The sequence below is a fragment of the Meleagris gallopavo genome, chromosome 5 (assembly GCF_905368555.1).
Source record: "Meleagris gallopavo chromosome 5, MGAL_WU_HG_1.1, whole genome shotgun sequence".
NCBI lineage: Eukaryota > Metazoa > Chordata > Aves > Galliformes > Phasianidae > Meleagris > Meleagris gallopavo.
This window is the reverse complement of record NC_139408.1, coordinates 1,714-290,071: the sequence shown is the minus strand read 5'-3', so window position 1 is coordinate 290,071 and position 288,358 is coordinate 1,714. Positions and strand designations below refer to the sequence as shown.

General features: G+C 41.6%; 2 protein-coding genes and 3 long non-coding RNA genes across 6 annotated transcripts; 3 read left to right on the top strand and 2 right to left on the bottom strand.

Moving 5' to 3' along the window:
- Positions 1–49,517: 49,517 nt before the first annotated feature.
- SPON1 (spondin 1) lies at positions 49,518–219,380 on the top strand. The gene is made up of 16 exons (XM_085223839.1): positions 49,518–49,981; positions 55,943–56,049; positions 83,767–83,900; positions 102,760–102,833; positions 105,682–105,804; positions 111,740–111,888; positions 191,238–191,302; positions 208,597–208,798; positions 208,970–209,110; positions 209,481–209,556; positions 210,013–210,195; positions 210,541–210,711; positions 210,817–210,984; positions 211,837–212,001; positions 214,864–215,127; positions 215,731–219,380. The coding sequence occupies exons 1-16, from the start codon at positions 49,759–49,761 to the stop codon at positions 215,892–215,894; spliced, it is 2,409 nt and encodes an 802-aa protein (XP_085079965.1). The 5' UTR covers positions 49,518–49,758; the 3' UTR covers positions 215,895–219,380.
- LOC146544196 (uncharacterized) lies at positions 143,572–154,791 on the bottom strand. Of its 2 annotated transcripts, none has more exons than XR_014883306.1 (2): positions 154,680–154,791; positions 143,572–150,001 (listed from the first exon to the last, which is right to left on the bottom strand). It is a non-coding gene; the product is annotated as an uncharacterized LOC146544196 (long non-coding RNA). The 2 variants fall into 2 exon arrangements; XR_014883305.1 differs by having other exon boundaries at positions 150,995–154,759.
- Positions 219,381–229,283: 9,903 nt separating the features above from the next.
- LOC146544195 (uncharacterized) lies at positions 229,284–230,948 on the bottom strand. Its single transcript, XM_085223817.1, has one exon. The coding sequence runs from the start codon at positions 230,946–230,948 to the stop codon at positions 229,500–229,502; it is 1,449 nt and encodes a 482-aa protein (XP_085079943.1). The 3' UTR covers positions 229,284–229,499.
- Positions 230,949–244,532: 13,584 nt separating this feature from the next.
- On the top strand, positions 244,533–245,432 carry LOC116217775 (uncharacterized). Its single transcript, XR_014883304.1, has 3 exons — positions 244,533–244,747; positions 244,836–244,939; positions 245,182–245,432. It is a non-coding gene; the product is annotated as an uncharacterized LOC116217775 (long non-coding RNA).
- Positions 245,433–279,624: 34,192 nt separating this feature from the next.
- On the top strand, positions 279,625–287,798 carry LOC104913899 (uncharacterized). The gene is made up of 4 exons (XR_014883303.1): positions 279,625–279,689; positions 286,759–286,830; positions 287,298–287,405; positions 287,608–287,798. It is a non-coding gene; the product is annotated as an uncharacterized LOC104913899 (long non-coding RNA).
- Positions 287,799–288,358: the final 560 nt, after the last annotated feature.

Here is a 288,358-nt window from a genome sequence, read left to right as displayed (position 1 = left end):
ATGATCTACTGCAAAGGATAATCTACGCTTAATTTCTGTCTGTCTGCAGTTCTCCTCTGTTTATTGTTCACATGGCTGATTATTTTAGCTTGATTTTGATTGTTTGCTCATTCCTTTGCCTACGTATGCACTTGCAAATACGCATCCTGCTCTCTTGCACTCAGAAGACTCTACAATTACCTTCTTAGTTTTTTTTTCTCTGCTATCATTCTAAATCCAGCTAGATTGCTTTGTTTTCCCCTAGCTTGGGGGTAAAATGGACAGAAGTCCTGAATGAGTCAGAAGTGGACTGTGGCAAAGGGAGCACAGCTGCATTTCCTTCTTCACTGAAGCAACATCTCCTGAAGCGTTGCTGCACTGAGAATCAATGCAGTGCAAGGTTGTTCTTAACCTGGGCATCCCTGTTATGTCCCATGGTGGTAGAGAGGGGCTTCAGTATATGCATAGAGCAAATTTTGGTGTCTTCTTCCTAGGCTATTCTGATTCTAACCAATTTGGTTTAAAATTCCTGTATGAAAATGTTGGTTATACAGGTATTTTTAAGTTACACTGACTTGTATTCTGACATGACAAACTTCAGCTGTAAACCAAATGCATTGGGAAGCATCAAAACTAAACAAAGAAGCTTACCATTTATTTTTTATTTCTTAAAAAAAAAAAATCCTCAAAGCATCTTATGTTGTTAATTATGTATTTTAACACATAATAATCTAGAAAGATTGCTGAATCCAAAGATGCTTCTCCAGTGCCCTATGGTTTGACGAGTTATTTAGAGGAATAAACACAATGTAAGCTTTTCCTATTCCCATAGCACTGCGTAGGTCTTTTTTCTGCTGAGGTGTAGTGCCAAGCCAGGTCGATCTTTGGCCAAACACAGTTAGGTCGTCGTGCAAAGGCTCGGGAACAAGGTCTTTATTGCATGAGCACTTCAGTGTGAAATCTATTAGAGAATGCAATATGTTTAAAGAGCTATCAGCTTTGTATCTACTCTCTTCATGTAATGTTATTGAGATATATCATGCTTTTTTTGTATCTTATTTTTTTTCAAACGAGTATTACTTCCTCTCCAGTAGTGTTGTAGCGAAGGGGGAATTGCTTAGGAAGAAAAACCAATTTGTGCAGTAATGAAAACTTACATTAGGCCTGAACTGGTAGTCATCTTTTAAATTGATTGGTTTCATTATATGACAATAGTGTTTGCAGAACGATGACCTGATGGTAAATTTGCTGTACAAGTTAGACATGGAATACTTCTGTATTTTCTGTAGCCTCATATCTTCTCAGTTTGGAAGAAACTTCTTCTCTGGACGTTAACTTAAAATTTCAGTTCTGGTTTTCCAGAATATATACAGTGCCTTGCATCTTTTGGGTTCAGTCAATGACCATTGCACATATGTACACAAGAGATCGAAGATGTATAATAAATCAATTTAACTTAAAAGTGGAGGACACCTATGTCTTAGTGCAGATTTAAAAAAAAAAAAAAATTAAAAAAATCTAAAAAGAAATGTTGCTAATGGTTTTGTTCTTTTCCTTTTTTGAAAGAATATAACATATGCTTGAACAGCTTTCATATATGTGTCTATGTATGTGGGTGCCTTGAAAAGGTACAAAGGAAATGTTACGTAGCTAAAATACCACTTATAAAAATGTGTCTAGCATTCCAATAGACAATAGAAATCTCAGATATATTACTATATCCTTTGACTATTTAGTCTAATATATAGTTTGGAATCCACATTCTACAGATAATCTTTCAAAACCATTTATGAATACATCAGTGCCTGATGGTGAAATTGATCATGCAGTGATTCAGCCTTGTCTGTGATGCTGTGGCTGAGATAATTGCTACTGCAGAGGCATGGTGCTGCGGTGGGCTAACACTGCCAGCTTACAGCATGAGACTTGGAGCTGCAGCAAACCTGGCACTCGAGGGCTAATGCTCATACGCAGCACCCAGCTGCTGTGCTCTGCTCTGAAAGCAAGGAGTGGTTTTGCTGGGGAGAACGGCACAGTGCTGAGGAGTTCTGAAGACGCTTGAAACAATTGATGTATTTTGGGTGCTGGCTGGGTTGAATGTCTGGCAATGGGTCTGGCACGAAGGCATTGTGCTTCAAAATAGATTACTGTACAACCAATTTTTTGTGGAAGCTGTTAGGAATTTACCTTTATATTAATGTTTAGATTTTAAATGCATCTATCTTATGGTGCTCAGGATGATACATTTATGCCCCCAGATTTCTAAAGTAGTGTTCTGGCACTCTTATGTAATATTTAGCAGTAGTAGTAGGGATTTTTCACAAGTAAATAGGTCATTGCAGTTGTATCAGGCTCTGGTCAGCAAGTTTTTTTTCTTGCTACTCTTGAGCTGAAAAGAAATTTTGCTTTTGAAGAGAAGATGTTTTATTTCAAACTAAGAAAAGTTGTCAGAACAGCAGCAATGCATTCCTGTAGGTGAAATTTCAGAACAAAATGAGGGACGGGACCGTGGTGAGTTCCCTTGTCCCACAAAAATTACAATAAGATGGGGCTAGTGTAACTGACTGAGACTTGGATGCTGTAGTACAAGAGGCTGCTTCTTCCTGTTCTAAGCAAGAAGTTGAGCTCTTAAATCTCAGTTTCCTGAGTATTCTAAACAAAATAACCTCAACTTTGAGACCGTGGGTGATCCTTTCTCTTCATAGCTTTTACTTAAAACCCTTAAATTATCAACTTGGTCTTAATGTTCCATCTCAGATGTTTGTGTAAATCAGGAAAACAATTTCCTACGTCTAACCCTGAGTATTTATTTTGGTATTAAAACTAGCAGCATTTTGCTCATATGTCCAGCTGTGTAAATCTGTTGTTTGGAAGTGGAAGCTTTGCCTTAAGCAATTGGATACTGAAGTTTTTAAAAGTAAATGACGTGAGCTTTGTAACTCTTGTCTTATTCTGTCAGTCAGTGCTTTTGATTAAATGATAAATTTTCTTTTGTAGTGAGCTTTCCATTTAGCTTTAGAGTTTTGTATTTTTAAGATTTCAGAGTAGACTTTTTCAAAAATTACTTCAAGCTGTGCATCTTTTGAAGTTGTTGTCACTCTGCTGTTTATTGTGGAAGTAACTCTTTTTTTTGCCTAAGTATGGATGGCCACAATTGGTCAGACAGTATAGGATATAACCTGGAGTAGTGTGCTCGGTGTAGGACTCGTAATAAGCCACCTTCCATATTCCTTTGGGAATTTTCTTGGCGCTATTACTAAAGATATGTTCTTTATTCTTGCCTTCTTTGAGTTTTATTTCCATAATGAATTACGCTTCTCTTCTAAATTGTAATGTAGGTTTACGTTATTCTTAAAACTCCTTTTCCCACTACTCCTTGATTATGCAGCTCTTCAAATGTATGGTTTCTAGTCTTGAAATGCAAGTTTTGCTAGGTGTTATTGCTTATAGAATGGAAAGGAATTCTTAACAGTAATAATTAAAAAACCCCAACCAGTTACCTTGTTTAAAACAGACTATGATATGCCCATGAAGTGCTTCTTAGCATCTAATGTGCCATTCAAACACTAAAAATACAAAGCATACATCATGCGATTAACTATACGTTAATTTATCTGAGGAGTGAAATATTTTCTTGAGTGAAATATTTTCTTGACTAAAAGTTATGACAAATCTATTAATGCCAGTGGAAAAAGAATTTCCTGTGATTCCTTATCAAAATCCTATGCTTTTGTAATCTAGTGTTCGGTTTAGGAGTTTATGTCCCAGTCATTTAAATCCACCCGTCACCAACATACTTAAACCTTGCTCTTGTAATATTTGCACATCTTTTGGGTCAGAATTCAAGAAGAATGTAAGTCTTCTGAACAACTCCTGTCTGCCTCCCTCATTGCTAGAGCAAGCACGTTACTTTGATGCAGGGAAGTAGCTTAGTAAAAAATGTATATGGCCTCTTTCCAAACCATCTTCCTATAGCTTTTTTGGAAAATCACTGCAGTAAAGAGGTATTGCACTTACAGGAATATTTTTTTAAAAAGACATTTTATATTTGCACATGAATTTCAGTTCATCATACAGTAATGTGTGAGGCAGGAAATAAGGCAAAATGAAGTAGTTCTGTGGTAAATAACTCTGTTGTAATGTTTTTCTTTTGTTTTAGTTTTTCCTATTTCATTAATGAAAGCAGAGTATTTATAACAGTTCAAAAAATCCTATTATAGAAGTACTTATAATAAATTAGCTAGATTTCAGTTAGCTTTCTGCTTGCATTTGAAACTGTCAAGGCTTTGAATCTTGAGGGTTTAATATGTGAGCGAAAAAGGCAATAAAACGGAAGCGTTAAAGACCTTTGTTTTCAGGTCAGCCACTATTTCCTTCTGTCTTTGAGCTCAGTAGAGCTAACAGAAATGCGAAATAGCTTCAGTCTGCTCTTTGAACCGTAACTAGTTTATTTTGCCACACAGGCAGGAGAGGCGTGAAACTGAGGCTTGGATTAAGCGTATGCTTAGCAGGTACTCTAGGGCTTAAATACAGCCACACCATGGTAATCACCCTTTCCATGTCGGTGGGTCTGTTTTTCCTTCTTGTTTGACTTGTCAGGTTCTTGTTTAATTGCTTTAAACTTATCCATTAAGAGCTTCCCAGACTGCTGAATTCATCCTCTGTTCTCTTCTTCAGCTGTTGAAGGGGTAGCTGCCACCTGCTGCCATATGGTTTTCCAAAGTGCTGCTAGAATTTCTGTAATATGTTGCTCAGCTTTTGTGAGTTTTAGGATTGTATTGAGGATTTGGGTTTTTGGTAAAACTGTGAGACTTTCTCAGTCAAATGCTTTTAAAAAGAATGAAGCTTGCTTCCAGCCATGCAGATATCATAGATGACATTGACAGGCGTTGACTCATTTATTAATGTATCATATATACTCTGCTGATATTTAATTCTGCCCTCCTTGTTTTAATTATGTGGCCAGTCTTCAAACTTGCCAAGCCCTGTTTGATTTGGTATCTGCTTTCATTTCATGGATTTATTAGTATTTGTTCAGGCTCACTTGTAAACTAACGGCCATGTTTCTCAAACCCTTGTTTCATCAACAGTTCATCTGAGAACTATCTTTCCTGTGTCTTTTTTGTGATTTTTATAAGCATTCCTCTTTAGAACTTATGTCCTTCATATTTTCTTGGGCGTTTGCAGGTGTATTTAATAATTCATTCCCTTGAGCTTTCTTGAAAGAAATAATTAGTTAAATCACATGGCTGTGCGTATGAAGTGTATGGTACTTACTCTGCAAAAGAAATTGAAAGGAAATTATACAGCTGCATTGTACTCCAACATTATATCAGTATGTATCCTGTGATATATAGAAATTGTGGAACAAATGATTGAAGCTTTGGACAAAATTATACAGGATTAGAATTGATTCTGTCATTATAATTAAGATAGAAAATTTACAAATGCAGAACTACAGCCTTGCTAAAGTGTGAAATCATTTAATGGATGTTGCTATCAGTTTCTCTGAATTGAGATATAACTCTGTGTTGTTGTTGCTTTTTAATGTCACTTTTGCCAGAATATTGTTACTTGATTAATTTGTAGAAAATCAATCCTTTCCTTTTGTGCTTTGGGGAAAAAAAATATTTGCTACGAAAAACTAAAATGTATCATTGGAAACACGTGTGCATTTTTAAAGGAGTAATTAATCATACAAACGATATCAGTGCCTGACTTGTCTTTGTTGTTTTCCTTCTCCCCCACCAAATAGAGATCTATTCTCTAGCCTCCATCTTCCTTGTCTGAAAAACTGTTTTGTTCAGCAATGAATGACATGTTTGTCATTAGACATTATCCACATATCTTTCCCTTTTAAATACGTTCCCTCCTTTCTTCTCTTTGGTTTTATGCTGTCTTCTTTTTTTTTTGCGATTGCAATAAATGATTTTAGTTTTTTTTACGTTTCTGCTAGAAATTGTCTACCATCAGACAATGTGATACATTGCATGTTTTAAAAAATGTACAGTACTTAGGGTGTAACTAGTGTGAAATATTAACTAAAAGTAAATCCATAGGTTGTATAATACCATTTTGTAATGAATGAAAAAAAAGAGCATTTTTACATTAGGAATAGCCATGGAAACCAAGTATATTGTTCTCTTCAAAGGTAAGTTATAGAAAAAAGATATTAGCTTTTCTGAAATCCTTGGAAAGATTTTACAAAGCTGTGTACCGGGTTAATCTGTGTCGAGGGATGACAACTGAAAGACATCTTCTTACAGGAGGTCTTGCACATCTTGTGCTTGAGATTTATAGATCCTTTGGAGGTACTTGGGAGGTGGGAATGAGGAAAGAAGCAGAAATAAAAATAAAACATTTTTAGCATTTCCAACTGTATTGCTCTAGTCACTATTTGTTTTATTTATGAGCCTATCAGACCCAAATGCATACTCACTCTTACCTGTGACAAACTGGCAAGCGGGATATAAAAATGAAATGATTTTTTCCTTTTGCTGATGGCTAAAGAATCATTGATCTTCGTTAAACTAACGTTAATCTTAAAAGGCAGCAAGAAGCTTATAGGTCTTTCATGCAAGCTGAACGTGCTAAATTGGAAAACAAGAGAAAGATCCTTGTGTCCATATTCCTTACCACTGGGCATATTTTATAACACTGGTTGCCATGTGATTATAGCTTTTATTTGATTAAAGTTTCATGTTCAGAGCACAACTATGGCATGCTTTAAAATAATTAGTTTAGGCAGCAGGATGCAAAAATGGATGAGAAAATTGGACTGATTTTGCTGAATGTATCATTAATAGAAATAATGCTTGGATGTGGTGCTCAGGAACATGATTTAGCAGAGGATTGTTAGTTACTGCAGTATGGTTAGTTTGTGGTTGGACTTAATGATCTTAAGGGTCTTGTCCAACCTGAGCAATTCTGCGATTCTGTGGAATTTTAGAAAATGCGCTGAAATATTCAATACAGCAATCTCTAGTGAGAAGTTCCAAAGTAGTGACAGGCTGTATCATACTTGGTTGGCAGATCAAGTAATTTAAAAGCAGTGTGTGGAGGTGGTTATATTTCAGCTTTCTGAAATCCAAGTAACCTGACTTGAGAGTCTGATACGCAGGTATTTTTTGGGACTAGACTGGATGTTTTGAATCATCTGTATTCCTTTCTATGCATTTACCAATCCTCAGTTCTGCGTGAAAACTTTAAATAACTTGTGATGGCTGCTTTGCTGTAGTGAAGATGACTTGCTTTGGTAAAATTGGATTTGGATTCCAGTTAGGACACAGTCTCTGTGCCTGAGCCTTTTTTCTGAAAGAGACATTCAGATGTGTTTTTTATGTAAGTGATTTTGCAGGTGGTTGATACTTGTCTGTAAGATTGTAAGTACACACAGACATTGCATCTAACACAGAAAGGAGTAGAACATAGCAACAGAAACTGCGCTTCCTCTGCAACAAAAGCAAATTCCTGTTATGTCCGTTCCCCCAGCTCTGCTTAGGTCTCCAATTCTGTCACACAGATGTAAGCACTCAATTAAATGCTGCAGCTTACTTGTAATTTCTTCTTGTTTTTACCAATCGGAGAGTAACTTTTTTGACTTTATGTTATTACTGCAGAACAGCCTCTAAGCTGTGATGCTTTTCTCAGATGTAGAGCAATATCTTACTGCAGTTTGCCTGCTCTCACCTATATCGTACCTAACAAGGCGTACAATGGCTAAGAATGAATAAAATGCCTTTCACGGTTTTTCTCCTTGGCTCTGCTTTTCAAAAGAATAGGCTCTTGATTGCAGTTGTGCCTATGTTTCTGAAGTTTGCTGATATTGTATTTAGTTGCATGCTTCTACTTTAAGTGTTTGAAACTGTCGTTGGGTGGTGGGCCAGACTGTATTCATATTGCAACCTGAGTCACAACTATTTTTGTAATTTCAAGTTCAAGGACAAATTCTGATTTCTGTGCACAACGCTTGTGCTTCAAGTTCAGTGTGTCAAACGATAGCCTGTGTCAAGCTGGCAGCAGCCAGCAGCAGTGAAGTGCAGGCCAGTGGCTGGAAGTGCCTTCTGGTTTTAGTCTCGTTGTTTTCAGCTGCTAAGCCAGGTGGCCTCACTGAGGTTTGTACCTAAAACCATCTTACTGGAGGCACAAGCTTTTATTTATCCTCAAGGTCGGCATGCGATAGTCTTTGCTAGAGATACAAAATGTGTCTTTAACTCAACATGATGAAGTGTTTTGCAGATAACTTTTGGAGTGGGAGAAGGGAGAAGTGCTATGAATTTCATCAGAAGTATAATGTAGCGTAGGGCAAGTGATGGTGTCTGCCACTTCAACTAATTAGCTGAATTAAAATCATGAGCAAGAGAATCCGTGTGTGAGTTTACATCAATTTTTTCCTGTATTTGAAGCGTACATTTTAATGAAAAATAGTAACCGCTGATTTTTTTTTATAACAGCTTGATGTATGATAATAAGTAGTAGATCTCAAAAACTTGCTGAAATTGTAAGCACAGTGAATGTTTTCAGATGACCAAATGGAAGTCGGCCAACATTTCTTGCTTCGGGTCTGTGTGAGCTTGTGTATCGTGGCTTTTACCTCTTATTTTTTTTTTCCCCTGAATTTCTTCTGCTGCTGCTTTAGAAAGAATATTAACACTTATTACAGAAGTATCCTTTGTAGTCTAAAACACAGCAACAGAAATTGAGTTTGAGTTACCTTAACTTTTTAGGCAAGTTAAAGCTTTTATAAGTAATTATATTAGAAAATACTGTAAAACCGTATGGATGGCCTTCTGTTCCTGTTTATCACAGCATGCAAGGCACCAGAAGAGCACAAAGCTGCACTAGCGCAGGATCAGACTGCACCTTTGGAAACTTTTCGGTACCGTGAAGGTGGTCAGACACTGGAACAGGCTTATTTTTGAGGGAGCTGTTGCCCCATGCATGTCCATGTTCAAGAGACATTTGGATAGTGCTGTCAGTAACACGCTGTATTTTTTGGTTAGCCTTTAAGTGGTCGGGCAGTTGAACTTAATCTCTGAAAGGTCTTTCAAACTAAACTGTTCTAATTTTCATTGACATCTTTATTTATGGACCTGTAGATTACTATTCTCCTACATGCTTGAATATTTTGCGCTCCTGAGTGTCTGTTAATTAATAGACTGTATGACAAGGGCAAAACTGTACCTTGTGGTAATAAAGCAAAGGAAAAATAATCATATTCTGTGATTTGAAAGACTTGTCATGGCATTTTCACTTCAAAGAGAGGCGAAGTTAATCAACCGAATAACATGTTGCAAGTGTGAGAGAACAGAACCAATCATAAAAATGAATTGCGTCCATATAGTCATTTTCTGAGTCATTTTCTGAGATACAATGGCAGGCAAAACTTTACAGGTGTCATGCAAGTGTGTGTGGCAGTGAAGAAGCAATAGCAGAGTGATCTTTCCCTTGAGGCAAAGGATGGCATCCACATGTCCATCAGCTGCTGATTTCAGGTCGGGTAAATGTGATGTCAGGTTCTCAGAAAGAGTGCTGGGAGAGGTTTGCTTCTAAGAAATCAAATGCTTGTTTGAATTCCCTGGGCCTGCACTGAACGTCTGAAAAGAACTGCTCAGAGAAGATGGAGGTGTGCAGGATGAGGTGCTAGCTACGTGTTGGGACAGGGCTGCCATGGGTCATACAAAACTGAGAGAAAAGGTAGCTGATGCTAAAGCTAGAGATGATACATGTTAAATGATAATGCAGTTTAGTTAATTTCTACATTCATAAAGCAAATGTGTTCTTTAAGAGAAAGTAATTTTTTAAATGATTTAATTTTTACTTGCAATGCATTTTATTTTTTCTGTAAGTGCTGGACTCATTTATTTTGTCAGTGCTTGCACGTTCAGGGGCCTGTGATGCCAGCACCGTTTGAAAGAGAATTTCACGGCTTAGAGTACAGATACTGCATCAAGTCTTTTCCATCATAGTTTCCCAAGGAAAGTACACCCTGGGAGGAGTGGGGGCTAGGTGCTTACATCAAATAGATCTGCAGTCCCCAGATAAACTTTTCCTGGGCCAGGTATTCTCTGAAGATACTGACAGTGCTTGAATGTCTAAGTAGGCAAGACGTTCCATGAGAAAAAGAGGAGCTAACATCAAATTATGTGAGGTTATAATGAAGTACTGACCAACCCAAGTCCCTCTATTAACATTGGGCGCTACACCCTCGTGATTGTTTGTAGAGAGGTTTAAAAACACAAGGTTTTCTTAATGTTAGCTGTTTTGGGGTGCGAGGACTTGTACTTTTCAAGGAATAAATAATGATGTATGCATAAGAAACATTACACTGGAGCTATAGAATGTTTACTGTTTCACTGTCTTCTGAAATATTCCTGTTATTGTGGGAACCGTGTAATGCAATTTCCATACCATGTATTTTAATTTTCTCTTCCTGGATGGCAGCTGGATTTCTATTTAGGTGAAGCTGTTTTTGAATGAATGGTTGTTGGTGGGTTTTTTTTTTTTTGTTTTGTTTGTTTTTTAAATTATGGTAGCTCTTGATTGTGTAAATCAAGATTTTTCTGGGGGGGGGTGGCAGGGAGAAAGAGCTTTTGAACTGCTGATCTGCGAAACTTTTCCATTTTGGATGTTTGTGAAACTAATAAGTAACAATGAGAGGAATACTTGAGTTTTGATATATGTTGGAATTTACTGGTTCTGTAGCAATTATATCCAGAGGAGACAGACCAGACCTTTAAAGTGATTTAGGGTCTGTCTGGGAGACAGAAATAGTTGTGGCTGTCTTGCTGTGATGTAGTTCTGGTCTTGTCATAGATGAGTTGCTGAAGCAACCTTGAGCTTATTGATGATCTTGAAATGGCCCAGGTCATTAGAACTCAGCCAGTAGTTCCACTGTTTTTCACATCGAATGCATTTGCTAGCTTTTTAAAGCACAAGTTTACCTTAAGGTAGATTTTACGATAGGTATTGGTGGCACATTTTTGAAGATGGTGATTTTCCACACGTTACAAATCAATATCAACATAAATCTTTCTTGGCATTAACAAAACATAACAGATGTTTTTATTGAGACATTAAAAAGAACAGAGTCTTCAGAAATCCCAGAAAAACATTCCTTTATATAATCTAGTCATTTAAAAAGAAATTAGGTTGTTATTAATTATTTCTTTGTAGCATTACGTGGGAGTTGAAATTGTTTAAGTGCACATTAAACATTTCCAAGAAATTTATGTAGCAAACTACCCTAGTTTGTCATAGCTTTATGTAATAGTCTAGTAGATATAAAAATCATCAAATCCATTTCTTCACTGTTTCAGAGAAAATAAAGATTTTTCTTCTAAGCAGAGCTAATAGCTTTGAGAAATTTTGATAGCTGTAATGGGCCAGGCGTTGTGTTGTGCTGTAAAGACAGAGGAAAATTTTTCTTCGTAAAGAGAAAGCAAGTTAGAGTGGATGGAAGAGAAATCCAAAGAAAGAATTTATATTACTGGTAAGTGGAAGGTTGAGAGAGGAGAATAGATGAGAGATGTATTTGTACGGTATGCTAGAAGAAAAAATGGAAGAAGGAAAGGAACAGGGGGAGGTGGAGAAAATGGTTGATGCTAAATGCAAGGGAGTTGGACTAGAGGGCCCTCGGTGGCCTCTTTAAACTCTAAGGATTCTATGATTATATGAGAATGCCAAAAAAAAAAAAAAAAAAAATGAATTCAATGAGATGATGATGCATATCAATTAATAAGTCTCATAACGAAGACACATTTTAGAAATTATGTTTAAAGTAGGTATTCTGATGTCATGTCCAGCTTTTTTTTATTTGGTGCTTTTGAACAATAACCATCTTAGAAGCACAAGTGTGGATTCCTTTTTGAGCTTTTTTTTTCTTTTTAGTTACAAAGATGATTGTAAGGGCTTCTGAATGCTTGGCTTCCTCAAAAAAAGTATTTCAGTAATGAAATTGTGTAATGATTTTGAATACAAAATGAATTCTTTTCCATCGGTAAGACTTTATATTGATTATAATATAATTTCGATAGCCTATCGCACAGCTTATTGTGAATGTTTACATGCAAGTAGTTTCTGCTTCTGAAAGTTGACATAGAACAAAATAGCTCTGATGTCTTCAGCCTTCTAAAGGCGAAAATCAGCCTAACTGAGAAATTGAAAGAAAGATGCTTGGCAGTCTTAGAGAAAAAGCAGCAATTACTGTGGAGGAGAGATGTTCAGTGTCTGAATAGTTGTATTCAGGCTGGAAAAAGTCCACACGTCCCATGGGCACGCAGCAGAATTCTCTAAGATTATTAACTTCTGTCAAATTCTGAATGTCAGCTTCCTATTTGTGCATCACATGGTCTACGTTGTCAGTAGGAAATGTAAGCTATTCCTGTACTGCTTGAGAAATCTGATGACCATCTAATTCGCCATCAGAAGGATGTTCTCGAAGCAGCAGTGAATGCTTCGAAATGGTGAAACTAATTCCAAACAAAGAAATCAAATCCTAGTCCTCTTAGTGCATTTAAGGCTATATAATGCGTGAGTAGGAGAGCTCTTAGTAGTTTCAATTTTGAATGATTCTAAAATCTCAAAGGGTAGTACATGAATCAGTGAAACATAGTAACGTGGACTTGATCTTTGAGGAGGTGGGATTTGGGGATGCAAATGCACATTAAAACCTACTTCTGTCTCTGCACATTTATTTTTCCTCTTTATTTTCTTTAATCTGAATCTGACACCGGGTTAATAATTGATTCTTATCATCCCAGCCAAGATTAGGACTCCACTATAGATAATTGTATTCCTTCTTCGATGAAGAGATAAATGAAAAGACAATCAAGTGACTTTCCAGTGCTGAAATAGGATGCGTACGGACTGCAGTGTGAATTGAACATGAGCTGGATGGAGTATCCGTAAAACAGAGTAATCTAGGGGTAGCTCACAGAACTGTAGTAACTGTTGTTCAAGTCCTAGACGTCCCAGATGATTTCAGTTAACATCCAAAATAAAAATTTAAAGAGTTGCTGTCCCAGAATTTTTCACATAGAAAACTCATCTAAAAAGGAAAGTAAGAAATAAAGTGGGGGAATTAGAGTTCACTTCTTGTAGACTTAGCCCAGAAAGACTCGCTCAGTTTAGGAAAACTGAAGTGACATCTCCAAATTTGTTGCAAGAGAATACATGCAGGTATAACGAGGACAAGAAGGCAGGTCCTTTTTCATACTGAAATTTTGTTTTTTTTTCTAGTGGGAGTAGGAAGATACAAGTGTTGTATCTCTGGACAATTCTGTTTTGCTTGCTCTTGTTAGATGCAATTAAGGATATTGTAAGAACGAAAGCAGTTTCTAAAATAACCCTAGTAGTTGCTGTTTTAAACATGCTGGTTCTGGAATAAATCCTCAGCTTGGATTAGATGACAGGTTTTTTTACTTCTAACTAAGCTATTTGCTAGGTAGGAATGTTTCCAAATAATGGCTGAGATTAGCTTGGTGCTTTTTGCATTGAGTCACACAATCAGTTGCCTTCTCTGAATTGTATTTAGTGAAGTTTTGGGGATTCGTCAGACATCCAGGTCATATTACTTTCTTGACCATAATATGGCCTGTGCTTTTGAAACATAAACTGAATTTAATTTGCATTCACAGTTAGTTAATTCAAATGGAGTGGCTTTTCCTAAAGTATTAGTGACCTCTTCCTCAAGTATTAGGATATTCTCTTGGAAAAGATTTTAGATTTCATTATGTTTTGTGTGGAGTGCTAATGGTTGATTGCAACTCATGTTCAAATGTGTGGAATTGAAATCCTGTCTTTCAAAAGGTCTTTCTGTAGAATAAAATCACGTAATGAATTCTGCTCATTTACTGAGGAGTCATTACTCACATCAAAGATAGTAAATTTTAAATATGTGCCTGATGCCACAGGTTCTAGAGGGGTGATGAACTGTGACATGAAGCTCTGAATAACTTGAAGCTTAACAGCTGTGAAATTGCAAGAAAAGTCATTTATTTTAATATAAAAATAAGTGTTTGAATGGGTTATGAATGAGATGCTTCTGCTACCAAAAATGGATTTAAAAATTAAAAAAAAAAAAAAAAAGAGACCTTTATGAGGACATGTAAAGTTTTATCATGGCATTTGAGCTTAGATTGTCTTTCTTACTGGGTATTTGGCTTACCTGTTAAGGATAATTGCTACATTTTATATAGAAAATCCATTGACGTTCAGTAACAGTACCACTTCACTGGCTTTCAAAGCAACATTATGTAAATACACATTAATGAGCTCACACCAGGAGAGAGAATTCAATGAGGTTTTTTTCCTTGATCGTATTCATTGTCTGAATTTTAACTCTGGATCTGTTGTTGGCATGACGTGTTTTTGATAAACAAGTATTGGGACTTAATGAGCAAGTATGGAGGGTGAAATACCACAGTGGGGGAAACAAGGAGAGAATATCAAAGTGATTCTAATGGACAGTGATGTCTCAGCAGTGTAACAGTAATGTCTTACACGAAGAATCTCTGTAGGTAGAATGGTAATGCTCTTTGGTCTGATAGTTTCCAGTCCTCAGGGATACCTAGTAAAGAATCTTAGAAATGTTTTGTATCAACCTTTTTTCACATCCCTTGTCAGCTTTAGATGGTTCTTCTCTATTTAGTTAAATGAATTTCACTGTTGCTGTGTATTCTAAAGTGTAGTTCCACTTCATAAAAATGACACTATTGGGTCCTATATTTACTTCACTTCAGCAACTAAATGTCAAGTATATTTACTGTTGGAAGTGTAGCTTGATAAATCCTCTATCTGAAAACTCAGGCTAGAATGCAAGACTTGTGTTGTTTTTGGTCTTCTGTGTCTTTCTTCAGTGACGCACAAAAATTTCTGCAGGAGAAATAAAAATTTTGGGCTTGTATACGTGTAGACCAGAATTCATTGAACAGCTGTGTTGGTGATGCCTCAGAAGGAAAATAAATGAATTTTCTTTTCCTTATCTGGAAAGCTACATCGAGGCATTTCTCATTAAAGCTGAGATCTGGCTGATTGTCCTCAAGAACCAAATCTGTACTGCGGTTTGTCAGCGTCTGTTAGAAACTCTGTGGATGTATACTCAGGTGCAGAACTATATCCAGTCTTTGGGTGCTGCTTATTACTGAGACCAGTTCGCCCTAGAAAGATATCAACTATCTTAAACTGTGCTCTCTGGGTCTGATGCTAAGGATGCCTTCTAACTGGCCTTCCTTCCTGAAATATGTACTCATCAATTAAATTTTTTCCCTCTGAAACTCGCTCTTTTTCATGTTTCCAGGAGTTCCCCAGGAGATCTGGATCCTCCAGGTTATTATGTGGCAAAGTCTGAAATTCAGGGCACATGACTGTCAAAGTGCAAAAGATGCACAGAAAAGAAACTGAAGAAGAATCGAAGTATGTGCAAAACCATCCTTCTATCCATGTCATTTCAGCAAGCCGTTGAGTTCGTGCCTTCGTGTTCACTGGAGCTATTCTTTCCTCTCTTTCTTTAGATCCTTAGTCTTGTCTTCAGGCTCACGTCTCTCTTCCAAAAGCACTGCTGCTGAAAACAGGAGAGGCCCAGCTGTACATGTTAAATGACCTTTTTGTTTGGCTTCCAATCCACTGTGCATGATTTACTGCTTGTATAGCAACCTGCGCTCCAAATCAGGAGCATTTTTTCCACATGATCCGAGGCTGAAGCAAACCCGTTTCCTTTGTGGTGTTTCCATCTGGACAGACAACTGTTCAGAATAGTAATTCTGAGTGATGATCAGCCCAGAATATCCCATTCTAATGTAGAGATCAAAAGGCAAACAAGTGACAGTAGAAAATGAAATGAATAATCAGAACACAGAATGTGGATGTGTTTTTAGTGAGCGTTAAAGGAAGCTTTTAAAGGAAGTTAAAGCAGCTCAGATTCCAGCTCATGTTGACTTCTGTGGGTTTTTTCTTGTGGCTATGCAATATATACTGAAGCATATATGTGTGTGGCAACGGACTCCTTTAGTTGCCTGTGCTGCCTTGGTTAAGAATGGAACCAGTCACAATAATTAGTTAGTCAGCATCACAGCAATTATATGCTTGAAGAAATATTTCTAAGCACATTTCATCTGCTAAAAATTAAAAAACATAGAGGATGTTTTTGGTAAAAGTTATTATAATGGGTTATAATAAGAACAGATGTTATTTAATGAACATACTGTGCTTTAATGTTTGAAAAGCAAAGACATGCAGCATTAATTTGTACGTGAATTTTTTTTTTAAACTATCTCCATTGGGAATTGAGGGAATTGATAACATTCTTACTAATAGTACGAATAAGTTTCACTTGGGTGAGATGCACTCTTTGGGGTTCCTGAAGTGTCACTTCATTTTGCAATAACAGAGCCTGATTTTTATTTATTAATTTCAACTCTGAAACATCAAAACATTCTTGATCTTCTCTGTTGCTAGATTTTCAGATTGTGCTAATCCACAGCAACTGCTGCCTTGGCAAGATGTCACAGAATTGAACAGGGCTGTAAATAAAAGCAAGAGCAACTGATCGTCCAAAATGTAATCTTTTGTTAAGGGTCATAGCTCTTTAGAAAGGGTGTGACACTTTACTGTCTTGGTCATCATCAGTCATTCATTTAGCTGTTGCTAAACATAATTATTTCTTCAAATTCATTCAGTTTCTTAGAGACAATCTGCCTATGTAAGGAATGGATAAAAAATGGTGCTGAGCTAAAATGCAGCTTAAAATACAAACCCATAAACCAAAACCAACAACAATGAAACATTCTCAGTAAGCATTCCTGAAATGTAATCAGAATCATTTGGGTTGGAAGGGACCTGTTAAGATCTAGTTCCAACCCCCCTGTTAAAGGCAGGGACGCCTCCCTCTAGACCAGAGGCTCAAAGGTAATGTGGAAAGGACATGAGTGTTCTTGTTACCTAGCAATAGCAAATAAAAAAGACTAAATCAAGTGCATATGAAATCTGGAGAGATTTATCTGGAAGTATATCTGAAGCAGAAAGCAAAGGTGTACGATAACATTACAAACTAGCATTTTACGGTGACTAATTAAGACTACTTCTCTGACAAAAGCTGTCTTGGGGCACTGACCCTGTGATCCCTCCAGGGGGCCTGGCCTCTGCTGTGTGCTCAGTAGCTCCAGGGGCTGCTTAGTTGCAGCTGGGAGCCATCCCTTCCCATCTGTCCAGCCTGCAGGCCTTTTCAGGGTGCCCTGTGCATCCCATGTCCTCCTCAGACTCCCCTCATGTGAAGCCTGAACTGCCCCACAGCTCCTGCATCCCCTTCCCAGTGGGGAGCCCCTCTCCCAGCCCCTGAGTATCCCCTGGCACTGAGATGCCTCTGGAGCACCTGTCTGCCTGGCACACCTAGAGCTGTGAGAGGTGGGAGGCCAGATGGTGTTCATCAGCCTCGTTTGCTGTGACCATCCTCACCTGGCACTTCACCACACCCAGACTCAGGAGTCAATTTTAGTTCAAGCCACAGCTTCTGCCATGCTGTACTCTGTTGTTCCTCTCTAAGTCGGGGTTCAGTGCATCGCTTTTGGGGTATGCTTGCGCAAGTGGTGGAGCTCTTTGTGTTTCGCTGGCTGCAGCGGAACTGGTGCTGTCTCCAAACTACTGAAGCTGCTGAATGTTTTTTCTTCACACTTGTGAAAAAGGTATGCTGAAAGCCAGGGTAAGCTTAACAGAAACTCACCCTTAAAGAGCTCTATCAAAATGCACAGGCGAAAATTCATTTTAACCAAAATTTAGTTAGTGTGCTTGTGTGTATCTAGCTGATGTTTTTTGGTTTGCTAAAATTTACGGTAATTTTGTACTAGTCCTTGTGAGGTACCTTGTATAAAAAGTTGTTCTATAATTTCCACCCTAAGGAGGGGTAGAAAACTTGCTCAGTGATTTGTGAAACTCAATTTATATTTTGATCCAGAACTGTTTTTTCAGTTAAGAACAATTTGTTGTCCAGTCTGTTAATATAGTAAACAATTACAATTGTCTGTTATTTGTGGGGTAGTTGCTGATTAGTAATATTGCTCAGGGTTTTGTGAATTTATCTCTTCATATTCAGAAATCAACAAAAGTTGTGTTTTTATAACCAAAATTTCCCTTGCAATCACCAAAAAAAAAAAAAAAGCTAGCAAGAGAACCTCTCCTAGTAATCTATACAACTCTGTTCTTATTTTCTTTGCTTTGCTCATCCGGATTTCTCTTACCAAAATCAAGTCCTTTGCGTAGTTGCTAGAGTAAATATTTGATGTTTTCTATGCTAAATTTGGTGGCAAATGTACTTGACAGAAGAACCTTCACAGAGCTAGCTCATCATAAAGGTTGCGGTGGCCTTCCTGCTTTGTAACAGAAGCTATTTCACTTGGCCTGGGACCTGTATAAGCAGGTAAAGTTGTCTAATTATATCTGTGGCATTAACTGGAGATCTTAGATAACTTTGCCCAAATACTTAAGACTATTGGAAGGTAGCAGCTCGAAATGTCATTGACATTGAGAGGATTTTACTATTAGAGTTAGAATTCACGTATAAATGGTACCGAATGGTTGTGCGTATCTCTTCAAGAATACCTGGAACGAAGTAGCACTAGAAGAGATAAGGAAAGGACACTTACGATATTTGACAATGTTGCATTCAATTTTCAGCTCTGTATACTCATGGAAAGGTATCCAGAAATGAGCAGGCTTCTCTGTGTAGCATGTGGGAGGAGATGGGGTCTTGAAGGAAAAAATCCTGCTCACTGCAGAGGAAATGGCTAGAGGTAGCACTAAACCCTTTGTTTCTGTGTTAGAAAGGATTTGTTCCATCCAGAGGTGTGTTAACTGCAGAAAAGAGAATGCTTCTCTCTTTTACGGAGAATGCTGCAGAGCGTTGAGGTCTGTAACTTAGAACTAAATCAGCTCTGAGCAGATATATATATATTTATAAATCAGAAAACTCTGAATTATAGGTAAGGAAGTTTTTCTGAATTGATAATATCTGCTCATTACTTGATTTGTATGAAGGTGAAGTTCTTGCTGGTCAAGGCAATCTCATCTGAGTGTTCGAGTGGGGACATGGAGTAGGCAAGACAGCTTTCTCTTCCATTTCTCCCCTACCTATCTTCAAAAGAAATTTGTTTACAAGATTGCCTATTTCTTTTCTGAAAATAATGGCAGTTGTTAAATTTTAATCCTGGTCACTAAGATGCCCGCTGCTGTTTCCTAAATGTACTGCAGTCATGTAGAGTTGTCCTGTTCAGCCCTCGGGTTCTGTAAGGACGTTCCAAGGTTCCACGTTCTCTCTGCTGCCTGTTGGAAGATTGTAATGGCTTTTGCCTTCTTACAGGAAGGAATAATTAAGAACGTGGTCCAAAGTGTTTCCATGTTGAACGTATTAAGTAAGGCTCTGCTTTTAACCACAGTGTTGCTTTTCATGCTCTCATGGAAGTGTTTATTCAGTGTTGAGAAAGCAATTTTAGCTGTAATTCAGTAAGTTGTCATGTGAAAATAATTACCGTCTCTGTAAAAAGTTCATTCTTTCATACTACTGCTCCTTCCCAGGAAGTGTTTTTGTATGTGCGCTGTCTTGTAACGTGATGTTACAATACAGTTTACATGCAGTAAAATGGTATGGAGAACGGGAGTTGGACCACTCGCTGTTTTAATGGTGTGTAATGAATTACACATTTCTCATGGGAGGCATGCGGTGGAAGAAGCCAATTACTTTAAGGCACCAAATCCTGAGCCCTCAGAAACCACCAGGATTCTTGCCATTGACTTTGCTCGTGCCAAGGCTTGGATTACAAGCGTTGGTAATTATTCAACTACAGAACAATAGTAAAATAATTTTCCAAATTAAACCAGAAAACATTCAAAAACTTAATTAAGAGTTTTTTTTCTTACTGTATTTTTCTTTCTCTTCAAGATAAATGCCAGTTGTAGAGATGGATAAAATACATGTGTTCAAAGACTGTCTTGAGAGATGGATAATCTTGTAATTTAAGTTGAGCAGAAAACAGAACTGCCTATCCCATCCAACAAGCCAAGTATAGATGTCACTGTTCATATTGATGAAATACTGGTTCATTTCTGGAGTTAAGGGGAAGGACCAGTGCTGAGTGGCCAACTCAGGTGGTATAAAAGTGGTGTACAGGTAGAGATCAAGGACCCTATCCAACAAAAAAGACTTGAAAGAAACATGGGTTCAAATAATTGAGCTGTCTCATAAGTAGAAATAAGCCTGAATGCTTGTTTAAAGATACCAAGCATGATTTCACGCGCTTTTCTTCTTTTAGGTTTTTAAATGCTTCTTGCAAAAATTCAATCTCCTCTTTCCCCCTGTGGTTTATATGCCTTTGTTACTGTTTTACTTTCTTCAACTTGCGCTAGATCTAGCTAAGCTCTGCTACTTCGGAAGTAGAGTGGTATCAACTGAAAGAGCTTTAAGATTCATTGCTGAATTGATCAGATTCTGCATCTCCCCTAAACACATGGCTGGGGACTGGAGGAGGCCTATGAAATGTCTTCTTTGTTCGATAAAAACAAAGAAGTCTATACGGAATGTAGGCATTCCATAAAATATTTATTTATTAGCAGATCTTTTCTGTTCTTCCCTGTGATGTGAGAAAAGGCTTTAGGAGATTCTAGCTTTCTTAATGTAGAAATGCCAGATGCGGGATGTAACACCGCGTGTACGATATGAGTTTATCAAACACAAAGATGGATGTAAATCAAAATGTTTCAACAAAGTTTGTTTTTCCCATTGTGCAAATCCTGATCTGAGAGATCTCTTTGCTATGAAACTTGTCAGTGATTCTTGGTGCTTCTAAAACTCTGCTAGTTTCTCAGAAATTTGAAGTTTTGGAAACTTCCACAGTTGGGCTTCCAGATACTTACGCTTCACAATTTTCTAAAAAGAAGCGTTTATTTTCTTCTACATAAGGTTTACTTCTTTGGCATTTTTTTCCTAACTCTCTACTTAGTTAAATTTATTTTCTTCAGAATGTTAGTTTTCTGAAGAACAAAGACAGTGACTTTACAGGTTACACAAGTGCCTCTTGTGTGCATTTTTGTTTTCTAATCATTATAAGCAGTTGTAAGAATTCCGTGGAGCTTGTTTGTTTTAATTCTACCAGGCTTAATAAAATTCTTCCTTGCAGTTATAGCAATCTGTGCATTGTTGAGAGGTGAACAAGGTAATGGCTGTATTACTGGAAATGGTTCCTCCCTTAAACCTGAATGCTTCGTAAGGTATCAGTAAGGCTTACTGATGGGTATGGAGTGAAATCTAGATGGAACATTATTGAAAAGTAAATGCTAGACCTTTGGAGGAGTGAAATGGTATGTTGTGGAGTTCACAGAGATTGAGGTGGAGCTGATATGGCGTGGGGGAGAAAACATTAATGCTGGAAGTCTATATTACATAAGTTGGAGGAATTCAGCATAATAAAACGTAGATTTGCTATGACGTGTAAGTGGAATTTTGCTTTGAGTATAGGTGACAATAACTTCATTATATTTGATTGGATATTGAGAACATTTGGTAGAGACTGTTTTGTAGTATCAAAGTATCTTTTCAGTTAGGCAAGATGAAAGCTTTCTGGTTTATGGCCCAAGAAAGTATGTGATTATTCCACACATGTGGGGTGTTTGTGGAAATGCTTGATATTTATCCCTTTTTAAACAGTATTTTGAGTTTGTTTTACTATAAAATTGAGAAATGGCAACGAGTGTGGATGTGGCTGCTTAAATCCTGGCACAAATGGAAATAATTCTGGTTATTTTATCAATCATTTTGGGGGTGGTTTTTAATCTTTGATTCTCTCTGTGCAAAAAAATTAGCCAAATAGAGAAATCTTATATTAGAGATTTCAGGGCACTGTGTGCAGATCGTAGTAACAGTTGTTTCAGAGGACTGGAAGACATAATCAAGATACTTCTGCTGTGTACTTTGTCAGCAGACCCAACCAGCTGTAATAGAGAATTACAGTCTTCTTGTGAACGGAGTAATTTGGAAGCGGACCAGGAAGGCTGTAGTGTTGGCTGCTGGTTATTTTTAAAAACTTTTCTGTTTAGATGAGCAAAAATAGCAAAACAACACACAAACTATTAAATGAATTATTTTTGCTAGTACAGTATTGTATAGGAATATTTGAATAGTGGGTTCTTCTAGCTGAAGTGGTTAGGAAAATGAATGTAAGAAGTAATTGCCATTTCAGAAAAATGAAAGTATTTTAACAGTTTGTGTGTATCAGGTAGTTCTCTTTCTGAAGTAGTCTAGTAGCGCATCTTGCCATTTAGCTGTGTGTTCCTCAGTTTCTATTGAATTTTCTTGCTTTGCTGTTTAATGCTGAACTTTGCCCGGTTTTTTGGGCAGTTCTCCAGTTTTCTAAGTGTGATTCAGGGATTAGCTTTGTATTTATGCTTGGGTTAATTTTTCTTTCTACCATAGGTTTTATGCATGAGCGACATAGAATTGCTGAAATTCATCTGCAAAATTGAGTTCATACAGACAGAGAAAACAGACTATCTTGCACAAAGACTTGATGTTTTTAGGAGCTCTTTGTTATTAATAAACTAGATAGTATCTCTTTAACCAAATTAACTGTTATAATTAAGAGCAGTCAGAGTACTTCAGGGTTCAGAAAATGCTGGATACGCTAAACTGAAACTTTTAATAGTAATACTCTAATGGAATAAATGTCAACATGGACGTTTTCTGGAGCCTGTGGTGGAAGTTTGGGTAAAAAGCAGAGTAGCAAAAACTGTTGTGTGATAGTGCTGAAATGAGCTGCAGCCCAATGGCAAGGGCATGGCAGCTGGGCTACCAGCATCCTGCATGCTCTGCCCTGCAGAATGCGCTGGGAGGGATGTGCCTCGTGACAGATTCTGCCACCACTGGCTGGTAGTCTCATGGATCCTCTTAGATTGAATTAATCTCTTAATTGATAATTATAGATTCACTTAGGTTGGAAAAGACCGCTGTATTTACAAAGATCTGAACTTAGAGGATTTCAGACTTATTCAGGTCTTACAGGCTAAGTATTCTGTTTCTTATTATACATGTCCATCTTTCTCAGCTTAAGGGAATGTTTACCTTCATTTCTTATTTAAGTGTCCTTCAGGCAGAGTGAAAGTATTTCCATTCCACCGCACCACCTCACCAGATATTTTCTCTTTCTATCTTGTTCCTTATTCCTCCGGTTTCTTTCCTATAACTTCCATCGTCTAACCTGTTCTGTAATATATTCAAGACTTACATGAGCACTTGTCCTTCTGTATACCTTTGAGCTTATTGGGCACCACTTGTATAGCTGAAAATGCAAAGTCCATTACAGACATAACACTTGGATTCTGCATTTTTCTGGTTTATATAGTCACAGTAATCACTGCTGTATTAAAATAGCTTGGCTCCTTTCAGTAGTCAATATGCAATAGCTTTCTCCTGCACAGCTGGTCAGTAATTTTCTGTATTTTCCTTCTTACAGCTTAGGGATTTTCAGTTTATGATTTAGGACTGCCTTCTTCCCATTAGCAAGCCATAACAGTAGATGTGTATTTAAGAACTGTAACTGTTTTTTTCCTCCTCAGTCTCTTAATTATTTGCATTGTTGAACTACGTAATAAATATTGGAGCAATAATGTATTTTCTCTATGTGAACGCTCCTTTTCATTAAGTGTTATGGAAATCTAATCCCATTTATGGACTTTCACATCTGTATTTTAATGCTGACATTTTTCACTTCCATTTTTCGTACTGCATTTTAAGTGCCTGGAAAAATAGCAAACTCCAGACTTTGAAGGGAACCAGAAGAAGCTGGTGGATCTGTAAGGGTTAACATGCAACCAGGATCCCCTTTGCAGTCACTGGTGTTTGTTCCTACTGAGAATGACATGACTTTATTTAGACACTTCTTGGCAATGAGAACTGAGCTGTTCAAAAAGCAACAAAATAATATTAAAATGCAGACTACCTGCATTGCCAAGTGATCTAATTCCTTGTAAACAGTGGAGAAATACGTTTATATTTTAATGCAGTAGCATAGCAGGAGTACACAGCGTAGTTCTGGCTTGTGTAAAGCCCTCTGAAATTGCAATTGCAAATTGTTTGTAAGAATCTACTATTTCATCATTATCTACTGTTTTCTCTACTTGAGGTGTAAAATTGTACAGGGTGTTCACAACACTCCACATACGTACGTAATTTAATTATTTCCTCAAATACAAGTCCTTCATTTCTGTATTATTTCAAGCTTCGTTCCCTGTTGCAAATTTGTAGTCTTGCTGAGAAGTTATCTGTTCAATTTCAAAAGGTAGGAACTTCCTTCCTTTTGCTCTGCAATGTTTTTCTGCATCAGCTTATTTACTGCTAGCAACAGCCTCTCCAAAAAGGGAGAGGAGGCTATGAGTAGGTATAAGCAAACATCAGCAAATCCTGTGAACTGTATTAGTTGATTCAACTTCTAAAACATTTCTCAGCCTTCTGAGGCTTTTATCAAGATACGTTCACTGACAGTTAAAGGGTCTTGTAAACGAGACACGGCTAAAAAGGAGAAAAGGCTTTCAGTGTGGGTAGAACTGAGCTCTGTGCAGATAATGCAGGAATCGTGGTGTACTTTTAGACGTTACCATAACAATTCCCGAAGCAATTCATGAGAGCTGTCAATGTTATGGTACCTGGTGGTTTGCTGTGCTAATTTGGAGCAGTGCAGGAGTGGCCTTTGAATGCTCTGCAATGGGAATAGGCAGGTGAGTGGGGCACAGAAACTGTTATTTGTGTAGTGTTTAAATTGATAAGAATGACTTCGGTTTACATAGCTGATGCAGGAAAAGCTATAATTTTTGTCCTGCTGGAGGATGATGGTAACAAGGATGTGTATGAGCATTTATTAGAACAGCCTTAAATAGACTTTTAAAGGATTTAAATAGCATTGAAATGCTGTCAAAAATGGGCAATTAGCTTTTATAAAGACTGTCTTTTTCAGTTTGTAAGCTTTGGAACAAGAAAACAACTACAAGCTTCCCCTTAATTCATAGGTTCTCCCTTATATACAAAATATCTTTCTTTTTTCTTTTTTTTTTTTAAAGGGAAAAACAAAAAAAAAAAAAAAACAAAAAACAAAACTACCCGCAGTTTATTTCTACATTTTCCATGCAGGTAAATATTGGAAAATGTGTATTTTCCCCTTGAAAAAACAATCCCTCAAATACTTTCAAGGTCAGTGTTAGGAAAATACGAATGATTGATCCAAAGTTTTTTTCAGCTATTTTTCTTTCAGACACAGCTATTACTTTGTGAAGACTGCGATTAAAAAGCCAAACTTTTCTGAGTTATTTAGGTTTTTGTTTTTTCAGAGAGGAGAACTCTGCTTTTTTCTCTCTTACTCGTCGATGGGATTGTAGAGTAAAATTCTGCAACAACCTTTCCTTGTCTTTTGTAGCTTCCTTCTCTATTTTGCTTAAGTCTTTGGTCCTTTGTGTTTGTACTTCAGGCTGTGACGCAGGAACTCTCATAAGAGCCCTTGACCATACTTGAGCTGGTGCTTTCTTCTTACAGACTATGTGAAATAAAACCGATGAGGGACAGTAGTATCATTAGTATGATTGTATTTTAGAGCAGTTGTATAAGTTCTACTGGTGAACTTCTTTTGTTGTTGTTGTCCACTTTTGCTGTCAGATTTCAGTTGGGACAGTCAGGACCAAAAGAAAGCAAGAAGTGAACCTCAAGATTTTTTCCAGTTTGAGAAGGACCAAGAAATCCCTTCGGGTCCTGTCTTTGCTGAGATCAAAGACTTCTGTACAGAAAACTTAGAGTAAGCATGTAAGTGTTGCATGCTGTTGAACTCAGTAGAACATCCAGTCTGATTTCACTGATGAATCAAAATCAGAATGATTGCAAAGCTGTCTGGTTTACTCTATGCTTTTTCCTGTGTGGCTCCAGGCCAGCACACCAGTCCTAATATGCAATAGTAAAGCAAGTAATTTTTTGAACATCAGATTGTTCTTATGATCTGTTATGTCTGCAGAGCGTAAGTGTAGTAATGTATCAAAAGAAGTAAGAGCGTGCCCGGACCTTTCAAGGTAGCAAAAGAAGTGTTTTGACATAGTCGAGCTAAGCAAATAGAATGGGCTCAAATAATAACCTAGAATATACTCAGATTTGCTAAAAGACATAAAATCAAGTACAGACTAAGTAATTAACTACTAATGCATTTACGTACTTGAATGTTTTGCTTATGTTACTTAAAATTTTCTGAATTCTACGTGTCTTTTGAGGTGAAAACCAGGAATTCCTTAGGAACAACGAGCTCCTGAAGTCGTGTTGAGGGCAGAAAGGCTGTGTTTGAAAGCGGGGTGGAATAAGAGACAGCGTGGAGCTGCTGACCTGAGTTGTCTTGGGCCAGCGTTTGCTGCAGCTCAGCGATGTGTTTCACCAGCAGTGCGAAGGATGCTGCCTTTCCGCATCCCATTGCCACTGATGATGTCAACACATGGTGTGTTGGTGGGTGACGGTCACTTTCTGCAGTGTTTTCTTGTTCTACTCTGAGTGTTGAGTTGGTGAAAGGAAGGACTGGTGGTGGGAGGTTTTGAGAGTGACAAACTTCACTTCGAAGTGGAGGAGTAACTCTTCTACCTTTGCAATTCCTTTTTTTTTTTTTTCATGTAAACAGAGTGGGCAAGGGACAGGAAACATTATGGCATCCACTTGGCATTTGTCTTGAATTTCCAGAGGCAAAAAATCAGTCTGTGTCTCTCTGTTGTGTCTCTGTCTCTCCTATTCTCCACTAAATATTTGCTGAAAACAAGTTCATAACAGCTGTGCTAATTTAGAAAGAGAGCTTGTCTTTCTGCTGCTTGCTTGGCCACGTAGAAAGATACAAGTACCACATCCACAGGCCTTCCACAGTGCAGGGCTGTACCTACCTAATCCTGTGCTCGTAGTGATGGAGAGGGCTAGAAAGAAGCAGCACCATCTACTGACTAAAAAGCAACATTACTGATTCCAACCGAATAAGAATTGCAATGTCTTCTCAAACCACGTGAATGTAATTGAGACCTCCCTGGTTTATTAGCTAAGTAGCAACAACAGTTTTGGTTATGGGTTCTTACTGTTTAATTTCTCTTTATTTTGTTTTTTTTTTTTTGTTCTTATTTTCAGAATTTACCTTGTTTTTATTCTGATAGGAATTGAAAAGTTGATTCTGCCACTTAACTGCCAATTAAGTTGGTGGTGAGGACTTGTAAATAGCTATATGTTAATTATACGTTAATGCTGCTTGTAGCCTTTGGGCTAGTGATGTTGCTTGAAGCTGTTGTAAAAAGCCTCCACAAATAAGGAGAACGGCAGGTGGAAACTGAAGTTTTAGTTCCGCAGAGGTATTTATTAACCTAATAAATCATAGAATGGTTTGGATTGAAAGGGACCTTTTAAGATCATCTAGTTCCAATGCCCTGCTATAGGCAGGGACACCTCCCACTAGACCAGACTGCTCAAAGCCCCAATCAACCTGGTCTTGAGTCCTTCCAGGGAGGGGGAATCCACAACCTCGCTGGGCAACCTATTCTAGTGTCTCGCCGCTCCCACAGTAAAGATTTTCTAATATCTATCCTAATATCTAGTCTAAACCCTCTTGCAGTTTAAAGCCATTTTCCCTTGTCCTGTCACTACCTGCCTGTATAAAAATATTTTGGAGCCTATTTTCTTTTGGGATTAGGCGTTCAGATGCTTTTGGAAAACTGGTCTTGTACAGGGATATTCTCCTTGGCTTTAATGGGGCAGTGAAACAGGAAGGAGAACAGATTTGGTTAAATGCTGTCTGTTCCAGAGCTGTTGTTAGTCAATACGGGTGAATTGCATAGCCTGTGAGAACTGGCTATCTTGTGCTGAAAGCTTTGTTTTTTTTCATGTAACGTTTGATGTTGTTAGTTGCTTAATTTTTTTAAAAAAGAACTTGTTCTTTAAACTGTTTTCTCACTGCAGTATTTGGTTCTATAGTCCACTGCTACAAGATCTTGCTGCAGGAAGAAGTCCTGCCATGATTGAGTTGAATTTTCTACTAACACAAGCACAGATTTCCAGGCCTTCCTAGGTAGTAAGTCTAAGATGTTTCTTTTTCCCGTCTATCTAGAATGCAGGCGTCATATTTGAAATCCAAGGACTGAGTGAAAGGAATTTGGGCAGAAATCATTTAGAAATTAATTGGAACTGCTATTGTCTGTCACAGGTCTTCTGAACTTCTGAAAGGTCTTTTATAAAACATACAGAACGCTACATTCTGTTTGGAACTCTATTTATATCTTGTCTCTTTCTAACAATAAATCTTAGTAAGGTTCCCAAATGTGGCTTATAGTCATAAAGTACTACTCTGGCAACTTTTTTTTAATCCAAATTACTTTATCTGCCCCTGAGAAATGTGTCATAAATTAGCAGCTTGGGATACAGAAGAGGAAATGTTTATTGAAATGATTTGAAAGCAAAATGAGTTACGAGTGTGAATTTGAGGTCATTAGGCTATTAATGCCTTGCAGTTTTATTCTTGAACATACACTTGACCTTTTAAAAACATTCTATTTTGAAATGCTACCCCTGAATTTTAACTCAACTTACAATATTTCATGGTCAGACTTGTTGAAATGGTTCCCATTGAGTTACTCGATGATCTGATTTCATGGGTTCTATGTGTCAAGGCATCAGAGGGGGAAAAATTCAAAGTGCAAGGAACTGGATAATGGTTGTTACATCACAAATATTTTTTGTATGGTGGATTCTTTTCCCCTATTTGTAATAGATAACTTTATCTCAGTCACGCAGGAAGCTTGAGCCTCTGGAGTGTGTCAGGTTCTGCCATACGTTCGTCAGGCCTCAAATAAAGCCTAGCTTTAGAAGCATTGAATTCCATGAATTGTTGCATTAGTGGGATGCAGCTATCTCTCTACACGTGAGCGTTGTAGAAATATCCCCACTTCCTAATTTAGCAAACTTCTCAACATCTGAGAATCCTTTCCGTATTGTGACCAGTCTGAATTGATGGACCTGGTGAGGTTCCACAGGAATAGGATTTCTCTTGTTTGGACTACTTCAACTTTGGAAAAGAGAATTATTTTTAAAAGTCAAGTCTGAAATCAGATGAAGAACAGATGAAGTCAATTCTGATCAAACAATCATAAGTTGAACTATGGGTCTGAGGAATAAAGTGGTCACACGTTGGTATCTGTGATAATGCCTAGATACCTTTGCTCTCTGTGCTACAATTGAAATAGAAATAGTGAATATTCTGTGTCAAAGGGTGTGTGTAACTTGCTGGCATCAGTTCTGTAAAAGTTGTTTTCATACTTGAAAAGTACTTTTCTATCCCAGTGCCTCAATTCCGAATTCCAACTCTGCCAGGTCACTCTTAAGGAAGTATTCAGTTTATCTTTGAATGTCTGAATCAGTTCTAATGAATTTTCAATACTCTGCATAAGCTCCAGTTATCCCTGAAGGTTTCCTTAATGCAAAAGATTACTTCTGGAGTAGGGGAGGGAACCGTTGTTCCCTCTTAGAAATGACAGGCATTCACATTCATTTCTCGTTAATGCTTTGCTACATTTGCCCAAAAGCACTGATGGAGACTCTACTGCCTTCTCCTTCACGTCTCATAAGCAGAAATTACTTTGCGTTAGGCTTCCGTGTTTCAGGAACGATTCTGAGGTTTGAATTTGAGTTTGGCTTCTTATCTCAGAAGTCTGAAAACAAAACCTAACATTTGAACGCTTGTGATCTGGAGCTGTGCTTTGTCTCTGGAGTAAGTTATTTGTGAACCCAAATACTGGAAGTTGAAATCCAAACATTTTCCTTGGTTTCTTTTGCTCCTTATGCTTTCCTCTTAAAGTGCTAAGTAAATTCAGACATGTTTCAAGCTTTGCTGAAAGCGCTGGGAGATGGAACAAACTTCTCAGCAGACCATCCTCCAGCTTTTGCTATGTAAATGAGCTGTTTTCCAGTCCTTGTGTCTTACTGCTTTGATATAACAATTAGGGCAAAAATATTGAATTGCCTCCTGATTAAATGCTGTGACTAGGAATTAGATAAGTGCTAAACCAGCAGACAGTTCATACTGCACACTGAATCATTAAATTCCTGTAGGAGTTCAGGTTCTTCGTTTTTGCTAATTAAAAGATGAGTTAGTAGTTGAGAGTGGATACTGCAGTGCTTGTGCTGTGTTATTTCAGATACCTTCATAATCCAAATCTAAATAATAAGATATATTTAAAAAAAAAAATCTTGACTACTTTGATTAACAGCTTTGCAGTAAGCAGAACAAGAGCAAAGTAATTATTCCAGTGAACTGGATTTCATGTAACTTATTTAAATTCCTGACACCTGTGCACTTCATTGATATGCATATGGGGAAATAACATTGGTCTAGGAGGAGTAGGCCACTTTTTGCTTGGATTGAAGTAAACCTCTTGTTATGCTTCCTGATCAGCATAGGTCCACATTAGTAAGCTTCAGAATACAAATTCCCATAATTTGGTCTTTGTCCAACACTTGCGCAGGATCTCATTTCTCCAAGCTGTGTGGCTCTACAAACTGAGCTTCACTTTCCTTGAGGTCAGTGAAAGAACGCTTCTGCTATGCAAATCTTTGGACAAGGGCAACTCTTGAAATGGAGTGATGTGTTGAAGTATTTTAGCACTGCACAATAAGAAAGAAAAAGAATTAAAGACATGGTGTTTTGAGAGAATGCAATTTTGCAAAACAAACAGTAGCTTTGGTGGATTTAATAGATAAAACGTATCAGTTCATCTTTACAGCAAAGGTGAATATATATCACGTAGGTAGCGTTATTTCAAATAGACGAGATAGTTCAATTAGTCTTTCACTTTTCTTTGGAGTGCTTTTTTTATGTGATACTAGGGTCTATTTAACTTACTATGTATAAAGCAATGGCAGTGTGTCCTATGAGCAGAAATTGGAAATCAGTGCAAAAGAATGTTACTCAGCGTTACAGCATTATTAATGTATTGGTCTGGGTTTTATCTGAACCCAAATAGCCTACTACACCATGATCTATTCAGATTTTTTTATAATGCTCTTTCTGGTTTTCAGGGCAGTTACTTGTAAAAAAAAAAAAATAATAAAAAAATAAGTCATCATTGATGTGGAATGCCAGATAGATATTAGTGTGTTGCACAGGATAGACCTGGCTACGAATTTCTGCCAACCAAAGCACCTAAAAGCTTGGAATGAGCACTGCAGAATCATGTACAGTCTTTTCCTTTCTGGCTACTTTAGATGGAGAACAATCAATGATAATAACTTAAAAAGGAAAAAGCTGTTAGCGTCTCTGAAATTATTGTTATCAACCCCTATAAGAGCAGGCTCTGAAGCTGGATGAGCTAGTCTAGAGCTTGATCTGTATTCTGAAAATTCAGTGATGTTTTTTTTTCCTGATTATTTTTATGCTTCCTGTCTGTGATTGGAAGTAAAAATGTTTAAGTGCTGTGCGATGAATGGAGTTGATTTTGTTGCTATTACAGTCATGAGCAAAAAGTATGAAAGCATATTCACACAAACGGTGCAGTTAATTTTGCAGGAGTTAGGTGGTTTGGAGAAGTATTACTTATTGTCTCTCTCCTCATCTCTTTTGGCATCCTTCCGTAATGTTATCTGGCTTCTTAGTAGCTTTTACACGCGGAATCTGATAGAGCCCTCTCACTCTGAGCACAGAGACCCTTAGATACTACGCTGCCAGCACTGCTCTGTTGAGCAGATTGCTGTGCAGGGGCAGTAGTTCTTTTTCAAACAGAATTGGACCAAAGTATAAAAAACAAAACAAGACAAAAAAACAAACAAAAAAAACCTGTAGTGACTATCTGTAAATTGACTACTTGTGCCATTTAGTTTAAATCTTGACTTATACAGTTGTTATTCATTGTTGAAGGAGATTATGATTGTCAGAACATGCTTGGTGATCAGAAAAAAAAAAATATGATGAGGAATGGTCAGAGCCTGGTTTCCCAAGGCACTGTTTTGGCTTGCAGAACTGCTTGCTTCCCTGCTCTGTTTGAAAGGAATCAAAGCTTACATCTCATACAGCTTATTAAAAGCCCATCTGAAATTAGGTGAATTCTGGAGCTGAGATGCAAATCTAACTGTTCTATGAAACCTGTATTTTCTTGGGGGGGTTGGAAATAGACTTATTTTGTGTCCAGTGACTAATAGACAGACATGTCAATCTCCAGAAAGATGATGGACTTAGCGTGGAGATTTAGCTGCTGTTATGAAAAGGTGTTATCTTCACCAGTTCGCAATTTTGCCTGGAAATAGAATGTTGCTGGAAGGCTTAACAAGTCTTTTTAGCAGTACATCTTTATAATCCATATACAAATATTCATACAAACATATATCTGTTTTAAAAGCAATTTCTTTTGTGGGCAAAACACTTCAGCAAAGTTTATCTTTTAACCACCAAATGGGTGTGTGATGAAAATTCAAAGGAGTGAAAAACAAAAGCAACCAAACAAACATTGTGTGGTGTTAGTTAATGGACATTACTCTAATGTCCCTCTCACCAGACCTGGGTTGCTTTAGCTCTGGTATCCGAGAATAATTCATGTGCTTTTTATTTGGGACATCTGTATGTACTAGTTCGTATGAAATATCCTCCTATATTTATTAAATCATAAACACAACCGTATTTTTATGGAGAACCTAATCTAAGGCATGTACTCAATTGAGTCTGCAATTCTGTTTAAGATTTTCTTCCAGATGTAGAAGAGTTTTAAAATTCACTCCTATTTGTGAAATGCCATTGCCATCACTGTTCCATCTCAGTTCTGTGCCAGAAGTCAGAGCAGAATTGCAGCTGTGACAGGAACCCTTTGTGAGCGTTGGTGTTGGTGAGGCAGCTGTGTAACCACAGGTTCTGGGCATTCAGTTTGCCTTCACTGGGTTTTCAAAACCAAATGGTAGGGTATGATCTCTCTGTTATTGGTTTTGTTTTTTTTTCTCAGTCGTGCTTCTACCCTTGTCAACCCACAGAACCAAGATGTAATCTGTTGATTTTATATACACGCACACACACACTTATATATATATATACTGATTAAAAACTGTATAGTGGAAAATACTTTGGGAATTGGGCTATATCTAAAGAAAACTCATGTAGTCAAAAGCTGTGGCTGGGTACATACTAAAGCTCCAATTTCCATTTTACTTGCAGGAGTTATTTAACCTAACCCCCAGCTCTTTTTAGAAAAAGTAGAAGTTCCTGTGTCTCAGTTTTTCCTTAATCTGGAGCTCCATTTTAGTATTTTTATTAGCACTGCTGTGGATTTCTTGGTGTTTTTGTGTGCATGTGTGATTGGTTGTCACTTCAGTTTTTGTTTTTAACATCTCAGATTTATTTGAAGTGCTAACTGAGTTTGGAGCTGCTATATATAGCTGCCCAGTTAGGAAGCAGTTCCCAAATGTTCTTAAGGTTAAAAAGAAATATGACTTAATGAAACTGAAATATTTCTAATACTTTGATAAGCTCAGCATAATAATATATATGCTATCTTAAATGCCTTGTTTTTACTTTTAATCTTCTTGTATTTCTTTGACATATTTTCTTTGGTTTGAGGAAATGTTCTTTTGTGCCTTACAACTGGGTGTGTGTCTCCCAGGTTGCTTGAAAGGCAAATATGTGGCAGCCTTTTTGGATACAAACTTTCCACATTAATTCCTGCTGGACTTGTGATGTTTTCAGGATCTGCTCTCGAGTTGCACTGGGTGATCCTTATGGGTCCCTTCCAACTCAGGATATTCTAAGATAAAGGTTTTCATCGTTACGTTGTGTTGTTTCTCATAACTAGACATGTTTTAACATTGGAAATATAAGCATCTGATGGGTAGGTTGGATTGATTTGGGATTTTAAGATGCTGCGTATTTTTGGCATCAAAGTTAACTTATGTGTTTAGCACTGTTATTGTATAGGAGTGTAGAGTGACAGAGCCTATGAAGAATGTGCATATTTGAGCACTACAACAGACAAATAAGAAATTATGCCTTCAACTGATAAGCATCATTTTCGTTTTATTAAGTGAAGCCAGGAACCACCTAAAATGTGCAGTCGTGTAAGTACAGATTGTCTCACAACTGCATAAGCATTATTTCTACTTAGCTATCATCTAATGTACATCTTTTGAAGGATATATTTTGGCAGATTAAAGAAAAAAAAACACAAACAACTGAGAAGATGGGTCTTGCTTTTCTGTAACCTGCAAGACCCTTTGACTGAAACGGTGAGCAGCTCTGGGCCCACATATTCTTTTTCCTGGTTACCTCAGCTGGAGATTTCAGAAGTGAAGAAATTCCTTCTTTGCCTAGCTATGTTCAGTACTTTCATCCTGTAGGTTAGTAAAGATAGCTTTATTAATATGTATTGTACATACCTTTTGGAGCTAAAATATTTCATCCTCACGAGAATTCCACTGCATTCTTTGTTTCTAAAACATGTCATGTTTTTTCACATTCGGTGTATGTTAAACATGTAGTGTGCACTTCACGTTCTCTCCTATAAGACTAACAGTTTCAGTAACTTGTTTATGTAATGTAGCATTTGCCAACCGTCACAAGTGAAAATAAAGCTTCATCTGCATTTGGCAGAACATGTGTTCAGTGGGAAGGGACCATGGAGGAAACCTAACGAAGTCTAAACACCTAGACAAGAAATAAAATCAAGAAGCACAATTGGTTAATTAAAAAATCTCTTGGGCACCAATTACTCTAATTCCCATCTGCTTTAGACAACTGTAATCCCAGAGGAACTTTCCCTGGCAGCAGTTCAGGGAAACAAATTCTTATTATGAGGAAGGTCTCCTAAGAAATGTCTTCAACTATGTCAGAACTGAGGTTTCTCGAACACAGTTTAATGATGTCTTCTTACATTTCTATTATTGTCAATCTGCTTATTGTAATCATTTGCGTAAAAAGTAGAGGAATGCTGATAAAATTCAAGGAGTAATGGTCTGGAGGTTGGTCTGCTTCCCCATGGGCTCTGCTACAGTTGTTTTCTGCCGCTTAGCATTCATCTTCTCAGAAGGAAGTGATTTTCATTAGCCTAAGGAGCAGTCAGTATCACTATCTTCTGAAGCACAAAAATTCACAATGGTAAAATGTATGAAACATCAATCTTTTAACAAGCAAAGAAGGAATATCTGCTGGATTTTGATTCCCAAGGCCTATGTTTTCAGTTAACTTGAATTCAGACTTAATTCTGTGTTTGCAATCACTTTGCAAGTCAAAGATTTTACGTGTGTTGTCCTGGAAAGCAACAAGTAATTAAGAACCAGAAAACTTTACCCAGGGCAACAGGATAGCTGACACTTAAAGCGGATGGTGCTTTCTTTCCACTATATAAATGCTTGATCATTTCTCATTTTCTATTTCTGCGCAAGCCCAGACTCTCAGTGCTCCTCGTGGCATTAAGTGACATGGTTTAGTGATGGAACTCTGTCCGTCTGGCTGCTGTTTGGACTTGATGATCCTAAAGGTCTTTTCCTACTTAGATGGCTCTTTGATTCTAAATACAATTCCTTAAGATGTCTTCCAGTACATTTTGCTTTACAAACATCTGCTGTCTTTGTGAGGATGAGTTACATGACAACAGGGGTGTTTTACCTTGCTTGCATTGCCAGTTAGCTTCATGTTTAAAGTAGTTATGGGAAGCCTGAAATCAGACTTGACATAACAGGAGTGGAATGGGATGCTCTCTGGTGCATGAAGAAAGTCTGTCCCAGACCTTAAGAACCATCTCTGGTTGCTCGGCTTCCTATCCCTGGGACGTTGCAGCCAGAGAGCTGAACTCCTAAAGTCACTCTTATTCACAACTTTACAGATGATTCTTTTTTATTCTTAGTGTGTTGTCAGAGCTCTGAGATCGCCCTGACCGAAAAGTTATCACAAATTAACTGTCACAAGCACTGCGCTCTTCTGAGTCTTTTATCACTGTAACTCTAATTCCTGAAGCATCTTGCGTTCCTTCTGTGTCCTGCTGGAGGAAGCTGTTGTTATAACAGTGTTTTCCTTCATTTTGTATTTAATTGGCCAAAGAGATGTTCAGAAATGCACACGTGCTGCAAACAGCCCTAAATATTCAGTTCTGGGAGTCACTGTTTCGCTGGTTCCAGTCACCGTTCCTTGATTCCTTCTTCGTTCAGTCTTCGCTTAGGTTTATTAGCCTTTGGCAAGGCCTTCATAAGTCAGTTATAAATGTGTTCTATTGAGCTCTTGACCTCTGTGTTACCAGCTTGCTCCAGCAATCACGCACAAGGCTTTAGCAGAGAATCACGTAGTAACAAGTTACGGCTTAGGGAACATGTTTTGTGACTGTTATGAGGGTTTCTAGTTTTTTCTATGGTATTTTCTGATGGTTTTGAATTTCCAGGTGGTTAATTTTAACTGTAATAACCCGTTGTTAACTGCTGTGTGAATTTACCAACACAACATGCGTCTAAAACTTACTTCTGTCTTTAGGAAAAAATGAAAATGGCAGAAACAACAATAAAAAATCATGCTACTTTTCAGTGCTAGGTTTACCAGCTTCTTGGTAATTCAGTCATATAGACGTTCGTGATCGGCTCCTCCGATGTTCTGTGTTTGCTGTAGTAATCACTGGTGTGATTTGAATTTCTCTTGTTTTCACAAGGGTGTTAGAAGTATGTGGGCGTAAGAGTGCAGAACTTAGCAGCTGTGTCAGGTGAAGCCAAACAATGAGAAATGAGACTTAAAAATGAAACAGGTAAACAAAACCCAGCTAAGCCAAGTTCTTGTTTCATTAGATCCTACTGATGTATTCTCACCTTCAGGTACTCAGTTTTTTATCCTGGTACTCTTCCCACATATGCCACCTTGGACAGCCCTCATATGAATTCATTTTGCTGCTTTTTAGGTTCTACTTCCCTAAATCACATCTGTTATTAAGCCTTCAGGAACTGTAACCCTTTCTGAAGGGATCTTAAGAGCTATTTTTGAACCCCAGTTGGCTTACTGCTACAAAATCCAAGTGCACAGATGCTGGTACTTTGTTGATCAACAGTTCCTCTAGAAACTGAGAAGTTAATTTGTGGTGGTTGATTCTGTATAAAAAAAAAAAAAGCTCCATTTTTCTTTTCCTCGTTATGTTTCAATAGTGGTGGTTCAGCATCCTAATTTCTAAGCATTTATGTGCCTTTGTACATTGCGTAAATTAACTAAGTTGTGAGGACATGCGCATGATCAGAAATTCCTGCAATCAGTACAGCAAAGAGGTATTATGAAGTGTTTCTACTCCAAGCTGTTTTTTATATCTAATTCACCTGTAGAAAAGCATTTCTAGCTGACGTGCTTTGTCTCTGTCCCTTACAATATGAGAATTGACTTTACAAAATGCTTCGTGAGTTGTTTATTTTCTAGAAATCTTGTAAATGATCAGCAATCATTTTTTCAGAACTGTCATCCCTCATCATCAAATGTTATTCAGATTTATCCCGTGCATTTCTGCTTTGATAATACGGCATCTTTCCTGTTACCATGGGAGAATGCATAAGGGCTGTTGTTGTACTTTCAATTTGGGTAAAAAACACCCAATCAAATAAATCACAGGTCATTTTGTCTATCTCTCTTTACGTCCTATTATGTTTGATGAAGTTCATAGGCGGCTATTGAATTTTCATGCTCGGCATCACAATGGCCCTTTACCTCAAACTGGAGGAAGGTAGATCTGAGTTCCTGGAAAGCTAAGTCTGGGAACGTTTTGAAATCCCCAAATGCTCTGCAGATAGATGACCTTTTACAGGAGGTAGGGGTTAGCTTTTGCTTCAGAAAATTATTTGTTTTTCAGCTCGGGATCTTTGTACTCTGCTGGGGATTTTCTGTGGATAGACTACATTTATGGCAAGGCCTATTCTTTGAAATGTCAAAGTACTTTAAAAGAAAAAATTCTTCAGAGGAAGAAAGGTAACAGTCATTACAGAGGATTATTTTCCCATAATTTATCTGAAATCAGGTTATGGCCATTTATTTGAAGCGTGCCATTTTGGTAGTTGGTGATTTGAGCACATTTGGTGCCATCACTTATGTACATGCATCTACAAAAAACCTTCAAATTTAAAATCATCTTTGAGGATAAGCGAAAAAAAAAATTCTTTTGAGTGTTGCATCATTTTTAAATACTTTCTTGCCTGTCTAAAGCTTATGTTTTCAAATAAGTATGTATTTTTTTCTTTATCTAGCAGTAGAAAGCAGTAACGTAGCATTAAGCTGGTTGGGATTTAGTTGGTGTAAAGCCACCAACAGCATTTCTATCCATATCATTATATATCTTAACACTTCTACAGCAAAGATACACTGGGTAGGCCATAAAACTTTGAGCAGATGTTTTCAAGGTTTCATATGATTGCTGCAGCAATTTAATCACAGTCATAAATAATGTATTTGTCAATAGTTGTGTTGTGACTAATTTTTCATAAATGGGATCAAAGTGGAAGTTAACTGGCAAAATGCTGTATGATCGAAGTGAAAGGACATAAACACTACCTTACTGCAACACACTAAAACTTTACAGCTTCTAGATTGAACTCTCAAGTCATTAATAATATAGATAAGAATTAAAAGATAATAGTGGTTCTTATGATAGCTCACACATCCCAGTGGACATCAAAATAGATGTAGAGATGCATTTAAGTACATCCATACACTGTTAAAAGACAAACCGCAGTGTGAAAACTAATTTTTTTCATGCGCTTTGCTTAAGAGCAAAAAAATTCTGTAGATGTACTTACTCCCTATGATATCACAGATCATTGAACCTTCAAGTGTAATAAAAAGTCAAGATTTTTGAGGCCTTAATTCAAATAATTTGGGAATATATTGCTTTACAATGTCTAAATATTAATTGACATGACTCATAGGTTTGGGTCAGATCAGTAACAATTATAAAGACTTTGAAGTGCAGCCTACAATAACCGCTTCAGTCCCATTTCAATTAAGTTTGTTCTACTAAGAATTTCCACAAAACTCAGATCAGAAGGCCTGCTATTTTTTAGTGTTACTGCTGTTATTCTGAAAATATTCAGACAGATTTGTTTCAGCGGAGCGTGTGGGAAGTCTGTTGTATACTGTAATTCTTAAAACTGTGACGGTGCTTTGTTCCAGCCTTGCATGTACTTTATGTAGAGGTGTTTATGTTGATGTGCATATATGCACACCTGCATTTACATGGTTTTCAGCACTTTACTAATAAAAGCGTGTATAGAGAATCCTATTACAATATACCATGTTTATGTGAGTAGTATATGATGTGTTAGAATGATAGATCCTATGTGGGACAACTGAATATAAGGGAGATTCTTGCAGGACGGAAACTGGTTTTCATGTGGCATGACCAAGAATTGCCTGATGTTGTTGTATGCCTGTACACAGAACGTGGAAAGGAAAACCAGCCCCTGGGGGAATCGTGTTACTTGAAAATACCATGTATTTAGGGAGGGAATATTGCACTTAGCTGCAGGAAAAGTGATTCCTGATACATCAGTCTTAATTACGTTGTTTGAGGATATTTGGTTTGCTCGTTGTTGTCATTGTATTGGAGAAAGCCTTAGTTGTTTTCTTCCGCCTTAGTTGTTTTCTTCTGCCAGTTCGATCAGCTTTCTAGAAATGCTGGCATCAATTATTTTGGGAAAGCCAAAATAAAACAGGCACATAAAAAGAGGGAAAGGCCTCCTGGCGAGGCTTTTACCCTCATCCTCCTGCTTCACTTGGGGAGTGGGTTGCTGAGTGTTAAGAGGAAGGATCTCCTCCAGCATCGTGGCTTCAGGAGTGGTGTTTTAGAGCCGAAGTTGTTGGACAGCGTGCTAGGGATGTTTGGAGCTGCCTACCAAGTGCTCTGCGAGGGTTGGATACAGGGGAGCAGTAGTTTTTGCTGGCTGTCCTCATAAAATGGCATATTGCTCAGGCTGAAACCTGCTCCATCTCAGGCAGGATTTATTCTCTTGTAGTTTGGGTTATTTGGCTATCTTGTGATGTTCTTCTATAGCACTTGAGGCAATCTGATTAATCTCCACACACTACTTACACATCCAGCCTTCATAATAATATTCAGTACTCTGAATCTAACTTCTTAAACTAAAAAAAAACAACTTGGTGAACTGTAAATGAAGGTCTTGTTAGAACTTTTCTTTTGTTTTATCTGCTCTCTAAAGGTGTTGAACTCTTTAGAGACAAATTTATTAGTGTTCACAACAGGTGTTTAAAAATTGGACAGTATTGACTGCACTTTTTTCCTTGCTTTTCTTTCTGATCATCATGGTTCAGTTCTTGAAGATGTCATTGAGAAGGCTGTACGTATTCTAAATGCCTGTGCTAGGTCAAATGTTTATTTTACGATGTTAGTGTAAAGCCTTGTATTGCACAGATTCTATTGGAGATCTTTTACACTTTCTTTTCCTGTGCTAGAAAGATATAAGGTAATCTCAACATAAGCATTTATCTGTTTTACAGTTCTTTGCTGTGTAGTGACTTACATAAACTACTGCTTTCTGCCCTTTTTATCAGCTGGAGATTCTGTGAGTCAACATTTCATTCTTCAAGAATACCCGTTAATTACTTGGTCATTCTAGATGTTATTATAAAACTTATGCTTTTGTAGATGAGCACAGGAGGGTTTGCAGGCACAGTAGTTGTGTATAAATTACACCAAGAGATTGGTGTTATCAGTTCCCTAACTTATTTTGATATAAAGTAAGAAGGTTGCAAGGATGCGTGGAGCATGGAAAAAGTGTGTAAGGTGGAGAGTAACCAGCAAGGCTGCAGTGCAACTGAAGGAGAGTCAGATGGGCGCGATGGAAATCAAATATTCAGACAAAACAGTAACTATTTCTGATAAATTAGATGTTTTTTGCTTGTAAGGATATGATTTGGTCAAGAATGGTTTTGAAAATGGGGATTGTGCCTTGGTACATTCTGACGATCCTTTCAGACTTGTTTTCTATGTTTTTCAATGTTGTGTTTAACAATCTCTCTGAAGTTGATGTGAAGTCTTTTGTCCTACAGTTGCACACTCGTAAAATGCTCTTGGCATGACTAAAAAGCAAACCAAACAGACTTTGTTCATTCCTAGAATGCATTTCTTTTTCTTTCTATGGCAGCAGCTAAGAGGTCAGACCGTTTTTTGTGGAGCATTAAATGCAACATAGGCAGATGGGAAAATGACATAGTTTGAGCTCTAGATTTTACACTGGTGCGTCCTCCCCGTGGGTAGCCTGATGTGGTCAGGCAGATGGATTTGGTCATTTCTGATGGGCCCTTCCAACTGAACTGCTATATTTCAAGGGAGCTGTTCATCAATGTGAACTAAAGCTTCTCAAATTCATTTTGTCTCTGTTATGGATTAAGTTGAAAAAGAAAAAATTGGATTAAGAAGAAATATGCTTCAGCTCAGGTAGATAGAAATTGTGTGGTACTCTTTTTTTTCCTTCAAAATATTGGGGAATGTTTTTGGCTTCTGATACTTATTTCAGTGATCTTATGTTTTTTGAGCTGTATCAGACAAAAAAAAAAATACACCGAACAAATCTGTTGCTTTGTTGCCTAAAGTTGCAAGGAACTGAAGGATAAAGTAGATCTCACCAGAAAACAGGTATATGACCTTCTGGCGCAGCTCATCAGGTTCCGCCTTAGTGTTATTTACGTTCTGCGGTGTTTTTGGTTTCAAAGAAATGAGACTGATTTCTTCAAGTATTCCTGAGGTTCTTGAGTGCATAACCAATACAAAAGCTTAATCAGTCATGTTCTGAGTTTTCTTCTCAGAGATGGAACTTTTCCAAAGGTATGCTATTTCCTGTACCTCCATATCCTCTCGATACCTTTTGGTGTTCTTTTGACTTGTGCAGCTTATGTGTTACAGTCATCAAAGCTGCTTTTCATGTGTTTTGTATGCCTCTAGATTCCTGAAGGTGATCACGAAACTCCTTCCTGTATTATTTGTTGCTTACCATCACTATTGCCTTTATCGTGCATTCTGCTATTTCTCCTTGCAGTGCTTAAAGTATCCACTCAAGTTCTTTCTCCTTGCCGAAAGAAATATATCAGTGTTAAGAGGATGAAAGGCAGGTTAACTGTGTTTATCATGAGGGTGGTTATAAGGAAATTTGAGTAAATTAATGAATTTCTCAGTGTCTGTCCAATCTCCACACTGGGTGCCCGATCTCCAGACTGGGTGCTATCTACACTGTGCAATTTCTGTCTTATGAGTGGCATCTGTGTAGATAATCAAGTTTCTTTCTTCATATTGCTGCCTTAGTACAGGAGTGTTTAATATGGTGCTTCATCAGATGACTAAGACAAAATTAATGGATATAAATAACTGCTGTAATTATCTAGACTACGGTAACTCTCCATTTTTTCGGTACATGGTTACAGCTTGGACCGGGATATACATCAGAAAATTTTATCTAATTAGCGGGGGCGGAAAAACCAACAAAATGCAAGTACTACCTCTTTTTTTTTTTTTTGTAGCTGTTTCAAAAACCTTCACATTTTTCCCTGTATGACTACGGGGAAATTAAACATAATATAAAATCCTCTATTATCTTGCAGTCAATACCACAAGTAGTTTTTAGCCATATCAAATAATGTACACTTAATTACATTTTTGTAATTACATGTACATTAATTACATTTTATTAACAGCAAAAACATTTTAAAATATCAATATGAAACTAATATTTTGGACACTTAGCTATCCTTGATTTTTATATATGGCAGCACAAGCTACAAATCAAAATGACTTAGAAGGGGATTGGCACTAAATAAGGAATTTCTGAATATTCTTTGAGTGTAAGAAGGCAGTACATCAGATAGTCGAAGAAATCCTTTCTACTTTGCTGATGTGAGCGAGAGAGAGGGAGGAGATGCAGATTTCACAAATGCATTTAATAGTAGGCTTTTTGAGCTGGGGTTAGAGTTGCTGTTGTATTTCAACTTCAGGAATTTCTTGCAATTCTTCTGAGTCATCTAGAAGTATTACAGCTTCCGGAGCTGAAATCGGAAGAGCATTGGGCTTCAGCTGAAAGACACGATTCTGAAATACTAATTGTTGGCTGTTGGAGCTGTGAATGTGCTCATGGCTATTAATGGCCTGGCTCTCAAAGTGACCTGCGCTCTGCGCACCAGAGTTCTTTGGGGAAGTCCATAAAGGACAGAATACCCAGCTACCATTTCTGGCACTCCTCAAAAAACAATCTCGCTGTCTCTAGCATCTCTGCTTTTATTATCAAGGTAAACTTGCAAAATAATTTCTAAAGTAAAGCCTGCAAACCTAGATGTAGCAGTCTGTGAGGCGGTAAAAAAATACAACCCCGTAGCTCAGTAGAGACATTGGTTTATAGCACACTTTGGTATTCCTTTCCTACACTAACTTCTATTTATACTGTAGGCAATAAAATCACTTTTCCACCAACTTTTCACCTTGTTTTTGTCTTTTTGCTGCCTCTCTTTAACTTTCTCTTGACCTCACAAATCCAATCCTATCACCTTTCTTCACAAAGATGGTTTACTGAAAGTGCAGCTAACGAATCTCTTGGAATTGTATTTAGCTTTGAAAGATGGTTTTATTTTGTTTTTTAAGGACTTGAAATTTTGTTGTGTATCATTTTGCTTGGTGTCAGGCAGTTTAGGTTCCCGTCTAAACTTCAGTAAAGCTTCCTTTGATATGGAAAATGAATGGATCTGTAAATCTGTGAGAGATCTCCCAAAGCTCCTTTACCACTTGAATTAGAAATCTGAGATTTAAGTAACTGTTTTGAAAAAGTGTTGCTTCTGATTCCCCCCCAGTGCAGACTCTCTCTGCAGGGATCGTGTGGATGGCCACTATCTGTTCTTCAGATCTGTGACCTGCAGGAATATCTAGTAGTGCTTGACATAATCATGACCTGGTGAAATGGATGGAAAGAAAGCTTTCTGAAAAATCCATCAGTGATGGAAAAACTGCTTTGAAAAATGCTTTCTAATACTACTAGAGTCAATGTCCTCTGTCTTTGTTACTGTCATCATCTGAACAACAAAAACAGAAAGACCACCTTAAGAATTAATTGTAACCATTCTGCCTTTAACTCTGTGCTAATTGAAGTGGCTGGTCTGGATTCCCAGGGAGGATGGGTTATGAAGTGGAAGTAACAATGGTCTGTAAACTGCAGCAGTGCTGCTGCTGACAGTTGGAGGTTCCAACAAACTTGCCATTCGGTGATAGATGAGAGAGGTGCATGGGTCTAACAAGTTACAGTTAAATATTTTCTTCAGAAGCAAGTGTTAGTAAGTCCAACAGGAGACTGTAGACAAAATGATCAAGTAACAGGAGTTAGTTGTAAAATGCATTCCTTGGAAGATGATGCTATTTTGCAAACAAACCAGTGTGCTTGAATTACAGTGCCGGTCTGCAAATGAATATAAGCTAATTGGTGGAATCACCTTGTTTCTTTTTTATTTTTATTGTGTCATCTACTGTCTTGATGCTTAACCATAAGCTCCACAGAAGTTTGTCCTCCCTCTATCTTTTCTGTGTGTCTTTGATAAAAATATGGTTTTTGGTTTTGGTCTTTTGTATTCCCAGAATGTGTTACTTTACAAGGAGCGTTGCCTTAACACATCTCTAAGTACTTACGTAATTAAGTCCTACTCTTACCATAGTTGAGGCTTTAATCGCTTAATGAATCATTATAAAAATCCTTCTTCAAAAAAAAAAAAAGATTGTTTGAATAAATATTAGACATATGTACTGTTAGAGTGTTTTTGTATGCGATTTGTTCAGACACAAGCCAGTCATTTTTTTCTCCAGCCTGTTGTCTTTAATGTTCTTCCTGAGAAAATGCCTGTTTTCTATCCATGCAGTATTGACTTTACATTAACACTTGACTTGAATTGTTATCCTAGCCATGCTGAGAGCTCCTTAGAAATTTCAGTTTGAACTAGTGCAGAAGTGGGAGGTTTATCAGGTGCCTTAGGGGAAGAAGAATGTGGAGTGAAAAGCAACAGCTAGCCCACAGAGGTTGAGCAGTTAAAGAATTAAAATGTGGTGATAAGAAGCCACTGGATAACCTTTCAAGTGTGGAGCAGATGAGAAGCTGAATCGTTTGATTGCTTTTTCATTGGTATTTTAGTTGGAGATGCTGAGAACAAGTGTGTTACATTAGTCAGAAGGGGCTGAATAAACTCTCAAGATGCTGAAGTTGGGATTGAGACTGAGGCTGTAACTTAACACAAGCTTTTGCAGCTTTATTGTTGTGTGATTTAATTTGGAAAGAGTGTAGATAAGTCTGGTTGGTTGGTTGGTTTTCAAGTGGTGGCTGTTGCCAAGGTGAACGCAGGGGTGTTGAGCTGCCGAGGGGCTCTGGTAATAGTGTGGAGGACCACAGGACCACGTTCTGCCCCTCTGTGGGAACTGGGGGACCCCGAGCACTAGGATCCTGAAGGCGGTGATAGCTGAGGGTGGCCGTAAGCTGCGTCTGGAGGAGACGCGGTCTAGGAACTGCTGGTGCTCCATGTTTGCAGCAATAAACTTGCTCAGTGTAATTGAAGCTTCACATTAGGTTTGCAGAACCTGTCTCTATTTAATTTACCCTTGGGAGTTTTCTAGGATTCCCAAGATAGCTCTTGAAACTCATTGTGTGGGGAAAAAGAAAGAGATTTAAGAACGTGTTTACTGTCTGGTATTGGAATGAATTCTGAGTTAAAACATTGCAAGCAGCCATGGTCGTTCTGTAACATAGCTCCCCAAAATAGCCAGTGTACAGAGGAAGAGTTTCTGTCAACATTAAATCTTGCAAGATCCATTCAAAAGCAGCTTTGATTTTAATCCTGTTCTGCCTGTGTAACCAAGGGTGCAGGCAAGACTTTACTAGCTCTTTTGCAGTCTCTGTGCAATTTTAAAGGCAAATTTCTCCAGATTAGTTCAGTTTTTGCCCCAGTTGAACCCAAAAGGAGCCCCAACTGCTTTTCTCTTTCTGTGTCCCTGCTTCTCTAAGCATAGCAGTGTTTCTGTAGTAATACTTAAGATGCTATTCTCATTGTGTCAGGAAGCAAAGATTTCTATGAAATGTATTAGAAATGAATACTCCCTGTATTGTCGGTGTAAAAATATGCTGCTGATATGCACGACTAAACAGGCAAATGTAATTGAGCTGCTGGGAAGTTAAATATTGGAGAGGCATTGTATTGACTGACAGTAGTATAAATGGTGAACAGACCTCTGCAAACATTTGCTGTCATTACCCTTCGCTTCTTGGATTCCAAGGAGAAGGGAAGTTGAGAACAGTGCCACAGAGCTGTAAGAAATCATCACAAGTGTCTCCAAAGCCATTTTCTTTGTCTAATAGGGCAGCAGATTTCTCCAGATCTAAATGGGCTTCAAATGCAGCACAGACCAATCGGTTTTGGAAAAACTCTATTCTAGCTGCACACGGAGGGGAGTTCTAGTAGCGATGCAATTTTTCTTCCGTCTGTACTAATAGAAAAACATTTTGTTTAAGAAAAATAGAATGTGACTGCTGGTGGAGGAGGTGGTAGAAATGCAAATTGGACTATTAGCTAGCTCTATGGTAAAACATGAAGGCCTAAAAATGGGACAGGAACATTGTGCAATCCTCCAATTCCCTGCTTCCTTTCCTAGTCACCTGCAGGTTGTTCCGCAGCCTTACTTGCTGGTCATCCAACATGCTCATCCTTTCCCTGAACAGCAGCATCCTCTGTCTCGATGGTAAGGAGTAACTAAACATTTCTCTCGTGAGCTAAAAGATTTTCTGGAGACCAGTGATTGTCTCCCCTACGTTTTGGTAGCAGCAGTCAGAATGCACTTGCTGCGAGCTTCCAGCGTTAGTTGGACACCTGAATGCTAAACAACTAATTGATCTCTGAACAATTAATACTTACAGAGGAAGGAAAGGCACCCTGTAGCTCAATCTCTTGAAAATTCTTCTCAATTGATAGGACACGCTTAGTTTCTCTTCTCCCTGACCGTTCATTTCATCTTGGGTTCAAATTTAGAAATGTTACATTTCTAGAATGGGTTAAGGCTGCTTCAAGAAGGCTTACAGTTCTGTGGGGAGAAGCTTGACTGGTTAGAAATGAGGCTTTGAACACCTGCAGACCACACACAGAATTGAAACTTCTGATTCCTTAATTGAGCACTACAGTTATTGACTCCTGTGTAAAAGAGTAGGCATCCTTCTTGCCAGTATTTGAATGATTTAATCCTCTGTTGGTATCAGTATAGATACATGAATCTTCTATCCCAGTAAGGCTACCACAGAGCTGAGCAGGAGATTTCAGGCATCTGTCGCCTTCGTGTTTCTTAGCTGGTTTTGGTGGCCTCTCCTCTCTGACCTGATACTTGTAAGGGCTCTAAAAATTTACTAGGGTTGTTTTACTTTGAGGAGCCTGGACTTCAAAGTCAAGTGTTGCACAATGAGTATTAGGCCTTAGTAGGTAATTCCTTAAACTTCAAGTATCTATTTGAAATCGGAGAAGCAGAACGAGGGAGAGGAAGGAAAATGGCAAAAACACCACCTTCAATATCTTCCAGGCAGTGCAAAGATATTCTGCAGTAGTTAGTGGAATCCTCTAAAATCTCACCTTAAAGTGAGCTCCTTGTCTCCTTATCAGAAAAAGCAAAAAGGAAGTCTGCAGATCTTCTGAAATGTTTCTGCTTGCTGGGAAAGCTCAGTTGCAGAAGCAGTGGGGGAGTGGAGGCAGGGAATGTTTTCTCCAACCATAACAGCTCCATCAAATGCAGTATTACCCCAGTAATGACTTGTGCCTAAGTCATGGGCAGCAACTCTGTCCCAGAAAGGAGACAAAGAAAAGCAGATGCTTTCTTTCTCTGTGAAATTTGCCATGGGTAGTTGGATTCATCCATCCGTTTGCACGCATCTTTGACTGATGCATCATGCTGGATGCTTTAGGCACGCACCAATTAGTAGAACAAATAGAAAACACCGAGGATGCTTGTGCTTAATGATACTGCCCGTATTCTAAAACATCCCTACAACAAATAACTCATTTCATGGCTGGTGGCAGTGCAAGTTAATTCATCTGTATCAGTTGCTAAGTGGAAGCATTTACTTTTAACAAGACACACTGCATTGTACCTTCCCAGGAAACATTCCAACACTTTAGCTTTTGGACAAAAGAGAGAAGCTAGAAGAAACAGGCCAATTCAAGGAGGAAAAAAGTAATAGATGTAGGATGTATGAAGGAGTTAATAGATGCAGCTGAATTAGTTAACTTTGAGCTTGATACAGTGTAAAAGCAAAAAAAAAGCTGTGAAGAGGACTTGAAGTCCTCTGAACAGCTTTCAGTTAAAACCAGAACTGTGGCTCAGAACAAGGGTAGGTTCTGCAGAGGTACCTGCAGTTCCTGCTGTGAATGCTTCACTCAGGTAATTGCTTTTCAATCAATCTTAGCAAAAGAAATGAGAAGTCAAGTACAGAGAACGAAGCAAATTCGCAGGTGTCTTGTGCCAGTGTGGTTATAGCTGTCATTTTCAGTTGTGTATTGGTTTGTTTTTCTTCAGTGACAAGTTGATTGAGGAACCTGGAAAAAGTGAACCTTGTTCTCATGAAATGAATGAGCTGAGCATAGCAGTCAGATGATACCCAGGAGTCCATGACGTTGTTGAGCTGTAGTCACTCATTTAATTATCGAAATGAACGTGGGTCTTTGGATGGGTGCAACAAACAACCATGCATAACCAGGGGAGGGGAGCAGTGAAGGGAAAGGTGGGCACTACTGATAGTTGTGCATTTGTTAAAGAGCTGGATGAGACAAGTTCTTACCATGAAGTGTGTTGTACGTGTATTTTGAGGCTGTGCTAGTTCACGTACTTGATAAATACATAACGTAAAGACAATTTTCTGTCTTTTTACTGTAGTGAGGACAGGCTTGCAGTACTGAAGCACTCAGAAAGCAGTCTTTCAGAAAGTGGAATGTTCAGCATGCTTATAGAGCCCAACGGAGAGCACCTTTATCCGGCAAAGCAACGCTAGTTCGTTGCTGAACAACTGGGAAAGGTCAGTGTAGAACCCCAGTGGTTACAACCAGCAGCCCAGGCGCGGCTCCGAGCCGCTCGCTATTTGCTGCACTTCTTTGAGAGCCGCACCGATGTGCGGTTCGGACCCAGCGCCCCGCCTCGGCAGCGAGCAGGGGCTGAGGTCGGCTGGGTTTTTGCCCCCCGGGCTGCCTGAGGCATTCGGGTGCCGCCGAGCTCCGCCGCTGCCCCGTGCAGCGCGGGCAGGGAGTGCGGTGCGGCCTCTGGGCTCAGCGCTCCGCGGCTCCCCGGGGCTCGGCTCACTTCTGCCGTCAACTTCTCCCGCGGACGCGGCTCGCTCGCCCGGCGGGGCCCCGGCTCTCCGCTCCCTGTAACGGTCAGCGCGCCGCTGCCGTTCGCAGGGCTTTGGAGTCGCGGCGTTCCCACGGTCGCGGTGGTGGCGGCCGTGGGGCGATGCGCTCCGCCCCGCTCCCCCCCGCCCCGTCCCATCCCGCGCTCGGCTCCCGCGGCTCCGGACGGCAGAGCGAGGCCGCCCCGCGCCGTGCGGAGGCAGCGCTTCGCCGGGAGCTGGGCGAGAGCCGGCTCCGTGCTCCCGCCCTCCTCCATCCCTTTCTCCCTCCCTCCCCGCCTGTCTCCTCCCGCGCTGCCCCCTCCCCGCCTCTCCCCTCCCCTCTCCGCGCCGCAGCCTCCCCCGGGCCGCCCGGCGCTGCCCGAGCTGTGCGGGCGCCGAGGATGGCAGCGCGGCTGCGGCCCCTGGCCCTGCGGCTGCTGGCGCTGACCTTCCCCTTGGTGGCGAGGGGCTTCTCCGACGAGACCCTGGAGAAAGCCGCCAAATCCGAGGGCTACTGCAGCCGGATCCTGCGAGCCCAAGGCACCAGGAGAGAAGGGTACAATGAATTTAGCCTGAGGGTGGAGGGCGATCCGGAATTCTACAAGCCTGGAAACAGTTACCGCGGTAAGTTGGTCGTCTCCTTCTTCCGACAGCAGGGGGAACGGGCTGGACAAGTGTCCGCGAAACTACGGCGAGTCCCTGCCTGTCAGCTCCCCATCCCTCCCGGCGTGCGACTGCGTGGGCTCAGGCAGGGTAACGTGCTCCCACGCGTTACTTTATTGGGGATGCTTTGATGACAAGTGAGAGCGAGTTCCGTTTCACGGCATCGCTTTCGCTCCCGAGAACTAACTCGATATCAGGAGGAATTTCCTTTCTTTTACGAATTCTCTCTGCCGGCTGTGCTCTAGCGCAGCGTTACAAGTTGGTGGGATACAAAACGAGCTCTTCCCCCGCTCGCCTGCTTCTGTGGGATTTCTTTCTAGCCCTGCAAACGCAGCGCAGCGAGGGGAAGCTTCACCATCCAGCAGGAAGGAGAGGGAACTCGGAGCTGGTTGTTCTTGCCCTGAAATGTGAATGTTAATATAATGAGTTAGCATATGGGCAAACAGTGATGCAGCATGCTGCCAGCTTCCCACATTTTCCACTTCTGTTTATCCCACCCCCTGTTTTTTTCCTGGAGAAATGAACAGATGGCTCAAACAGGAAAGAGGCAGAGGAGACTCTGCTAATGACCACTGTAAATAAGAGATGGAGACACTCATTCTCTGTTTAGCATTTTGCATACGGCACTTGAAATTAACTTCCAAAGCACACTTCAGCATATTCTTCTAATTAATAGAATACGGGCAGGTTTTAGCCACTTTTCCTGTCTCTGCATGTAACCCCTTTGGAAACAAACCTTCTTGGAATATTCTTTTAACTTGGTGTTTTCAAGTCCTCTGTGAGGAGATTGGGGCTTTTTATGTACCACTGTCTGTATCTTTTGTAAGCTAAATGTATGGTTTCTTGGGGAAATCATCACTTTGGAAAATGGATTTTGAGAGTTTCTTCTAAGTGTTTATCCTGACCTTCCTTAGAGTCAGTGCAAAGAGCAACGTTTTTCCCCTTGCAGAAACGTGGGAGTTTTAGTACAGACAGGGAGAGAAAAGTGTCCGCATGGCGTAAGTGTCGTGTTCTCGAAAAGAATGGAAAAAATATCTGCTGCACTGATGAGCCTGTTTAGGGCATTAGGCTCTAACTTTGTGTGATTTGTGTTTGTTGTTTTTTTTTTTTTTTTTCCCCTCAATAACTGATATATTTTAATGTGCTGTAAGAAAACACATTACCCACTGTTAACTGCTCCAGGCATTAGGGTTAGTACTTGAGTTTGAAGGAGTGCATGCTGCATGTCACCTGGATGCGCCTACCAAGCAGCATGAAATAGGTGACAGGTTCTCTGCCAGTGACAAATGTGTTAATGCTCTTGGGAGGTCTGAAAACATACGTCTGGGAAGACATTCCTGGATATCTTCATTCACCTGCCAAAGAGTTCGCTATTCCATGGGAATGTAGGGGTGAGGAAAGTCCCAGGTGACTTGGTAGGACAAATGTTGTAGATCTGCTCTTGATGTTAGGAGGCTGTTGAATACAGTAACCACATCACTGTATTGCAGTATCTTAGAAATGAGAAAAATGCATCTAATAAGAAGTTGTTAAAATGCAGACCAAGCCACGTGCCTAGGGTTTTGATATTTGGAATTAGAGGTTCTGTTGGCATGTAAATGTACACGAATTGTCCTTCAAGGACACAGAATGGTTGGAAGAACGTAAGTAAATGTTGCTGTAATGCAGATGTTATTCATGGCAATAACTAGAACTGATACAGGAAGTTTTAAGAGCTTGTTCTGTAGTACAACTAATGCTGTATTAGGTTAGGTAATCAAGGAAATCAAGTGTGGCATTGTATCACACCTGTGATGGTTTTTAGCTGCAGATGACTGGATATACTACACTGCAGAAGATTCACACAACCTCAGCTGAGTTGGAGCCAGATCTGCCTGTTTCCATGGCCCCTGTTTGATCTAATGCAATCTGGATCCTTGGCACATTCCCTAGTGAGCTCCCCGAATACACAGGGATTTCTGCAGGGTGGATGGTGGAGGAATGAGCTCTGCATACAAATCCTGTGCTCCATCAAACGGTTGGCACAGGGGAGTCTGTGAACCATGGGTTGATGTGGGGGTGCAGTGGGATACAGGAGACCACGGGTCACTGCTCTTTGTTGTCTTTAGGAAAGCTTCAGTGGCCTTCCTGCGGTTACCTTTAGATCAGCAGGAGTCTGTCTGGGCGTGCTGAAGTCTTGCTCTCCATCTCGATGGAGCACAAGGAGAAGAAAATGGCTCTGAGCTTACAATCATCTCTATTTTCACGTGGCACCTCCTCTGGACCCCAAACACTGGTAGCAGCAAGCAAACATAAGGATGCTTGCTGCTGTCTTAGGCGGTGTGGAACGAGGTGGCAGTAGGCTGAGTAGCCATCCTTCTATCCTCCCATCATGGGAGTGATGGACTTTGTGGCTTTTCTCCCTAAGGATGGTAACCTGACAGACTCCTCGCATCTTGTTTGGGGCACAGCCTGTAAGTGGACTTTTCTCCCATAACCCTAAGGAACGTTGGGTCTCTTTTTTTCCATGTTTTCCTTCTGCCCAACACGTGAATTGTCTTTACTTCAACAAGTCCTTATTTTGTAAATGTCTGAGCACTTTTCACGGTTCTCAAGTTGCAGATGGAAGTAAATATAAGAAGCGTACGTGCATTGGCTGATATTTGTGCATCTGGCTTATGCAGCACACTGTAAGGCAGGTGCGGGGCTCGGTGTGCTGCCCCAAACCCAGGGGCTCTGAGCCCCCCGCTGGGGGGTGGGGGGAGAGCATCGAGCGTGCGTGCACGGTGTGAGGGAACTGGGGATCTGTCTGGTGGGGGATGGAGGCAGACAAAAGGAGCTGGTGATATGTAAGCTTGCCTTTAAAGTGCAGTCCTTAACTTGGAGGTTTAATTGATCCTTACGGGAAGTTCTCATTGTTCAATGAGCGCTAATGAACGTAAGCGCCGTGGGAGGGATTCTCAGCTGCTCTTTCAAATGACACAAACGGAGTTGAGCCCGAGGAGGACTTTCAGCTCTTGTGCAACACGGAGCCGCTATCTGCGTTCCGGCGGCTCCGAGCGCAAAGCGAACTGCAGTTTGCGTTGCTGGCACAAGCGCTCCGGAGCCAATAAGGGCAGGTATCCCTGCACCGCGGAGCTTGGGCAACCGGCAGGAGTGCTGTAAGCCAGATCGGATGCCAGTATTGGCCCAGCTCAGGGATACCCAAACCCCCCAGGAACCCGTCTGCTCCAGGGTCCCCCCCTCCTGTGCCTAGTGTCCCCAGCTCCGGCGCCCCCGGGGCACCGTGTCTCCCTGTACGGCTGGCTGCGTGCACAGCTTCAGCCGGGTGTGCAGGGGGAAGGGCTGCACCGCTCGTGTCAGAACGAAGCACGGATTTTTTATTCTGGGTTAAAGCGACTGTGTAACCGCAGCATGAGTGCTGCTAACCCCAGGCATTCAAAAAGTATGAGTCAGGCTTTGGAATTCTCGTCATCTTTTTTTTTTTTTTTTTTTCCTGCTGCTGAAGGCTTTTATAGCGTTTAGCATCCTCTGTTTTATAGGTAGATGTTTTCTTGAAGATTTTGGAAACTGTTTGGTCTGAGCTGTGAAGTTCTGACGAAGATGGTGAAAACTGTTGAGTCAGTTCACAGCTGGATTCTCTGTTTCCTTGCATAAGCATTTCAGTATTTCTGGTGTAACCTTTTACTCATGGTGATTCAGACTTTAGAACTGCATGTAATATATGGAAAAAGTTATTGTATGTAAAAGACCTTCATGGCAATTAGTTTCTAAGAACCAGTGTCCAAGAGAGTGTGGTGGGTTGATCCTCACTGAGTGCAGCGGTGCTCTTCTCAGTTACTGCATCTGGCCGTGGGTTTCCATTTAGGTGGGGCTGCAAATGTTTGTAAAGCTGGGCTAATAATGCTAATTTTGAAGCAGTTCATGCAGTAGTAGATGGAAGCAATGTTTAGAAACGTAATCGGAAACTTCAGCCCTATTATGGTGCCACTCATTTCCTGTACATACGATGTTTCTTTCTCCTAAGAGACAGTGACGTTTTAGCTCATAGTAAGACTCCATGGAACGAACAGAAAAAGTGCACAGGAAATCATGAGAGCTGGGGGGCTTGCTATTATGCCCATCAATACTTGGTATTCCTACAGATGTTCACAAAGAAAGCAAGAACTCTCCTTGGTCTCAACGCAGCACTTGCAGTTTTTAACCTTTTGTGCATCTCTGTGGGCCATTCTTCAGAGGTGGTCAGAGAAGCTGCATGTCTTTGTATAAGCAGCGTGGGACCTGGACCCAGATACAGCTCATTAATACTAGAAACCTCCAAATAGCCCGTTTTATATTTTTCTGCTAGCGAATATCTATATCAGAAAGGTCCATTTATTCCACGTGAACTCTGATGTTGTTTGGACTCCTCGCCCTGTTTGTGTGTAAGGTACTCTCTCCTGAATGCTCTTCTGTAAAGCAGTGTTGGCAGTTGTGCTTTGCTCATGAAAGCTGTGGGTGGTCTTAGGTTTTTATTATGCCAGTCAGGGTTAGAGAATGACAATTGTGTACTGCAAGCAGTGCTGTCTGCATCATGCTTGAAGTAAAAGTTACTTAGAAGTACTTGTAGTCAGATTTTCTGACTGTTTCCCTTCAGTTCAAACAGTTTTCTCAAGATTTTTTTCTCTGTTTCAGACTAGGATTCCTATAGGGTGTTGAGAAAAGTTCAGTAATTTTAAAATGCCCCCAAAGACCTTCCTCAAAATACCTCCCCAGTCCCCTTTTCTTAATAGCGTTCAGAAGAGCCATAGCTGACCTGTAACTCAGGTAGGGTCTCGTGGGTGATAGTTAGGTGCTGGAGGCAAATGGAGGATTGGAGTGTGGAGAAGGGTGTTTTATTCACAGAGTCATAGAATCATAGAAAGTCCTGGGTTGAAAAGGACCACAGTGATCATTGAGGTTCATCCCTCCTGCTGTGTGCAGGGTCGCTGACCACCAGACCAAGCTGTTCAGTTATTTTAGTCCATGTTGTTCTTCTGGTCATATCTTCTCCAAGCATGCCGTAGGCAGACTAAGGCCAACTCCCAGCGCTGTTAGGGCTTCTCTCATCCCACTGACATCACTGAAAAGCATAGAATGTCATGGAGCTCGGCCTCGAGCCTGAGATAGCAGGAAAGGCTTTAGGGCCAAAAATCTCAGTCACAAGCTCAGCTCACGGTCAAGCCTCACCAATATGAGACTTCACTTTTTAGCCACATTTGGCAAGTGTCTAACTGCAGTAACAGCCACCTGCAGAATAATTCATTCCAAGTTGGGGAAAAAAAAAGGTCTGCTTTACTGTTTTGATGATGTGTAGGATGCTTTGGGTACCCAAGCTGGCAGCACAATCATTACTTTACTCAGGAGTTTATCTTTTATGTCCTGTCCTGAGGTTAAGGAAGAAGAAGGCTATTTGAAAAGTTAGCACCTCCATGGGCTGGAATGCTGTGCTGGGGTGGGTGGTGTGGTTAGATTGCTTTGTAGTCAGACACATTCTGTGCTTTAATGCTTAGAGCTTTGTCTGGGCTCAGAGCTGGACAAAAGCTGAAGCCAAATGTTTTGGGAGATGTTCCTTCACATAAAACTAAAGAAAACAACAACAACAAAAATCCTCAACACCACCACCACCACCAAGCAATCTCCTGTAGAGCTGAGCAGATAAGCTTTCATTTAGGGGGAAAGACAATGGGATGAACAAAATAGTTGAGACACATCACATCAGCATTCTGGTAGTGCTTTTCAGTTTACGTGGAAACTCGGACTGAATTTTTTTGTATTCTGGCTGGCTCTGCTCCATGTTGTAAGTGCTTGAGCTTTTGTTAGTAGCAACTTAACTCAACCATGTTTCGTGCTGAACTGTGAAACGGTAAGCACACGACTGTTTTCACAATTAACTGTGTGCTTTCTCTGTTTCTTGTATGTCAGTCACACTTTCTGCTGCCACTCCTGCCTACTTTCGAGGATTCACATTGATTGCTCTGAAGGAAGGAAAAGAAGGTGATAAAGAGGAAGACCATGCGGGAACGTTTCAGGTGAGAGATCTTTTCCTCCAGAAGTCTGTTTCCTTTCATGCTGGGCTCCGAGGGAACTATTTCTTGTACAAGAAGATGAAGAACATGTGAAAGTAAGCATAAATATTTGTGGATGGTGACATGAGAACTGTATAACGTGCTTTATATGCCATGCAATCACTTTGAGAGGTCGTGGTTTTGATACTTTTACTTCATCTTTCTTTTCCACTTTTTTTTTTACAGTTGAACATATGCCTTAATTACTTGAAATAGAGACACCTGAATTTCTTATCCGAAGTGAATATGTAATTTGCTTTATTCGTGTTTTGGTTTTTGTATTTCCGTGCTTAGAAATTCTTGTCCTTTCAGATGTAGATTACCGTTTGGAGAATTGTGCTTGCCTCAGCTGTAATGACTGTTTTATCAGTCATAAATTAGGTTCTGCGGTTTTATTGATGCTTAGTAGATCTTAATGAACGCATTCAGTGGGATGGAATGTTGTTTATCATTATCAAAAGAATCGGAGTCCAGATTGATGATTCACAAAATAGCATTTCAAGCTAATTCAGAATCACGTTGCACGAGAAGAATTCTGGAAATTGAGATCTCACATCATATTTTATGAAAACTGATAGGAATTGGGTAGTTTTGTTGTCTCAAATGAGACATTGTTTGCTGTTTGACTTTCCAAAGTTACAAATACAGTTTGTTATACTGATTATAGTTTACAGGATGGGTAATTATACTGATATTCATTTTAATAATGGTAAATTTTGCTTGTAACTCACTTGCCACCAAGAAGCATCTCTATTTTATGAAGAGAAATACTCAAAAGCTTTTACCTGGAGCCGTTAAGGGTATTCTACTGTCTTCTTTTAAATTGAATGGTTTTTTACTTTTAGCTAATATAATGTGGAAACTCAATATGTATTTGAGGTGCCTTGAGGTGTCTTTGTAGCTTTCATACATTTTCTAAGAAAATTTGGAATAAATAAGACGACAATTGATGTTGGAATAATTCTCCTTAAAATTAAGTGTTTTCTTAATGTGGTTTCGGAAAAATCTGTTAAATATGGATTTTTCTTAAAAAAGTAAACTCATGTTCAGGTCTTATCTGATGTTAAGAAACAGAGATGGTCTGCTTCATACGTTTTAAAATGAACTTGTCACCAGTAGTTCCTCTGTTTCAGTTATTAATGTCTCCATAGCATGACGAATGGGAAAGACTTGGCCTGAGTTTGTCCCTTATGGCCAGATTTATGTCTAACATAAAGGGAGAAACTTGCTAAGCTTTGCTGGAGCACAGAGTGGGAAACAATGGAAATTCTGCACGCAAAAAATAAAAAGTCTGATGGATCTCAGTGGAGGAAAGATTGTTTAATTAGTTTTATTGTATCAATTGCAATCTGAAGTCAGTATTCTAATTGGCAGGTAGAGCTTCAAATTTTATGCATAACTAAATTTGTATTTCTGTGGTGCAAGCTGTACTCATTGTGCTCATCCCACATCGACACAATTAATGGAAGCTCATTCACATCCTGCCAGTCCTGCTTGTGTTCATACAGGTTTAAGCTTTTCATTTAATTATCCCATGGGAGCTTGTGTTATTGTTAAATACTGATATCTTTTGTAAGATGGCTACGTGCTAGTAACTAGAAGGGAAGAAGGAAAGTTTATTATGAAGGTTTGCGCTGTTAGCGTTGCAACGAAGATGCTAATGGCTTAATAAGTTCGCAGAGTAAGAAAAAAAATGTGTACAATCACATGCATGCCACTTGCAGCTATGTATTTCCAATGCTCTAATGCAGAATACGTTATCCAATGAATGAGCTAATGGAACAGAACTCAAACTGTTAAATAGTGGCAAAAGAACTAGATGCCACTCGTGGGCTGCTGGCATAATGCTTTCTCGCCACAAGGAGATATTTACTGTTCATCACAACAGCAAAGAACATGAAACGCACTGCATGAAGCCAAGTGCTTCGCTGATTTTAACAAGTCTTCGTAATGAAGCTGTGATAGAAGGAACTTGAGGTTGACAAACGCATTTTTTCGCCCCCTTGGAAAGCATAAACCACTGTATTTTCAAGCCTGTCAGTACCACTTCTCATTCATGAGATATGGATTACGCTGACATCTGTGGACAAAACCCACACCATAAGCTGTGCTCAGGTGAGGATCCCATGGGGCCATGCCTTTTGGTTTAAAGATTGAACTGAGCAACATGCGTAATGCTTCAAAACAGAGTAGAGGGCATGTTTTTGAGCAGGAAGGTGTTGAGTGAAGGTGTCAGCAGCTGGTAGAGCCATTGTACGCATGGGTTTTGGGGTCACAGTCGTACTGCAGTAGGTGGTTTTGCTCTGCAGCCCCTTGTGAAGGATGAATGTGCCGTGACGGCCTGCTGTGAGTTTACCCAGCAGCTTTGCTCTCTTGCAACCTTCTCATGGCTCATTTACTTTTGCCTTGACTGCGAGTCAGCAGGTATGGTCAGTCTTCATTAATCATTAAGCTGCTGCGTCTTGATTCTTCTGTAAGTAGCACAGCTGTTAAAATTCTTGGTCGGGCAGGTATTTTTCTCCTGTACTTTTTTTCTTTCTTTGGTACTTCTCATAGAGTAGAGACCATTACAGAAGTGCAGTTTGTACTCCATTGTTCTAAATCTGTTTTTCACTGAGGAAATTAGGATTTTAGATCTGATATGTTACTATTGGTTCTTTACCAATGCGACCAAACTGTTTTTCTTGGTTCTTGCAGCACGCCTTGAGCACAATTTGTGCTTAGCATAAATAAATCACATTATTTCCCACAAACATACGTTACATTAAATATAACTGGGGAGTTAAAGATGCCAAATTCAGCTGCAGAAGTATTACCAGAATGTAATAACACAGCTCTTACTTACGCAAATGGTAATTGCACAGCTCTGGGGTGCAGTGTAGCACGCTGAAAGCTTGGGATGCCGTGTCCCACTGGTCTCTTTGCAAGAGCTGTTCCCAACTGTTGTCATGCGGAGTGCTGATCCTTCTGCTTAGTAATGATGACCGACAGTCTGCAAACTGAAGGCAATTGGAGGGCAGGTTCTACTCAAAGGCAGCAATCAAACTGATAGACTGGAGAGCAGTATCTATAAGGCTGTTTTATTTGACATGTATATGCACTGCAATAGATTTAGTTTGGTCAATAATATAGATTAATAGAAATTTAGTCCTGAATCTCATTTAATCTATTTTCCTTCTCAGAGGAAAAATAAATGCTCCAAGAAAATCCTTGGGGGTGTTTTCTGCATGTTTTCAAGAAGCGTTCAACAGCAGCAAGAGATTCGTAACCTCTTCAAGTGTTCGAACCCCTTGATTTAACATTGTATGAGAAATTGAAGAAAGACTATCTAAAACTTTTTGCTGATGTCTAACCTGAGTTGTCTTTAATAGTGGTCAGATTGTTCTCTTATTAGATAGTTCTCCAGAATTAGGAACTTCCTTGGTATTTTCTGAGACAGTTACACTGAAATTTCCCTTAATCTCTCTCCAATTCCTTACACTTTCCATTTGTATGTTATTAAAATTAACTTATTTTTCCTTGTTGAGTTTTGCCTTTTATCTTGTCAAGTTGCAAGTTCAGTCTTATTCGTGTTGCCCAGAACTGTGCAAAGTTAGTCAGTTTGAGCCCCTGGTACGCAACCATATAGAATTCAGACAGGATAGTCCTTTGAGAACATCATAATTCTGTTCTCTTCAAGCAGATTTCTCTAAGTGTACACAACTTAACTGTCCTGCGGGAACATTTTGGTGTTGTACAGGAGGTCCGTAATGAGTTTCTAAGCCCTTTCTTGCACATACTGTTGCCTACGTAGTTATTCATCATTTATGCCTATTGGTTTTGTTCCTTCTCAGTGTGGATCTTTGTACTGGTCTTGCTGAATTTCATCTTGACTGCATTTTGAATTTATCAAGGAAATTATCAACTGTAATGCTATCCTTCCAATGTGCTCAGCATTCTTCCAGAAGTTGTTGCTGTTTATGAGGTTTATAAATACTTGTTAAATAACAAACCGGTCAGTTGTGTGCAAATGTGACAAGTTTTTCTCATGTATGGGGATAAACTGAGTCACACGGACTCAGAACTATACATTTCTCTCGTTTTGGCCTAATCTGCACTTAGATTCTTAAGTTACGTCTGCTGTTTTTGTGATATTTTACTACTGAATGTTTACCTGAAGCTTTCCTTTTACTCTGGACAAGAGTTCTTAGTTTAGGTCTCTTAAGTTTACCACCCTGTAGTGAAAAACTAGTGTAAGAACAGGAACAAGATCAAGGTTTTGCTTAAAAGATATATGTATGTGTGTGATGCTTATAATAATTAGGTCTTTTCTGCTTAAGTAGACTCATGTAAAGGAACCTGAAGTAGCAGTTGATAAGTAAGGCTCAAGTGGTCTTCTGCCCTAAGTCATTTTTCTCTTAAGTTATTCTGAAACTGCGCCAATGTTGCCTTTGTTTGCTGAATGGTGATCATTTCTTTTGATGCTGTTTTGCTGAATGATGGGTTTACTGAAGCTTTCAGATTAAAAGATATTTTTATGAAGTTCTAACAGAAGCAAGTCCTTGGTTGTTGTGTTCCTGCATTTTACAGGACTCGTGCATCTTTTTAAGCAGTTGATATACTGCATTTTGAAAAGCGTAGTTTTAAAAAGCTTTTAGCCACTTGTAAAGATGTATTAGATCTTGTATTTATATTCTTAGTTTATATTTAAAAAAAAAAGGACCACTTAATTGTTCAGCTTTTAATTACCAATGTTTGTTTCTTTTGAAAAAAAGCTTATGCCCATGTATGAGTGTATCAGACAACAAGTAAATGGCTTATTCTCTGATGGATGGAATGATGTAGTTTTGTTCAGGCCTTGCCTAGTGTTTTGTTCCTGTTTGCATTCTGTTCCTCCCCAGCATCTTATTGCTGGACCGGAGTCAGTCATCATACTGTCTATAAGCATAAGGAAATAATTAATTTTTACTCTGACTTGATGTGAAATAGTCATCCATTGGTTTGCAAATAGTGATATTGATTTCCAGTTCATAGTAATATTGTGTCGCTTAAGTTTCTCAGTAAAGCTTTGTCACAGCACTGAAAAAGTCACGTTCCCCTCTAGTTAAAATTACTAACTCGTTGAGGTTTTCGTGGAGGAGGATTGTGAATTTACAGGTAGGAAACTTAGTCTTCAAGTGACAGATCAAGTGAGAGGAGTTAAGAAAAGGATGGACTCTATTTATTTCCTTGCAGCTTTAAACCTAGTAATTGGTTTGGTAGTTGGTACAACCTGTGTACCTCACTTACATTTATCAGAGTAATACAAAGCAGTGTGTGTTGGCTTTTCAAAGAGATACGGATGCTGTACCACCCTCCTTCCGAAAAGAGTGTGTGTGTGCAGTTGCATCCAACACGCTAAATGAAAATTCTATTTCTGAAGTTTTGATCAGTAGTTCTGTCGTCATCAGCAGGAGCTAAATAGATGTGAAACAGCTGTATACAGTCATTAAATTCATGATCCGATGCCATTATAGAACCGTTAAAGATGAGAGACTTGGGATATGCCAGGTATGTGATTTAGAGACTTGAAAGGAGAGATGAATTTTGAATCTGTAAAATTAAGTGTCATATTTAATTCTCTGGCAAATGCAAAAGACTAGGAGTATTTATTCCTGAATTTCTGCTAAATCCAGTCTTGGCTTGGAATTACTTTACGAGAATCATTGTGCATGTTATTCTAGGCAAATTCAGTGGTAAAATGGGCTTTACTTCCCGTTGTGTGTAGGATGGAATTGGTTGTCCTTGGTGTAAACTTTCACACATTTTCTAGAACTCGCTGACTTCCACATTGTGATACTCAGGGGTTAAACTTGAGCTTATAAAATAAAAGGCTGTCACAACAAGTAATAGTGATGGGAAAATGTGAACAAGCACTTGGAATGAGATTACACAGAAAAATCTCCAGTACATGGGAAGATGTAGACCTGAACCACTTACTGGCAAGGTTTTGGTTAAAACTGTATTGCTTCGGACAGTGAAAGGTAATTCTGTAAAACAAAAGCGATGAGCGCTGGGAACTTTCAGAAGGGGAACAGCTCTGTGGTAGCTATTATTTGCTGCTGATGACACTGTAGAAAAAGCAAATTAGATTCTTATCACTCGGTTTGTTTGTTTTTTGACCCTTCATTTACTTTTATTTTGTTTCTTCTTGTTTGAGCTTGTGTTTAAATGAGGCATTTTTATGTTCATTCACCCGTTTTTTGCTTATACTATATACCAGCTTGTTACACCACAGGAATTTTTTCAAATGATTATTTATGTAGTTGCCATGTCTTTTGGAATTAATTATTGAAGCCATACGAAGGCACAGCCAAAACCAGAAAACATAAGAAATTTGTAGATATTATGTGTTTGATTGCAGTGGATGCTTGAAGTACTAGCTAACATTTAGTAAGAGGAAAAATACTGAACTTTCGTTGACAACTTGCTTATGTCAACTCTGAGTGTTTTCCTGTAGCTTACTGGTTTATTGCTTAATAGGAAAAGAGACCTTCTGCTGAAAGCTTGCTGAGATTTATATGAACTCTTTCACCATGGATGCTGGGAGAATGAGAGACAGCAGGTACAAGCTGAAACAAGGCAGGGTAGGACTTTGTGATGACGGTAAGGCAGTACCACAGACTGCTTAGAGATGGTGTGATCTCCATCCCTGGAGGTTTTCAGGACTAGCCGGGATACAGGTACTCTTATTTGTAGCAATGTACTGCAATAACTGGAGTTATGAACAGATGACAATGCTGACAGCACTACCAGGTGCCAGCACATACAGAGCGGTTGCGTGCAGTCTGTAGCGAGAGACGTACGTTCCTCCATGTAGGCATATGAAATCAATGACTTAAGAGTAATATTGATGTATTGGTATATAAAAGTATGCCTAAATATTGCTAAATATTCCTGTCTTAAGCATGAAAACCAGAAGACCTCTTCCAAATCACGCCTGCCTTCAATAGGGTCTCCTCATGCTGATGGAAAGCAGTATCTGACTTCCCCTCAGACAGCTCCATTTTAACTAGACTGGACTGTTTTTCACAAGGGAAATCTTGCTGTGTCTCTACCATCACTTTTAAACCTTAAAATTATTACTTTTTATTTATTTCTCATGTTACTTTTTTTTTCTCTTGCCCGTTTTCTTGCCCTCTTCCTGTCTCTTTGGCTGTGGAAAGGTTAATCTAACTTTTAGACATGCTGTTCTTTCATTGTTTAATCTGCTTCTGTTTTTATATTTTCTTTTTCATTTTTTCTTTTTGGTTGGTGAGATAGTGCTCTTCCTTGAAAGCAACTTCAAATGGCGGTTGTCACAGTAAGAGCTTATATTATTTTTAGCGAAGGGCTATGCCCAAATAAATATTCCTTTTGTTGATGTTTCGAGTTGTGCTTTCAAGAAAAACACGCCAAAAACCCACCCCTACCCTCTCCCCAGGAAAAAAAAACAGCCCTAAACCAAAATCCGGATATGTGCATCTTGAGAAATGTCCGCTAAAACTCCAGACTGTTTTTCAGATCTAAGGCTTATCAGAAGTGTGTTGTCTCTAGTCTAACTTCTGCCCTGCCTTGCAGTCTGCAAGTTGTACACGCTCTACTTTTGCAGTGCCAGACTGCATCACAGTAATATATCAGAGTTCCATGCCTTAATCTCCTGTAAAAAGAATAACTAGGTTATTCTGTCCCTTGGATTAGCTCTAAGCCTTCTGGCTCCCAAAGGTTCCTGAATGGACTCATCAGATGGCTGAAGCTGGCTGCTCCAGTCAATGTGTAGAGAGGTAAGATGTGTAGAGAGGAAATAGCATTAGAAGCACTGTCCTTCTGTGCCTTACGGGCTCCGGCCTGCTTTTCACACACATTGTCATTGGGAGAGACCTTCTGGGGCCATGTCACACGTTGCAGGATTCTCAGTGCAGATCTGGCTTCCAAACTGAGGTTTGCATTTGCAGTTATTTCATTCAGAGCCCAAGTCCAGTTCTGAGAGTCAGTTCTCCTTTGTCGGTCAGTGAAAGCTGTGTGTTCTTGCCTTCTAAGCATTGTTGAAGAGAACATAACCATCTCAGTGTTTTCAAAGGAACATGTGTTAAATATCACTTTCTTCCAGCCTTGGTAATCTGCCTACTACACTGTTATTCCAGCGCCAGTCCTTCTTTAGGTAGTGATTCGTCTGTACCGGAAACACTTTGCTCTGTGGCAGTAGCTTTACAGAGGATAAATGTCGTGGTTTATAGCTCCACCTGTACGTAGACTGTGGCTTCTCTGAAACTTTTGCTGAGCATCTCTTTCTTCACTCCTAACGTTACCATTAGGCTTTCCTTTTGGTCTCGTTGTTTACTAGCTTAATCTAGGGCTCTCACCAATTACTTCAGATTCTTTGTAGATCTGCTGAGCTGTATTACCACTGTTATCTCCTCAGCTCTTACCCTTCTTTAAATGCTCTATGAATGACCTCTGATCTATTTACCATTCTCCAGCATCAGAAAACCTTCAATGTATCAGTTTCAATCAGCAGGACCTTAGTGTCTGTTTACTGCACTTCCACTTGACGTCAGTTTACAGGTATTCCCTATGGATCTGGACAACCGTGCTACCCCCATCATAAGATAGGTTTTCAAAAACCAAAGTTATTCTGGCTAAATGTGCTAACCGACTGTAGTGACTGGACTATAGAAGTGTAAGTATATGTACGTACACGACTCCTCTCGTGTTGTGATTTTTTTGGAAGGGTGGAAGGGGTGGGGGTGAAGATGATAGTAGAATCTGAGTCTCAGTTTGACTGCTTCTCCAGGCTATATGGACTTTTCCACTAGTTTAAGAAAATCCTGCTTTCAGACCTCTAGAATTATGAGGAAGGAACACATACACCAGTAGAAAGTCTCCAAGTTAAATTTAAATGGTGGGTGTTGTTTGTTTGGATTTTTTTCCTCTTAATTAATTATTTAGAGTGCCTTTTAGTGGTTTAGAATTGCAGTGGCGTTTTTAAGTTTCGGAATTTATCTGCCTACTGGACGGGTTTATGAACAGCTAGGGAGAAAAACAGACCGTATTGGATGTCTTCAGTTCTCCAGGCTTCATAGTTGTGAGGAGAGGCGGTTCTCATCACGTTCATTTGCTGAATTCATTGCTACCAGACTGAATTTATTTTGCTGTGCCATTTGTCTTGAGAATTGCTTTGTGAATTCAGAAGGTAATTTTACGTTACCGAAGTGACAACATATTTAGCTTTAATTATTCCAGCCTGCATGTGTGCCCTTCTCAGACCTAGATGCAATCTATGCTGTCAGTTAGTCTTCCTTGTTTGCAACTGTTCCCTTTCTGATGTTGGTAGGAGTCTCTCACTGTTTGCAGAGGGATACTATTTCAACTTCCATTGCTGTCCTGAATAGTTGTAATTGATTATTTTCTCTACTGCGATAGCTCTTTCTCATGACCTAACAACCCAGGATCATTAGTCATCTGATCACAGTGTATTTACTCTACATCAGTGATGTAGGCTGTGTCCCTGAATGCCTCTCCATGTACCGCAGGACGTGAAATGCAGGTGGTGATAGACTGTATTGCTGTTTCATCTTACAGCCACAATAATGCAAGATCTCTTAAGGGGAATGACCATATATTTTGATTCATTCACCATGTCTGTTTTTCAGTGCTTTGTCCTAGCGTACCTTCATAGATGTCTTTTGTTAGTTCACTTCATGCAGTCGTGAACAGATATTTACACAGATGTCCTTGGGATGATAGGCAAGGACTTGCAGATATTTTTTTTTTAATTTTACCTTTTCATTTTAAACATGTGAGATGTTTTGCTTCAATGCTAGTACTCAGGAGACTCTTCAGACATTTCTGTTTAGGATGCTTGATTTTCTTTGGCTTCTTTTCTTTAAAAACTTCAAGGTGAGGCTAGAATGCATCTTTGAGATGTCTTCTTTCCCTGCGTGTGTTCAGACTGTTTGGAAATTGAGACCAAAAAGCTGAATAACATCACTTTTCCTCCCATATCTACTGTTGGAGGACTCTGGGAGCTCCTCATCCAGTCTTTTGCCAGCACAATGCTGTATTGCTTCAGAGTGAAGTGACCTTTTTTCTCACTGGTCTGTAGAGACTGAGATGTCAGAGATGTCAAAGATTGAAAGTACTTATATGGAAGAACATCTTTGGACGAATGGACCAAGTTCTCACATAGAGATTTCTCCTGGTCTGTCACCCCTCATCCTGATTCTCTCTAAGAGTTTTATGTCCCCTAAAACTTTGCTAATAATCACATGAAAGGTATTTCTTTCCATTAACGTCAAGTCCTGCCGGAGAGGTTCTCGGTACTCATCCTCTGCCTGACTAATTTCTGAAAGGCTTCCAGGGGCACTGTCTCAGTGAGACTTATGCTCGCTTCTGTCTGCTCTCTGACACCCTTTCTGCTCACACTGCTCCCAGCCTACCCCCTGCATCTCACTCTGCTGGGAGTACATGGCTGCTGCCATCGCTGCTGTGAGAAGAGTCATGCTTTTATTGTCGTTTTCTCATCTGCTAAGTTGTTCTCTGACAGAATTGCCTCTGTTTCTATACAAGAGTGTCATCTTGATCAGCAGATGAAGCTGAGAGATGTAGCTTTCCCTTTAGGCAGGAGACAGTGATCTCTGAGTCTCTCATTCATTGACTTGCTCCTTTTAATTCGGAACTATTTCTTAATATAAGGGAGAGCTCTTGCCTTCTATCCGGAGACAGGCGCTTGTAGATATGGTCTCACTGCTGAGTCGGGCAGATTCTCAGGCTGTTTGACTATTTCCATCCTAGGGGGCTTTGGGACTGACTTGCAGGAGCTTGACTTAGTAGACAACCACTACACAGTGAGGGATACGTCTCAAAATGATGCATGACTTGGTGCTGTAGTTAGGCAGTTTTGCTTTCTGAAATGATTTTTAACTATTGTAAGTAATTCTGCTTGTGGAGGGGCCTGTTGCTGGGAGTCACCCACAGTGTAAATATACATAACAGCAATCGTTGAAAGGGGACAGAAAAATTACCTGTAATTACATTTCTCACAGATGGGTGTTGTTTTTTTAATATTATTTTTAATTATGCCTCCAACTGCCCCCCTTTCTCCTCTGCTCTCCACTGTCCTGTTCAGCTGTTGGGCAAGAGAATCTGAAATCATGTCTTCCTCTTTGCTTTTCTCGTGGTGATGTGAGGTGCTGGTATATGAATGTATGCTACAAGTAGAGAAAAGCAGAGATTTTCTCAGTTAGGTACTATTGATTGCAGTTTGTATGGAGAATTGAATAGCTATGTGGGCAAAACTTTTCAAGAAGCCAGTATTACTGGCAACCCGATGGACTTACTATCCAGGAATTTATTTATTTTGCCAAATATTTGCTGGACAATGCTTTGTGTTTTTCCATGTAGCTACTTTTGATTATTAAACCAAGTCTGTTGAAAGTTAATTTTCATATGAAAATAAATCAAGAATAGCAAAGAAACTTCAGATCCAGTTTCACAAAAGCCAGTGTTTGGTTCTCGAGAGTGCTTTTCATGGTGCTCGGTAATTAGAAAGGGAAATGCCCTGCTGGTATAGAGCTACCATTTTGTCCCCCCTTCCCTGCATTGTCACTGTGGGTAAGGTTATTATGCAATCTCTGGCAAGCTCATCCTAGCAGACTGCTTACTAATTTGTAGGCTGTAGGTGTAAATGGAAAAGCCTTCATTCTGCTTCTGTTTACTTCACTGATTGAACTGGGCTCCAATTATTCTCATCTGTGTGAATTGAGGCACTGTTGTTGTTCTTGCCTCTTTTTTGTCCTTGTGGGTGGGCATAGCTCATTTGGACCTGCATTTCTTTTCAAAAGAAACATTTAAAAGAATGAGTGCATAAGAAGTAGTTTTAGTACTTACTGTTCTACAATCCGAATGATTATATATTTTGCTGCAGTCACTGGTGAAGTACAGGTTACTCAGGGCATTGCCAGTGTTTGTGATTGGTCAGTCACACATCAAGGTTTTGTTCTCTTGGAACTCATTTAGTCTTTTTTAATTCCAATAGTGTGAGTAAAGCTGACTCTGCTTGTATAGGAGACTTAATTATACCTGATGGTGCTTGGTTTAGCCTGTTTGTCTCCAGCCTACTTAAGCTGACCTCCCGCTTTTTAAAGAGAAGAAACAGAAAAAGGGGACGTGAAGTAGCAAACAAATGGTGAAAATGGAGAAATACTTTATACTGTGGCCTGTTTTGAGTAATAGGTCACTTTCTTATGAAAATTAGCTACCTATTTTATATAATTAATAGAACAATGCTTTCTGGAAGCTGCAGGGAGGTACTTTAAATGGTTACTAAGGCAGCAGATTGCCTCTTACAGGTGGTTTCTCTGCTCTGGCTGCTCTGTAGATGATGTTGTGGGAACTCTAGTTGCAGGAATAAAGCAAGAACCCAAAGATAGGATACCACCCCACACTACCCCTGCCTGTTAAGAAAATCTGTCGGTGCATTGGAATAAATCCCAGCATTATTAAGATAACTGAAAATATTTTCTCTATTTGCTGCGCTCATAGGACTTTTTTTTTTTGGCTGTGCAAAATTTCTTTGCTTCCTTTCAGATTCTTTCGGTAACCTAGTTTCTAATCCACAAAGTTATCCAGAGTGTGTACAAGAATTAGAATTGGGTTATGATATATTTAGACAGTGAGATTATATAATAACCTCTGTTTCAAATGTTGAGTGTTCCAAACAACAATTTAGAACATTTTTCTCAGGGGTTGTGTAGGATTTTTGTTAAGCGTGGAAAAAAACCTGTATACCATCTCCTCAGAATTATATGTACATTGATCCATGTTTCTTTTAGCTCACCTGATGCTCATCAGCTCGTCTAATTACATTAGTTGTAAAATTATTAAGCCAACATAATAAATAACGAGCTTTGTATGCGGTGCAGATGTTAGGCAACTGCCAGCTTCTGCAGAAGGAACAGAGTGTACCTCACCAAATGGTCTTCGGTTTCTAAACCCTCTCACTACCGGGTAGGAAAGACATTTGGCATTTCTTTGGGTGAATAACGAACTTGATGCAACTGATGTGAAAGATCTTTCTGGATTACGACCATTTCTTTCATATTTTCAAATCCGTATCCATGTACAAGAAATTCTTTATGCCTTATTATACCCAAAATAAGCCAGAATGACATAAACATGGGAAGGACTGCTGCAAGAGTAAAGAATATGGAAAATTTAAGAAATTGGGATAAAATGCTGAACTTGCTCTTGTTAAGGTTGCTTGACTGTTAAGAAAAACGCTTCTGTGGATTTAGAGATGCTATTCCTAAATTTTTATTCTGATTAAATTTACTGAATCTGGTCCTAGAGATGACATTTGTTGGTGCTTCCAGTTTTGTATGTAACACTATAGATGTAATATAGCTTTGAAATGGGCTTTGATACTGCCTTTCCACTGAAGATTTTGATATTTTTCGTTAAATTAAATTAAATTCGTATTTTCGTAGACTGAGGATTTATCATAACTGCATTACAGAAAACGAAACTGTCAGGCAACTTAATCAAGATGACAAATTAGGCTTTAACCATGATTAAACTTAGGGATTTCTGCTCTTTACATAGCATTTGCCTCCTGAGTCAAGAATGTTTAAATAGTCTTCTTGTGTGTAAATAGTGTCCGTGCATGAAACGCAACTGTTTGTAAGAGTGTAGAACGTTCCTCCCATGAGTGTAAAATATAACCTGGGGATTTTAAAATTGAAAAACACAGCCTGATGCTGCCTATTTGATGGGGGTCCCTAAAAGCAATTCCAGTAATGGCCGTAGTTGGTATGCAGTTTGAAAGATAAGCAAGTCCTTCTTACTACAAGATCTGAATGAGAAAACACTCTTCAAATGCTCTCTTAGCACTCTAGGCTCCAGTGTTTAAGCTGTACTGTGTCTGACCAGATAGTTTTATGTTTCTGTTGCCTACTTAGTTTTTAAATAGAAAGCATTGAATGTGGAATACGTTTTATTACATGTATACTTTAACTGTATAATACATTCATATGTGGCCTAAGCCAATTCTTCTTTGTTCAGTATGGCCCAGGCAAGTCAAAAGGTTGGATGCCTATGATTTAAAACAATAAATGCATTTGGACGCCTTACATTTCAGTTCTTCCTGTTGCTATTTCATAACTAGCAACAGGAACCTGAAATAGCATTAGCATGTATTGTGAGTACTTTGAATCTGTGAACTGTATAATGCCTACTGAGCTCTCTGTAATATAGAGCTATAGGTATGTATAGGAGGTATAGAGTATTAAAAATATCTCAGAAGGAATAATGTCATTATGTATTCAATTTTTGACGCTGCATGGGTCATATTTTGGTGATAAGCCATAGTTTATTGAGCATCCCTATCTCCTGCAACTTCATTTTTTACTTTATACGTGGCCATTAGAAGTTGTTTGCCTTCTTAAGTCAGTGTTCTGTCATATCTCACTGTTCAAGTTGTTTTAGAGCGGTGTGCTTCAGAGGATTGTTTCCTCAAGTAGCTGCCAAAAAAGCAGAAGGTCAGTTTGTATAAAGATGGAGAAGAAATGTATGGAGAATCATTCCAAGTAACAAAGAAACTATCAAATGCAGGTCTCAGAGTAAACATTGATGTGACTGGTCCTTCACAAACACTGGGATTTTCTGTATCACCAAAACTCAGCTTTAGATATGAGAGATGCTGTGAGATTCTCTTAAGCTAGAAAGCACCTGCTGAGCCATATTTAGTTTCTGCAGTGAAAATCTGTGTTACTGCTAGTGCTTCCATGCTGCTCACGTTTGGCAAACATTTGCAGAGGTTAGACTGCTTGTGTCATTTCTGTTCAGATTATTTGATTTTGGGTACGTTCTGTTCTCAGTTGTAAAAATATATGACTGAAAACAAAAAATCCTTTCTCAGTTATCTGCTTGAGATTCTTATATAGAAATCTAGAGGAAAGGGACAGTTGTTTATATTCTTGCATATCTGTGCTTAAATGTGCGAAGAATGTTTTAGATGCTTGAAATCTGCAGCTTTAAGTTGCAGATCCCTTGTTTATTTGGCAAATTGCTTTGGAAATGAATTTTCTAGTTTATTAATGAATCATAGCATTGCTCAGATTGAAAAAGACCTGAAAGACCATCAAGTCCAACCACAACCTAACCATAATAGCCTAACTCTAACAGCCCTCCGCTAAGTCATGTCCCTGAGTACCAAAGGTTTTTAAACAAATCCAGGGATGGTGACTCAACCACCTCTCTGGGGAGCCTATTCCAGGGCTTAACAACACTTTCTGTAAAGAAGTGTTTCCTGATAACCTAACTAAACTTCCCATGGTGCTACTTAAGACCATTTCCCCTCATCCTGTCACCAGTAAGAAGAGACCAGCCCTGGTCTGGCTGTAAGCACCTTTCGGGTATTGGAAGAGAGCAATAAGGTCTCCCCTCAGCATCCTCTTTCCCAGACTAAACAGCCCCAGTTCCTTTAGTCGTTCTTCATAGGCCATATTCTCCAAGCACATAAAGGTGCTTTTTCCCCAAAGAAGACATAGTTGTTCTGCAACTGCATGTACTGAATCCTAATGAAATTTCAAATGAAATAACTTTGTGGTCTCGATACACCATTCATCAGAATTAAATCCCCTTGAGATAAACTTGTGTTTTTTCCTGAAGCTCTTCTGGTCATCTGCACGTATGGTACGATGGCAGTACACGTTACTAACTGAAGCTACTGTTTATGCCCATGACATTGGCACACATCAAGAAAGCTTAAATTTCAAAACATCGAGAGGTGCAAACTTCATCTAGTGTTTGTGTATATATAGATTTGCTCTGAAATCTGCCTGTAGCTTTAGGGCTTCTGTAACTCCTGAATTTTTGTTTTCTATACAGCCTGTCAGTGTTGTGTTGGGAGCTGTAGGCAGGTGATGCCTGGCTTCTTCCTCCAGCTGCCTCGTGTTCCTCTGCCAGTCTGTCAGAGGGCCTGGTGTCAGGCATGCCCTGCTCACATTGGTCCTGCTAGGATAATCCCGTACTTGAGGAATTTGCTGGCCTCTGTGTGATTTGTCTTGGAAATGCACTGAAAAGCACAAACGCTTCTCAGACTCAGAGATCCATCAAAACCTGTCTGTAATAATTGAGTTTAAAAAAAAAAAAAAAGTACTTGAAGTACTTGCCAAGATTCATGGTTCATGTGTTAATACAGAAGTACAACAAAGCAAACATTTCATTCAGTGTATTTCTTGGTGTAGAATGGAATCAGTGTATCCACAGAGCCACAGATGTGTGCAGAGCTGCTGTGCACATCTGTGCGTAGAGGAGGAGTATTCTAGACACTACTGCAACTCCAAAGTTGGAGCTGCTTACACTGTGCATATGTTTTGTGGCTTTTTAACGTTAGACAGTGACATCAGCATGAGATGTTGCCCGTTTTCCTCTAATCTAAACTTCTGGCATTAAAGTTCTTCAACATTCTGGGTAGGAGGAGACTTTAGTACTGAGGTGTTACCATGCCACGTTTAACAAGTAAGAGATGCACTGAACAAACCACAGCTTCACCACTGTACCCTGCTTGGAATTAACGTGAAAGCAAGAACCACAATATAATGTCTTCTATTAAACTTGCAAGGATTGTCAGCCCCTGTATAGTGTTAATCTGTACGCACGCATAATTTGATACAGCTCAGTTTCTGTTGGTGCAGTTCTTTTTCTCAGCTTCAATTTAGAATGCTATGAAAGATTTTATTATGTCTTTTCTAAAATTCTGTATTACCCTATTTTTTTTTTCAGAATCAATTTCAGCAAGTTTATTTCCCTAGAGATGGTTTTAAAACTCTCCAGCAGCCACCTTATCATAATGAAATGTGTTGCTGTAATGAAGGAAATATCGAACTTTTTTGAAGAAAAGAAGAAAACTTTGAAGCCCTAAGTTACCTAAATTACGTTTTGTTCCCCCTTCCACTACTATTGTCGTGGTTTTGTTCCCTTTCTGAGCATTTTGTGTCAGTGTTCAGGCAGGGTGTCAAAACCATGGTTCCACGTGGATCCACTTCTAATATTTGGCACCGTGATGTTTCAGGCGCAGTACTTAACCCATGTGGACTGCAGGCAGAGTTTAAAGAGAGCCTACTGGCTTCTTGAGAAGAGAGCAGAAGCCTGCGTGCCAGACTCCCTGTTGTGCCAAGGTTTGGCTTCAGTGCTGACTGTGTGCACTGTGCCTTTCTGAAGCAGAATCCTCACACTGGAAGGGAAAAAGGAGAAGCTTTTGATTTCCTCTCAACTCTCAGCAAGCAAGCTTAACTTTCCTGACAGGTACCCGAGGTGATGTGAAATTTGGCTTTACGGAAAACTTTAGACGCAGAAGGAGACAGGGAAAACTGTTCCACAAATAGCTTGTATTATCTGAGATGCCTTTTAAGCAAGGAGGGAATCTGTGCAAGAGGGCCTGGGTTTTTCTTTCTGATTCTGCCTGAGGTGCACGCACGCACTCAGGCGTGCGCAAAGAACACGGTGACTTTGGAACTGCTCACAACTGTTGTCAGTGCTGTTGCCCAGCTCTCTGTTGAGTTTCTGCAGCTCTGCTGTCTGAGCAGTGTTCCCAACCTGGTAGCTGATGTAAGCTACAGTGCAAAAGCTTTGTGAGCTCTTCTGAGGAGCTTATCTGCATAAAGCCTGTAGTTCCAGATCAACAGCATTTCTGCTCTAAATGTGGTTTTAGCAGTGGATTAATTCTCTGAAATAGATGATGTTCTGTACACAGCCATCTGAAGGCTGAGGGAATTTGTGTGGAATATTCTTGAACTGGGTTGTATATTTTAGCACAAAGCTGTTCAAGAAGGGCATGAATAGTGTGTGTGCCAGACCTGCTGATGCTTCAAAGCTCCAGCAGCAAGCAGGACAATAATGCTATTAAAAATATGTATTTTCTGTAATCCTTAAATCCCTTCTTAAGTTAAATGAGGAGCTCCGAGTGAGGTAGCTATTCTTGGCAGTAAATTCTTAATGCTAAGTGGTGTAATACTTTCGAAAATGATGGATAAATGAAAAGCCGGAACAGAATAAGCAACTGAGAGATGCTGATCCACAAAAACGTGCGGACTTGTTCTTTTGTATGTTTTTCAAATGACTTTCATCAGTTCTGCACCTAGCAGCAGAAGAGGTTGTTCCTTTTTACTTTACCAGCCAATGTTGTGTTGTATTGCAGAAAAGCGTCATCTCTATCTTAATATTATCATTGATTATATTAGAAAGGAAACTTGATCTAGGTTTAAGTCTGTGTTGCACTTTGTCATAGCAAAGGTTCCTTTGCCTGGCAATTAATGCTCTGACAAATGCAGGACAGAGAGGCAGAGGGAAAAGGAAGGCTGTTATCACCACTCTGCAGGGAGTGCAGGGACAGGGAGAAGTGGCGTCAATGGGCATGCCATGTATGTGGTTTGACTTGCGGCTCTATGATTCTCTTTACCTGGTGCTTTATGTGTGTTCTTGAATTTACCATTCCTTTGCCTTTGATCAGCTGGACGTGCAACTGTGTTCTTATCTGAGACGTTGTACAGAAGGAAAGGACCAGTTCCTGAGTAATAGTCAGAAACTGAGTTGGCAGTGAACCTGGGCTTAGTTGCCACAGAAATGGAAATGAGAAGCGCCTGTGTGAGCAGAAGATAAGGTCCATGTCTTCTATGTGAGTCCACAGTAAATATTTTCCTGGCACTCGCGCTGCTTGTGCTTAGCTCATTACCATGCTAAAGATATTGATACTACACAATGCTGGCAACAGCACGTGAATGATAATCGTATCACAAGATTGCTTAAGTAATTCCTTTTGTTACGGGAGAGTTACACCCTTGGTAACGTTACTGAATGCCAGCATTTACCAAACTGCTGAAATGAGGGAATTAACAGGCAATGATAACCAGTACACGTGTTTTCTTCCTCTAACAAGAAATTCAGATTTTCTTGTCTGTTCTTAAACTTGGCAAAAATGAATAGATGAATGGTGGGTTTAGGACTAGATCATGTTTTTTGTTTCTTGTTAGGGACAAAGAATTTCAGTTTTTCAGTTATTTGCATTTCTCATCTTTTTGACAAATGGATTTGGAAACTATAGGAGGATAAAATGTAATTTTTAATGCACTTTCATGCGTATGTGCCTTTCTATATGTAAGTAGCTTACTGTGTCAACCAGAGATTAATCTAGTCTATTCTTTGCTAAAAGTTTCTTGTGCATCTTTGGTGCAACGCCATATAAGTAGCAGTGACGTGGGCAATGTGCTTTGCTTGCTTAAATGCAATCTGTAACGTAGACATGTGGTGAGATTACTGATGGACCCGAGATCAAGACATCACATAAAGTTGTTTGGCACAGGAAAGCTCGGTGACCTCTGCCAGATAACATCCGGTGTTTTGTGCTTTTCCAAACAAGGACATCTGTTCGTGAGGGTCAAATGAATGCAGGAGAAGTTACCATATTTGGTTTTAATTGAACGTTTAAGAATTCTTAGATCCTGGACTGGCAAACGAATGCCAGGTGGGACTTCCAGTTTTTTGGAGAAACATTTCAACCTTACACCACCAGAATACTGGCCCTTTTAATGGGTTGTATTGATTTCTTATAGCTGTTTTTGGGGAGAATGTTTTCATCTGATATATAGCTTCAAGTAAGAGCGAGGGGTTAGCCACAAGTGACAAAAGACGTTCAATCCTGATGGAGAGACAAAGTTCAAGTGTCTGAGTCTTAGGACAGGGTATGGAAGAAGCCACAAGGAGTGCTCAGCAGCACTGTGCTTCAGGATTGATTCCTCAATCAGTCTTTTCCTGTATGCTTTGTAAAAATGCTGTAATACTTCCCTGCCAGCCTAGTGATGAGACTAGCTTTGCAACTTGGATAGAGAGTCCTTGAAATAGCAGCGATGTGGAAACACGTAGTGCTTTCATCACCTGACTGCGGAGCCAGTTTTTTCCCTCGGTTCAGTGAGCACATATGTGAGGCAGAGCGGATCAGAGCGGCTGCAGGTTTCTCCTGCCAAAGTTCACACCGACAGCAAACTGCTAGATTGAGAATGGGTATGTGCATCTGTGTCGTTCCCATCGGAAGTGGAGTTCTTAAACGCTGGTCCCAGTGCATGCTCAACCAGAATGTCTTTCAGCTTTTGCAAGGAAAATAAGGTTTTCCATCTCAACCCAGTGTGCATCACAACGGAAATATAAAAAAATTTTGCAGAATAGGATCCTCACTCTTAGCAGGACTTGAATTTCCCTTTTAAAAGTAATTATGCTACAATCCCTTCATGTGCTGACAGAGCATCCTCATGTGTAAGAGATGTGATTGTCAAATTGGAGCTCTGCCAGGTTTGTTTTTGTTCAGCTCCCGGCTTTTACAGGCATCGGTGCATGCAGCTGGGAGATCTGTGGCTGAATTTGGCTGTTCCTTTTTTGGAAGTCAGACAAAAAGGGTGTTACACTGAACCACCCCAACATTTCAGCTTCCCTGGATTCACCTGATGTGAATCCCTGGTTGATTCTCTAAGCCTGTTTTCTATCTCATTTGAGCTATTGGCACAGCACAGTGCAGGCTGAAGACTCAAGTCTCATGTTTAATTTCTTTCCAAATAACCTGTGTTTGTGAAGTCTGAGGCTAATTTTTGAGGTATGACAAGCTGTTAAGGTTAGTAATAGGTTTGTTTTTACAGAGCATTTCACGTATTGTTTTGAAAAAGGAGATGTATGTCTATATCCCCATCACACAATTCAGAAACAGACTGCACTAACGTGATTTGAGAGAGGTTGCTTTGCAAAGAAGCTCGCATCTCATGAATTGCAGTGGATTGCTTTATCCATGTTGCCATGTGTTATTTTATCTCACTTGATTTTATGAGGCTGTGAAAACATCTCTTTTTCTTCCACGACCTCCCAGTGGCTTTTACTCATCTAGAAAAACGGGTTTGATTTTTTTTTTTAAATACCAAGTGGCTAAATATCAAATTGTATTAGATATAACAAGGATTTTCAGGAAAAATGGCAACTGCTGAAGAAAAGTCTGAATACTATAACCTTAAATGAAAGGTCTGAGCTGTAGAGACTGCAAAAGAAATACACAAAATTTTAAAGCTTTTACTGTTTTCAAGTGATTGCTTAATAAAACTCCTTGATTGTTGATTAGGTTGACTTTAAAACATCACTTTCGGTAAACAATGTTTCTCGTAAGGTGAGAGCTGTTGAGACGCCGTGCATCAAAAGCTACTTTCCCTGTCAAAATTTCTTATCTGATTGAAGCAATGCTTATGTTTTTGCCAAATAAGTTATGGTCATATGGAGGTAATTTGACAGAAACACTGAGCATAAAAGCATTTACATGAAAGTATTGCTCAATAAATGCTGCGTTTATCGTTGTTGAAGTTCGTGTTTAGTCATCTCTGAGATGAATGTGTTAGCTCTGTAACATTGCTGGTTGGGTCAGTCCTGGCTTAGGTGAGGGGAGCTGCAGCTCAAGGGCTGCTCTGGTTTCAAGTTAGTGCAGACTATTACTGTGTGGCCCCTGCCCGCAGGGGGTGGACATGGCACAGCCTGCTTGGCATCCCTATCATCTTTGTTTTTATTCTGCCTCAGGGCTGTGGTATGATAGCATGGTTCTACTTTCTAATACTTGGAACTGAGTCTCAAAAGTAGCATTTCTTCATTTTCATTTATCTAAGCATTTTCAAAACTTAACCTATTTTCCATGTGCTTGTTTCATGCTTGCAGATGCAAGCTACATTAAACTATAAATGAACTCTGATTTCATTGAGACGCAAGTTATGTCTTCTAGCTACTACCGGAATGTAGTGGGGAAAAAAAAATACACCAGTTAGTGTGTCTGAGCTCTTAAGTATTCCATACTTCCATAAATTTGCTCTACATTTAGGTCTAACTTGATTAAATTACACATGAAAATAAGCCAAAAGTCCTGTTTCTTTAAAGCTAATTTTTTCTTGCTTTACCCAGTATCCTAATACAACATTTCAAATGCTGTAAAGGAAGCTGTGTAGGCTGAACCCAAAGCGTGACATTTGTCCAGCGAGGCACGGCATGGCTCACAGCTTTTGTCCCGAATGCCGTGGGAAGGCTCCTTGCCCAACGTGCTGGTGCAAAAAGCTGCACTGCAGCTGCTCGGATGTTTACAGCAGTCACCTGGCATGCTCTCAGCCTTTGCATGCCAAGGTGGGAAAAGCAAGTTCAGTCTTCAAAATAATTCATCGTTTCTGATGAGGATTGTTGGATAGTGTTGGCAGCATTAAGAAACTGGGATCTTTGAAGGGATTTCATAAAGTAATATTATTCAAAAAGACTTTGCTCTTTCCCTGCTGGATCTTAGTGTTTGCTAAGAGCTTTTCGTAAATGAAACGAGAGGAAATTTCTTCATCAGAATAGCTTCTTTTTGAAGCTATAGGCAGAAGAAAATGAGACTTACAGCCATGAGAATAATGATAGCTATCCATGCCTAATAGAGTTTCTCAGTTAGGGATTATAAAAGTAAGATAGTATCTGCGTAAAGCTGTATTACTTGTCAAAAATACTAGAATGTAGTCTGATAATCAAAGTAGCTGAAAATGGTTCACCCAACTGTTTTCACATAAATGTTGATGTTCCAGTTAAGGTGAAAAACTGATGGAAACAAAACTTAAGTTTAGTTCTTTGTTCGTGAACTTTGAGTCTGCTCTTTGTGACTTCCTAGATGGCCATTTCTCAGTTCCCAACAGCCCAAGTTCCTGTATCTAGATTTTCTTCCATAGCATTTCCTTGATTGACCACTTACAGTTGACGTGCTAATACCTTCAACGTTAGCCTTAGGATTCAACATTTTACAACACAGAGATAACTGGGAATCATTCAAACCCAACACTTCATATCTGCTAATTGTTTATTGTTACCTGTCTCTGTCAAAATAGCTGTTATTTTTCTCAAAACGTATTGAATTAAGTGAAGAAGGAATCGTTGTCAAACTTTCTATAGGCTTTCTATAGGCAATCTCTGAGGCAGGAAAGGCTGCTCAGTGTGGAAACTTGCAGTGCTTTATTTTCATGATGTTTCAGGTTCTAGTCACAGTGAACGGATTTCTTTCTCCTCCTGTTTGAATTGCACCTTGGAATATACACTAAGGTCTGCAGAAGCTGTAATATAGGGTGTAAGTTAATTTAGACAGAAGAATAATGTGCAATGTAGTATGACAAAGACCAAGTCCTTTATAGTGAATAATTATGAAACAGCTTAATAAGATGCTCAGACAGGATTCTTTCAGTATTCTATCTTTTTGATAATCCAGCATAGCCTTTTTTTTTTTTTTTTTGAAGTCAGCACAATATTTAATAGCTTTGTTGGAAAAAAAGAGAAGCAAGTGAAAAGATTTCCTAAAATATCTCACTATTCATTTATTTATGTCTTGAAAGATATATTTATCCTTTACTTTTTCTTCTACTCCTGTGTCAAAGTCTTGATCTGATTATCTAGCATCATGCTTCTTTGTACAACTGGGAATTTCCTTTTTTTTTTATTTGTATTTTTTAAATTTTCCAGTAGAGCACAGATGTTTCAGTGGGTGGGAAGCGATGATGCATCCATAAAACAAGGAATGGTGGTGAAGATCCTGGCCAGTGGTTTAAATAGCGGAGATTTAAGCCAGTAGAGGATTTATGTAACTTGATTTCCTTTGTACTCAGTGTTAATTCCTTCCTTTGTGTTGTATGTAACTTGTTTTGTAAGCATTTTGACTTTTTTTTTTAAATACTGATGTGTATTTTTAAGTGAATTTAACTGTAGAGAGTTAGCACTGGAATTATCTTTTTTGACCAGCAGTTTGTGAAAATTAGGAAGGAATAGCGAGGTCTGTCACCCAGTAAGAAATAGTTCTAATTCTGAGAAAAGAAAGCCTCTCCTCAGTTTAACAGCTAAGCGTTCATCCAGTCCTGCTTTTCAGGAACACCCAAAACTCCTCTTCAATGTTTGGAATATGCAAAGAATGCAAGATTGAAGTTGGAGCTAGCAAATTCTCCCTCTTAGTATCTTTGCTCCCATGTTTGCAGATTTACACAAGTCAGCTGAATTCTACTTTCTGTGACAGTAATTTGAATCCAGGTTAACTCCAGGGCGATAATCAGGTTTTTACACTAGTTTCCCTGAGGGAATAAATTGTTCAAATAATATTTTAGTCATAAAATAATAATTTAAAAAAAAAAAAAAACCAACAATGAGAAAACACCCAGCAAGTAGAATGTGAAGACTTAATATTATAGCATTCATGGATTCGAAAGAATTTGTCACACAGAGATACCCCTGGTTTGATACCACAGATTATTATGCCAAGTGTACTTTTTAGTTTTTAGGTTTTTTAAGGGTCCATTCCTGAAAATGTGAGGCTTCCCGTTACACATAACGTAGAGTTTAGCAAGCTATAATTTTGCAAATGCTACATTTAATCTGCGTGGTTTTTCCTGCCAATTTTTCCTTCATGCGTATGTGGTCTGACTTGACTCCAGAAAAAAAATCAGGATTGTGTTATTTTTCAAAGAGTACATACCTTTTTTTTTTTTTTTCCCCCATGAAGTTTGCCAGGGTAGTATTATTTCCCCTGTGTTATGTGAGCACAATAAAATCATCCACTACAGTATAATACTGTGTCATTTGGAATCCTGTTGTGTAAGTGGTGAACATTTTCTGCGTTACACCTTGGAACTCAGAAAATCAAACCTTCATAGATATGGAAAAATGCATATTTTTAAGAAATACTATTGAGATGGGTTAATATTTACCCTATGTTCCTAGAAACTAGGGAATTCTTCTGAGTTTTCAAAAGTATTTTAAAGCAATTTTTTAAACCACTCAGATCAACTTACATTTGTATTTTTCTGTCTAATTTAGGAGCTTCTTACTGTATTCTGTCAACTTCAGAAATCTTTATTAAGGAAGCTTCAGTCTAATTTTTTTTTCTCAAACTTTTTTTTTTCAGGACCTTAGTATTTTACGGTCAGGTTTTTAACAACAAACACTTACTGCTTAAGTATTCTTGCTTTAATAGTAGGGAATGGTGATGTAGCCTTTAAGTCTAACTGCTTCCCCTTCTTCCTGTGCCATGTTTTAAGATGCAATCAGAACTTCTGTTGCATTTTGGTCATCTGTATTTCCTTGAAAAACTCGTAATTTTTTAAGTTGTAGGAATTTGGTAGGCTATAGAAATACTAAATACATCTGCATTTTTGTATTTGTTTGTTGCTAGTAGAAATGTGCATGGATGTGCTCCAAACTAAAGAATAATATTCAGTCATGTATTTTGAGTTCTCTTTTTTGCAGTGGACAGAAATTTTACATATAACAACTATTCACAGTTGCTCGTGGCTTCTTCCTTATGCATTAGCTATTGGATTTTTTTAAACTGTATTTGTTGTTGTTGGTTTGTTTGTTTTTTACTTTTCTTTGTGATTCCATTCATAGTTGTACAAAAAAGCAGAGTTGACTCTCCCAGGGTCAAGAATTTACCTAACACTTAAATGTATCATAGATGGGTCTGCTATAATGACTGCTAGAAGAATGATGTAAAATCAGCTGAAACCTCATTAGCTGAAAATAGCAACTATATGCTTTGAGAACACAGACCAATTTCAGTTGGACTTGTCCAGAAACATTCATTGATGAAGCGTGTTTCAGACGAGAGTTACACTAGAGTTGTAAAAGCAACATGAGTGAAAGGTTTGTTGAATGACTTCTGTCTGGTCAGTAGTAAAGTATTTCCAGTTACCTGTAAGGACTTGTCTTCCTTGACCTGAATTGAAGGTGTTTCCTAAATTTTTGCACAAGGGTGCGAGTTAAGATAGCACAGCAGCAATTTGCAATGAACAAAGAGTGTGGAGTTAGTGTAACTCCAGCAGTAATTTGCAGTAGTCGTGTTTTTCTAGAAAAAAACTGTCTCTTGAGAATTCTTACATGACCTCCTAAGAGCACCTTCAATAGGAATTACCCTGTAGTCATATAAATTACAATTTTAGTGGTTTTTCATTTTATATAAGGTGGTATAAAATCATTCTTCATTACACAGAATTTTTAATTTTTACTGTGAGATACGAATAAGTCACTTACTGTGACCATAACTTAATGAGACAACCTTTCTGAGAAATAACTGGATGGTATTATTTCTCGGTTTTACTGTTGCAGGAGTAAGGCAGGCAGCGTAAATACCGTTGATGACCAAGGCAGAACAGTAGGTTAGGGATTTCCTAGTAATCTAGTTAAGTGCATTAGATTGCATTAAGTAGAAATAGAAAATGATTCAGTACCAATTTAAGCGTATACTAAGTCCCATGTTTCCCAGTACTTCACACTGATTAAAATCTAGCATAGTAGTAGCTTCACATGTTGTGTTTACACAGATTCTCTGAAGCATTAAAAAAGTTGGAGAATATTAATGGCTTTACATTTAAAACTCACTAACAATTATCCTATTGATTTGGCTAAATAGAGTTTAGATTAACTCCTTGGGTCAGTGCCTCTCTTTGGTTGCAGAAAGCCAAAATTATATTTGGCTCTGCTATAAAGGTTTGGGAATTCTGGCTGTACGATTGGGTGAAATGACATGGATGCCTACTCACTGAAGCAAATCTGATCAGACCATAGATATTGGTTTCTTTTTCCATAATGTAAATAAGGATTTGGTGTCAAAATATTTATATTTACAGCAGTAAGATTATTTTTTCAATGTAATTTGGCAAAAGCGTGTGTTGTTAGTTCTGGAAAAGCTCCTTTAGAAAAGTCTTGTTCTTTCTCAAAATGGTGTGGTTTATAATTCATCTTGACCCAATGTCATGGGAAATTCTACTTCATGGATGACAGTGGTCCACAGAGTAATTGTGAAGAGCATTTTTGCAATACCACAACTTTGCCTGTTTCCAAATATAACTAATCAGCTTCTGATGAATTTAGAATCTGATGAACAGACGGCTTAAAGTACAGTCCATGAAGCACATATGTTGCGAGAAAGCTATTTTGTCACAGACACCTTTGAGTAAAATCCTTGGAATAACACCAGTTTCATTACAGCCTCTCTGGTTTTGTGTTAACTTACACCACTTAAATCTTTCTGTTGAACAGTAATCAATTGTATAAGTAAAAATGTGTCCAGGTTGGATTAAATAGCAGTCTCTGAATTATAGGTCAATATGATTTACATGTTGTCTGTTCTGTCGTGGAGAGTTTTTGTACTTGGAAACGATACTGCTTAAACAAAGGTTAGTTTAAAATGAAAATAAATAAACTGAAAGCCCTTCTTCTTCCTTTTTGTTCCATCTGTCCTAACCAGTTGCTACAGTACTGCTACTAATAAAAAAAAAAAAAGCTGGAGAGGATTAATCTTTAAATATTTTCAGTTCATTAACATTTGCATGAAACTCCAGCGGAGAGGATCCACAAATAAGATTAGCTGCAGCCATGCTCAGAAAGGATCACCACCTTTTAACTTAGAACTGAGAAATTCACCTGTAGCCAATCTTTTCTTTCTTCATTTGAATGAGTTATGTGCATGTTTTGAATCAATTTACAGAAGAGTGCTAAGCAGAGCATTCTAAATAATTTCACTGAAAGAAAACAGGAGCCGACAGAACGTATGTGTATTTCAGAGACAGTGGCTCTGTATGTCTCATCTTTTTACGTTCTTTTCTTTGTAATTCTTAGATCATAGATGAAGAAGAGACGCAGTTCATGAGCAATTGCCCGGTTGCGGTCACTGAGAGCACGCCTAGAAGGAGGACACGCATCCAGGTGTTCTGGACGGCTCCTCCTACTGGTACAGGCTGTGTCATTCTGAAGTAAGTGCTTTTATGTGTACTGAACTTAGCCTTCAAGTAATATTCAAGGTCAGGATGAACTGGGCTCTAACCAACTGATCTAGCTGTGCTGTCCCTGTTCATCGTAGGACAGTTGGACTAGATGGCATTCAAGTGTCCCATCCAACTCAAATGATTCTATGATCCTGAAGGTCTTTTTCCAAACTAGATGATTCTATTTATTGTACCTAAAAATCTAAAACTGCTGTAAAGATTGCTTTAAGATCAAGATTGCATCCTTTTGGTTGAGATGCAATCAATGGAGGTCTGTGTAGAAACCGTAAGTCACGTACTGCTACAAAGATTATTGGAGAAAGCTGCAAGGGGGTCTGTTGTTGCCAGAGAAACATTATGTTGTCTCTTAAGATTTTGCTTGTCGTATTTAATAGGGCAGTTTGGTCAAATACGTGTAGACAATTGGGATTTCTTCATTCGCTTTGAATTTGTTTGGAATAAGTAAGCCTTTGCAATTGCTAAGATGTGCCCTGCAGTAAATGAAAGAATTTCTGAGCCTTATCAGTACCGGGAATATCTTCAGAGACACAAAACAGCTCTAGGCTTGTGAGGGGATGCTATCACAACAGTCCTGCTGCTGGTAATTTAGGCCAGTTTAAGAAAAAGGTGTTGTTAAAATTGCAGCTGGCTTCTGAACAGGTCAGCAAGTTGCTCTGTGGTGCTGCTCTTGGCACGAAGATGTGAGGGTCAACTGGCCCCTGACACTGCCTGGAGATCAGGCTCAAACCTTCAGCAGAGCGTGTCTACCTGCTGTAATTTCAAGATCGCCTGTTTTAACATTCACTGAAATGAACGCACGTGCAGACTTCTTTAACCTCTGGACATGTGCGTGTCAGACTAGCCAAAATGAGAGGCGTGCTGCTTGCTGGATGGCTGCACTGGTTGTCTGTTAAGGTTTGTATGCAAAATTTTTCAGCTACTTATCAGTAAGGCTCTTTGTTTTTCCACTCAGAACTGCCTCCCTCCTAGTTGCGGAACAAATATCGCTTGAGGCGTTTCTTCAGTAGCATACTAAGGTGATGTTTTATGCCTCCTTTCAAACAGGCACGATTTACACTTTAATCTTGTAATGACATGTAACAACTCAAGTTGGTGGATTTTTTTAATGACCATCCTAAATAGGATTATCATCTAAAAAAAACACCCAGCAAAAACACAACAAGATAACCAACCAAGCCCCGTACTTATCTCATGAAGCTTAAACATCAGAGACTATATGGTTCTCTGGGGGCTTGTCAGCAGAGGAATGCAGTAAAGTACCACCAACTATCGAAACTGTGGTATGTTTCTTCTCTCTCCTCTGTGCTGGTCAAGCCTTGCAGGTTTTTCAACACACTTTCATTTTTACACTCAGTTTTGTACCTTATGGCAGAAAATTGAAGCAGCATCCAAAAAGCAGCAGTTGGAACTGCAGTGTTACTGTTGTATACACAGAAGTATGAAATTGTCGCTGCCTTTAAGATGGTAAAAATTAAATCAGCAGCATACAATCTTCACAGAACAATCTTCATCATCAGTGCCAATAAAATAATTGAGGTGCCAACTTAGATGACCTGACCAGCACCGCTGCCACAATCTCTTTGGGTAGGTAAAAGAAATGTCTTAGAAATTAATGGAGGAAGAACACATTTTTAGCTTTGTGAGCACCCCTTACAGTATATCTCAGGTAGCTGAGATGCGTATGTACTGAAAAAAGTGGGGAAAACAAAAGTTGTTTAGATGATTTTCAATAAAAATATATGAAAAAATATAGGCTTGCTCCCAATATCTGGTTTGTTAACCTCAGAGGGGAAGCAACTTCTCTGCTCCTGAAGGCATTTTGGAAAAGGAATGAAGCAATCGTGATTGTTGTCAGTTGCTGATGTCAGAAATTAGTAAGTGGGGTGCAATGCATAGAAATCACTGACTGACGTGTTTTTGACGTAACAACGTTTATATTTTTCCTTTTGGATGTAAAATTTTGATGATATCTGAATTAAAAGCAGTTAACGTTCTTTATGGTTATCTCTCACGAAATTCCATAGAAGAGCTGAATGTAGTTCTTATAAATATCTGGTTTAGTCCTCGGAGACTATCTGTTCATTTTTTTGCTACAATTCCCAAAACAGCCTGGGCATGTTTTGGAGCCTGTTCTGAATCGTAAGGATATAATTCTCCCTTTTCACAATATTGTGATCTAGGGACTTCGTTTTAATGTAGGCAGAAGTTAAATGTTAATGATTCACCAAAAAATTATTACTGTTTTGTTGCCAAATATTGTTTGTTAGGCTTATTATGTGTATGATTAAGTACTGAATATTCCCAGAAGTTTTTTTCTAGACGGGTATTGAGGTTTGGGAACATCCTTGTTCTTGGTTAGCAAGGATGGATGCCTTTTGAGAGAAACACTTGATAGCCTGCGTTTGGCTAGTAGTTATCTTTAATGCTTTCTGGGCATGGTGCACTTGATCAATTTGGTTCACAAGCATAAAATGAAATGGAATAGGAGTAATCTATAGTTCCTATGTTCAGCAAGAGATAAGTCTTTTTGCATGAGCAAATCTGTGTATAATGCTGGCTTACTGTGTGACTGCAAAATATAAAGTTTAGGAGAGATAATTAACATATACTTAAATTTGGTTTATGGTCACCAATTTGCGTTCTAAAACATGTTTTTCTAATGGTAGTACATAAATCACACACACACAAAAAGAGATGTATTAAGATACGTTGTCACACAGTAATTGCTCAGTCAAGAACAGTTAAACTCATCTTTTCATCCCTGCTAAGTGATGGCAGTGAAGTAGCCTAAGAGCTCGTATCCTTCCAGCCGCTTTATTGAAACTGTCAGTTGATCAAGCATCCTTCTGGAATGCAATCACTGTGCCTCTGTTTGTCCAAAGATTCCAGCATAGGTTTGAGCCTCACTGAAATCACGGGGCAGAAGACTTTGCTTAGCTGTTAGGCTCTGCTCAGGAAAGCCTCTCAAGCTTTAAGCTCTCTTTCCCCTTCTTGATTAATACTAGGAATGCTGTCAAAATCAAATCGCACAAAGCAAGCCTGCTCTTAAAATGATTTCTCTAGGTGGATGAAAGTAAGAAATGGCATATCGCTTTGGGGATGGCCTTGGACACTGCACGTGATTTTAAGCACTGATTTCTAGCATCACCAAATGGGACTGGAATGCGTCATTGACTGTCCAATTTAGTAGTCAGCCTGGTCATAGCACTGGGGTATTTGAATAGAAGTTATTGCTGTGTGGAACAAACTCATTATGGACACACAAATCAACGGAGAACACTAGAATCTTACTTAACAATTCGAATTCTTTTGATTGCCTCAGCATCTGTTCTAGCTTTAGAAGTTACGTATTTCTTGCTTCAATGGTTAAAGACATCTATGTGGAACACCCTAAGCCATTGTGCTATATGCAGTCTTCTATAAAGAAACCAATCGTGTCGACGGTTGGGCAGTGGCAGAGCCTGGTGGTGTTCGTATCATAGCATAGAAGTAGATAAATTTTCAGAGGACTTGAACTCTGACTGTTTTTGTATTTTGTATTTACTTTTCTTTTCAAAACCTTCCTTTCCAGACATGTAAATCATCATATTTAATTTGTTCTTTCAGCAAAAGTAAAACAGAGATACATTCACGTTTTTTGTTTTTAAATTAGACAACTAGTAAGCAGAGGTTTTCATCCCCCAGATCAGTGCTTCTGTGCAGTTAAGGCTTATTTTTTGTCATAGCTTGATGCTGTAATTTTTTTCGGAGCAGTATTTTCACACTTATCAAACTTAAGAGAAGATGAATAATTTTCAGGCATCAGCTGTTGCAGTCTGCAACAAAACAGCTAATGGGAATTTAGCCAGTTTATCAAGGAAAATCTTAAATGTGGATTTCAGTAAGTAATATACCCCACTGACAAAAAGGATGATAAATATTCAAAATTTACTGGTTGTGATGCCATCTCCTCATTCAGACTAATGTTTGCCCCAAATTTCTAGGCACAGCTCAAGAGAAAGTGCCAGTGGGCTCTTAAATCCCTCAACGAGTAAGTAAAGGTTGGGCCACTTAATGGGCAAAGCAGAGCAAAATAGTTTTCTGCAAGTGCTTGTAGAATTCTGTGATACAAAGCAAGAGGGAAGAACGTTTTGTAAATATTTTGTTACATATTAAAATTTCATGGTACAGAGAATCTTGTTAATATCCACGCTGATTAAATCTGTCAGTTGCTCTAGGTCTCGTGAAAAGAGTACTGCTATGCGGTAATTATCTTTCCTCCTGCAGCACCTGATGGTTTTCACTAAATCTGAGGTCAGTGGTTAATGTAATAAATATTGGCCACGTGCAGATAAGTTATATTCCATTGCCATTTAGAGAAGAAAAAGCATTTTTCTGATTGACTCATACAATAATCAACTTCTTGGGTAATGGATGTGATTTGTATGGTAAATTTAACAGAAACTTATTTCTGCCTAGGCAATCACCCGAGGCCTGTAAATATTGCTTATTAATATTGCTACTTGTAAAAATCCGCTGTATTTGTCATAATCTCTGTTCATTTCTGAAAATGTTTTCTGAACCATGTCCAGGGGAACATCTTATAATTTTTGAGGAAATATGACGTTAGTTTGTTTTTCATCGTATGAAGTTTTCTTTGTTTTTAGTCGTGCTAGTAATTGATGGCATTTGGTATCATTAATAGAATAGAATAATTTAAAGAACTGCAGTCTTCCAAATAAATCTCCAATAGATTTAGTGTATCAGTGTATGCATTGACAAAATATTTCAGATAGCTGTGATGTTGTAACAAAGCTCTCGTGCTTCAGCACAATTGTTTGGGTCTGTTCCTTGGATATAATACTCAGCTTCCTGCCTCACGTGTATTTGCTAGCAGCTGCCTTACATAGGTAGTGATAGTTCTGGAAACGGACCTGTGTGAGAATTTGATTGCATTTCTTCAGTTGTTGGTGTATAGGGGGGCTTATTTGCAGAGGCCGTTGTGAAGCTTGTAGGATTATGTGTTACTTCTTGCATCCACAGAGCCAATGATTCAGTGGGTTAGCAGCTGGCTTCATTGCAGTTGAGTGCTGGTGGAGAAAGTATATCTATCCCCTTGCTGTTAGGTGGAGAATTAAAGGTCATTTAAGGACTTCCTCTTTCAACTGGGCTATGTAAGTGATGGGACATCTTGCAACCACGAATCTGTAGATGTTGCTTTAGTTACGTAATTTATTTTGCCAAGTTTCAGTGCAGATGTTAGTGAGTCCAGCTGATGAAGGTGCTTGCAATAGTATCATGCTGGATTCGGAGCTGGCATTGTACAGAGGTGCCTGGCTGCTTTTCCTTGTACTGCCCAGTCTTTTGTGTTGTGAGAGGTCTCAGAGATCTGAGGGGGATGGGGACTCCCTGCAGCAGGGCTGGCAGCACGCTGCCTGCGTGGTGTGTGTGCAGCGAGGAGAGGGTCAGCACCTTCCCTCTGGGGGTAGAAGTCATACAGGTAGGTTTTATTATGAATGATAGTGCTTTTAAGTGCTTAACATTGCACCTTCAAAATGCGTACGCAGTTTTTGTCCTTGAGTGTTGTGGTGCGTTTTATTGCAAATGCTTCTCTAAATGAGAGTCTCTACTTGTGGTACCCACGTGTAATCCTGCAGATACCTCATATGACTTCACGTAGTCGTAAGGCGCCTTTATGGTAGTGTGGGCTTTTTATTTTTCTAAGAGGAACACTTGTGTGCATCTCATCCGCTAGAACACCCTCATCCTGATATCAAATGCTTCTGTCTCACTGACACTTTCCTTCCTGTCTTTGTGCAAATAATTACTCTTATCTAAAACCAGGTCTTTCTATTTAGCATTATTTAATTACCGCTTTTTCAAAATTCCTCAGATTTATGAACTGCTTTGCATTTTAATCAGCTACAGCTTGATGCTGTCTGCAGCCAGATGGAACTCTATTCCATCATTCACATGATTAATTGAAAATAATGATATATGCACAACCTCACTGACCTTGAAACTCTTAAGTTCTAAGCTTGTAAAAATAAATTCATTCATTTTACATATTTGAATGTAGTCTAAAAATTCATGCTCGCTAAGTCTGATGTAATTGATATGTATCTTTCATAACGTTTTGAGAAGTCTGCTAGCTTGATGTATCAATGTATACAAAGGTCTAGAAAGATGTATGAGAAATCAAGAAAATCTTTTTATTCTGGAGTGTTACATAATTGACAAAATCTGTGCTGAAGAAGAATCAACCCTATAAGAAGTATTATATCTATTTCCATATCTTGGAGTGGAAATGCAAAAGGAAAACCACACGTATGCAGGGAAGCTCTTGAAAGTATCTTGCACTGCAATTTGTTTTGGTCTGAATTTTTTTTTCCAGTAAGTAGGGAGATAAAGCAGGAAATTCAGAATTCTTTTTGGCTCAGTCACTAATATTCTGTATCTTCATATTTTTTAAGTAGTGGGAGGAAATTTTTTTAGTTTCCACTATTTTCTTGTTGTTTGCTGCTGGTAAATTAAAGTCATTGTTAATTTAGGAACCTGGCAGCTGTAGATCATTTGCTGTTCTGCAGCAGCTGTCAGTAGTACTCTGGTTTATTTTACAAACAGATGTTTAATTTGACTTCAATACCATTGTCTAGTTTTTTAGGGGAGACAGAGAGGAAGAAATAGAAATAATCGTAGTCATAATAATAGTCATAATTAGATTTCCTTTCAAAACATAGAACAGAGGCTCTGTTGAAGACATCAGAAGTGTTTTTACAAATTTTGGTGGCATGTTTTAAATATGTTTTTTTTATTATGTGAACTGAAATTAAGCATTCTCAATGCATAACTCATGTTAAAGAAATTGTTTGTTTATAATGTCAGAAGCTGAAGGTATTACGTTCAGTAGTCTACTTCAAAATAAGTGGAATACCAATTTAAAAAAAAAGCATTTAATTTATGGATTAAAATGTTGCATTACTTCTACTATTTACAGGGGAACAAGTGGGCTTGTTTGTTTGTTTTAATAAAACTAAGGACCGCCTAGGCCCATCTCATACAAACACAACGCCGGGCGTGTTTTCGTTTCGTGTCATCGAAAGTGAAGGACAAGTTGGGTCCAGCAATGAGAAAGTTAGATGATGGAAAGGCTAAGTAATGTGCAGTCCTTTTCAATTTTTTTTTTAATTTTTTCTTTAAATTTTCTTTAAATTTTCTTTTCTTCAGTGATTTTGTCCAGCATGTGCCTGTTGTGAAAAAAACGTTCAATGTAATGTGAGATAGAATACCTCGGTGAGATCCTCCCTTGTTGATAATGTCTGCAGGCCCAGGAAAGAGAGTTAAATAAATTAACAGCATAACGGCTTTAATCCCACAACCCTTCAGCGTTTCTTAGATGTTAATAAACCTGGGGTAAATTAGTCATGAAAATGGCATATCTTGCTGGTCATTTGCTCCTCTTTTAATATAATCTCTTCGTGTATTTTATGACTGTGTTTCTGTGAGAGCGTGTAAGTAAATGTTCTTAAACATAAGCATATTGGGTGTGATAATGTGATATGAAAATCTCTGTTAGCAAAATTCTTTCAGCTTTCTGGGTTTGACGTTTGCTGACCTGTCTGCATGCCTGCGGAAAAATACTGCAGTTTCGTGTAGTTCATTTAGCAGTTAAAACTTGAAGCACAATGATACGTTCGTATGAAAGGCAAGTATCTGAGTTAACAGTGCTAACGCTGTTCAGATTCTGCCATCCTTACTTATATTGCATAGCGTTTAACTTCTCATGGATTTAAAAGTATTAATTGAGGACTCACGAAGAGTAAGGTACTGTGTAAATGAGGGTCTCAGAGCCTGGACATAGTGTTTATCTTGACTGTTTTTTCACATGAAGCAACACAGCATCAATTCTGAATGGTTTTCTTAAAGAAGCAGCTGCACTTATTATAATTCCTCTATGATAAAATAAAATTTTATATTTTATTATTTTATATATATATTTTTTATTTTATTTTATATAAAAAAAATGATAAAAGGAAGAAGCCACCTAGAAAAGAAGTTGTTTTTTTCGTGTAAACGGACTGCTGAATTGATTCTTATCTTTCCACTCACCTGGTATGACAGTCTTTGGAAGGGATTTGCGAAAGGATTTAAATATCAAATTCACCCAATAAATGGGTGAACCATTCTTTTTTCTCCTTTGCAGTAATTAGATACTCGCTTTTTCTCTTTTCTGCTTCATTAGACGTGCATTAAGTATCTCTACTATCCCAACTGTAGCCATCTGAATGCTTTCTGCACTGCTTCCCCACAGAAATGGATTTGTTCACTGCTCTAGCAGAATGTGGTGTAAGGCCTTGCAGTGCACCAGAAAGCGTATTTGTCTTCATTGATGGTTTCTGAGTTTTCTTTTGCTGCAGAAATGATAAGACTTGTGGATGTAGGGTCCTGTGTCTAAAGAGGGAATAGTCTCTCATGGAGGGGAGTTAACTTAGCACTTGTTTGCTGTGCAGCGTGTGTTGCCTGGTGATACCTTGAATGAGTTCCAACAAGTCCTACAGATGACCTGCTGTAGTGCTTCTTCCCATACATTTCTTTCCAATGGTTCAGTATACACTTGTTCTGTAAGTGGAGGGAGGCGGGGTGGAGAACAACTCTCCTATGCTGCAATTGCCTTGCAGTTGTTTGTTGAAATAAATTGAGTGCTGCTCCACAAGTAACGCCTCCTGTTACATGATGTTGGTTGACAACAGAGGTGGATGATGGTGGGATGGCAGTAGAGGTTGAACCTTCCCATCAGTGTACTGTTTCTCTTTGTTGCTGTGTGACAGATGGCAGCAGAGGGGCAGTCTGACAGAATGGAGTCAGACATCGAAGTGTGGATGAAGCAGAAGGCCGGTATTGAATTCCTGCATGTGCAAAAAATTTGCACTTGTCATTTGTTGACACTTGCTGAACGTTTGTAGAGGCCAGCGGATGTGAACATGGTGAGGTGGTGGGTGGTGCATTTCAGCAGTGGTGACTGGGACACTGGGTCACCTGCACTGGTGCAGATTGTTATGAGTGCAGCATGCAGGCTCTTGTTCATCAGTGGTGAAAGTGCATAGCTAGTGGTGGTGACTACACTGGAAAAAATGTGTTTTGTAGCTGAGAATTTGCTCTATAGAATAGTGTTATGTTCTTTGTATCCATTGTACTTTCCACGGAACTAAATAGGAGGCATTACTTTTGGAGCAACTTATGTTTATGATGAGGTAAAGAACTTACATACAAAGTGGAAAAATGCTCTGCACTGCAGAGGTGCTGCCACCGTTTCATGAAAGTTCATGAGGAAATTCTTTTGTTACTTTAGATAAATTGCCTATTAGTATTCCTTATCTAGTTTTTATGAATAAATCATAGGCAAACCACAATTTTCAATATAGTGAAGAAACACACATAGCTCTTGATTCTTGTCAGTTTTATAGTAGTAATCTATATTCCTGACACCCATAGCTCTACTTCAAAGGTACTAGAAACGTTTAGGCCAGTAAATAAAGTAAAGCCAGACTCGTGAAGAGGAGGAAAATTTCAGATATACTCAGGTAAGTGTTTTCTTCATTTACTGGATCAGGAAAACACTTCACTCAGCAGTAATGTAGTTAAAAGTGATATCCTTACAATTTTCTAGTTTTCAGAGGCTACTTGGAAGGAATTAAGGCTGTGCTTCTCATCTAATTAAGTGAAATTGATTTTGATAGAAGTAAGATCAGTTCTCAACAGAAGGTCGTCTCACAATTAGCAGCAAAATAAGGTTGCAGCACACACATAGATTTTCAGAACAGACTCAGCATCAGTGTATCTAAACTGCGTGTTTTCAGTTTTCAAACTGTGGTTTTTCTGTCTCCTTTTCTTTTTAAATGTATGTTAGAAGCAAATGACTGTCAATTAAAAAAAAAAATTAATGGAAAAAACACACACATGTACACAAACCTAAAAAAAGAAAAACCCAAACCCACAAAAATCTGAGATTGAAGATCAGATTTATTGTTCACTGTGCTTCAATTTTCAAATCTAGGCACACTGTTGAAAAAGTTTAAGTTACGCTGCTTGGATAACGATCTCAAAAACATTGAGTTTACTTACTTCTCATACACACATCTGAAGGAGCACCCCCATTTGTGTCTACTTCGCTTGATCTCCTGCTCCATCCCAGGTCTGCTTCTCCTTCAGCTGCCGATTCTGCCTTAGCACCCTTTTCAGCTTCACTACTTGCCTCCTTTGAGATTTTGGATGTCTTATTCACAGTGACCTCCATGGTAATTCCCCTGCTTTTAAATTTCCCTCGCACCAGTCCTTTGTCAAAATGAACTCTCTTGCCCAGCCTCTTAACTTCTCCTACCTGGTCAGGTGTCCAGCATCCTATACTCTTCATAAAATAATCTGCATCAAGTGAAATCACAGCCAGTTTTGAGTGTTTAAATTTCAGAGATGATTGCTGTCCCTGCTGAGCTGACCTGCTTTTGAGGTGTTCTTTCTCTGTTGTCCCATTCAATTCAAGGCATGCGTGCTCTCTATCGCCATTGCATCCATACACTGAAATTTTGTTAGCGAACCAAACACAATTTGGGCTGTAATTTTCTGCTGAAATCCTATAAAATCTTCCTCAATCCTGTGTGTGGTGGTGCTGTAAATGACTGAGTATTGACCTTCTGCTCTCATATTGATTAGAGCACAGTTAAAAAGATCAGATTACCTAAGGTTTCTGAGGTTAATCTGTGGTTTGTTAATACCTATAGAGCAGTAGGAATGTTGGGAGCTCCATCTCTCGTGTCAATGATTCTTTTAGAGTAAACTTTGGAAGAGGCATCTATTTAGATCGCAACAAAAAAATAAGTGTGAATGTTTGGATTTGTATTGTCCAAATAGTTGCTAAGTATTACCAGCTATAAGATGAGTAATGCAGCTCTGCTATTGATATATTTATGTATTTATAAATGACTTGGACTAGCTTGTTATTTGGAAGTACTGAAGAAAAACTGTTGCTGGTGCAGCAGCTAATCAGATATGAAAAGGATATGTTGAATTTGGCACGCTTAGTACTGAATTAGGGAGAACTGAATGCTTCTGTATGGGCTCCCTGCTGCTGCTTTCTCCAACGATTTACGTACCAATGTTTAGCAACAATATTTGCTACAAATCCTCACTCCAGCTATCTTACCTCCCCACCTCGACAAGAAAAGTTGTAAGCTAGACACTGCCCTAACATAATTCCCAGCTGCAGGTTTGTTGTAACAGGTTTTGAACAAAAAGTAAGAGGAAGAGCCAGGTGAAAACCTCCTTACTTACTACATGGATTAATGTGGTAATTCTTTCATAATTATGTGTCACATGAGTGGCATAGTCTTTCTGCTATTATACAAGTACATTTTGAAAATGCTTTCTTCTCACATAGTCTTTCTTCAGAATGGAGAAGGTGGAAAGGTTGCAGATCCTGGCCCTCCTGTTTATATTGGTTCTTTCTTTTCTTTCTTTTTTCTGCACGCTTATCTTCCGATGTAAGCAGCCAGTATCTCCTGGTATCAGGTGTCTGACTGCTCAGTGGGCTTCAGTCTCAGCTGTCATGGGAAATGTTAGAGAAGCTAAGCTAGAAGAAACTCCGTTTTTAAAGGTAGTAGTTCTTGAAAGCTGAAGTAGCTGTCTCAGCTGCAGTAAGGAAATGGCAAGTCTCTTTCTTCTGACGGTTTCAGTGGATTTGGGGTGTCAGACTTAACCTCAAGTGTTATTGGAGCCACATCCAAATTAAACTTCTCTAGGTGTTAAAGACTGTTAAGAAGTCTTTAGTAAGTGCTTTAATATCAATTAATACTTAATTTCAGTGGATATTAATTTATCGTCCGTTGAGGTGCTTTAATCTTCAGACTCCTGTGAGCTAAACTGAGCAGATTATTTTTCTGAACTTGGAAGGCATCAAATAAATGAGTTCTAACTGGATTCCTGCAACTGAATACCCAGAACTCACTATTTTACAAGGAAGAAGACTTAGGATTTTACTCTTGATGTACCATTCTTGTCTGTACAAGCAAATGATTTAGTCATTGCAGTGTATCTTTGGTGTATTGCTAGTGGAGACATCTCCTAAAACAATGGCTGGAGAATTGACAGCTCTGGTATTTTGTTAGTACCTTCTCATTTACTTCTTTCCTGAATCCTCTGAGAATATTCAAGGTTTAGAACAATTTTTCTAAAGCCTTGAGATTTTTTTTCATCTTTGTTATCTGGACACTAGTGAGTGTGTTTAATTTTTACTTACTTGGCTTTGTTACTGCAATACTAAAAGCCAGAATAATAAAAACAAAATAAAATATTTTATCCCTCAACCTGGAGTGGGCAAAGGGAGAGATGCAGAGAGAAAGGAAATATGTGTAGGAATATTTTGACGGGTCACGTCTGCCATTAGTGACAAAATCAACAGAGGTCAAGCAGTAACGGTGAAAAATTTTTTGAAGTGAGGACTGGTGAGGAGTGGCGTGGAGGAGTTTAAAACACAGTAGTTTTGCAGTAGTTCATTTGCATTAACATCATAATGTAATTGGTCTTCTGCTGTGTCCTCTCAAGGTACGTGGAACAAGCTGCCAGCCCTGAAAGTGGCAATGCGATTTCCTTTTTTCTCCTTGCTTCCCTTCAATGTCCAGAGGAATTAAGTCTTTGAGTTCCCTTTGCAGGTTGGATGAGCATTATACAGGTCACATGGAGAGCAAAAATAAAACCATGCTTGACATGGGTTTGACATGTCCTAATATCATTTTGATACTAGGATTGGTTAGTGAGCACACAAGTGCTCATCTTACTGCAACTTCGCTTAGTAAATATAGCTGACAGGTGGAGTAGCACTGGGCTCCTTAGCTTGATAGAAACCGTACTCCTACTTCTGGTATGTTGCTTTTATCTGCTGTACAGGATTGCCCTTAGAATTACAGGATAAATATATTCTCCAGCTAACCGGTTCTATCCAATACCATCTGACTTTTCTTTGTGGTGCAATTAACAATGCTTACTTTTGAAGTTCAAGATGATGCTTGCTACAAGGACTTTGTGAAGAGCAAAATATGAGGTGAAGATACAGCCCACAAATAGCAGTGGGTTTTAAGGAAGATGAAGCTTACACAGAAAACCAGGACAAACTCATTTTTTCATCTTTTGGTATTTTCTTTTCCTTAAAAAACAAACAAAACCTTGCAAGTGATTGGTGTAGCATACATGTCAGAAATGATTTTGTCACTATGACTTTTTATTCTGAAGATTTGAGATTCAATATTTATGTCCTGTGAGTATTCAGGAAGAACAGAGATTTTCTGAGAACAAATACAGCATTGCAGTATATACAGCTGTGTTTTCCCTTGAAGATTTTTGTTGTATTTTATATGATGTCCTGATCAGTCCTGCACTCAGTGAGCTCCCACATGTGCTCATGGTGGTGTACCTGAGTGTGACATTAAGGACAAAAGAAAGGATTCTGAACCTAGAATATGTTTGTAGGGTGAGTTTAGAGTGCTTGGTTCTTGCTGTGTAGTTTTGCTCAAATCTTTTTTCTGGTAGTGTGGGTGAAATGTTTAAAAATAAAACTGAAGAGGGATATTCTTAAATACATGTATTCACTGAATGTGTTTTTTTAGAAGTAAGCAGCTTTTGTTCTATCAGCTGACTGATCTGCTGGAGAAGAGACAATCATCATATGCAGAATTGTAAATGTGGAACAAGTGAGACACTTGACATTAATATTACCATGTTTATCTAAAATCAAATACCAGGTCTGGTTGGTTTGCTCAAACTGTGTTAAGAGCATCCAGTTTAAAAAACAAACATTAAAAAAAAAAAAAAAGAACCCACACCTGTGGTAATTCCTAAGTTTTCTAAGTTAAATATCTAGAAATAATTTTAGATGACTGCTGACCCTTGTCGGTGATGATCAATGACAAAGATAGTTTCTGGTGTAGGTGGAGCTTTTCCTCTAGCGAGACTGAATATTATTTTGCAGCCTCATTAAACATCTTGTAAAGTATAATTTAAAGTTCTTTGTTCAAATATGTAAACTATAGTTCTTGACTTTCTGAGGTGGGAAAGAACTTACAGTGATGTCATTAACTGAGTAAAGAATGGAATAATTGAAGAAAGTAGCTTTGGTGTCTGGAAAGGGGAAGAGGTCTGCAACCTCTGGCAATACAAGAATGTCACCAGTAGTTCTCTTCCCACATGTAAAAAGCAAAAAGGTTACCCCGTATTAGAAACTGCTGTGTTTGTAGCTGTGATAATGCAGAGCCAAAAAAACAACTAAAACAAACAAACAACAAAAAAAAAAAACAAAACCACCCACAAAAGTAGTGTGGTGTGGATGTTTACTTTTGGGGAAAAAAAAGACAAAACCCTTGCAAAGGGATCTATGCTTTGTTACATACAATCACATACTCACATCCCATAGTGAGGGAACGTCTCGGGCATCACACTCGCTACTTTCTCTCTTGCTAGACTCTACATATTCCATGTGTTTCTTTGGAGGAACATATCTTGTAAGGAAGCATATGGTTTGTAAGAACTGCAATAGAGATGGAAGAAGTGAAAACCTATGGTGTATGTCCACCAGCTCTGGCAAAATCTGTTTTACTAAAATGTATCTCTAATATTGTACTTAATGCTTGTGATGCAAGTTTGAAAATGTCATAGGAATAATTCTCGTAGATCCCCTTTCTTGCTTCCTTGGTCACATCATTACACCCACAGAGACACTTTAAGGTAAGATTATTTCTGCTGATGCTGTGATTTGACAGAAGATATAAGGATGATCTAAAGTTCTGTCTATGGAAAAAGTTTAAAAAAAAAAAAAAATAGTTTTTGGTATGAGTTGCAACATCCACCCCAAGGCTGCTTTGATTTTTTTATGGTTCGTGATATTCTGCGTTTGTTAATATCCCAAATGCAATTTACGTGACTTCAGTAGAGCTTTTCCCAGCAGGATGGCACAGTTGCAGAACTGTGCTGGAGAGGGCCTTCATTCCAGGGAAGTCTCTTAGGGTGGGTCTCATTCTCCTTGTGCTGAGATGTGTTCTGAATAAATAAGTCAGAACAAAGACTGGCCTACTTGTATCCAATCTGTCAGTGTTACGAAGTCATATTGCCAAAACAAATATTACAAACTGCAAGATATTCCTTGATTTTACTGAGAGAACTACACAACAGAGAAAAAGGGTAACGTTTGTTTTTGAAATAAAAATGAATGTTTCTGGATGAAAATAAAAGGAAGTGATTTATTATGCATGTGATTTTTCTCATGTGATGCAAAAGCTTTAACAATTACTGAAAGGCATCATTTGAGGACAATGAGAGAGAAGATTTTGGAGACGTATTTGTTTACTCTCTCTTTCTTATTCAATGGTGCTCTGATGTGTCAGTGGAAGAGCTGTTTTCCCTTTTCCCATTTTACAGAGATGATTTTGCTGATAGTCACAGAGAGAAACACCTCAATTAAAAGTCCCCTTAAATCTGCTACCGTGTTGGGGAAAAGCAATCATATTTCCCCTTCCAGAAAAGGTCAGGTAGCACAGGATGATAGAAATCCCAGCAATGATTTGCGTAGACTAAGCAGATGTGTACCTTGTGTAAATTCTTAAGAGCTTTCTTGCTTCTCTGTAAAAGCCAACCATTCCGTTTTGAAGCAGTTGTCAGCCTCCAAACTCCATCTTTAGTCAAAATCAGAACTTTTATTTAGGAATAAAAGTTATGTCAAAATAATAAATAGTAAGATAAATAAAAATAGTGATAAAAAGTAGGCAAATATACTGTTCAGATCATTTGATCAATCTCCAGTCTAGAAAATGATTATTAAAACAGTGAATATTTCAAACGTGATTTAATGCCGTTTCCATCTGAGTATATGTAATGTTGTGTGCCTGCTTTGGGTATTTATGCAGCCATCTAATATATCAGTTCTTTTTCAGCTGAAGTTGGCAACAAAACTCCCATTGGCTTAATTTGGATTATTAGCTCCATATATGTTCAAACGCAGCTGAAGAGACAGCAACTCAGAAAGTTGGGAAGCTTTTGTTGTTAGAAAAGGAACTGTTCCCATGATGTTTCACACTGATGAGCTAATTGCAGCAAAATGAATAACATAAGTCATCTTCAGGCTTCAAACAAATTCCATTTTATTTCTAAAGTAACTTCATAAAGTAAAATACTCCATGTTTTCAATCTGCATATTTGGGTGCTCCTTCACCAGAAGGCTGATTTCTTGCTTCTTTAGCTTTTAAGTATGGGTGCTTTTAAACAGTAAGCTTTGAAAAGCTTGTTCTTGAAAATGATATTTAAGGCATGGGATCGCGGGATAATTTAGAAATTCATTTAGTCCACCACTTGCTTGAAGTAGGTGCTGTTACATGAAGTTGAGGAATGAACCTGGTTGGACTTCTGGAATGCCAGTATAGATTAACATCTCATGTTGAGTCTCTCGTCATCCAGCACCCTTAAATCCTTCTCCTCAGGGCTGTTCTCAAGCCATTCTCCACCCAGCCTGTATTTCTGCTTGAGATTGCCCCAACCCAGGTGCAGGACCTTGTATTGGGCCTTGTTGAACTTCATAATGTTGGCGTGGGTTTACCTTTCAAGCCTGTCCAGGTCCCTCTGGATGGCATCCCTTCCTTCTTGCATGTCAGCTACACCACTTACCTTGGTGTTGTCTGCAAACTTTCTGAGGATGCATTTGAACCCACTGTCCATGTCTCCTACAAAGATACTAGATCCCAGCAGTGATCCCTGAGGAATGCCACCCATCGCTGGTCTCCACTTGGGCACCGAACTGTTGACCTCAACTCTCTGAGCGTTACCATCCAGCTAATTTCTTTTACAGCGAGTTGTCCATCCATCAAATCCATTTTTGTCCAATTTGTTGACTGGAATGTTGCTCAGGACAGTGTCAAACACTTTGCAAAAGTCAAGGTCAGTGAAGTCAGTTGCTCCTCCTTTATCCACTGATGCTGTAACTCCCTCATAAAAGACCACCACATTTCTCAGATACAATTTACCTTTGCTGAGGCTGTGTTGGTTACCACCAATCTCCTCATCTTTATCTTCCATCTGCCTTAGTAGGCTCTTCAGGATGATCTGCTCCGTTCTTCGTTTCACACTGCCTTTTTCAGAGCCTTGGCTGTTGCCTTTGTAGTCCTTTACTATATCTGCCTTATTAAGGAAAAACAGTCTGTAGTTTTCTGTACCCCTCCCAGCTTGATTTAGCTTTAAGAGGTTTACAAAATTCAGTTACTGTTCTAGAAGGGTTATGTGTGAAATGAAGCGTTCCGTCCTGTTCTACTCTGAGCTTGTGTCTTGGAAAGAAAAGCACGATAAAACTGCATTTAGTTTTTGATAACTTGTGGGGTGGGACACTGTGGAAGAAAGCAGACTTCAACAACTTCTAAGCATACACAGTGCTTTTTCTTCTTACTTCAGTCGCTAGAGGTGAAAAATAACTCTCGAGAGATCGCGTTGACTGTAAAGCTGAGGTAAGACAAAAGTCTGACTCTTACTGTTTAGAAGTTTATGTCCCTGACTGGACCTTCTTATTAACTGCTTGCCATTTATTCCGGAGCAAGAGCTGCTGCGTTAAATTCATGATAATGATATTCAAGTGATGGTACAAAGAGTTGTCAGAAGAACGTGCTCCCATACTACTGAACAAAGAGGAGATACCAGCTCAAGTTCTCCTCAAGAAACTCTGTACGAAGAACGTTCCTGTATTTAACCCAATTGTAACTATTTTCTAACAGCAAAACCACAAAGTTTACATGTAAATTAAATTTTATAACTATAAAATGGCATAAAAAACCTAATTAAATTTGAGTAGGGCTGGAAGGCGGTCACTCGAGCTGTTCCAGCTGATTATTGTTTACGACATTTGCCCTGTGTTGGACACCAGTCTGCAAGAAGAACATAGTATTTTATCGATTTGAAGATACTTGGCAGAAAATTCTGTTTATGATCTCTCCAATGGGATTTTTACCAAGTTAGTGTGCTCAACTCCATCTTAATTTTTTTTATTTTAAAAAGTTGCACACTAATTGTTTTTCTCTGTACTATTTTCTGATTCAACAACTCTCTGCCCTTACCTGCCTTCCAACTGCGTTTTGTTTGAACTGTATGTCTTAAGTATTCTAGATTGAATTGAAGTGCCCTTCCTCTTGGAACCTTTGAATTACTTTTGAAGACTTTAGCTTATGCTAGCTCTGTATTTTAACTTCATGGTTTGAGTTGGAAGGGACTTTAAAGGCCATTCATTTTCAACCCCTTTGTCACGCAGCAGATCAGGCTGCACAGAGCCCTATCCAGCCTGACCTAGAGGGCCTCCAGAGATGGAGTAAAAAAAAACTTTTTAAAAATTATATTTGCACTGAATTTCTGTAACGTATCAGAAGTATTTATTTGTTCAGAATGCAGTGGAATTGCCTGCAAACTGCTGCTTAATTTAGCCGTGCGATTTCTGAAACTGATTATAATTTCAGTATTTTAATATAAGATTTGATATATTGAATATTCAGTTGACCATCGTGCATTTCGAAAGTACAGATCATCGCCACGTAACTGTGATCATTTCTGTAAAGATAACAACCGAAGTCTCTGCAAAATGTAATGCAATTGAAATGCAAGTTGATAAAACATAAAAAAAAAAATAAAAATAAAAAATCCTAGCTTTATTACTATGCATAAAGTCAGAATGAGAAAGCACACCTAGGCTTTAGCAGTCCAGTTCTGTCCTTTTGCTACTTTATCATGCACTTTCTTCTTGCTTTAAGCAATAAATGTATTTCTGTCTTTTTTTTCTTTTTAGAGCCAGTATTGTGCAGAAGCGCATTATTTATTTTCAAGACGAGGGTTCTCTCACCAAAAGAATCTGTGAACAAGGTAAGGTGATTTCCTTGTCATGTTCTGCTGAATTCTCCTAACTTGTTATATCCAATTAAAATTTTGATCCCTTGAATGGTTTCATATAGATTGAAATTTACGATCTCTTAGTTCAATGATGTTTGTCCTTACATTGCATACTGTTTCTCATACAGTCTTTCTTTCTTCCACCTGTGACACTTGCACCTTTTTACCTCGTGCGAAACCTGTTGCTTGGGCTATTTTCAGCCTTTCCTAAAATTAAGTTTAGCAGAGAGATTTAAAATTCACATGAGAAATGAAGGAGAACTACAATTGTCTTTTGATAAGCAGACTTTTATTTCTGCATATGCAAATTCCTCCTCCCAGAAAGGTCATGCAAGCAAAGTTAGTTCAAATAACCACAGTCTCCTGATTCTCCTTCTATGTTTTGTAATTATTTTCATTCTTTCTTCTTTTGAACCAGCGTTGTCATGGCAATGTTTGCGTATTTTGGAGGAAATTCTATGAAGTACATCAGGCCATTAAACGCCCTCTGAAAACTGAGGGGAATTATACGTTGAAATTCTTCAGGGGCTTTATGGAATCCTCTATCAATTCTTAAATATATAATCTGTTATAAAAGCAAATATGGAGAGTGACCTTTAGATTCGGTAATCTGCTGGCAGATTGTGTTGCTTCTGTTAGTAAATATAAGTATCCTTCGTATAGGAATATGTGCAGATATTAGGGAGATATGTTAACCTTTAAACAGATATTCCATCTTTGCAGGAGTGGGGTGTGGTGTTAAGGCCTGTGTAGCAACTATGGACTGCTCCCTTGATACTAACGTGCACATACTCTTTTGATTTAAATTCCAGATCATATAGCTTAATTCTTTCCAGGAGAAACTTCCCACATTTCCTTGAAAAGTAATAACTTTGTGCAGAAGCGCAGAGTTGACGGTTATGAGGAAATTCTTATTTCTTCTCCTTGCAAGGTTGGAATGGCTTTTCTTTACTTTTGTACCGAGGAGAAAAGAAAGAACACCATTTTTTAAAAATACCTGCCACGCTGTCCTTCATTTTTAGTGAACTGAATGTGTGCCAGTGAAGCACTCAACTGTACTTCATAATGTGGAATCCCTGACTGTCATCAAGAAACTTCTTTGTCAGTGTTTTGAGCCATTTCAAATATGGAAACGTATTTGTCTTGTAAGCTAGATTTTTTAAAAACATTGCACGTTTGGTGGCGAACCTGATGTAAAAAGCCACCAGAATAAACAACAACATGGTCATTATTTCTGAAAAGAAAGGAGAAGAGGCAGGATTCTTTAATAGTGGATAAGGAATCATACTGATTTTAGTTAATGGAAGCCAAGTTGTGTCAAAATTGTACTTCTAAACTTCTGCTGTATTTTTGAGTAACAGCTTCATGTTTGGAGAATTTTAGTTGTCTGCGGTGAGTTCTGATAGCAAAAAGTGTGTTTGCACATCACCAACTACTCAATCTAGTTGGAACGTTAAATCTTGTTTGCTTAAGATATTAAGGACAGCCAGAAAACTTCAGCTTTCTTCTTCAGCACCACTTTTGCTCCAGTCTAGATAAGGCATTAGATAAGAAGAAAGCTATTGTCAAATGGGGAATTTATTTGTTGAGCTCTGTCCTAAAGACACTCAATGAAGGAAAGTACAGAAACACACTGTCTTAATAACGAAAGATTTATGTTGCAGTTACGGGCAAAGTTGTTCTACAATCAGTGTATATATCTTTCCGGAACAGGTGGAAACAAGTGATTCAATTGGGGAAAAAAACTTATGAAACTTCAGAAAGACTTCATTCATGCAAGGGGCAATTTGATTAAATCTTAAAATTCTTTTTAAAGATAATAAAATGACCTGTTACTGCTGCTCAATTATTTTCTTGAGTGTGTTCTAATTAACTAAAATAGAGTGCCGAAGATATGGATTAGCTTTAAATTGTTTGGTTAAGGTTTGGGCTTTGGTTTTGAGTTTCACATCTGATAGCCTCATCTAATCTGTATGTTTTAGGACTCAGTTTGTTTTAAGCTTAAGCTCTTCAAGATCATGACCCGTGCTGCTATAAATAAAGTCTTTTCGAGGGACAGAAAGAATTTGTCAAACTAATCATAACGTCATATTTCTGTCTTGTATTCTCTTCACCATCATGTGTGCAGGCATATGTTGTTTATCATTTATTGGAAGGCTGAAGGATCCTTGAGAAAGACAGGAGCAGGATTGCAGCACCACAGCAAAGCCACTGATGTAGCCTGCTGTCTATTCCATGTCTCTTGTTAAAAAAAAACACTAGAGAATAGTCAAAAGAGCTACTGGAGTTCATTGGCAGCACTGGTTGGGTCTCAGCTGCATCATTCAGCATCGCTGGATGTTTCTCAGAGCAGGGAATGATTTGTGAGCAGGAAATGTGTGCATGCAGAAACTCGGGGGTTTTTTGTGCGTGCAGAAGTACAGCTGAGGCATTAGCATGGGGCTTTTGCAGCTGATTATTGCATCCCACTGAAGAACTTACATTGTCTGGCTGCCTAGAAAGTTCCAGTCTACTGTACTTTTTATATCTGCTGAGGTTTTCACCAAATCAAATAAGAACCAGAAATGAACCTGTTTTGAATCTGAAAACAACTAAAATTGTAAATGTGCCTTTGAACAATGAGTCATTACATCCACCCATGAATCCAAACTGATCACTTTGGGATTCTACTTTTGTGAAGCCTAACATTAAAAACTAGTGAACACGAGTAAATGTAATTCAGATTTATTTGCTGGAGTACTTATTGTGTCAGCTTCGCTGTCATCTGTTGCTGTTGAGTTGTAACCCTTTTCAGTAGGTACTTTCATTACTGCTTTTTCAGATTCAGCCTCAGAAGGTGTGACTGACAAACCAATTTTAGATTGCTGTGCCTGTGGAACTGCCAAATACAGGCTAACTTTTTATGGAAATTGGTCAGAAAAAACACATCCCAAAGACTTTCCACGTGAGTATCATTATTTTTTTTCTTAACGTTCTTGTACTACACAAACATGATGTAGGTATTTGGAGATTGCCAAGATGTTACTTAGTGAACACCCCACTAGGGTCAATAACGACATATATGCAGTACTGCTTATGTTCAGTATTGAAAATCTATGGATGCTATAAATTACTTACAAATTCTAGAGTTTTGCCTGATGTTTTGAGGCGCAAAGATGTTTCTTTATAAAGAGATTACCTTTCTTTTTTTTCTTTCTTTTTTTTTTTTTTTGCTGCCTCTTCTCTTACTGAAAACTTAGCCTGGATTATCATGTACAGCTAGGAAATGGAATTTAATGAAAAACACAACCTAAAATGCAGGACACACTAAAATTTACAACCGTGTTTACAACCATGCAAATCTAGCCAAAACTCAGTATTGTTTTCCTTCACAACCTCTGGAAGATTCTAGTTAATTCACTGAGCCCTGTATCTTACTGCCAAGGAGACTGGTTAGATATTTAGACGTAAGTGTACTCTCAAAATGTTGCAAGTAGATTATACAGCTGAAGTATATATTCTGAATTTTATCTATCAGATCCTGTCTACCGGGTCAGTATGTTTATTGTAATAATCCAAATAATTGTAAATAGTGAAGTTACAAAAAAGTGTATTACTGGTTTATTCTTTCATTACTTATTCCACAGCTTGTAGCAATAGAGGCTAGGATATGATTTGAGAATGAGTCACATTTATTGGTCTTTAAACTTTGTTAGGTTGTCTGTGGCTGATGTTTGTTGTTTGGTCTTTTTATGTCTCTTTTTTAAATTTATTACTTTGTCAGATTACCATCATATGACTCAGATGTAGTTTGTGTATCGGTTCATAGTTCTGTTAGCCTAAGCAATATTGCTCACATTGATTATTTAAAACGTTTTAAGTTGAACAATACCGTTGTTCAAATATTTTTTGTCAGCGTAATGCACAGGAGATGAAATAAGCCCAAGTGAGTAATTGTAGAAATGCTTCTCCAGGCTATTGTATGATTTATCTATCTGCTGAGTGTCACACTTCATATGCAATGTTAGTATGGATTTAGGTAGTGGTTGGAAATAGGAAATGTTTGGAAACTATGAAATTACTGCGACTTTGTGATGTAATAGATGGAAAAATGCCCTGATGGGCTGGCTGATGGCTCAAGGCGTTCTAGTCAGTGGGGTTCCATCTAAGCTACCAATCAGTCACTGCTGGGGTTCTGCAGGGCTCTGTTTTGGGGATAGTTCTCTATGTTTTTATCAATGACTTGGATGTAGGAATTGAAGGTACGCTAAATAAATCTGTAGATATCTCTTAACTGGGAGGAGTTGTGGATTCCCACAGGGGCAGAGAAACCATAGAGAGAGATCTTGACAAATTGAGGTCTGAGCAATCACCAACCACATGGAATTTAATTCTGCACCTGGGATGGGACAGCCCTGGCTCTGTGTACAAATGATCTGGGGATTCTGATCAACAGCAACTTGGATCTGAGCCAGCAGGGTACCCTGGGGGGGCATCAGGCCCAGTGCTGCTGCTGGGTGAGGAGAGGAATGGTCCCACTCTGCTCTGCACTGTGCAGCCTCACCTCGAGCACTGGATGCACATTTGGTGTCACAATATAAAAAAGACATAAAACTGTGTGAGAGCATCCAAAGGTAGGCTAAAAAGATGGTAAAGGGTCTGGAGGGAAAGACGTTTGAGGAATGGCTGAGGAAGGCATCGCGGTGTCCTACACCTCATCAAGGGGAGCAGAGGGACAGCGCTGAGCTCTGCTCTCTGGTGACAGTGGCAGGACCCAGAGGGATCAGTGTGGAGCTGTGACAGGTGGGGGATTAGGGGAAGGTTTTGAACCATGAAGGGTCGGGCCCTGGAACAGATTGCTCCTGGCAGTGGGCCTGGCCCCAAGCTACCCGAGTTCAAGGAGCTTTGGACACCACTCTCAGACACAGGGTTTGGGTTTTGGGTGGTCCTGTGTGGAGCCAGGGGTTGGACTCGATGGTCCTTGTGGGTCTGTCCCAACTCAGGTTATTCTATGATTCTGTGAAAAAAACAACCACCACATAATATAGTAGAGGTGATAAGATGTTTTATCCAGATGTAGCTGTATAAAAAATGAGAAGTAATTATTAACATTATTCTTTAAAAACTTGAATGTGTGCAGTAGCTACATTAAAGTACTATTTGTGATGGACTGTAGTAAATCCCTTATCATTTGCAAAGTCTTAATGCTATGATGAGAGGTTAGAACTAGATGATCTTCAAAGTCCTATGCAACCCAAGCTATACTATGATTCTAAAAAAATACCTGCTTGATTTTTATGCCAGCAGTGAGGCTGAAATAGAAAGCTAATCATAAAATTTTTATTTCTTTTCTTTAAATCAACTTCTGAATCATTTTAAATATCACCAATAATATGTATTGTGTTGCTTAGCTTTTCTCCTAAGAGAATATTTTGTTTACTATCAAACAAAATATTTCTGGAATGTACTGTGCAAAACAGTTAATCCTAGGAAACTCTTGTGGGCTTTCACAGATTCCATGAGTTAGGAATAATTTATTATACTAGTGCAGCTAAAACACCTCTGCTCTATGAAATTATACGAAGTATAGAGTGTATTTAGGAGTCATTAGACTCTACAAAGTATTGCTCAGAAAGAAATAACTGCAAACTACTGCAATACGGTCTTATAATCACAGAATGACTTGGGTTGGATGTGAAAGGTAGTCTAGTTCCAACAGTCTGGTTTGGAGTGTGCCAGCCATCCAGTGGGTGGAGAGAATGCCTGTAGAAAAGTTTCTAAAAGTAGTTCTTAAAAAACTTTGCTTTCATGAAACTGAGAGAGACTGAACATTTTTGATTAAACTGATAAACTGAGGTTTAAGAAAATCAAGCACGCTTTGCAAGTTATTTTTGCACATCGTTATGGCTCCTAATATTAAAACTAGTGGAAGTTGAGTATTTCACTTCTTATTAAATCTGGCTCAGTGGGAACTATCAAATATCCTATAATGTTTTTCTGGTGAGAAAGATTTGTATTTACATAAACCTCAAGCTTAAAAGCACTTGTCTCTGGTTATTATCTGTATAAGATAACAAATATGTATATTCTTCATTATGATTTCATCTGCACGATGTGTCAGAGAATACATACATTTGCATATATTCATGTTAATTGAGGAATTATAGAAAAATGAAGTGAAATAACCCCATTGTTAAGTTGTCTGCATTCTGTTTGCTGTCTCAGCAATTGGATTGTGACAGACTAGTGATACAGAATAGCTGTGGCCTGACATAGATCTGATTATTTCATGTTTTGAAGTTTCTGTTGTGTTTAGAGAGAAAGTTTAACAAATGATTGAGTAGTCTATTCTCACAAAAACAGAACTTTCAAAGTGAGGAGTGAAACATTTGCAAATGTCTCACAGATTTCATATAAAATGTTTTGGAAAAATGTAGAATATGCTTTGAATAGATCTTTTGGGCAAGTACGTGGGCCAACTGCATTATGTGGAGAGCCAGCTGCTTTTTAGGAAAGGGTGCTGGATGGGAGAGGCTGGGCTCTGGTTGCAAAAACACTGAACACCCTTGTGCCATTTAGGACAGGACGGGGGAAAAAAGCTGTGGAGCACATGGGGCAATAAATTTTACTGAAGTCTGAAAGGCTTTCTGTTTTTTTTTCTGTAGTGACACGTATTTCTTTTTTAAGGAATATATGGAACCATCTCTTTCAGTAAGTTTCAGTGTCACTTAGTGCATGTCAGGGAAAGCTGCTGTCTAAGACGGTGAGATGGTTTAGACCTGTGTGTTAGGAAAAAAGAATGAGCAGTCCCTTCACTGAAGCTGAATGACAGTTTCTCTCTGCAGTTTGAAAAGGCTCTGCTTGAGGAGCAATTACTAGATTATGCATTAAAAAAGCAGCAACACAGCCTTTTACTGGGGAAAGTGTAGTGGGGTTTAGTTTCCCTTTTTCTCCATTTATGGCACAGTTGCTGATTAGCTTTATTGGTCTCTCAGCATGTCAAGCCTGCTATAATTCAGAGCTCAGTGAGTTTATTAATGTCCAAGGGGAAAAAGCAGATGCTCTGTTCACTGTGCTGCTGGATCACCTTCCCTCATCTATTCTGCTTTTGCTACACTTCTCTCGCTTGATTCCCTACCGTTGTTTTTCTTTTTTTTCTAATCTATTTTCTATTCTCCCATGATTACGTTCCTGCATATGACTTTATCTATTCAATTCTCTACACTGTCTTTATCAATTTCATTGTCCCACTTTTCACATTTTAAATTTGCATTCCTTTAGTTTACTTTATTATTCATTTTTCATTCATTTATTCTAGTTTTCAGCTGTTTTTATCTCTGCTCTCTCCATTTTGCATTGCAAAGAAAAATGTTAAATATTGTCTCACTCTGTCATTCTGTCTCCCTGATCTCCTACGGTCTTTGCACTGCTACCAGACTGTCTACTTATGTGGGTAGTTCATTTTCTCATCCTTTTCCTTTAACCTGATATCCTTGCAGAGTGCTATTTGACACTTAATGAATTCATTTTTATTTCCAGTACTGTGGGACTTCTGAGACTCTTTTCTGCTCAAATCTCTTTTCAATTCCATCAGATTTTTCTAACATTTTTTTTTTCTTAAACTTAAACATTTTTTTTTTCCTGCATAACAAGACAAGAAACCAGAACAAAAATCCATTTGCCTATCGCTGCAATTCTTACACTTGGGGAAAATGGGCCAAGTAAACCAAGCAGCTATAGAAGCACCAAAATGTACTCCTTCACTTCCTTTCTCAGTTATTGGGAACCACTTTTAATGGTTGAGGTGAAAATAAAAGGCAGCACCATGTATGTATGATGTAAATATGCAGTAAACAGAAAAAACAGCTATACTGGTGTTCATAAGAGCAATTCAATACCAATATTTCAAAAGTTTCTTGGAAGAAAAGCTGAGCACGATTTGCCAATAGGAAACAAACTTTGCTTCTTTTTTTTTTTTTTTTTTTTTTTTTTTTTAGCCAGGAAGCTGCTTGCGCAGCGCAGGGAGGTTTGTAGCTCTAAGCCCTCTGTATCTCTTCCTGATAACGATTTGGCACAAAGATATAAACAAAAAGCTGAAACAGTCATAGTTATATCTAGCCTCTAGCCTTTTCTGGTACTGTGCTATCACCACCCAAACACAAATCTAGTGGGCTGTTGCAAGAAACTAGTATCTATCCATAAGGAAATGACTTGCTGAAATCTTTGACTCTTTGCAAGTTTCATCCTTATAAACACTTCACATGAAGGCCTAAAATTAAAAGATTTTTAAACATCCCGCGTAAGCTCAAATGAAGACAAATTATACTAAGCTTGTACTAAACTGTTTTAGGAGGTGCTTGATCAGCTATCCTATCTTTTTGTTTCTGTCTTTGTTATATCCAATAATTACTAGCACATTGTATTGTATTTTTGTAGTTGACTATTTCGGTACTTTAAAGATGAGGTGTATTGATGTAGTAAGAACTGACAGTGTGCAGCACGTGCAGAAGTTTGGTACCGATGAGGACTGGGGACTTGAAGCCCTTCACAAAAGATTAGGAATTTGAGTTTGAGCCTATTTTGATGGTAGCAGGTATTAATTTTAGAAGAATTGTTGGTTTTTTTCTTCTGGTACATATCTTATTTGCAGTTAGCTGCAGATTCATCCAAGTGAGAAATGCACTTACGGGAGAGTAAGGTAATTTGTGTTGCTGAGTAGGAAGACTTTACATAATTGCGCTAATGAAACAGGGGGACTTGAAGCCCTTCACTTTAACAAAAGATTAGGAATTTGAGTTTGAGCCTCTTTTGATGGTAGCAGGCATTAGTGTTAGAAGAATGAATATGTTATTGCTGTCTTAATTCTCCTCTTTTTTTTTTTTCTTCTTTCTTCCTGCAAGGGCGCACCAACCATTGGTCTGCAATCATTGGTAGTTCTCACTCAAAGAACTACATCCTTTGGGAGTATGGAGGATATGCTAGTGAAGGTGTCAAGCAGGTTGCAGAGCTGGGATCCCCAGTCAAGATGGAAGAAGAAATTCGACAACAAGTGAGTGTAATTTAATGTATACTTAAAAAAGAACGCATCCTACTTTGGATTCAGTTAAACAAATCAAACAAGCTGTTTGTCTCTAAAGACTCATTCTTATTCTGAAATTTTTTTTTTGGTGTCTGAAAGGACAAGTACGTTGTAGTGTTATGTACTTCAACGATACCTGTGTTATTCAAGACATAAGTTAGAGATATGTGAGTAAAATGTGTTTTTTTCTTAATCGTGAAAACACAGTTTGTTAAAGGAAAAACTTGAAAATGGCAAGCGGCATGCCATTTTTCTTTTTGAAGTGGTGAACTTTGGTGTATAATATGTTTTAATATTAATAGGTTGGGTTTTTTTCTTGTGGTACATATCTTATTTGCAGTTAGCTGCAGATTCATCCAAGTTAGAAATGCTCTTACAGGAGAGTAAGGTAATTTTTGTTGCTGAGTAGGAAGACTTTACATAATTGCACTAATAAAACTTGATGAAACAGGTTTATGGTTAAGGGCAAAAGAGCCTTTACAGTATATCATCCTACAGAGGATTGACTTAGCTGAGCAGAAGTCAATCTTTCAAATAGTTTATAGGTGATTTTCATTTTGTTGCATGAAGTAGAAAGCAACCAAATAAAGTATGCTGGGGTATGATTGTTATTAGAATGTCTGCCTCCGTGAAATTCAAGGACTCACTAGAAGCTCATCGATGAAAAAATATATTAGCACATATAATAATGCTATATGTATAATTTTATATGAAAGTATGCACGGGGTTACAGGTATGTATAATATGTATTGCTGTGATAGCACCACATAGGAGAGAAAGAAGAAATTCTCCCAACTTGTGACATTATACAGACAAGACAGGTGCCAAATGGAAACAGCATTCAGTAAGGGAAGTTAAGACTGAAAAGATGAAGGCAGATCTGATTTTCTAGGACCCTTTTTCTCAGTCCTTTCCTGAACCAGGTGGAACAACAAGTACACTGTTGTTTTGACATTTCTTGGGACTGCTTCGCTATTTCACCTTCAGTATGCCATGAGGCAGGATTTAGTCTTTAATTGAAATGTACTGTTTTAAATGTAAATCTTGGGCACTTTCTGCTTCTGCCAAACTTACTGAGAATTAAAGGATTCAAAATGGTTGAAATTTTAATTATTGTAATGAAATTATGTATTTTGTTTTCAGTAATTCAACACTCTTTTTAAGGGTACAAATTTCACCAAAATCAAAATAAACGAGATTGGAAAATAGTATTTCACACTTCAGTGATGATCAAAAAATTATCTTAAGAACAAAGGCTTGTTATCTTTGTACTAAAAAACAGAGCACTTGTTTGTACAGTCTTTACAAACATCTTATAATGAGAGTTTGGTGCACGTGAGTGTAACTGTATGAAAGTTTGGCTTGCTCCAGAAACAAAGGGGAGGAGGGAAAAGTATAGGATGAAGTCAAGTAGAGATGTAATTGTGAAAGATCATGCTGAGCGGTGGTGGAGGAGATAGAGAATTTGAAGGTAAGATGGAAAAGATGAAAATGGTGACTCATTCTGCTTTCCAGAAGCTGTGCTCTCTGTTTTTATGCACCGTGCATTTCCAAAAGAAGAGAGGGACTTGTACACTGGCTTTGGTTCAGAGATGATTGTGACATTCAGAGAGCATAGCATAGCTAACTGGCTGCAAATATGGCCAGGGTGGATAGGAATTGGGTCATCCTGGTCTAGTGGGAGTTGTCTTAGCCCATGGAATGGAGTTGGAACTGGATGATCTTTGTTGTTCCTTATAATCCAAACCATCCTGTAGTTCACTGGCTGCTGAGGTCACACGTGAAATTAGTGAATGCTGGAGTTCCTTTAAGGGTCAGGCCCACCTGCTTGTGTCAAACCTGTAACAATTCCTGTTTCCCTTGTTAGAATTTACTGTACACCAGTTCAGCCAATGATGTTATGACTGGATATTGCCTAGAACAGTGCAGCATCTCTATGTATGCTGTAACATCTATATTTGACCTTTTGAGCTTAAGCATATCGAAAACAAACAACTAATATTTTTGAGAAGTACTGAGGTAAAGTTCTACAACCTGACAACAGAGCTAGTAATGTGAAGAGCTATTTTGTTGGCGTTCGTTGAGGCTTGGGTTTCTTTTACTGTAATTTTTTCGCTGCAGTATCTTCTACTTGCTTTGAAATCTGTAATGTCATATCCTTCCCCACACTTCCCAAGCAACCTCCATATTTGTTTCCCACTTCATATTCCACCTGGGGCTCAGAACTCGGTAGCATCTGCTGTGTTGCCGTGCAGTCTATTAGGTGAATAGATAGGAAAGTACTTAAAAAACTTAACACTCTGAGGTTTTACTGAGAACCCAAAAAAACTGATTGTTTTGATGGCATTATTACTAAAAAGTTACTGTTCACGTCTGAAAGAGAAAAAAAAATTCTTTTTGTTAATGAAGCTGTTTTCTTTAAATGGTGCTTTGTTAAGAAGTGCCTTAACAATTGTATCATTAACAAAAGATTCTCAAGCGTGAACGCCTCTGTTCCCCATTTGATGGACTGCTGAATCATTGTCAGCTTTTCTCCCTGAATTGCGCCTTGAATGCTCTGATTTGTGTTGTTACTGTAAAGAGACTGATATTGTTGAATGGATAGTCATGGGCGCTGCAAACTTGCTCTACAGTTTATACTTCACTTGCTTTATAGCTTATTTCTCTGGGATAAATTAAAAGAACTACTCAGCCTTTGTGGTAAAATTTTAGTTGCAGATTGGAAGAAAAAAACAGCACATAAAAGTATTTCTAAAAACAGTCTGTCAAGTGATTGATATGTACAATAGGATAATCCATGCATTATGGTCCAGGGATTGTTCATGAACAAACAAGGGATGGAGAAGAAATGGTGTGCACAAAAGAACATTCACCAACCTCTTGTATCTCTGAAATATGTTCATTGTTTCGCTACTCAGCATTTTGGTTTTCTGAAGGTCTGATTTGTCCAAGATCTATCAGTTGAAAAATTATTTGGTTAGAAACAAATAGAAAATTTGCGAAGAGGAATCTTGCATCTGTATTCTAATTGCTTTGTTTAAAAAAAAATAATAAATTACATAGATAAAAACATGTAGGTGTACAAAATAGATAGAAGCGTAATGCCCGATATTATTATCATTGACAGATGCACCAAGATGAGAACAAGGTGAAAAGAGTGACAGTCTTATTCCCCTTAGTTTCAGTGTCTCAAAGGACAGCTTATTCGGTTTTGCTTAATTGTTTTAGGAAGAATAATTCAGGAAAAATATTAAGTCATTTTTAAAACATGTTGGTGGTAGGGTGAAAAGCATTCTGGACCTTGCCATTATTTTCGGGAAAGGCAACTGGTACTCTCCCCTTACTGCCTGCTGGCACAGAGCTGGCATTCCCTACAGGTTTGGTTTAATGCTCTGTGAGATGTCAGCAAGTGGGATAACTTCTTCTGCTGTCTTTCGTGGCTATAGATTAGAGCTGACTCTGCCTCCAGAACTCTAGAACAGCAAGTTAGATGTTTGCAGATATTTTTATATGTTACAATTTACGTGAAGACAATTACCTAATAGAAGATGACACTTGAAATATCCTGAACTTTCTACAGAAGAAAAAAAGAAAAGAAAAAAAAAAAAAGGAAATTTGGATCAATCCCTATTTATGTATTTTATTTTGAGAACTATAATTTTAGTATTTCAGTTGAGTAGCTACCATTTCATTACTGGTATTGCAATGCAGCACTGAATTTGCCCATGTAAAAATGCGGTCATTAGGTTGTTCTATCTCAGTCTAGTAAAACACCTGAATTGTAAATAGGAATCTTTAATATATTGTTTGTACCATTATATTACTTGGCAAACTATTACTGAAGTATTACTGATTACTGAAGCAGGCTCAAAAGTTTAATTTTGCGGGGATTTTTTTTACTTATCTGTTATTGTATACTAATAGAAGTTAAAATCGTCCTACCAACCAGGCAGGTTCAGTTGAGTGCTTGATAGAACAGCTAAAAATTGAGCACCTGAGCTCTGGAGAGCAGGATACCCCTAATTATGGTTGAGAATAAGGCTGCTTTGCCCTTGAAGGTTGTGATTGCTGCAGAAATCTCAGGCTGAGCTCATTTAGAGCAGCTAAAAATTGGTGAAAATATGATGGCTTGGCCTTCATTGTACATAGTATCTTAGATTGTTTTGCCTTGTGCTACTATTGAGTTTTCTGCAACCGTTGTTAGTCGTGGAAACAATAAGAAATTGTCTGGCTGGGATGTCTCTTTACCTACCCAAACCTATCGTGAATGGCATCACCCTGTGTGTCAGGCCTCTCCATCTCATTCCCAAGGGCAGAGGTTTGACTTCCCAGCTGCTTTTCAGAGGTTTGTTTAGGAAACGTTAGTATGACCATAAAGACTAATGAAGAAATTACAGCTGCTATTTTTTTTTAATTGTCCAAAACCCCATTATTTCTGTGCAAAGTCCACAAAAACTTCTACGTGCTTCGAACTCTGTCCAATACTGAGGTAGTAAAGCCCTGTCCCAGCGTACTTTCTTCATTAGTTATAGCCTGGCTTGTATGTTTTTAATGCTGTATTTAACCTAATTCTAGATAGATTGAGCTGTTGGATTATAAATTTGCATCTAAACTTTTGTTTGCTTTCAGATTCTTCTACTGCTCTGTACATACACATCTGTCATAAATTATAGTACTTTCTCTTGTCTTTTGAAACTGTTAATAGTAGATTTTCCATCTTTTCTTCTTGGAAAATATGTCTTGTCTATAATTTCAGCCTTTTTGCATTTTGGTAATTAGAAAATTTGAAACGCCTTGTAATACTAAATTTCGTAACTTATTTCTACTGAAAAAAGAAATTGTTGTGTGTTAATATCATGAAGGGAAGTCTATCTACCTATCTACCAGAAAATAACTCATACAGTGGGGTTTAGACTACTTGTTCTAAGTTGAACTACGTGTTCTAATCAGAGTTTCCAAAAGAAGTTTATCAGGATGATTGCCAGTTTGTGCTGATTTCTTTGAAACAAGCAAACAAACAAAACAGTTCATCATAACTGCATTCTTTTTCAGTACTTGTTGATAATAACCATTTACTTTTCTGCTAAGAAACAAAGCTGATATTGAATGCCATGCCATTTCTCTAGTCACAGCCAAATAAACGTGACGCCAACATGTGTTAAAATACAGCATTTGTTTCAAAAACATTCTTTAAAAAACGTGCCTTTTTTTAATCTGAGGACTACTAAAATATTTAACAATCAAAACCTTATTTTTCTTTTATCTCACTAGTGATTTATGAGGTCGTCTCTTTTCAGAAGGAAAGCAAGAAAGGGAAAATCAACTTTTTTCTGAACATGTGTTCTTTTGAAGGCAGTGTAGAAAATACAGAATTTAATTTATCTTGCCTGTAGGTTTGTATAAACAAAAAAGGCACTGGCTGTTCCCGTCAGAAAGCTATTCTTTAACTGGAGTTATATTGTAAAAACTTTGGTTGTGTAACTATTTGGCAATCGTGTTAATCACGTTTTAGCTTTAAAACTAATTAAACATGTGAATGAGATATCAAAAGAAAGACTCGGCATCAATGGTTAAAAAAAGGTATCATTTTTTATTAAAAGTCAGAAAAAAGTATTGTTTTTGGTGAAAATATCCCTGTATATAGAAGAAAACATTTCTCAAAGAAATGGGTTCTGGATAATACAAAGCACCTTCATTTAGTCTAAGAGCCATTAAAGTTGCTGTTGCAAAATTAAGCTTTGACAAATAAATATTAGCATCATAGAAAGGCCTGGGTTGAAAAGGACCACAATGACCATCTAGTTTCAACCCCCCTGCTACGTGCAGGGTCGCCAACCAGCAGCCCAGGCTGCCCAGAGCCACATCCAGCCTGGCCTTGAATGTCTCCAGGGATGGGGCATCCACAATCTCCTTGGGCAACCTGTTCCAGAGCCTTACCACTCTCTGGCTGAAAAACTTCCTCCCAGTATCCAACCTAAACCTCCCCTGTCGCAGCTTAAAACCATTCCCCCTTGTCCTATCACTATCTACCCTCATAAACAGCCGTTCCCCCTTCCTGTTTATATGTTCCCTTCAAATACGGAAGGCCACAATGAGGTCTCCCCAGAGCCTTCATCATTAAGTGATGTTCATCATCACTATTACTTCCTGGGGCAAAACCTGAAAGATTTTAGTAGTTAGTAGTTCATGCAGTCAGCCAATAAAAATGCATAGACAAATATTGTTGTGTTGCGGACCGATCTCTTAAATATTAGAGCACAGCCAGGCTGTGTGTGGTTCATCTGCTCGGGGTGTTGTGAGAACTGGCAGGCACTGAACGTGTTTTGTGCAAACTGTCCTATGAATGTGGTTATCTCTCTGGTTTACAATACCAAACAAAACACCATTTTAAAATGTTGAGCTTTGGGTCAAAGCTTGAGCAAATTAGTGTCTTAGTTAATGGTGTCATTTCATGTTGTCTAGTTGATTTTAGCAAGAGTTAGTGATTGAAAAAAAAAAAAAAAAAGGGAAATTCCGCAAAAATGACTGGAAACAGGCGCTGTTAGTAGAGCTGTGAAACACCATAATTGCTGTTGACCAGGCTTTGTGGTGTGTCCTTAGTCCGCTCATGCTTGTATTAGGGATGTGCAGGATCAGGCCGGATGCTTTGTGTCTCCTGTCTTCTGCTAACTGTCTGCCTGTGAAAACAATGGGACATAATTTTTGCACTAGTGTGATCTAGGATTTATAGAGCAGTCTGTTGTTGTGCTGGGTGGTGTTTAGCATTTCCTTTGCAGCACTCAGCCTTCATGACCAAGCGTGACCGTACTACAAAGCAGGCACGTGCATCGTGCTCTCAGGGGCTCTGAGTGCTGAGGTGCACCTTGCACTACAGAGAATCTCTTCAACTACTTATATTGGAAAATGCTTCTGGATGTTGTCGGCACTGAACTGACTCCCGCTGGGATGTTTTTTTTGGGGGAGCAATTGTAAATTGACTTGAGCATGTTGCAGGTAGCTATGCCATAGCATCTAAGACCCTTCTCCCTCTCTGTGCTGAGCACCTTGCCAGTGTTCTGGCTGTATGCCCACCTCTGGCAGACTCAGAAACAGGCAATTTCCCCCAAGTGAAAGCGGACTCTGGCCAATGTTTCATTCTTAGAGATAAATAATTTTAATGGAGTGCTCTTCTATCAATGCTGCAGCTTTTGTGGGCCTGGCGGGCTGCTGAGAAGGAGCCTTGGCTGTGCTGTTGATAGTCAAGTGGATGTGACTTGGAGGAAAAAAAAAAATTTCTTTCTTTAGCATTATTTTATATTTTTATTCTCTTAATTAGCATTTACTATTTGATGATAAATCTAAAGGCTGCGAGCTCTCATCTTGCTTCATGAATTCCAGAGGTTTCACACATCTGTATGAGGTGGAATGAGTCTTGGAAGTTTTTCTCTCTGAGTAATTACCTGATTATTGATACGAAACAATTTGCATAACTAAACAAAGAATTAATATTTTAACAGTTCACCAGTTACTTTTCTTTTAATTTGCCTTAAGTTGCCTTGCTGTCTATTCTCCAGTTACCACCTTTCTTAAAGCAGAATGAGAAGAAATATGTTTCAGTAAAATCCAATAATCAGGTTCTCTTTGAATTAAAAGCAGTCAAACCAGATAGGGATTTATTTATTTATTTATTTATTTTTAAGCAGGAGAGACTGATAAAGAGGGGAAAGAAAAATGAACTCAAAGTTTGGTGTTACCTCAGTGAATTCTGCTAAATCTTGCAGAAGTAGAAGCAACACATTCCTACCATTTCAATGTCTGTAGTAGTTGAAAGGCCCATCAAACTTAAAAAGTTTTTCTCTACCTCTTTGATAACTGACTGGATTGCAGTAAAGCAGTTCTAGAGGAGGGAAATAGCTGTTTCTGCTTCTGGTAAATTCATTCATTTGGGCAGTATGCAATAATTGTAGCTCAAATACAGACATAAATGTCACCAGAAAACATCTTTTGTTCAAGACAGGATGATTGGATTGCTAGATATTATTTGCTAATTTTAAAGGCCTTTAAAATATCTTGCCTTTTCATTTCCTGCAGTTAGGTTTTATCTTACTGTTCTGCTGTCATAAAATTCTTACCATCCTCTAGCAGATTCACCCAGTGGGAAGTTGCAATTAAATGACTTTTATGTTATTTTCTTTCCGTCTACCACTGTAGTAGTATTAAAGCCTGAACGTGTTTCATGTGTTGATTCTTCTTGTACTGCTCATGCTGAAGGACCAACACCATCCAGGCTTTGGTTGGAGAACTCAGAGCTGGAGTTACTGCTTACAATTGCTCTGATTTGGCATGGCAGCTCTGAATCCTAGCAAGGCACAAGGCATGCGTTTGGTGAATGACTCCGAGGCACTCAGGAATTGTCTTAGAACATCACAAGCAGTGTGTTAAGTGACACAAACTGTAGAAGAACCAACACGTACAATGTTAAGTTGTGTGGTGAGTGCACTGAGAAAGGGCATAGACTCCTTCTACCTTGGGAGGCGTTGGCTAAATTCCTGTTGACTTTTTTTTTTTGGATGGTCAGAGTACCATTGAAGTTAAATAGAGAGATTACTTATCGGTTATTTGTCTTCTTAGATTGTTTTTACAGTCTTTGTATGCAGGAACTCTTATGTGTTGTGGTTTACTTCAGTCAAAACCAGAAACGGATCTACTTAATTTGCGTGTGAGAGAAATTAGTACTGCCGTTAGTTTGGAAACAAATGACATGCTCGCAGACTGTACATCTGAAATAATGCGTAGATGGATTTAGGAATATAATATATGTAGTATATGCTGGCAACTGAAACAGACGCACGAGCAAACAGTAGGCTCAGATGGAAAATTTAAAACTCTCTGAAACTCTTCTATAAAGATATTAATGGATTCTCTGCTGGTCAGTGATTTCCTTTAAATGTGGCTCCAGCCATTCGCTGTTACCTAAAAATACTTTATAGAAAATGTGTTTTCAAATAAGTTGAACATTTAGGTGAGATAGCAGTCTGTGTGTATGTGGATGCTTTTCCAGGTAAGTATTAAGTACATCAAATGCTGATTTTCTTCATGACTGAAACAGTGCCCGCACATAAGAAACACCTTACATATTGTCCTAATTTGATGACTGAGGACAAGTTAGCTTTTTTCTTTTCGTACATTTAGTTCTATACAATACTTCAATACTTTTATTGAAGAATAAATATTTATTTAGCAATCTGAGTACTTCAAAATATCCTTTATTTTTAAATCCTATTGAAAGGTAGGAGGAAAAGTTTATTAAGCATTTCTTTTACTGGAGTTTGAAGATACACTTGGACTACATAGTTAATAAAGTTTTTTTTAAAGCACAAAACAGATTATTGATATTACTTCAAGATTTGGAGATTGTTCATTGAGTATTTTATAGAAAGATATGCCTATTAAAAAGCAAGCGAAAATTTAAGCAGGTGTGAGCACATTTGTGCCTTATAATACTTAAAAATGCACAATGTGAGATGAGATGAGGTTTATTGTTTGTATTTGGATATAAATTCCTATGGTTGTTGATGGTAGAATGTAGAAGGACGGATGATTTTTTGAGTACTATCATTTTCAGCAGAGAATAAATCATAACTGCAGCTTTTTATTTCAGATACACTTATGAATCCATTAAGCGTACCTACACTTGTTTTCATTTTTAGAGGGGATTAATTAATATGAGGGTAAGAGGAAAAAAGAGTGGGGAGAACAGTCAATGTTTTGACCTGGAGAGGAGGAAGTTATCAAAAATTAACAGAGTTGTAATGAATTTATAATCTTCAATTGACTTTGCAGTTGTGGAAGTTGGTGTCTACAAAATGTTTTATTATCTATGTTGAAGCTGCTAAAAGAAGCCGTGCAAGAGGTTGAAGACACATGCTTGGACTTCTAACATAAAAATGTACACTCAGGCATAGAATTTGTAAATATATCTCGACGTATATAGAGAGAGAGAACCTTACACAATACTGATTAATATCTATAGACTTTTTTCAGTGTGCTTTTTCTTTTTTTCTATATTCAAACTCTAAAACATCAAAGCACAGCGTTTGGTTTTAGTGTTCTTCCAAAACAGTTAAATCACTTCGAATAATCAGTTTGCCACATCACTGCTGTTCCGTCCTGAGCTTCCAGTTAAATGCTTAGAAATACAAGAAAGCAGGCTGTGAATACGTAGAAAGAGAAACCCGCTGTCTAAAATCTGATTGAGTGTCACTAGCTCTTTCTCTTGAGATGTTTCATCAAGAGAATGGCGTAAGTCATCACTGACTGATTTACAGCCATTTTCCTTAAAAAAGCATGACGCATTCTTCCAACTTTTGGGTTAAGAAAGGCATTCAGAAGTTCTTACAACTAATTTGCAACCAAGATCTGTTTCTATTGGTTCATTTCTCCTTGACTTGGGAAATCTACAGTACTAGAAATAAATGGAAAACTCTCAAGTTATGTAAGCTCTACGACGGCAAATTGGAAATGCATAATTTCTTTTTAAATACAGGAATTTGAATCCCCTACACAGACCTTCTTATAAATATACTATAGAAGTTTTTTCTTTTCTTTTTACAAATGAAAATGCAATTATTCTACATCCCATATAAATTTATTTAATAATCGCTCCCTGGAAATTAGAATTTATTATCTGATCCATTAGTAGTGAAATTAAAATGCTTCCTTAGAAACGTTTCCCACTCCTGTGCTCGTTCTTATGTAAAGGAAGGAAACATAGGAAATAACAGACAACCTTCCTTAAATTTGCATTACAGAATTGTTGCATTTCACCTAACTATAAAAATATCTTCAGTTGATTTAATTTCACAGTACTTGCAAGGTAGACTATGTTGGTCTTTATCAGTAATTAATGTGCCTGCCTGTTCGCTGTCATCCCTGTATTCCCATCTTGGTTTTAGATAGCCCTGTCGCAAGCAGAGTTTGCGTGCTCTTGCTTCCAGGAGCAATGATGTTGCACCAAATCTGTGTATTATATTCATGCAAATTTTGTTCAGAAACAAGCAGTACAAGGAGTTCTGAAAATCCAAGACTTGGGTTTTCTTGGTGTCCTTTTGAAGTGGACCTTCTCTTTTATTTATTTATTTATTTATTTTACAGATTACTACTTTTACTCTATATGTGTGCATGTGAGTCTCACTGCTTTAATGAGAGTTGAGTGAGTCGTCCACATCTTTGCAGCCTGAGTCCTGTTGGTTGTAGTCCTAGAGAATTCATGAGGAAAATGCTGTAAATGCTCCTGGAGAATGTGTGCAGGTTTTTGCACATACTGCTTTTGGGGGATGTTGTCTCGGGTTACCTCATTAGACACAGTGTAACTCATAACATTAATTTCTTAAATAAATCCTATGTGACATCCAGATCTACATTTCAGAATGAAATTCCAGGGGAAGCAAGTGCTTGTTATATATGAGCTAGCACAGAGTTGATTCACATCTTTCTCTGCTTATTTGGCTCTTTTGACAAAAGTAAATAAATAAATAAGAGGGTACTTTGTAGAATCACGTTCAGTTTTGCAGTGCCTTCAGAAGAAATGTCGCTTGGTCTCAGCACTTTTGCAGCAATGTTGATAGAAGGCAGATAGAAAGATTCGTCAGCACTGAACAAATAAGGAGAAAGCCTCCTGTGTTCCATAGGTACTCAGTTCTTTTAAATTCTTCCCTTTCGTAAGTTAATTATGTGATTGCTGCATACTTAAGAGCTGAAAAGAACATATCTATAATGAGCAGAATCCAAATAGATTCTTAATGCATCTTTTTTAGCTCTCCCTGTATCTGTGGGTGCTTACTGAGATCACTTACAATAGATTACTGCTACTTTTTAAAGCACTTTGCCTCCCTCCATAATTGATGTATTAGTATGTCCCCTAAGCGTGTTTTCTTGTTCATCTTCACTCCATTAAGATTAAGCAGAATGGCCATTAGGTCATAAAGAAAGAAAATATTCACTTCACTGCTTACTGTGAAAAAGCTGCTATTATCTGTCAAATAAAAAGATTAACTTTGCCTTCAGGTACGTTTTTAATGGCCTTTTAAATATGGGCCTGAACCACTGTAACAGTAATAGATGAAGAACTTTCTTCATCAGGGGGAGGTATCTTAATTAGGTGTCAGCCCCAGAATTTTTTGTTCAGCTCATGCTCTTAGCCATGAGATTTTTCTCCATGGTTATCTGATTTCATGACACAGTTGTAATGCAGGTTAAAATTAGGCAGCCAATTTGTACTTTATTACTTGCTGTAGACTTTTTAATAGGTTTTAATTAAAATGTCAAAGATCATATTCTCTGTATATTGCCTGTTCAAATAAGAATTCAGAAATGAGTTTGTAAAGATCTGAAATAATCCAGTTTTCAGTCTGTGAGCATAAACTACATTTCCAATTAAATATTTAATAATGAAACAGACCTCAAATTTCTCTGTTAGAAATTCAGGCTTGCAGAACAGGATCCAAAGTCAGTGTTCACAGATGATCAGGAAAGTGTCAATATTTGGTGGTTCTCATTTATGTTGACAGTGAGTTTTGCCCTGATACTGCTGAAAGTCTGGCTATTGTTCATAACTGTAATTATAAGCTTTGGGATATTCTCGTCTCTGTTTTATTAGTTTTCCTAATGATGTTACTAACTTCTTTAACACTTGAGATCTCCAAGGGAAAAATTACTTTTCCCTAGAAGTCTTGTGTTCTATGATGGTATTCTATGCTTTTACGTAATAAGGTGAGCAAAATTACATGATATCCCTTATCTAATAGCTAGTTTTCAGTGAAGTACTCACAGAAAGATTAAAGGAAATAGTTTCAGTTTTATAATCAGAAATAAATCTTAGCAGATGTTGCAAGAAGTTCAGGTATCTTATTTTAATAACTAGTATATGTTTTATTAGTTCATGATGAAGGCTTTTCTGAAGTCAGAAACTTAGCACTTAAGTTAACAGTTGTTTTGCTTGCTGGCTATGATACCTTCCTGAGCACAGGCCTACACATCAGCTATGCATGCTGAGCTGATCTTGGCTGCACTGCCTAGTCCCAGCCTGGTAGGGAAGGAAGAAACGAGCTCCATCCTGCTTCACGTGGTATTTTGACACTTCCATCTGCAGTTCAGTGTGCCTTGTCATTTGGTTGGGACACAGCCCCTTTAATGCTTACAGGAAATGTAAATTTTTCTTTTTACCAATTTTTCTTGCGTGAAAGTATTCTTACTGGCAAGTCTCTCACTTATTATGTAAAGCAGGTAATTAGCTGATTATTTGTGCTCCACTTAACAAAGCAATTGGAAATGTATCACACTTGGCAGTGTAGTAGAACAGACTTTAGAAGAGGGCAGCTTACTCAGAAGATGCTTCTCCAGTGTTATTTTCAGTACCCTGGAAGTGATTCTTGCCCTTTGCTGGTGGGTAGGTCCAGCAGGTCCCATTGTGAGTGACTGATGCATTTCTTTTTTTGCTCTGGAAAATCATAATTTGCCTGGCCTAAGCTTGCAACTGTAGAGAGAGCATCCTGCTCTTGGCCAAAGGCTGTGACAGGACAAGCTGCAGTAATTACTCATGATCACCTCAGCTGAGCCCTACTGCAGACAAGGGCTTGGAATTAAGTTAAAAACATAAAACGGAAATTATTTGCTCCTTTGTCAGTTATCTATCAGCCTATTTGCAGTGTAGTAGCCAAGCAATTTATCTATTTGTTGTGCAGAGTAGAGGCAGTTAGTTCCTTATTAGATTCAGGCTTGCCTTTATTTTCATCCCATCTTTCCTTCTAATCTTCCTGTAATTGCACTGAAAAACAGTTTAGTGAACTTCATATCAACCTTTTCTGAAATTGTTTTCCAGGCTTCTCTTAACAAGCGCCTATGCTTCAACCTGTCCCAGACTGTATGCCATTACTTTGTCGATTCTTCTGCACTTAATTTTACGACCGTTCAGAGTTTATAGGCTACGTATCCTTTTCTTTCAATAGCTGTTCAAAATTTAGTGAAGGAATTTAGTTGCTGGCCTTTTATTCATCAATAATGTTTTATGGGAAAACCTTTTACGCCACCTGCTGCTCCTCCCCCCTTCCTTTTACTTTGTAGAAGGTGCAATAAATAAGTTTGCAAGTCCCTTTTCAGGTTTTTTTAATGCATTAATCTCTTTTCAAAGTCTGTTTCAGGAAGAATAGGCTTTGGTTCAATTCCTATATATATATATAATTTTTTTTTTAATTTAATTTTATTACTTTTTTTTTTAGGGAGAGTGGGGGGGCTGTCTATGATGGGAAAGGAAATTGTGCTGTACAGAAATGTTAAATTTACCAGGAAATTTTTCAAAGTCATATTTATTGCTAGTCTGTTTTAACTGTCCAGATACTATTTCCCTAACTTTTTCTCAAACTCAGTTACTTGAAAGAAAAACAAAACTAGCAATACAAAAAAAGATCCTCAGCAAGTAACAGTTAATTTCATTGTTTTTCCTATCTATGTGATCTAGGTCTGTTATCCCACTGATAAAGCAGGAAAAAAAAAATCTTAGCCAAAAATATTAGAGTTTTGTAATCCTGTAAAAATTTCATTTTTCGGTAGCACAAGCGATTGGTTCTTGTCCACATAAGGCAATGCTGCTTGAAGGCACCCCTATGGGCAGACTTGAATCTGAAAGAAAAATGTCTGGAATAAGGATGATTGAGAAAAGCATTAGCCTTCTTATGTGAATGGAGCCCACGATTTTGTTTTGTTCTGTTTTTCTAACCTTCCGTTGCTGGCATGTAATAATGCAAGTTCTTATGGCTATTTCAGTTAGTCAGTATGCCTGGTTGCTGCCACTGGTTTTCCTCTTAGAAGAGTTTGCTAAATCCCTATATGACTTACCAAAGACCCAAGTTGTCCTAAAGAATTTAGAAGAATTAAAATACAGAAAAATAAAGAAAAAAGGATGGTAGCTGCTCTGGGATAAGGCAGTAGTTGTCTTGCACCAGGCTGAGTCCTTGCTGTTCACGTTGTTGCTCTTACTAGTCATTTATGCCCCTTGAATCTTAGATATCCTTTGGTAAAAGAGAGGTTGCTGGTACGCTCTTCTTTCATTACGGTGCTGGGAGAAGAAATTAGAATATATTTGTGTAGTACATGCCAGTGAAGTATTGAAGTTGTGCAGTAAAAATGCAGTGAGAGGAACTGGCTTAAAAGTTGTTCGTGCAGTTTGCATAACAGGTGATGTAATCCCTTGATGTCACCGTCAAGACACAAATTATTTTCCCACAGTTACGTCTAGTAGTGTTTTCTTTTCAAAGAAGTTCCTTAGACTAAATGACGAAAGAAGAAGATGGTGTTCCACCGTAAAACAAAGTCTGTGTCAAAAGGCCATTACCTTGACCAGTGTCTTTGAATGGTGATTTTGATTGTAGATGACTTTTAGTGTTGCTTTACTCTTTAATTATGAAAGAAAGCAAAAAGAGCTGTATTTAAAGCTTAATTTGCACAGGAACTTAATGAGTAAGTTTTAGTGAGAATGTTCTCTAGCAAGGTAGGATAGGCACATAGAAAATATTTTTAGTCTCTTCTTTGTTTCCTTTTGTTTTTCCTGGATTGCAGAAAAGTAGCTTGACAACTGTTTGAGGCAGAAAACTGGGAGTTGCAATCCCTTGATTCTGGTAGCGTTGTTGCATCCTGTAGCGCTGGGCACTTCAGTCTGTCCTTTGGTGCTTGTGATATACAGCAAATTTCCTGTAATGGTAAGCGGAAAATGTATGCATATGTTGTGACGGTTAATGTTGTAAGTATTTTTGTAAAGCACTTGTAAAACAGTGCTTTTGATTTTCAAGAAAGGAAATGTTTGTGTTATTACTTCATTTGTATCAGTTTGTGAGGCACGAGAAAATAAGATGTGTTCCAAGCTGTGGGATAATTCTGCTTCCCTCTGTGGCTGCTGGAAAGAGAATTCGTCACAGCTCCTTGTGGTTGGTTGACAGCCATTAAATAAGCATTGGTTACCATTCTGCTTGATGGCCCTATAGATAGATGACACACACCCCACTGTTACCAAAGCAGTTTCTCTTTGCAAGAGATAAAAATAATACAACGCACCATGTGCTTAAAAGCAGTGACCCCCCCCCCCAACCATTTCAATAACCATGTAATCAGCAAGCATCAGATCCTTTCTAAAGAAGTGGTACCCTACTCCCCAAGCCATGTGAAGTGTTCAGGAGATGCATCTTTGTTCCTTTTAACTGGTGAAAAATTCAGTCTTCTTCCTTAGATGACTGACTTCCTACAAAAACAGGAAAGAAAAGCTGGTGCCCTTCTGGCTCTGATAGCATGATATTCATAACTTAGCGCTAAGTAGGTAATAACAAAATAGATTGGAATAATTATTATTAACATGCACTTCTCTGAGTGGATGTAGTGTTTGTAAATTAACTGAAAACACTTGCAAATCTACATAACTAATTGCCCACGATTCTACTACTTTCAACTTATTCTACTAAATGTTTAGCAAATGTTTTATAAGGCCTTAGATGAAATTTTGTAAAATCCGTGATGCTATTTTAATGTTGCTTGTATTGTCTTTATTTGGACAGTGTCTTAGCCCTTTGCCCCATTTATTTCAGACCTTGATCAATGAAGGAAGGTTTTGGTTTAAATAGATTGAGATGTGAAAAAGATGCTGCATCTGACGTTCAAGGGATGTCTCGTAGGGGAGGGATGGCTGAATTCATGCTCCTGTCTCAGAACACAGGTACTACAAGGTAATTCTAGATACAATCCATACGTAGTTCTCCCCTTATCTTGTGGCTTCTTCATCCTCTGATTTAACAGTAATAAGTAGTCTTCAAGGTAGCTCTGCTAGGATGTGGGCATCAAACAGATCTGTGCCCTTTCTTTTGCTTGGGGCTAGCTCAGCCCTCCCAGTATGCTTGGGTATTTTATCTCTGTTAAATTACGAGTGTTCTAAATCCCTTTGAAAGCGTTGTGATAGTACTAGCTCAGCAGCACTTAGGTGTTACGGCAACAATGCCTAGCTGTGATGGGCAGATAAGAAGCTTGACAGCTTCTCCCATCAGTATCAGCTCAGTCAGCTCCACATACATCTGTTTTCTGTCTGTGGTTTCCTCCAGCCTGGCTGAACTTAGGTAAAACCTGTAATGAGGTGGTCCATGGGAGCACCAGTGCTTAGGAAGAACCTTGATTGATGTTTCAGCAGCAGAGATGGGAAGTGGGAATCAGGTCTTCAGAATAAATTCTGGATTATGTTGGGTTCTTCTTGGCTAATCTGAGACTCTGGAATTTCATGAAGTCTGGATCTCAGGTTTTGCTCCCGTGTGGCAGGAGCGTTTCCCTGAGGATGTGTTTTATCCCTCCTCTCTTTGTGTTGCACAAAGGGCTTCTGGTGCCAGCTGGTAGACTTGGGATTTATTGGTAATGTATCCCATCAGCATTGTTCAGGCGGTTAATGACTACAGGAAATGCCTACTACATCAGGCTGGGGAAGGTGCTTCATTTGGCATCAGGGTCTATGCAACAGAAATGGTACCAGAAAGCCTCATTTAGAGCTAGAAAGGTCTGGAGTACTCTACCATAATCTGTCATGCCTGGAAACAAAAAAAAATGCACACCAATCTATTAGGGTAACCTTGTGGCTTTAAGAAGTGGGAATGCTAGTGCATGCTGAAATGACCTTTCAACCTGTCTTCCACCATGCTAATAACTAGGAGAAAGCCCAAATATTTTGTCAGGATTGACTCCAATCAGGATGAGCTTGGGAGTTTTTTCCCTTTGCTATGAGGCCGAACCACCAGTGTGGTACTAGATGATCTTTCAGGTCCCTTCCAGTCCAACCCATTCTAGGATTCTGTGGCTTCCCCTAAGACCAGACAAGGAAGAAACTAACATGGGTAGGGATAACAGCACCAACAGCATGGTCACTAAGGCACATTTCTTTATTTTTTTTAAGGTCCCCATCTAGTGCTGCAATTGGAGCAGCCGCTTGTGGGGTGAGGGAGAGAGTCCTGGGGATTGCTGTCGATCCTTTTAGGGAGATGCCGGGACCCTGCAGGCAAGTGGTTCCTGCCCTGGGCAAAGTGACGTGCTGCTCTGCTGCCTGGCCTGACATCTTATGCAGCTCTTTCTGAGGCAGCAGAGGGGCAGCAGGGTGGTGCCCGGAGGCACAGCAGAAGGGTTGGAACTAGATGACATTTAAGATCCCTTCCAGACGAAGCTATTCTGTCTTCAGTGCCTATGAGAAAGGCTGCCACATGTTGATGAGATCATCACTTTAACGGCAGCCGTTTATCTCAGAGTGCTCTCTGGAGGTAAACACAGTGATCACTTCTGAAGTTAAAAGAATGATTGAGGCTGCCTATCCCCTTAATCCTTTTGTTCTGAGGTGGTTTGGTTCATCTGATCTATTTAAATGACAAAGTATGCGACAGACTGTTTCTTCAAGAATGCCCTTAATACCTATTTTAGCTTGATTTAGGATTCAATTTAGGATTCTATAGCAAAAGCAAAAAGGATTAAAAAAAAAACCAAACCTCTTTTTAAGCAAGATCAGGCTAGCTGGAGATATACAGGGGAAGAACCCACAACATTATTCTTCATGTTGTGATTGAGAAACGCAAAACTGACAAAAAGTTGTTTTGCAAGTGACAAAGAAACGAATAATGTCTCATCAAGAATGATACAGATGGCTGCAGTCAGTTTTCATGCTGGAAATGGTGCTGCTTTTTAGGTGGAGTAAGAGGGTTGCTAAGGAATAGACAGGCTGAGGCTTTTCACATTGAAAAATTGCTGAGTACCTGCGGGAGATTCTTATTAGAATGATTATAGATGAATTAAGAGATAGAGAGGAATTTACAGATAAATGAAATGATTATAAAATGTCAATAAGGGAAAGTCAAGAATGCAGTGTGAAAGAACTTTATCCAACCGTCCGTTCAGTCGAAGCACTGGTGATAAATTTTCTTACAGCTCTTCTGATTGCTTTGAACGTAGCTGCACTCAGTGCTGGCCTTTGTTTTAGCAAAATCCTGCCTCTTGGTATGGAAGTCGCACCTGACGTCCATTCTGTGCAGCTCTTGGATGTTGTCCCACTCCTGTGTAGGATCTGGTGCGGTGTGAGCTGGGTTCAGCTTTCCTCCTTGCGCAGCCTGGGCTGGGGCCTCCCCAGGGAAGCTTACCTGTGCATTTAAGGCACAGATTGCCGGAGGGGCACAAAGCAGGAGTGATGGTAAAAGCTGGTCTGAGGCTTTTGGTGCCTTTGCACAAAAGAGAAGACGTGTACTATCATACAATGGACAGGAGAGGCAATGAAAGGAAAGGAGTACAATAGAAAGGAATGTGACAGAGAGTGCCAGGCGCTGTGGTTCCAGCTCCTGTTTGGCTGGAATACTGGCTTCGCTGTGTTGTCATCCTCTTTGAATACTCTCTGGTCAGATCAGATTTTTCTTTTAATTTTAAGAACATACATGTGAGATTATAAGGCTTTTGGGGGCATCACTCTACTTCTGTGTGTGACCAGTCTAATGTGTTAAAATACTGAGGTTTACGGAATCAGTTTTAAAATGGGATTTATAAGACCAGGAAGAAAAAGAGATATAGAAGAACTGGAACTTTCCTCTTTCTGTAGGTGGTATCTGTACTTATTTTTGCATGCATTATGGTTATGTTTCCAATTACTGTGCTACAATGAGAAGACCGGAAATTGTTTAAGCAAATATTAAAAGTCACCGACTTCTTGAGGCCTTAAGTCCAAACCTGACAGCCATCTTTATTTTCTGATGGCTTTTTTTTGGTGATGATAGACCCCGGGTACTGCCTTGCTGATTGTTAAACCCAAGCTTTGGTCCTGTGCTCATGGCAAAGTGTTTAGAGTAAAATATGACTAGAAAATAGGCTATGTGAAATCAGGCATGCCTCCTGCTGCATCCAAGAGTATTCATATCTTCAGTACACTGTGGATTCTTCCTTATATTTGTCAATTTTTTATTCTCTATAGAATATATATTGCTGTATTTTGCTTATTATGATATTATAAAACCTGGGCACCATGAGAAATCCTGAAATCTTGTTGAACGGCATACCTGTGTCAGATGATTGCCCAGTCTCACTAAACAACATGAGATTTATGGTACATCTGGTACCAGCTTTTACCTCTTGGATCGACATGGATTTCTCTACTGCGCTAAAATTAATAAAGCAGATTAGTGAGCATCTGATCTCATTAATAAGATGAGTGAGATCTAATTGTTGAGGCATCAATTTGAACAGCAACAGAAGTTTTCCTATTTTCCTTGCGCCCTCTGAAGAATGAACATTGACTCTGAAGAAAGCTTTTGTTAACTCTTGTTAACTTTTGTTAACAGTAAATACCAATAACATTGCTATTTATCTAAAAAAATGCAGAATGGCATAATTATGAATGCTAAACATTAATGTTGCAGCTCAGCATTTTAATAAAAACTTCCAATTTCTTTGGTCAGCAGGTTTAGGTCATATTATAACTCTCAGATATATCAGTATTACTTGTCAAGGTTTAATATCCACTAGTGGTTATATTAAACTCTCCACTAGATTGTTGAGTCTAAGGCCAAATTTTCAGTCAGTGCGAAAATACAGCTTGAACGAATTGCTGAAGTAATGCGGATTGATATCAGCCCAGTGATATCAGTGATTACATTCAGTGTGTTGATGATAATTCAAAGTATGCCTTTTAATTCTTGTATGTATTATAATTTATTTTTCTTAGCTTTCTTAATTTTCCATTGTCATTGACGTGAGTGAAGATCCTCTGGTTTACAGCTGTTTTGTGTCCTATATCCTAAGTATGCTATAGTTCTGGCATGCATGGTATTGATGTGTTTTTTTCCCCTCAGTCGAACAAAATTCTTGTCGTCCTAGCCTTATTGTCTTCATTCTAATCAGGGATTGTCTGAGAATGTACGTACAATATTCTATTTTCATTATATCAGCACCTTCTATAGACTCTAAAACTTAGCTTTAAGTTAGGCATTCCATCACCTAGTCATACCCTGGAGAGTTCATAGTGAATTCAGATACCAGGTTTCTCAGTGCAGCATTTAATATCTGTAAACTCTGTATCAGTCCCATTTATTCTTACATGCTTTAATAAATACTGATTTTTCTTCATCATTATGATGGGACTGAATGAATGAGCATAGAAGTTGCAATATTGTATGTTAGGCATTGGAGGATTTCTTCTTTTATTAATCGCTCTGGTAAAAGAATTAAATAAAGAAGATCAAGACTCAATTAAGACTTAACCAAATTCTAAAGATGGAAGTCCGTATAACTCACTAACTGAACTGAAAATATAAAGCTGTAATTGTACTAAGTTGGGAAGAAGAAACTGCTAATGCTTGTGCTCTTGGAATATTTATTCCAGTAAAAAGAGGTGTAAAATAGTAGGAAAATAATGTAGCACAATTATATGCTACTAATAGGTCTCTTCCAACCTTGAGATTCTCTGATTCTATGATAATAGGTTAGGATTTCTGATAGAAGAAATAATACTGGAAAAATTTGAAGAGGTAAAGTATTTGGTGTAGTAATTTGTAAGAGTTTAAAATGATTAGATGAACTAGAATTAATAACATTCTTATCATGAGGCAATTCAACAGTGCTATTACCAAATAATAAGCAAGATATCAATGATATTGTATATTTCGTATGTATTTTATATATTGTCAAGGGGTATATTAGGCAACCTAGAAATTGATTTATGTATGAGTTGTAAGGAGGAAACAGCTAATAAAATGTTACCAGCATGAGATGAACTTTGAGCAAGTGAATATTTAGTAGCAAAATTGCTGAGATTTGTATGTTTAATATGTTGTAAAGCAGGTGTTTCATTATGCTACTATCAGTAACAAATTATTTTAGGCCTGAAGAAAAAATAATTGAATACATTTTCATTATTTTTCAAATTGAATGTAATATTTTAATAATTGAGAAGAGTTTAATGAGAAAGGAAAAGGAAAATGTCTTGTATAGAGAAGAGAGAGGAGAATCTTGCAAAGGTTTATTTGACATCCTAGTCCACTTCATCTTGATACATCATTGCAATTTTTAAATGAGGAAAAACGTGTAAAAGCAAGTTCACCTACTGCAATGAATCAAAGAGATGTGCTAGTAAGAAGGACAAAAATAATTATAGCATTGTATCTGAAGAATTGCCGGTCTTTGAATTTTTATTAAAGGACAGGTTTCTTTTTCTTTTTCTTTTTTTTTTTTTTTTGAAGTGAAATGCCACCCAGTGACCAATAGGCTTCTATGTTACCATGGCAATAGTACATTTTGAGGTCATACAAAGGGACAGTTCTGTGAACTGTTCAACAATTCTTGCACTGCTTCTTTTAAGTGAACAATAGCTCTGATCCTTAAGGTAAAGAAGATTCGTCTTTAGTCTGAGTTCAGGAAGCTTATTTGAAGAGCCTTATCCCATCAGAGGTATCTTGACTGAATGGTTATTTTTCAGCTACATCCAATTGTTTTGTTAGTGCCAAGGAAGCTTCTCTGGGTTTCCATGAAGAAAAATGCCAGCAGTGTCATAAAGCAGCTCAGATGTGCCTAACGCGTACTGACAGAACAAAGAAGCTTTAAACTCTGCATGATAATGAAAATGTGTTGTATTTAAATAAAATCTCTCTATGATGTTTTGGATGCTTCTGCACCGTTCAAAGTGTCTGATGCTTCTTTCTGTGGAATTCCCATACCTCTTCCCTAGTTCATGCACATCTCAGTCAATCCTGCACCCTAAAATCTTTGCAGTTAATTTTCTTTCCTGGTAATCCTTCTATCTACTCCCCAGCACACCACCTCTGTTTCTCTAGCAGCTCAGTGAGGAGATTGCTTATGCGCTGTTCTGAACCTTTGGAGAGAAGCAAATGCAGCGTGCCTACCTAATGACCATTACCTTGGATGCAGCATAAAGCAAGAGGATAAATGGGACCAAAAGGCTCACTGGTGAGACACGTGAGTCTTGTTCTGGCCATGGGCAAGCCATTTGCAGGCCTCATTCTGGCCATAGGTGAGTCATATTCCAGCCACATACCTTGTGACAAGTTCTTTGAGAGCTGTTTGTTTCAGGAAACAGGACTAAATATAAGCTGTGTCAGCTTACAAGGTGGCCCTGATGAGACATCAGCAAGCTGCTCCTCAGAGGCCCTGTGGGCTTTTCGCTGCGTGGAGTTTTGGATGTGACCGGCCCCCCTGAAACTCTTGTGTGGAGGCTTGTAGTCAGGGATTGATGCTTCCATCTTCAAATGAGCTTTGAAAATATCTATTTACTCATTCTCTTTAAATAGTGTAGCTGATATGGAACAGTGCTGTTTGACTTCATATGAGCAAACCAGGTGATATAAAACGTTTGAAGAAAACAACACAGCTTCACAAGGAAATGAAGTTTTCCAACGGCATCTAGTCCACTAGCTATACTCACTGAGTGTGAGTGCTCAGAAGTGATACTCTAACACCCACCTGATGCTGTAGTTCTGTCCTAATCCAGTTTTTTGCTCTGTCTTGTGGGTTTTACCTCCAGGTGCAGAAGCAGGGTGTTTTACAGTTGCAGGGGTTAATGCAAGTTTTCCTGATGTCCCTTTGTGATTTGTTGCATTTTCTCGTGCTGGTCTGAAGAAGGTAGCACATCTTCATTCCTATGACAGCCAGCAGTGTCATAGTGTAAGTGCCAGCAGACTGGGGAGAGAGCTTGAGCTTATCTGGCAATACCTTTGGGGGAGCATTGCCTCTGTGAAATCCTTCTTGGCTGTCAAAGGAGCTGAAACGTTTTCCTCCTCCCTTCTCAATTCACTTTTCAATCTCAATAGCTTATTGGAATGACAGGGTATCAAAACGCCTGGAAAACTAATACCATACATCAAGCACCTGTGTATTGCAGAGGTCTGACAGTGCTAACAGAAGAGATGGATTTTATATAATCTATGTCTCCTGAAAAGAATAGAAGAAAAAATGTTATAGACTTGACCTGTTGATCCCATTGAAACAGTCTGAGTTTTGTCTGGATGACTTGACAGAACTGGATGCCCTGCATGCTGTTCAATTCAGTATTTATAAGCAGAAATGCCCCATGTTCAAGAGTTGTTATGACCATCCCCATTAAATATAAAGGAAATCCTGAGAACCCTGGTCGTATTTCTTAGAGCTTTTTTTTTTTACTCCAGTTTCTAGTCTTGTTTCAGGAATTAGTGTTTCATAACCACGTTGCCTCTGACATGTCGATAAGCTGGATATCTGGAAACATGAAGATGATTTCTCTCCCCTTCCCAGTCGGCACTGAAATTTAGAAGAGTTCTCATTTTCCTATTTTCTATGTTCAGTGGAAAAGAATTATCCAGCGTTTCTTTAACTCTGCCCACCAACTTTGTACTTATTAATAACTACAACCTCATAACCTCTGGAGCAGGCAGCAAGGTGTATGTGCTGCCTGCTGTAGGCTGGGCTGCTGCTTAGAAGCCCTCTTTTCTCTGTTCCTTCTCTTGGAGTGGAGAAGGGCAGCCTTTCAGCATGTCCTAGGGAGATCTGATGGCTGCGATGTGAAAAGAGAGGGGCTGAGCAGGGCAGGAGCTTGGGAAAAGGCCATGAGTACCAGGCTTTTCCTCCAGCAACAGGGATTCGAGTGAATGCACAGATGTGTTTTTAGGAGGATCGAGTTGTTCAAGCATCCTTTCGCATAACACATCTTCTAGCAGTGGGAAAGCCCAGCTTGAAGCAGTTTGTTTCAACATTGTGTCAGTGTGAGGGTAGCTGGGAATTCAGTACTGCAGGTGGTAAGAACAGATCCCCTTCCCACCCCCAAATTGCTACACCCTAGGAACAGCAAATGCTGAAAATGTATGAATGATCTGGATGTATGTCTAAGTGTTCAGGAGTAACACACTTGTCTATCAAAGATCCTTGTGCTGAATTGAAGCAGAAACATATGTATCGTGGCTGTGAGCAAAGAAGTTTGGGGAACTGCTGAATTATGTATTTTCTGGTGAAAATGCTACTTAGTACTAGAGCTTATGAAAGATGTGAACACAAAGAATCTACATAAAATTTACTACAGGGGGAGTGTGATGTAGCATGCTGAGCATGTGTTGGAAATAACTATTTGCTCATGCAGTGTAAAAGTTAATCAAACTGATACATAACAGTCATTCAGTATATCAAAATAGATTTTTCTACTTCCTGCTGAGAAAGCTTCTTGTTAACTTGGTTGTTGGGCTGAGTTTAGGAAATAGGGCCAGGAGAGATTTGGAAGAATTTATGCTTTTTGGTGTTTGCTATGCAGAGTAGCAATTGCATAGAGATAGAAAGGACTGTTAGTTAATCACAGAGAATATAAGTACTATTTTGGAAGGAAGAAACTTGGGAGAATTCTTCTGTGTGATCTGTTGCATTTGGGATGCTTTGTGCAGCCTGGCTCTGTGTCATGTCTGATGGTCGCTAACCCATACCCACTGTGGCTGGTGCAGCACTCAGGTGTGATACATGGGCCGTGCTAGCCCCGAGCGTTCTGTGCTCCTCAGGGCTGTGCCATCACCAGTATTACTGCTGAAATTATATTTGGAAAGGCATGAACAGTGCATTGGTGCAGTAAAATCAAAAGCAGTGCATTTTCCTCTTGGACAATTAAAGCATAATAAATTATCATGTGAGGATTTACTGAGCATTGGCAACTCTTAGTAATCTCTTTCTTGTTTCAGTAACCACAAGAATTTAAGGACTGGCATTAATTAAAGTACTTCTGGATACTGAGTACAGTACTAATAGGTTTATTTTTCTTCTTTGCTGTTTGTGCTTTGCTTTTTACAGGCTAATGTGATATATATTACTCCTTTCTCCTTTACTATATATAACTTCTTAAGTAATTTGCAGAACACTGTAAACAATTTATGCATAGTAAGTGCATTGCCCAAGGTCTTGTAGAGAAATATTAGAAAGACGGAATTGCCATATTTTTGTAGGAATGTATCAAGCCATAATGGCTTTTTTTTTGTTTTTTGAGATTTCAGAGTTCATTTTGCAAGGTTGCTTACAATTTATTGCTTTGAAAAAACAGGAAATTTTCTCCAGAAGGTGCCAGACTGATAAATGCAGTTTTTCCGTGTGTGCCACCAAATTCATGCATGAGGTCTGCCCTGGGCCAGAGGCTTCCCCGAGCTCTATGATAAACAACAGCCTTTCCTAACACTAAGCAAATGCTGTGATTGACTCAGTTTGCTTCAGTCCTCTGAAAGAACAATGAAAAATGGCGGAGGGAAGAGGAGAGAATTTAGACATCTCCTCCTGTCAGGGCCACATGCTGATCTGCTAGTGTTTTAGAGAGCTGCTTGCCTAGCTAGCTATTATTTTCAAGTACATCTCATTCTTGCTGTGCACTTGTAGTTTTGTTTTTGTCTTTTGGAGAGGTGGTGGGGATTCTTCTGCACGTAGGGCCTGGAGCTATTTCAATGCATGAATTGAGGAATGCCAATATAAAATACTGAGCTTACTGTATCCAGACAGTAACTGTCAAAGCCAGAGAAGAATTTCTGTTGTCCCTAAATAAACAGCAATCTGTTATAACAAACAGACCAACGCAGCTTCCCTGCAGAGGCAGTTTTCAGTGTGCTGCAGACTAGAAACATGTCTGTGTCTATTTGAACACACGTGCACATACATATAGATTTATATACATGATATGCAAATAATCTCTCTTTGTTTGGAATATATGGCTTCCTATTACAGATGTGAAGATTTTGTGATTTATTACTTCCTTACTTCAGAGCGCACCAAGTTGGACCTAGATAATGTTTGGAAGGAGAACTCCCAGCTCTTAGCAACAAGTTCAGTGGAACAAATGAGGAACATCATTAAGTAATTCATCCTAGAGTGTTACTGAACAAAGAGGAGGTAAATGACCTAGTTTATTCTTTCCAAAGAATTAGGAGCATAGTGCTTCACTGATAATATTGTTCAGTTTTTAAACTTGCAATGTGCATTAAAGTACTACAATTTAATCATGTTACTGAAGCCTTGCTTTTTAAAACTGATACTCAGAAAACTGTACATGTTCATTCCAGTCTCATGTACTTAATCAGCAGCTACTGAAACAAGAGAAAGTAGGTATTATGTTCTATATTTATTGCAAAGTAAGAAGAAAATTGGATCAGTTTTCTGAAAAATTGTAATAATCTTTTATTTTTTCTAAATGGTCGAGTATTCTCCATTAGATTATGCATTTCATACAAGTATATTTTAGGGTCAGGGAAAAATAAGTTTTGATCTTACAAAACAATGCTTTTTTAAAAAATAACTTAGATAATGCTATTTATGTGATAAAGCCCTGTTCCAGCTATTTTTAAGGGGAAGAAGAAAGTAATGCTATGTTTACAAACAAATTATGTTATGAATTGCAAGCTAGAAGCCTCCTGTGGACCAGGTTTACTGAAACAAGAAATACTGTAATGAAACTGGATGGAAACCTGAGGAGGATGTATAGCAAGTGCCCTTTTGTTAGTGAATACGAACATACAAACACACAACTTTCTAAATGCAAACTGAAAACGCGTGCTAAGCTTTAAAACTCACCTGAACCTTATTCGGATCGTTAGCATCATCTCTTAGTGTCATCGCACAAAATGGCAGTAGTATTGCACTTCACTAACAATTGTATTGCTATATGAGACAAGGTAAAATCTGTCTCATTTTCCAAAGTAGCTTTGCAGTGTTAACTGCAAAGGAGCAATAAAAAATAGTTTATTGCACAAATGCCACTCTGAACACAACCAACAGAATAGAAAAATGGACCTGTTTTCTCTATATATATGTATTTAAACAAACAAACTAAATCTGATCATAAATGGAAAAACATTGTGTTAGCTCCTGTAGACCGCGTTGTTTCCTAGTAAGACCTTAGATTTTTGGTCATTCTAGGTTCAATAAGTACCACTCTTTCGTTTGTTGACATACAGGTGTGAGAAGGGGGAAATCAATTGCAGTAACCTATTTTTTTTTCCTCCTGCTTGTATAACTCCTTTCAGTGTTCTTTCCACCTACAAAATAAAATCTTTTCTTTTGGCCAACTTTACAGAATGTCCAATGTGTGTGTACATCTCAGTATAGCAGATCTTGTAAGTGCTTTCAAAACGTTGTTGATCTCGAGGCCTGAAAATACACATCAGCCATTTAGTTAAAAATGCAGGTCTGAGCTTGCAATTTGCATAAAAATGTTTTCAGAATTGGCATAATTTGCTTCTGCAGCATATCTTCCTTGTACTCTCTGTTTTGTACGCCTACTGAGATCCTGTACTGCAATTGCTGCCATATGGGAAAGCAAGTTTAATTTTACAGTGGAAATCCAATGATGGATAATCACATTGCTTGTCTAGAAACAGATACGCATTAAGAGTAAAAATTATCCTATTAGGTCTATCAAGCAAATCTCAGATAAGCAGCAGTGATTATGATTTATCTGAGATTATCTACAGCTCTGTTCATATTATCCCCCTAGATGCGTCGAGGCTAAGTACATTTTCATGAACTTACCATCCTTCCTGGCCTGGGGCCAGGGAATTAAAAGAAAAAAAGGGGAGCAGGAGAAAAGGCTGGAAATTCAAACCCCTGCATTCGGTTTCAGCTTTCCTGCTCTGAAGCAGGGTGAGATTAGGTTAAGGCAGGCGAATGTGGGAAGTAGCTGAAGTTAAGAGCAAAAGCTTTAGGTTTAAATGGGGAATAGGTGCTGGAGGGCCAGTTGGAGGGGCCCTGGGCAGCGTGAGCTGGTAGAGCTGGAGGCACGCAGGGAGCAGCGGGTGGCTCTCGGCAGATGGAGCTGTGCGGGACTGCTGGGAGGCGGGCGGACGGAGGGCTGTTAATGTGAGCTGACACGCCGCGCACGTGTCCTCGCTCGTGGAGCAATTGCACGATAAACACCAGCGCTCCGGGAGATCCCGGGAACGCTCCCTGCAGAATTCATCCTGTATCTTTTCAAAATCAACCTGGCAACTTGTGACAGGTACAGTCTAACAGCCATATGTCTCTTGCCTAATTACAGGAAAAGTTACCGCATGCCTAAAATTAGTCGGAGAAATAGACTCTCCGTGTAGAGATGCTTAGCAGCACAGACATAAAACAGTGGATAACCGGAGAGAGCAGGCTCTTAATCAGCATTGCGTGAAATGTGTGAGCGCCTGCAGTGTGTGCCAACGAAGCAGGGCTACATCGCTGCTCTTTTGCAGAACTAAGGAGCTTGTCCAAACGAGTTAGTGTCCGGCAGCCCTGCCAGGTTGCAAGCCTTCTGGCCCAGGTGCCTGGTGCTAACTGCATGCCCTATTCCTGCGTTCCTGAGCTGTGAGTTGGGTGCACATCCAGAAGCAAAGCGGCGTGCTGGCCCTGGAACCTTGCTCAAAACACATGCAACTGTTCAAGGAGATAAGCCATGGATCAGATAAAGGCAAGTAAAATAATTCTCCATAACCGAGCTGCTACCCAGTGGTGACAGCCATTCACGGAGTCTTCAAAGCAATTTTTCTTTTTCCTTTGGTTTTTCTCTCATTATATGTATAATTGAACGTAGTATTACATGCCTTCCCCTCTTCTGAACTTCTACACGTGCAGGCAAGCAGCAGGTCTTACATGTGCTTATGTCAGAATAACTTTAGAAGATCTTTTCATTTTCAAGTGTGTCGATGAGTTGACTTAGATTCTGATAAAATTCAGGAGTTCAGATGAGACCTAACAGTTCTCTGTGGAAATGTGCTTTCCTTTATCACGGTCAAAGCTGGAGAAAAAGTATCTACGTAAGCATGTCTGTCCCTGGGGTAGTGATTTGTGCAGTAGAGTATTTTGATGAACTTTTCCCTCCAGAGCCACGAGCCCAGAATCTGGGTCAATTGAGTCCATATTCTTCATTCCTAATTTTAACCATGTCACTAAGACACCTACATCTGGAGAGATGTTTCTGATGCCAAATAGAACGGCATTAGAAAACAGGCATATCCTGGAATAGTTCACGTGTTGAATAACAGGAATAATTTACGTCTTAAAGGGAAAATGACAGTTTAAGGAAACATTCGGTTAGAATCTTATTCTTTCTTTGTAAGAAGGTCTGATCAGAAAATATATAAGGCTATGGCTTTTCTGTGAGGAAAGTGCTTCAGGTTTTTAAGATGGATTGCGTCACATGAGAAGAAACATGTTGTATCTGTTATCTTCTTTGTTAGAGCTCTTAATAACCTCTTCTGACTTTTCTGCATTGTAAAGATGTGCGGCCACTCAGTGTGTGGACCTACGTGAACATTTAGTACAGCCTGGATGCATTTTATTGCTTAATAGTGCATTCTGCAATTTCCAGTAGCCAAATTTGGAGCAGTAAAGGCTTTTACTGCCTGAAAATAAAAGCACAATCTAGAGGCTGCTACTTTTCTGCAAACGTTTAAAAAAAAACAAAAACCTAATCTTTCAAGTGAGCTCCAAGTTACTTATCAGCTGCTAATTTCCACTCAGTAAGAAATTAAGTTCTCTTCGTTGTTTTCCTCTGACACCTGTTTGTAATTTAAGCTTTGGATCATCATTAACAAGTACTGCCCTAGGCCTTTTGGAAATCATTAAAAACTATTAAAAAATCTGTAAATGTAGTACATTATAGACATGGGAAATTGAGTGGGAGTGCTTCAGAGTACTTGTGGAGTAATGACAACAGTTCAGCAATGTTGACAGTGAAAAATCAGATAATTTTCTGCCATTTCTATGTATGCTGCCTCCTGTTTCCCAAATATTGTGCTTTTAGTCTTTTCAAGTTTAAAATCTGTTTGGTTTTGTCTGTTTTTTTTCTGGCTTTGGAATTATTCAGCTTACATCTAGAGAGAAATTGAGATAGCAAATTGTGTTGTTTTTCTTTTTCTTTTCTTTTTTTGTTTTCCATTTAATTGGAGCACCCATCCTCTTGCTAGATTGGAACCTACATCAGTTCCTGATCAGGAATGTAGCCTTGAAGTCTCTGCCCATGGCCAGCCCTTTCATAGCAGGCTGGAGTCCCGTCTGCACTGCTCTGCAGAGGTTTCTGGCCTGTGGTGGAGCAGGGTTCTTTGATGTGCTGCAGAAGTGCACAGGCAGAGTGCTCAGTCCTTGGGCTGGGTGACGTCTGTGGTGTTGAAGAGCTGTTCTCTTATAAGTCTTAAGTATGATCAGTTCTAGTTTGTGTATTGTAGCATATTGGAAATTAAAAGCAATACGTGCTAAAAGGCATCTTAAAAATATATTACCTAACATAATACTCAAGTTTTCTCTGATGTTTATTTTGAAAGTGACTTTTAAAAAATTTATATTGAAGGCATTGTTTTAGGTTCTGCTTTGTGCGAATAACAAAGGTAAAATGTGGGCTTTGCACTTTAGTGCTTGCTTTGTCTCACTGTTTTACCTTTTTACCTTTTAGCTGTAGACACTTACTTGCACAGTGGACTTAAAAGCTGTGCAGGAGACTGAATCCCATATGAACTTTCGTACAACTTTCTCTTTTTGAACTCAGTGTTATTTTTCTCCTTGTCCTCAGACTGGCCTGTGTTAATTACTGAAACGTTAGCATATGGGGAGCAGGAAGGGTGGCAGCTGATGCTAATGTTTCACAAACATCAGCAGCAACAACAAAAGGAAAGAAGATAGAGAATAACTAGAGAATATGTTTTATTTCTCTCCTCGAACTGTGGCTGTTTCCAGCCATTTCTTAGAGTGAGAGTACAGTCAGGCTTGAAGCTGTTTTGGCCTGTAGGTTCCAACCAGTCCATTCATCTCCAGCTTGACAAGGTAGCATGATAACAATTATATTAAGCCGCAAAGGGAAAAGCCACGAGGTAAATTGTCTTTTCCTTCTCTTCTTCATTCTTGTTTTCCCCTAACCATGTTAGAGGTGACATTGCACAAAGTTTGATGGAGTTTGTAATTCTCAGCGTGGAAGGATAAATGAGAGCCGAGTTACAGTTGAGGATAATATGCTAGTGTGATTCCACCGTTGGTTCCTGCAGCTCAGAAACAGCAAAAATACAGATATTAAGATTGTGTTAATGAGCTGCAACCACCAGTCCACACCCCACTATGCAAAAACTGAAATAATACTAGTGACAATATTGTATCTGTTAGCAGGCCTGTTTTAGGACTGTATTTCCCGGGTTCCTTCCCCCTTAATCTAACATCATTTATTGTGAAACCCCTTCCCACCTGAACAACTTCAGAGTTGTGGATTTTGAATTAGGATCTTCTCAAGCAAACCCAACTTGTTGAAGAGAAGAAAATGTAGGCTGCTGTTATGTAACAAAGGTAACTCCTGCCACATTTATTTCAACTTATCCTTTTTTTGTTTGGGTTTGTTTTGTATTCTTGTTTTTCCTAACCGATGCACAGTGTTTTGCTATTCAGAGTAAATGTAACCCATTTGCATTTTGCTGCTGTAGTTGAAAGCTTAAATTTGATATGGATTTTGGGCTGAGTTTTATATTGAAATGAGTTTGTTTGTTGTTAACTTTCCATGGTGTGTAATGATGTGTGAATGTGTGCATAAGCGTTTCAGTTAGGAAATCAGAATGCAGGATGTAAGCAGTGTTTGCTTTAGCTGCATAAACAAGGCTTAACAGTGTGCTTCCTTCTATGCTCTGATTTGCTTAAATGTACTCTCTGCTCTCTGCTGCTCCACGAGGGTTTCCTAACATTTGTTCCTGGTTTCGGTTGCTCCTTTAAAAACTAAAAAAATAAGAAATCCATCAGCCTAAATCTTCCATCCACATTGTAATTTGAAACTAACCAGCTACTTTTATAGTGTGCAGCTGACATCTGTTAAGTATTTACTTCTTTTTCTAGTAAATCTGGTAAGGTATGCCTTATTCCTTCTTGGGTTACTTCACAGGAGGCATCTTTAAAGATTTGATAGGTATTGACAGATTCAGGAAACATATCTTTTGTAGCAGCTGTGTACTAACAAGGATGATATTGTGCAAATCTTTTGTGGGCAAGCATCCAATTATGTGGCAGTTTTGAGTGAATAACATAGCATGAGAATAGGTTCACCTGTAAGGAACTGACCAGTGGAAAAAACAAAACGTTTATCTGTGCTCCATAATAGATTTGTGGCAGAGCTGAAGGCCCTGAGGGATCTTTAGATCTTTCCATGATATGAGTCACCCATGCTTCTGCTTGACTAAAGCACGGTCTCTGGCTAGGAGGACATTCAGTCTTAACTTGGCAACAAAGCCTGGGGAACACATTGTGTTTTTTATGGGAGGTTACTTAAGTGATTAATAGCTGGTGGACTGTTAGAAATGTGCACAGTTTCCCTATATTTGCTGAAAGAACTGCACCTAAAAATGCTGCAGTGACTGACACTGTTCTTAAGTCAGACCTAGAAGGCAGTACGTGCTCAGTTCTTCTTTCAGGCTTTCAGGATTGTGCATAAACAATACTTCAATTTTGTATAAGATTTTATTTAAAACTATCTAGAATTGTCCACTAAATTCTTGCTGATGTTAAGAGAGATTCAATTATGAAAATTTGGCTGTAACAACTAGTTTTCTCCTACTATATCTGAAAAGTTTTCTTCCATAGTAATTTTGAAAACTTGTGTTTGAACTCTAACACTTTGTCTCAACAAGAACTCAGTTCACCCCTAGCAGAAAAGAAGGGAAAGGCCAGGAAGATGAGTGTGGTTAAAAATTGGGACCCAGTTCTTGAGAAGTTTGTGTGAAGCAAAATGAAATAGTTTAAAAGAAAGAAAAAGATTGGCTAACCATGAAAGATTAGCTGGTGCAAACAAAATTTACAACAAAGGACAGTAAGAAGGGAACTGAAGTATTTATGGTTTATAAATGTTTGTTTGTTTGCTTTAAAAAAGTTGATTCTTTCTGCAAAAAAACTCTGAGACGGGTAAAAGTAGACTGTTCAAACAGTGAATGATAAAAATTTCTGCATTGATCTTCCCTACAGGCACGATAAAGACAGCAACCTGACGTGTATTATTTGCAAGTATTTTAAAAGAAACCTTATATGAAGTATAATGTGCTGGAGAGATAAGACCGAATTGATTTGTCCACATTACAGTAAGGCATCATGCCTGAATGCAGTCATTTCTGAGGAAGGTTACAAATAAAATGACGGGCGTGCTAACAAAACAGTATGGGCTGTCACTGAAATCAGTTACCTTCCTGAGGTAGAAAGAGAAACACTGAATTGGTCACATTTTCACATAATGGAACTTTTCAATTACTGTTATTAATTTGACTAGCTATGCTGTTAATGAGTAATATTTGAGAAAGCCTCTAACTACTGTGAAGAAAAAGTCACGGAGCTTATACCAACACTTCATTTTTGTAATGGAAAACCCAGCTCAGGTGATTGAGATACGAAAACATCCTTGGTACGGCTGATAGAGAAACCTCAGACCACGTTCTTAGGCTTCTTGTTGAGGCCAATGTTTATACCTTACGTAAATCTGAAAGTTAACAGTAAGAGAAGAAATATGAACTATTGATACACATTTTATGCATCCAGATTCATTGGAAATTTGTATACAGCTCTGTGAAATTATGGATTGTTTCCCTCTTCAAAAGAGAGGACTAAGACATTAGGGTATGGGCTTTGCAGTGTGGTCAGTAATCTTGCCAATATCAGACTGTAACGTAAACCAAAACACAGTTTCTCTGGAACCCCTCATTTCTTTAGGCATCTGTTCAAAAAATGCCTCAGGACAGTATGTGTCTGCATGACGTGGAAAAGAAATTAGCAATATACAAGTTTTTTACACGTGCGTAAGTTTGCTTTCAGTTCATATATGTACACACAATAAGTAAAGCGTAGTGCTTTGGTCTGAATAAGGTTAAAAAAAAAAGTGATCAGCTTTATTGTATTACACCTTGATGGTGGATATAAGGAACTAAACTGATGTTGTTGTTTTTTTTTAACATCACTATAAGTTTAACTGTAGCATTGAGCGGTGAATGTCCCGTTTTATTTCTTTTTTTATGGTTTGTTTGGCAGCAATTATAGTTTATTATAGTCTTTTTTATCCTTCAGCTACTGTTAGGGTACTGTTAAGATGCAGCATTAACTGCATCTTGAATGTTCTTTCTGTTCAGAAAAGTAAGGAATTGTATATAAATATTATCCAAGAGTTCCTACTTAACCTTTTTTCCTCAGTATATATGAATAATGGACTAAATTACGTGGATAAGAACTAATGTTTATTCAATGTAGTTTGCCTATGGGATTCGTTGTCGTGACATTTAATTAAATCCTGTTACAAGCAATTGTTTCAAGAGCTTTGATTATTATTTATTTTATAGTGAGATTTGTGGCAGCTGAACTGTATTCAATAAAATAGTGACACTGAGATGTAAATATGAATTGCCTGGATTTATGATGAATGGGCTACGAGAGACTGCATAACTGCCCTTTCCGGGTTCATTCTATATCTTGGAGTGCAGCAGGATCTCAGCAGGTAGCTCTGGATATATCAGAACCTGTGTTTCAGAGGTCCTCAGCAGAGTTACTTAAGGATACTGTAAGTTTTGATAGTTTTATGAAATAAGAGGCTATTTTGGCATTAACGCTGGTGGTAATTAGTGGTGTCCCAAAAGTCAAATGGCTGAAATCTGTGTTTGGTTTTTGTGATGAGCATGAGGCTTCTGAAATGTAGGCAGCTGTTTCTTATTCTGGTGGTGTATCTAGCACACGAGAGCTACTTTTCTGTACACGCTCTCTATCTTCCTTTTGCTACAGTTTAGTTTTCTGGCTTACATCCATCTTTTCCGTAAGACTGACAATTTTCAACTTCATTTTGTATATCTGTATTCAAATGCAGATTTGGTCTTTGTAGCTGGGACCAAGTAGAAGGCATCTTTGAAAAAAAAAAAATATGCTAATACGAGTGCTGTGATAAGGCAGTGTTCTTTAGATCTACCTTCCTTCTTAAGAACATTTCTTTGAAATCTAGACCAAAAAAATAAACCATTTTCCTCTTATCAAAATTGCTTTAATGTTCTCCAAATGGTGTATCCATATGAAAAGAGAAGAGTTGATGGGTGATATTGAGCTATTCATTTACTGTGCTGCATGTGGGAGGGTCTGCTTTGTTCCACACCAGACAGAGTTTGAAAAAAGCAGCTATTTATTTTCTTCTATATGATTTAGCTGATTACCATTCTCCATTTACCGAAATGACCCAGCAGCCCTGGGCAGATGATAAACATTGCTGGAGCCTCGTATATAGTCTGCAACGTACTGATGCAGAATACTGCAGCAAAGAATCGACTCTGATGAGAAAAGCTACGAGGGTAGCTTGAAATCCAGTACATAGAATTTCTGTAACAACCAGCCAAGAAAAGAATACAAAGCCTGTAATGACACTCGGTGGTGATATTTGTGAGAACTTGAAAAACTGCAGATTCTGAGAGGTTATATCTCTGCGAGACACAGAGAGAAAACTTCCTTCATTGAGAAAAGAGCAGTGAAGTGAAAAATGCCACGCACGGGTCTACCCATGGGATGCCGGGTGCGTTGCTGCATACATGTCAAGTTACACAGTCATACTCAACAACTGCAAGACAGCTTCCAGGTTAAAGAAAATTTGGAATAACTTTATTATTCTCTCTTAAAAGCATATAAAGTCCTTTTAACTGCATGGGCTTCATTTTTCACATGGACCCATTAGAGCTAAATTAACGTATTTGTAGAGATAGCTCAGTCATCCCAAATTACTTTTCTGTCTGATGTTCAAGCCTTTGATAGCATACTTTGCGTTTGAATTGCATTTTGGAGAGACACTAAGCATGTTAATTAGATCCTCTGTGCTCTTTGTGCTCTTAGGGGAGGAAAAGCAGAAGGGATCATTTCTGACATTTCAGTTGAGCAGTGTTTACAGAGCTCACGTCTCTTTCCTACAGTATTCCTTCCATGCAATTAGAAGTAGTCATTTCTAGCATTGACGTCTTTGCGCTCTCATAATATGAATTTGCTAAAGGTCTATGTAGTCTTTGGGTAGTATGCATCTCATCCTGAGTTACAGAATTTATATTTGTAAAAGATTATCCTGAATGTTTTACTGAAATGTTAAAATGTTCTGTTACAACAACACTTATACCGCTGAAAGTGCACGAATATTTGACTGGGGAAGAAGTATAGCACAGCAGCGGAACAGGGGAAAATATTTACGTTGGTTAATCCTTGTTTGCATAACCAGGACACTTTTTTTCCCCATATTTTTTCAAATGAGACAACAGCATTAGGGATCTCAGTCACGGCAGGGAGAGGAGGCAAAGGGTTTTGTGTGCTTTACTGCCCTGCACGCAGACAGGGCCAAGTATAAGAAGGCAGCATGACTTGCCAGCACTCTCCTTGGCATCTCACTCATTCAGAGCAGGTGTACCCGAGAGAATGAGCTTTACAGGCACGTTTCTGTCGCTGGGGCTGAAGCAGTCTTCCTGCTGATGCTCCTGTTTCTGCTGCCAGGAGTTTGAATGTGGAGCCTAACCCCTGGAGCATCCCTGTCTCCAGTGCCTCAGGGCCACAGAGCAGTCAGCCATCCTCCCAAATCAGAGCCTGTCCTGTGAGCAGCAGCTGTTTCACTGACTGGAGCCCTCAGTCCAAAGGTCACTGCGATAAGATGGTGGCAGGAGCCTGAGGGACAGCTAAAGTGTTAACTTTACTGTGAAACTGGGAGTGAGAAGAGGAAAACCTAGCAAAAGTGAGAATGGAGTAGTAAATATAATGAAAGGGGAAATGGTACCAATCAACGACAGCATGACATACCAGGAAAGAAATGAGGTAGAACACAACAAATTTCATAATGAACTTCATAATTATTAATTTGAAGGAAATTGTGGCATTTATTCTCATGCTAGTAAAGGCTAGCACATTTCATTCAGAGTTATTGGGTTAATTTTAAAGTATTAGAAAAATATCAAATAAGCATGGGCAGAAAATGGTTACATAGTGAGAAACTTTGTACCTTGTCTGTTGCAGCAGTGTGGGGAGGAGGAAGTAGGGTGAGGGAGTTGCTGCCTTCGCCTGGTGGGCTTGGCAGGCATCGGCTGCAAGAATGGTTGTGGATCTGCTGAGAGAGAGAAGGGCTTTGACAGCTGAGTGGAGATCTGGCAGTGGAAAGACAGAGAAAAATGAAGCCCTGGATGAGAGAGAATTGAGGTCAAAACAGGAACAGATGTGCACTAAAAATAGAAGGACAAGGAAAAGATTGATGTGAAGTTCCTTGCAAATAGAAGATACTACGGGGGAGGGAGAGACATCTTATTAAAGGAGGGATGGAAAAGCACTGGAATGCAAGAGGAAGAAAAAAATTACTCTGCAAATTAAGAAGCTGCTTCTCTCCTTTAATTCAAGTCATTCTTATTTAGCTCTAACTGATTTAGCCCTTGAATCCTCTGCCTGTGTTATTACTTGAAAAAGAAATGAACCTTATGTAAAGGGCACTGGGGTAGATGTTACTGAATACCTCTGGAAAATCCAGATAATGACATTAGGAGAATTAGTAGAGCTAAAGTAGAGTCTACATTTAGTTCTAATTAGGCAGGAGATAGCAGCCAAATTACTACGTGAAATTTAGATAGGGAATTCTAACAAGTTATAGAAATTGTGGAAGTATATTACTTCTAGAATGATTTCCTGACTTCTTGTTTGTGCTCCTTTCTGCTTTGTTCCTAATGATTTCACATGGCCTGAGGAACAGGAGCCTTTCTTGTTAGTGTATTACAGCATCACCTCTGTCATTCCTGCAACTGAGCCCAGCAAATACCTGCCTTAGCAGGAGCTTGTCCCTGGCAGAGGGACAGGAAATGAGCTTACTTTGTCTCCAGAAGCAACAGAAAGCATGAACTAAAACCAACCCAGTCAATCGTGTTCAGCCTTTTTCTCCTACAAACCCTAAAGAGTGCAAGAGGAAAAACAGTACTCCAGCAACTTGTCCATTGCCTTTCCCCTGTTTTCTGCAGCATCAGCAAAGGAGATACTCCTGAGCTATCGTAAATCTTTATATCTGTCTTTGAAAGAGAAAGGGTAGCATGAGGGAAAAAAAATGGAGGTAGCAAACCTGTTTGCATGGAATGGGATCCTGAGAAGTCTTCTGCGCCAAACTGGCCAAGTGGATGGAGAATCTGAACTTTTACCTTGAGCGGTATCAACTGTACCAGGTTGTTTAACTTCCAAGTATTGGTATGTGATAATCAATGAATATCACAAAATGTTTTTCGTGGTGTTTCCAGTGAATTCTTACAAATAGTTTTGTGATTCCCAAATGTCTAATTTTCTTGTTTCACTCAGGTTGCTACTTTAAACAGAGCAAGTTACCTCCAAGCTACTACCGAAAGAGCATTGCTACAGTGAGGAAATGTAGGAAAGAATATTTCAGTTTTGTTTGTGGCATCAGACTGACCCTGTGAACAGACCTTGGTTGCTTGTTGAAGTACGGCAGTTTGAAATTGTGCTTTGCGTATGTGCAGATTAAGTTCTCTGCAGTAGCAGGAAGAAGGTAGTTTTTTTCAGTCTTAATGGATGATCTTAAAAGATCTGTTTCTTTGTTCCAGTTTGCTACCATTAGCAGCTTCATGCCAATGCACGAATCTTCAAAGAACTAGGTGAAAGTAGTTATACGTCATGTCTTACGCTCTCTTTTTAGTCGATTCTCATGTTTACAGCAGGCTTTCTCCTCTTCCTTATTCTGGCAGCTTCATTATTATTCTACTTTCAAATTCCTTCAAGTGATTTTCAGTAAGCTGTATGTACATTCTGTCGTAGAGTTGAAAGAGGACAGTTGGCAGATTCTCTACAGTTAAAAATAGCATTTTGTTTTTATGGCAGGGCTGAAAAATAATTGGTTCATTGGTACCAATCACTAAAATTACTTGGTAATTAGTTCATCCAAATGATTTGTCTACATACGTGTTCTTTCTTTTATACAGGCACATTTTTCTTACTAATTTTTCTGGACTTGTAACAATGAAAAGTCTCTTCTTATGAGAATTTTCAAAGTTACTCGCTTTATTATAAGAGGGAGGAAGGGAAAAGGGTTTGTCTTCACCAAAATGTGTGTGGATGTAGTTACAGGTGGCTCAGTGATGGCTAGTGGATAAATTTACGATATTTTTTCAGTTGTTTCAATTCTTATGCTGTTCCTGCCCATAAGCAGTGCATGGATTACAGGCAGGGAAGACAGGAGGTAGCTCCTTTGAGGCCGTGCCTGAGGAGGACAAAGAGCATTCTATGCCACAAAATATAGGCTGTGTGCAGCAGTGTTGGCGATTCCCACTTCTACTTTGTAAGGTAGCCAAATAGAGGACAAGCAAATATAAGCCATCTTCTTTGATTGAGAAGGGCGTAGCGGAGGCAGAGGGAAGAGCCCAGCTTCCCCTCCAGCAGGTTGCACATACAGGAAGGGTGGAAATAGTGCCAAAGAGGGGGGGAAAACAAACCGGTTTTAAGCAGCAACAGAAGGGATCCTTTTGTTAAGGAGCAGTCTGAGAGAAAGTAAAACTCAAAACCAGTAAGTACTGGTAGAGTGCATGTGTGCAGTGCAGAGAGGGAAACAAGCAATGATTCACAGGTGGCAAGAAGATGCTGTCAAGAGGACCATTGGCAGAGCACAGCAGTATTTTGTACGTATATTAAAAATGCCTGTGTTTGCACCTTGAACAAACACATATGAGTAGCAAGACAGAACATACACCAACATAATTCTGTGAGCAGCAAACTGTTGTAGTCCCACTACTCGTTCACAGACCTCCATTCACAAATGCTCCTTTAAGGGCCTCCTGGCAAAGCTTTCCGTACCCACGTTGTGACATATTAACTTGGGACGCATCATCTCCTGACAAACATAGGTAAGACAGACGTGTTGCTACCTGTCACTGAGAATCACGTGTGCAGGCTCAGCACAATCACTGTAAACAAGCTTTTCTTTGGGTCTTAGCATCATAGCGCCTGTGTCACAGCAACTGATCCTCAACTGGATTAAGCATGTTGTCCTTACTGGCATTTGCAGGAATTTCTGTAGAGTCTGCAACGTTGCTTACATGATGCTTTAAGATACAAGAGGCAATTTTCTTTTTGTGTTTGCATCTGTAAGAATAAGCTACCACCATATCATCTAAAAGCAGTTCTGTCTCCAGGCATTTCACAAACTATCCCTCCTGCAGAGCTACCAAATTTTTATAGCTGTTGCAAACAGGAATGTTTCCAGTAAAGATAATGAGAAAAACAGGAAAAAGAGCTAAGTTTCTATCTGCCTTTGTTCCCTCACCCAAAACCTCCTACCTAAGCAAACTTCTGGAAGATCTGCTGCACTAAAGAGTCATTTGAAAACAGTAAAGAAGTCGAGAGATTTTTTTAAACTTGTGATGTCACATTGTTTACGTTCCACAGAAAGCCTGGCGTCCAGTTTTGATCCTTACTTTGCTTCCAGATGCAGTGACTGACACCCTAATTGAGGTTCCCAGGCACATAGGGACCCCCTGAACTAGAGGGACCAGTCCTCTGCCTGCTTCAAGGCTATTCCTCCTGCAGGAAGCTGAGGGGAAGCAGAGGAAAGCTCAGTAATGTGTTTGTAACATGGCTCTGGGTAGACTGCAGAGCACAGAAATGTGATGCCCATTCCAGAAACGCAGACTGTGGATTATTTTTTTTTCTTCCCCAAACACCACAGAGCAACCTGCCTGACTGCTGAGTAAATGGGTGGGGGTGCACGTGTCCTGTTCTTCAAGACAGGAGAAAAAAGCTTCCAATTAGGAAGAAATACCTGCTAGAATTGACTTTTTTTTTCCTCTCAGATTTCTAGGTCCTGTATTATGAGTATAAATGACCTTATGCTGGGCCAATTTCAGTGCACAGCCAAAAATGCCTTAGGGAAGGATAGTATCTAGTATCATTTATATTCATTTTCAGCCAATTGTGCTATAATGGATATTTTCGCTATGCCTTGTTACATAGTTCTCACCTGAAGAGTGCTTGTACTAACCTGTTCCATAAAGAAGCTGCTTCAGCCTTTGGAGAAAGGTTCACAGCTGAAGATTTGTTTTTGTAGACTAAGCCTTAATCATATCTCTTGGTGGTGAAATAATTCCACGCATTTAGAAGTAACGTGCCCTGCTCAGGAACAAAACTTGGGAAAACTATGGGAGTTGTAAGTATCAGAAACGTATCGAGGTAAGAAAGCTTGTCTTAAATGGTAGTTAAGGCACAGAAATAATTCATTATCATAATTCTTGTAATATATCAGAGTAGTTGTATGGCTATAGTATAGTAGTTTTTAGAGATGCATTGATAGTTCTCAGTCTTTTGAGTTTCCTGCCTATCCTGTATGCCAGCTCCTTTACGAAGAAGTTGCCATGCAGTTGTGTTCTGAACTGTGGGCTTTTGGAGTTCTGGACTCGTTCTCATTCAGCAGTTTCTGAATTTATTATGCTTGAACTATAAACAAAATGCCTTTTTTTTTTTCCATTTGCTGCACCTGAAACTTAAATAGAATTTTACACATCTTCATGTCTAATATTCTCCCTTACAAGAAAATCTAAGACTATTCCGGGCATCGATGTGCTGCCATTCTATTTCCTAAATCAAGACCTCAGTTTCGTTATCTTGTTTTTTTGGCTGTTGTACAATCAATGAATATACTGATGATAGTTGTGCAATTGTACAATCAATGAATATACAGACGGTATAGTATATCAAGGAGTTTGCCTGATGTCATTATTATAATAGAGTAGGAAAAGAAAGACACTCACCCTATCCTGGGCACGTGAAAAAGACTGGTGGAGCAGATAGCTAGCAGAGATCCTTCCCCACTGGCAGTCAGCTCTTAAGTGGCTCTAGGAGAGGTGCAGCCAGGCTCCACCCCTTCCTGTAGCATGGGAGAATTGTCTTCACCTGTGCTCCCCTGTTTGACTCACTGCTTGCCTCAGGTGATCAGAGGTTCAGGCTGTGATTCAGCAGCCCCATACTGCTATACTCAGTATATATATGCTCAGTATATATCACAGCCCCAGTTTCATTCTTGTTTGTTTGTTTATACTCTGTACCTCACAAGAGCTTTGTAAGCATTTCTCTTAATACAAAGTAGATCTACAAAAGGCTGCTCATAGCACTTCAACTGAAATAACAGAAATGATAAGCAAAATACTTTCTTAATTCTTCAGTCAGAAAATTGGACTGCGTGGATTGCAGGGACCAACCGAGCAAAGCTGTCTCGTGCTTAGGGTGTTGTTTTTGAGAGCAGACATATAATTGACAACTAATGTCTGGGGTAGCATCTCAGAAAAGAGGTCAACATTCAAAAAGACATCAGTGATGCATTATTCTCTGCTTTGTGAAAGTGATCTTGCTTTTTAAAGATGGAAAAAAAGCTGGCTTGCATAAGAGAGACATGGAGTCCCCAGCCTGGCTGGCCCTCCTCTGAGATGAAACTTACTGAGAGAAGAACAGTGGGAATCAAATGTTAGGACTGCCAAGTCCTCATCTTGTACATGCAGAAAACTGCCACAATGTGATTACTATAATATGATTCATATAATACATATTTTTTGAATGTTTCAAGTTGAGGTCTAGAAACGCCAGTAAGTTGGATCTTATATTGAACACTTTCTGGAGACAAAATTCTGCTGCTGTTTTTTCAATGCTCAGTAGGGCAAAAAGCTTAGAGCTTTCTGGCACACGGATTATAACAGAAGGTTTGATGCAAAGGAGTTCTGAATACATGGAATAAATACAGCTGAAATCATCTGCCAGTAGCGAAGAAGCCTCTAGTTTCACATCTGCTGTTCTTATCTCACAAGAAGGCCTTTGCAGCACAGTTCCAACCGTGTCAAACTGCTTGGCTAAACAAAGCAACATTTGATATTCACGCAGAGACTGCAACCAGAAAGGAGTAAAACAAATAAATCCAGTCTTATATCTGTCTCTGCAGCCCAGAGTCCTACTAAAACCAGAACTGAAATACGCATTTTTTGAAATACACATAATTTCATCCTGTATAATCAATGGATATACAGATGGTGTATATATATATATATTCAGGAGCTTGGCTAATATAATTTGTATTGGAGAAATGAGAGAAAGTCACTCAACCTGTTCTGGGCTTGCAAGATGAACTCGAACAGAGGGGATTCCAGAGAGATCCTTCCCCCCTGGCAGTCAGCTCTTAAATGGCTCTAGGAGAGGTGCAGCCAGGCTCCACCCCTTCCTGCAGCACAGGTGATTTGCCTTCACCTGTGCTCCCCTGGCTGACTCATTGCTTGCCTCAGGTGATCAAACAGAGGTTCAGGCTGTGATTCAGCAGCCCCATACACATCCCAAAAAACTACCACATTAGGAAAAATAGTTTTCATGGTTAATAGCCTTCCTCGTAGAAATTTGTATCTTAATTCAGAGTTGGATTTCTCCCACTACTGCTTTCAGACACTGGATATTCTTAGGGCTTTGTTTGTCAGATGGAATGAGCAACATTTCTGGACATTTTTGCATGCCCACTAACCCACCATCTGCATGACTCAGAAGTGTTAACAATTGCTTCCACTTCAGAGGAATCTTGATTTGTCAGGATATGTGAAGTATAAGAGAGGAGATGTCCGTCAGCCTCCGGCTGCAGAGATGCTCTCATTAAACTGGGTGGGATTTTTAGCAACTGTCAGCTTATTTACATAGTGCATTGAGTCAATCAAATTATTTTATGAAGAATGAACATAGCTATCAAATTCAACTGATGGTTTCTAGTTCAAAAAGCAAATAGATGTCTTTTTGTTTCCACTTTTCTGTAGTGTACTATTTCTCAAGAAGGTAAATTTGAACGATGTGGACAGTGTGTTTACAAAGAAGAGTAAGAAAATAATGTTTTTACTTAACACTACCGAGCAGAATTTAAACTGAACTGATATTTTAGTTAGCGCTAGTTCTATTAAACCAAGCATTAAAATGAAAAGCACAAATTGTTGTCCTGTTGTTATCGATTAAATCTCTTCAGCCAGAAGTGCCCAGTGCACTATTGCTACCTGATAAATAAGGCAGGTAAATTTTCATTATTGCGTTTCAAGAGTGGTAACAACTTAAAACATTCTAGCAAGGAGAACAATTTTAAGTGATTTTTTTTCTTTTTTTCTCCTTACCAGTTTCAATTGGGCATAAATTTTAATTTAAATTATGAATTATCTATGTGTAAGGGCAGGATTTTAAGGAAAAAAAAAAAAGGTCTTGTATGAACCTAAAGGATACAAAAGCACGTAAAAAATTGTTTTTAGATTTCTGGAATGTCCTTCCATACACATTAACATTAATGTTAGAAGTAGCACAGAAAGAAAGCTATTAATTTTGCTCACTAACTCTGCACCAGAGGAGTTTCTGCAGAAGTGCTTTGCTGTAGCATCGGTTATGCCAGAAATTGTGACTCGTTGGAACTCAGCTATTTCATGCTCAAGTGATTCTTGGAATAGCAGGAAGATTTTCATAAATACATGATGGGGCAGATGTTCTGCTGCTATATGCTCAGTGGAAACAGATGCCTAGGTTGCCTCCCCAGCCCTGCCTGCTTTAGATAGGCACAGTGAGGGCGAACAGCAGTGTTGTGCCATGCAGTTACCACTGGTACTGGAGATCTTTATCTCCTGCTATGGTTTTTAATTCTCAGAATTAAAACAAGACGCTCTGTCTGCAACAGTTTAAAAACAGTCCATATTTCTCACTACTGTATTTCATAAAGAAATATGGCAGTGGTCCATGGCAAATCCTATTATCAGAATAATGGCATGATACAGTCTGTTCGGTTACGCTTAAGTACCGATAAATAAACATACACTTTTTATTCCCTTTACTTCCTCACCCCTGCTACGATGTGCATTCAGGGCACTCCTGTGGCCAGCTTCACGTGTTATGAGTCTAAACAATTTAACATAAAGTTTAGCCCTAGCAAATGTAGGAAAGTAGCAATGAAGTAAGTTTATGGGAAAAAAGAAGCCAGAAAATAAGAAATCTAGAACTAGAAGGAAATGTGCAGAAAATATAACAGGATTCATAACCATTCTAGCTGCATTGCACAAGTTTCTCTATGCAGTTTACAGCAAGGTCATGCCTGACTTCTACATGGTGAAGTCAGGGTAGGGAGGGAAGCACTTTTCCCCTGACTTATGAAGGCTTCATGTGGCCAGTGGTGATACATAGAAGAATGATCTTCCGGGCACATCCTCCCTTCTGGGGATGTGTCTGAGGAGCCAAGCCATCAGTGTCTACAGCTCCTCACTTAGATCAAAGCTTGTGATAAGGGTCTTGTAATCTGCGTAAGCAGCAGGCAGTGTTTTCTTTCTGCCTACTTAGGAAGCTCTAGGATTTTTGTTCTCCTTTGTTTGCTTCTATTTGACAAAGAAAACTGATTTGTAATCAAGGCATGTAAGCATGGATGGATCTTAATTTTCATCTCTTTCCTCTCCTACATTTTCTGCAAATATAGCAGCCTTTCTGTCCTTTTCTCCTTCCATGCTTTTTCCTTCCTGTCTTTTCTCTTTTTTTGTTCTTTGGAGCTGCTACTTCGAGTAAAAATAGCATTCAGAAGGAAAATCTGGAGCGCATAGCTCCTCATTCTTAAGCTCTTAATGACTGGATAAAGAGAAGAGCTATGTTGTTGGCTAGGCATATATGAAAAACACAAGTCTTCACGTTGGACAACATTCCTGTGATACGGGAGATCATAGTCACAGGAAAGGCTGACGCATATTGATTTTGACTGTGTGTCATCTGGTTTCTTAAAAGTTGCTTTGAAATTGCTTGTTTAGGAGTTACCTTCAAGGAGATTAATTAAGGTAGTGAAAGAATACCTCCCTGTATTTGCAAAATTTACAAATCCAATTGATTCAAACATCAGTTTCATAATCAAATGCCAGCATATAATCAAAATTTAAATTTAGGATATTTCTGGCTTAATCAAGAGATGATTTAGAACCTTCTCAGTTCAGCACATAAATAGTAAGCAGGTCACCTCCTTATCCCCACAGGAAAAAAAAATACACATTACTGATTGATAGATTCTGAATAGATTCTGAGACATGACCTTCCTTATTTATCATTTTTTGTGTACTAACATGAGCATGATGTTTTACAGTTATATTTTGCCGCCCTGGTTAAAGCTATTGCCCCCATTAGTTGTCTACCCAACCCCTGCCACTGAAGGCAGCATGACATAAAAGGCATATTTGCCCATCCTTGATTTTCAGTGCGCAAATACTATTGTTGCTTGAAATGCATATAAAGATTGTTGCGTGATGGGTTTTTAAATTACGGAGTGAGGATCTGCGAAGAAGGGGATACATGGCAACTCACAAATCTTGCTCTTTTTGGAGACTTTAAAAATATTTTCCTAGAAGAAAGCAGTTTTTTTTACGCCCTTGGCTATGAAGTTACGACTGTCAGAAAATCTCTTTTTCTTTCTAAATGCATTGGAAAAAGCCAAAGCTTTAAAAAACACTTTATGAGGTTTTATCAACCTTTTGTTATCAGCTCTTATCCATAAAATGAGCCTTTAGGCGTTAGGTTTGGTCCTAGATACTGACTATGGTTGCTTCGCTACATTTAGCATTAAACTAAACTTGCTGATTTTTCCTCTTAAAGATCACACTGTTATTAAATAACAAAATTCAGTAGCAATAAAGCTGAATCATCAGTTTTATTACAATAAAATAAAGTAACAGATGATAATAGGGAGCCCAGGAAGAGATGACAGCAATCAAGATCTGTATTCATTAATAATTAATGCTATAAAAATGGTCTCTAGAAAAGAACAAAGAAGTTGCTGAAATGGAGACTTAGTAGGCTGCTGAAAAAATATATTATCTTCATCTTTTGGGGCTCATTTTCATGCAGTTATTCTGTGCATATATTCGTTTAATTGGTGAACATTTTACTTTAAAATTGTAAAAGTGATGAACTATTTATTAAAGTAATTCTTTCAAACTGGCAGTACAATTATGCAAGGGATTATTGTCTCTTCATTTATTTTTCTGGAGTGATTAGCTATGATGCTATAACTCATTTATGAGAATGACTTATTTTTAATGGTTTAATTAAAATTGAACTGGGAAGCAAATGGGAAGAGTTTATTTCAATGTATACTGTTGTGCCAAATGCTTTTGATGACAGTCATCTTTTTATTACCTTCGGATAATTAATTGGGTGTATTTATGTACCAATATCACCTAATTAACTCAGCAACAAGATAATTAATTTAGTTAACAGTTGTTAAAAAAAGAACGTAGTGTAAAAATTAGTGTATTAGTATAACCAGCTGCTCTCACTTCACTGTACTCTTACTGGTTACATGATTTTTTCACATAGGTACTGTGTTGGGCTTTTTTGTTTGTTTTGAAAGGATTTAGAGATCAGAGATCGTATTTTATTAGGAGGGCATTTTACCTGTAGGAAAACAGGGTACAGCATAAATCCTGCAGAGATACAGCAGAGTATTTAGATGGCCTTCTCTTTCAAAGATGCTGTTAGGTAAGGCTCCCCGCCCATTGACAACTGCAGTTAGTTATTTGCTTCTAAGTTCAAACGCATACTTCTTTTTAAACGTGCCTTATTGCAGTGTTACTGAATATCTTGTGTTTTGAGAATCAGGACTGAATGATGGGTGCTGAGTAGGGACGTGACTAAAAGCAATAAAAATGGATATAAGTTCTGCTCTCATTCGTCTGTATGCAAAACCTCGAGTGGCCTGCCCGTGATTTCCTCCTTGTGATATTCTGTCTGCCTTCAAGTGTTATAAGCTCAGACACTTCACAAGCTACGTATGCTTTTTCATTAGGTAGTTATCCCCATTAATTCCTTCTCTATATGCATGTCCTGTCTCCCCTCGAATGCATGTATGGGTTTAACAGGTCCTGTGATACTCTCCACAATTTGTCCTTCATTTGACACACCACTTCTTGTTGCAAGTTCGAACTGAGAACAATGACCTTTGTTTTATGCTCACTAATTCTTAGAGAACACAATTTCCAGCTTGATGAGCGGAGGTGAAGGCCTTAGTGCACATCTGCTGCACTGCTCTGCTCCCATGAAACTGTACGCTCATGTTTCCTGCAAACCTTGCAGATCACAGTTTAGGGCTGGGGTTTTCCCAGTTTGCTTGCTTCTATTTAAAAAGTATTTGTTCATTTTACTCCACCGACAAATATGTCAACAGGACAAAATTCTGTGGCTTTAATCTTCTCTGCTGTTAGTGAGTGTATGGGAGCTATTGAATCACGGCCTGAACCTCTGATTGATCACCTGAGGCAAGCAATGAGTCAGCCACGGGAGCACAGGTGAAGCCAATTCCTAGGCCCCATTTAAGGGCTGACTGCCCCAGAGGAAGGTTTCTTTCTCTGGAGATCGCTTGTCTTGGAGTTTTTCTTCTGAGCTCAGGACACCGGTAAGTTTTTCCATTCATTTCCAATTATCTCTTTCCATTGTGATATTTTTTCCAGCTGTATGCTCTCTATAGACCAGCCTGTTTTTCCTGTGTATTTGTCCATTATACATCTGTATACTTGTTGATTATACACTGAAATAAGAAGACACAGGAGGGTGTAAATATGGAGCAATCTGGAAAAGAAGTACACTCAAATACCTAAATACTTAGTAAATGAGGTTGAAGTACAAAAAGTAATTCTGTGAAAGGGCCACTGGGATCTCTGACACCCAAGAATTTCTGTTTTCTTTAGGGAAAGCAAGATATATCCAGTTAAATGGTTGACTGACTTTACAGTCCAAACCCAATCAGAAACCTTGTGATTGTCCTCTTGGACCTTGGTAGTTCCTTAATAATCTCTAGGGAGGCTTTACGAGATTTTTTTCTTTCCCTAGCATCCTTTCTGCTTTCTAGCATTCATTTCCTGTGTGTATGTGTATCATTGCTTGTTAGTGTCATTCTTGCTTAGTTTTGGGTTTATTATAAATCTTAATGATTGAGTGAACCTACTACTTTGGTCAGAAAGCTGTAACGGAGGCTCAATGAGTGTTAGCTGTGGTTGCCGTTTTTTGGAAAAAACCTACTCTCTTCAGTTTCATAATCTTGAATATTTATATGAATTTGCTCATATTGCCTTACCTTGAAGGTGTTTTTCTTTTGATCTACTGAATGATGAACAGCAGAGACCATCTCATTCTTTGCAACTGTTTTAAATACCCCCCTGTAAACAAACCATGTGTTTTTAGTTTTTGTAGTTTATCATTATAAAAATAAACTCTATTTTGTTTTTTCTTTGTAGCTAGCAAGTCCCAAATGAGATGTGTATTATAATTCCACGTACCTTTATGTATTAGAGCCTAATTACAGAAAGAATGGTTTACATTAATCGGTGTCTCTGATCTTTTTGAAATCTCTCATTTATTTTTCGTCGTAACTTAAGTTCTCTGCTTGATTCATAACCCTTGTCCTGATTTTAAAGGTGTGCAAGTGAGAGAACTTCAATTCCAATTTATTTATCTAGGATAGGAGTGGAGAGCTTAATTCAGAGTGATAAGCATATTACTTGGATTTTCTAGCTGGAGCCACATCCCTAGATGTGTTTAAAAACCGTTTGGTGCTCAGAGATATAATTTAGCAGAGGGTTGTTAGGGTAGTATGGTTAGGTCGTGGTTCGACTTGGTGATCTATAAGGTCTTTACCCACCTGAGTGGGAATCAAGATGCCTATGATTGGCATCTTGATATTCTTTTGCTTACCAGATTTGAGCAATTGCTACTATGTCAGGTATTTTCAGAGCTCAGGATTAAAAGATAGGAATCAGATAATTCCTTCACCTTTTTATATGGAAGTTGAATAAATCAAATGGCTGAAGGCTCTCATTTAAAGCCTGGTTTTCCATTTCCAGATAAACTTTTTTTACAACCCTTTTTTCTTAGCCTCTTTCTTTCTCTTTCCCTCTGCTTTGTTTGTTTTCATTCTTCATGTATGGAAGCTAATGATAGTATTTATTCACATAATACAGTGGCAAAACCCCCAATGTTTCTTTTCCTACTTGTTGTTTTCCTACTTCTACAAATTCACCTTCGTGGTTCATCTTACTTGATGAGCCATGTTATCTTAAGCCATTTCCAGAATGAGAATGTTCCCTTTGAGTGTATTTTATGTGTTGTACCTAAACTTCAGGAGTACTGTATATAAGTGTATTTATAAACTTATACATAGACTGAATCTCGCTTATCAGATGATCTGTGCAATGCAGTCAATCAGTTCTAAACTTTGTCCAGCATACTGCTAGATTTTGCCCTGTATGTTTATTTCTTAGCCTGGGTTCCATATATTTTTTCGCAAATAACTGCTGCTGTTGTACCTAGCTTTGGGCTCAGGAAATATGTTGTGGTATCCTCTAAACAAAACTCCATAGCTGTTGATTTCTTGTTATGTTTTGAAATCTCTGGGAAAAGGAGGGAATCTGCAGAGCGCAGCACACTAAGGAAGTGTTCTTTTTATGTTCTTCGTGGCAGTCAATTTCAGAGTATGTAACTTTTGTTTATTAGTTTCAATACTACGGTAAGCAAAGACACGACTTATTATTTATTAACTTCTAAATGCTTAGTATTGCAGTATGAAATGTCTTTTTTTTTTTTTTTTAATATTTGCCTTATTCTCTTGTTATTAGAAAAGTACCAATATCTCTACTGAATTAGGTTGATAATGATTTCAGTGAGGGGACATAAAACATATTTCATACTGCTACTGGAGTAGAGATTGTTGAATGTGGTCTTAAGTAAGTGGTTGGTTTGGGTATTGGTGCTATCTGAAAACTTCATATTTGAGAAGTATCTTTATCAGTGAAGTTGTCAGGTGTTTATGAAGACTACTATACCACAGGAATAAACTGTCCAGTATTAGGCTAGAAAATAAGAATGATCTAAAGTTGTTTTAGAATCATAGAATGCCTGGGTTGCAAAGGAGCACAATGCTCATCGAGTTCCAACCCCTTGCAGCGTGCAGGATCGCCAACCACCAGACCAGGTTGCACAGAGCCACATCCAGCCTGGCCTTGAATGCCAGGGATGGGGCATCCACAACCTCCTTGGGCAACCTGTTCTGGTGCTTCACCACCCCGTGTGAAAAACTTCCTCCCGATAGCTAACCTAAACCTCCCCTGCCTCAGTTTTAAAGCATTCCCCCTTCTTCTACCACTATCCACCCTTGTAAACAGCCATTCCTCTTCTTCTTTATACGTTCCCTACGAGTATTGGAAGGCCGCAATGAGGTCCCCCTGGAACCTTCTCTTCTCCAAGCTCAACGATCCCAATTCCCTCAACCTTTCCTCATAGGAGAGGTGCTCCAGCCCTCTGATCATTTTAGTGGTCCTCCTCTGGACCCACTCCACATCCTTCCTGTGCTGGGTGCCCCAGGCCTGGATGCGGTACTCAGATGGGGCTTCACAGGAACCGATCTCTATTCTACAAAGTAATGGATATTGTCCTGTGTAACCTGTTTATGTCCCCATCTCTGCTGTGCGTTTACTCATGCCTGAGGAACATTGTTCTGCATCTCTTCCATAAGAGAGAACCTGAGCCGTCTCCTTCATGACCATTCTTGTAAGCCACAGGACACAAATGCAAACAGAGAAGCGTGATTGTTGGTTTGCTTTTCTTTCCTGATCACTTTGTGATTGGAGTGGGCTGGGGATGGGTAGAGAAGGAAGTGTGTTTTTAAATAGCGGTGGCTGGCACTTCCTTTAAGTGCTTCCAGTAGCACTAGTATATGAACATGATGACTAACGTTGCCTGACAACTTCAGTTTTACTGCAGTTATTGCTCTGACAGGCCTTGACTTTCTGCCAGTTCAGTTGGAAAGAGGCTTTATATCCCTTTTGCCCCACTGGCTTTCTAGATTCTCCTTTTTTTTTTTTTTTTTTTTTTTTCCCCAAAGCACACATTTCTTTCCTTTGTAACTCTGATTTCTCTGGAGTAATGACCACAGTCACCCCTCTGCCCTGTGGCCACCTGTGCTGTCTCTGCTGTTAAATCATTAAGACATTCACACATTCTGAGAAAACAGGAGAGAGATAATTACAACACTTAATTCCTCTTTTGCCTCATTAATTTTTTAATAAAAACGTCTGTTCTTGGCTTGAACGAGAGCTCCAACTGCTGGATATCTCTAAACATGAAGTTTTAGTCAGCCTGGCCATTGGCAGCCTCGCCCCCAGCCATGACCCACTGACTTGTCGTCTGAGTAGTATTTCTGTAACGTGGCAACTCCTTCAGACTGAAACCAGCAAGCTCCATGCATGCTCCCAGAGAACAGCTGGAGATGTTGGGTTTTGAACATTACAGGTTTACCATTTCACCAATACCTGGCATGGCATTGATATAGAACAGGCCAAATAGTGAGAAATTGCTTTTACTGAAATAAGTAATTATTGACAAGAAAATAAAGGGAGTGTCTAGGACCGAGATCAAGTTTCTGCCTAGATCATCCTATCTTCTTGTTTTCAAATTGCACGTCTGTTACTAACGATAAATATTCATAACTGTTATTTGTTAGAGATCAAATAAACTCCCTGAAGTTAATCGTGTTCTCAGAGATTAAGAGTTCCACCTCTATTATAAACCAAAAAGACAAGTATTAAAAAAAAAAAAAAAAAATTGTAACTATTTACAAATTGGACTACAATGTGCTATTGATGTCAACTCATTTTTAAATAGTCAAGTATAATGCAAGCATGACCCAAAATCTCACTGTCTTTTCTGTTCCAGTTTCTGGGGCTGCAAAGGCTAACTTGGCATTGAGGAATGAATTATTTTTCACTCGGTATGTGCTCACAGGCTCAGGCTGATGATGTATTGGGTATTCGAAAAAAGATGCCACCCTTTTCACATTCTCTGACTTGCTGACTGTTCAGGAAAACTCAGCACCTGCCGCCATTGGTCTATAGTGGACATGGAGTTGACTATCAAAATGAAAGCTCATCAGAAGAAAGATCTGGTTTTTATCTCTGTATTTTGTCTCATTAACATCTATTGGCAGAACGTTTGTTTTCTCTGAAAAAAAGTAGCACACACTTTTTTTTGTCCACTTGCACTAATACTTCATTTTTAAGGAGTAGTTAAAGACTGAGTACAGAATAGTGGAACAAAATAACAGAGCCAACACACACGCACACAAATTTATACTAAATTCTGCATTTTCATAGCTTCTTCTAAGTCAAAAGAATTATTTTTATGTCAGAAGTATAGTTGTCAATGTAAATACTTCCTAAATAAGTTTCTGAACTGTGGACAGAGTGTACAACAGCTAATTGTAGCAGGAGTGGTTGGTTGCAAAAACTTAAAATGTTTCTTTGCCAGCCAAATACCTTCTGTAGAGTTATCAGATATTCTGTAGGGGAAAAAATGGTGATACTTTTATCTAGGGCATCACTGCAGAGCTCTTTGTGCAAATGACTGCATTGTGGGGGGGAAAAAAAAAAAATACATTTTAGAGCAAAAATGTTTATTAGAAATTGGCACTCTATAATCATTAAGTTGTACAATAACCTAAAACACCCATGTGGCACAAAGAATAATGAATACCAATGATATGTTCATGCCTAGGAAATTTATTGGTATAGCTCTGGTGAAATGGTTGGAAGCAGCTTCCCATTTGCTGAATTTCATAAGTTATCTACTTTCTAGAAAGTATCTGACTCAGAAAATAACATGTAATGTATTTGGGGCAACATAGTCAAATCAACTGCTTAGATCCTACTTCAGAACTTCTTGACTTTGTGCGGCACCTATACCATGTCTCTACTCAGTGACTCTCTAGTTTCAGTGAATTTTAATCCACACAGGACAATTGCTGAAGGATAGATGCAGTACTCATATCTGTTCATGTTGGGTCCAAGTCAAATTTAGATAGTCTTCTATTATCTGGAGAATTGCAGTTTTTCACAATTTGAACTATGAAGGAAGTTGCCTTGACTGTCTTCACTCTTTCTGTTAACGGATGTTTACATATACAAACCCGCATCTGGCTACATGAAAAATGACTGCATTTCCTATAAGTATGTATATATATATATTTCTGATATGCTGATAAGCTTCTGTTATGCTTCAGTTTGGAAATATATTTTTCACGTTACTTTGCATTAGTACAAAATTGTACTTTATAGCTCTTGGTTTGGAAAGCCGAGATAAGGCCTTTCTAAGTTATGTTCATTATACAGTTTAAGCACCTTTATATGAAGTGTTAACAGAAACTTTACTGAAGTAAAACAAAAACTGCCGGACATCTTATTGACCTGGGCCCAGGTCCATTCAATCCTAGCTTCACTTTGAGGAGACTTTGGACTCGTGATTTATTAAGCATAATGGATCCTTTTCTGTTTACAATTTTTATACAAGCCCTGACATATTAAATTGAAATATAAACTGTGAAGTAACTACAATGAAATGTCAACACAAAAATTCTGATTACAAAGCAAAGTCTGTATATCTCAGTGATGAATTTAGATGAACTGGAACAGATGCTTTTAACACTACTATCCTAAAGTACCTAGAGTTCACGTGTCATTTGCAGAGCCACGGAAGTACAAGTTACTATAAAATTTGGTTGACCGTAAAGATTTGATCTCTTAGTTTTCTAATATAAATAAAATCAGGTATGAAACACCTGATTTTGGTCATTCTTGCATCTCTGGAACTAATTCCACTAAGAACCATTTGAAGTTTTCTGTGTTAAACGGGCATATGTTTTCTTTGCAAACCTGTACTTATAACTAAAAGAACAGTGTATTTTGGTTACAGTTAAGTAAGAAAAGAGCTGTGCTGATGTTTCCAGCCAGCTGTTGTATTTGGGGAGTTTGAAGAAGCAAGCAGGCATTCATTTGCAAATCTTTGACATATCCAAAATATTCTCCACTTATAATGCAAGTTAAAATACACTAGCATGTGCAGGTTCCTCAATACATCGTTACTTAGATCAAATTAAGTTTAAAGACACCTTATTGCAACTGCGCTGTAGGCTACTTACGGTTTATGTTCATTCTGGATATCCACATGGCAGTGGCAAGAAGTAACTTAGAAATAATGGACTTAAAAACATAGGAAAATTAATTTCAATCATACATGAGGCAAAACATTATCTTCAGTAGAATGGCAGTAGATTTTTTGGATGAAACATTTTACGTACCAAATAGAACCTTAGTGAAGTATAAAAAGCTAACAGAAGCATTTCCTAATTAACGTTTAACAATAATGGAAATGCAATATTTAATTATGGGCATAAGATAACAACTGTCTATAATCTCCTCTCAACTGGGTTGATAGCATTTTTTCCATAGTTGACCAAAAAAAAAAAAAAAAAAAAAATTGTGTTGCTGAAATGTGAATTTAAAGTCTTTGAATGTCCTCTTGCTTTCATCAGCACAAATTTACTGAGAAGTAGAAAGACAAGCATTCAACTTTGAATGCAATTGTGATGAGGTTTGCTGGAATTCTGAGGAAGTGGTTTCCATTCTTTCTTCCTGTGTCAGTATAAAGAAACAGATCACTCACAGGCTGTGAAGGACAGGGACAGAGAGGGCTCTTCATGAAGAAACATGGGACAATCTCAGAGTAGTTGAAGCTGGGGGGAACTTTTGGAGATCATCCTGTCCAGTCTTCAGTTCAATGGAGGGTCAGCCGAAGTGGGTTGTTCAGGGACTCGTTCAGCTGGGCTTTGAGAATCTCCAAATAGAAAGACTCTACAACCTCTCTGAGCAAGCAGTGCTATTGTTGTTTTTCTCATATTTAAATGCAATTTGATTCCCTGTGTTTCTGTTTGTGCCTATTGCCTCCTGTTCCTGGGCACCGCTGAGAACGTCTTGGTCTATCTCGTTCACTTCCCCAGCAGGTATTTTGTGGTAAGATCTTCCTGAGACTTCCTTCTTCTTCAACCTAAAAGCTCCAGCTCTCTCTGCCTTGCCTTGCATGGCAGATGGTCCAGGCCCTCCATCTCAACCCTAGAGCTGTGCAAAATATGAGTAGCTACATGAAAGTAATTAGTAGACTGAAAGCATACTAAGTAAGAGGATTTAATTTCCTCTTAGAATACTTTCAGAGGGTTTTGCTCGTTTCTTTTTATTTCTCCATTTCACAGTCTCCAGAGTATCGAAAAGAAAATATTTTGCTTTATGGCTTATCCTAGTAAGAGAGACATTTAATACAAACATGGTTGCAGTTTATAATGGAAAAAACTCCTTAGTTATTAGAGGATGATGGTCATACATACACATGGTTTACAATAACAAGGGAGCTAGCTATTTCAAATGATCTTGTGTTCTCCTCTGGTTTTAGGAACCGCAAAGACTTTTGGAAAAGTACACTGTAGAGATAGTAGATATTTTTCTTAGGATGTACATCACAGATATTATCGGTAGTTCATTTGAGAAAAGGTCCACTAGGAAGTTCCTCTACCCACAAATTGTTGTGTTCCACAAAAAAGCACGTAGAAGCTTTGTACTTTACTGGTATGCCATTATATGAGATACAAGTGAGCCTTGATCCATCTGCTTCTTGAAAATATTGTGCTCATTTTGTTGTCTTGTTACAGCTAGAACATAATCCATATGTCAGTGAAATTCCCCTCAACAAAAAAAGCTGTCAAAATCCCCAAGGCCCAGCTACTCCATCTATTCAGGGTTTCTGAGATGAATTAATGGAAATACTTGTTACTGACAAAGAATTGAGAGTTAAGGAATAATTTCAGGCAAAAAACTGTCAAACCTGTTCACTTCTTGCAGTTACTTGAAAGGCTCTGGCATCACTAAAATGGAAGCAACCATATAGGGGGTGTGGAAATTCAACAGGCACCAGCTTTTAACAAATAACACGATGCCATCTGCAGAAAAGAAATCAATCAGCTTTTTTGCAAAGACTGCCTGAAGTTTTGCTTTCTCTCCTATTTATATGTTTTCACAAAGCATTTTCTGTAAGTGGTATCTCACCTCACACCTGAATGCACAGCATCTCTATTCAGCGCTTTTGTTGTTGAAAAGGAACCCTCCTTCATCATGTCTTGTGAATACTATAACAAACATTTAACGGACTATAATATAACAATTTATTATAGTGTAGCAAAATAGTATAATAGATACTGTAATAATCATTGGAGGTAGTTTATTATGGGGAAGTGGCTAATGCCTTTAAAACTAGCAGTAATTGAGTTCTGGTGTCACGGACAGATAAATTGTGCAGAAATGAAGAAACTACTCACATAATCATAAAACAACAACAGTGAGAATATTTGGAGTGGATCAGAATGTAAGTCAGCCCTGAGTTCTTCCTACTCTGACAGTGGTTTATGTTTGGTTGTCCTGAAAGGGAAAGGACACTTGAGAATTAGAATCAGTGAGAGAAAGGGGGCTCGGAGGGGTGGTTGCGCTGTGCCACTCTTGGGTCTGTGGGGCTCCGTGTGTCAGTTATGTTCAGATGATTTAAGCAAAGTCACAGTAGCTGCCAATGCATCTGGTATATTCTAATTCAGCATATGGCTACTGGTTTAGCTTTTTCTTCTGTTTCTTTTTTTATTGTTTTGTTTTCTTTTTTATTTCTTTTTTTTTTGTGTTTTTTTTTTAATGTGTGATTCATCAGTGACCTATTTTAGTGTTTACTGAATCACCCAGGTAAAATGGAATATTAAAAGCAATGTAAATCTGTTTATGTTACTGAGTATAGCTCTTTGCCAAGGGAAGAGGATGCAAGTTGTTTTAATTGGCAGTTTGGTTCAAACACACGCGTCTCATTTTTGAATATCTCCGAGCATGAACAGCACTTTCATATGTATCCATTTACGTTCGCATCTTCACTGAAAGCATTTGCAACGTTCTGTATTAGTATACACATAGATACAGTAAGCTTAACAGTGAAACAATGTTAATAAGCAAAGTATAGAGCAATTATCAATGTTCATTTTCATGAACGCTGTACGGTCTAATAATTCCTGATACAGAGCAGAGAGGAGGCACAAACGTGTTATGTTACCCGTGGATGATCAGGGTGTGGAAAAAACGGGATCTGATTTCTCCAGTGGGTTTACAAAAGGTCAAAGTAAGGCAGTATGGGATTGGAGAGATCAGTTTTTTGCTCAGGCTGATAGAGATACTATATTAAGGTTTTTCTCTTTATTCAAAGGGAGGAGTGATTTTCTGTCAAGGAAAAAGGAAATTGAGGAAATTAAATGTTTCCCTATGCACGCAATACTCCAAGTCCCTGCCCATTCAGCGATGCTGTGATTCATTCTCCCGTCTTGTATGAAGAGTGCATCCTGCCGTCTATCTCCTGGCAAAACTGTTGTTGTTCTTGTCCCTCCTCCTGCCCTGTTTCTCCACATGGAGGGATTTAGATGTACAGGGTGAGAGAGCAGGCACTTACTTTCCAGCCCTGCACGATGTAGATAACAATCCCGGCACCCACACCTCTTCTGCTTCTTTTGCTGTATAACTAAGACTACTGCTGATGTTTTTGTCTGCTTAAAGTGAAAAGATCTAGCAGCTCAGTAACGGCCAGTGCTCTTGAAAATCTTCTTACAAATCCAGTTTAGGATGCTAATTTGCTTAAAGATGTGGTAGAAGCACTTTGTTGTCTTAATAAAAGGTCTTTCTGCATTTAAATTTCCTAATCAACAGTAATAGACTATGAAAACATAAATGTACAGCAGTGCTTTTAAAAGGGCCATTCCTAAGTACTCCTACATAATTTTATTAAAAAAAAAAAAAAAAAAAAGAGCATTTCTAGATATTCTTCCAGCATCTCAAGTATTTCCATGCATCTGGTCAAACACATGGGACTCACTCTGGCATCCATGGGTGGCCAGAACAGAGACTGTGTGGCCTAGAATGAACGTGTAGGATAAGGCAGACATATAAGCTCCTTATAGCTGTTGAGCAGTACAGTATTTGCTTTTCCAGTGAACTAGAATATCTTTTCCCCCCCCCCCCCCCCCCCCCCCCCCATTTCTGCTTGGATGTTTTGTGCTTGGGGTTTTTTTATTTGGATGTTTGTTTTTTAGTAGCGAGACAGTACTGGCTGTCTTCTTCACATAGAAAGCTGGCCAGAGCCGTGGAGGAGCGGTGCATTCCGGCCAGGCTCCCAGCTCACAAGAAGCCTCAGGTTCCCCAGCCAGGTTACTGGCAAGCTGCCGCAGCCGGCAGGCAGCCCTGGAAATCCAGAGCTGCAGCACAGAGGGTCAGACTTGGTGGCAGAGAGCCAGAAATACCTACAAGTCACAGCTTGAGCAAGAAACTAAGTACCCATTAGAAATGTATTCAGTATGCTCCTTGATTTAAGTAGCCAGTTATGTGCAAATTGAATGAGGTCCGAGGCTCCTGAGCAGCTTGCTAGATGGGAAATCAAGTGTATTTCCAGTGGAAAGCTGCTGAAAATTGAAAGGAATTTGTTAAAGTAAGTACTTCTCCAGTTTCTTTCTATCTCAGGAAATTAGTATTTTCTGACAGTTGTTTCACTGAAAAATTGTCATTCACTTGTAATGGTATCAGTCCCTGATTTATGTAGTGTGTTGGATGCTTCAGAGTAGACTTCCTGTTCTGCAACAAATGCCATTTAAGAAGATAAAATAGGTTGCTTGTAACAAAGAGATAACTTACAGTATATTGCCTTAGCATTGTGCTTTTATGTACTGTTGTAATCCAAAAGCCATCTCTTCTTCCCCTTCTCTCTTCCTCCTGACTCTCCCTCTGTTTCTGCCCCTAGATGAGGAGATGAGGTACCAAGTTCTAGTGTTTGTTTGTGCACAGATGACCCATCCTTTCTGCCAGTCATAGTTCCTGGTATTTAGCACCACAAGAGATGCTCTGATGGATTAGACTGAAAGCCCTTCTAACCAGGTATCACGCTGCTGACCAGAAATGGAAGGGAATGAGTGCGGGAATGGTGCAGGTGGAGATGCAGAGGACTCGGAGGGAGCAGGATTAGTTTAACAAGATTGAGAGGGCCTAAGTTCCCACCAGTGATGATTTCTTTGAAGTGATCCTTGCTAGTGTATCTGTTCCACAGCTCAGTGGTTTAGTCTTAACACAGAAATACCCAAACTGGTTTTAAGCTAGCCCAGGTAAGGCAATAAAGAGATCTGCACAAATTTATCCCACAGAGGAGAACTGTCGCATGTGTCTCAGTGCAAATCCTTTTGGGAAATCAAAAAGAAGAAGGGATGGGAATTGGGAACAATCTCTGTTACCACGCCTACAAAGCTGTTAATTCCTACAGGGTTTCACTTACAACAACCTTTATTCATGTCTGCCATACTGAATATTTATTTTTGATGCAACAGTGCCTTAAAGATCTGATCAGTGCCCCTAGGCATAGATGTGTTATAATTTTTAGGCACGTAAGACAAAGATGTTACATGCATTAGGAAGCTATCAGGTCAAGACAACAGAATGTTAAAAATATATAGGGAGAAAAGGGGTGTAGGATGATGGTAAAATCTGCACGTGGACTGAGAAATCATTAGTAGTGAAATGGGAAGATGAAGTTGCGTTACTGTTGCTCCCATATCATTTGCGTGAGAGTTAATTAATGTTGATTTCTGAGCCTTTATAGAATAAAGCAGTGGCTTTAGTGCTTCTGGTGTGAACATATTCATTTAAAAAGTCTCACTTAATCTTGTAACAGGCATACCAGAGGTCATTGCAAACCTACCAAATACTGTCTTGTTAACAAATCAACATTGGTGTGCTTTCATCATGTTTTGTGTTACTAATGAGTTGAGACAAGATAGCCAACATAGCATTTTTAAAGTTATTGAAAGTATCTAAAACAAAAAACAAGAAGCCACGTTTTATTCTGCATCACAGCGCACATTCAAAGCTGAAAGGCCTCTGATGCTGCTGCTTGAAATGTGGCTGCACAGATCAAGGCATTGTGATTAAGAAAGGTTAATTTCAGCCAACTGTCAGTTACGATAACCACTTCAGGTTTCGTGCTTACATAAGCCTCCCTGGTCAAACCCATTTCCCCCAGAATTCCATGTTTCTGTTGCCTTTGATCAGCAATAGAAAGAAATCTGCACCCTGCAAACTTCTGTTCTCACTCTGCCTTAGGGTACTGGCACACTGGTTTCAGCCTTTGTTTATGATGTTCTCACAGCTGGGTCGGTAGCACTGGCCTTCACTGGGAGCACTAGGAAGGTGCCTGAGCCTGGGCAGCCTGATGGTGCAGCCACAGACAGGGCATGGCCGTCAGCGTGCTGCATCTCTGGGTGCTGTGTTCCTGCTGCAGCAGATGCTCCCCAGTCCCACACCTGCATCTAAGAAAAATGTTATCAGGACAGATGAGATTTGGTTTTCAAGCACTGATTATCAGCCTTGTGCCTAGTTGGGATATATCTTCCCTCTTCTATTTCATGGACAGATAATCTGTGGATTTTATAATATGTTAGACACCAGATTAGGCCTTGCAGATTTAGTGTATATATATACAGATCTCATCTTTATAGCTCATAGTAGCAAATCACTGAATTAATACATTCATTATATTAATATTTTTGTTCATTTTGTTTGCAAAAAAAAAAAAAATCAGAACAGTAGGGATAATTTACTATTTTTTATTTTAAAGAACTAGTTTCAAGGTTTATGTAAGGGAATACTTATGATTATGTTGCAATAAAGAGAAGTGTCCATATCCTCCTTTTCTGTGTTCCCAGGGCAAAAGGTATAATCACTTCTTAAAGTTTTGGTTTCTAAGAGAAACTTACTTGAATGGAGACATACATTCTACGCTGATGTGAGATACAGTAAGAAAGAGACCAGTAATTTTTCCGTTCATTATTGTGTAAAATAGCACCATTTATCTGAAATAAAAGGGTTTTAGGATCCAATTTCTACAAAGAAAATAATAAATGCAGTGCTACGCACTATAATTGTTACACCACAAAATCGTGTATTTAAACTCTATCATATAATTGGATGAATGTATATAAGAAATTAAGGCATTTCAGTTGCAGGTTGAGGTATATCAAAAGGCTCCTTTATATTTTATATAAAAGAACAGAATTATAACAGTAATGCTAACTTCTAATTACCACTAAGAGCGAGCAGTGTATTATCTCAATAAATAGTGATTTGGTGCTTGTAAATTGCCTTCTCAAGCCATTGGTCTGATTACTTTCTTTTAAAGGCAATATTTAGTCTATTTCACATTAGTCTGCAGAAAATTAGCGGTAAATCAAGAATCTTTTCTTCATTCATCAGATAACGTGAACTTTATGACAAGAGCTTTGCCTATGGATGTGTAATGAATAGATGAATAATTCTTAGCAGTTACCGGTACTTTATTGTGCTGGGGCCCTCCCTTCTGAAACAGCTCAGGAATAACAAAGATTTAGACAGATAAGCTCTTACTGAATTTTAGTTCCCTCAAATCCTATTTATGTTGATGAGCGTAAGTTCTGTACTGTCACGAGATAAAGTGTGGATCACTCATCAGGCAGATGAAGAAGAAATGCAGGGATAAGAAGATAAGACTGGAAGAAGTGTCAACTAGTTTCATGCTAATTGATCAGTTGAGAGCATTGAGAAAAGATGGTTCTGCAGACAGCAGACATCAGCTGCCTGCTGCTGTAGATGGAAATCAGTATAATGAACGTGGTAGGGGAATTTTGTTTAATGATAAGTTCTTAAGTTGTAATGTATTCCAGAAACAATTATGCTTCAAAGATAAATAACAATTGGATTATTTTTGTGGAAGTTATTTTAAGAAAAGCAAGCTCCTAGATTGGATAAGCCCATCTTCCAATGCTGCAAGCTAACAGTTTTCTTGGACTTTCTTCAGTCACACCTTAATAATAATAGTCTCTGGTGATTTAAGTCCTAGATTTTCCAAGACCAATTTCCTTGTAAAGCATTTCATTTTCACAGTCAGAAAAGCCCAAGCTTTTGGAAAAACATACCAAATAGCTGGGGTTCTACAAGCAAGATGGGCCCGTGGCTTCTCAAGAGAGCCCCCTTTGTCCAAGGGGCTTTATGTTAAAGCAGAAACAAGCATGCATTTACAAGTGGATGTAACAGCCTGTTCCAGGTAACTCCTATCAGATGTCTCTTGTGGGGATTTCAATGTCTTCTGCAAGATCTGGAAGTTACAGATAAAGCAACAGATTTCTTCATCTTCGGTAGAAACTGCCAGCAGCTCTAGCTACTCACCATTTGCAAGGCAGTAGATGGTTTTATGCCTTTTCCCAAGACTCTCTCTAGCACAGTCCTTTTATGTTCGAAGACACCCTTAGTAATATGTTTCTCTCTCATATAAACAACTCCACAATCTGCCTCCCCTTTAAAAATGTCTGAGACGGGTGTTAGCAGTAACCTTAATTTCTCTGAATTTGTTTTCATTTTTCTTTTCTCCAAATTAATCAAGGTGAAATCATTTTAGAAACCTCTTGAATGTCTGGAAAACCGGTCACATGCTAACGGGGAGAGGAGGATCGAGTCTTCAAGAATCTGTAACTGTTGTTCTAACCATTATGACTAAAGCTAAATCAGATGCATCTGTCTTGGTGGTTATTTGCGCTGGGAATCCGTGCGTGACCGTCATGTGGTATCTGCAAATTCTGGCCATCTAAAAGCTTGGAAGTTGCAAACGGCTTGAATTGCTGAACACATCCATTTTTATTTATCGGGCCTAGAGACAATAATACCCCAGGTACTTTGCAGACATAGAGACAGATCTTGCCTTTGATTTTGTGTCATTGCTAACGAAAAATCCATGACGTTTTCTTGGTGAGTTCGTCTCACTTAATAGAACCAGGTATAATGGTGTTCAGTGTAAATGCATGTGACTGGAATTCTGCCTTTGCTGAAATCCTCATAAGGCCCTATTTCCAACTTCAGTGTGTTGTTATGGCATAAAGGTTTTTGCATGTGGACATGAAAACTTGTTGAAATTTCCTTTTTTTTTTTTTTTCCCTTCCCATAATGTTCAAGAAACAGAATGTCAGATTGCCTTTTTTACATTTCTTTTTTTATATATTTTGCTTCAAGTTATTTATTCTTAAGTTGTTTCTATACCTGAAAGCAGGTGTGTCCAAAAAAATTTGCGCTAATTGTCATTCATTGACACTTGCTGAATGTTTGTGGTGACCAACCAATGGATGTGAGCACAATGAGGTGGTGGGTGGTGCATTTCAGCAGTGGTCACAATGACAGCAAGTCACCTCCACTGATGCAGATTGTTATGAGTGCAGCATACGGGCTTTTTTTCATTGCTGGTGAAAATGCATACCTAGTGGGCTGACTGCACTGAAAAAGAGTGTTTTGTAGCTGAGAATTTGCTCTGTTATATAGTGCTGTTGTACTCTGCGTATCATTTGTAGTTTCAGTGGAACTAAATAGGAGGCATTACTTTAGGAGTGATCTCTGTACGTGTGGCCCTAGACAATTCCTCTTCCCTCGATGCAGCCCAGGCAAGCCCACAGGATGGACAAGTGTGCCCTCAAGTTTTTTGTGATGCATCAGAGCGAATGTTATGGTCAAGATAATGACATGAAGTTTAACGTAGACGGTATGGGTTGAGAAGTGCTGGTAATGTGCCTTCACAAAGAATTTCTGTGGGCTGCAGAATGATGGAGCTTCCAAAGGTGTGTATGTCTTCTTTGCCTAGGTAAGCAAAGAGATGAAAAACATGCTGAGCTAATGAATAGTTTCATAGAGATCCCTGCTCTAATACTAGCAAGAGATCACAGTAGGAACAAATGCTGAATGTCCTGCTTTTAATAACAAAAAGTTGCATTCTATCCTCAGAAATGCTTATAAAGCTTTCAGTTTCAGTAGATAAATATTTATATCTGAAGGGAACAGTTTATTCCCAAAAAATCACACCGATTACATGATTAGCATAAAACTGATTACATGTTACTTTTTTCAACTCTCTGCCAATAGTTAAAGAGATCAAATGTGCCCTCTTAAAGGCTTCTGAACTCTTTCAAACCAGATCACTGCTGCTCAGAAGTTGTCTACAGGGAGAATAGGAAGGCACCTGCAGTTAGAGCAGCTTTGGAAGAATAAGGAGATGCATGTCACAGCTTATTTCCAAGCAGAGCTACGTCTGGTTTATGGGTGCAAAGAGGCACTGCTTGTTAATGCTTCTCCGGGGGCAGATTGCAGGGTTTGCTGCTGCTCCAGTTCCTTCCTGGGCTGATTCCTTCGGAGTTCAGTGGTGCAAAGGTTGCAGACTGCTCCTTGAAAATGCTCTCAGCCGAGAATTACAGATTTGTCAGTAACCAAGCACATTTCTACTGCTGGATAAAAAAGGCCCAGACTCAAAGTAGTGTTTGGGCCCTTGTGGCAATTACTTTGTTGTTGTTTGTTCACCAGCCTAAAACATCTGCTGCTTCCTTTTCTCCCCTCATTTCTGGTCTTTTGAAGATGGTTGCTGCAAGGAACACAAAATACCCTTCTGAAGGATACAGGTAACAAGAGAAAAACAGAAAAAGATGGCACCTCACTGTGAGGTTAGCCCAGCACTCCAAGGCTCTGCTGTTTTTTGACAAATGCCAAATCAGGTGGAATTCTGGGCCACAGATCTTATTTTGGCTTCTTTTCAGTTCTGCATGTCCTATACAAAAAAAAATAATGCTAAAATGATTCAAGTCACATAGCCGGATTTATACTGGATAGAAATGGAGAAAAATTAGTTTATCTGAAACCAGTGGAAATGTTTGTCATTTGCAGTCATAATGTTTCTGTGTAATGACAGTGCATCAAATACTTGATAAGGTTATGTAGGTATTTTTATTATCTGATGCTTCATGCACGTGTCAGAGAAACTACACATGCTGCATTCCCCTGACATTTTATTGGGAAATATTGGTTAAAATCAGCTTAGTACAACAACAGTAATCTTGTTGTACCTTCTGGATTCATGTTGTTTTCTTGCTTCACCTTTCCATTCCTGAGAGTACGTTTCTACAATAGACTGTGATGTTTTTGTTTTTACCAAATAAAATTTCTCCCTGGACAAATACTGACCTGCTTGCCTATCCGCCGTGTATTGCCCAAATACGACTTAAATATGCTACTGCTGACAAGAGAAATTAGAAACATACATCAGAAGACAGAAATGGACCTTCTACTAAGGACAGGTCTCATCTTTAATTTTGATGAGTGTTGGATGTGGAACTTGACTCTATAGCTGAACTAGAAAACGTGTAAAACAGTCTCTCGGGCTCTTGGAAGAGAGACAGAAATAACCTTATCTGTGCACTGTCCCTGCTGGTATTTCTAGGAGGAATCTCACAAGAATTCTCAGCTAGAACACATTTCAAGTAAATGAAACCCTTAATCATCATGCTAGAATGTGAAAGATTTGGAAAGCATGGTGATATTTTCATCAGGAATGTTATTGTAGGAGATTCTTCTGTTAAGGAATTGTGAATTAACTTGTTTTCCTTGCTCAGATGCTGAGGTTTCATTTATTTGAAACCTCCTTTAAAGGAGCCATTACGAAAACAATAGGACCACTCATCTAAAACAGACTAATATAATTAAAAAGTAAATCACTGCTGACACCGAAGTGTATTTAAAAGCAGCTGCAGCGAATAAGATGACTGGGTTTCATTGCACAAAAATGAAAGGCATGCAGCCACATGGGATCAATAGTGCTGGGTTTTTATTTATTGTAGAGGATAAGTGCAGAATAAATTAGTAGAAATGTGGACCTGGAAAAAAAAAGGAAAAACGAAGTGAAAGTTTAAGACTTTCGTAACTTCCTGCAGAGCTGTGAGAAGTAATGATTTAGATCAAGGGACTGAGAAAGGCTGATACAGTCAGGACTGCAGTCCAGATCAGGAACAGAGAGGGACTCGCAACAGTTCAGACATGCCCATGTCTGGGAAGGATACAAAGATGCAAAAAAAAAACAACACCAAAACAAGTGCAAAGAGATCGTTTAATTGTTTCAGTAGTCTGGTCGCATACAGTGTTTAATTCTGATTCACCCCTCCATGCTTACAGTAAGCAGTGTCTTCCTTGAAAAACAGTAATAATAATTTCACTTTTTCTTGACTGTGTGATTTCCTTCTGATTCATATATATATATATATATATATTTATATATTTCATTTCATCTATATAGTTCCTATAAACTGTTAGGCCTTGTGTTGGGGTTTTGGCACAATGGGTAGCTCTGCATGAAGCCTGCTGGTATACAGAATGTCAGCTTTGTCAGCTGTCAGGATTGGATGGGGTGGCAAAAACATATTTACTCTTCAAGGCAAAGCAAACACCACTTGAGGGCTTGGATGGTAGCATGCCTCTTAAGTATTCTGTATGGGTTTTGGCTTTGTGAAAGATGTTTTTTGAGTTGAAGATTGTCCTTGACCTTGATAGTTAATTGGTTAATACAAAGTTAATATAATTAATGTGTTCCACAAACAGCTGGTTGCTGGATTAAATAAAGTTAGATAAGCAGAACTTCGGATTTATAGTTCAATATGTAGATGGTATGGATGTATGTGATTAATTGGGATTTTTCAAAAGATCTATTGTGAAGTCATTCATTTTATTAGAGCAAGCTTGGTCTCCCTACCTGTACTTGCGGATTAGCAGCTGTCATTTTTTGAGAGTTGGAGACAAAACCAGTGGTAAGATGGCTGTTGTCCTTACAAAGCACGCTGTCACATCACCATAGTGATGGAAGTTAGTGAATGGACTTAGGAAGAGACCTTCTGATCTACAGGCGGTTTGTTTGGGTTGCTAACAGAATCACACAGAATCACAGAATGGTAGGGGTTGGAAGGGACCTCTAGAGATCATTGAGACCAATCCCCCTGCCAAAGCAGGTTCCCTACACCAGGTCGCACAGGTAGGCGTCCAGGCGAGACTTGAATATCTCCAGAGAAGGAGACTCCACAACCCCCCTGGGCAGCCTGTTCCAGTGCTCCGTCACCCTCACCGTGAAGAAGTTCTTACGCACATTCGTGCGAAACTTCCTGTGCTGCAGCTGATGTCCGTTTCCCCTCGTCCTGTCGCCACATTTCCTTAGTTTCTGTGCCTGTACATTGGAGCAAATTATTCACAGCAGAGCTCTCTAATTGAACTTAATTATTGGTCTGAAGCATTTCTATATTCTTTGAGGCAAAATGCCATGAAAATACAAAGTACTTTGTATCTAACTTGCTCCACAGATGTTAGAAGAATGCCACAGTAAGTACATCTTTAATAGACTTCCAGTAGGTCTTTCCTGGAGCAAGAACTGAACAATTTTATTGTCTGCACACATGTCCATCAGTTTGTTATAGTGTGTAACTGCAGCATCAGGAGGGGCAGGATGGAACCACCCTGTGTTTTTGAGTGCTTTTGCGTCGGGAATTATCCCTATCTGGGCAAGGACAACGTATCTTGAAAGTTACTCCAGTGTGCAGAATCCAAGCACTGGCTTCATAATGAGACACGGCATTAATCAGGCCTTGCTGCTCTGATTCTGCACCACTTGAGGTGCTTTCCCTGCAGTAATGGAGCACTGCTAATCTACTTAGAGATGACTAGAAAGAAAACAACCTACTTTTATTTTAAGGATTAGGAAATGGTTTTAATAATGTAACTTTTGTAAAAATGAAAGAGAACAATGCTTGTGTTAGTGCTGGTGTAACTCCCCCAGTATACTTCTGTGAGGAGAGGGGACATGAGGGAGAAAAAAGAAAGGAGGAAGAAAAAAGAATAGATTGGTATCCAATATCCCTGACTTAAAGAAACTGAGCACAATTATAACATTGTAAAATTCTGTTTGCAGAGGTGCTAGAAAAGAGATGGTTAGATTTATAAAGAAATCTAAATGAAATGATGATAACAATAAGATTTCTGCTAATGGAATGAGAAGTATGCTTTTTGGAGCTCTGAATATCTCATAAGTATTCAAAACACCTATTTCATGGCATAATAGTGCATTGTGTCATTTCACTAAAACATGACTAACAGCTTAACTCTAAAATTTAAACTTCACTTCAACACTTAAGACTCAGAGATGAGCACATAAATAGGTCAGTGTATGCAACATTTCAAAGCAAGGGAACAGCACGGGATGTGCATCACAGCAGGTATTTTTACCAGCATCCTTAGGTTTGCAGCCTAGGTGTGTCCTTGTTAGCTAGTACTGTTTTGCAGACAAAAAGATAATATTTTTATCTACACCTCATTGCAGTGATAGTCTCTTTTATTATACTTAGAATGCACGTGGTGGCAAGTGAGTGCAGTGCAATGTGCTGAATGCCTTCCTTCAGAGCGTAAACCTCTGTTTATATTCCTTAATTTTGCATTATTCTGATCGTAAAACAACTGTATGAACACTGCACTCAGCAATTTGATGTCCTAGGGATATTTCTGAGTACTTGAGAGACATTCCTGAAGACAGATGCATTTCTTTGTGTCTGGCTGATGATGTAGACAACGCCAGCCAGTTATCTCCAATTGATTACTATAGGATGACATACAGCATTGTGGCCACAGGGTTTCATTTTTGCCTCTCAGTTCTGTGTAAGCAACTGGAAACGAAAATATTAATTTCTAAATTGGAATGAAAAACTCTTCTTTGGTCTGTTAATTACATCAATTGCAGTTGTCATTCTAATAGCAACTCCTACTGTTTTTAAAGCTCTGTTTCTTAGAATATTCTGTTCAATGGCACTTGTAAACTAGAGCCAGACTAACTGATCCCAAGCTTCCTGAAACTCTTCAGGCAACGAGCATTATGAGTATCAGGCAGGGAGGAACCTTCATCTGACTTCACTCACTGTTCTGAGGAACAGGTAGTGCTAAAGCATATACTGAAAAGCCCTACAACAACCATAGCAGCATTTTGCAGCTGTGTAAGTGCCAGAGAGGCAGACTTACCATTGGAGCAAGGAGACAGTGTTATTTTGGCAGACTGAGCTCCATCATGAGGGAAAAGAGGTGCAAGGAAATGGGCTGCAAAAGGCAGCCCCTGATGGGGAAAAATGGCAACATCTCCCCTCCCTGTACTCCTCCGTGCCTTGTAATATCCTGCTCCCGTCACTCTGGGTGGATGACTTAATCCAAAGTGTGAGAGTAGCGTGTTTTGATTGTTAAATTCTCAGACAGGTTATTGTGAAAGCATCAGGCAGGAGACTACGCTATGCTGGAGAAAATGGTCCGTGGGGCAGCATCCCATTTGTCAGTGCAGGGGCTGAGGTAGGGATGTGAAATTGCTTTCTCTTAAGAATTCTCCTTTTCAGGTTACAGAAAATATAATTGATGATGCGATCTTTATGTCTTTAATATGCTTAAAAGCTGCCTTTTTGAGGGAGGGAACAGTAAAGAGTGGCTTACACGTGACAGCTTTAAACCAGGGAAATGAAGCTGCCATGATTGCCTCTGGACAGCAGTTAGAGCACATTTGGAGTACTTGTGTTGCACATTATGAATGGAAATGAAGACATGGATTTGTGCAAAGTGTCATCAAGGATCGGGACAGCTCACCTCCTGGGCTAACTCGCTGGTCTTATTTAAAATAATTTGCTCTTATCAGAATAATTATTTCTCCTGCATTCAAGCCGGGACATCTGGCTCACATCTGAGAGAAGCAGCAGAATGATAGACAGTGGTACCCAGAGTCTTGCTGCCAGCATCATTCTATGCATGCTGTGTCCAGAGCAGAGCCAGCCTTCTCCTGAGGTTCCCTGCTGTTTCCCTTGCACGTGAAACTCACTTGTTCATAGTGTGCCCAAGAGCCTGTCTCTGTACTGTCAGCCATGCCTATTTTGAAACTATTTGAAGGAGTCTGAGCAAAAAATGCTGTAGTTACCCAAGTGTGAATCTGATGAGTGAACACGGTGCTTTAAAACACTTTTATCTTTATCCCCTGTGCACGCTTAGTCCTGCTGGTTGGCAGGCTGCCGCTCAGTTTCATGCATCTGCTTTTTTCCTATGTAGAACGCATTGGTGTGCTGCAATGCTTTTGGAGATGGAGTTTTTTTTACTCTTTTTTTTTTTTCCTGATGTGCTCGCTGTTTCCAGATAATCTGTGATTTTAAAGTGACAGTAGATTTATGACACTTACGTATAGTCTTAAAGGATGGTTTAGTCTAAAGGACCGATGAAAGTGGGAAAGTTAAGACAGAAGCAGAACAAAAGAATATTTACTGGATAAACCTTTTCAGCAGAGGATAAGAATTATAGTGCGTATGGTCGGCTTCAAAACTGAGTTTAATCCCCTACTTTCATAAGTTGCTATTTCTAAGTGCAGTAAAAAGTTGTTCCCTTGCTTTTTTTTGGCAGAGATAATTTAGGATCACAAACCATTTCTGTAGTCCTAAAGACAGCAGTGTTCTATGTAGAATGAAGAAAATTGTGTGGCAGAAAATCAACTCTCTCAGAAGTGGATTCACCGGAGAGACGCTTTCCCTACAAAATCTGCTGGGCCACAGCAAATGAGGACTCCAGTCCTCGGAATGTACCCAGGGCTCATTAGTACACACTGCTAAGCTTTATACTGAGTAAAAATGAATTATTGCTTTATTAGGACACTCTAGATTATGTAAGTGCACCTTAATGGAAATAAAATAGAGAGTATGATTTTCACTGTTACCATTAGCAACAGTTCTGTAATTAATTTCAGCCTACTTTCCTTTCCTGAAACAACCACTTCATTGAAAGAAAATCCTGTGGGACAGGTAATGCAGAAGGTGTTAGTGCAAAGTGAGTCAGTGCTTTTGGGGTATAGACTGAGTAACAATGAATATACTTCTTTTTGCATCTTGTCTAGGTCATTTTTAAGAAAATCATTTAATTCCTTTAATTTCCCATTAAAAGCTTTTTTTTTTTTAAAGTGCATTGTCAGCTAACATCCATATAATCACTGTACTGAAGTTACAGCTCTGACATATTATCATATTTTCTGAAAAACATGGACAATAGCCATGTTTGGGGGTAAATGTCAGCCTGATTATCTAACAGACGGTTTTTTCCTGTCGAAGCAGAAATGAAACCACTAAGTAGCCAATTCAGGAAAGCTTTTCTGCGCAGCAGAGCAGTTGAGCAGAGACAAGTTAAGCACTGACTGACTTGCATTCCTGAAACTGGATCTGTTTGGACAGAAATGGATAAACGGGAATTTGTAAAGGGAGTTTTTGTAGGGCACTGTGATCAAATATTAAATTCAGTTTGGTTGTATTTATTATATATCTGACATTACGTGAGGTTTTCTCAGCTGCTTCTGGCAGCTGGAGGATACACAAAATCAGTATAAACATAGAGAATTCAGAAGAAAAAAGGGCATACAATTCCCATGTAGTTTTACTGCCTGAAATTGATTTTTCACTGTTGTTTGAAGTAACCCAACGTAAGTGCCAATGGGTTTAAGCATAATCTCCCTGAATCTAAGTGTATCATAGAATTACACAAAATTTGCTTGTCATCAAACAATAGTAGTAAGTCTTTTCAGCTTATCATGTTTAAGGTTTTTTTTCTTCTGATGAAGTAATGTGTGAGTCACAGAATGGTTTGGATTGGAAGGAAACTTAAAGTTCCAACCCCTGTGCAATAAGCAGGGACGCCTTCCACTAGACCAGGTTGCCCAGAAGCCCCATCAACTTGAGATTTTCACTAAGTTCTTTTCTGAAAAGGAAAAAACCCAGCTTCTGCACGTTAAAAAGAATGGCATCTCAGCACTGAGGCTTAGGGCAAGGTCAGCAGCCTCTTTGTTTGCAGCCCCAGGAAGTCAGAGGTGTTGCACAATGCAGTGGCAGCTCACCATAGGAGCCTTGCAGGTAGAGTGATGTAGTGGCCATGCTATTGGCCACAGAAGGCTCCTGACATGCTCAAAATAAACGAGCAGTCCTCTGAAACCTGAGCAGACTCAAACAGGTGATTGCTTATGTAGTTAATGAAACATGTCTATTTAGAGTGCATTACAGGAGATCACATTCACAGTTATGATAAAGCAAATATGCCTGTTAAGTACATTTACATGGTGATGAACTCCAGCTCAAATATATCAGTATGTCGCTGGTTTCATCTCAGAAATATTTTATTATCGCAGAACAGACAACTACTTCCTTTTTTTTAAAAAAAAAAAAAAAAAAAAAAAAAAAAAAAAAAAGCAAACACTTTTACAAGTTTTAAGGATGTGCCTGCATGGATGTTCCTTTTTTTTATTCAAATACAGCTGTAAAACTGAATTAGGACAAGATCTATACAGATCTTATCCATCAAAGAGAAAACATGCCACATTTCAGTTGTTATCTGTCAATCTGTTGGCTGTATCCCCTCTTCCTTCCAACAGCACGCTGGAGGAAGACACCTAACCTTACAGTGCATGTGGGAAAAACAAGACAGCATTTGAGTTTTCAAGGACTTCTGTTAGCCAGAAGCTATTTTTATGAGCTTAAGAGAAGTCTTAGGGCTTTTCATATCCTCGAGTGATATGTCTGTGCCTGAATAGGGTGGATGTGGAATAAGTTATATTTAATACTCTTCATGGAGGATTTGATCTGCTTTCAGGAGTTATCCAGCTATACCTCCCAAGCGCTATATCATTCTTGTTTTCATAGCATTTGATTCCCCAGTTCCCCACAAACAATGTGCTGTGCGTTATACTTTTTCCTTCTCGCTTTATCTCTTCCTTTTTCAAAAACAAATTATTTCTGGAGGTAAAGGATGGTCCTGCAGTTGAGATGCTATCTTGAAATTCAGAGGTGTTGGTTTATTTCTAAAAGACATTCTATTCATCATCTGTGAATTGCGGATAATGCTACTTTTTCTACTTTCTTAAGTTCCTGTGACAATAAATCCACTGTGGATAGAAAGGCATTGAGATATTATGAGGATGGGGATTAAATATTCTCAGTTCTAGAACAATCAAATGAGTGCCAAGTAGCGGCAGTGTGAAGTGAGTGAAATTAAGCTCGGGCTCTAAGCAGGTGGTTTTGATTCTCCTAGTTCATTGAATCTGGCTCTGATTTTGATGTCAGATAATACACCATATTTTGCATAGCTGAACTGAATCAAATCATTATTACAAAGTGCTAAGTGGTCCACGCAGTAACATTTTATAATATTATTCAGCATGCATAAAATAAAATGAGTAATAATAATTTGTCATTAAAAATAACTTCCAGTATAAAAAAAAGAAAAAGAAAAAGGCACTAATTGCATTAGTTACCAAAAAGCAGTAGGAGCACATGAAATAGTCCGTGTGGCTTTCCAGATCCTCCTAATCTCTCTTTTTTTCCAAAGCCATTCAGATGATGCTTAAAACTTTTTCCTGAAAGCTTTCATTATTTTTTTAATGTATGTTATCCTCTCAACAAGCTGTTTGAACTCCTTTGGTTCACCAGGGCTTCAAATCAAGCTCTATCTTCAATGCTGCTTTTTTGAGCAGTGTCCCACTTTCTGTTCTTGCAGATTAAATCTTTTTAACCTTTTGTAAAATACACAGCTTGGCAGTGGTTTCATGCCATGGGATTCTTTTTGGCACCACGTAATGACTTTATTCTGCGTGCACCTTCTGTTGGGCATTGCAGGAACAAGTGGATATGAAGTAACTCATTAATTTATATCACCTTCAGAAAGTCGGTAAGGTGCCAGTGTTAGAATGACATTGTCAACTCTTTAAAATCATGGTGTTGGAGCTTTCTGGACAACAGTACTTTCATACATAACAGCTGTTGAGTCAACCCCCACTTCCAGATTGAAGCCCAAATGTAGAAAAGGGATTTGGAAAGGATAATTGTTAGCTATTTTTTGCGTATTTTATCTTAGGTCATAATCCAGAATGCACTGAAGTCAGTCTAGAGACTACTTTGGCTCTGCTGGATCTCTGAGCAAGCGCTAAGCATATAGGGAAGGTGTTGTTCTGATACAACTGGAAAATAAAATTACATCATTGAAATAATGACTGAAATTTGCCAAAGAGGCTCCCGTAGGGTCTACAAAGACTTTACACAATGTTTTGTAAGTGATTATGTCTAACTACACTTCTCAAAGGGATTTATCACGAAGGTTCCCAAGGGACAACTAATTTAATTATTGCATCGTGACTTTCTGCTTACAGGAGTGGCAGAGGTGCAGCACAGACAGCAGGATGTCTCTCAGTAGGCAGAGGAAGCCATGCAAGCTGTCACAGGGCTACAACTGGTGGTGGGTGCTGGAGCTGCCTGGCAGAGCAGGGCAGTCTACCTGTCCTCACTGCCCTGTGGGAGAGCTTCCACGTAATGTCATATCAACAGGCTCAAAGCACGCTTGGCAAAAGTGCAACTGCAGATTCTCAGCTATCTGTTCTGTGATTTGTAGTCCAGGAGGAAAGCTTTCTAAATGGGAAAGAGGCTAGCAGTATTCCTCCCATATATATCTAACAACTGACAATTAGTTCCAGATTCATTCCTTGACGACTTCCTCATGCACAGAGGCATAACGTGTGCTTGACAGCTTTCCTCCTTTTGTTCTTGTTGTTGGAAGAGATGTGTATCAGGCTTCACTTTACTGATTTTGAGAACTACAGGAGTGCTGGGAGTGCTGGCGCCCTTTCCTCTGACATCTGATATTGTTACGTTCTGACGCTCTATCATTGTGCAAATGATGCGGTTTTCTGCTTCAAAATCTAACTGTTTCATTACTCAGAAGTTACAGCTTCCCAGCCAAATACATATATGATGACAAGGCAACTTGGAATGTGAAATGAAGATCCCAGTTCTTACGCCATGTTTTGACATGATTTTGAGTGTTTGTTTAATTAAAATATCAAAGCATAACTTTGGGAGTATGAAGAGGAAGAAAAATGGGTACAAATGCAATACAGCATATGTATTTATATTTGTAATTGATCAGAAAGTCTTTCTCTTTTGCTAAATACTTAGAGTAATTTGTGTTTTAGGATAGGCAGAAACTCTGAATGTTCGATCTATACAAACACTAGAGGCAAAATGCAGTGTGATATCTTCGTGGAAACACTTGTTCCAGGGAAACTACTGTGTGTGAAATGACTGCTTGGGTGTAACTGGCTGTCAAGGTATACGAAAGTAAACATACACTGGTATTAATAACAGCGTAGCTGTTAGGTTTTTCAAGACTGAAAAGTAAGAAATACTAGAAATCTGCATTGTAGAGACAGTTCCATGATGGCAAAATCTGCCTGGGATAACAGTGATTTAAGTCACAGCCTAATCTTGTGTAATGGCGAAGGAACACTTGGTAGTGAAAACATGGATTTGTTCCCAGACCCATCCAAACACTGGCTGCAGCATCCTTTGAGTTTTGTTACTGGTCAGAAAGTGGTCATTAATTCAGCCCCCTCAGAAATAGGGGAAATCTGAGCTTACATGCTCTGCTCCCTCTTTCCTTCCCTCTACACTTAGTACTGAACTATTAATCGTGGCCCATCCGCTCTTGATACTTAGTTTAGACTTGAATAGCAGATGCTCGAGTGTTTTCAGACATGAGTGATTTGGATGTTCCTGACATGATTATTGTCTTCTCTTAGATATGCAGCATATGATTTTAATAAGCATAACCATTTCTACTTGCATCAGAAACAGTGTTGCCAGCAGGAGCAGAGAGGTTTGTTCCCTTGTACTCAGCACTGGTGAGGCCGCACCTCGAGTACTGTGTCCAGTTTTGGGCCCCTCACTGCAAGAAAGACATTGAGGCGTCTTTCTGGAATGTGTTCAAAGGAGGGCAACAAAGCTGGTGAGGGGTCTGGAAAATAGGCCGTATGAGGAGAGGCTGAAGGAGCTGGGAATGTTCAGCCTGGAGAAGAGGAGGCTCAGGGGAGACCTCATTGCTCTCTGTAACTTGCTGAAGGGAGGTTGTAGTGAGCTGGGGGTCAGCCTCTTCTCTCGTGTCATTAGTGATAGGACCAGAGGGAATGGTTTCAAGCTACGGCAGGGGAGATTCAAGCTGGACATTAGGAAGTATTACTTTTCAGAAAGGGTGGTCAGGCGCTGGAATGGACTGCCCGGGGAGGTGGTGGAGTCGCCGACCCTGGGGGTGTTCAAGGAAAGACTGGATGTTCTGTTGAGGGACGTGGTTTAGTGGGAGCTATTGGTAATAGGTGAACGGTTGGACTGGAGGATCTTTTAGGTCTTTTCCAACCTTGGTGATTCTATGATTCTACTCGTAACAGACTTTCTTTGGAAAGTGTAATATACAGTATTTTCAATATAAATGGCTTCTCAAGAATAATAATTAAAGATATACCTGGCTGAAAAGTCTTAAGGTGTTGAAACAGGAAAAATGAGAAGTATTTATAAGAAAGATTTTCACAAGGTGGCTTACCTGCTCCCTGGGATGAGTAAGAGATCATGTGTAGTCTTGAGACTGGAAACCTTGTGTTACAGAGAGGGCCTGTCAGTGCTCCAATAACCTTGGCAGGTAGAAAGGGAAAGTCAAAAAATACAGAGCAAAGTAGAAACAACCAGTGGAAACTGTTCATTTTTCAACAGAAGAGTACATGGGTTAGAGCTTGCCTGGACTATCAGAACTATTGCTATCAAGCGGGAAATGGCACAATTACCACTAAACTGAAAGGCCAGCTCTGTTGGAAATGCCAATTACTTGTAATGCATGAGTTGGATTTCTTAATGTAATTGGGAAATGTTTTTAAAAGACAGTGAAAATCGTATGAGTGAGTTGTGAACTTTGTGTTCCTCTAGGCGAATTACAGGGATGAATTCCTAGGGGAGATGGGGAAAACGTTTCTAAAAAATGTGTGATAGATGTCTTCTGGGCATCAGAGCCTTGTTAATAGTTTCCTGACTTTGTCCTGTGTTTATTAAATCAATATAAAGTTTAAAACTGCTGATGCAGAAACTGTTACAGGCTTAAAGAAATGTTGTTTGTACAATGCTTTGCCACACTATTGCAAATTGGTGGGTGCTGTATTTCACCCTGTAATTTTACACGAGTAAATGGAGAGCAAAGGGAAAGTGCTATCCATGGTTTTACTTAGAGGAGATTGCAGTGCATCCACCACATCCTCTTACAGATAGGAGGATATTAAATAGCATATCATACATTGTCACAGGATGCATTAGATTGCCGAGGGCAGTAGCCTCTTACTGGGGAGATGTGCACAAATAGCATGTCTGTGAACTGCTGCTTTAGGCTGACTTCTGCTCCTGCAGAAGGGAGGAGGTTGTGCCCAAGGTTTGCTTGACTTTGCATGCCACATTCGTGACTTGTGTTCATAGGGTTCTCAATGAACCCGGGCAGCTGAGGGCACACTGTGCCAGATAACAAAATGGACAAAGCGTATTTCTCATAGTCAGAATTTGAAGGCACAGTGTGATTTAGCGTCTCTTACTTTTTGCTGTAAGTCACTGCAGAATTGTCCTAATCGCTTCATTCTTCTGTCTCTCTTCACAGAGTGACGAGGTTTTAACAGTCATCAAGGCAAAAGCACAGTGGCCTGCCTGGCAGCCTTTGAATGTGTAAGTAAGTGGGGAATGCTATGGCTGAATAGCCGTGTACTCAGTGTTGGCTAACAGAACGCTCTGACTGTCTCATCTAATAGTTCACTCCTCTAAAAAAAAGAAAAAAACTAAAAATATTTTGAAAGGTGAGTTTCTCATCTTTTTTTGGCTTTGCAAACTATGCTTTTCTGTCTTTCACATCTTCTCATGTCTTCTGTGCTTTGGTTCACGAACTGCTACAGCAGAAGGATCGTCCCATGGAATTCGTGCTTTCATTAAGCAAGCATGTTTGTCCAATGCTGGATCAAAGACATGTTTTAGTGTCCTGTTAATGCACTGTTTCAGTAAGAGCAAACACTTTAATATAAGGGGTGTTCTGTCTGAGGAATTTCCTAATCCATCAACAAAAGCTTCTTGCAGGAGTAATTATTTAAAATACTTATCCGAAACGCTCTGATTGTCTCTATTGTGATCCTGAGGGTAGTACAACCACTATTTATCAAGTGAAACAGCTAAGTAGCTTCCCAGGATCCTAACTTTGGGTTCTGTGGCACTCATCAGAAAAGGAGATAAAGCTTTTCTGGGGATAAAGCTCTCTGACACTCCTGAGTTTACTGGTGGTCTACGAGGGGAGCAGAGCTTGGGTTGGTTCCTGCATACTTCATCTACTTTAGCTATGCTTGGCCCAGTGCTTGTACTAATCATCCAGGCCCAAACGAGTGAGTTTTATCAGTGACTGAAGAGGAGAACCCAGTGTAACGGGTCCCCTCATTAGCTGAGTCAAATTGAGTCCATGGAGAAGCAGAGTAATTACTGCAAGACTGTAGGGGCCAAGTAGTCCTGTTGCCTCCACAAAATATGTGAGGGAAGCAGCTAGGGAAATACTGTGCCTGGTTTTGTTGTTTGTGCTTATGAGAGCATGTGAAAATGTGGAGGTTAGTTTAAAAAAAAAAAAAAAAAACTGCCAGAAGAGTTCAGTTTTTAGAAAACATTTCTTATCATAAGAGGCTTAGAAACTCTTAAGCAGCTTAAGATTTAAGCTACTCAGATTATTAAAAAATAAAAAATAAAAAAAATCAGGAGGTGATCACAGTGAAAAGGTTTCTGAAAGCTGATGGCTCTCTAATCTATCAAAACCTATGAAACCTCTCATGGCATAGAAGCAATGGAAGTAGTGAGATTTTCCTCGTCAAACATGTCTGGGAAAGACACTAACAGTGTGACAAACCTTCGGAGGAAATAAGCTGGGCATGAGCTGGATTTTCCATCGCTTGAATATATTTTAACTGTGAGACAGAGTCGTTGGCTGTGCACAGGAGTTGTGTGTGAGAATTTATTTGACTGGTGTTATGCAAGTGGTCGATCAAGATGACAGTAATGGCATTCTTTATGGTGTTATTCTCCTGAAATTTTGAAGTATTTTGTTTTTAAAGGATGTTCAAATAACAAACCTAAAGGAATGCAGTACTACTATTTGCCTTGTTTCTAGACATGCCCTTTCACAAACATGCACGCAAACACTTCTGCAACATCCTCCAGATGTTCTTTGAGTCCCTTCTTATCTTTTCTATTTACTAGTTCTCCATTTAGCAATGTCAAGACAAATAAATACTGTTATTTGTGCTTTCTAATGTTGCGCAGGTGTTCCCTTAAATAGCACTTCCTACACTTTATAGATACTGTTGGATTTTTGGCTTTTCAGATATTTTTTATCATATTTTGTCATTATGCCCTTTTTAATTCCATTTTTAAATATCAGTGAAGTTGAAAGAGACTTTTTTTTTTTTCAGTTACCATTAACTTCTGGTGTTAATTTCTGCATTATGAATTGCCATTCTTGGAATTTAGATCAGAGTTGTACACGTTTGGGATAATGACTGTTCAGGAGAAACATTTGGTCTATTATTATGCGTAACACAGCCACCTTACTAATCAGCAATTGTCTAAAAGTCATAAATAATCTTCTTTTGCATAATCGTGAGTTACATATTTGGTATATGAGATGGTGTGGTACTGATGTCAAAGAGGTGCTCCAATAGATAATAACAAGCAAAGCCTATAAAGCTTTCTGGATGCATTTTACAATAATAATAAAATGCATAATGCTATTATGCCAATTCCCAGGGGCCTGAAGTATCAAAAGTTGGCAAATTCTGCCTGTTCACCTGATCCTGTATTTGTAACCCTTTGTGATTCGTATTTGTAACCCTGCCCAAGTATCAATACAAAGTTAGTTTGTCAATTGCATTTCAAACTAGAGGGAGGAGAGGAACAATTCCTTCCAAACCTTGTGAGGGCTTTAAGAGTATTGAGGTAATTAGGTGCTGCTGTGGACAATCTGGAGAGCAGTTACATTTGCATGGGCGGTGGCAGGCCCCTTGTTGTGCGTCTGAAATTCTGATTTTAAAGTACTCGCAGGGAATGCATTCTTCCTCAGGTGTAATGGTATCAGTATACAACGTGCTGTCAAATGAAACTATTTTTCCTTATCTTACTTGTATAAACAAGAGCACCGCTGCGTTTCTCTCAGCTGTGTTTCAGGCAGAACCAAATTTTACTTTTCAGCTGCAAATTATTGGATTTTGGCAGTGTGAAAGATAAAATATAGCAAGTCCAGATGGTACAGATGATATCCAAATTGGCATATCTGGCAATTGCAAAATAGTCAAGCCATGACATCAGAATTTGAGGATACTGAGGGTAAGACTTGTAAAGAAGATGTCCGTGAACTTCCACAGGAGCTAATATCCTTAAAAATTTTGACTCAGTGAGCATTGTCATGTAAATAAGAGTTTGTCAGAATAGTCCACCAGAAGAAAATAAACACTAATCTTGATCAGCTTGTCCCACTCTAGATCATGAATTATGTAGCCAATTACAAGAATTAAAATGGGATTCTCTTGGGAGGTACGGGCAAGAGTAGGTTGGTGGGCATGGAAGCAGCTGTCAATTGTACGTTTTGGCCAGGACTGTGTTGTCTTCAGTATCGTGTGGTCCAAGCCATGTAGTGTTGTCAGTGCCCTTGCTGTTTTTACAGCTGCCTGTTTTTTCGTGGTTGTTCTGTCCTTCATGCTCTGCGATTCGTCACCATCGTTATCATCTATGTATCTTATCGTATGTCATGTTCTTTGATAGAGTCATTTGAGTTGGAAGGGACTCTTAATGGCCATCTGGACTAACCCTCCTGGAATAAACAGTGACAACACATCTACAGGTTGATCAGGTCCTCAGAGCCGTGTCCAGACTAACCTTGAATGTCTCCAAGGTTGGAGCATCCACCAGCTTTCTGGGCAACCTGTGACAGTCAGACACCATCTCCCCTCTGCTGCCATCTGTCACACGGTCACAAAACATATCGGGATGTTGGTGAGAATGTTCAAGTTCTATTGCCATTCCACCAACATCCACCTCTGATGTTGTGAGTCAACGTAATAAAATAGGAGTCATCCCTTTCAGAGCTTCTGTTTGTTTGGTAATTCTTGTGTCCAACTACTTTTTGTAGTTCTTCTAAACCAAGAAGTCATTCAGCACTATGGAAAATGACAAGCATTTTTCTTGATTGTAATTTGGAACTAAAGTCTAGAAAACCATTCTCTCCTATCTCACGTCTCTCCTGTTTCCTTTTCCTCTCTCTGTAGTGTTTGAGTGAGTAGTTATGGTCCTACGGTTTTCCTCTTCCTCTTGACTGTGTGCGGACCTTATTCTTTTTCTTTTCCATTTAAGCAGCTGTTCCCCATTTATTTGGAGATTACCTGAAAATGCTTCAGTAAGCACTTGAAAGTGAAGCTTAGCAGAAAAAGGGGCCTATTCCTTTATAATTCAGGTGGATAGAACTAGTTAGTCCTAACAATTTATAAGGTGGTATCCTTTTCATCCCCTACAAATTATCTCCTCAGTCCCCTTCCATTGCAGTCTTTAGAAATCCTTGGTATCTTTTCTCTGACTACAGATAAATTAGGGCTGTTCTTCTGTATCAGAAAATAACGCAGAATATTTCCAAATATGTTTTTCAGCATTGAAATAGCTAATACAGCTAAGCTGGGACCAGAGAAAACTGCTTCAGAAGTCAAGCAGCTGGTATCCTATAGAAAGGTGATGAAAAAGAGCTCTGATCTGAAATATGTTTGAACTGATGGGGTCACACTCTCACAGATTCTACGTTTACCTCCTGTCATTCTAGTCTTTCAGTCCTTATTTTCTTCCAGAATTTGAACAAAAATGTGTTTGTTCTATGTTCTGTTTCTGCAGTGAATTTGCTGTTCCAGGTGCATCCGCAGTACTTGGGTATTCAGTGCCAAGGCACAGATGAGTAGGGAATTTGTTTTGTTTGAGAATCTAGTTTGCTGCTTGTTTTACTGCTTTTCTACTCACTTTTTTTTTATTTTTTACTTTATTATAATTTACTATTCTTTTTGTGCTCACAAAACATCTGTTTGTACAGTAGCCTTGATATTTAGGTCATTGGATGATTACTTAGACGCTGTTAAATGGAGAACCACTTAAGTCAGAAATGGAGCTTTTCAGTATCTTCTGCAGTACAATGAAGTAACTCCCTCTTCCCATTGTACTTTTCATTGTTGAAGATCTCAATTTGTCTGATATCCTACCCTTCATGACTCATGCAGCCTTCATGCGGTGTTGTCTCACTGATAAACACCCTTGTGTAAAACTAAAGATAACAGCCCAAGGCTATGTAAACAGTTGTATGCTTAAAAGATGGCTTCAGCAGTGTAAGCAGCTTGAATAAATAACAATTTGTGACTACGTTTATGTTACTGATAATATTTAATCACTTCCATCAGATGGCAGACAGCTGAAAGTCTCCAGCTTTGTAAAGAGTATGTGTTGCTGAGCCTCTCTTTTGACTTCTCAAACGTTGCAAGTTTTGTGTGGTAGAGAGACAACTATTTGCTATGAACACCTCATTCCCTTAATTTCAGCCTGCATCTGTGACTAAAGGTTCCTGAAGTGCTTACATCCCTAAATAGGTAGGAGTAACATTATTAAGTGCATAAAATACAACTAACGTTCAACATCCCCGTAAGTGACTACATTTTCACAAGGGTGAGGAGACCTCTGATAGCCAACAGATGCAACTAAATCAATTTAACTTCCTGAATTCAGTCATTCCTCTGCCTTTTGCAGTAGCAAGCGTCTGATCTGACAGAAGTCTTCACGTACACCATTTAAGTTAGCCAGATATCCACATGGCCAGCAAAATACTTTCTCCTGATACAGTGAAGACTGTCCCGGTACTTGGAAAATCTTAATTCTTCTTTCTTCCTGATGAGATTTGAATGGCAATGCTTTTCTATGTCTGTAAAAGGCAAAGCAGCAACCTACACACTGAGCATCCTTGAGTATCACAAACCATGTTCTTTTTGTTCAAGCTTTGCCATTTTGCATGGAACGTGTAAGTATTAGCCAGAGAAAGAAAGCAATCACTGGAATCTGCTCCTCAAGAAAAGAGAGGGGAGCCAGAAGAGTCTCTGGAGGAGATTCACATTAAAAAATACACGGTGAAGTGTGAGTTAACCAGCTTCATAAGATGGGGAAGGGTATGTGTGAGATAAGCACAGCTCAGTGACATGTTCTCCTAGTTAGAAATCACTCTGTGTTTATTTTGTGGTACTTACACCAATGACGATAGCTTTTTTTAGTTCCTGGCTACCTTGGAAGAGGGGCTGTTTCTGGCCAAGAAAAATATGTTCCATTTCCTGGTTTTTAGGTTGTTTTTTTTTTTTTTTTTTCTGTTTTTTTTTTTTTTTTTTTTTTTTTTAAGAAAAACACCTGCAAAGTACTTAAAGTAGAATGCATGAATTAGGTGCATGAAAACACATACGTAGGTTTCCTTTTTTACTGAATTCAGTGTAGGAAAAAATAAACGTAAGTGCAGATAATTTGCTCAGATCTGAAATTGATTTTCCATTACTTAATATCTCTGTGCTGGAAATAGGAACAAATTAAATTTGCATTACCTTTATAATAGATGGGTGTGTATTTTTAGAATGAAGATTTCAAGTAGGCATGTTTGTGTTCTCCTATAAAATAAATACATCACTTGTGGAATCCTTTTAAGATTCTATAGAACTACTTCAAAAGTAATTTTTAAAAGTAATTTATGAAGTTGATGTTTATACCTATCCATTTGGAGAATAAGAGAAATTAATTTACCTATCCCTCTCTATGAATAACCTACTTCTCTCTAAGCTGCTGATGCGGGTAAAATCTAAGTGCACACGTTCCACCAATAAGCTGGCACTTTTCCTTTCATAAGATATACATTAAAAAATATTCGTAGGGTATATTCAAAATCAGTATGCTCTTGTGCTATCTACTCTCGGAGTACCTCCTGAGATTACTTCTTCCCATGCAGAATGCTGAAACCATTTTCTGTCCTGCCACCCCATGCTCTATCAGTAAATGCTGATACTGGTGTCTGTATGGGAACTGCTGAATCAGGGCCTGAACCTCTGATTGATCACCTGAGGCAAGCACTGGTCAGCCACAGGAGCACAGGTGAAGGCAATTCTCCTGTGCTGCTGGAAGGGGTGGAGCCTGGCTGCAGCTCTCCTACAGCCATTTAAGAGCTGGCTACAACTGGGGAAGGATCTCTTCTGGAGATCGTTCCTCTTGGAGTCTTCTCAGCAATCCCAGGACAAGGGTAAGCTTTCCGTCTGTTCTTCTTTAGCGTGGTAACCTTGTATGTTTCTTAATTGTAGCATCCGTATATTCACTGATTATACAGTGTCAGGATGCAATTTTTAAAATAAACAACAGAAATAAATTATTCACTTGCTTCATTAATGAAGTCCTTAGACTGCCCAGCGGAGAAACTGAGATGCTTAACACACAACTTGTATTTGGGTTTAACTGGCATGCTGAAAGGCCAAATACAGACTTATTCTGAACAGCATTTCACCTGCTGTAGTGGGCATAGTTTAAATTTTAATTTTTGTTTTCTCCAAAGTGATAAGAAAAGCTCATCTCATAGTCTTTTAATCATCTATTCACTGTATATCATTAACATTTGGTGCTACAAATTGCTTATAAACACCATCCAGATAATGATTTGCAACTCATACACGTGTAATTTCACTTACAGTGACTAAGAGTCAGCAGAGGGTTACAGAGCAACAAGGGAGCTTATTATTTATTGCTAATTCTTATATTCTGTATAATGCTCATTTTTGTTGCATGCTTGTTAGGTATTTTCTCCTAATTGGTTAATACTGCATTTATCTTCTCCTTCTATATACTTTTAGGAAAGGAAGGTTCAGGTATTTTTTTGCTTTACACATATATGTGTACGTCTGTAGCTTCATTTAACCCACTGAGCGTCTCAAGCTGTGCGTGTGGGGGTGCGCTACCTTTAAGCCTCTTCTAGTGGTGAAAATTTAAGCGTAGTTAATGCTTATTGTAAGAGAAAAGCAAAGTAGCTGTCATATCTTCTGGCGAGTAAAGGTTGAATATATGAAAGGTGGGATGTTATTTTAATTAAAGAGAAAGCGATGTTGGTCACCTGGGCAACTCCTTGTTATGCTGTGAGCACAACCTAGTGACCTCAGAGTGCTTGTGGGACTTTGATGGCTCTGTATGTAGAGAGCTGGTGTGTGATGGATAGATACAGGGGAGCTCCCAACCCTGTTCCAACACCCTGCTGCTTTGGACGCCAGAAAGATTTTGATAGTATAATAGACTTCTGCAAAAGATTTTCTGTCCTTTAACAGTTGTGAATAGTAGTGAATATTTAATACAGTTGTTAATAGTATAGCCCTTGCAGAATATCTGATATATTGAGCCATTATAGAGAATATAGAATACACTTGGTAGCAGTACTGCTACAGAAGCTGCCTAGTAATAGTGTAAGGCTCTACAAAGACGTGATTTTTTTTTTATTCACAAAGTTGATTATTCCTTCAATTTTAAATTATTTTCTTTTAAAAAAAAAAAACAAAACACTTCTGTATTACAGATAAATCCTTCTCTCGGTATGCATAGTATTAATGTCAGCTGATTTACTTCAAAGCAAAGATGCAGATAATTTCTTTTGTGGATAGCTGTTCAGTTAGCAGATGACACTTCTGACTTTCCTCATATAATTAGTGAGATCAGTAGTATTTGTGAGGGTACGGTCTCTCTCCATATAGTAAAGTGGATAGTATGAACAGTTCAAGTAGAGCAACCGATTAAAACAGAAACCTAAGTAATTGTCATTCTAAGACAATGTAAAATTGTGTTCTAAAGCCAACTTTAATGACCAATGTAAAGGTTTTTTGGGGGGTTGGGCATTGTTGGTAGAAATAGCTTAAGCTGTGACCGCTGCTAATAGCTCGTAGTATTGACAGATCTTTGACCGTAGTAGTGAGACCATTTCTTGGGCAGCACGTGGTTAAGCTGTCTGCCATAAAAGCCAACCCTGTTACTGCCATTGTAACAGGGATGGTACTGTACCTGAAGTGCACTGAAGTCACAATAACATGATTTTCAATGCAGTCACAGCTGCATCCAGGAAAATCAAACTTCCAGCCAAGAAGTAATTAAATTTGTACAAGCCGAACTGTCTCATTCATAACAAGTCATCATGAACAACTCAAAAAAATGAAAGGATATAAAATTGCTAGTAGCTAGAGCATGAAGAATTGGAACAAGGCATAGTCTGATAAACTGATTCAGTTACAGATTTATTCTTGGTGACTTGCCATTATAATGAAGTGAGATGAGTGAAATGTGGTTATATTTGACATATCACTGGATCTGTGTTATCCAGAAAGAGGTTTTTTTGCTGAAGAATTATGATGTGCTTCTCTCTTGACAGATGAGTTGATTTAAATTTTGAGATGCTTGGAAGTACTTCTTAAATCCCTAAGCATCTCTTTCCAAGTAGAGATACACTTCTATAAGAATAAAAGTTGTGATGTTGTGTAGTGTGGCTCGTATTTTGCCTTAAGTAGGCACTTTGGGAATATTTTCAAAAGAGTTTGTGCGAGGTATGTCTCATCTAAATTTAAAACTCTACCTTAATTCTATGGTGAAATCATCCCGATCTCTGTAGCCTATTCATTTATAGCTACGCACAGTTTTCATAATGAATAGCTGCCTAAGCTACCTACGTTCATAACAAGTATTCTGCAGCAGGAGCAGATCAGTGGAATGAGACTGCTGAGAGGCTGCTGTGTTCTGGGGACAGGAGGCTGCTTGGGGACCGTGGCTGCAGCACAGCGGGAGTGCAAGGGAAAGCTGTGGCCAGAAGGGAGGTCTGTCCTCTGAGGGTGCTCCTGGAGGTCAGCCAAAAGTAGGTGAGGCACTGGGAAATCCCGATCTCAAGAAAAATGCCCACAGGACGTGTCATCCCAGCTTCTACAGGGTGGTGTTGTACAGTGTATCGTTAACACATTACAGCTCAGTGCAGGCACAGAACAGTAGCCAGTTATTTCAGTGTTTGCCTGACCGGAGGAAAGTTGCACGTTCAGTCACTTGGTTGTCTGAGTGTTTTTGACCAATGGTTTTACGTTTGGCAAGCATAAAATATGCAAAATATTACATAACAATTATAGTTCTCCTTGTATGATACTTATTACTATGCCTTCTTTTCTGTTGGTTTAATTTCAGTGTATTTGAAACTTTCAGATTGACATTTCCAAGCCAAACTGGAGCAAAATACAGTGTTGTGCTTAGATTTAAAACGCTGTAATAGTTTGATACCTATGAAGGTCTTATATTGCCACGGTTTGGAAAAACAATAATCAGTGAGTTGAAAAACTCTTTCACATCTGACCGTGTTTAATGAAGGTATAAAGATCTCAGTATTGCCACAGTTGCTTGCTGATGTCTGGTAGCTTGTTATTTCTTCAGAAACTGACCTTATTTGAGAGGCCATAGAAAGCATAAGCGGATGAACAAAAGTTTTGAGAAAGACACAGCAAAGACAGAGGCAGTGGAAGCAAAACTGAGTGCAGAGCTCACTCAGACTGATGGGAGAAACATTTTTGGAGTGAGGTCTTTTGGAACACAGAAAATATACAGTAGTGAAATGTGAGATATACTGGTGAACAGCAGGAAGAGGTGGAAAAAAGTACCATGTATGAACCAACACTTGAGCGCTGTACCATGGCCAATATTATCATTGCAAAAAGTAATCAGGACCTGAGGTTTATATATTGCACGGACAGATGTAGATGATGAAACGCTCTCCTTAGTCATCCTACAGCGTGACATCTTTCTTCCGTTAATGACAAGTGAAAAAATTCTCTTCAAGTCCTAAAACTAAGGATCACAGAACTATTCTGAGTCCAACCTATTTTCTTAGAAACGGGCTTCTTAAAGTCAAAGTTTAGTAGGAAATACCATAAAGGCAGGAGTAAGTCATTTCTCAGAGGAATAATAGGTTATCTACAGAATAAATTCAGACGTGTCAATTAAAGTAAGTATCTTCTTCAGATTGCTGAATTCTGTTTATTTGATGAGATCTCTTGTTATAATCCTACGTGGAAAAATGCTTTCTAGGAGAATATTTGTTATGTGGAGAAGATGAAAAAGCGTCATCTTTAAAAAATTCAGGTTTCATGCTGAACTGCTCACAAATAAACTGGAGTGCAATTTTAATAATTGAAGTTTCTCACTTTAGATTTAAAAAAATAATCCAGTTAGTTATAAGCTGTGATAGTAGTACGTTCTTGCACGCTTTTTAGGGATGCTATTGTATGTACTACTGCGAAGAGAGAAAACCGTAAAACAAACAAGCCACATGACGTTCTGTAGCTGTGTGCTTTTTAGGTGTGATCTTTCCCTTTGCACCTGACAGCTCAAAGTCACAGTAACTTAAGTAGTGACGTGCACTCTGGGAATAGCATGTGTTGCAAAGATTTCTGTTGCTTCTCCCCAGCCTCCAAATGCATGGTTTTAGGAAGTATACGTTTCGATTCTTTCATGGCAACTTTTATTTCTGTAGTGTCCCTATCGTGTGTGTCTTTAACTTTTATTTTTAAAATGATTCTTTTTTCCACAAATCCCTATCTTATTATCTCCCACTGTCATGTTGCACTGTCTAGCCTAAGGTGGGGGTACAAGCCGGTATCTGTCAGTCTAGACTTAAATGAAGTTTTCTTTCACGATATGACAGCACATTGCTAAGAAACATTCTCAAAGTTTGGGGATTTTGTGTACAAAATCAGAGGCATGAGAAAGCCAGACATCGTTTCCTGTTTCTATGGCAACAGGATGGTGTGTCTAGCTCAGCTATTTTCTCCTTCTATGATTTTATAGATAGCTGGGATGAATCCAGTGAAGTTTAATATCGTCAAAAATAGAAGAATTCTAACTGAGTCTAATCAGAAATAGCAAGCCATAAAGGACAATCTCATCTGCAAATAAAATACAAATAGGGAAAAAGTCAGTTATTGCATCTTCTGATAACGTGAAGGCAAATACATAAACCATTCTGGAGTTGCAAAACAGTTCTGTGTGCTCCAACTTTGCATTTGGCTAATGGGTAAATTCCTGCACTTTATGTCCAAAAGCTTCCTGCGGTACACCGTCCCCTTCTGCAGCACATCCCTCCTCCAGAAAGTAAATGACAAATTTTATCCGGAAAGCAGAAATATTTGTTTCACCCAAACCAAAAGAAATATTTCAAGTAAGGCCCAGAGAAAACAGAATTTAAAAACCCATACAGAATAACTGGCACGTTTACCAGGTTTGATCATTCCTCTAAATTTGAAATTGAATCCAGTTGAGTTCGAAGTACGCTTACACATTTGGATAATTAAGACAAAGATCTTAACCGTATGAATTTCCACCATACTAACATCTTAGCAACTTCACAGGAAGGAGCGGTCTCAATGTCATATGTGCAGCTGGGTTACCCTCTTTTAATGGATCTGCAGAGTTCCATTTAAATGAACAGCAGAGCCTCTTATTTTTTAACAGGAAACAAGTTCACCTGATTCTGGGTTGCATGCCAGAATCACGAGGCTGACACAGTCCTCCATAAGTTTCTACCTCTTCCAGCACACAGTCGTTTACTGTTGTTAAGTACTACATTTACCTAAGTCTTCAGTTACGTGCATTGATTAGGTGTCAAGTAAATCCTAATCAAAAAATGAAATCATGCTTATAAAATGAATGAATGCTTTAACTGTTACGTGTACTATAGAGAGTCAGGGAAGCTTCATTGTTTGGCAGATGGGCTGACTCCCACATTAAGAAATTCATACTTCAGTCTCAGAAAAGTAAGGAAGAACATATGTGTTTGCTGGAAAAGAAAAAAAAAAAAACCTTTCCTTTTTTTTTTTTTGCCAGAGCAACCAATGTGGCAGTTCCATTTTCTATCACTTACCACTTTCTTTCTATTTAAAATTCAAATGTCACTAGCCAAGAAAAATTTGGATATTAAGACATGTAAAGGGTTCTCAGCTAAGAACAATCACTGCAGAGAACGTCACAAAGATTTGCAACGTTCAATTAGAACAAACTTACTCATCCCATTCTATCTTTGCTCTTGTTTTTCTTATGCATCCTTCCCATTAATAGTTACTATTTCAATGTTTTTTTTTTTCCAGCCGCTTCTTGTCTTTCCTTAAGCCAAAATCATTTCACTTTATAACTCTGTGTAGTCCTGTATGCATTATTTTCACACAATTATACGTCTACTTAGTAACCCTATGATTTTCCTCCTGCATAAGTACTCTCCAAATAATGGGAACAGTTTACCAGTTAAATCTACATTTATGTATATTTATATATATATATATATATTTTTTTTTTTAATATCAGAATCTATATGCAGACTTTAAATTTTTGAATCGCTATTTCTTTTCACTGCTAGGAATGGGATTTACCCTAATCCTCATTTCCAGACACCAAAAGTCATATACATGTCTTTTGTATAGGCTAGATGAAATGAAATGTGTGTTGTATTAATGAAGGTGAAAAGATGCTGTTCATCTTCAGGGGTTACGCAGGACTGGGATGTAAATTCTGAGCTCCAGACACTTGCAAAATAGATGGTGTTGAAATATGTGAGAATATTTTAAAATCTTTGAAGGTAAGTTGAAGGCGTATCCACATTTTGCAGATATTCCAGTAACTAGCCTCACAGGCATTGTGGTCAAAAAGGATCTATTTGCTGTAAGGCAGCTTTTCAGAAACTACAGTCTCAACTTGAGATATCTGAGAGTTTTTTTTTCTAGTGTCAAAAGCCTGGTCACATTTCTTATACGCTAGAACCATGCTGAAGTAATAAAGTAAATACATGGCACGTTAATGAATAAGATATCCTTACTACCTAAAGTAGCATTCAAGGTACTTCTAGCTGACAATATGAAAAAGCTCAAAGAACCTGCTGTGCGAAGTCCCTTGCTTTTGTAATGGTTTAAAAATGCCCTGACTAATGCTATTTTACAGCAGCGTTTGTTCTGATTAGTGGCTTTAGTGTCACTGGTAATGAGGTAATCCCTTACTCAGTTGTGTATGTCCATGTTCTTTAGCGGTTATGGGTACTATTTTCATTTTAAGAGCTGATGCGTAGCAAAGCAAGAGAGTGCTCTTGAGTTCTGTATTTTTTCCAAAGCAAAAAGACAAATGGCTGAGAATTTGTGACAGGTTTCTTTACTCTTCACAAAAGAAAATAGACTCTTACTGTCACTGCCTCTGATGTGGCACTCAGAGACAATAACAGCTTGGCATTAAAATGTGTTTCAACCTTTCTGTAGGAATGTCAATCAAATTTGTTGACTGTTCTTTGCACTGTAGTTTACTTTCCCAACGTGCACCGGGGGCTAGAGGCAGGCTGAACTCCTCCATCACCTGCGCTGCTCGCCAGGCTCAGGCCACCAGGTGCCCGACTGCCAGCACTGCCTGGAGCTGGCCCATCCACACAGTGTGTGGGCACACAGCACTCCAGGGGTCACCTCCAGCAGTGCCCAGGTGGGGATGGGCTCCTCCCATGTGTACGTAGGGCCACCAGTAGCAAAAACTGGCTCTGATGGTACAAAGTGAGCCCTGTAGGTGGTCTTATTTGTTGAGCTGCTTAGTGTTACGGAGACAGAGTGTGCGCGCTTTGGCTGTCCCTTCTTCTTATACTTTCCCTTTGTATGCAAATCAAACAGTAAACCAAGAATAGCCTTGAAGTTCTATTCTGCAAAATATTCCTTTCACTATTCCTGTCCACTCGCTCTCCACAATCTTCCTTAGCTGTGCTCTATTATATTTTACAGGGAAGGCAGTAGAACACGTCAGTATTGATTCAACGCTCAAAAATATGTCTTGCAGCAAGTTGAGTTTTCCACTGTATTGTCAAAGACCTTCTTAACCCCCCAGCTCCCGGCAGCGATAGCATCAGCAACTAGATTTTTCACTTAGGGAAAACAAGCTAGCAAAGCAAAGTCATGTTTGTGCTCTTCTAGCCTTTAAAAAACTAAGAAAGAAGCATTTTCTTGTGATGCTGTTTGTGTCATCCCTATAGCTGGGGATCCAAATCGTGTTAAAAAAGAGAAAGCAGAATAAAAATTAAGTAAATTGGGAAAAAAAATTAGGATGCAGGACACTCTCTAGTACTTTGCTTCGCTCTGTTATGTGACAGGAATTGTCAGCAGGCTGATCAGGCTTGCAGTGGAAAAGTACTGCCAGCTTCAAGCAACAAAAGCAGCAATCCCAGCCGTGTAGGGCTCTGAGGGTTGTCACCTCGAGCTTACCTAGATGTTTAGGATTTGCTGTGCAACTCATAGTCACCTCTGTTTTTATGCATGTACATGTGTAGGGAGAAGTGACTTATTTGTCTCTTAAAGCAAATTCAACTCAGCTGAATTCTTGGGGACATTGTCAAATGCACAACTTGGCACAGATGACAACTTTCTTAAAATTTGGCTGTACCTTAGGACTGCCCATTTCCCTTCCATAATTAGAGCAATTCAAGAAGAGCTGCAAACCACGCATGCCGATGTTGTACAGGTCTGGTTCAAATGCAAGGTATACTGTTTACAATTAACCCTGCAGAAAGTAGTTGCTAGAATGAAGTAAGAAGCCCAACAAGGTTATTTTATGATAATGATAATGAAATTTTTCAAGCCTGCCTATCAAAACAGTTCTTATGTTCCACCTACAATATTATGTTGCTCTGCAGACAGCATGTACACACCTGCACATGAGTGGAGGAAGAATAAAGAGAAAATTGGCCTCTGTGCATCCTCTAGCAATTTTTACGTTTCTGTGCTAAGCAATTATGGGATAAAGTACTGTAAAATGGCCCTGACCCAAGCTGTCCTAAAGAAGAACCAGTTTTTGCACAGTGCTCTGAAGCTGAAGAGTTACGAGAGGCTCAGGATTGCTGATGCGATGTAATGCATGCCAAGTCTTGTAGGCAGAGCATCTCCTATGAAGTGTTTTACACTTTACACAGTTTCAAAATATTGATGCAATTAGACTTAAACACACAATGTTTAGTTATATTAATAGCATAATTAATATTTACTTTCCTAAGAAAGCATTTGGAGACTTAATTGTACCATGCCCAATGCAGGGATAGCAAGTGATGAAAGATGATGCATTACAATGTGTCTGAAGTAGGCTTCCTGTGATTTCTGATCATTTGTCTTCAACCTGTAGGAGTGTGTTTGCCTCTCCTGTTTTGCCGAGAGCACATCTGCATGGTGCAGTGAGGTGTAATGTCGGGACACTGCTCTGGCTTTTCCTCTGAAAGAGCTGGTCTTGGTGTCTGTCCTGTGCTTAGACATTCTTCTAACCTTGAGATCAGGCATACAAACACACACTTATTTAATTATTCACTATTATTTGTGTATGGCTTAGACTCTTTTTGTGTCCTTTAAGAAACTTTTTGAACCCCATTGAGTAAAGCTACTAAGTCAGTCCTGTAGTTAGGTAGATTTTTAAAGAACAATCACAATGTACTTGACAAATATATCAGAATACTTTACTGACTGAGAGAGCATTTGATACCTTCATTCGTTATTTTATTACTTTACAGTAGAGAAATTTTTCCATTGAAATCAGATTTGTCTGTCGTGGGGAAAAAAGTCATTTGCATCTTCTTGTGGGAAAGGGAGGATTAATGCCATCGAACACTTAGAAACTCTTAATACTTAATGTCTTCAATATAAGGCATTTTATACAGTAAGAAAGAATTTCTGAAGACCCTGGAACACAGGTGCCCAAACATTTTACCTATTAATAACTGCCTTCTTATGCAGCTTCTCTCTGGGAAGGGAACTGGGTATGCTAACTTAGATATTTGTGAGGAACGCTGTCCTTGGGCTGTTGGGTTTTGTTTATTTCTTTGGTTTAATGTACTGAGAGCAGTATGAAGCAGAATAAATGCACAAATGAAAAAAAAAAAAAATGCCCCATTTTGACAGTGAGGCAAGCATTTACAATAAACTCCTTGGGGCAGGAGAACAGCGTATGTGCATTATGTATGGCAGGTACCCAACCGAAAAAGACGAGTAACACAGTAAAAGAAAACCAATAAATGTATATAAAGAATCTGTGAACTTTAGACATTCGTAAGGCAGTATTTTTTGACGTAATGCTGGAAAAAAAGGAAGAAAAAAAAAAAACCCTGACTTTATCGATCAAAGTCCTGTAACTGAAGAAAACCTGCAGTGACATCAGGCAAATATTTGGTAGCACAAGATTGCCAAAATTGTATATTAAGTAAGTCCGCATTCATTGTTGTTCATGGGAAAGATGCCACTAAGAGTTCCAGCTTTTCAGCTGTTAAACAGAAACCTACAGTTTCCCTGTGCGTAGGAATGTGGTAGTTGCTCCTCAGCATGGCAGAGCACTGCATGTTTCGGCACCAGTTCTTCCCAAGAGAACGGCTGACAAAGGCCAGATGAACAGCGATGCATTCACACACGCTGGCAGGGACCTGCCTAAGTCTTGGCTGAACTCTCCAGGACTGGCAGCAGCCATCAATCTCTCACTTACTCTCACATGAGCACTAAAACAGCACTGATCAGTGCTTTTTCACACACACACACACACACACACACACACACACACACACACACATTCCCAAGCACTTTTGGACATTGAAATTTGTATTCTTTTTATTCTCTTTTTTTTTGGGGGGGGTAACCAGGGGGAGGTTAGTCAGAACCAGCCCAGCAACCAAAACCTCAGCATGATGCCCTGCTTTTTTTTTTTTTTTCCCGCACACTGTTTTTTATGTGTCCTGCCTCTCACCTCTGTGCAGTGTCACACCAGCGTTTCACATCATGAAGTATCAGTTTCCTTGTCGTCTAACAGAAAATTTGAATGTAGTTGCTAAAAACCTTTGTGTGCTCAATTTGCAGGAGAGCTGCTCCCTCTGCTGAGTTTTCTGTTGATCGCCACCGGCACCTGATGTCCTTCCTCACTATGCTGGGGCCCAGTCCTGACTGGAACGTGGGCCTTTCTGCCGAGGACCTCTGCACCAAGGACTGCGGCTGGGTTCAGAAAGTTGTGCAGGATTTAATCCCCTGGGATGCCGGCACGGACAGTGGTGTTACCTATGAGGTATTTGGATGACTTGCAATGCATTTCACCTAAATTTATTTGCCTGAATTTACCTTAAGTCAGGGAAGAATGAAAGCTATTTAATCCACAGTCACATGGAGTATGTGCCTGTATACCACTCTGCTCATTTTGTTTTTAACCGTATTTATGTTTTCTTTCTTCTGATTGCAGTCACCCAACAAACCTACAGTTCCTCAAGAGAAGATCAGACCGCTTACAAGCTTAGATCACCCACAGAGTCCGTTTTATGATCCAGAAGGAGGATCTATCAAGCTAGTAGCCAGAGTTGTCATTGAAAGAATTGCACGTAAGGTACAGTTTTATACATAAAATCTCAAGGAAGCAAAAACCACAATCTCTTAAGACAAAATTTTTCCTTCTTCCTGTCACCAAATCTCTGCTCCCTAATCTACTTCCAACAAATACAATGGTAGAAAATAACGTTTTTGCATTTTAAACTATCTTAAAATACTCTTTGTCTAACTTCCAACAATTATGAATCTGCTTAGTTGCAGATTATTTTTTTTTTTCTAACAGAACAGTAAAAAGCACGATCTAATGAGTTATTCAGTGTTTTCTCTTGCTGCTGTAGCTCCAGCAGTGCCTCTCAGTGCACTGTCTCAACTGCTTTACACATACACATTCTTACATCCAATCTCCACAATCATTTCTTTCTTTGTAGGGGGAGCAGTGCAACATCGTACCTGATAACATAGATGACATTGTGGCAGATCTAGCACCAGAAGAAAAAGAAGAAGGTACTTTCTGAATTAGTTTGTGCTGGACTATATTTTGTTCCATTCTGCACTGTTATTTCTAGATATAGTAAGAAACTAACTTAGGGGCAGAAATAAGTTTCACTTATTCACACTTACTAGTCAAAAAGTGACTTAGTTTTTCATCCCTTCTAGTACGTATGTGCTATTAGTCTCCACTTATAGAGAAAAGGCATTGCATGTGTAGCTGGAAGATGACAATAAAAATAAAAGCAATGGAAGATAACTTTTAGGGGATTCAACGTAAAGTGTTGTTTTTTGTTTGTTTGTTCTTCAAATCAAATTTGTCAGGTTTTTTGGAGTTAAAATGGAGTGGTTTAGAGTGCAGAAAGAAATAACATTTCATATTAGCATCTAAAGTAATTCCTAGCTAAGTATAAAGAAAGGCAGATGGAAGATAATGTGCTGTTAATGTTTACTGCCTTTTCTTGTTTTTAGATGATACTCCTGAGACCTGCATATATTCAAACTGGTCCCCTTGGTCAGCCTGCAGCTCTTCTACCTGTGAGAAGGGCAAGAGGATGAGGCAGAGAATGCTTAAAGCTCAGCTGGACCTCAGTGTGCCCTGTCCTGATACCCAAGATTTTCAGCCATGCATGGGTCCAGGCTGCAGTGATGAAGGTAATCGAGAGGAAAGGGTAGAGGAGAACAACGCTGCGTAGGGCCACTCTTTTCCTTTAAAGTTCTAAGAAGATATTAGTTGCTGTACGATCTGGGTTATAGCAAAAATAAGAACTGCAGAAGAATACAAATTCAAACGGTCTGTGATGAACTCTGCAGTTTAGCTGAGTGGGTGCATGGAGTACACAGAAGTATAAAGGAAAGGAGTAAAGTAAGCAACACAGAAGACAGGATGTGAGAGGCAACATTAAAGTGACTGCACATAAATGGGCAACTGTAGATTTACTGGTGGGTGGCAGGTGATCATGTAAATATTAGCGATTGAAATGGTCCTCTGTATTTTAGATGGTTCCACTTGCATGATGTCTGACTGGATTACATGGTCCCCCTGTAGTGTTTCCTGTGGAATGGGAACGCGATCTAGAGAGAGATATGTAAAACAATTCCCAGAAGATGGTTCTATGTGTAAAGTGCCAACTGAAGAAACTGAGAAATGTATTGTAAATGAGGAATGTTGTAAGTATTTCATTTAGCTTTGTAAAATCCAGTCAATAGAAGAACTGCCTGATACGTTTTTTCATATGAGCCCTACTACCGAAGGATCTTCTCTGTTTCGTGTAGCCCCTAGCAGCTGCCTTGTCACCGAATGGGGAGAGTGGGATGAATGCAGCGCTAGCTGTGGCACGGGAATGAAAAGACGACACAGAATGATCAAGATGACTCCTGCTGATGGATCTATGTGCAAGGCAGAAACTACAGAGGCAGAGAAATGCATGATGCCTGAATGCCGTAAGTGTCTGTGAATTCATCTCCTCTGCTACAGAAGGAGACATCACTTCTGACATGCTGCTCCATCACACCACAGAACATAGCCTAAGCACAAGCAGCATTGCTTTTTCTGATCCTCCTTGGAATTGGATCCCTTAAGGAAAGTGCGTTATGAACCACTTCCACCAACAGAACCTAAGTATAGGAAAAACATATTCACATTCAGTGGTATGCTACTCACAAGCCATACAGATATAAGCAACTCTAATTTTATGGGATATGAGGTGTATTTAATCATAAGTCAAGAATGATACCGTGCTCTTTTCTTTCAGCCTGTGAGCAGTCCAGGAATTGAGTTGCACCTTTTGTTCAACCAGTCAGCCTCATCCTTATCCTATCTCTGAATATTCTGTTAGTTTTGTGGGTTGTTTTTATTTATTTATTTTTTTTTAAAGAAATGATGAGATTTTCAACAATGACAAAAGGAAATTAAGTTAAATATGGAAGGTAAATATCCCATCTCACAGTAGGTCGGTATGACTTCCAGTTCTGGGTACAAGAACAATACACGTTTTTTTACAGGAATTACTATTGAAACGTACTTTCTTGCTGTTTATCCTCTGATAATATTGAGACTGTGCAGAGATGAATAAGATAGATATAGAAAAAGATAGTAAAGAAAAGGTATTAAAACCAAGCAAGCCTCTTTTTTTTTTTTTTTTTTTTTATCCTCTGAGCTTCTGTAAAAGTATCATTCTGTATAGGTGGTGGAAGGCAGATAAAAGTACGTTTTCCATCTGTGTTATTTTCAAAATGCATACTTTTGTAGATTACGTATAACAAGTACTCACTGCCTTTTTATATTCATATTAGATACTATTCCCTGCCTTCTATCCCCATGGTCTGAATGGAGCGACTGCAGCGTAACGTGTGGGAAGGGAATGCGAACCCGGCAAAGGATGCTGAAATCTGCGGCTGAGCTTGGAGATTGCAATGAGGAACTGGAGCAAGCAGAGAAATGCATGTTACCTGAATGCCGTAAGTTCGGAAACCTTTTATGTGTGGTAGTCTCGGGTCAAAAGTCCATTGCTATTTGTAATATTGTTTCACATTTTTATTTTAATATTGTAACTTACTTAATATTCCTTATAACGAAGCCTAGAGAGTACAAGATAGATGAGTGGACAGTGAAGGCTGATTGAGAACTGGGTGACTGGCAGAGCTCTGAGAGTTGTGATCAGCGGCACAGCGTACTTGGAGGCCTGTAGGTAGTGGTGTTCTCCGGGGGTTGGTGCTGGGTCAGGTCTTGTTCAATATCTTCATTGCTTACGTGGATTACGGGATAGAGTCCAATCACAGCAAGTTTGCTGATGATACAAATCTGGGAGGAGTGTTTGACTCAAGAAGGCTGTGCTGCCACTCAGTGAGACCTGGACGGACTGGATAGTTGAGCAGGTTTAACAAGAGCAAGTGTAGAGTCCTGCACTTGGATAGGAATAACTGCATGCATCAGCACAGACTAGGGGCTGACATGTTGGAGAGGCGCTCTGCAGAGAAGGACTTCGGCATCCTGGTGTACTACAGGCTGGCCATTGAGCTAGCAGCGTGCCCTTGTGGCCGAGAAAGTCAGCGGCATCCTGAGATGTATTAAAAAGAGTGTGGCCAGCAGGTGAGGGAGGTGATCATGCTCCCCTACTCTGCCCTGGTGAGGCCACATCTGGAATACTACGTCTAGTTGTGGGAATGCACTCTGAAACCTGGAATGCTGTATAAACTGCTTTCAGTTTCCGTAGAGGGTGGGTCAGCAGTTGGTAAGAGCAGTCATTGCCTCCTTGAACTCTCTTGCTCTGATTCTTGCTCTCCATCTGTATTACTCCTAAATCCACCCACAGGAGCATTTTACTTTATTTCTTGTTGTGTACTTTTGGCTATTGAGAGCTAGATTATGATTATGTCCTCGTCTTGCCTTACTTAGTCTTATGGTGATGAGCAATACTGCTTTAGGTATATGGTTATTCCATATTTAACATAATACCATAACTTCAGGCTACACTTTGTGTACTTCCCAATAGCAAACAAGTCAGAATGAATTTTAAGTATGTCCTATTTCGTACTCAAATGCAGAATGTGCCTTTGTGAGGAAGGAAGGAAATAAAAGTTTAGCATCACTCACGAGATTCTTTTGGTCCACAAAACAAGCAAGAAAAAGGCTCCGTCTTTGATACAGCTCTGACCTGTACTTTACCCTTATTACTAATAATCTACATCCCTTTGCAATCCAGGAATGTCACGTAGGCCAGCGCATGGTGCGGAGGCAGCAGCATTTTAGTTTTAGATCTTACTCGACTAAAACCTCGCTCTTCTTGGGTAGTGCATACTTCTGATTGCTTTGCTGTCTTTGTTAAGAGCAATAGCCTAAGGCTTTGCAAAGTGAACAAGATCTGTTTGCTTTTAGTGCCATGTTGCCAGCTGGTTTCTGAGGCTCTACATCTAACTTGCTTATTTTTCACAAAAAGTATTGGCTAGAGAAGGCTTTTCTATTGCAATTTGCTAATTCAGCTTTTATTAAATACTGTGAATTATCATTTTGGTTATCATTTAGTAGGGTGTGAGCTTTAGGGAGTACTGAAAAGATGAAAACTTCTAAGGCACAGACTTACTAGCATAAGTCCACATACTAGCAGCCTTTCACAGAATCATAGGGGTTGGAAGGGATCTCCAGAGATCATTGAGTCCAACCCCCTGCCAATGCAGGTACCCTACACCAGGTCACACAAGTCATTGTCCAGGCGGGTTTTGAATATCTCCAGAGAAGGAGACTCCACGACCTCCCTGGGCGGCCTGTTCCAGTGCTCCATCACCTCACCTAAAGAAGTACTTGCGCACATCTGTGCAGAACTTCCTATGCTGCAATTTCTGGCCGTTTCCCCTTATCCTGTCTCCACACACTGCTGAAAACAGTCTGGCCTCACCACTCTGCCCCCCACACCTTAGATATTTATAGACCTGGATCAGGTCTCCTCTCAGTCTTCTTTTCTCAAGGCTGAACAGACCCGGTTCACTCAGCCTTTCTTCATAGGGGAGATGCTCCGGGCCCTTCACCATCTTTGTGGCCCTCCGCTGGACTCTTTCCAAGAGGTCCCTGTCTTTTTTTGTACTGGGGAGCCCAGAACTGGACACAGTACTCCAGATGAGGCCTCACCAGGGCAGAGTAGAGGGGGAGGATCACCTCCCTCGACCTGCTGGACACGCTCTTTTTAATGCACCCCAGAATGCCATTGGCCTTTTTGGCCACAGGGGCACACTGCTGGCTCACCTGTCGTCCACAAGGATGCCCAGGTCCCCCTACGCAGCAAAGAAAAAAAAAATAAAAGTTACTTTCTTTCCTTTCTGCTTTAAAAAAAATAAATAAAGAAAATAAAAATAAAAAAGCTCCTTTTAGGTTTTTCTTGTTTTGTTTTTCTTCTGTTTTATGCAGAGCCTCAAAACGGACTGTTTAAAGCTGTACATCTGCCAGTTAAAGCAAGGCTTAGGTTTCAGGTATCAGACAGTTCGTAAATGTAACTAGATTCTTAACATCTTTTAATATAAATGTATGGAATGAAAAATTGAAGAGGCTACAGGGAAATTATTTACATTTGTTGTTAGGAAAGCAATCTGCCAGCCCCACTCTAGAAAAAGAAATTGGAGGGAAGTGTTGAGTACTATTTTTGCTAGAAATGAATTCAGACCATTTTAATGTGCAGCCTCACAAAATCTGCTGGACGAATGGAGGTTTAATTCTCGCTTGCGTATTTAGGATGCAGATACTCACCGGGCACATTTGTATGCTTCTTTTTGACCTTATGCTTAGGTTGCCAGATAACACAGATTCTGTGTAATAGTTCTCATTCTTTGCAGCCATTGACTGTGAGCTAACAGAGTGGTCCCAATGGTCTGAATGCAATACCTCATGTGGAAAGGGCCACATGATCAGAACAAGAATGATAAAAATAGAACCACAGTTTGGAGGAACAGCATGCCCAGAAACTGTCCAACGTACAAAATGTCGAGTAAGGAAATGCCTGAGAGGGCCAGGCATGGAAAAAAGGCGCTGGAAAGAGGCCCGGGAGAAAAGAAGAAGCGAACAAGCAAAAAAGAATATTGATAATGAGCAATATCCAGGTGAGTGTGAAACCCTTGGTTAGTCTGACTTTGTGTATAACTGGGAAGATTTTATGAGCAGCTCCTCTTAATGCTCTTGTAACTTTTTCCAGTGTTACAGTGGAGGGAAGGTTTTAGCAACAAAATATAGTGCAGCTGTTTCAGTGGTTGATTGTGATCAAAATGTACGATGCAGGATTAGGGTACAATGGAGAAAGGCTTGCATCTGTCCATGCGTGATTACAGTAAGCAATGTGTTCTGAACATAGTTGCCTCAGTAATTTGATTCAGACTACTGGGAGAGATCTCCTTTTGGAATAAGGGGCAGTACTCAAGCACAGATGCTTCTAATCAATAAAATACAGTATCTTGTATAGCTTACGTTACCAGCATATGAATCGCTGCTAATTTAACGATTTTTCTGTTTTATCATGGAGACGGGAAATTTCTTTTTTAATACATTTTCCAGTGTTTGTCAAATGCACCTCATGTATATTTGTGTTTCTTAATTACGTGCCGCATAAACTAGAAATATGCTAGCTTAAGTTCTGAAGGTGCAAGTGTACAGACATGCGTAGTAGTACACTTTAGACTTAGTCAAATGACAATTTCTTTTTTCCGCAGTTTGTAGGCTGAAACCATGGACTGCTTGGACAGAATGTTCTACACTCTGTGGAGGTGGAATTCAGGAGCGTTACATGATGGTAAAGAAGAGGTCCAAAAGTACTCAGTTTACTAGCTGCAAAGACAAAAAGGAGCTAAGAGCATGTAATGTTCATCCTTGTTAGGAAAACAGAAGGCTTCCATGTGATGCACTCTGAGCTAAAAGGAAAGTCAACCTTGGTTTGGTTTTTAAAACAAAAAAAATATAAAGTGTATATTAGTTTTCATTTTTGCAGTGTGGTTTGCTTTTTAGTCTTGCTGGTGCAAGAAATATATTTTATAAATATTTCCTCACAGATTAATGCTGAGAGTAAATCTTTGATGCTCCAGCTAGCCCTTAATGCATAAAAATAGTAGGTCATTTTGAGTTATTTAACTGAAATACAGACACCTGTGGACATGGAATAGCCATATAGAAATACTACTTGTAAAGACACGGGATGCATGCATATTAACGTAACTAAGTTGATGTGACATGTTTCATATGTGGGAGGACTTCTCTCTTGATTTGATTTTAAAAATCCAAAGCAGTGCCTATGTGATTATACAACTATGCCAAGGAAAAATTTCAGTCATGCTGGTTCAATAATATTAAAGGTGCATGTTTATCTTTCTACAATATTGGGTTAAGTGATAGCTGAAATAATTACCCTATATACTTTTGTTCACATGGATGCTGTGTTCCATGCAAAATCCTCTTTGATTCTTAAATAACAACTTACTTAAATAATCTGTGCAGCTCAATAGTGATGTCAGCCCATAACACGGTCACAGCACACAGAGAACACGTGGCTATCATAATACCTATCCACTGTCTCTCACAATGGGTACAAAACTAAGAGAAATTGGTCCAAACACTGTGAGTCACAACAGCTGTGTCATTGGAAGACCTCCCCGAGAGACACTACAGGACTAGATGGAGTTTCGGAAGGATACTGATCACAGGCGAAGAGAGAAAGAGCTTTATGAGAATAGGTGAGCTAGGTTCTCCTGCATCCCTCATAGCAAACAAAAGGAAGGGAACTGCTGAAATGAAACCATGACACACACACAAAATTAAAAATTACAAATTGATACAAGAACATATTTACAGCAGCGTCATTTCTGTCTTTTCACTTGGAGTTTAGTAGGATCTAAAAGTTAGTGCATTTGTGAGAATTATCCACTTTGATCCGCACTAGCCAGGATAAACATCTTCCCTGGCCACTTAAGCAAGAAACTGTCTGAAATTAGCTCCCAACCACTCTGATCACTTTTTCTATTTTACACCTTCTACTGAAGAGTTTAGCTGTTATCCCTGCACTTAATGAGGTGTGGGACTTCGAGATGCGCTTGTATTGGGATATGATACTGTCCTGTAAGTTTAACAATTTAACGTTAAAAATAAGGGATGAAGGTTACAGTTTATCTTCTTCTCCAGGAAAGGCAGCATACACCTATGTCTCTAGGTAAATAAAAGCAATGCACTGAAAAAAAAGACTGTTGATACTAACGTAACATTAAAAAAAAAAAAACTGAGAGAAATGAATGGAGAAGCATTTATGTTATACTCTTTTTAAACCAGCCTTAAACAACTTTCTTTTTTAATGCTCTGTCACAATCCTGAGAGCCCGACGCCCAGGGTTTTAAGTGTCCGCATTTGATGTGAACCACAGGCCACTGAGGCTGTTTCACTTAAACGCCACTGCTCTGGGGATCGCGTTAGCTCCCTGTGTCTGGATGGGCAGGCTGCATTACACCATAGGGCTTCTAGTCAACAGTTCAACACTGGACGCTGCAAGGACTGCTCAGGACTTCCACAGCTGTTGCATGCCACCCCTGGAGGTATTTTATTGCTTTTCTTAGAGCTGGAATTAAGGGAGAGCTGAGGAAATAATGGAAACGGCAGTGCTTAGCCTCTTCCGATGCTGCTAAATGAAATGGGTGCAAGCTCTTAGTGAGCCAAACCAGGAGAAAAACAAAAAAAAAACAAACGGTTTCATGCTAAAACCAAACACTTTACATTTTGCACAGCTTGGCTTATTTAATAATAGTTGTTATGCTTGTTTGCCTCCTTGTGCCTATTGAAAAATTCTATCCCTATAGCACTATCATTACACTGTAGCATGAAGAGTGTCCCTAAGTAATGTATTTATGATCTTACCTTGCAGTTATCCATTTAACAACCACAAAATAAAACAAAATTCCATGCAGTGATAAAGACTGTGAAACAGTGACCAGTCGAGCACGTTTCAGGTAGAGAAACAGATGGTTGCAGAGAAGGGCTACAGCAAATAATGCCAGGTGCCTAGCCAGGCAAGGTTACAGACCAGAGCCATTCAGTACTTCTGTGAGCTGCTCCTGCTGGGTCTGGGAGAGGCCAGCCAGCCGAGGTGGGTCGGTAACAAAGAGAAGCTTCGGCTGTATGATCTGTGACAGTGGTGGTTGTGTGCTTGGACCTGTGAGAGCCAAGGGTGGGGGAACAGAAGAAGAGCATCTCTTGAATGGAAAAAAAAGAAAAATGATTTTACAGAGTGCGTTTTTTCTCATGGATCTTTACCAGCTGTTCATGCTAATCCTGCAGAACCATGCCAGCTTCTGCAAATAATCAGTTAAAATTAACGGTGTCTTTATTTTCATAGTTCTTCCGGTTCATCAAGCTGTTTTATCTTTTAATGATTCCCTTTGCCAAAGGCTGTGCAGTCCAGATGTACCTTTAGGCATGTAGGAAATGTGCTACTTTTTCTGAGCGTGCTTACAAAAATGCCCACACAAAATAAATCTTTCTGGCTTTCCTTTCACTGCAGTTCTTACCAATTTGATACTTCACAGACATAACTGTCTTATAGTGAGGAGGCTCTTCAGTGTGATTCCCAGTCATTTCTCTTAGGCTCATTAAAGTTACAAATGTTGGAATTTTTTTTCCCACCTCGTTAATCCATGCAACGACAACATAGGTTGCATTTGGGCAGAAATGTGCGATTATTCCTGCTTAGGTTCATCTTTTCACACTGTTTTTCTGTTGGAACACTTTACGAGTCACCTGTCTTTCTTCTAACTTGATACGAAAAAATATTTAAGCTTGTTACATTTTGTAAAAAAAAAAAAATAAAGAACAAACAAAAACAAATGAACAAAAAAAATGAGGTTGATTTTCTATTCAGAAAAAAAAAACAGCTCTAATAAACAATACGTAGAAGTATTGCATTGTTTCTGTAAACTTTCTAGTAGTGTAATAGCCACTGTTTATCAGTCAATAAAAAAGAGAACTTTCACCTCATGAATAATACTGCTGAACTGAAAGCACAGACATGGTTCCACTTTTGTAGACCTCAACTATGAGATTTTAGCATTGTGCGTATGTTATTTTTTTCTAACGTACGAACTGTAGAAGCTTCACATGTAATACAAAGAAAAGTTAGGGGCATAACAAATGTACAGTAGGACTCTGTGTGCAGCATACCATTTAAAACAATTTTGTTTGATTGCATTTTTAGATTTCCTTCATCGTTTTTGTTTGCTGTGGAATTACATGAATATTTCTTACCAAAGTCTTGTGTAGATGTTTTGTAGCTGTCTGGCTAACACCTTATTATTTTGGAATAAAGACATCTTTACTATGAAACGTACAATTCTGTGTGAAACGTGATTCTGTTCCACGAGTATAATTATGTACACTTCAAAAACCCAACCATACACTAATCATCATAGGAAATCAAGTCATGCTCTTATTTACATTTTAGTCCTGTTCAAGTCGACAGGATACGTGGAATGAGCTGGATTTTATTACATCTAGTCATTATTTGCATTTGGAAATTACTTGTATAATGTTTTTATTGGCAGTTTGCAACTAGTTTAAAAAAAAAAAAATCACAGGGTAGCTTAGCATCTTTATTCAAATTATTACTCTCATGCTGAATTTTTTTTATAAAGAGAAATGATTTAAAAGAGCACACGATACACAAATAGGAAAATTGTTAAAAATAAGCTTTCAAAAGTCTTAAGATTTTGTGAAACTTACTTTCTACTGGCACTTCATGATATCAGTAGACTGTTTAGGCGCACGGTGAGCATGTGTACTTCATTAACAGTTACACAGAAAAGCCCAGCAACTGGGAGGCGTGGTGGGATTATAAGTGAATCTTACAGCTAAAAGTGACCAGTGTTTCTTTTCCTGGAAAAACTCTATTCTAACTTGGAAGCATAACAATGCTGAAATGGCACTAGATGTAGTTGCTTACAGATAACAAGTTAAATGTTACTGTTAATTGAAGGCGCTCTAGACCAGTAGAAGTCCCCTGAATGCAGCTGCTCTCAACAGAAAAATGCTCAGTATCTCCAAGCAGCTGTTCCAAGACAGATTTGTCCACAGGTACAACACAGTACAAGGCACCCAGGCAGCGCTGCTCACTTGCAAAGAGCTGCCTATGGATTGGGCAGCTCTGCTCGAGCAGCACTGGGCTGCTTAGAAAGGGAAGCGAACCTTTTCTTTCGGTTACTCAACCATGAATGCTTTAGCTGCTATTAAAAGCACAAAGCCAGGATTCACTTTCTGCAGACCTGCTTCAGCTTGTTTGTGAACAATGGAGCTCCAGCAAAAAAAAATAAAAAAAAATTAAAAAAGTCTGGCCTAGCAGGACTGCTGGGCACTATGTTACATACAGCCAACGGACTGACTATTCGAAGTACAATTTACAGTAGCCAAGTGACCCAACCTACTCCTTCTCCATGACAGCGTGAAGGAAAGGGAACTTAGGGAGCAGTTCTTTGATGTTCCACATACTGAATGGAAAGACATCTGGAACAGCAATTACACTATTACAGCTCATAAAACTGAATCAGAAGCGCTCTTGCTCAAAAGGGCTCACAGGCAGTTAAATGCTACCCATGCAAGTGACTGCTGGGGACCTACGTGGCTGTAACTGCCAGTCCTCACCCATTATTTGTAACACAGATGGATTCTCTCTCTTATCATAAAAGCTATTCTGCCATCCTTGGGGTCTTTGATACTAAGTTTCTGAGGCAGCAGAAAAACCTAATGAAACCCTGAAATTATGCATGGCTCTTGGCTAAAATCTGAACCCTAACATTTCTTTGACAACTATAACTGATGTCTATCTGCAAAGCAAACACACACTTGTGTGGTATACAGCAGACATACAGATATTTTTCATGTCTTTCTCTATATGGGCAGCAGCATACCAACTACTGGAAGGAAAACCCTTCCCAGCAAATTGGAACGTCCTTAAGAATCTTTTGCAGCCAACTTTCAGGCGCTTAGCATTTTTTGCTCCACGTGCTAACCCATTTAAGATCTTTATTGCAATGCTTTTAACTTTGGGACTCTGTCGCATTTTGCAAAACAAAACAATTACAAGGCACCTGAACCATATTGAGTTCTGTCTCCTCTGGCTTCCAGAAGACAGAACAGTTTTGCCATAACTGATGGGCACATTAACTGCACAGTAGGCAAGGACATTTTTCACACGCAGCCTAGATAGTTCAATAGAGCTAAAATGCTAATGCTCAGAGCACTGCAGTCTTCTTGTCTCCCTCATAAAAGTTCAAGGGAACACTGTTTATCTCACCAACAGTAATAAACTCACACCCACTGAGAAAGGAAAGATCTTCCCTTCTGCTTGCTTACCATATGTACGGGGCTGTTGAATCGCAGCCTGAACCTCTGATTAATCAGCTGAAGCTAGCAGCTAGTCAGCCACGGGATCACAGGTGAAGGCAATTCTCCTGTGCTGCAGGAAGGGGTGGAGCCTGGCTGCACCTCTCCTAGAGCCATTTAAGAGCTGACTGCCAGCAGGGAAGGATCTCTTTCGGAGATCCACTCTACTGGAGTTTCCCACGTGAGCCCAGGCTCAGGTGAGTGTATCCATCATTTTTGTTTCCTGCTTTGGTGTAATAACGTCATAGCCAAGCTCTGTTATACCTTAACATCTGTATATTCATTAATTGTACACCATATTTGTACAAGATGGAACATGTAGCTTCTTAAAACTCCCAGCTTTCTTCCATTTTGTCAGCAAATGGCAAGGTATTCTGAAGTGCCAGGGTATTTTAAAACAAGTGTGTGATACGTGTTTTGGAGAGATTTTGCGGACACCAGATAGAAATAAGTTCTACGCCTTGTGTTGCACTGGATGAACAACCAGTGGAGCTGCAGATACAAGCATGAGAGCAGCTCTGGAAGAATTCTCTTGAGTACCTTATCAGAAGCGTATAGAGACAACAACAAGAAGTCTACCTGCTGTCCTGGAAAGGCCAAAAACCCACTGCACGGCCCCTGTACTGTGCAAGCCAGTGCCTTCATGCCGGTTGTGGGCTGGGTCTCAGGGCCACCTAAACTACCAACATACCTGTTACTTGCCTGCAATACTTTAGGAACGGAAGTCAGTCGGAAGTTAAAAAAAACAAGAAAAAAAAAAAAGGTACTTTTGTACTCCTTAAGTCCATTTGAGTATTGAGGGAACCAATCCAGTGCCTAGAAAAGGAAGGAAGCCTGCAGATTATCACATGAGGATGTCAAAGTGGTCTTCACCATATATTCAAAATGCACAAAGTGTTATGAATAGAATACAGTTTTTATATCATTTAGGTAAAAGATGTACAAACACAGGAAGGGTACATACTTCTAAATGCAAACAAGCAGCTACATAATTTAGAAAGGCAAAAAGGAAAAAAATAGAATAAATAACAATTTAGAAAACATTTAGAATCATAGAATTCCTCAGGTTGGAAAAGACCCTTAAGATTGTTAAGTCCAACCACAACCTAACCATACTAGCCTAACAACACTCCACTAAATCATGTTCCTGAGCACCACATCCAAACGTTTTTTAAATGCATTGAGGGATGGTGACTCAATCACCTCTCTGAGGAGCCTAATCCAGTGCTTAACTACCCTTTCTGTAAGAAGTTCTTCCTGATATCCAACCTAAACCTCCCCTGGTGCAACTTGAGGCCATTTCCCCTCGTCCTGTCACCAGTGAGAAGAGACCAACGTTGTCCTGCTGCAATCCCTTTTCAGAAGAGAGCAAGAAGGTCTCTCCTCAGCCACCACTTCCCCAGACTGAACAGCCCCAGTTCCTTCGGTCTCTCCTCATAGGCTGTATTCTCCAAGCCCTTCACAAGCCTTGATGCTAACTACATTATTTCGGACACAAGACAGGTTAACATTGGCCTTCTTGGCCACCAGGCCACATTTACATTTGATCTCAGAAATCTCCATTGAACAAGAAGTCAAACTTCTGTCATACAATCTGCTTCTGCTTTACTTATGTATAACTTGCATTAAATTCTAATTTGTACCTCCATTAAATGCCAGAAATGAGCATTAGTACCCTTGGATGGGTGTGTAAGTCAGTATGCAGAAAGCAGAACTGATAGATGTGCATGTGGATATACATACAGGATTATTATCTCTTTCCACAAACAATACGTACCCGGAGAAATAAAACTGCAGTCCACCAGATGGCACTCGAAGCCAACAAAGACTGTTTTTCTTTAAAAAGTACAAAGTGACCGAAGCCAGCTGAGTAGCAAGGTTATATGCCGAATGCCACCGGCTGCCTTAAACTCTGAGCAGAAGTACAGATTTAGGAATATCTTCACTGCAGTTTAAATATCTAACATTTTTCATTTAATTTGATACAAGATTTTCAAAAGCATTTTTTCTTCTTTTTCACATTGTGATACATTTTACAATTAACGCAGTTTGACACGTCAATAAAGCAGCAATCCAGCTGTTCTCATATATTAGGAAAAAATATTTACGTATTAGTGTGATTCACCCTAACGAAGCAGAACATGTCACGTTCTTTATTAAAAAAAACTTACAAATTTTTTTTGTTTTCATGAATTAAAATAAAAATTAAAATCACTACCAATGTGATGGAGACGTACTATTACAAGTAACATTTACTAAACTAAATCCCACCTACAACAGACACTGCTCTACTAATTAAAGAATGAATACTGCATTTTCAGTTAGAAAGCATGTGTACTATCAATGAATATACAGATGGTATAGTATATCTAGGAGTTTGGCTGATATAATTATTATATTGGAGTAGGAAAAGAAAGATACTCACCCTATCCTGGGCTTGCAAAACAGACTCCAGTGGAGCAGATTTCCACAAGAGATCTTTCCCCACTGGCAGTAAGTTCTTAAATGTGTGTAGGTGAGGTGCAGCCAGGCTCCACCCTTTCCTGCAGCAGATATGACATACAACTGCCAGCCATGGTAACGTTCCTTCCAAATGCTCCATTTTCCATTGAGGTTTACATTCTTGGCATAACAGGGCAGGTGGACAATACAAGCTTGTCCCATTCTGTACTGTGACCAGCTGAGGCCTAGTGTTATTCTAAGGCAACAGAAAAAGTGTAGCTGGAGCTTTGCACGCCTATCTTCTACTAACATGATGTGCTTAACTTGATGCACAATGCTTTCTTGATGTCCTGCTTGCTCCCAGATGCATGTTTTAGAACCCCTCATTTCTATAGTAAATAAAACCAGACTCACTTCTCTGAGGACAGCTCAGCCATTTTTGTCCTACTGCAGCGATCTTTCTTTGTTTTCTACTAAAATAACAAATTACAAGAAAACATCGACTGACAGTACAGAACATATTTCTAGTTAGAACAGATTCCTTATTTTTGTTTCATTATTTCCTGGAAATTCATTTAAATTATTTCATTATTTTCTTTGAATTAACCCCTGGGAGCTTCTTCCAAAAGCGCATTAGACCAGCCCAGATTTCAAAGGCTGCTTGCTATGGGACAGAATGCCCATGTCAGATCACAGCAGGTCACAGTGCTCTTACTGCTGTGAAGGTCTGCCAGGCCTGCTTAACACAGTGGGTCTTTACACCCTTCCTGTTCTCCAGGTAATGCTTTGGTAACAATAATAATGTCTGAAAACATCATTTCCCCTGAAAATATTTCCGTTTGCAGAAAAGAGGATTGACAATTGTATGAGAACTGTTGATCATGGCCTGTACCTCTGATTGACTACCTGAGGCGAGCAACGAGTCAGCTGTGGGAGCACAGGTGAAGGCAATTCAGCTGCGCTACCAGAAGGAGTGGAGCCTTGCTGCACCTTTCCTAGACCCCATTTAAGGGCTGACTGCCAGCTAGGAAGGGTCTTTTTCTGAGATTGCTTCTTGTGGAGTTTGTGAGCTTATGACGCCGGTGAGCATTTCCATTTATTTTGACTATCTTTTCACTGTGATAATCTTATGAAGGCTAATCTCTGTACACCTATTGATTGTGCACCTATTGATGGTACAACAGTAAAAAGCAATGATTCTTTTTTCCCAAAAGGGGGCTAAGGTTGTGTATGTTTTGAATCTGTTCAGTAAACTGCATCACAAAACCAACGTTTTTATCTCTTTTATTGTAAATTAATTTTCTTTAAAAGTAGGTCAGCTCACATCACTTACAAGAGCTGCGCTATGAAATCAGTATTGTTATTGAGTAAGCTGTGGAAGCTTGTTTGGCAGACAATGCACTTTGACTCCATGCCTAGGGCTTATGCTTTGAGATTAACCATCACACTACTCCCTATTTGTCTTTGTGTACATTACACATGTCCGCCACTTAAGCAGGTTTCATCTAAAATTCATAAAGCATTAAAGGGAAGAAGAACAGAAGATGGAAAATGTTCTCCATATTTAAGGGAAAAGTTGCTGCAAGTTCATGAGTAAGACTTGCTCTTTGACAGTCACACCCTCAGAGTGGTTTAGCGCTTTACAAGTACGTACAACACTATTACTTTTAAGAATCCAAACACATACTTGCCATTCGGACTTGAAGAGGTTCTTCTCTTTAGAACCACTTAAATTTTTTTAAGGATGGGAAGGACACTGAATTGTGCTTCCATGAGTGAAAAGGCAGCATGTCCAAGGAGGGAAAAACATAACTGAGGCATGGCTCCCTGTCCTGGTCTTCCCAGTACCAAGGAAAAGGGCTGGGACTACAAAAAGTTGGAAAGAAAAAATAAAAGGGATCAAGTATAATGAAAGCCAAGGAAGTGACAAAACAAATTAAACAGTGGGAGAAAACAGAGGAAATGGATAAGAAATGTAATCATTAATATTCTCCATGTACCTGTAATTTGACAGGCAAAAACAAAGTTGACTCGGATATTTTCAAAATTTTTTAAAAGCAGAGCTGTTAATCACAAATCTGCCTGAGTGTTTCTATGAATTCTTTGCTTTATTATGTTGGGTATGTACTTCGCACAGTAATGGTTTAATTTTGCAAGCAAACAGAAAACCAAATGATGCCAAGACTCACTGATCTCATATAGATCTAACAGTTCCAAAGGCAACAATATAATCTCCTGTAATCTACCTCTATACTGGAGTTAGTTTTGGGGGCTAAGAAAAAGCGGATAAATGAATTCAATTTCTAGTTTTATTTAGAATGGCATGTCTTCCTCACTGCTGACACATTGTTAATATGCACCTGGAAATTGCTTTAACAATATATAGTTGTATGGGTACTGTTGGAAATATCCAAAATGGCCGGTATCTCTAATAAAAGCAGATTTTATTCGCAATTGCAATGGTAGCATCCCACAAGCAGGAGCACCCCTAAGGCTACAATGATAACTTGTGTACTTTGTTTCTCCCTTTGCCTGTCCCCCTCCCCTGTTTCCCCATTGGCTGGGTACTCCAGGTTCACAATCTTATCCAAAGTTTACACTTGTGAATTCGTGTGTTGTCTGGTGTCAGTCAGTAGCCATCCTGTTGTTTCCAAGATGTCTCAGTGATCTTCTTGTCGTATTGATATGGTGATTTTCTTCCGTGTCTTCGTTAAACAAAGAGCACCGGAGGGTAGGGGGCGGGAGGAAGGATGCCAGGCTTTCTCGATGACTCTTCAGGTGCTTCCTTGGGCAGGCTATGACTTGTTCTCTGGTTTGATCAATCTCGTGCAGGATATTCTTGCAGTGTGTGTGACAAAATATACATATGTACGCCTATATACTGAGCGTGCATTCCTGGGGAAGGTTCGTCTATGGGATGACTATCAGAGACATCCCCCAAGTAAAAAGACTTACAAAAAGAACTATAGCAGCGGAGACCATGAAATAAAAAAATATTATCTAATTCTAACGCAGAAATAACATTTGATTCCCACAGTACCAAGTGTCAGCCTCATAGGAATCCTGGAAATGGCCTTGGTATAGGTTGTGTTTGCATGTGCACTTAATAGAGTTCTTTGATATAAAGGGATGAATTTCCATTTGTAGGTAAACAATGCAATTTCTCTATTTCCCCCATTTTTTAATTTGCCTGTAGAGGTCTGTGGTTAAGTGCTTTAAAACTCTTGTTGCCTTTTCATCTAATTATTTCTGAAGAGCGGTGAACTTTGTGCTTCAGAGATGCTGCATTTTGAACTGATAAAATCTCCTTATAGCTTCCAGGAAACTTGTGAAGAGCTGGCTGAATTTCAGGAGGTAAGCAGAGAATTAGAAGATGAGTTGGAAGCGCATCCAGCGCAGGCTCAGCAGAGGAATAGGGATTTACAAGCAGGTAACCAAAGGCTGAAATATGAAGTGGAAACAATAAAGGTAGGTCTCATCTGTAACGATATTGCTTCTTCCTCCAAGTATGTGTTGGGTATAGTTTTAGGCTGTCTTGTTGTTGGTCTTTGGATATCTGAACAAAGTAAAGGAATAATCTGCTTAAGATCTAATCTTGAGCATGGCATGTCTTCCAAATAAGGCCAGCAGCATACTGGAGAAATTTCTCAAAGACTTTTTCTTGTTCCTATTGTTTAACACTTGTCATTGAGTTTGTGCTCGTTTCTTTGAATTCTCTAGGGTTTGCCAAGTGGTGGCTTTGTTGTGTACACAGGCAGCATCAGCACAGCAACAGGGAGGACAACTCAAGTATGTTTTGCCAGACCATCGTGTTGTCCTTTTTCGTTACTTTTTTTTTTTTTTTTTCCCAGGACTTCTCCTTGGTCTTTTGAGACCCTGCTGAAATGGAAAATTGATGATTTGTGCACATCTTTGAGGGAGATTCTCCTAATTTTTTCTTAATAGCCATGTCTATGGAGACAGGGATTGCATAAGGATCTGTGTGTACGGAAGATAAATTTCAGTTAATATCTGTCCATTAAGAAGTTCTTGCCTCTTTTGGGATCCTGAAAAGTACCTCTTCTAGTGATCTTGGATTATTTTATGAAAGCAAGGGTTGGGATTTTACGCAATAACAGTGATGTTTTGAGGATTACTTGTTCACATACCCAATTTCCAGCTCATTCCCTTTGGAAAGCTTTTCTTGCACTCCATGTTACTAGTGCACAATAAAAGATAAGCCTCTCTCAAGCCCAAGGAGCCCAATGTGCAAGCTGTTTCTTGTTTGGGTCTGTTTGGTTTTTTTGGGGGGTGTAGGGGGCAGGGGGTGGGCATTTGAGATGGCTGAGCTGTATTAAAAAAGTCTATGTCAGAAAGACCTCTCTCTGATGCCAATGAATATGTAGTTTCCTAAAGCCTAGTCAGTCTTCTCTGCTGGTTGCAAGGAGTTGAGCTATTATGTATGGTCAAGATGAAAATGTAATTAGTGAAATATGTGGAGTTGCTGCTTCTGGTAATTTAATACCTCGCTGTGGTATAAGGTGGGTGAATGCTGGCTTCGTACCAAAGCACTTAGTAACCGTGACATTCAAACCTTAATGCTTTCCAGCAAATTTATATTTCCAGGCAGTGCTGAGATGCAGTGACCATTGTTCACATATTTTCGCAGTAACACGTCTCTGATTACATCGGTTTTCAAAGTAGACATAGCAGAAAATTATTCTCATTGACGAGAATGATTTCTAATAGGATTCAGTTGTTCTTGCCTCTGGGCCTTGTGTTAAATTAGTAATTTCTGGGGGCTGGCAGATGATATCAATATCAGAAATGGGCAAATAAATCTGTATCCTATAGTAAATTGGATATAAGCAAGCCAGGTACTTTATTATGGGAAAATGTAACGCTGTTTTTCTAGGAATGGTGCAGTTGTGTCTCACTTCTGTGGGCAGTTGGTGTCTAGACATAAAGGAGACTTGTTAAGTGCTTTGCTGACATGTAGGGACGGATGGAAAATTACAAGGAGGAGCTTGAGCATGTATATAAAGAATGTAAGGACCTGCAATTAAGGATTTGGATTTGCATCTGAGTCCGTGCCTTCAGACGATGCAAGCGCCATGCCTTATCACCCAATGGAAACGGTCAAAGAGCTGCTTTGGGCCAGAATGTCTGTATTGCTCAGAAAGTGTGGCCTTCCAATGGACTTCCGGCGTCCCAAAGAACAGAAGCAAGCAATGATGATTCCTTTCTCTCTCAATTCTAATACTTGTAGCTGGAGCACTTGAGAAAGACTTTGGAGGCTTTCCTCAGCCTCTTCATTTCCTCGTACCATTACAAAAGCGGACTGCCAGAAAACAAGACGACTTTACATGCTTTTTGGGTTTGGTTATTTTGTATTTTTTAGTATTTTTTTAATAAGTTTTTTTTGTTTTTAAGGCCAGTCCAATGTTATAAATTCTCAGTCATACAACTGATGAATTTTCAAGGTCTTTCTGCCGATGGACCATGCTCCAGTTGAACATCAAGTGGAGCAGGAGGTAGTCTTCATCTATGTGGATGAAAATGTGGAATGTTGATGGGATGTTGCTGTCTTATGGAATCTCTGCGTCCCCCAGCCTCAGCTGATACACAGACACAGATTTCTGGATGGTGACCATCACTTTCTGCCACCACTCCCGCTGCCTAGTTTCTCTTCATCATCGGTATCCAATAGAAGATCACGAAGCTCTGGAGGCACGGTTGTATCCAGGTCATCATCTGAAACTTCTTCCACCAGATTGGAAGGGACCAGTCCTCTTGTGCCATCCGTCAGCTCTCCCAGAAACCAGCCATCTTCATCCAAGTCTCCAAAGATGTAAACATATTCTCCAGCAGTCAGTGGAAGCTCATTTTCTGGATCCTCATTAGGGCCCTCAAAAGGATTGTAGCTGTGACGAGCTATGAATCTTCGAATTAACGGTGACGTCCGTCTGCGAGAATGCAGGCTGCAGCTTGCCGTCAGACGCCCTTGAGACTTCTCCAACTCTTCCTGTGGGTTGGAGCATTCCTGTTCTGGATTTCCATGCGGCTCCAGCTTTTTCCCAATCTCCTTTTCCAAATGCTGCCCCTGCAGCTGGTTGACTTCCTCTGCCTTTTCTTTGGCCTCTCTGCATATGGAAGAGGCCTCCTTGAGCTGCCGGACTCTTTCCCGCAGCTGCTTGGTAAGGAGGCTGAGTGTACGTGTCTTATCCCTGAGCCGCTGCACCTCCTCCCTAATCTGCTGAGAACTTCTGCTCCTCAGCAAGTAGTTCTCCTCTCCGAGGAGACTGCACTGTCTCTGCAGGTCCTTCAGCGCCCTCAGCAGATGGGCGTTCTGCTCCTGCAGCTCCCTGTGCTCAGGTGGGCAGGCCTCTTGTTCTGTAGCCTGAACACCCACCTCTGCTACAGCCCGATGGCAGGCCGGCCTTTGCTGTGTGCACGGCCCAACGGCTGCAGCCCTGGCCCCGTGGCAGGAGGCGGGCGGCTGCCCCTCACCGTGCTCCAGGATGTGATGCAGGAAGCGTCTCCTCTGCCCCTGCAGTTCACGCTGGAGGCGCACGACATGGGCGACCTGCTCTCCACAGGACTTCCTGCAGAGCTGCCGCTGGACTTCCTGCTGCAATTTGTGGGCCTCGCTGCTGCTGTCGCCACTCAGCAGCTCCTTCGCCAGCTGCCGCAGCAGATCCCGTACCTGGCAGTCGGTGTGGTTGTATCGCTGCTGCAGCCGCTCCTGCATCTGGTGGAGCTGGGCCTCCTTCGCCTGCAGCAGTTGGCGGATTTCTGCATCCCGCTGCCTCTGGCTCTGTTCCTGCAGGCGCTGCAGCTTTGACTCCCGCTGTCGCTCCCACCTGGAGCGCAGTCGGTCGGCCAGGAGCTGCTGCTCCCGCTCTGCCACCTCCTGCAGCTCGCGTCTCTCGACGGCCCAGCGGCGCTGCAGCTCCTGGGAGCGGAGCCGCTCGCCCTCCAGCTGGGCCCGCAGCGCCTCCAATTCCCACCTGTGCTCCTCCCGCTGTGCGGGAAAGGCAGGGGGCTGTGCCGGGCCCCGGCGGGGAGAGGGCCGGCTACGCTTTGCCTGTCCCCGCAGCATGGTCACGGGGATGTGAAGAGACCCTCAGTCTCAAAAAGCTGTGACCAAAGGCCACCGAAAGTTACTCTCCTTCCTGGGGTTTGCAAAGGCAGCCGCCCCTGACCCCGTAGCGCCTACTGCCTCTCGTCCCTGTCGCGAGGGTGTGCAGACAGTGAATGCCTTAGGGGGTGTGCCCACAGTCCTCTATGCTGTGTGCCTGCCCAGCACATAATGGAGGGCGGGGCAGTGACCTGCAGTGCTATTGGGCAGAGAGGCCTTCTGGCCCAGCTCATAATGGAGGGTGGAGCTGTGGCCTTCTGCGCTATGGGGCGGAGCGGTCTTCTGGCCCCAGCTCATAATGGAGGGTGGGGCACAGTGGCTTTAAGCTGCGTTGGGTGATAGAGATGTCATGGTGATGGGCAGAACTGCCTTCCACAGCACTGAGCTGTATGGATGACCTTTTGTGGTGCCGGGATATATGGACTTCTCTGGCACTGGAGAAGAAAAGCGGTATACCATCCAATTCATTGTGATTTCCATTTAGATTCCAATAAAGGAAATACTTCACCGTACCTATGAGCCAGTTAAAAGAAGCTAGTTGCAGATGTACTCTGCTCAAGGAGCTGCTGGAGCAGATGGCCAGGCTGTCAAGAGAAATCAGCAGCCCGAGGTGCTCTTGGGAGTCTCGGAGGGAGACAGAGAGGAGGAGGTGTGAACGTAGTTCTACTGCAGACACACAGCCTCATCCTAAGTCCCTGAAAGTGGGAGTAGCCAATCCAGCTGCTCACCTGTATCTCCAAAGATGTAAACGTATTCTCCAGCTTTTTCCCAATCTGCTTTTCCAAATGCTGCCCCTGCAGCTGGTTGACTTCCTCTGCCTGTTCTGTGGCCTCTCTGCACATGGAAGAGGCCTCCTTGAGCTGCTGGACTGTTTCCCGCAGCTGCTCGGTAAGGAGGCTGAGCGTACACATCTTGTCCTTAAGCTGCTCCACCTCCTCCCTCATCTGCTGAGAGCTTCTGCTCTGCAGCACGCAGCTTTCCTTTCCAGGCGGATGTCATCTACTTCGATTTCTGCAAGGCCTTTGACGTGGTTGTTAAGGGAAGTGGGGACTAGGGCACAATGGGAGATGGGGACATGGAGGGGGACATTGTGGGGATGTGTGGGAATCAAATGCTGTTTTTGCATTAGAATTGGATATTATTTTTTTTTTACTTCATGATCTCCGCTGTCATAGTTCTTTTTGGGAGTCTTTCTGCTTAACTTGGGGAAGATCTCTGATAGTTTACATCACTTATCCTCTAGATGACCCTTCTGAGGAACACGCGCTCTGTATATAGGTGTATGTATGTATATTTTGTCGTACACACTGCAAGCATATCCTGCACGAGATCAAACCAGAGAACAAGTGATGGCATGCAACGAAGACTTGGAAGCAAATCACCATATCAATACAAGAAGAGCACTGAGACATCTTAGAAACAACAGGATGGCTATTGATTGACACCAGATAACAAACAACAAGTAAATAACAAATGTAAATCTTCTGATAAGATTGTGAACCTGGAGTACCCAGCCAGTGGGGAAACAGGAGGGGGGGGAGGCAAGGGGGAGAAAACAGAGTACAAAGACTGTCATGTTGTGTCCATAGGTGCTCTCCTGCTTGCAGGAGGCCCACCATTGCAATCGCAAATAAAATCTGCTTTATCAGAGAAGCCGCCCTAGAAAATTATTTGGATTTTTCCAACAGTTGGGAGATGTGGGGACGTTGGAGAGGGGCGCTGTGTGGACACTGGGGGAACATCGTGAGGTGTGGAAACACTGGGACATGGGTACAGACATAGGAGACATTGTGGGGACACAGGGACAGATGCCCTCACTGAGGTGGCCCTGGCTCTGTGGAGTGCCGTCCTCAGGGGGTGCTGGATGGTGACAGTGGCCCCATGTGCATCCCCACTGTGGTTGCACAGCATCAGCACTGTGGTCACACTGGCTGCGAGGCCGCCCAGCAGCAACGTGGCACTAGGTGTCACCATCACCCCCAGGTTGGGCTGGTGCTGCTCAGCTGCCCTGCAGCATTGCTCGAATGTTACTGGCACCTCCTGGTACTGCCTGCCACCTCCCTGAATTACCCCCTCTCACTTCTGTGGCTCTGACCCCACACGTCCCCTGCCCCACTTTGCTCCATGCCGACGTCACCGTGGGGTTGAGGATAGGGACAGGGATGCCTGTGGGGTGCGTGGAGCCCTGGGAGAAGTTGATGGCCGTGTGCAGTGGGATGATGGTGTCCTCGGCGCACGGCTGTGACAGTGGCGTGGGGTAGAGCCCTACAAGTGGGGGTCATTGCCCCCAGAATGGGGCTCGTGCCCCATGCCTGTGGGCAAGCTGTATGGGGAGTGCTTTCTGGAGATGATTTGTCCTTTCTGCAAATCTGCAGCAATCCTGCATCGTGCCTCGCAGCAGCAATGGGGTACTGCAGTACGTCAGCGATCTCTGACTCGAGGAGAACAGGGGCTGCACGAAGTCCGCATGCTGCAGCCTCCCTGTTTCTTTGGGGCTTGGGACAGAGGTCCGAGCCAAAAGGCCACAAGCTGCCGCACAGGCAGGTGCCGGGTTCACCTACTGAGGACACCAGACCCTAAAATAATTTCAACATGGGCTTTAATTGCGGTGCAAGTAGATGACATGCGTTTCTCACTGGGGAGCCATAGGCTAAGCCCGGCAGTTTGGCAGGCAGCACTCGCTCCGTTCACACCGGTAATCTCAGCCCTTTTGCTGCACACGCAGCTTCTCAGCATCTTGCTGAGATTTCTGTATTGAAACCTGTACTCCCCTGTTTGTTAGAAATGTCACCGATTGCCATTGAGGACAGACTGGAATCAAAGTATGTGGACCATCCTAGCTCGTTCATTGATAAACCTCCCCTTGCCAGACAGGGCAGACCCAATTGGCTGCCAGTATTATTTTTTTGTTTTTTTTTTTCCTTCATGATTTTATGGGAACTGAAACAGCCTGAAGCAGTGATGGAGCAGCTGGTGAGGGGTGCAGCCCTGCAAGCACAGGTGGAAGCGGTGTACGTGTGGGACCAGATGGGGCTGAGCCTGGCTCCACCCCTCCCTCCCCTCATTTAAGGGCTGGCAGCCCCACAGGCAGCGTTTCTTCCTGGAGATGCCTCCTGTGGATTGCTGGGTGAGCTCTGGTTCTTGGAAAGAGGTGAGTGATTCTTTCTTTCTTGCAGGGTTCTGATCTGCGCCTTTCTGTGGGGCTCCTAAGCTGGTTTACAGTAGCTGTGTCTGCTCTGCCCCTCCTCATGCTGCCTTCCAGTTGTTCTCTGAGGGGAGCGAAGGGGTTATCAGCCTTTTTCTGAAGCGGTCATGGCGGGACTGATGCTCGTTCCTTTCTTTTGCTCCCATCTGTTTCTGGAAGGCTTCCGTCAGCCCCAAGGTAACGCTGGTCGGCTGGCTGAGCATTGCAACTCTGGAAATGCCGGGAGCTGGTGCACTTTTCCGCACAGGGATTCTGTGTTCTCCAGGTTTCCTCTGCAGCTCTTGTTCAGCTCAGTACCTTCCCGTGAAGTCTCTGTTCCCTCTTTCATGGTTCTCGTTGCGGAATCTCCACCCTGGGACTCCAAACTGGGTTTGTCTGCTACCACGTTGTCCCGGCCCGTTTTATGACACGTTCCCTCTGTGTCCTCGCGTCCTGCTTGGGTCTCTGAGTCCTCCCTGCGTCCTCTGCCCACGTCCCCTCTGTGTCTCTTGTGCCACGTATCCATTCCATCCTTGCTGAGTATTGTTTAAGGGCATGTATTTAAGTTATGTTCCATGTCTCTTTGGATCTCGTTCTGTTTTGTGCCTCAATGGGTTTTAAGGCTTTCTGGGGCTGCTCTGGTTAGTGCTTTAAGCTCTGTGCAATCTGTGGAACAGACAGTGGAACACGGAGAGGCCCTTGTTCATGCGTCGCTTGTATGCAGGTGTGTTTTGTGATGGCCAGTAAAGCCACCAATTAACAGAGAAGCAGCAGATTGGTGGATGGAATTCTGGAGTTGTAGTTGATAAGACGACTGGCTGCAGTGAGTCAAGCATCCTTCAGCTTGATCCAGGTCCAAGGGTGCGCAGCCAGAAAGTCGTGTGGCCTTTGTCAGCAGAACACCAAGTGACCCCTGAGAGATACACGCGTGTGTCACAGAACTGAGACTGGGGGCGAGGACAGAAGTCGGTCCTTTTGGAGACTGGCTGTAATAACCCGACCTGTGCTTGGACTTCCACCAGACTGCGAGCTCGGGCTTTACGGGCTCGAGGCGGAGCTAATACAGAGATCTCTGGGTTTTCAAAGAGGAACCAGAAGGCTGAGAAGCAGGTACTTCGTTGGACGCTTTTCCTGGCTGTCCTACTGAAGGATTTTGCCTGTCCATCGGCACGTCTGGTTGGTTTGGATGGCACTGGGGAGCTCCATGTTCATGACTGCAGTTCTTTGTGATACGGAGCTGCGCCATTTGCTGCCCCGACCAACTGCGCGTGCTGTTGGGAGAGAGTACTCTGTGCATTTTAGTTCTCCTTTTCATGCTTTTGAAGTGAGAGTGGTATATGCCTTCAAGCAGGTAGCATATAAAATAAATTTATATTTCTTTTTTTTTTTTTTTTTTTTTCTCCTTTGTTCCTTGGAGTAGTGGTTGGGGAAATATGGATGTTTTCTTTTATGCCGCTGTGTTTCCCATATAGTGGTGATCTGGGAGTGGCTGATTGATTTGCAAGTTGATTTTCAGTACTGAAGGAACATAGCATTCTTTTTATTCTGCCTACGTAGAGCTCCCTTTGTTTCCTCTGTAGTTTTGAGTTGTGCTCTGGAAAAGGATGTTAAGCTGCATCTAGAACAGTTACCGAAGAGGAGCCTGGGGGCAAATGGATCTGGATTTCCCAGACGGAGGTCGTACGGCTCCTTGCCTCCTCACGAAGCGTTCTCATTGTTCTTAGGCAGCGTTCTGTGCTACTGCCGTGCTGAGGCTTTTATGACAAATCCATTCTCTGTTTCCCAAAGGTGATGCTGAGATGCTCGCCTCACTATGACTTAGGCATACCTCACATTTCATATCAATTCTTCTTAAACTGTTGTTAAAACAGCTCAGCCGTGGTGCCCGCGGTCAGAAGGCCCCGCGGCAGATCCTGGCATGGGTTGTGAGTGGAAGGACTGCCAACAAATCACTCGATGTCAGAATTGATTTTTACAACGCTTGGGAGATCTGGATGGGATCTGAGAGTGGTGTGGTCAGGTACGCAAGTTGTTAGTAGTATTTTGTTTTTTTTTCTTGAAGTTCAATGTCTGTTAAAGAAAAAAGACAAAATAAAATTGATGATTACTTATTTATTGATGTAATTATAGATACTGTTAAGCAGTTAGCAGAGGTTCGCTGGGTATGAGAAGCTTTCTTGGGTTTTCTTGGTCTTTGTCCAATTGACGTAACTTGCTCTTCCACAAACCCAAACTAACTGCGTTTTCGTCTGCCTTCACGACGAAGAGAAAACGGAGATTAAGAAAGTGCGGCGCAGCTCCGCGTCCGTCTCGTCGTTCTTGCTGCTTTCGCGGTCTCTGGTGCCACCTCTTGGCAAATCGGTGGAATTGCGGCCTTGTACGTTTCGCGCTGGCGCATGCGCGGTTGGCCGGCTGGCGCTGGCGCATGCGCGGTTGGCCGGCTGGCGCTGGCGCATGCGCGGTTGGCCGGCTGGCGCTGGCGCATGCGCGGTTGGCCGGCTGGCGCTGGCGCATGCGCGGTTGGCCGGCTGGCGCTGGCGCATGCGCGGTTGGCCGGCTGGCGCTGGCGCATGCGCGGTTGGCCGGCTGGCGCTGGCGCATGCGCGGTTGGCCGGCTGGCGCTGGCGCATGCGCGGTTGGCCGGCTGGCGCTGGCGCATGCGCGGTTGGCCGGCTGGCGCTGGCGCATGCGCGGTTGGCCGGCTGGCGCTGGCGCATGCGCGGTTGGCCGGCTGGCGCTGGCGCATGCGCGGTTGGCCGGCTGGCGCTGGCGCATGCGCGGTTGGCCGGCTGGCGCTGGCGCATGCGCGGTTGGCCGGCTGGCGCTGGCGCATGCGCGGTTGGCCGGCTGGCGCTGGCGCATGCGCGGTTGGCCGGCTGGCGCTCGGACGTTCTATTAGCTAGAGAATTGATCACCAAAGAGAGCGGCGGATTCGCTGCGCAGAGCGCTTACAACGGCACTTCCGCATTTGTACGCGCATGCGTTGTGCTGCTGGCGGGACTCGGAGGCAGGCAGCGGCAGCTCCGTACAATGACCACGAGGTGGCAGCAGCGACCGCGGAAAGAAAGTGTCTGACAGCTTAAAAGCGGGACTCGGCGGCAGACAGTAGCAGTTGTGCGCTGTGGCCACGAGGTAGCAGCAGAGACCGCGGAAAGAACGTGTCTGACAGCTTAAAAGCGGGACTCGGCGGCAGACAGCAGCAGTTTTGCCCCCTCCCTTCGCCCCGAGCCTTCCCCATTCCTTTTTCAGGCTTTCTCCTTTCTTTCCTCGCTTCCTTCCCCATGACTTCCCCCTGCAACGGCCCCCTGTTCTGCTGCTCTTCTCAAGTGATGATCCTTAAAGCACACTTTCCAAAGGCATTAGATCAGACCGCATCCTGTCACTGATTTAAAAAAAATCAACGAGTACAGCATTCTGTATGGATAACCAACTCCAAACTGCGTGAGGACCAACAGCAGCTCCTCGCCCTGGAGTGTCACCATCACCTCCCTGTTTCTCTGGGGCTTGGGACTCATGTCTGAGCTGAAAGGCCACAAGCTGCCGCACAGGCAGGTGCCCGGTTCGCCCACTGAGGACACCAGACCCTAAAATAATTTCACCATGGGCTTTAATTGCGGTGCGAGTAGATGACACGCGTTTGTCACAGGGGAGCTGAAGGCTGAGCCCGGCAGTTTGGCAGGCAGCACTCGCTCTGTTCACACCGGTAATCTCAACCCTTTTGCTGCACATGCAGCTTCACAGTATATTGTTGAGATTTCGGTATCGAAACCTGTGCTCCTCTGTTTGTTAGAAATGTCACTGATAGCCGGTGCTGTCACTGATGAAGATGCTGAAGAGTCCCAGCCCCAGCACGGACCCCTTTGGGAAGTGCAGGTGGGTGATAGCAGTGGCTCTTGGCTCGTCTATTGATGCAGTGACACCGCCATAGGCAGCCGCCAGGTTGGTCAAGCAGGATTCAGCCTTGGTGAAGCCGCGCTGGCTCTCCTGCATCACCTCCCCGTCATTTGTGTGCCTTAGCGCGACTTCCACGAGGATCTGCTCGGTGCTCTCTCCCAGCACAGAGGTGAGACTGTTATGTCGGTAGTTCCCAGGATTGTCCTTACTTCCCTTCTTAAAAATGGAGCATTCAAATTCAAACTAGCATTCAAAATAACAGAGCCTTCAGAGGCAGGCGAGCTCCGGATTTCCCAGAGAGCTTTTTGGCTCTTCTGCACGTTCCATGGCATTGGTGCCACTCTGGACCCCCACTCACTCAGCATTCAAATCCGGTTGTACCGGCATTTCTTCCCTTGTCCCCATTTCCTCCCGTCCCAGTCCCTGTTTCCTACCACGTCCCCATTTTCTCCCTCCCTCGTCCCATTTTCCTCCCATTCCAATTCCATTTGTTTTTCCTGTGTTGCCCGGTGGCGCTTGGTTGGAGTTTCCAGGCTCCAAACGCGCACTTCTGACCACGAGTGATGCCGAAAGCAGAGGTGGGCTCCCAAACAGGCTTTTGCTGAGTGCTGTCCATGCCTTGGGGTTTCCGGTATCACCAGGAATCCTTTCTAACCGCCGTTGTTCAGTGCTGCATGGGAAGCTTTCTTCTTCCTTTCCAGGATCGGCGCCTCCACCACCAGATGCTGGAGGCGTTTTGGGCTGCCCGAGTTCCCGCGTTGAACGTGTGCTGTTCCTCGGAAAGGTGTGGACATGAGCAGACATGAGGATCTCTTTCCTCCTTCCAGATGTGCCGAGTCCAGCGCCAGATGCTGTTGGCCTTGTGGGCCCCCCTGGGTTGCTGCGTTGGCTGGGCGCTGATCCTTGGAGAGGAGTGAGTGACACCGCTGTCCCTACCGGAAGGCGTCTCCGCTTTGCTTGTCCTGGGCTCAGGGTCCCTTTCCCGCCCCCTTTCCCGCCTTTTTCCTCCCCTTTCCCAACCATGTTCCCGCATTTGTCCCTTCTCTTTCCCGCCTTTTTGCTCCCGCCTTTTTCCCATTTTTTTCCCTTCCCTTTCCGACGCTTTTTTTCCCCGCCTTTTCGTTTCCCCGCCTTTTCTTTCCCCGCCTTTTCGTTTCCCCGCCTTTTCGTTTCCCCGCCTTTTCGTTTCCCCGCCTTTTCGTTTCCCCGCCTTTTCGTTTCCCCGCCTTTTCGTTTCCCCCTTTCGTTCCCCGCCTTTTCGTTTCCCCGCCTTTTCGTTTCCCCGCCTTTTCTTCTCCTTTTCCCAGTCCTTTCCCGTTCCATACTAGACCCTTTATTCGCCCCTTTCTTTTTCCCCTTCCCATTCCGCCGTTTCCCCGCCTTTTCCCCGCCTTTTCCCCGCCTTTTCCCCTCCCGCCTTTTCCCCGCCTTTTCCCCGCCTTTTCCCCGCCTTTTCCCCGCCTTTTCCCCGCCTTTTCCCCGCCTTTTCCCCGCCTTTTCCCCGCCTTTTCCCCGCCTTTTCCCCGCCTTTTCCCCGCCTTTTCCCCGCCTTTTCCCCGCCTTTTCCCGCCTTTTCCCCCCCTTTTCCCCGCCTTTTCCCCGCCTTTTCCCCGCCTTTTCCCCGCCTTTTCCCCGCCTTTTCCCCGCCTTTTCCCCGCCTTTTCCCCGCCTTTTCCCCGCCTTTTCCCCGCCTTTTCCCCGCCTTTTCCCCGCCTTTTCCCCGCCCCTTTTCCCCCCCCCTTTTCCCCCCCCTTTTCCCCCCCTTTTCCCCCCCCCTTTTCCCCCCCTTTCCCGCCCCTTTTCCCCGCCCCTTTTCCCCCCCCTTTCCCCGCCCCTTTTCCCCCCCTTTTCCCCCCCCTTTCCCCGCCCTTTCCCCGCCCCTTTTCCCCGCCCCTTTTCCCCCCCTTTCCCCCCCTTTCCCCGCCCCTTTTCCCCCCCCTTCCCCCGCCCTTTTCCCCGCCCCTTTTCCCCGCCCCTTTTCCCCGCCCCTTTTCCCCGCCCCTTTTCCCCGCCCCTTTTCCCGCCCCTTTTCCCCGCCCCTTTCCCCGCTTTTCCCCCCCTTTCCCCCTTTTCCCCTTTTCCCCCTTCCCCGCCCTTTCCCCCCCCCTTTTCCCCCCTTTCCCCTTTTCCCCGCCTTTTCCCGCCTTTTCCCCCCCCTTCCCCTTTTCCCCCCCTTTCCCCCCTTCCCCCTTTTCCCCCCTTTTCCCCGCCTTTTCCCCGCCTTCCCGCTTTCCCGCCTTTCCCCGCCTTTTCCCCGCCTTTTCCCCGCCTTTTCCCCCCTTTTCCCCCTTTTCCCCGCCTTTTCCCGCCTTTTCCCGCCTTTTCCCCCCTTTTCCCCCTTTCCCCCTTTTCCCCGCCTTTTCCCCCCTTTTCCCCGCCTTTTCCCCGCCTTTCCCCCCTTTTCCCCCCTTTTCCCCCTTTTCCCCCGCCTTTTCCCCCCTTTCCTTTTTTTCCTCCTTTTTCCCCCTTTTTTTCCCCTCTTTTCCCCTCCCTTTCCCGCCTTTTCCCCCTTTTCCCCCTTTCCCATCTTTCCCCTTCCCCCCTTTTCCCCTCTCCCTTTTCCCCCTTTCCCGCTTTCCCCCCCTTCCTCTTTTCCTCCCTTTCCCTTTCCACTTTTCCGCTTTTCCCCCTTTCCCTTTTTCCTCCCTTTCCCCTTCCCCTTTTTCCTTCCTTCCCTCCCCCTTTTCCTTCCTTTTTTCCCCTTTCCCCCCCTTTCCCCTTCCTCCCTTTCCTCCTTTCTGCCCTTTCCCCCCTTTTCTTCTCTTTCCCCTTTTTCTCTCCCTTTTCCCCCTTTCCCCCCTTTCCTCTTTTCCCCCTTCCTCTTTTCTCCCCCTTTCCCCCCCTTTCCCCCTTTCCCCCTTCCCCCCCTTCCCTTTCCCCCCCTTCCCCTTTCCCCTCCTTTCCCCTTTCCCCCCCCTTCCCCCCCTTCCGCCCTTCCCCCTTCCCCCCTTTCCCCCCTTCCGCCTTCCCGCCCCTTTCCCCTTTTCCCCCCCTTCCCCTTCCCCCTTCCCGCCCTTCCCGCCCTTTTCCCCCCCCTTCCCCCCCCCTTCCCCCTCTTCCCCTTCCCTTTTCCCCTTTTCCCCTTTCCCCGCCTTTTCCCGCCTTTTCCCCGCCTTTCCCCGCTTTCCCCGCCTTTTCCCCGCCTTTCCCCCCTTTCCCCCTTTCCCCCTTTCCGCCTTTCCCCCTTTCCCCGCCTTTTCCCCCCTCCCCGCCTTTTCCGCCTTTTCCCCCCTTTCCCCCCTTTTCCCCCCTTTTCCCCTTTTCCCCGCCTTTTCCCCCCTTTTCCCCTTTTCCCCCGCTTTCCCCGCCTTTCCCCCCTTTTCCCCCCTTTTCCCCGCCTTTCCCCCCTTCCCCCCCCCCTTTCCCCGCTCCCCCCCCTTCCCCCCTTTCCCCCTTTCCCCGCCTTTTCCCCCCTTCCCCTTTTTCCCCTTTCCCCACCCCTTTTCGCCCTTTCTTTTTCCCCCCTTTCCCGCCTTTTTTCCCCCCTTTTCCCCCTTTCCCCATTTCCCCTTTCCCCCTTTCTTCCCCTTCCGCCTTTTCCCTTCCCCCCTTTGTCTACCCCCCTTTCCCCCTTTTCCTCCCTTTCCCTTTCCCCTTTTCGCCTTTCCCCCCCTTCCCTTTTTCCCTTTCCCTTTCCCCCCTTTCCCGCTTTTCCCTCCTTTCCCCTTTTCCCCTTTTCCCCTTTTTTTTCCGCCTTTCCCCCCTTTCCCGCCTTTTCCCCCCTTCCCTCCTTTCCGCCTCTTTCCCCCTTTTCCCTTTCTCCCCCCTTTTCCTGCTTTCCCTCCTTTTCCCCCCTTTTCCCTTTTTTTCCCCCTTTCCCGCCTTTTTTCCCCCCTTTCCCCCTTTCCCCTTCGCCCTTTCCCCCTTCTCCCCGCCCCTTTTCCCCTTCCCCCCCCTTTTCCCCGCCCCTTTCCCCTCTTTTCCGCCTTTCCCTTCCACCTTTTCCGCCTCTTCCCCCTTTCCCTTTTCCCCCCTTCCTCCCCTTCCTGCCTTTTCCTTTATTCCCCTTTTTCCCCTTTTCCTTTTTTTTCCCCTTTTCCCCCCCTTTCCCGCCTTTTTCCCTTTTCCCCCCTTTTGCCCTTTCCCCCCTTTTCCCCCTTTCCCCCTTTTTCCCACCTTTCCCCCTTTTCCCCCCTTTCCCTTCTTTTTCCCCCTCCTTTTCCCCGCCCTTTCCCGCCCCTTTCCCCGCCCTTTCCCCCCCTCCTTCCCCGCCTTTCCCCGCCTTTTCCCCGCCCCTTTCCCCGCCTTTCCCGCCTTTCCCCGCCTTTTCCCCGCCTTTTCCCCTCCCGCCTTTTCCCCCCCTTTCCCCGCCTTTTCCCCGCCTTTTCCCGCCTTTTCCCCGCCTTTTCCCCGCCTTTTCCCCGCCTTTTCCCCCCCCCTTTTCCCCGCCTTTTCCCCGCCTTTTTCCCCGCCTTTTCCCCGCCTTTTCCCCGCCTTTTCCCCGCCTTTTCCCGCCTTTCCCCGCCTTTTCCCCGCCTTTTCCCCGCCTTTTCCCGCCTTTGCCTTCCCCGCCTTTCCCCGCCTTTTCCCGCCTTTTTTTTCCCCGCTTTTCCGCCTTTCCCGCCTTTTCCCGCCCCCTTTTCCCCGCCTTTTCCGCCTTTTCCGCCTTTTCCCCGCCTTTTCCCCCCTTTTCCCCGCCTTTTCCCGCCTTTTCCCCGCCTTTCCCCGCCTTTCCCGCCTTTTCCCCCTTCCCCGCCTTTTCCCCGCCTTTTCCCTTTTCCCCGCCTTTCCCCTTTTCCCCGCCTTTCCCCCCCCCCCTTTTCGCTTCCCCCTTTTCCTCCCCTTTCCCCGCCTTTTTTCCCCCTTTCCCCGCCTTTTCCCCGCCTTTTTCCCCGCCTTTTCCCCCCTTTTCCCGCCTTTTCCCCGCCTTTTCCCCGCCTTTTCCCCGCCTTTTCCCCGCCTTTTCCCCGCCTTTTCCCCGCCTTTTCCCCGCCTTTTCCCCGCCTTTTCCCCGCCTTTTCCCCGCCTTTTCCCCGCCTTTTCCCCGCCTTTTCCCCGCCTTTTCCCCGCCTTTTCCCGCCTTTTCCCCGCCTTTTCCCGCCTTTTCCCCGCCTTTTCCCCGCCTTTCCTTTTCCCCGCCTTTCCCCGCCTTTTCCCCGCCTTTTCCCCGCCTTTTCCCCTTTTCCGCCTTTTTCCCCGCCTTTTCCCCGCCTTTCCCGCTTTTCCTCCCCTTCTCCTGTTTTTCCTCCGTTTTTCTCCCACCCCTTTTTTTCGACCCTTTCTTTTTCCCTCCCCTTTCCCGCCTTTTTTTCCTCCCCTTTTCCACCCATTTCCCAATCTATTCTGCCCCTTTCCCTCCCATTTCTTGCCCCGTTCTCGCCTTTTTTCCCTTCTCTTTCCCGCTTTGGTCTACCGCCCCTTTCCCTTCTTTTTCACTGCCCTTTCCTCTTTCCAACCTTTTTCCGCCTCTTTCCCACCCCTTTCCCATTTGTTTCCCTTCCCTTTCCTGCCCCTTTCCTGCCTTTATTCCTTCCTATTACCTCCTTTTTCCACCCTTTTCCTTCCTTTTTTTTCTGCCCTTTTCCCACCCCTTTCCCGCCTTTTCCTCTCCCTTTTCCCTTCCCTTTCCTGCCTCTTTCCCCCCTTTTTCCCTTCTCTTTCCCACCCTTTTTCTCTCACCTTTCTCACCCCTTTTCCACCCCTTTCCCTTCTTTTTGCCCCCTTTTCCTGTCTTTTTCCCGCCCCTTTCCCCGCCTTTTTCTTGCCCCTTTGCCGACATCACCATGGGGTTGAGGACAGCGATGCCTGTGGGCTGAAGTTGCTGGCTGTGTGCAGTGGGGTGGAGGTGTCCTCAGCGCACGGCTGTGACAGTGGGGGTCATTGCCCCCCAAATGGGGCTTGTGCCCCACGCCTGCGGGCAAGTCGTATGGGAAGCGCTTTCCGGAGACCGTTTGTCCTTTCTGCCCATCTGCAGCGACTGCAGCAATCCCGCGTGGTGCCGCAGCAGCGATGGGGCACTGCGGTACGTCAGCCATCTGTGACTCGAGGAGAACAGGGGCTGCGCCAAGTCCGCACGCTGCAGCCTCCCTGTTCCTTTGGGCTTCGGGACTGATGTCTGAGCCGCAAGGCCACACGCTGCCGCACAGGCAGGTGCCACTGAGGACAGCCTGGAATCCCAGCGTGTGGGCCATCCCAGCTGCTCCGTCCGTGAAACCCCCTCGCCCTTAACCAGACCCCATTGGCTGCCGCTCATTCCTTTTTTTTTCTTTTTTTCTCCTTCATGCTTTTAGGGGAACTCTGAGATGGCAGCCTGAAGCAGTGATGGAGCAGCTGGTGAGGGGTGCAGCCCTGCAAGCACAGATGGAAGCGGTGCACGTGTGGGACCAGATGGGGCTGAGCCTGGCTCCACCCCTCCCTCCCCTCATTTAAGGGCTGGCAGCCCCACAGGCAGCGTTTCTTCCTGGAGATGCCTCCTGTGGATTGCTGGGTGAGCTCTGGTTCTTGGAAAGAGGTGAGTGATTCTTTCTTTCTTGCAGGGTTCTGATCTGCGCCTTTCTGTGGGGCTCCTAAGCTGGTTTACAGTAGCTGTGTCTGCTCTGCCCCTCCTCATGCTGCCTTCCAGTTGTTCTCTGAGGGGAGCGAAGGAGTTATCAGCCTTTTTCTGAAGCGGTCATGGCGGGACTGATGCTCGTTCCTTTCTTTTGCTCCCATCTGTTTCTGGAAGGCTTCCGTCAGCCCCAAGGTAACGCTGGTCGGCTGGCTGAGCATTGCAACTCTGGAAATGCCGGGAGCTGGTGCACTTTTCCGCACAGGGATTCTGTGTTCTCCAGGTTTCCTCTGCAGCTCTTGTTCAGCTCAGTACCTTCCCGTGAAGTCTCTGTTCCCTCTTTCATGGTTCTCGTTGCGGAATCTCCACCCTGGGACTCCAAACTGGGTTTGTCTGCTACCACGTTGTCCCAGGCCGTTTTATGACACGTCCCCTATGCGTCCCCCTCCACGTTCCCTCTGTTTCCTCGCGTCCCGCTCGTGTCCTTGTGTCCTCCCTGTGTCCTCTGCCCACGTCCCCTCTGTGTCCCCTGTGCCACGTATTCATTCCACCCCTGCTGAGTTTTGTTGTTTAAGGGCACGCGTTTAAATTATGTTCCGCGTCTCTTTGGCTCTCGTTCTGTTTTGCAGACAGACGGAAGGCTTTCTGGGGCTGCTCTGGTTAGTGCTTTAAGCTCTGTGCAATCCGTGGAGCAGACAGTGGAACACCATGAAGCCCCTGTTTGTGCGTCGCTGGTATGCAGGTGGGTTTTGTGATGGCTGTGGGATGCTCACTTAGAGATGGAATGGGGGCTGCAGGGGGCTCGCCTCGCTCCCTGGGGTTTACTCTTCCAGCCCAATAAGCTCCGTGTGCTTTGTGTCATCGTGCCTCACGGCTTCAGCTATCGTGCCATAGACTCCTTGGAGTCGGAATGGACCGTTTATGACGATCTGGTCCCACTCCCCCGCCATGAAGAGGGACAGCCACAGCTAGACCAGGCTGCCCAGAGCCTGATCCATCCTCACCTTGGAAGGGACAGGGCGTCCACCGCATCTCCGGGCAGCCTGTTCCACGCCACAGAATCACAGAATGACAGAATGGCCCGGCTTGGAAGGGACCTCGAGCATCACAAGTCTCCAACCCCCCTGCCACACACAGGGCCACTGACCTCCCCGTGTCACACCAACCCAGGCTGCCCAGGGCCCCATCCACGCTGGCCTCGAACAGCTCCAGGGATGGACGGGGCATCCACAGCCTCTCTGGGCAGCTGTTCCAGCACCTCACCACTCTCATAGCGAAGAACTTCCCCCTGACATCCAACCTCTATCTTCCCTTCCTCAATTTAAAGCTGTTTCCCCTTGTCCCGTGCTGTAAAAGATATTTTCCTTACATCTAACCTGAATTTTCCCTCCTTCTTTCCTTTAGCTCCCCTTTAGGTATCGAAAGGCTGTTACCAGGTCCCCTCGGAGCCTTCGCTCCTCCGCGCTGAACAGCCCCAGCTCTCTCGGCCTGTCCTTGGAGGAGAGGGGTTTGATCCTTTGGTTCTTTGTGTTTCGGGGCCGTCCTCTGAATGTGCTCCAACGGGTCTGTGTCCCTTCTGCCCTGAGGACTCTTCATATGGACACAGCGCTCCAGGTGAGGCCTCTTCAGCACAGGGCAGAGGGGCAGGATCACCTCTCCTCACCTGCTGACCGGAGCCTGTCTGGGTCCCTCTGGCTGGTGTCCCGTCCCTCTGCTGTGTCGCCCCTCCCCACAGCTGGGTGTCGTCAGCAAATTTTCTGAGGGTGCGCCCGGCCCCGCCGGTGCTGTCACTGATGAAGATGCTGAAGAGTCCCAGCCCCAGCACGGACCCCTTTGGGAAGTGCAGGTGGGTGATAGCAGTGGCTCTTGGCTCGTCTATTGATGCAGTGACACCGCCATAGGCAGCCGCCAGGTTGGTCAAGCAGGATTCAGCCTTGGTGAAGCCGCGCTGGCTCTCCTGCATCACCTCCCCGTCATTTGTGTGCCTTAGCGCGACTTCCACGAGGATCTGCTCGGTGCTCTCTCCCAGCACAGAGGTGAGACTGTTATGTCGGTAGTTCCCAGGATTGTCCTTACTTCCCTTCTTAAAAATGGAGCATTCAAATTCAAACTAGCATTCAAAATAACAGAGCCGAGCCTTCAGAGGCAGGCGAGCTCCGGATTTCCCAGAGAGCTTTTTGGCTCTTCTGCACGTTCCATGGCATTGGTGCCACTCTGGACCCCCACTCACTCAGCATTCAAATCCGGTTGTACCGGCATTTCTTCCCTTGTCCCCATTTCCTCCCGTCCCAGTCCCTGTTTCCTACCACGTCCCCATTTTCTCCCTCCCTCGTCCCATTTTCCTCCCATTCCAATTCCATTTGTTTTTCCATTTTGTTTTTTTGTCGCCCGGTGGCGCTTTGTTGGAATTTCCAGGCTCCAAACGCGCACTTCTGACCACGAGTGATGCCGAAAGCAGAGGTGGGCTCCCAAACAGGCTTTTGCTGAGTGCTGTCCATGCCTTGGGGTTTCCGGTATCACCAGGAATCCTTTCTAACCGCCGTTGTTCAGTGCTGCATGGGAAGCTTTCTTCTTCCTGTCCAGGATCGGCGCCTCCACCACCAGATGCTGGAGGCATTTTGGGCTGCCCGAGTTCCCGCGTTGAACGTGTGCTGTTCCTCGGAAAGGTGTGGACATGAGCAGACATGAGGATCTCTTCCTTCCTTCCAGATGAGCCGAGTCCAGCGCCAGATGCTGTTGGCCTTGTGGGCCCCCCTGAGTTGCTGCGTTGGCTGGGCGCTGATCCTTGGATAGGAGTGAGTGACACCGCTGTCCCTACCAGAAGGCGTTCTCTGTGTTCGTTGTCCTGTGCCCAAACGCTTGCAGAGTGGAAGTGTGGCCCTCGCGAGCGGTGCCAGGACTTTAGCCAGGCTCTTGGTGGAAGCAGCAGGAAACTGCAGCCGGAGGTGGATGCCAATATCCAACGCTTAGACTCTGTGCCGAGGTACGTTAATCCCTGACTTGTCCTGTTAAACACGCTCGCTGAGGTCCTCTGGGCTTGGTGTCGGATGTCCCTCGTGCTCACGTTGCTTTCACCGGGTGTTCTTTCTTTCCCCATGTTCAGGCCTCCCCAGTGCTGATGGAATGTCAGTGCCATGTGCCAACGTCGTCTTCTTTTCTGTTTGGATTCAACAGCGTTTTCTACCCTTTTGATCTGTTTTTCTTCTCTCTCTTCCATGTTGCCCGTTGGCGCTTAGTTGGAGTTTCCCGGATCCAAATGCACTCTTCTGACCACGTGTGATGCTGAATGAAGAGGTAGGCTCCCAAACAGGCTTTGGCAGAGTGCTGTCCATGTCATGGAATTTCTCAGTTCACCAGAGTTTTTTTTTAAGCAACGTTGTTCAGTTCTATATGTGAAGCTTTCTTCTTTATGTCTAGGATTGGCATCTGCACCACCAGATGCAGTAGCCATTTTGGGCTGCCCGAGTTCCCGCGTTGAACGTGTCGTGTTCCTCGGTAAGGTGTGAACGTTATTAGACACGGAGATGTCTTGACTCTTTCCGGATGGACCGAGTCCTCTGCCAGATGCTGTTGGCCTTGTGGCCCCCCCTGAGTTGCTGCGTTGGCTGTGCCCTGATCCTTGGAGCGGGGTAAGTGACATTGGTGTCCCTACCGGAAGGCGCTCTCTGCTTTCGTTGTCCTGTGCCCAAACGCTTGCAGCATGGAACTGCGGCCCTCGCGAGCGGTGCCAGGACTTTAGCCAGGCTCTTGGTGGAAGCAGCAGGAAACCGCAGCCGGAGGTGGATGCCAATATCCAACGCTTAGTCTCTGTGCCGAGGTACGTTGGTCCCTGACATGTCCTGTTGAACACGCTCGCTGAGGTCCTCTGGGCTTGGTGTCGGATGTCCCTCGTGCTCACGTTGCTTTCACTGGGTGCTTTTCCTTTCCCCATGTTCAGGCCTCCCCAGTGCTGATGGAATGTCAGTGCCATGTGCCAACGTCGTCTTCTTTTCTGTTTGGATTCAACAGCGTTTTCTACCCTTTTGATCTGTTTTTCTTCTCTCTCTTCCATGTTGCCCGTTGGCGCTTGGTTGGAGTTTCCCGGATCCAAATGCATTCTTGTGACCACGTGTGATGCCGAAAGAAGAGGTAGGCTCCCAAACAGGCTTTTGCAGAGTGCTGTCCATGTCATGGAATTTCTAGTATCACCAGTATTATTTCTAACCAACATTGTTCAGTCCTGCATGTGAAGCTTTCTTCTTTCTTTCTAGGATTGGTGACTGCACCACCAGATGCAGTAGCCATTTTGGGCTGCCCATGTTCCTACACTGAACGTGTTCTGTTCTTCGGAAAGGCATGGACCTTATTGGACATGAAGATATCTTCATTCCTTCTACATTGGCCGAGTCCTCTGCCAGATGCTGTTGGCCTTGTGCCCCCCCTTGAGTTGCTGCGTTACCTGTGCCCTGATCCCTGGAGCGGGGTAAGTGACATAAGTGTCCCTACCGGATGTCGGATGTCCCTTGTGCTCACGTTGCTTTTACTGGGTGTTTTTTCTTTCCCCATCTTCAGGTCTCCCCAGTGCTGATGGAATGTCAGAGCCATGTCCCAATGTTAACTAGTTTTCTGCTTGGATTCAACAGCATTTTCTACCCTTTTGATCTGTTTTTCTTTCTTTTTTTTTTTTCCATGTTGCCCGTTGGCGCTTGGTTGGAGTTTCCCGGATCCAAATGCACTCTTCTGACCACGTGTGATGCCAAAAGAAGAGGTAGGCTCCCAAACAGGCTTTTGCAGAGTGCTGTCCATGTCATGGAATTTCTAGTACCAAGAGTTTGTGTTTCTAAGCAACGTTGTTCAGTTCTGTATGTGAAGCTTTCTTCTTTCTTTCTAGGATTGGCGCCTCCACTATCATATTCTCCACCATCTAGGCGTTTTGGGCTGCCCAATTTTCCGCGTTGAACGTGTCCTGTTCCTCGGTAAGGTGTGCATGTTATTAGACACGGAGATGTCTTCGCTCCTTCCAGAGGTGCCCAGTCATCCAGCAGATGCTGTTGGCCTTGTGGCCCCCCCTGAGTTGCTGCGTTGGCTGTACCCTGATCCCTGGAGCGGGGTAAGTGACACCGCTGTCCCTACTGGACGGTGTTCTCTGCGTTTGTTGTCCTGTGCCCAAACGCTTGCAGCGTGGAACTGCGGTCCTCGCGAGCAGTGTCAGGACTTTAGCCAGGCTCTTGGTGGAAGCAGCAGGAAACCGCAGCCGGAGGTGGATGCCAATATCCAACGCTTAGTCTCTGTGCCGAGGTACGTTGGTCCCTGACATGTCCTGTTGAACACGCTCGCTGAGGTCCTCTGGGCTTGGTGTCGGATGTCCCTCGTGCTCACGTTGCTTTCACTGGGTGCTTTTCCTTTCCCCATGTTCAGGCCTCCCCAGTGCTGACGGAATGTCAGTGCCATGTGCCAACGTCGTCGTCTTTTCTGTTTGGATTCAACAGCGTTTTCTACCCTTTTGATCTGTTTTTCTTCTTTCTTCCATGTTGCCCGTTGGCGCTTGGTTGGAGTTTCCCGGATCCAAATGCACTCTTGTGACCACGTGTGATGCCAAATGAAGAGGTAGGCTCCCAAACAAGCTTTTGCAGAGTGCTGTCCATGTCATGGAATTTCTAGTTCACCAAGAGTTTGTGTTTCTAAGCAACGTTGTTCAGTTCTGTATGTGAAGCTTTCTTCTTTATGTCTAGGATTGGCGCCTCCACCATCATATTCTGTAGGCGTTTTGGGCTGCCCGATTTTCCGCATTGAACGTGTTGTGTTCCTCGGTAAGGTGTGAACATTATTAGACACGGAGATGTCTTGACTCTTTCCGGATGGACCGAGTCCTCTGCCAGATGCTGTTGGCCTTCTGGGCCCCCCTGAGTCGCTGCGTTGGCTGTGCCCTGATCCCTGGAGCGGGGTAAGTGACATTGGTGTCCCTACCGGAAGGCGCTCTCTGCTTTCGTTATCCTGTGCCCAAACGCTTGCAGCATGGAACTGCGGCCCTCGCGAGCGGTGCCAGGACTTTAGCCAGGCTCTTGGTGGAAGCAGCAGGAAACCGCAGCCGGAGGTGGATGCCAATATCCAACGCTTAGTCTCTGTGCCGAGGTACGTTGATCCCTGATGTGTCCTGTTGAACACGCTCGCTGAGGTCCTCTGGGCTTGGTGTCGGATGTCCCTCGTGCTCACGTTGCTTTCACTGGGTGCTTTTCCTTTCCCCATCTTAAGGTCTCCCCAGTGCTGATGGAATGTCAGTGCCATGTGCCAACCTCGTCTTCTTTTCTGTTTGGATTCAACAGCGTTTTCTACCCTTTTGATCTGTTTTTCTTCTCTCTCTTCCATGTTGCCCGTTGGCGCTTGGTTGGAGTTTCCCGGATCCAAATGCACTCTTGTGACCACGTGTGATGCCGAAAGAAGAGGTAGGCTCCCAAACAGGCTTTGGCAGAGTGCTGTCCATGTCATGGAATTTCTAGTACCAAGAGTTTGTTTTTTAAGCAACGTTGTTCAGTCCTGCATGTGAAGCTTTCTTCTTTCTTTCTAGGATTGGTGACTGCACCACCAGATGCAGTAGCCATTTTGGGCTGCCCATGTTCCTACACTGAACGTGTTCTGTTCTTCGGAAAGGCATGGACCTTATTGGACATGAAGATATCTTCATTCCTTCTACATTGGCCGAGTCCTCTGCCAGATGCTGTTGGCCTTGTGCCCCCCCTTGAGTTGCTGCGTTACCTGTGCCCTGATCCCTGGAGCGGGGTAAGTGACATAAGTGTCCCTACCGGATGTCGGATGTCCCTTGTGCTCACGTTGCTTTTACTGGGTGTTTTTTCTTTCCCCATCTTCAGGTCTCCCCAGTGCTGATGGAATGTCAGAGCCATGTCCCAATGTTAACTAGTTTTCTGCTTGGATTCAACAGCATTTTCTACCCTTTTGATCTGTTTTTCTTTCTTTTTTTTTTTTCCATGTTGCCCGTTGGCGCTTGGTTGGAGTTTCCCGGATCCAAATGCACTCTTCTGACCACGTGTGATGCCAAAAGAAGAGGTAGGCTCCCAAACAGGCTTTTGCAGAGTGCTGTCCATGTCATGGAATTTCTAGTACCAAGAGTTTGTGTTTCTAAGCAACGTTGTTCAGTTCTGTATGTGAAGCTTTCTTCTTTCTTTCTAGGATTGGCGCCTCCACTATCATATTCTCCACCATCATAGGCGTTTTGGGCTGCCCAATTTTCCGCGTGAACGTGTCCTGTTCCTCGGTAAGGTGTGAACATTATTAGACACGGAGATGTCTTCGCTCCTTCCAGAGGTGCCCAGTCATCCAGCAGATGCTGTTGGCCTTGTGGCCCCCCCTGAGTTGCTGCGTTGGCTGTACCCTGATCCCTGGAGCGGGGTAAGTGACACCGCTGTCCCTACTGGACGGTGTTCTCTGCGTTTGTTGTCCTGTGCCCAAACGCTTGCAGCGTGGAACTGCGGTCCTCGCGAGCAGTGTCAGGACTTTAGCCAGGCTCTTGGTGGAAGCAGCAGGAAACCGCAGCCGGAGGTGGATGCCAATATCCAACGCTTAGTCTCTGTGCCGAGGTACGTTGGTCCCTGACATGTCCTGTTGAACACGCTCGCTGAGGTCCTCTGGGCTTGGTGTCGGATGTCCCTCGTGCTCACGTTGCTTTCACTGGGTGCTTTTCCTTTCCCCATCTTAAGGTCTCCCCAGTGCTGATGGAATGTCAGTGCCATGTGCCAACGTCGTCGTCTTTTCTGTTTGGATTCAACAGCGTTTTCTACCCTTTTGATCTGTTTTTCTTCTCTCTCTTCCATGTTGCCCGTTGGCGCTTGGTTGGAGTTTCCCGGATCCAAATGCACTCTTGTGACCACGTGTGATGCCGAAAGAAGAGGTAGGCTCCCAAACAGGCTTTGGCAGAGTGCTGTCCATGTCATGGAATTTCTAGTACCAAGAGTTTGTGTTTTTAAGCAACGTTGTTCAGTCCTGCATGTGAAGCTTTCTTCTTTCTTTCTAGGATTGGTGACTGCACCACCAGATGCAGTAGCCATTTTGGGCTGCCCATGTTCCTACACTGAACGTGTTCTGTTCTTCGGAAAGGCATGGACCTTATTGGACATGAAGATATCTTCATTCCTTCTACATTGGCCGAGTCCTCTGCCAGATGCTGTTGGCCTTGTGCCCCCCCTTGAGTTGCTGCGTTACCTGTGCCCTGATCCCTGGAGCGGGGTAAGTGACATAAGTGTCCCTACCGGATGTAGTCCCTTGTGCTCACGTTGCTTTTACTGGGTGTTTTTTCTTTCCCCATCTTCAGGTCTCCCCAGTGCTGATGGAATGTCAGAGCCATGTCCCAATGTTAACTAGTTTTCTGCTTGGATTCAACAGCATTTTCTACCCTTTTGATCTGTTTTTCTTTCTTTTTTTTTTTTTTCCATGTTGCCCGTTGGCGCTTGGTTGGAGTTTCCCGGATCCAAATGCACTCTTCTGACCACGTGTGATGCCAAAAGAAGAGGTAGGCTCCCAAACAGGCTTTTGCAGAGTGCTGTCCATGTCATGGAATTTCTAGTACCAAGAGTTTGTGTTTCTAAGCAACGTTGTTCAGTTCTGTATGTGAAGCTTTCTTCTTTCTTTCTAGGATTGGCGCCTCCACTATCATATTCTCTAGGCGTTTTGGGCTGCCCAATTTTCCGCGTTGAATGTGTCTTGTTCCTCGGTAAGGTGTGCATGTTATTAGACACGAAGCTGTCTTCGCTCCTTCCAGAGGTGCCCAGTCATCCAGCAGATGCTGTTGGCCTTGTGGCCCCCCCTGAGTTGCTGCGTTGGATGTGCCCTGATCCTTGGAGCGGGGTAAGTGACACCGCTGTCCGTACTGGACGGTGTTCTCTGCGTTTGTTGTCCTGTGCCCAAACGCTTGCAGCGTGGAACTGCGGCCCTCGCGAGCGGTGCCAGGACTTTAGCCAGGCTCTTGGTGGAAGCCGCAGGAAACCGCAGCCGGAGGTGGATGCCAATATCCAACGCTTAGTCTCTGTGCCGAGGTACGTTGGTCCCTGACGTGTCCTGTTGAACACGCTCGCTGAGGTCCTCTGGGCTTGGTGTCGGATGTCCCTCGTGCTCACGTTGCTTTCACTGGGTGCTTTTCCTTTCCCCATGTTCAGGCCTCCCCAGTGCTGATGGAATGTCAGTGCCATGTGCCAACGTCGTCGTCTTTTCTGTTTGGATTCAACAGCGTTTTCTACCCTTTTGATCTGTTTTTCTTCTCTCTCTTCCATGTTGCCCGTTGGCGCTTGGTTGGAGTTTGCCGGATCCAAATGCACTCTTCTGACCACGTGTGATGCCGAAAGAAGAGGTAGGCTCCCAAACAGGCTTTTGCAGAGTGCTGTCCATGTCATGGAATTTCTAGTACCAAGAGTTTGTTTTTTAAGCAACGTTGTTCAGTTCTATATGTGAAGCTTTCTTCTTTCTTTCTAGGATTGGTGACTGCACCACCAGATGCAGTAGCCATTTTGGGCTGCCCATGTTCCTACACTCAACGTGTTCTGTTCTTCGGAAAGGCATGGACCTTATTGGACATGAAGATATCTTCATTCCTTCTACATTGGCCGAGTCCTCTGCCAGATGCTGTTGGCCTTGTGCCGCCCCTTGAGTTGCTGCGTTACCTGTGCCCTGATCCCTGGAGCGGGGTAAGTGACATAAGTGTCCCTACCGGATGTCGGATGTCCCTTGTGCTCACGTTGCTTTTACTGGGTGTTTTTTCTTTCCCCATCTTCAGGTCTCCCCAGTGCTGATGGAATGTCAGAGCCATGTCCCAATGTTAACTAGTTTTCTGCTTGGATTCAACAGCATTTTCTACCCTTTTGATCTGTTTTTCTTTCTTTTTTTTTTTTCCATGTTGCCCGTTGGCGCTTGGTTGGAGTTTCCCGGATCCAAATGCACTCTTCTGACCACGTGTGATGCCAAAAGAAGAGGTAGGCTCCCAAACAGGCTTTTGCAGAGTGCTGTCCATGTCATGGAATTTCTAGTACCAAGAGTTTGTGTTTCTAAGCAACGTTGTTCAGTTCTGTATGTGAAGCTTTCTTCTTTCTTTCTAGGATTGGCGCCTCCACTATCATATTCTCTAGGCGTTTTGGGCTGCCCAATTTTCCGCGTTGAATGTGTCTTGTTCCTCGGTAAGGTGTGAACATTATTAGACACGGAGATGTCTTCGCTCCTTCCAGAGGTGCCCAGTCATCCAGCAGATGCTGTTGGCCTTGTGGCCCCCCCTGAGTTGCTGCGTTGGCTGTACCCTGATCCCTGGAGCGGGGTAAGTGACACCGCTGTCCCTACTGGACGGTGTTCTCTGCGTTTGTTGTCCTGTGCCCAAACGCTTGCAGCGTGGAACTGCGGTCCTCGCGAGCAGTGTCAGGACTTTAGCCAGGCTCTTGGTGGAAGCAGCAGGAAACCGCAGCCGGAGGTGGATGCCAATATCCAACGCTTAGTCTCTGTGCCGAGGTACGTTGGTCCCTGACATGTCCTGTTGAACACGCTCGCTGAGGTCCTCTGGGCTTGGTGTCGGATGTCCCTCGTGCTCACGTTGCTTTCACTGGGTGCTTTTCCTTTCCCCATGTTCAGGCCTCCCCAGTGCTGACGGAATGTCAGTGCCATGTGCCAACGTCGTCGTCTTTTCTGTTTGGATTCAACAGCGTTTTCTACCCTTTTGATCTGTTTTTCTTCTTCTTCCATGTTGCCCGTTGGCGCTTGGTTGGAGTTTCCCGGATCCAAATGCACTCTTGTGACCACGTGTGATGCCAAATGAAGAGGTAGGCTCCCAAACAAGCTTTTGCAGAGTGCTGTCCATGTCATGGAATTTCTAGTACCAAGAGTTTGTGTTTTAAGCAACGTTGTTCAGTTCTGTATGTGAAGCTTTCTTCTTTATGTCTAGGATTGGCGCCTCCACCATCATATGCAGTAGGCGTTTTGGGCTGCCCGATTTTCCGCATTGAACGTGTTGTGTTCCTCGGAAGGTGTGACATTATTAGACAGGAGAGTTGACTCTTTCCGGATGAGCCGAGTCCTCTGCCCGATGCTGTTGGCTCTGGTCCCCCTGAGTCGCTGCGTTGGCTGTGCCCTGATCCCTGGAGCGGGGTAAGTGACACTGGTGTCCCTACCGGAAGGCGGTCTCTGCTTTCGTTATCCTGTGCCCAAACGCTTGCAGCATGGAACTGCGGCCCTCGCGAGCGGTGCCAGGACTTTAGCCAGGCTCTTGGTGGAAGCAGCAGGAAACCGCAGCCGGAGGTGGATGCCAGTATCCAACGCTTAGTCTCTGTGCCGAGGTACGTTGATCCGTGATGTGTCCTGTTTGACACGCTCGCTGAGGTCCTCTGGGCTTGGTGTCGGATGTCCCTCGTGCTCACGTTGCTTTCACTGGGTGCTTTTCCTTTCCCCATCTTCAGGTCTCCCCAGTGCTGATGGAATGTCAGTGCCATGTGCCAACCTCGTCTTCTTTTCTGTTTGGATTCAACAGCGTTTTCTACCCTTTTGATCTGTTTTTCTTTCTTCTCTTTCCATGTTGCCCGTTGGCGCTTGGTTGGAGTTTCCCGGATCCAAATGCACTCTTGTGACCACGTGTGATGCCGAAAGAAGAGGTAGGCTCCCAAACAGGCTTGTGCAGAGTGCTGTCCATGTCATGGAATTTCTAGTACCAAGAGTTTGTGTTTTTAAGCAACGTTGTTCAGTTCTGCATGTGAAGCTTTCTTCTTTCTTTCTAGGATTGGCGACTGCACCACCACATGCAGTAGCCTTTTTGGGCTGCCCATGTTTCCTACTGAACGTGTTCTGTTCTTCGGAAAGGCATGGACCTTATTGGACATGAAGATATCTTCATTCCTTCTACATTGGCCGAGTCCTCTGCCAGATGCTGTTGGCCTTGTGGCCCCCCTGAGTTGCTGCGTTGGCTGTGCCCTGATCCCTGGAGCGGGGTAAGTGACACTGGTGTCCCTACCTGGACGTGTTCTCTGCTTTCGTTGTCCTGTGCCCAAACGCTTGCAGCATGGAACTGCGGCCCTCGCGAGCGGTGCCAGGACTTTAGCCAGGCTCTTGGTGGAAGCAGCAGGAAACCGCAGCCGGAGGTGGATGCCAATATCCAACGCTTAGTCTCTGTGCCGAGGTAGTTTGATCCCTGATGTGTCCTGTTGAACACGCTCGCTGAGGTCCTCTGGGCTTGGTGTCGGATGTCCCTCGTGCTCACGTTGCTTTCACTGGGTGCTTTTCCTTTCCCCATCTTAAGGTCTCCCCAGTGCTGATGGAATGTCAGTGCCATGTGCCAACGTCGTCGTCTTTTCTGTTTGGATTCAACAGCGTTTTCTACCCTTTTGATCTGTTTTTCTTCTCTCTCTTCCATGTTGCCCGTTGGCGCTTGGTTGGAGTTTGCCGGATCCAAATGCACTCTTCTGACCACGTGTGATGCCGAAAGAAGAGGTAGGCTCCCAAACAGGCTTTTGCAGAGTGCTGTCCATGTCATGGAATTTCTTAGTACCAAGAGTTTGTTTTTTAAGCAACGTTGTTCAGTCCTGCATGTGAAGCTTTCTTCTTTCTTTCTAGGATTGGTGACTGCCCGCCAATGCAGTAGCCATTTTGGGCTGCCCATGTTCCTACACTGAACGTGTTCTGTTCTTCGGAAGGCATGGACCTTATTGGACATGAAGATATCTTCATTCCTTCTACATTGGCCGAGTCCTCTGCCAGATGCTGTTGGCCTTGTGCCCCCCTTGAGTTGCTGCGTTACCTGTGCCCTGATCCTGGAGCGGGTAAGTGACATAAGTGTCCCTACCGGATGTAGTCCCTTGTGCTCACGTTGCTTTTACTGGGTTTTTTTCTTTCCCCATCTTCAGGTCTCCCCAGTGCTGATGGAATGTCAGAGCCATGTCCATGTTAACTAGTTTTCTGCTTGGTTCAACAGCATTTTCTACCCTTTGATCTGTTTTTCTTTCTTTTTTTTTTCCATGTTGCCCGTTGGCGCTTGGTTGGAGTTTCCGGATCCAAATGCACTCTTCTGACCACGTGTGATGCCAAAGAAGAGGTAGGCTCCCAAACAGGCTTTTGCAGAGTGCTGTCCATGTCATGGAGTTTCTCGATACCAAGAGTTTGTGTTTCTAAGCAACGTTGTTCAGTTCTGTATGTGAAGCTTTCTTCTTTCTTTCTAGGATTGGCGCCTCCCTACATATTCTCACCATATAGCGTTTTGGCTGCCCAATTTTCCGCGTTGAACGTGTCCTGTTCCTCGGTAAGGTGTGCACGTTATTAGACACGAAGATGTCTTCGCCTTCCAGAGGTGCCGAGTCATCAGCCAGATGCTGTTGGCCTTGGGCCCCCCCTGAGTTGCTGCGTTGGCTGTGCCCTGATCCCTGGAGCGGGGTAAGTGACACCGCTGTCCCTACTGGACGGTGTTCTCTGCTTTCGTTGTCCTGTGCCCAAACGCTTGCAGCGTGGAACTGCGGCCCTCGCGAGCGGTGCCAGGACTTTAGCCAGGCTCTTGGTGGAAGCAGCAGGAAACCGCAGCGGAGGTGGATGCCAATATCCAACGCTTAGTCTCTGTGCCGAGGTACGTTGGTCCCTGACGTGTCCTGTTGAACACGCTCGCTGAGGTCCTCTGGGCTTGGTGTCGGATGTCCCTCGTGCTCACGTTGCTTTCACTGGGTGCTTTTCCTTTCCCCATCTTAAGGTCTCCCCAGTGCTGATGGAATGTCAGTGCCATGTGCCAACGTCGTCGTCTTTTCTGTTTGGATTCAACAGCGTTTTCTACCCTTTTGATCTGTTTTTCTTCTCTCTCTTCCATGTTGCCCGTTGGCGCTTGGTTGGAGTTTCCTGGATCCAAATGCACTCTTGTGACCACGTGTGATGCCGAAAGAAGAGGTAGGCTCCCAAACAGGCTTTTGCAGAGTGCTGTCCATGTCATGGAATTTCTCAGTTCACCAGAGTTTGTTTTTTAAGCAACGTTGTTCAGTCCTGCATGTGAAGCTTTCTTCTTTCTTTCTAGGATTGGTGACTGCACCACCAGATGCAGTAGCCATTTTGGGCTGCCCATGTTCCTACACTGAACGTGTTCTGTTCTTCGGAAAGGCATGGACCTTATTGGACATGAAGATATCTTCATTCCTTCTACATTGGCCGAGTCCTCTGCCAGATGCTGTTGGCCTTGTGCCCCCCTTGAGTTGCTGCGTTACCTGTGCCCTGATCCCTGGAGCGGGGTAAGTGACATAAGTGTCCCTACCGGATGTCGGATGTCCCTTGTGCTCACGTTGCTTTTACTGGGTGTTTTTTCTTTCCCCATCTTCAGGTCTCCCCAGTGCTGATGGAATGTCAGAGCCATGTCCCAATGTTAACTAGTTTTCTGCTTGGATTCAACAGCATTTTCTACCCTTTTGATCTGTTTTTCTTTCTTTTTTTTTTTTCCATGTTGCCCGTTGGCGCTTGGTTGGAGTTTCCCGGATCCAAATGCACTCTTCTGACCACGTGTGATGCCAAAAGAAGAGGTAGGCTCCCAAACAGGCTTTTGCAGAGTGCTGTCCATGTCATGGAATTTCTAGTACCAAGAGTTTGTGTTTCTAAGCAACGTTGTTCAGTTCTGTATGTGAAGCTTTCTTCTTTCTTTCTAGGATTGGCGCCTCCACTATCATATTCTCTAGGCGTTTTGGGCTGCCCAATTTTCCGCGTTGAACGTGTCCTGTTCCTCGGTAAGGTGTGAACATTATTAGACACGGAGATGTCTTCGCTCCTTCCAGAGGTGCCCAGTCATCCAGCAGATGCTGTTGGCCTTGTGGCCCCCCTGAGTTGCTGCGTTGGCTGTACCCTGATCCCTGGAGCGGGGTAAGTGACACCGCTGTCCCTACTGGACGGTGTTCTCTGCGTTTGTTGTCCTGTGCCCAAACGCTTGCAGCGTGGAACTGCGGTCCTCGCGAGCAGTGTCAGGACTTTAGCCAGGCTCTTGGTGGAAGCAGCAGGAAACCGCAGCCGGAGGTGGATGCCAATATCCAACGCTTAGTCTCTGTGCCGAGGTACGTTGGTCCCTGACGTGTCCTGTTGAACACGCTCGCTGAGGTCCTCTGGGCTTGGTGTCGGATGTCCCTCGTGCTCACGTTGCTTTCACTGGGTGCTTTTCCTTTCCCCATGTTCAGGCCTCCCCAGTGCTGACGGAATGTCAGTGCCATGTGCCAACGTCGTCGTCTTTTCTGTTTGGATTCAACAGCGTTTTCTACCCTTTTGATCTGTTTTTCTTTCTCTCTTCCATGTTGCCCGTTGGCGCTTGGTTGGAGTTTCCCGGATCCAAATGCACTCTTGTGACCACGTGTGATGCCAAATGAAGAGGTAGGCTCCCAAACAGGCTTGTGCAGAGTGCTGTCCATGTCATGGAATTTCTAGTACCAAGAGTTTGTGTTTTAAGCAACGTTGTTCAGTTCTGTATGTGAAGCTTTCTTCTTTTGTTCTAGGATTGGCGACTCCACCACAATTTGTAGTAGCCATTTTGGGCTGCCCATTTCCGACATGAACGTGTTCTGTTCTCGGGAAGGCATGGACCTTATTGGCACGGATGGATGTCTTCATTCCTTCACATGTGCCGAGTCCTCTGCCAGATGCTGTTGGCCTCTGGCCCCCTGAGTTGCTGCGTTAGCTGTGCCCTGATCCCTGGAGCGGGGTAAGTGACGGATGTCCCTGTGCTCACGTTGCTTTCACTGGGTGCTTTTCCTTCCCCATCTTCAGGCCTCCCCAGTGCTGCAGGAATGTCAGTGCCATGTCCAAGTGTTAACGTTTTCTGTTGGATTCAACAGCTTTTCTACCCTTTTGATCTGTTTTTCTTTCTTTTCTTCCATGTTGCCCGTTGGCGCTTGGTTGGAGTTTCCCGGATCCAAATGCACTCTTCTGACCACGTGTGATGCCAAAAGAAGAGGTAGGCTCCCAAACAGGCTTTTGCAGAGTGCTGTCCATGTCATGGAATTTCTAGTACCAAGAGTTTGTGTTTCTAAGCAACGTTGTTCAGTTCTGTATGTGAAGCTTTCTTCTTTCTTTCTAGGATTGGCGCCTCCACTATCATATTCTACTATAGGCGTTTTGGGCTGCCCGATTTTCCGCATTGAACGTGTCCTGTTCCTCGGTAAGGTGTGAACATTATTAGACACGGAGATGTCTTGACTCTTTCCAGAGGACCCGAGTCCTCTGCCAGATGCTGTTGGCCTTCTGGCCCCCCTGAGTCGCTGCGTTGGCTGTGCCCTGATCCCTGGAGCGGGGTAAGTGACATTGGTGTCCCTACCGGAAGGCTGTCTCTGCTTTCGTTATCCTGTGCCCAAACGCTTGCAGCGTGGAACTGCGGCCCTCGCGAGCGGTGCCAGGACTTTAGCCAGGCTCTTGGTGGAAGCAGCAGGAAACCGCAGCCGGAGGTGGATGCCAATATCCAACGCTTAGTCTCTGTGCCGAGGTACGTTGATCCCTGACGTGTCCTGTTGAACACGCTCGCTGAGGTGCTCTGGGCTTGGTGTCGGATGTCCCTCGTGCTCACGTTGCTTTCACTGGGTGCTTTTCCTTTCCCCATCTTCAGGTCTCCCCAGTGCTGATGGAATGTCAGTGCCATGTGCCAACCGTCGTCTCTTTCTGTTTGGATTCAACAGCGTTTTCTACCCTTTTGATCTGTTTTTCTTCTCTCTCTTCCATGTTGCCCGTTGGCGCTTGGTTGGAGTTTCCTGGATCCAAATGCACTCTTGTGACCACGTGTGATGCCGAAAGAAGAGGTAGGCTCCCAAACAGGCTTGTGCAGAGTGCTGTCCATGTCATGGAATTTCTAGTACCAAGAGTTTGTGTTTTTAAGCAACGTTGTTCAGTCCTGCATGTGAAGCTTTCTTCTTTCTTTCTAGGATTGGTGACTGCACCACCAGATGCAGTAGCCATTTTGGGCTGCCCATGTTCCTACACTGAACGTGTTCTGTTCTTCGGAAAGGCATGGACCTTATTGGACATGAAGATATCTTCATTCCTTCTACATTGGCCGAGTCCTCTGCCAGATGCTGTTGGCCTTGTGCCCCCCCTTGAGTTGCTGCGTTACCTGTGCCCTGATCCCTGGAGCGGGGTAAGTGACATAAGTGTCCCTACCGGATGTAGTCCCTTGTGCTCACGTTGCTTTTACTGGGTGTTTTTTCTTTCCCATCTTCAGGTCTCCCCAGTGCTGATGGAATGTCAGAGCCATGTCCCAATGTTAACTAGTTTTCTGCTTGGATTCAACAGCATTTTCTACCCTTTTGATCTGTTTTTCTTTCTTTTTTTTTTTCCATGTTGCCCGTTGGCGCTTGGTTGGAGTTTCCCGGATCCAAATGCACTCTTCTGACCACGTGTGATGCCAAAAGAAGAGGTAGGCTCCCAAACAGGCTTTTGCAGAGTGCTGTCCATGTCATGGAATTTCTAGTACCAAGAGTTTGTGTTTCTAAGCAACGTTGTTCAGTTCTGTATGTGAAGCTTTCTTCTTTCTTTCTAGGATTGGCGCCTCCACTATCATATTCTCTAGGCGTTTTGGGCTGCCCAATTTTCCGCGTTGAACGTGTCCTGTTCCTCGGTAAGGTGTGAACATTATTAGACACGGAGATGTCTTCGCTCCTTCCAGAGGTGCCCAGTCATCCAGCAGATGCTGTTGGCCTTGTGGCCCCCCCTGAGTTGCTGCGTTGGCTGTACCCTGATCCCTGGAGCGGGGTAAGTGACACCGCTGTCCCTACTGGACGGTGTTCTCTGCGTTTGTTGTCCTGTGCCCAAACGCTTGCAGCGTGGAACTGCGGTCCTCGCGAGCAGTGTCAGGACTTTAGCCAGGCTCTTGGTGGAAGCAGCAGGAAACCGCAGCCGGAGGTGGATGCCAATATCCAACGCTTAGTCTCTGTGCCGAGGTACGTTGGTCCCTGACATGTCCTGTTGAACACGCTCGCTGAGGTCCTCTGGGCTTGGTGTCGGATGTCCCTCGTGCTCACGTTGCTTTCACTGGGTGCTTTTCCTTTCCCCATGTTCAGGCCTCCCCAGTGCTGACGGAATGTCAGTGCCATGTGCCAACGTCGTCGTCTTTTCTGTTTGGATTCAACAGCGTTTTCTACCCTTTTGATCTGTTTTTCTTCTTTCTTCCATGTTGCCCGTTGGCGCTTGGTTGGAGTTTCCCGGATCCAAATGCACTCTTGTGACCACGTGTGATGCCAAATGAAGAGGTAGGCTCCCAAACAAGCTTTTGCAGAGTGCTGTCCATGTCATGGAATTTCTAGTACCAAGAGTTTGTGTTTCTAAGCAACGTTGTTCAGTTCTGTATGTGAAGCTTTCTTCTTTATGTCTAGGATTGGCGCCTCCACCATCATATTCTGTAGGCGTTTTGGGCTGCCCGATTTTCCGCATTGAACGTGTTGTGTTCCTCGGTAAGGTGTGAACATTATTAGACACGGAGATGTCTTGACTCTTTCCGGATGGACCGAGTCCTCTGCCAGATGCTGTTGGCCTTCTGGGCCCCCCTGAGTCGCTGCGTTGGCTGTGCCCTGATCCCTGGAGCGGGGTAAGTGACATTGGTGTCCCTACCGGAAGGCGCTCTCTGCTTTCGTTATCCTGTGCCCAAACGCTTGCAGCATGGAACTGCGGCCCTCGCGAGCGGTGCCAGGACTTTAGCCAGGCTCTTGGTGGAAGCAGCAGGAAACCGCAGCCGGAGGTGGATGCCAATATCCAACGCTTAGTCTCTGTGCCGAGGTACGTTGATCCCTGATGTGTCCTGTTGAACACGCTCGCTGAGGTCCTCTGGGCTTGGTGTCGGATGTCCCTCGTGCTCACGTTGCTTTCACTGGGTGCTTTTCCTTTCCCCATCTTAAGGTCTCCCCAGTGCTGATGGAATGTCAGTGCCATGTGCCAACCTCGTCTTCTTTTCTGTTTGGATTCAACAGCGTTTTCTACCCTTTTGATCTGTTTTTCTTCTCTCTCTTCCATGTTGCCCGTTGGCGCTTGGTTGGAGTTTCCCGGATCCAAATGCACTCTTGTGACCACGTGTGATGCCGAAAGAAGAGGTAGGCTCCCAAACAGGCTTTGGCAGAGTGCTGTCCATGTCATGGAATTTCTAGTACCCAAGAGTGTGTTTTTAAGCAACGTTGTTCAGTCCTGCATGTGAAGCTTTCTTCTTTCTTTCTAGGATTGGTGACTGCACCACCAGATGCAGTAGCCATTTTGGGCTGCCCATGTTCCTACCTCACTAAGTGTTCTGTTCTTCGGAAAGGCATGGACCTTATTGGACATGAAGATATCTTCATTCCTTCTACATTGGCCGAGTCCTCTGCCAGATGCTGTTGGCCTTGTGCCCCCCCTTGAGTTGCTGCGTTACCTGTGCCCTGATCCCTGGAGCGGGGTAAGTGACATAACTACCGGATGGCGGTATCTCCTTTCGTTGTCCTGTGCTCAAACGCTTGCAGCATGGAACTGCGGCCCTCGCGAGCGGTGCCAGGACTTTAGCCAGGCTCTTGGTGGAAGCAGCAGGAAACCGCAGCGGAGGTGGATGCCAATATCCAACGCTTAGTCTCTGTGCCGAGGTACGTTGATCCCTGATGTGTCCTGTTGAACACGCTCGCTGAGGTCCTCTGGGCTTGGTGTCGGATGTCCCTCGTGCTCACGTTGCTTTCACTGGGTGCTTTTCCTTTCCCCATCTTCAGGTCTCCCCAGTGCTGATGGAATGTCAGTGCCATGTGCCAACCTCGTCTTCTTTTCTGTTTGGATTCAACAGCGTTTTCTACCTTTTGATCTGTTTTTCTTCTCTCTTCCATGTTGCCCGTTGGCGCTTGGTTGGAGTTTGCCGGATCCAAATGCACTCTTCTGACCACGTGTGATGCCGAAAGAAGAGGTAGGCTCCCAAACAGGCTTTTGCAGAGTGCTGTCCATGTCATGGAATTTCTAGTACCAAGAGTTTGTGTTTTTAAGCAACGTTGTTCAGTCCTGCATGTGAAGCTTTCTTCTTTCTTTCTAGGATTGGTGACTGCACCACCAGATGCAGTAGCCATTTTGGGCTGCCCATGTTCCTACACTGAACGTGTTCTGTTCTTCGGAAAGGCATGGACCTTATTGGACATGAAGATATCTTCATTCCTTCTACATTGGCCGAGTCCTCTGCCAGATGCTGTTGGCCTTGTGCCCCCCCTTGAGTTGCTGCGTTACCTGTGCCCTGATCCTGGAGCGGGGTAAGTGACATAGGTGTCCCTACCGGATGTCGGATGTCCCTTGTGCTCACGTTGCTTTTACTGGGTGTTTTTTCTTTCCCCATCTTCAGGTCTCCCCAGTGCTGATGGAATGTCAGAGCCATGTCCCAATGTTAACTAGTTTCTGCTTGGATTCAACAGCATTTTCTACCCTTTTGATCTGTTTCTTCTTTTTTTTTTTCCATGTTGCCCGTTGGCGCTTGGTTGGAGTTTCCTGGATCCAAATGCACTCTTCTGACCACGTGTGATGCCAAGAAGAGGTAGGCTCCCAAACAGGCTTTTGCAGAGTGCTGTCCATGTCATGAATTCTAGCTCACCAGGTTTGTGTTCTAAGCAACGTTGTTCAGTTCTGTATGTGAAGCTTTCTTCTTTTTTCTAGGATTGGCGCCTCACTATCATATTCTCCACCATCATAGGCGTTTGGGCTGCCAATTCCGCTTGAACGTGTCCTGTTCCGTAAGGTGTGCACGTTATTGCACGAGATGTCTTCGTCCTTCCAGAGGTGCCCAGTCATCCAGCAGATGCTGTTGGCCTTGTGGCCCCCCTGAGTTGCTGCGTTGGCAGTACCCTGATCCCTTGGAGCGGGTTTAGTGACACTGCTGTCCTTACCTGACGGTGTTCTCTGCTTTCGTTGTCCTGTGCCAAATCGCTTGCAGCGTGAAAATTGCACCTCGCGAGAGGTGCAAGCGCTTTAGCAGGCTCTTGTGGAAGCAGCAGGAAACCGCAGCGGAGGTGGTTGCCAATATCCAAGGCTTAGTCTCTGTGCCGAGGTACGTTGATCCCTGACTTGTCCTGTTTAACACGCTCGCTGAGGTCCTCTGGGCTTGGTGTCGGATGTCCCTCGTGCTCACGTTGCTTTCACTGGGTGTTTTTCCTTTCCCCATGTTCAGGCCTCCCCAGTGCGGATGGAATGTCAGTGCCATGTGCCAACGTCGTCTTCTTTTCTGTTTGGATTCAACAGCGTTTTCTACCCTTTTGATCTGTTTTTCTTCTCTCTCTTCCATGTTGCCCGTTGGCGCTTAGTTGGAGTTTCCCGGATCCAAATGCACTCTTCTGACCACGTGTGATACCTGAAGAAGAGGTAGGCTCCCAAACAGGCTTGTGCAGAGTGCTGTCCATGTCATGGAATTTCTAGTACCAAGAGTTTGTTTTTTAAGCAACGTTGTTCAGTTCTATATGTGAAGCTTTCTTCTTTATGTCTAGGATTGGCATCTGCACCACCAGATGCAGTAGCATTTTGGCTGCCTGAGTTCCCGCGTTGAACGTGTCCTGTTCCTCGGAAAGGTGTGAACGTTATTAGACACGAAGATGTCTTCACTCTTTCTGGATGGGCCGAGTCCTCTGCCAGATGCTGTTGGCCTTGTGGCCCCCCCTGAGTTGCTGCGTTGGCTGTGCCCTGATCCCTGGAGCGGGGTAAGTGACATTGGTGTCCCTACCGGAAGGCGGTCTCTGCTTTCGTTGTCCTGTGCCCAAACGCTTGCAGCGTGGAACTGCGGCCCTCGCGAGCGGTGCCAGGACTTTAGCCAGGCTCTTGGTGGAAGCAGCAGGAAACCGCAGCCGGAGGTGGATGCCAATATCCAACGCTTAGTCTCTGTGCCGAGGTACGTTGATCCCTGACGTGTCCTGTTGAACACGCTCGCTGAGGTGCTCTGGGCTTGGTGTCGGATGTCCCTCGTGCTCACGTTGCTTTCACTGGGTGCTTTTCCTTTCCCCATCTTCAGGTCTCCCCAGTGCTGATGGAATGTCAGTGCCATGTGCCAACGTCGTCTTCTTTTCTGTTTGGATTCAACAGCGTTTTCTACCCTTTTGATCTGTTTTTCTTCTCTCTCTTCCATGTTGCCCGTTGGCGCTTGGTTGGAGTTTGCCGGATCCAAATGCACTCTTCTCACCACGTGTGATGCCGAAAGAAGAGGTAGGCTCCCAAACAGGCTTTTGCAGAGTGCTGTCCATGTCATGGAATTTCTAGTATCAACAGTTGTATTTCTAACCAACATTGTTCAGTCCTGCATGTGAAGCTTTCTTCTTTCTTTCTAGGATTGGTGACTGCACCACCAGATGCAGTAGCCATTTTGGGCTGCCCATGTTCCTACACTCAACGTGTCCTGTTCTTCGGAAAGGCATGGACCTTATTGGACATGAAGATATCTTCATTCCTTCTACATTGGCCGAGTCCTCTGCCAGATGCTGTTGGCCTTGTGCCCCCCCTTGAGTTGCTGCGTTACCTGTGCCCTGATCCCTGGAGCGGGGTAAGTGACATTAGTGTCCCTACCGGATGTAGTCCCTTGTGCTCACGTTGCTTTTACTGGGCCCAAACAGGCTTTTGCAGAGTGCTGTCCATGTCATGGAATTTCTAGTACCAAGACTTTCTAGGATTGGTGACTGCACCACCAGATTGCAGTAGCCATTTTGGGCTGCCCATGTTCCTACACTCAACGTGTTCTGTTCTCGGAAAGGCATGGACCTTATTGGACATGAAGATATCTTCATTCCTTCTACATTGCCGAGTCCTCTGCCAGATGCTGTTGGCCTTGTGCCCCCCCTTGAGTTGCTGCGTTACCTGTGCCCTGATCCCTGGAGCGGGGTAAGTGACATAAGTGTCCCTACCGATGTATGTCCCTTGTGCTCACGTTGCTTTTACTGGGTGTTTTTTCTTTTCCCCATCTTCAGGTCTCCCCAGTGCTGATGGAATGTCAGAGCCATGTCCCAATGTTAACTAGTTTTCTGCTTGGATTCAACAGCATTTTCTACCCTTTTGATCTGTTTTTCTTTTCTTTTTTTTTTTTTCCATGTTGCCCGTTGGCGCTTGGTTGGGGTTTCCCGGATCCAAATGCACTCTTCTGACCACGTGTGATGCCAAAAGAAGAGGTAGGCTCCCAAACAGGCTTTTGCAGAGTGCTGTCCATGTCATGGAATTTCTAGTACCAAGAGTTTGTGTTTCTAAGCAACGTTGTTCAGTTCTGTATGTGAAGCTTTCTTCTTTTTTCTAGGATTGGCGCCTCCACTATCATATTCTCTAGGCGTTTTGGGCTGCCCAATTTTCCGCATTGAACGTGTCCTGTTCCTCGGTAAGGTGTGAACATTATTAGACACGGAGATGTCTTCGCTCCTTCCAGAGGTGCCCAGTCATCCAGCAGATGCTGTTGGCCTTTGTGCCCCCCCTGAGTTGCTGCGTTGGCTGTACCCTGATCCTGGAGCGGGGTAAGTGACACCGCTGTCCCTACTGGACGGTGGTCTCTGCGTTTGTTGTCCTGTGCCCAATCGCTTGCAGCGTGGAACTGCGGCCTTGCGAGAGGTGTCAGGACTTTAGCCAGGCTCTTGGTGGAAGCAGCAGGAAACCGCAGCCGGAGGTGGATGCCAATATCCAACGCTTAGTCTCTGTGCCGAGGTACGTTGATCCCTGACGTGTCCTGTTGAACACGCTCGCTGAGGTCCTCTGGGCTTGGTGTCGGATGTCCCTCGTGCTCACGTTGCTTTCACTGGGTGTTTTTCTTTCCCCATGTTCAGGCCTCCCCAGTGCTGATGGAATGTCAGTGCCATGTGCCAACGTCGTCTTCTTTTCTGTTTGGATTCAACAGCGTTTTCTACCCTTTTGATCTGTTTTTCTTCTTTCTTCCATGTTGCCCGTTGGCGCTTGGTTGGAGTTTCCCGGATCCAAATGCACTCTTCTGACCACGTGTGATGCCAAATGAAGAGGTAGGCTCCCAAACAGGCTTTTGCAGAGTGCTGTCCATGTCATGGAATTTCTAGTACCAAGAGTTTGTGTTTCTAAGCAACGTTGTTCAGTTCTGTATGTGAAGCTTTCTTCTTTATGTCTAGGATTGGCGCTCCACCACACATTCATGTAGCGTTTTGGGCTGCCCGAGTTTCCGCATTGAACGTGTCCTGTTCCTCGTAAGGTGTGAACATTATTAGACACGGAGATGTCTTGACTCTTTCCGGATGGACCGAGTCCTCTGCCAGATGCTGTTGGCCTTGTGGCCCCCCCTGAGTTGCTGCGTTGGCTGTGCCCTGATCCTTGGAGCGGGGTAAGTGACATTGGTGTCCCTACCGGAAGGCGGTCTCTGCTTTCGTTGTCCTGTGCCCAAACGCTTGCAGCGTGGAACTGCGGCCCTCGCGAGCGGTGCCAGGACTTTAGCCAGGCTCTTGGTGGAAGCAGCAGGAAACCGCAGCCGGAGGTGGATGCCAATATCCAACGCTTAGTCTCTGTGCCGAGGTACGTTGATCCCTGACGTGTCCTGTTGAACACGCTCGCTGAGGTGCTCTGGGCTTGGTGTCGGATGTCCCTCGTGCTCACGTTGCTTTCACTGGGTGCTTTTCCTTTCCCCATCTTCAGGTCTCCCCAGTGCTGATGGAATGTCAGTGCCATGTGCCAACGTCGTCTTCTTTTCTGTTTGGATTCAACAGCGTTTTCTACCCTTTTGATCTGTTTTTCTTCTCTTTCTTCCATGTTGCCCGTTGGCGCTTCGTTGGAGTTTCCGGATCCAAATGCACTCTTGTGACCACGTGTGATGCCAAAGAAGAGGTAGGCTCCCAAACAAGCTTTTGCAGAGTGCTGTCCATGTCATGGAATTTCTAGTACACCAGGTTTGTTTTCTAACCAACATTGTTCAGTTCCTGCTATGTGAAGCTTTCTTCTTTATTTCTAGGATTGGCGCTGCTCACCACCATATGCAGTAGCATTTTGGGCTGCCCATTTTCCACATCAACGTGTTCTGTTCTTCGGAAAGGCATGACCATTATTGGACATGAAGATGTCTTCATTCCTTCTACATTGGCCGAGTCCTCTGCCAGATGCTGTTGGCCTTGGGCCCCCCTGAGTCGCTGCGTTGGCTGTGCCCTGATCCCTGGAGCGGGGTAAGTGACATTGGTGTCCCTTCCGGAAGCGCTTACTGTTTGTTTATCTGTTCCCAAACGCTTGCAGCGTGGACTGCGGCCCTCGCTGCGGTGCCAGGACTTTAGCCAGGCTCTTGGTGGAAGCAGCAGGAAACCAGCCGGATTTGGATGCCAATATCCAACGCTTGGTCTCTGTGCGTTTTGTTGTTTGACGTGTCCTGTTGCCTGCTGAGGTCCTCTGGGCTTGGTTGCGGATGTCCCTCGTGCTCACGTTGCTTTCACTGGGTGCTTCTTTCCCCATCTTCAGGTCTCCCCAGTGCTGATGGAATGTCAGAGCCATGTGCCAACGTCGTCTTCTTTTCTGTTTGGATTCAACAGGATTTTCTACCCTTTTGATCTGTTTTTCTTCTCTCTTTCATGTTGCCCGTTGGCGCTTCGTTGAAGTTTCCCGGTTCCAAATGCACTTGTGACCACGTGTGATGCCAACAGAAGAGGTAGGCTCCCAAACAGTTTTGTGCAGAGTGCTGTCCATGTCATGAATTTCTGAGTACCAGAGTTTGTGTTTTTAGCACGTAGTTCAGTCCTGCATGTGAAGCTTTCTTTTTTTTCTAGGATTGGTGCCTGCACCACCGCATGCAGTAGCATTTTGGGCTGCCCGAGTTCTACACTTGAAGGTGTCGTCTTCGGAAAGGCATGACCTTATTGGACACGAAGATTCTTTCCTACATTGCCGAGTCCTCTGCCAGATGCTGTTGGCCTTGTGCCCCCCCTTGAGTTGCTGCGTTGGCTGTGCCCTGATCCCTGGAGCGGGGTAAGTGACATTGGTGTCCCTCCCGGAAGGTGGTCTCTGCTTTCGTTGTCCTGTGCCCAAACGCTTACTACTGGGATTGTAGCTTTAGCCAGGCTCTTGGTGGAAGCCCCCAGCCGGAGGTGGATGCCAATATCCAACGCTTAGTCCCTGTGCTGAGGTTCGTTGGTTCCGCATTCTTTACCCTTGCTGAGGTCCTCTGGGCTTGGTGTCGGATGTCCCTCGTGCTCACGTTGCTTTCACTGGGTGCTTTTCCTTTCCCATGTTCAAGGCTCCCCAGTGCTGATGGAATGTCAGTGCCATGTGCCAACGTCGTCTTCTTTTCTGTTTGGGTTCAACAGCGTTTTCTACCCTTTTGATCTGTTTTTCTTCTCTTCTTCCATGTTGCCCGTTGGCGCTTGGTTGGAGTTTCCCGGATCCAAATGCACTCTTCTGACCACGTGTGATGCCAAAGAAGAGGTAGGCTCCCAAACAGGCTTTTGCAGAGTGCTGTCCATGTCATGGAATTTCTAGTACCAAGAGTTTGTGTTTCTAAGCCAACGTTGTTCAGTTCTGCATGTGAAGCTTTCTTCTTTCTTTCTAGGATTGGTGACTGCACCACAGATGCAGTAGCCATTTTGGGCTGCCCATTTCCTACACTCAACGTGTTCTGTTCTCGGAAAGGCATGGACCTTATTGGACATGAAGATATCTCTTCCTTCTACATTGGCCGAGTCCTCTGCCAGATGCTGTTGGCCTTGTGCCCCCCTTGAGTTGCTGCGTTAGCTGTGCCCTGATCCCTGGAGCGGGGTAAGTGACATAACTACCGGATGTCGGAGTCCCTCGTGCTCACGTTGCTTTTACTGGGTGTTTTTTCTTTCCCCATCTTCAGGTCTCCCAGTGCTGATGGAATGTCAGAGCCATGTCCCAATGTTATCTAGTTTTCTGCTTGGATTCAACAGCATTTTCTACCCTTTGATCTGTTCTTTTTTTTTTTTTTCCATGTTGCCCGTTGGCGCTTGGTTGGAGTTTCCCGGATCCAAATGCACTCTTCTGACCACGTGTGATGCCAAAAGAAGAGGTAGGCTCCCAAACAGGCTTAGTCCTCTGCCAGATGCTGTTGGCCTTGTGCCCCCCTTGAGTTGCTGCGTTACCTGTGCCCTGATCCCTGGAGCGGGGTAAGTGACATAAGTGTCCCTACCGGATGTAGTCCCTTGTGCTCACGTTGCTTTTACTGGGTGTTTTTCTTTCCCCATCTTCAGGTCTCCCCAGTGCTGATGGAATGTCAGAGCCATGTCCCAATGTTAACTAGTTTTCTGCTTGGATTCAACAGCATTTTCTACCCTTTTGATCTGTTTTTCTTTCTTTTTTTTTTTTCCATGTTGCCCGTTGGCGCTTGGTTGGAGTTTCCCGGATCCAAATGCACTCTTCTGACCACGTGTGATGCCAAAAGAAGAGGTAGGCTCCCAAACAGGCTTTTGCAGAGTGCTGTCCATGTCATGGAATTTCTAGTACCAAGAGTTTGTGTTTCTAAGCAACGTTGTTCAGTTCTGTATGTGAAGCTTTCTTCTTTCTTTCTAGGATTGGCGCCTCCACTATCATATTCTCTAGGCGTTTTGGGCTGCCCAATTTTCCGCTTGAACGTGTCCTGTTCCTCGGTAAGGTGTGAACATTATTAGACACGGAGATGTCTTCGCTCCTTCCAGAGGTGCCCAGTCATCCAGCAGATGCTGTTGGCCTTGTGGCCCCCCTGAGTTGCTGCGTTGGCTGTACCCTGATCCTGGAGCGGGGTAAGTGACACCGCTGTCCCTACTGGACGGTGTTCTCTGCGTTTGTTGTCCTGTGCCCAAACGCTTGCAGCGTGGAACTGCGGTCCTCGCGAGCAGTGTCAGGACTTTAGCCAGGCTCTTGGTGGAAGCAGCAGGAAACCGCAGCCGGAGGTGGATGCCAATATCCAACGCTTAGTCTCTGTGCCGAGGTACGTTGGTCCCTGACATGTCCTGTTGAACACGCTCGCTGAGGTCCTCTGGGCTTGGTGTCGGATGTCCCTCGTGCTCACGTTGCTTTCACTGGGTGCTTTTCCTTTCCCCATGTTCAGGCCTCCCCAGTGCTGACGGAATGTCAGTGCCATGTGCCAACGTCGTCGTCTTTTCTGTTTGGATTCAACAGCGTTTTCTACCCTTTTGATCTGTTTTTCTTTCTTTCTTCCATGTTGCCCGTTGGCGCTTGGTTGGAGTTTCCCGGATCCAAATGCACTCTTGTGACCACGTGTGATGCCAAATGAAGAGGTAGGCTCCCAAACAAGCTTTTGCAGAGTGCTGTCCATGTCATGGAATTTCTAGTACCAAGAGTTTGTGTTTCTAAGCAACGTTGTTCAGTTCTGTATGTGAAGCTTTCTTCTTTATGTCTAGGATTGGCGCCTCCACCATCATATTCTGTAGGCGTTTTGGGCTGCCCATTTTCGCGATTGAACGTGTCTTGTTCCTCGGTAAGGTGTGACTTATTGGACACGAAGATGTCTTCACTCCTTTCCATGGCCAGTCCATCCAGATGCTGTTGGCCTTGTGGCCCCCCTGAGTTGCTGCGTTGGCTGTGCCCTGATCCTTGGAGCGGGGTAAGTGACACCGGTGTCCGTACCGGACGGTGTTCTCTGCGTTTGTTGTCCTGTGCCCAAACGCTTGCAGCGTGGAACTGCGGCCCTCGCGAGCAGTGTCAGGACTTTAGCCAGGCTCTTGGTGGAAGCAGCAGGAAACCGCAGCCGGAGGTGGATGCCAATATCCAACGCTTAGTCTCTGTGCCGAGGTACGTTGATCCCTGACGTGTCCTGTTGAACACGCTCGCTGAGGTCCTCTGGGCTTGGTGTCGGATGTCCCTCGTGCTCACGTTGCTTTCACTGGGTGCTTTTCCTTTCCCCATGTTCAGGCCTCCCCAGTGCTGATGGAATGTCAGTGCCATGTGCCAACGTCGTCTTCTTTTCTGTTTGGATTCAACAGCGTTTTCTACCCTTTTGATCTGTTTTTCTTCTCTCTCTTCCATGTTGCCCGTTGGCGCTTGGTTGGAGTTTGCCGGATCCAAATGCACTCTTCTCACCACGTGTGATGCCGAAAGAAGAGGTAGGCTCCCAAACAGGCTTTTGCAGAGTGCTGTCCATGTCATGGAATTTCTAGTACACCAGTATGTATTTTAACAACGTTGTTCAGTCCTGCATGTGAAGCTTTCTTCTTTCTTTCTAGGATTGGTGACTGCACCACCAGATGCAGTAGCCATTTTGGGCTGCCCATGTTCCTACACTGAACGTGTCCTGTTCTTCGGAAAGGCGTGGACCTTATTGGACATGAAGATGTCTTCATTCCTTCTACATTGGCCGAGTCCACTGCCAGATGCTGTTGGCCTTGTGCCCCCCTTGAGTTGCTGCGTTAGCTGTGCCCTGATCCCTGGAGCGGGGTAAGTGACATAACTACCGGATGTAGTCCCTTGTGCTCACGTTGCTTTTACTGGGTGTTTTTCTTTCCCATCTTCAGGTCTCCCAGTGCTGATGGAATGTCAGAGCCATGTCCAATGTTAACTAGTTTTCTGCTTGGATTCAACAGCATTTTCTACCCTTTGATCTGTTTTTCTTCTTTTTTTTCCATGTTGCCCGTTGGCGCTTGGTTGGAGTTTCCTGGATCCAAATGCACTCTTCTGACCACGTGTGATGCCAAAAGAAGAGGTAGGCTCCCAAACAGGCTTTTGCAGAGTGCTGTCCATGTCATGGAATTTCTAGTACCAAGAGTTTGTGTTTCTAAGCAACGTTGTTCAGTTCTGTATGTGAAGCTTTCTTCTTTCTTTCTAGGATTGGCGCCTCCACTATCATATTCTCTAGGCGTTTTGGGCTGCCCAATTTTCCGCGTTGAACGTGTCCTGTTCCTCGGTAAGGTGTGCATGTTATTAGACACGAAGATGTCTTCGCTCCTTCCAGAGGTGCCCAGTCATCCAGCAGATGCTGTTGGCCTTGTGGCCCCCCTGAGTTGCTGCGTTGGCAGTGCCCTGATCCCTGGAGCGGGGTAAGTGACATTGGTGTCCCTACTGGAAGGCACTCTCTGCTTGCGTTATCCTGTGCCCAAACGCTTGCAGCATGGAACTACGGCCCTCGCGAGCGGTGCCAGGACTTTAGCCAGGCTCTTGGTGGAAGCAGCAGGAAACTGCAGCCAGAGGTGGATTCCAATATCCAACGCTTAGTCTCTGTGCCGAGGTATGTTGATCCCTGACATGTCCTGTTAAACACGCTCGCTGAGGTCCTCTGGGCTTTGTGTCGGATGTTCTTCGTGCTCATGTTGCTTTCACTGGGTGCTTTTCCTTTCCCCATCTTCAGGTCTCCCCAGTGCTGATGGAATGTCAGAGCCGTGTCCCACTGTCGTCGTCTTTTCTGTTTGGATTCAACAGCATTTTCTACCCCTTTGATCTGTTTTTATTCTTTTTTTTTTTTTTTTCCATGTTCCTCTTTGGCGCTTGGTTGGAGTTTCCTGGATCTAAATGCTCTGTTTTGACCACGTGTGATGCCAAATGAAGAGATAGGCTCCCAAACAGGCTTTTGCAGAGTGCTGTCCATGTCATGGAATTTCTAGTACCAAGAGTTTGTGTTTCTAAGCAACGTTGTTCAGTTCTGTATGTGAAGCTTTCTTCTTTATGTCTAGGATTGGCGCCTCCACCATCATATTCTGTAGGCGTTTTGGGCTGCCCGATTTTCCGCATTGAACGTGTTGTGTTCCTCGGTAAGGTGTGAACATTATTAGACACGGAGATGTCTTGACTCTTTCCGGATGGACCGAGTCCTCTGCCAGATGCTGTTGGCCTTCTGGGCCCCCTGAGTCGCTGCGTTGGCTGTGCCCTGATCCCTGGAGCGGGGTAAGTGACATTGGTGTCCCTACCGGAAGGCGCTCTCTGCTTTCGTTATCCTGTGCCCAAACGCTTGCAGCATGGAACTGCGGCCCTCGCGAGCGGTGCCAGGACTTTAGCCAGGCTCTTGGTGGAAGCAGCAGGAAACCGCAGCCGGAGGTGGATGCCAATATCCAACGCTTAGTCTCTGTGCCGAGGTACGTTGATCCCTGATGTGTCCTGTTGAACACGCTCGCTGAGGTCCTCTGGGCTTGGTGTCGGATGTCCCTCGTGCTCACGTTGCTTTCACTGGGTGCTTTTCCTTTCCCCATCTTAAGGTCTCCCCAGTGCTGAGTGCTGTCCATGTCATGGAATTTCTAGTACCAAGAGTTTGTGTTTTTAAGCAACGTTGTTGAGTCCTGCATGTGAAGCTTTCTTCTTTCTTTCTAGGATTGGTGACTGCACCACCAGATGCAGTAGCCATTTTGGGCTGCCCATGTTCCTACACTCAACGTGTTCTGTTCTTCGGAAAGGCATGGACCTTATTGGACATGAAGATATCTTCATTCCTTCTACATTGGCCGAGTCCTCTGCCAGATGCTGTTGGCCTTGTGCCCCCCTTGAGTTGCTGCGTTACCTGTGCCCTGATCCCTGGAGCGGGGTAAGTGACATAAGTGTCCCTACCGGATGTATGTCCCTTGTGCTCACGTTGCTTTTACTGGGTGTTTTTTCTTTCCCCATCTTCAGGTCTCCCCAGTGCTGATGGAATGTCAGAGCCATGTCCCAATGTTAACTAGTTTTCTGCTTGGTTCAACAGCATTTTCTACCCTTTGATCTGTTTTTCTTTCTTTTTTTTTTTACTTCCATGTTGCCCGTTGGCGCTTGGTTGGAGTTTCCCGGATCCAAATGCACTCTTCTGACCACGTGTGATGCCAAAAGAAGAGGTAGGCTCCCAAACAGGCTTTTGCAGAGTGCTGTCCATGTCATGGAATTTCTAGTACCAAGAGTTTGTGTTTCTAAGCAACGTTGTTCAGTTCTGTATGTGAAGCTTTCTTCTTTTTTTCTAGGATTGGCGCCTCCACTATCATATTCTCTAGGCGTTTTGGGCTGCCCAATTTTCCGCATTGAACGTGTCCTGTTCCTCGGTAAGGTGTGAACATTATTAGACACGGAGATGTCTTCGCTCCTTCCAGAGGTGCCCAGTCATCCAGCAGATGCTGTTGGCCTTGTGGCCCCCCCTGAGTTGCTGCGTTGGCTGTACCCTGATCCTTGGAGCGGGGTAAGTGACACCGCTGTCCCTACTGGACGGTGGTCTCTGCTTTCGTTGTCCTGTGCCCAATCGCTTGCAGCGTGAAAGTGTGGCCCTTGCGAGTGGTGTTAGTCCTTCAGGCAGTGTCTTTGTGGACACAGCAGGAAACCGCAGCTGGAGGTGGGTGCCAATATCCAAGGCTTAGACTCTGTGCCGAGGTACGTTAATCCCTGACTTGTCCTGTTAAACACGCTCGCTGAGGTCCTCTGGGCTTGGTGTCGTATGTCCCTCGTGCTCACGTTGCTTTCACCGGGTGTTCTTTCTTTCCCCATGTTCAGGCCTCCCCAGTGCGGAGTGCTGTCCATGTCATGGAATTTCTAGTACCAAGAGTTTGTGTTTTTAAGCAACGTTGTTCAGTTCTATATGTGAAGCTTTCTTCTTTATGTCTAGGATTGGCATCTGCACCACCAGATGCAGTAGCCATTTTGGGCTGCCCGAGTTCCCGCGTTGAACGTGTCGTGTTCCTCGGTAAGGTGTGAACGTTATTAGACACGGAGATGTCTTGACTCTTTCCGGATGGACCGAGTCCTCTGCCAGATGCTGTTGGCCTTGTGGCCCCCCTGAGTTGCTGCGTTGGCTGTGCCCTGATCCCTGGAGCGGGGTAAGTGACATTGGTGTCCCTACCGGAAGGCGGTCTCTGCTTTCGTTGTCCTGTGCCCAAACGCTTGCAGCGTGGAACTGCGGCCCTCGCGAGCGGTGCCAGGACTTTAGCCAGGCTCTTGGTGGAAGCAGCAGGAAACCGCAGCCGGAGGTGGATGCCAATATCCAACGCTTAGTCTCTGTGCCGAGGTACGTTGGTCCCTGACGTGTCCTGTTGAACACGCTCGCTGAGGTCCTCTGGGCTTGGTGTCGGATGTCCCTTGTGCTCACGTTGCTTTCACTGGGTGCTTTTCCTTTCCTATCTTCAGGTCTCCCCAGTGCTGATGGAATGTCAGTGCCATGTGACAACGTTGTCTTCTTTTCTGTTTGGATTCAGCAGCGTTTTCTACCCTTTTGATCTGTTTTTCTTCTCTCTCTTCCATGTTGCCCGTTGGCGCTTGGTTGGAGTTTGCCGGATCCAAATGCACTCTTCTCACCACGTGTGATGCCGAAAGAAGAGGTAGGCTCCCAAACAGGCTTTTGCAGAGTGCTGTCCATGTCATGGAATTTCTAGTATCACCAGTATGTATTTCTAACCAACATTGTTCAGTCCTGCATGTGAAGCTTTCTTCTTTCTTTCTAGGATTGGTGACTGCACCACCAGATGCAGTAGCCATTTTGGGCTGCCCATGTTCCTACACTCAACTTGTTCTGTTCTTCGGAAAGGCATGGACCTTATTGGACATGAAGATATCTTCATTCCTTCTACATTGGCCGAGTCCTCTGCCAGATGCTGTTGGCCTTGTGCCCCCCCTTGAGTTGCTGCGTTACCTGTGCCCTGATCCCTGGAGCGGGGTAAGTGACATAACTACCGGATGTAGTCCCTTGTGCTCACGTTGCTTTTACTGGGTGTTTTTTCTTTCCCCATCTTCAGGTCTCCCCAGTGCTGATGGAATGTCAGAGCCATGTCCCAATGTTAACTAGTTTTCTGCTTGGTTCAACAGCAGGAAAGGCATGGACCTTATTGGACATGAAGATATCTTCATTCCTTCTACATTGGCCGAGTCCTCTGCCAGATGCTGTTGGCCTTGTGCCCCCCCTTGAGTTGCTGCGTTACCTGTGCCCTGATCCCTGGAGCGGGGTAAGTGACATAAGTGTCCCTACCGGATGTATGTCCCTTGTGCTCACGTTGCTTTTACTGGGTGTTTTTTCTTTCCCCATCTTCAGGTCTCCCCAGTGCTGATGGAATGTCAGAGCCATGTCCCAATGTTAACTAGTTTTCTGCTTGGATTCAACAGCATTTTCTACCCTTTGATCTGTTTTTCTTCTTTTTTTTCCATGTTGCCCGTTGGCGCTTGGTTGGAGTTTCCCGGATCCAAATGCACTCTTGTGACCACGTGTGATGCCAAAAGAAGAGGTAGGCTCCCAAACAGGCTTTTGCAGAGTGCTGTCCATGTCATGGAATTTCTAGTACCAAGAGTTTGTGTTTCTAAGCAACGTTGTTCAGTTCTGTATGTGAAGCTTTCTTCTTTCTTTCTAGGATTGGCGCCTCCACTATCATATTCTCTAGGCGTTTTGGGCTGCCCAATTTTCCGCATTGAACGTGTCCTGTTCCTCGGTAAGGTGTGAACATTATTAGACACGGAGATGTCTTCGCTCCTTCCAGAGGTGCCCAGTCATCCAGCAGATGCTGTTGGCCTTGTGGCCCCCCCTGAGTTGCTGCGTTGGCTGTACCCTGATCCCTGGAGCGGGGTAAGTGACACCGCTGTCCCTACTGGACGGTGTTCTCTGCGTTTGTTGTCCTGTGCCCAAACGCTTGCAGCGTGGAACTGCGGTCCTCGCGAGCAGTGTCAGGACTTTAGCCAGGCTCTTGGTGGAAGCAGCAGGAAACCGCAGCCGGGTGGATGCCAATATCCAACGCTTAGTCTCTGTGCCGAGGTCAGTTGGTCCCTGACATGTCCTGTTGAACACGCTCGCTGAGGTCCTCTGGGCTTGGTGTCGGATGTCCCTCGTGCTCACGTTGCTTTCACTGGGTGCTTTTTCCTTTCCCATCTTCAGGCCTCCCCAGTGCTGACGGAATGTCAGTGCCATGTGCCAACGTCGTGTTCTTTTCTGTTTGGATTCAACCGTTTCTACCCTTTTGATCTGTTTTCTTCTTTTTCCATGTTGCCCGTTGGCGCTGCGTTGGAGTTTCCCGGATCCAAATGCACTCTTGTGACCACGTGTGATGCCAAATGAAGAGGTAGGCTCCCAAACAAGCTTTTGCAGAGTGCTGTCCATGTCATGGAATTTCTAGTACCAAGAGTTTGTGTTTCTAAGCAACGTTGTTCAGTTCTGTATGTGAAGCTTTCTTCTTTATGTCTAGGATTGGCGCCTCCACCATCATATTCTGTAGGCGTTTTGGGCTGCCCAATTTTCCGCGTTGAATGTGTCTTGTTCCTCGGTAAGGTGTGCATGTTATTGGACACGAAGCTGTCTTCGCTCCTTCCAGAGGTGCCCAGTCATCCAGCAGATGCTGTTGGCCTTGTGGCCCCCCCTGAGTTGCTGCGTTGGCTGTGCCCTGATCCTTGGAGCGGGGTAAGTGACACCGCTGTCCGTACTGGACGGTGTTCTCTGCGTTTGTTGTCCTGTGCCCAAACGCTTGCAGCGTGGAACTGCGGCCCTCGCGAGCAGTGTCAGGACTTCAGCCAGGCTCTTGGTGGAAGCAGCAGGAAACCGCAGCCGGAGGTGGATGCCAATATCCAACGCTTAGTCTCTGTGCCGAGGTACGTTGGTCCCTGACGTGTCCTGTTGAACACGCTCGCTGAGGTCCTCTGGGCTTGGTGTCGGATGTCCCTCGTGCTCACGTTGCTTTCACTGGGTGCTTTTCCTTTCCCCATGTTCAGGCCTCCCCAGTGCTGATGGAATGTCAGTGCCATGTGCCAACGTCGTCGTCTTTTCTGTTTGGATTCAACAGCGTTTTCTACCCTTTTGATCTGTTTTTCTTCTCTCTCTTCCATGTTGCCCGTTGGCGCTTGGTTGGAGTTTGCCGGATCCAAATGCACTCTTCTCACCACGTGTGATGCCGAAAGAAGAGGTAGGCTCCCAAACAGGCTTTTGCAGAGTGCTGTCCATGTCATGGAATTTCTAGTATCACCAGTATGTATTTCTAACCAACGTTGTTCAGTCCTGCATGTGAAGCTTTCTTCTTTCTTTCTAGGATTGGTGACTGCACCACCAGATGCAGTAGCCATTTTGGGCTGCCCATGTTCCTACACTGAACGTGTCCTGTTCTTCGGAAAGGCGTGGACCTTATTGGACATGAAGATGTCTTCATTCCTTCTACATTGGCCGAGTCCACTGCCAGATCCTGTTGGCCTTGTGGCCCCCCCTGAGTTGCTGCGTTGGCTATGCCCTGATCCCTGGAGCGGGGTAAGTGACATTGGTGTCCCTACTGGAAGGCACTCTCTGCTTGCGTTATCCTGTGCCCAAACGCTTGCAGCATGGAACTACGGCCCTCGCGAGCGGTGCCAGGACTTTAGCCAGGCTCTTGGTGGAAGCAGCAGGAAACTGCAGCCAGAGGTGGATTCCAATATCCAACGCTTAGTCTCTGTGCCGAGGTATGTTGATCCCTGACATGTCCTGTTAAACACGCTCGCTGAGGTCCTCTGGGCTTTGTGTCGGATGTTCTTCGTGCTCATGTTGCTTTCACTGGGTGCTTTTCCTTTCCCCATCTTCAGGTCTCCCCAGTGCTGATGGAATGTCAGAGCCGTGTCCCACTGTCGTCGTCTTTTCTGTTTGGATTCAACAGCATTTTCTACCCCTTTGATCTGTTTTTATTCTTTTTTTTCCATGTTCCTCTTTGGCGCTTGGTTGGAGTTTCCTGGATCTAAATGCTCTGTTTTGACCACGTGTGATGCCAAATGAAGAGATAGGCTCCCAAACAGGCTTTTGCTGAGTGCTGTCCATGACTTGGGGTTTTATTGTTTCACAATCAGTGTTTCTGCGTGACATTGTTCATTACTGTATGTGAAGGTTTCTTCTTTTTTTCTAGGTTTGGCGCCTCTACCATGACATTCTGTAGGCGTTTTGGGCTCCCCGAGTTCCTGTGTTGAACGTGTCCTGTTCCTCAGCAAGGTGTGGACGTTATTAGACACAAAGAACTCTTCACTCCTTCCAGATGTGCCTAGTCATCCAGCAGATGCTGTTGGCCTTGTGGCTCCCCCTGAGTTGCTCCGTTGGCTGTGCCTGATCCCTGGAGCGGGGTAAGTGACACCGCTGTCCCTACTGGATGGTGGTCTCTGCGTTCGTTGTCCTGTGCCCAAATGCTTGCAGCGTGGAACTGCGGCCTTTGCAAGTGGTGTGAGTACTTCAGGCAGTGTCTTTGTGGACACAGCAGGAAACCGCAGCCAGAGGTGGATGCCAATATCCAAGGCTTAGTCTCTGTGCCTAGGTACGTTGATCCATGACGTGTCTTGTTTAACACGTTCGCTGAGGTGCTCTGGGCTTGGTGTCAGATCTCCCTTGTGGTCACTTTGCTTTCACCGGGTGTTCTTTCTTTCCCCATCTGCTGGTCTCCCTAGTGCTGTTGGGATGTCAGTGCCATTTGTCAGTGTCGTCTTTTCTTTTTGGATTCAACAGCATTTTGTTAGTATTTGTACTGTTTTTGTTGTTTGTTTTTGTTTTCCATGTTGATTGTAGGTCTTTTGTTGGATTTTCCTTTTTCTGAGTGCAATGTCTATGGTAGTTGTGATGCTAAAAGAAGAGGTAGGTTTCTAAACGTTCTTCTCCTGAGTGCTGTCTATTCATTGAGGATGGTTTAATGACTAGTCCTGTCCTCTAGTCATGTTTTTCTGCAGCATATGTGAAGGTTTTTTCTTTTTTTTCTGTTTTTGGTGACCGATGGCGTTGGACTTTTGTGTTTGCTTTATTGTTGCATTGCTTGTGTCCTTATCCTGGCGAAGGCTATATTTTAACTTTATTATGAGTTGATGATGATCATTAATAATTTTGCTTTGTATTGAATATGTTGAAGTGTAGAGGTGTGCCTTGACCTTGTGATTTCTATCTTCCATTTGGGCTCTTGTTGTATAGTTTTGGAGACATCTCAGATGGACCGTTAGCAATATTCACTCCTCTTTTTAAGTGGCATGCTATGTTGATTCCTGTGTTTGTGTTTGTTCTTGCTGAGGTCCTGTCAACTTGGTTTTGGTTTTCTCTTGTTGTCAGTTTGGTTTCACCAACTTTTCTTGCTTTGTTCCATGCTTCCTGTTGCAGAAATTGCTCTCTTGCTTGAAGGGGAGGAGCTGCTCTTGCAGTCTATTATTTGTTCCTCTGCTGACTAAGAGGAATCCGTGAACAGTGACTGGATTTTTCAGCAGTTTGATAGCGAGGCAGTTTTGCTGTCAACAGAATTACAGGTTAATTTCGCGATGTTGAAATGCATGTGGAATTAGATTCTTTAGAGGAAAAAGACTTTGTGATTTCTTCTTCATTTTTCCCTTTAGATTTTTGTGTTGTTCTGTGCATGTGTTGTTCAATTTCCTTTAGCCTATGGAAGTTACCTTACATTCTGTAATAACAAATCCTGTGTAGTTTCATAGTATTTGTGATGGCAGTCATCCAGATAGTAGCTCATCACAAGGTGGAGAATCTGATGTAGGTTTTGTAATGACTGTTGCTATGTATTTTTCTGTTATTGTTATTGGTTTGTGAAAAGATTGTGCTGTATGTAGTTACTGGGTGCTGTTGGTCACAAGTTTTACATGGAGCTTGTGTTTTTTTTTCCTTTAACTTGTCTTGTGCACTACAGTGACCTGACTGTACTGCTATGTTTTTTGCAAATGTGATTTGGAATGAAGATCTGGGTTTTGTTATCGTGTTTTTGTTTGTATGTCTTAATAATTGGGTTTTATAGAATGTAATCAGGTTTATCAGTTGGGATTTACCATTCGTATACCTATAGTGACTGGGCCCAATACCTCAGCTGTCCTTTCGCAGTGCACAATGGCTACTGAGATCTGTTCCATCAGTTTCCAGGCAGCAAGGCAAGACTAATAGGTATGCAGCTACGATGATCACCTTTATGTCCTTATTCAAAGTTTGGCGTTCCATTTGTCAGTCTCCAAACTACTGGAACATTTTTGGTTAGCGTGGACCACCGAAGAACGCGGAAGAGCTGGTTGGCATTGATGTCTGCCCATTTCATTAGCTGTCCAGGGTGAGATCTGTCAGGCCCCACGGACTTGGTGGCATCCAATTTTTGGAGGAGGTCTGAAACAGTCTCATTGTATATCACGCAGGGTCTTTTCTTTTCTACATGTCAGTGTACCAGAGTCGGCAGCTGTGTGGCTAGGGAGTAATAAGTTTTTAATAGTAAGATTGAGGCAAAGAAGGCTTTAAGAGCCTTAGTATTATTTTGATCCTCAGTGAGCAAGTTGCCCTTGGTGTTCAACAGGGGATGGAGATGCTGTATAGTCCTTCTCTTGCTGTTGATGTATTTATTGAAACATTTTGTGTTTTCGTTAACCTTAGCGGCCAAGTTCACGTTCATCTTGGCTTTGGCCTGTCTAATTTTCTCTCTGTACAGCTTCCCTATGTACCTGTAATCATTATAAGTAGCTTGCCCACTTTTCCAGAGAACGTAAAGTTTGGTTTCATTTTTGAATTGCAGCCAAAGGCCTCTGTTCAGCCCATGTGCTCTCCTCGCCCGTTGGCTCGTCTTGTGTGACTTGGAACTGTCAGCTCTCACAACTTTTAAATAGTTTACTTTAAGTATTCCCAAGCTTCCTCGTCTCCTACGCTCTCCAAAAGTAGTAATGAAGGGACTGTCCCAATTATGATCCTAAGGAGGTTAAAGCGTGCCCTTCAGAAGTCTGAGGCAGCAGTTCCCTTGTCCCCAACATGGATTGCGAAGGCTCAAGAAATCTAGCATTTCTGTGTCACTATGGCCCAGATGGCATCCAACTTCTATGTTCCCCTCGAGCACTTTTTTATTATCAAACAGTGTCCAGGTTTTTCATTTCTTTCTTTGGCTCTTTCACTGGCTGCATTTGGAAGTTGTTTCTTGGGTTTTTTAGTAATGCCTGGGATTGTTCCGTATCTGCTATATTATCAATGTAGCACACATTTGGGAAGTTGAAGTTCTCCACACGAAGAGGAGGGAGAGAGTTTGAGATTGTACCAGCTGTCTATGAAGCGTGTCACCATGGCTTGTAGCAGACACCCACAATACTAGAATTGTTAAGAATCTTCGTTTTTGTTCTGGCCCATGAGTTTTCAAGCTTGTCATCGCTAACATTCATTTCCATACATTTACATACTTTTCTAACGTACAGGGCTGCACCTCTGCCTTTCTTTCTTTGTTGTTTCTTTTGGAAAGTGTGTAGCTATCCATCACAGAATTTCAGGTGCTACAGTTATTCCTCATGTCAATCATATTACAGCTTTCTGATTGCACAATGGCCTCTTGTTCATCTTTTTTATTACCTATGTTGCTTGTGTTAGAGTATAGGCACTTGAGCTGGGTTTCCTTTCGATTGTCAGCAGCCCTAATAGTGTCTTGAGCATGTTCAGGTGTTACTACAATTACTGACCTCACAGCAATTGTGGCATTCTTCCTTCTGCTTCACTGAGATGCTAGAGTGTGGTTTCTCACCAGCTCTTCCCTCTCCTACAAGGACTGGTAGCTTGTATAGAGGTTCCATTCTAGTTATTGTTGTTAAAACCCTACCCCCTTTGTAACTATTTTCAAGCTCTGTCAACGAACATTCTAATTCCTTCCAGGCTTGCTGAGCTTCGAGGCACGTCTTAATTTGTTTGCCGATTGTGTTTAGTCCGTCATCATTCCTTTATAATCAATGAATATTAAGATGTTGCAGTTATGAAATAAGCACTAGAGGTAGGCAAAGCAGTTTATAATACCAGCAAGAGAATAGATAGAAAGTTTACTTGTATCCTTGGCTCATTTACTAAACTGCAGCGGAACGGATCTTCAGAAGTGATCCTTCACCACAGGTGGTCAGCTCTTAAGTGGATCCAGGAGGGTTGAGCCTGGCTCCGCCCATTTCACCAGCACAGGTTGATTGCCTTCACCTGTGGTCCTGTGCATGACTCATCGGTCACCACAGGTGACCAATCAGCGGTTCAGGCCATGACTCAGCAGTTTCCATACAGTCCTACATGGAGATGACATCCCTGTATGTAGAGGTATATCGGACTTTTTTGGCCATTCCGTATGGCAGCGTGCCGTTAACCATTCTGTTATAGAATGGTTTTCCTTAAGATATTGATTACCTGCATATAACCTCTGCCTGAGAGCAGGATGCACAGTCATGGTGCCGGTCTGTCCTGTGTTTTTTTTGTTTTCTGAGTTACGACAGGACGGACTTGTAGCGGATCTGTTGAAATTGCAAATTCGAGATCTAATTTAGATTTTTTTATTTTCCTGGTGAACGCAGTCTGTTGATTCAGGATTCTGGTCATCGTGTATTGACATGTTACAAACTTGACTTATTGGAATATGTAGAATTGGGTTCTTCCCTGTTAATATGCCAACTTCTTGCTCTAACATTTCAATATTGTTTTTCAAAAGCTGGTTTTCATTCTTTAAAGTATTATTCCTCGTTTCAGCATGATTTAAAGTATTTAATAGTGGTCATGCCATTGTGGAGGCAGCCAGTTGTCTTTCCTTTGTGATCAATGTATTTTTGCTTAGTCTATAAAAGAAATCTACTCAACAGTATTGGAAAAAATATTTCCCATAACAGGTAGGGGACCTCATTTTTCGACGATAACCGTTAGTTCAGAACAGTGAGATTTCAGAAGTCCTGGGACCTGCCCAGGAATCATTTTATCTAGGGGCGCAGTGTTTTCCCCATTGACCCATTTATAGAAATTGCAAAGAAAAGACACGTTATAAATTCTAGTATATTTGGTTTGCTGTACTTGCCAAGCATATCATAATTAATTTTATGATACTACAGTTATAAACAAGAGAGTCAGGCAAACAAGATTATAATTACAAAAAGAGAATAGGTAGCAAACTTACCCATATGCTGGCCTTCGTTATCGAACTCCATCACAGTAGATTTCCAGAAAAGATTGTTCCCCACTGCTGGTCAGTTTTTAAATGGGTCCAGGAGGGGCGGAGCCAGACTCCGCCCTTCTGGCAGCACTGGTTGATTGCCTTCAGCTGTGCTCCATGCTGAGTCATCGCTGCCTCAGGTGATCAATCAGAGCTTCAGGCCATGACTCAGCAGTTTTCATACAGTCACCAATTGGCATCAGGGACAGACTGGGATTAAAATATGTGGGTTATCGCAGGTCCTCCAGCTATAAACCTCCATTGGCAGCCTTTCACGTTATTCATTTTCTTTGCCCTATGGCTGTACCGGCACTTTAAGGGCCCACCTGAAGCTGTGATGGAGCACCTGGGGAGGGGTGCGGCCCTGCAGCACAGCTGGGGGCAATTTGTCTGTGGGTGGGGCAGAGCCAGGCTCCACCCCTCCTTGATCCCATTTAAGGGCTGGGAAGGGCAGGGGCAGCATCTGAGCCTGGGGAGTGCTTCCTTTGGAGTGTGCCTTGCTCTTAGGGATGGGGTGAGTGATTTTTTTTTTTTTTTTTTTTTTCCCTCTCAATTTTGTAGCTGTTTTCTCTTTTTTGGCAGGGAATCCTGTCTGTACTTAGGGGGTGGTAGCCGTTTGTACCTGGAAGCTGCTTCCTTCACTTCAGAGTGTGGGTGAGTGTTGGTCCTTGGAATGGGGTAAGTGGTTTCTTTTTTTATTTCAGGGTTCTCATTTCCTCTTTTTGGGGGATCCTAATTCCTTTGAAGTGCTGGTAGCTGTAAGAACAGCATCTGAGCCTGGAAATGGTTTCCTTTGGGGTGTGGGGTGAGCACTTAGAAAGGGTTGAGAGATTCCTGCTTTATTTCAGAGCTGTGAACTCTGCTTTTCTGGGGGATCTCATGCTGGGTTAGAGCAGCTGTTTTAGCTGTGTGTGTTGTTTCCTTTTCAGTGGTTCTCAGCTCATAATCTCCCATCTGGGCTTCAAATATGTTTTTTTCTGTTTCTATGTTTTCCCACTTCATGGCTGTAATTAATAGTGTGTTGTGTTTATTGCATCTATGCAGTGTTTTTTAAGGGCATTCTGTGCATCTTTGTACTGTTTTCAATTACGTTCTGTGTCTCTTCTGATTTCATTTTGCAGCATGATGGGGTTTAAGGATTACCTGGGCTCCTCCAATCAGCGGTGTGAGATCTGTGTGGCAGGTAACGAACACCATGAGCCCCATGTTGGTGCACTGCTTGTATGCAGGTAGGTTTGCGATGCGGTCCGACTCCCCCACAGTGAACATCCACAGCTGGATCAGGTTGCTCAGAGTCTGACCCAGCCTTGCCTTGAAAGAGGCAGCGCATCCACCACGTCTCTGGCAACCTGTTCCACTGCCTCACCACCCTCTCTGTGGAAGACATTTTCTTTAGATTTAACCTCAATTTTCCCTTGTTCTTTCCTTTAGCTATTGAAAGGCTGTTACCAGGTCTCCTTGGAGCCTTCACTTTTCCAGGCTGAACAGCCCAGCTCTCCCTTCTTAAAGCAGAGGTGTTCCATCCTTCGGTTCACGTTTGTGGCTGTACTCTAGATGTGCTCCCACTGCTCCATGTGTCCCTGCACTGAGGACCCCATGTCTGGGTGCAGCACTGCAGGTGAGGCCTGAGGAGCGCAGAGTTGGGGGGGGGGGGGGGGTCGCCTCCCTTTGCCCGTTGACCACCAATCTTTGGATGCAGGCCAAGATATATTTGGTTTTCTGGGCTGGAAGGGCCCATTGCTGGCTCGTGTCCAGCTCCTACCCACCGGTACCCCAGGCCCTATGGGGCACTATTGCACTCAGTCCTTAAATCCCCCAGCATGTTTTGGTGGTGGGCATTCCCTCATCCCAGTTGCTGACCCTACACTTGGATTTGTGCGCACTACTCAGCGCTTTGAGGTCCCTCTGGATGGTGGGAGGTCCTGTCCCTCTGTTGTGTCACTGCACCCCACAGCTCGGTGTCATTAGGGTGCACTCAACCCTTCTGTTTATGTCATTGATGAAGGGGCAATCCCAGATCTTTGTATGAACTGGGTGTAGAACCCCCTGGAGAGCAGCCCTGTAGAGAAGGACTCGGGGATCCTGGTGGATGAGAAGCCAGACATGAGCCAGCAGTGTGCGCTCGCAGCCCGGAAGGCCAACTGTGTTCTGGGCTGCATTAAAAGAGGAGTGGCCAGCAGGA

Coding starts and splice junctions, on each gene's coding strand:
- SPON1 (XM_085223839.1), top strand. CDS start 49,759: ATGGCAGCGCGGCTGCGGCCCCTGGCCCTGCGGCTGCTGGCGCTGACC. Junction 191,303..208,596: donor GCCTGGCAGCCTTTGAATGT/GTAAGTAAGTGG, acceptor CTCAATTTGCAG/GAGAGCTGCTCCCTCTGCTG. Junction 210,985..211,836: donor ATGCATGATGCCTGAATGCC/GTAAGTGTCTGT, acceptor TATTCATATTAG/ATACTATTCCCTGCCTTCTA.
- LOC146544195 (XM_085223817.1), bottom strand. CDS start 230,948: ATGCTGCGGGGACAGGCAAAGCGTAGCCGGCCCTCTCCCCGCCGGGGC.